This window comes from Neopsephotus bourkii, unplaced genomic scaffold (assembly GCF_033783945.1).
Source record: "Neopsephotus bourkii isolate Nb327-2 ecotype Australia unplaced genomic scaffold, CSIRO-AGI_Nbou_v1 NB_570, whole genome shotgun sequence".
Classification (NCBI taxonomy): Eukaryota; Metazoa; Chordata; class Aves; order Psittaciformes; family Psittacidae; genus Neopsephotus; species Neopsephotus bourkii.
The window spans coordinates 1-282,517 of record NW_026901071.1 but is presented as its reverse complement, the minus strand read 5'-3'; the positions used below and the strand labels follow the sequence as shown (position 1 = coordinate 282,517).

The 282,517-nt window shown below is 44.9% G+C and overlaps 1 protein-coding gene across 3 annotated transcripts; it reads left to right on the top strand.

The window, feature by feature from the left end:
• The first annotated feature begins 159,955 nt into the window (after nucleotides 1–159,955).
• LOC133211151 (zinc finger homeobox protein 3-like) lies at nucleotides 159,956–282,388 on the top strand. 3 transcript variants are annotated; one of them, XM_061351314.1, is made up of 5 exons: nucleotides 159,956–160,104; nucleotides 211,436–214,182; nucleotides 217,679–218,175; nucleotides 248,949–249,180; nucleotides 281,688–282,388. In XM_061351314.1, the coding sequence occupies exons 2-5, from the start codon at nucleotides 211,482–211,484 to the stop codon at nucleotides 281,828–281,830; spliced, it is 3,573 nt and encodes a 1,190-aa protein (XP_061207298.1). In that variant the 5' UTR covers nucleotides 159,956–160,104; nucleotides 211,436–211,481; the 3' UTR covers nucleotides 281,831–282,388. The 3 variants fall into 3 exon arrangements, with proteins under 3 accessions (XP_061207298.1, XP_061207297.1, XP_061207299.1); XM_061351313.1 differs by lacking the exon at nucleotides 281,688–282,388 and adding an exon at nucleotides 253,145–254,606; XM_061351315.1 differs by lacking the exons at nucleotides 248,949–249,180; nucleotides 281,688–282,388 and adding an exon at nucleotides 226,509–228,679.
• Nucleotides 282,389–282,517: the final 129 nt, after the last annotated feature.

The window sequence follows — 282,517 nt, the reverse complement described above, 5'->3', positions numbered from 1 at the left end:
GAAAGATGTTAGAGACTTTTTAAGAAATTATTTTTCCCATTTTTCATGGACTGCTTCATGAAGGCAGACTGCCAGTTACCAGCACTCTGAATCTATACAAGCAGAGAAAAATTGTATGAATATGATTCTAGGAACCTTTACTTACAGAAAGTATTATTTCTATATAAATGGGCAGATTTTAACATCATATGTATCTTGAAAGCTTTTGAGGCGTACAGTGCTTTATTTACTGAAAAGCTGCAAAATCTCATAATTCTTCTCATGTTTTTGGTGAGCCACAAAAATACTTGGTGGCCAGTCTCTCCTCATGAGCGACTGAATGTGTGCTACACCTCAGACTAGTGCTTTGTGGATCAGAAATCTTGTGTTTGAAGAAAAACTCTGACTGATCAAAATAATTATTCCTTCTTCAAATGAAAATGCCAGCTCTTTGCAGAGCTGAAGTTGGGATGTTTGAGGTAAACTGGATAGAGAGGAATGAGGTGCAAAGCCCGCTTCCTTCACAGCATGACTGCCTGCACACCAAATCCTAACTGGGACAGTAAGTGGATTCCGGGACTTGATGGGTGACATAAAAACATCCCGTTAGTTGTTAGCAATTATGGAGAGAAGAGTTATAAGTTAGTTGATGAGAGAAAGAAACCTACATTTCTGGGGTATTGACCTTGGGTTTAGACTGCATAATTTATAGAAAGATGAACTTTTAACAGCTGCCATTTGGATGCGTGAGAAGGCATTTTGTATGCTACTTGGTTCTGTGTCCTTCAAGAATAGTGTGCAGCTGAACAGATGCAGCCAAAGTTTGAAAGCTGCATCTGTCTTGGATTCACTTCCAGCTTATATTGGGTTGGGTCCAGCACTCCCATGGGATCACTTGGAGATGCAGGACCTTGGTGCTTCTCCAAAAGTCTCAGGGTATTCAAAGCTGACCTCCCCAGCATGGTGGCAGTCAGATACGGATAGTAGAAGAGGGCTTTGCATAATGAGGAATTTTTAAAACTTCGTTAAATATGGTTATTTTCAAATCATAATTAGAAATAATAATTTTGGTCTCCGAAGCTGGTTCTTTCTACATGCTGTCAGCAACATTTGAATCACTTCAGGGTGTGTGTGTGGAGATGAATTTCAGATACTTTAAATTATGAAGGTAAACCATGACAGAGTTTTAAAAAGTAAAAAAAAAAAATAAATAAAAAAAATTGCCAACAATAACAGATAGTGACATAAGCCAAAAAATGCACCAAAGGCCTTAACACCTTCTTCCAATTGCTTCAGCTACGATTGAGTGAGACCACAAAGCAAGACGATATATTGCTTTAAACCGTGATCTTTGTGGAAAAGCGATCCCATCTCTTTAATCTCTCTCTCTCTCCCCAGCCAAGGGGATTCTGTGTTGTCTGTGCTGAAGCTCCCAAGTGCAGAGCCCTGTCCCTGGCCTCAGAGCTGCATTTGGGTGCTTTGGATGCTCCTGAGACAAAGTTCAGAGGCACAAAGGAGAAGGAAGATAGGGACCCGTGGCTGGGACAAGGCCCAGGTCATCCTCTGTTCCCTCTTGGTGTGCTCATGCCGAAGCACAGCTGTGACATTGGCAGGCAAGCATTTGAAGAATAATAATAATTCCGCAGATCAAAGCAGCTCTTCTTCAGACAATTACAGTAAAATTGAAGCTCTTCTGCAAGAGAAATGTGTGCCCTTGTTGTGGTTTTCTTTTTTTGAGCTCCTTTTCTTTCTTTCTCTTCTTCCCCCCAACCACTTTTTTTTTTTTTTTTTTTTTTAATCATTTATGAGCAAATAGGTTTTTCAGGGCTATAGAAAAAGCCGATTGGAAGCTGAAATCCTTCCTCTCTGGCAAGGGGTGGGATTCCCAGGGTTAGACATGTAACATCTGAAGGGTGATTTTTTTTTAAATTGATATCCAAGAATAAAAGAGAGAACAGTAGGAGAAGCTGATCAGGAATGAATAAAGTCTCCTTTTAAGCTGAAATAACCTTCCCCCCCCCCCCCCCCCCAATTTTCCCTCCAGAAAAGCCGGACTGTAATTGCTTGCAATCACTCGGTGCAAATTGTCTGTGCGTATTTGCTTTTTAATTTTGTATAATCTGGTCCATTTCGCTCTCTCTGCCTTTGAGCTTAACCTCTCTCTTTCTCTCCCTCCTTCTCACTCTTACATGCCTTCCTTTTCTTTCTTGCTTTAATTCTTCAATGCTGCTAAAAAAAATATTACTAACTCACAATGATATTTGATGGCTTTTGCTATGGAAAGGCACTTAGGAAAAATAAAAGAGACTGAGTGGACATGTGCTGCAACTGGTGAGATTTCATTGTTCTCTTTAAAGTGTTTGTGATTTGTATATTTATTTCATTTATGTTTCCTTAAGATGCAGAAAGCTCTTTTAATACATCTATAGGAGGTCTTTCCCCACTCTCCAGTGGAGCTGAGAACAGGAATCCTGTGCACCCCATCTAAGGAGGATATGCACTAGCTGAACAGGCGATATGATTCCGTCATGTGCTGTGTCTGAATTTGTTATCATATGCTTTGCTGGTGCTCTATTGAGGAGCCCCAGGGGTTCAGCCATAATCAACATTCTTCCAGGTGAACTTGGTGCTTAGTAAATAATCTTTCTGTGATTCAGTGGTTAGAATTAAGGTTCTCATTCAGATTTTGCATTAAGATTTTCTTCAAGCAGGTGCCTGTGGAAGCCACTGTGTCAGGGCCTGGCCTAATATCTGAGGAGAAACCTGGTTGTTGTTCTGGAATAAAAATCTTATGTGTTAGAAAATCATATAGAAGGTGCTGGGAATGGGAAAGCACAGAGATTACATCTGTCAGAAGAGTTCCTCATCATTAATACTTCATTTACAGGGGACTTCATATAGCTTCAGTGGCATGTCAGCACCAGGCATAAGGTCAAAGGGGTGTAAACCTCTGCCCCACTGCAATTTTTGAATTTTATTTTTGCAGCAGCTGATAGACTTCGTGCACTTTGGCCCTATTTCTCCAGCCCCAAGGCCACTGTGTTGTGCTGCTCTAGTGCTGATGCTCCCTGTCCTTTTTCCATGCCCTGGGTCAGTGTAGGGAGCAGCAATAGGCTTTGTGGTGTCTTATGCCCATCTCAACCCAAGTCATCTGTTCCTGTTGCTGCTCCCATCGCTGCTCCCAAAGCATATTACATAGTGTTCTGGCATAACGTGCATGCTCCTGTTGCCTAGCAGAATCTGAGAAGTCCAGTCTGGGACTTCTGTGGGTGATAAGCTATAATGTTCTAATTTGAAATACTTTGTTGAGTTGTTGTATTTTGGGGGTTGTTGGGGTTGATTTTGTTGTTGTTTGTTTGTCTTTCCTGGCCATGTTGTTTGGGGTTTAGTTTTTTTGTTTTATTTTTGTTGAAACAACAGAAATGCTTTGTAAGTCTTGTTGATTAATAGAATAGTCTGTATTTTCTCATAAGTTTGAGTTTTTTCTTGCTTGGTTTAAACCATAATTCTCAGATACATTCACCTGATTCAGATTGTGGTTGTAGACTGTATGTTAAATTTTTTCTGCTATTACTAAAAATGGTCTAAATTGTTTTACTTCAGATGCAACATTAAGGGTTTATGTTCTTTTTAAAGGACTTCTAATGAATAGTTCTAGTCATGAGCAGAGCTATACGTATGAACAAGACCTGGTCTTACAGAACAGCTTTGGAACAAGCCCTGTGTGCTGCCACCATGTCACAGGAGGTATCAGGACCCATCAGAGATCACCTCCTTGTTGCTATTCTACTAAAAGATCTTACTTTCTGCATATAAGAATTTAGCTTCCTATTAGGAGTCACTCTGTGGTGGGATGTCACAGTAAGCTGAGGCCCTGATTTCTCTTGAGATTTCTCCACAGGAAGATAACTTTTTTTTTTTTCCACTTGTAATGTCTTTAAAAGAAAAAAAAAAAAAAAGGAAAAATCCTATGACTGCATAGAGAAACCTGAAAGGGGTCTGGGTTCCATTCTTCAATCTGTAGAGGGACCAAGGAGACAGGCAGGCACTGGCCTTCACTGTAAGTATATTAAAAAAAGAAAAGACAGCTTTACTCTAAAAACAAATAGTTGCAGATTCTCAGCAAACAAACCTGTATGAAAAAAAATAGTGCGATTTAAAAGGAAAATTCCATGTATATTTTTCTTGATGCATTTTGGGTTTGTTTGTAACAGATTTATAATGCTTGTATTATTCAGCTTTTCATTTGAAATTCTAATGGACCTTTTGAACGGACTGGTGCAGGCTAGGAAGTAAAGAACATAAAACAGTTTCATTGACTTATGATTTTCTGCTGACTTTTTCATTGTCATCTGATATCTTCATTCTCTGTTATGAGACCATTCCGGGAATGTCCTCAGTTGCCTGTTTGATAGTGGGTTGGAATATAGGAAACTGTATGAATTGCAGATGACTTGGTAATTTATTCAGATGGAGTCTGTCATCTTTAGGTAATAGGAAAGACAGCTTTAAATACATGTTGTGAGTGGATCTGAGATTTTATAGAAGTTTTCTTTTGACTTTCTTCCTAGACCATGCAGTAGCATGTGTTCCATCTGACTCACAGTGTCTTTCTTAATGGCAGAGCCTTGTTCTGGAGAATTTCAAATTTAGCCAGAACTCACTTCAAAAATAAGAATGCCTGATCAAGCAACACCTTGTATCTATTACATATCAACAGTGAATGCATCAACTTCTACTGGAGCACATTAAGAAGTTTATAGCACTTGGATTTTTTTTTACCTTATGCTTTCAAGTAGGACCTTAATGGGAAGAATAGCATTCCTTTGCTGGGCCACAGGATCTGGGGACGAAACACCCACAGTTTTAGTTGGCTAATGATAAAGGTATTATACTCAGTTCCAGATGACTCTCATCCAATCACCATTTGAGATTTTTGATAATTGGGACCTTTTTGTTCCCTTGAGCTGTCTCTTCACAATAGATATTTCAGGGTCTTTCAACCAGTTAGGAAAGTTCATTATATTTTTAATATAATGTAAAAAAATTAAAATAATGATTTGGTATACAGGCATTGATGAAAGATGTATTTTTAAAGTAGTAAATTAAAATCTCATTAATATTTCAGTGAGAATATTTTGTGCTTATCTGTTTCATGTCTATTTTTGACCTATGGCTTGGAGTTCACAGCATGAAGGAGATGGTGAAATCTGTTCACCATAAAATGTTAATTATAAGTAAATTACAGCACAAACGTTCAATCAGCCACATTAATTCTACATAAAGTGAATTATTGTAGCAGAAAATTTTAAAATGTGACTGAATTTTATAATCTGAATCCTCCATTTTCTACCTTTGCTCTTATTGCTGTGCTGTTCTTCTCCAGCATGGCTGAGCTCTTTGTACACTGATGGTAAGTGCTTTCTGCTTAGATTACGTTAAAAATGGAAGAGCACAATGTGATCCATATGTTTTCATCCTACAAACGTCTCTTAAATACAGAAAGTGTTATTTGCCCAGTGAGAAGAGGCAATACAATGTGAAGGGTTCAAAATGCAGGAGCTGTGATTGGGAGCAAGGAGCTGTGATTGGGAGCAAGGAGCTGTGATTGAGAGCATGGAGCTGTGAGGGTCTTGGTCAGTCCCTTGGAAGGGTGGATGCCTGTCATGCCAGCAGTGGTGTCACAACAGCCTGTTCCCTATGTGAACTGGTGTTGAAGGGATCGCGGTGCTATGTGTGTGTTCAGGACACAGCATTCACTTTTAATCCTCCATTTATTTTGACAAACAAGCAAAAGGCACAGCTGAATCTCCATGTGCTTTCAAAATTCAGGTGGAGCTCTTGCCGGCCTCCTAAGCTGAAAAGGCTTCATTTTAGTGGTATATTATTATGTAGCTTTCTTTGTAAATCCCAACATTGCATCATGTTGCAAAAGAATTTGTGCCAAGATGCAGAGCATAAGAAATGCTTCGTGTGCTCTCTCGAGATGACTGTGGGGACAGACCTGAGAGACCACCAGGGCTCTCTGTCTCACCAATGAAGCTGAATACAGGAAAATCTTGTTTGGGTAGTTTTATTCTGGTATTTCAGGTAAAAGGTCCATGTAGTGAAAAAATAAGTGGGTTATGTTTTTACCTTTAGTTTGTGGTGTGTCTGGAAAAGCAAGAAAAAAAAGGGAATGTTTATATGTGTAGGTTCTCCAAGTTTAGAGACTCTGGATATTGCTCTAATCCTCTTCTCTTCATTAGGGTGTTTCCTGAGTCAGTAAGTCAGGTGTCATTGCAAGTTACCATCTTGACTCAAATCCTGTAAAGTGCTGCCTGTTGGATTGGGTTAGAATTTGACTTTTTCTTAAACCTTGTATAATGACATCTAGACATTTTTTTTAAACACTGAAATGTGGCATGGTACATTCCTACTGCTCTTCGGAGAAGCAAACGTGAGTTCAAGTCCAAAGAAAAATCCCAAAATGCCTTGTGAGGCACACTTAAAAATTAGGTTACAGCAGCAAGGAATCGGTGTCCTCACACAAGTTTATAGAAGACTTTTACTCATTAGAAGAAAACTGACTTTGCCACTCCTAAGTGGTTTCTGGACTAAGGACTTCCTAGTTGTTAGGTGAGGAATCTGCTCAGATCAGTGCATAAAGCTGAGTAATTTTGTGTGCCAAGTGATCTTTCCTGAAACAATTGCACACCTGTGCAAGATACTGTATTTTGATAACTTGTTCAATTTTTTCTGTGATGTCAAACATTAATTTTTCATCTCAATTAAATAACCCAAAAACTGAAGAAACAAACCACTTCCCCAAAACCTGTAAATGGCTGCTGGGTACCTCAGTGCTTTCTGAATCTGGTGTATTCAGGTTATTCTAACTCTGATTTTGCCATTGATTGTGCATTGTTGTAAGCAGACACTTGGCTTTTCTTGCATGTACTGGCCCCTCCAAGTAAGGGAACCTGGGGACTTGTATTCACTGAAATCCATGAATATGCTTTCCAAAAGCTATAGTACTGTGTATCAATTTAAAATGTTTTAATTGTCATAAAATATCATCAAGAATGGGAATCCTGACACTTGTAGGAGAAGAAGACCAGTTCATCTGTAAAAGTGTGTGCTCCTGGACAGGAAGGGAGCAGGAGACATTTCCAGTGAAGACCTGTGAGGGTAGGCAGAAAGTGGGGATCCCATGGCACAGTGAGATAACCTCCAGGATTAAAACATATGAGCGAGAAGAGTTAGAAAGCCAATTCCATGAGGTGGGAAGGAGTAAACTAGGGCAAACTGAATCTCACAGCCATGGCATTGGCTCCCTGAGCACATGGAGGGGTTACAGATTTTGTAATTCATCCTTTGATTTGTGCCTTCAGTGCTCACAGCGCATGCTGTCAGGGTGATGCCACACAGGTTCTTGCAAATGGCACTCCATAGCTCTAACCTATCATTCCTTCACATATCTTAATCGCTTGCCACCAACATGAAATGTGAGCTCCAGAAAATGTGTATGTGAGTCACTGAGATTCTAACTGATAAATGTTGCAAAGTGTTTTGAGAGAAATCTCTCAGCACTTATTGGGAAAGTAAGATTTGCCAGGAAATCTAAATGAAACCCAGAAATCTAACCAAAATAATGTGTAAAAAAGAGAGTTGTTATCAGAAATTTTATTTGCATATATGTACACAATAGGTAGAACTGTGGCTGTAATACATGCATTTGGTTTATGTGACTGACAGCCGTGATACCCCAATCTCCCACTGCTTTGTACAAGCACCTGGGGCAGACTCTGCACCTTCAGGTTTCAGCTGAGGTTCTGCATCCTCTGCCTTCACCATCTGAAGCACCGTTCTCACAACTGGCTGTGCACCCTCGCTTACTTTCTTGTCCCTGTTCTGACAGGTTGCAAAGGCATGAGGAGCTTCTTTCTTTTACAGATGCAATGTGATATAGTGGCTATTCCAGATTATTCTGTACCCGGGCAACTCAATATATGTTTGCATATGTGAGCTCTGTTGAATAGCAATACTGGAAAAACAGCATCTGCTGTATGGACTCATCTCACCAGTTGGTACACAGCCCTACCTTACAAAAAGTCATCCAGCTCAGAGCACTGAGGCTACAACAGATTTAAGTCAACATTGTTCAAGAGACACAGAAAAGTGAAAGACACGGTGGGAAAAATAAATTATCACAGGAACCTGAGAGGTCACACATGCATGGAACCTGAGCTAGCAGACCTATTTGAAGTATCTGAGATATGCTTAGCATTTAGCTGTTTAGAGGCACTATATTATGAGGAGACTCAATACAGAAAGACTTATCCTAGCTGCATGTGCCTTTCCTGCATTTTGTCAGGGAACAGCATAGTTACATGATTTTCATTTAATAATTTTCATTTGAAAGCAAGGCTTTTGTTAAGTTTCAATCAGCTGCCTTCATCAGCTAATCATAAACATGTATTTGTCTATTCTTTCCTTTTCTTGTGTTCTGTGCAGCTAGCTGCTGCTGGAATAGATTAAGTACCATGCATAAAGATGGATTTCAGCACAGCCAAAAGGTAACTGGGCATGGTGTCATCTTAAAGAAAGATTCATCAGGATGTTAAAAGAAACAGTTGTGTCCAGTAAAGCCCCTTAAAATGGAAAAGCATAGGGAAGAAAAAGTGTGAGGCACAGTGGCTTCTAGGAGCCCTTGTTTTCCAGTAAGCAGCATGATTGGCAGCAGAAATAAACACTAGCGGGAAGCTTGTGTATCAATCTAATTGTATAATTGCAGGTTGCTTTCTGCCTAGTTTGATGTGCAGATTGTAGTAATGTGTAGTGTCTCTTTGGTAATTTGCTATTAAATCCAACACTAGGAAGTAGTTCAGTTGCTTCCTGTACAGATACCTGATATTTGCAGTAGCTGGCAGCATAACCTGTGCCCACCTGCTGGGGGTCTTCGTGGTATTTTTGCTTATATGGTGTTCCAAGTTTTTTCTAGCAAATGGCAGAAGGTGAGTTAGATGTAAAGGTCAAAATGTGGTAACTCATTGCACAATGTTGTAAAATTTACTGCCAAGAGCTGAGAGCAATGTTTAATTATTCCCTCTGAACTTGTACAAAATATTATTTTATATATATATTGTAATCAGGACACTGGAAACACAATCTGCCTGAAAGCCTGCACTGGCTCTTCTCAGATCAACCAGTGGGTCCCTGAACAGGAGTAGAAAAATGGTATTCAGTGAAATTCCTACAGGGACAATCCTTAGGGTAGGAAAAATGTCAAGTATTACCTTTGAGGATGGATGTAGAACAAAGCCACAAAAGAAAGAAGCTTCTTCTTACTGGGAGAATTGGAGAAGGCTCAACTCTTTAGGGTCGGATGTCCACCTAGCTCATTATGCTTTCTTAGTAACTTGGCAGTATCTAATGTTCTAACGTTTGTTACAACTGATCAGCAGGTTTTCCAGTGCAAGTACCCCACCCCTGTTCCATGGTGATAAATTGATCTCTGGCTGAAGACACTATAATTCCAAATCAGAAGTACATCAGCTTTATCTTGGACCACTAATGTCTGTTACAGAATGACAAAGATTGACTTTTCTGATTTCTCAAAGGATCTTCCCAACCATTTTGCTTCCTATGTGCCAGTTGTTTTTTTGTATGACTGTGTTTGCACCTTTTGTCTTTTTCTTTGTTGTGGTTGGCAAACCACTTTTAAAAGCCAAAGCCATTGTGTATTAGTTGCTGTGACTTGCATGAACACAGTTTTTGACAAATTTTGCTAAAAACATCCTTTGGAAGACAATTCTACATAGATATTACTAGACCATGAGCTTTTCCATTCAGAGGAACATGTTATTTTGCATCAGTAGTCTTACACCATTAATCCAGGGTACAGTTTCAGCAACAGTAGCTAACACATTTTGGGGAAGGTTGCAATAGTTCAGCTGTACCATGCCTCACCAAGCTTCACCCTGACAGGAATGCATGGTGGGCATTCACCTCATCCCCACTGCTTAGCACAGACTGGGGTAGCACATCTAAATTGCTAAAAAGGAAAAAAGAGAATATCAATATATAGACAGTTTCCTACCTAGGAAAGGGAGGAAGGTGTGAGGCATCTACAAGTCACACTGTTTAATGAACACCTAGAAAACACCCAGGTATCATCCTAGGGAACAGAGTTTGATTTCAATAGGGTGGAGTAAATGAGGATGTGTTTTGCACATAGCTGAACAGGAATAGGAATGAAATACAGGATTCTGCATGCTTTTACGGCAAAAGCATATGGCCTGAAGTTACGGGGAATGGCTACCCTGTAGGATCTGATAAAATGACAAACTGACATGGGTATTTTTGAGCCATTCTGTGAGAATTAATGCTGAATTATAATCTTCCCAGAACTCACCAGATGAGTTAAAGTTGCAGATACTTTCTTTCAAGGAGTATCTAATTTTAGATCAATTTTGACAAAATGCTAGCAATTTACTGTATTTGGTTTCTAGGTTCCATACATTTATGTATAGGTTATAGTCTAATCTAGCCATAGTACTTTCTATTAAATAACTGTAAATGAATAGGTATTTAAAGGAGGGGAGGAACATGTTACTGAGCTCTTGGGAATAGATCCTATAGATAATAGTACCTAGATCATTATCCCCCCCCCATGTATCTCACAGTGCTTGTATGCTGATTATAGAATTATTAGTTTTGTTTTGTTGTGTTGAAAATTCTTAGTGGACTGACAGGCAGACAGGCATGGTATTTCCCTACATACAGACAGTTGTCATCTATTGACCATTGGTCTTGATAGAGCTGCAGAGGTTTGGTGAAGCAGTGGTCCTGCTCTTGATGTGGCATCATTCCCATTGTATGAATTGGCTTCTAAAGTCCCGACACCTGTACAGGCTAGGGCTTTCTTCCTCCCCTGGTAGTGCCTTGACATAACCTCAGTGCCCTTCTGTCCCGCCTCTCTCAGACACCGATTGCATCCCCAAAACTTAACCTCTGGTCTCCCAGGGGTTATGCTCAAGCCAAAGATCACTGAGTTTATACAGATCAAGAGGATGTCAGTGAGGAGGGATGGCTTGCATTCAGACGTACAGTAAGCTTTAGACACTCATTAGTCCTAACTGAATGCCTGAAAATAACATGCAGAATTTCAGCTTAGTCAACAGCAGTGAAAGATAGTTACTGCATTCAGATTACCTTGAAATGTCTCCTGTATGCTGGAACTAGCAATTAATATTATCCAGAAGGAAAACCCTTCTGTCTAATGTTCCCACAAGGGCAGCTGTGTCCTCACTCCTGCAAACAGAAACCATTCTTGGCAAGTGGAAATTTAATTAGGAGTCTCCCTGAAACTAGCCAGGTTAGGGCCTGACTTGTAGCCGTGAGGAGCCCTTGCAAATGTGTTAGCAAACATGCTAGGAAAAAGGCTTGATTTCTGGGACATGCCACCAGGCTGCTGTCTCACTTTGTATGTCCTCGCGTGCACATGTTTTTAATACAGTTGCACATTGTCTACCTGGAATATGCAAATCGTATTCAAATGAGACCTTAGTATTCAGACTGTCAGCACATACCCAACGGCTTCCCTCCAGCAAGTGACTAATGGGAACATGTGTTCTTTCTATTTTTGTGAAGCTGGGGGAATAAGGGAAGGAGGGCCTGAGCTATCAGGATTAAAACAGAGCCTCCCTTTCCCAAGGTCTTTTTCCACTGGAGGAACATAGTAGGATGGCTGCCTGCCTGCCTGGAATTGCTCTCAGGGGCTGGGCCTGTTCCAAGGGCCACTGTGGCACTGGCAAACAGTTGGGACAACTGCCCTGGTGGGAGAGGATGTTCTGGGTGCTGCAAGTGTTCCCAGGATTTGGTGCTCAGACAAGCAGCACAATGCAGAGTGTCTAAACTTTCTCTGATTGTGTAGGTAATTTTCTTTCTTTTTCCCCAGTCCATTTTATTCACAGTTATACATATCACTATATTTGCTAAAGTTTCTATGGCAACAGCTAACATAGAAATCTAATGTCAGGAAACTATTTAATGCTTCTGTGGATGACTTAATGTGATTTAACCCTCTGGTATAAAAAGAAATCAGCCTCGTCTAGTCCTGGGCTCTGGCTCCCAGCTCCTGGATGGAACCAGCGTGGCTTCGTGCACTCTGGGCTTTCCATTGCTTCAGAGGGTTTACTTGTGTCCCTCAACCTCCATCCTTCTCAGAGCAGGGCATTGCCTTGCGTTGATACTGAAAGTTGTTCAGCAATATGCATTAAAATAATAGCATGTGATTAACACGCATCTGCCATTCCCAGACAGCTAAACCAAATGCTGAAGGTTCAGATACCGCTGAACTCAGACAACTGAAATTCCTGATCCCTCTCTAGGCCTTCTCCAGTCATGTATAATGTGTATTCCAAGGGACAAGCAGGGACAAACACACATCTTACAAAAACTGTTGTTCTTTGAAAAGTAGTAGCCAGGAGGATGCTACAGCCTGCTCTCCAGATTTCTTCAGGACAGTGGCAACCTGGGCTGGGACAGCCATGGCTGTGGCTCCTGTCCCTGCTTGAAGGGGAACCAGTGGCTGCTGCAGCTCACGTACTGTCTATCCTGTGCAATGGGCAGGATTTGATCCTATGGAAAAACAATATGAAAATAAGAAGTAGTGAGTTTGTATAGGTTAAAAGGCATGAGTGGGGTCATGGGCACCATATCCAAGAGGAAGACTTTCCTTCATAGGCTGCAGCTCAGTGGGAAAGTGGTAATACTTTGTTACTGACTTTATCTGTTTACATGGCTCAAGTGAATCAAGGTCTTGCTCTGATACTGAGAGACTCAGAGAATCAGGTTCAGTATTTTCCAAATACTGGTCTAAGCCATCCTCCTGGGCTGCTCTGGGTCCACAGTTTAATGGAGAGTTGCACTGCCACTCTGCAAACTAGGCCGTGTTTTAAATATACTCATTTGGGATATTCTGCTTCAAAATATTCATGTTTCCAAAGCAGGATGCTCTCCCATCTCTCCCTGAAATACAGATTTCCAAGACCTATAAAATGTGTAGAAGGACAGAAGCCGGCCTACCTCATTTGCCAGCTCAAAGCATGACTGAGGTGTTTCCTTTTGCTTTTAATAAGATTGTCAGCACTCCTTTCTGCTCTGAATGGAGTAGAGGAGTGTGATTTAAGCAGCCAGAATAGGAAGCTCACTCTTCTTAATTAGCACTAATGCAGTGAAGGTTGTTTTCTGGCCATGGCAGAGAGGAATGGTAATTAATATGGCAGAGAGACAGAAGGAGAGTTCAAGGCCAGCATGTGTGCCTCTGACCTAGGGTCAGTGGAAGGGCAGCAAGCAGAGGCAGTAGGCATCTGGGAGACAAAGCCAGTTCCCATGGGATGGACAAAACACCAGTGGTGTCTCTCAGCTTTCCTGCCTGGCTCCACACTTCCAGCAAGAACGGTCTTAACCCTGCCCCAGCATGACCAGCCTTTCCACACCCCAATTTAGGTGCTTTTGTGTTTTAATGAAAAACTTCTATCACACCTCTCAGCATGGTCTCGTGGTTGATTCTTTCTTGGCACATGTTGGCTGCTGCTGGCACCATTGGGTCATATTGGCAAAGCTAGGACCAGAGGAAATTCCCACAGGAAAGTTCCACATCTCCGCAGGCCACAGCACAGCACCATGCAGAAGGCGCCACAGACAAACCATGGGGGAGCAAAACGTCTGTGTGGTCACATTGATCAGTGCTGCATACACATGTGTACTTGTACGTTATTCTGTATGTTTAGCTGTAGCCTAATGTATAGGCAAAATTAAGAGAGTATCTGAGGAAAAGGAAGATGTGAGCAAGGAAGTGTTATTTGCGAGTGAATTTAGGAAGGACAGGAGATGATAACACAACGAAATATCTGTAGTAGTAGCATTCATATTCCCTTTGCAACTGCTTCAGTGTTAGGGGGTTTGTCTGTTCGGGACTGCGGTGCTGAGCCTAGAAGGTACTGCGCTTTTGGTGTAGTAACACAGTTTGTTCAGACCATTTATTCCTCAATCACTCCTTTGGCACACAAGTATTCAAAGCATGAATGGTCACATGAAGTGGTGAGCACTGACCTGCCCCCAACAAACACAGCAGAGGCTGCGATGTGATTAACTGCAGCCACCAGATTTCAGGCAGAGTTGTGTGGGTTGTCATGTGCTCTTACCCACTGGGACAGGTTGGCTGGGACAGAAGGGTGCTGCAGTGGCAGCCGGACAGAACTTGCTGCTCATGTTCATTTGGAAGCCCTGCAGTAAGTACCTAACGTAATGCTCAGGAGAACTCTAAAAGGTTTACTTAATTTAGAAGCTCCTGATCATGTTGGAAAGTAGAAACTGAGTGATGCCTGGTAAAGGCGGTCTTGAGTTAGTTGTATGGTTTGTAAAGACATTGAGACTTGTCATTGCAGCTGGGAGAGTAGTCAACCAAACCCCTAAAATGAGATTTCCCTGATCCCTGAAAGCTAGATAAACCAGATTTGTTCCTTTAATGTTCTAATAAAAATTGTTTAGCTGAGAAATTAACTTTGCTCATTAAACAGTCTTGAATTCATCTTTTGAAAAGCTGGCTGGTATTTAAAATGTTGAAGAAAAAGTGAATGGAGTGGACAAGGCTTTTTTGTATCAGAGCAGTATTCCTGAAAAGCAGCTTAGTAAATTCTTATGGGGAAGTCTTATCCTCGCCAATGCACTTTTCAATATTTAATGACTGGAGGTAACTGTTTAGCAGCAAAAAAGACAGCCTGGGTTCTGAGGTGGTTTATGAATTCCATCACAGAAGTGAGACCAAAGAGGTGGTGCTGATCTGGTTCGTGTGCTGGGGGCTTGGTCCTGGGAGTTTCTCCACTCCTGCTCCTTCCCTGCTCTTTCTCTTCCCCATGGTGTTAACCCTGACTGAATAAAGCAAACGTTTACACTTTGAATAAGATTAATCTGTGTAAGCATTCACCTTGGGTGGAAGCACTGTTCTCTCTGAAGCAAATGCTTCTTCCCAACAAGAAAAAGAAGCAGTAGGGGATTTGTTTACATCTTTTCAATATGCCAGGTCTGGGAGCTGAATTCTTGCTCACTGGATGAGAAAATGCGTGCTAGAGCTCTTCAGCACTCCAACCCAAGAAGGGGTGCAATGGTGAGCAAGACGGTCTCGCATTTTGTCTGCTACTGCCCATCAGGGGCTGAACAGGGACCAGGAGACCCATGTCACCTACGACTGAAGTTAAAGTAAGGTCAGAAATGTAAAATGGCAATATTTTATCCACTAAGAAACCCAAGGCATTTGGATCTGTGCCAGAGCAGCAAATGCTAAATCATCCTATGCCAACTGGGGGATTTATGGCAAAGTTACAAAATTGATAAGCACTCATTCTTAGAATCCAACCCCCCCTTGATTCTTATTAGCATGGTATGTTTTACACTTTTTAATAGGTATCACAGTGAAAGAGGGAACATTTTCAAAGAAGCATTATCCAGAATACATACATTGTTTAAGCTAGCTGTTCTCCAGACTTTTAGAAATGTAAATATGTAAAGATAGAGGCAGTGTCTTATGTTTTATTAATCATACATATCTGTGAAAACTGTCAATATCTTAGATTTGGAAATACAAGTAGCAGTTTAAAATGTCTTTTAAAATAAAGCATGTCATAATACTGATCTTACTGATCTGCTACACAAAGCTGAGTTTAGGAGCAGGCCACAGTGTGCAGGAGTGATGCTTTTTCCTGCCCCTGTGTGCTGGGTAGAAGCTATCTCTGCTCCATTCAATCTTGCACTGTTATCACAGATGCTTTTAATGAAAAATGTTTACATTAGTGTTTCGTTAGATCAATTAATGTTGTGTGTATGTGCTAGTGTGTTCTCTACGGTTTGCTATGACAGGTTTGTGTCAGAATGATGTTTGGAAGCAAAATGACAATGTAGAAAGTGGAGCTAAGCAAAACATTACATGAGCTATTTTAAAGCCAGGCCTTTATTTGTGGCTTTAATTGCCTTCTTTTGTCCAAACCAAAAAAAATACAAGTGCTGCTGACTGCAGGTGAGAGTGGTGAGCACAGGCAGGCACTGACCAGGGGTTGTATTACATTGCTTACGTTGTGTCATGGACTTGGGGTGAAATTCCCCCATGCATAGGAGGGCAGGAGGCTCAGGAGCTATTTGTAAGTCTGGATCAGCTCAGGAAAACACTCATGCTCAAGAAAGCACTTCAGTATGTGCCTACCTTTGGACTGATCGAGAAGACTTCAGTATATGTATGAAGTTCAGCAAGTGCTTAAACATTTGTTTGACTGCTGGGCCCTGAGTGATGAGTATTAGAACAGAAGAGTGATGAATTGCTCTGTATCTACATCTCACCAATATTTAAACAGACTAAGCCCAGAGTATAAATAGATTTTAATGGGAAAATTATGTGCTGTCCTATGACCATGTGTTCTGTTTGTAAAAAGCAGAAATCAAACTTTAAAATAGATTTTTCCCACAGTTTAGCAGATTACTTTATGTACAGTAGTTTGCAGTGAAGATGCCAAGTGCTTCTCCTTGCTTTAGGCAGCTCCCTCGTAAATGATAGCTGGGCTTGTAGCTCCAGGATAGCAAGCATCAGATATTGGTAAAAGGCAGCTTTCAAGGAGCAACTAACATGACAACTAATGGCAGGTGAGATTTCCAACTTAGTCTGAGTCTACACAACAGACTGATGTGTTGCATATGAACTTCTACTGATGACACTTTTAGGTTTTGTGTGCAAATCTAATCCAGCATTTAAACATACCTCTGTGCAGAAAACTAACAACTAAAACTAACCTTAGTTGTTACTGTGAGCTAACACTGTGGCTTTAGTTGTTTCAAGCTGAATTAGCATGTAGGTAGTACTTCAGTCATACTATGCAAGCATCTGCTTTTGAGTGAAGTATTACAGATTTAATCTTTATTCAGGTCTTTTTGTGTGAGTCATTGACATGTTAAGATTGAAAGGTGGCAGGCAGGAAAATTTTGGTTGTTTCTTAATTGGTTGATGTGTCTTTCTCTGCCAATTACAGATTTTTTCATTCTCTGCTGTCAAAAATTAGATGAGTAAGAGCATGTAGCAATCTGAAAAAAAAAAACCCAAAACAGGCATTCCTAAAATCTTTCATTTTGCAACACTTAAATTTTGATTCTAAAAGGGCTTCACATGAAATTGGTCTAATGATAGCAACCCTTTTTCCCACTTCACTGGTAACATGCGTTGCAACTGGGGCATCAAATGCTTATCAAGAATTGAACAGTGGCTGCTGTGGGCGATCTTCCAGTACAGTCTGGGGACTGTGCCCCGTGGTCAGCACCCATCCTTTGTTTCTGCTCAGGTGGATGTGAGCATCTTGACACACAGTGGCTCACACCACTCGGTGAGGAAAATATATGGGGTAAATGACAAATTATTTGTCAGCCAATAGGACATGGGGCTCCGCTTGACCTCTGGTTTGACCCACAGGAGCCACTTTTCTGTTGTTTTTTCACCCCCAGTTGCTGGTGGAGAAAAACACTCATGATGTGGAGTGTGACAACGGAGCCTTTTTTCATTACCTGCTTTGAGGCTCCTATAGAAAAAAACTCTGGAATTAGTGAAGCCACTGAAATTTTAATGGGAGTAATCGCAGCATATGGAATACTAGGGGTTAGAAATCAGAAATCAGCAGCTGGGGACACATCCCTGGAACCGTGGGCTGCACAGCACCTGCCCTCTGGCTTCTGAGTTTGCTCCTTGTGTGAGCTGTTGTCATTGCTTTGATTTTGTTATACTGCTGCTATGTGGTAATTAAGTAATTTCTGGAATTGGGGGAGCTTTTTTGGGTTTAATACTAAGAAAACGTAATATAGCATAGCATCTAAAATGTGGCTTAGTGAATGAAAACTGAGTTTCCAGGCTGAGATGCTGGCTAATCTCACTTGTGTGCTTTCTGTGTTCTTGGTTGCTGCTGTTCTGAGAAATAAGCTAACATAATTTTTAAGAAAGCCAAGTGGTTAACCTCTGCTAGCCTGCACTGACAAAATAAAGCCATTTATTTTAAAATTAATATTTTAGATATGAAAATCCAACATATTTTTTTTCTATCAATTTTAGTATAAAAGCAATCACAAGGATTTCTTCAAATCTAAATTAAAGACAGAAACAAACAAACCCAAATTAATACTGTCCAGTAAATACAGCCAAAGGATTTCTGTCCCTCAGACCAACAGTCAGCTACATTTCAATTTTTAAAATCAGTGCAAGAATTTTTACATTTAATTGGAGCCAGGATATTTGGCACTAAATTAATCAGGTGGAAATGACTGTTAAATTTTGTTTGGGATTGGCACAAAGCAAATGTTATTTCACTATAAATAAAATCTGCATTTGTTGGAAAGCAAGTTAACATTTAATTTAGATTGCAATATATTCTACTGAAACGAGTTCAAGAGAAAAATAATTTTGAAATTTAGAACTGAAATACTTCCTCTAGGAAGTGTTGACAGTTTTGTTTCTATATTCAGACCTCTTTTTTTGCGTGCACTTTTTCCAAAAAGGCTTTTTTTTTCGTAATATTTCTCATACAGAAACCTTCTGTTTTCCAAAGGAAAGTTGTTTTGCTGCTGGATTGCTTATTCCATGGTGACACTGGGCAGCAGCTCCTAGATTTTTGTGTTACTTTCTGTACTATAGGGCATCTGCTCCAGGGTTGTCCTGCTGTCTCCTTCCTGCTTCCTGGGACGGCGAATGTAGCACAGGGTCCAGCCGTCGGGGTCTTTGCTGACTCCTCTCCTTTGTTTCTGTGCAGACAGTTGGATCACTGCTTCAGCTGCCAGCATTCAGGAGCTGAGGTTCCTCCCCATCCTGCTGGACCTGGTTTGAGGCTCAGCTGAAAGTGATGCTTGGTTTAGTCTCCTTTCCCTGTGAGAATCCTGCTGCAGGATCATTTTCTCTTTGCTTCTGTTTTTGATAGTTATCTCCAACAATAGGCTTGTGTTCCTCTGTCTGTTCCAGCCTGACACAGCGTAATGCAGCAGAATCTACAGGAGCTTGAAAAGAGCAGTCCCTGGGTTTTTTTTCTTTTTGGGTTTGTTTGGGGTTTTTTTGTTTTGTTTTGTTGTTTTATTTTTTTGGCAGAGGCCACATTCCTTCACCCAGGCAGAAAGATTGTCTGTACTTTACTGGCTTTTACTTTTCAAGAAAGCATTTTCCATCCGTCTGTGTCTTTCCTGCGGAGCAAGTCTCCCACTCCGTTCAGAGGAAAAGGGTGCATTTTGCGCATTTGCCTTTTTGTTTTGCCTAAGCCTCTGGGACTCGTAGAAGGGGGAGGAATTGATAAAAGCAAAGCATTTTTCCATAAAAAGAAACTAAGAGGGCAATGGAAGGCCATTTGTGTAATTCCCCAGGCTGTGTCTCTTTGAAAGTGAAGGTCTGGCAGAGTCTGCATAACCCGCTGACTTTGGATCTTTCTTTATGCTTTAGCATGTGCAATATGTTCTTGTATATGAATTAAAGATTAAAGGCAACTTAACCTGTATTTTTCTTTTTTTGCAACATTCTGTGGTAATGAAATGATGAAGCAACGTTTCTGATCAAAACATGGGGTATATGTGTGAATGCATAGGGAAAACACCCAATAGCTTACACATCTCCCGAACTGGAGCTGCCATCTCGCCATGTCCAGACAATGTGAAAAGGCCTTGGAAGCCTAAAATAATTATTAGCATTTCTACAGGGCTCTTTCTCATGGCTCTGACACTGGTTTATGACTCTCAGTAGTTTGCACATGGGGAAGTGGGGGCCCATGACCACACCAGGGATTTGCGCTGCAGAACTATGACACTTTGACTGTCAGGGGACAGCTCAGGTGCACTTTGCACCTGAATACATACTTAGGTTTTGCACATAAAAGCAGTGTCTGGGCCTGGCTCCCTGTATTCTGCCACTTTCCCGGGTGAGCAATGAAAGTAGAGGCATCCTTCTTGGGGTTCAGTGAGAAATAAACCTGATTCCGCTAAAGCTACAAAGCAATGGGGTTAGCATGTCAGTAGGGAGAAAATGGCTTCACAGTGGAAGAATTTGTACTGGAAGCTTCTCTCATACTTTTCCATTGACTGTAGAGTGGGTACTGGAATGGTAAAATACTTCTTTTGAGGGTTTTTATTTTGTTAATCTAGCCAAGCAATACAAATGAGGTAAAGGCAGGGTAAGAGATAAGGCTATTTATATGATTTAAGCCATTGAAGGTTGATTTGGATTGTTTAAAGTTTGACTGAATTGGAAGCTGGGTGGAGTAGAAAGGCACAAAAGAAGCAGGCAGGTGGCATCAGCATGCTAAAGTGAATGGTGAGTTTTTATGTAGTAGCACAGCTCAAGAAGAGGTGTAGAATATATAGAAGCAGAAACTGCTGTCTGCAATGAGAAAACTCCCGTTAAAGCCAGACCGCAGGTCGCAGTGTGGGACTCTCTTGCCAAGAGAGACATTAGCAAAAAAAAAAATATGGTTTGGAGCACCCCTCCCCACAAGGCTAGGAGCATAAGGCTCCACGTGCAGTGGCACCTTGGTGTATCGAGTATTCTGGACACCATAGTACTGAAGGGTATTGACAAGCCAGGAGGAGATTAGAGAAGGGCAACAAAAAGGATTAAGGGGCTGGTGTGATTGATTTACAGGAAAAGATTAAAAACCTAAATATGTGTAGTTTGGCAAACTGATGAGTAGCAGAAGGCTTGATAACAGTCTACAACTGTTTGAAGATCTAAACATAAAGGGGCTGATCCTGCAGACTTCACTTTCATGATGTCCCTAGAGAATCAATAGTTATTGGGTATAATGTTTCAAGACTGAACCCCAATACCCAACAATAGTATATATATATGGGGAAGCATGTGAAGTAATTTGGATATCAGCAAGAAATTTCTAAAACTGATATGCTGAATTTTACAGTTCTTCTAAAATGGAAGATATCAAATCTTTCAGCCTTGCTGTTTAGTCTGAAAGCATACTGGACAGTGAGGAAAGTGATACACAACAGTAGAGGGACAGCATAGGTTTCCTCCACCAGGTGATTCCTTCTTCAGGTGCTCTGATTCTGCAAATCAGAGCCAAGAATCTGCATGAACTAGAGCAGAAATTAGCTGTCAGGGTTTCTCTTTGGGCTGTCTTTTTAGGGGGGTCAGGGGGAAGAGTGGTTGGGTTTGTTTTGGTTTGTTTATTTGTGTTCCCAGGTCTTTTTAATATATGGTGATATGTGGTTATAATATTTGTAATACGATACTGGATAAGACCCTCCTACTTTCTGACACGTATTATTGGATATTTAAGCAGCAGGATTAGTTTCACTTATGGTACTTCTGAACTTTGGCCTAGCCTCTGCAGATTCAGAAGATGAATACATGGCTGGAACACTTTCAGATCAGGTAGTGAAATTTCATGTTTCTCTACAATTACTTCCTATTTGGAGACTTTTTTTAGTTTCCCTTCTCCTTCCCGTCCTGATTTTCTTTACCCAGTGGTATTCCCAGCTGTTACCCTGAAATTGACATTTCAAGCAGGTCAGCTTCTAGGCTACCACTCTCTCTTCTCTTAGCTGGGAGAGAGAATTTTGTTCCTTCCATGCATTCAACAAGTCCAGATATTTCCCTTTGTTCCAAGGAGACTGCAGCTAAACATAAATCGTTTCTCCATCTGTGACAGCCCACAGTCATCTGTTTACCAAAATAAACTTTAAGCATATATTGAAAAATAATTTCTATTGAAATATGCATCCCTATGGCATTCAAGCTTGGTATTTAATGCCTTTTTTATGGTTAATAATGCATCAAAAGCATTTCTACTCTCGAGCTGTCATTACATCACATACATGATGTGCCGGATGCGTTTAATTGACTCAAAAACTTGGAGTCAGTTTTTATCTAAAAAAATACTAATATATGATTACCAAGCCCTAATTCTCCTGTTCTGTGTCTCATAAATTGTCTGCTGGTGTGGCATAGTCCATTTACAGTGCTTACAGCAAGCTTAGCTCTGAGTAGATGGAGAGAGTTCACACATAACAAAAGCTGTTTCTTAGAAGCATTTTCCTGAAGCAGAGTTTGCTTCGTTTTTACTTTTGCAATGTAAAAGCAAGTCAGGAAGATATTATTAGACCTGGTGCATACTTACATTGAAAGAATATTGGTCTGAGACCAGAATAGATGGCTCTGCCCCAGGGGAATTTTTTGCTCCCACAGACAACATAAGAGTTACGAGGTGTGTTGCTGCCCTGGACCTCTGTACTTACAGGCACATCTGCATACTGAGGAGAGTAAATGTCACTCGGATTGATTTCAGTTTGTGCAGGTGGGGGCCATTTATCCATGGGCTCATGGAAAATGTAATGTATGAGGACTGGGTTGAGATTTTATTCCTGAAAAAATACCCTGCTGAAGTCAAAATCTTTCCCTATGAATGTGATGTTGTGAACCGAACCAGTAAATGAACAATAAAATAGTGTAGCGTGCTTCAGCAAAGTTGTTCTCAAACATGTTTAGGGATGGTAGCAGATCCTGTAGTGCCTGTAGGAGCCGCCAGATGCAGAGTTCACATTGTTCATGTCTTGTGCATGTGCAGAGGTAGCCATGAATCATGCCCTGAAGAGAAAATGTGAAAAAGCTACAGCACGGCAAAGGTAAATGCTCTTATCCACTTACTTGTTCACGAGTTCTCAAAATTGATTATGTCTTGATAAGTACAGATACATTTTATTCATACAATTTTTGTGCCTTATATTTCAATTCACTTTTTAACGTTGTTGACTCTGTTCTGCAGTTTCATATTCTGCAAGTCACTACTTCCCTTCCTTCCCTTCTTACGCAATTTGTTTAGGTACCTTGTTCTCATCTCTCCGGCTTTCACAAGTCCAATTGCCAATGGAGTGCCAGTGCTGTGCCTCCTAGACAGTCTTGTAATGTGAGAGGTTTCTCCTCTGCAGCTTTTAAGCTATATTCCATATCTTTTTGCTTCATCTCTTCCCTGGAATAATTTGCTTCTAACTTGCCAGTATGTTTTCCATTAGCCACTCAGCCTTTGAGTATCTTTTGCTGGCTTTTTTTCTACTTTTGTCTTTCAACTTTCTGTTAAGCCTTTTAAAATACTTTTTGACTGAATGGTGCTGCTTAAAATCCTGTGATTATATTCCAGTAAGGGGATATGAAGGATGTGAGAAGACTCAGATTTTAGAAGGACTGAGGTAGTCATCTGATAAGAAGGATGTGAACATAGTTTTGGAGAAGTGACTTGGTCTTATTTGTAGGAATCATTCATTAATACAGGTTAAACTGAGTGCTCTGGGGATGCCTCTGTTCCCTCCTCATGTATAATGTGACCTGTGATTGAGACAGGTATGTTGGAATCCCCTGATACTATTCTTCCTGTCACTTCTTCCACCAGCTGGAGCAAATGCTGTTCCCTACAAACCCAAATCAATGCAGACTTGTACATTTTGTTTCTTCTTGATAACTCTGTTAGATGGATGATATCACACTTTTTAGCTGTATTTCTAAGCTCTATATTTCAGGTGTAGCTCAAGTTTGAAGCCTACTAGATTGGTGTTTTTTTTAATACTCAGATTTTAATGGACAAAAGAAAAAAAAAAGGTGCAATTCACTCAACGTCCTTCTTTCTTTCCTTTGGTTTTCCCTACTTTTTTACTTGACCATCTTGGTCTCAGCACTCACTTAGTTTCCTGGTAAATATCAGTTAGGTCTTGCAGAAGGCAGTTTTCTGTAGCTGGTCATCTTCAGTCATCACTGTCCTCTACTTTGGGTCTCTGATGCTCTCCTTCCATGGTTTAAAGTCTCCTGTCTTAGCCGCGCAGTGCTGTTTTAAGTGCCAGAATGATTTCTCCCACAGCAGGAGGGGCATGTTTGCCAACAGATGCTTAGAGCACAGCCACCTGCAAGCAAAAAAGGGTGTTTTCACACACAGGATGGATATGTAACATGTCACAGGACTTCAGCTCTTGCACGCACTCACACGCACACTTGCAGGTGCATGCTTGCTCACTGGCATGTACTCCTTGATTCCCATGCACACCCATGCATGCATGAGACACTGGCCTCATGTCAATGTTTCTAGGTCAGATGTGGCAGGGTACTGTGAAGGGCCAGTCACTTAATGAACCCCTCTGGGACCTACCTCAATTACTAACATTTTCTCTCCAACTCATCAGGCAGGGAATTGCAGCCCTTGCTGTTTCACTCCATCACTTTCTTCCACTGCTTTTTCCACCTGAGCTGCCTGCTTGCTCCACACAAACAAACCAATTATCAATGAAGATACAAATTGGGTCCTTTTTCCTGGAAAGCTCCTTCAGCCTCACACTTATCCCAAGTTTTACAGAAACACATCAACTAGCATTTCTCTCTGCCTTTTCTCTCTCCATCCCTATCTTGCACATGCTGAATTACATATTCACAATTAAGCATCCACCTTCATATCCAGACCTGGTATTGACTTGACACAAAAAAATCACTATCCCCATGCGCATGCTTGTGTGCTTGTGCTGTTATCAAAGCACATGAAAGAGAGCTTGGGTCATTCATTAGTTTGAGAATTTATTTGTTTCAGTTGGAGGTCACCTTACCTGCAGGTGTCTCAGAGAGCAATAGCTTCCAGAATAATCTCCTCATCTCCAGTTTATGTCAGCAAGGCCTTTATGTAACAGAGATCATAAAATGAAATGAATACCACTGAACACAGCTGGTTTATAGCATGCAAGCAAGTATGTTTTCTGGGAATGCATATGTCTTTGTCTCCTTAAATAAAAGATCTTCATGAGAATTATTTAGTGTTACAAGAAGTGTGAGATGACAGCTGTGATCAGCTGGAGTCTTTTTCCAGTTCTGGAACCCTATGCTAATATTTGGATCTATACTTTGCATGTGGCAATTTGACATCATGTATATTTGATATAAAGAAGTGAAATTGATCAAATCTTCCCACAGAGCATCTGTAGTTGAGCTTCCCTTTACATGGCACTGACCTCTTCAGTGACTTACGGTTTGTTCACACATCTAAATAAACTCATCAACCTCTGGCTGCCTTTATGAAAATATGTTTTGGAGTCTATGAAATCAGCTTGGAAAGCATTAGATGGCAGAAAATGGGAGGTTACTTGTAGCAAACAAATAACCTTTTTAAAAAGCTGTAAGAACGGGCTTTAAAATTTGCAGTGTTTTGTTAAGGTATCGAATGTTAGAGAGAAATGTTCTTGCAACCATGACCTCGAGGCACATGGCTGAAGTGCCCCTCTCATGCTGGTATCTCACATCCTCTCTCCAGCCTGAGGCCTCTCACCCCCTTTAGAAGGAGATTATTCCTACGCTTAGGCAAACCTGTGTTTTCTGAGGCCGTGTCCATTCCTTTGAGAAAAGATTCTTTAAGGCTACCATGCTGCTTCATGCCTCACTTCCACTGCTGACCATAGGGGTCCTCTGCAAGGACCTTGTTGATTTACCCAGCAGCTCTCAGTCCTGGCAGGTGAAGGTTAAGCTTGTGCTGCTGGAAGCAACTCTTGGTGGGTGCATTGTTACCTCCAACCAGACCAACAGCCAAGAGAACCTTCATTTCTCACTCTATATAGTTCAGATTTAAAAGGGCTCCAAGGAGACGAGCCTCTGAAGAATCTTCTCCAATTCCATTTAAAATTAATAAAATATTGCATGAATGCTGGACACTTCAACACGGAGGCAAGCATTCTACGGTGTTCCCTTCAAATCACTATTAAGAAGGATTTTGGAAACCGGAGAGGAGGAAGATATTTAGAAAACACATGGCTTTTTTCCAAGGGTGTAAGTTAAGTAGGAATGATGGAGTAAGCCATGCTGATTTAAGACTAAAGCCGTGAGTAGATGAAATAGCAGAATTAATTAAGGTAAAAATGTAACTATCAGTAGGTGCAGTTAACAAGAGTCCCTGCGGGTAGGAATTCATGACACACTAGCTGTAGTTAAGCTCTGTACCTGTGATGTAAAGGAGATGGCTGCATGTGTAAAAGCTGTAAAGCAGACTTTTGCAGAGGCTACATTTTTTAGATACTCTAAATGGCTTTCATTTGACACAACATCTTAGAGAGAACCCCAGACAAGGGAGACCATTTGTCATTAGTTTTATTTTTTTGCCATGCAGAGGACATAGTATGGGTGGTAACTATTGCAATTTTGTAAAAAAATAGAAAAGCCTGGAAAAACTGACACTTGAAAAGTCTAATGTCCCTTAGTAAAGCCTAGCTTTGAAAAGAGAACTGCATGAAAATAAGAGGGTTTTTTTTTATTTTACCTTTTGCTTTAGAAAAGAAAGCACCCAAAAGGCTAAAATGTTTTAAGTGGAACGGTGGCAATTCAAATACACAATATCAGACTTGAAGGAATTCTTAAAAAATAAAGCGAAAGTGGCAGTCATATTTGAAGAAAAGGATAAAAAGAAAAAAACAAAGCTTTTGGAATTAAACATAAAATTGTGAAAACACAGGTGTCATCATGTTCCCCCACCAAAACAGCATGTTTGAGGAACAAATTGCTGGAAACATCAAAGGTAATACTTGCTCAAATGCATCAGCATTACAAAGGTTGGCAAGAAGTCAGAAGGGGTGCCAGATGACTGAAAACTGAATTATGAAATGAGCAGTTATCAAAAATAAAGTTGATAGCAGATAAGCTAACTAGGATCTCTGTCCGGGTGTGTGATGTGGAAGAGCTCTGAGAGGTTCCAGATTAAAAGATCTTATTTTTAGTGGGAATAGGTATGAAAAACTGTCTCAAATTAAATGTCAGGAGAAGGTTTTAAAACAAATCAATAAAAACAACTACAATAAATTGTCAAGACAGATGCCAAGACTTAGTGAACTAAAATTCAAAATATCCAAATTACTGTACTGTGCAACTTGTAGTTTAAATTGTCCCAACACTGGAAGAATTGATTGTGATTACAGTTCTTTAAAAATGCTCTAGGTGATATAAGGAATTTCAGAGAAGTAAACTTTATTTCTGTTGTGGAAAAATAGGGATATCACAAATGGAACTTGCAGGCAAACAAATAAGTTTGACATGGTGGAGAAGAGCCAGCACAGCTTTTTTAAATGGAAGTATATCATCACAAACCTATCGCACTGCTTGAAAGAAATTGATAAGCTTGTGGGTGTGAAGTGACTGAGGGATAGAATGTATTTCGTTTTCCTCCCCTCTCAAAAAAAAAAAGACAAAATTATGAGAGTCGTATTTAAAGAAAAGCAAAAAAAGCATACGCTTTCCAAGAAACAGAGAAAAACCAATAGAGGAATATTTTCACACTGTTGTATGTAGCCATTGGATGGCCACATGTCTGTTGCCTCTTCAAGTTCTTCTCCATTTCAACAATGATACAGTATAAATTAAAACATACATTGAAGGTCATCACAAGATTGGGAACAGGGGAGCTCTTTCAATCTTTTGGGTTTGAGATGTTTTGTCCCAATAAATTCACAACTTCATGAAGTATACACTGCAGATTAAGAATCCATAACCTTCAGGTTCCTGGGAACTAGATGCTTATGAGCAAAAAGAGGAATACCTGGTATTTCTTTTGTTCTTAAAATTATTTTTCCAAGCATCTCCTACTGCCTTGCCTTCAGAGAGGTTTCTGAGCTAGACGGGCCTTGGGTCTATCCTAACACTATTCTTTGCATGTACATTGTGACACTTGAAGGAGCTCTGCACCAAGGCAGGAGGACTTCTGTTGTTTTTCTTCCTCTTTGCAGTCTGTTGCTGTGCAGGGTATGGCAGGTACCAACCCCATCTCCAATAACCATGCGCTTCAGAAACCTGCTTCAGAAAGGGCTGCCTAGATAAGAGTCATTCTATCAGTAGTGAAATTCCTATTTTAATGTAATTTTACAGACCCTGATTCACTGTCCCTTAACTGCAGCTTGTTATTTCTGGCATTAGAGGGTAAAAAAAAAATAGCTTCTGGGCATGTGACACTATTCACAGGCCTTTAATGTCAGAAATAATGATCATGTTAAATTGGAGCTCATTACGACGAAATGAGACCTCATTGAGCCCTCTTTTTGGGGGGTTGTTTAATGATTTTCCTTTTTCTCTTCTTTTTTCCTTCTAAGTAGCTCTGAATTGGTACACTGGGGGAGAAGCTGGGAGGTTTGGTGGTAAATTTAAATTGCAAGAAACCTACACCTTTAAAATATATTAAAAAAAAGGGCTCGATTTTTCTACTGTTCTCCCCAAGTAGTCTGTTCTTTTGTTACATTTTTAGTTATAGAAATTTTCTTGCACCTCTTAAGGCTGATAATAATGGTTATATCTGAGGCAGCTACAAAACATATTTGGGAATTTATTTCAAGCACTACTTTTCTCATAATGAACATGAGGATCCCATTTTCCAACCTTTTTTCTAATCACATTCAAAAGTACTGAAGCTACCTCCTGTGATACAACTGCAGTGAAGCCGCTTTGCAGTACGTGTGAAGCTGATGTGTGAAACCAGGTGAGTGCCCATATACCCCATCCCTTCTCTGGGTCCGCTATGCCACAATAGCTTCTAGATCTCAAGCCTGTCTGGATCTGTGGTATAACCCCATTCACAGCTGTTCAGCAGAGCACATTCAATGCCAGTCTGAGCAATGCTGCCCAGGATCAAACCATCAACAGTATGCTACTGCTGTCCAGTTATCCAGAGGGTAAGCATCTTCAGGGGAAAAACAGTTTTGTTTTGCTCCTTCCTTCTCCTAAATATATATTAATTTTATGGCCTTCAGTCCATTGTGCTTCCTTTCTCAAGTCATAGGATCATAGAATACTTAGGGTTGGAAAGGACCTTAAGATCATCTAGTTCCAACCCCCCCATGGCAGGGACACCTCACACTAAACCATGTTAACCAAGGCTCTGTCCAGCCTGGCCTTGAACGCCACCAGGGATGGAGCATTCACAACTTCTCTGGGCAACCCATTCCAGTGCCTCACCCTCACAGTAAGGAATTTCTTCCTTATATCCAATCTAAACTTCCCCTGTTTAAGTTTAACCTGCTACCCCTTGTCCTGTCACTACAGTCCCTAATGAAGAGTCCCTCTCCAACATCCTTGTAGCCACCTTAAGATACTGGAAGGCTGCTACGAGGTCTCCATGCAGCCTTCTCTTCTCCAGGCTGAATAGCCCCAACTTTCTCAGCCCATCTTCACATGGGAGGTGCTCCAGCCCCTGATCATCCTCGTGGCCCTTCTCTGGACTTGTTCCAACAGTTCCATGTCCTTTTTATGTTAGGGACACCAGAACTGCGCACAACACTCCAAGTGAGGTCTCAGGAGATCATAGTAGAGGGGCAGGATCACCTCCTTCGACCTACTGGTCATGCTCCTTTTGATGCAGCCCAGGATACGGTTGGCTTTCTGGGCTGCAAGCGCACACTGAAGCCGGCTCATGTTAGTTTCTCATCGACCAGCACCCCCAAGTCCTTCTCTGCAGGGCTGCTCTGAATCTCTTCTCTGCCCAGCCTGTACCTGTGCCTGGGATTCCTCCAACCCAGGTGTAGGACCTTGCACTTGGCATGGTTAAACTTCATGAGGTTGGCATCAGCCCACCTGTGTCAAGGTCTCTCTGGATGGCATTCCTTCCCTCCAGCCTATCAACTGAACCACACAGCTTGGTGTCATCAGCAAACTTCCTGAGGGAGCACTCAATCCCACTGTCCATGTCACCAACAACAGACGTTGAGCAAGACTGGTCCCAACACTGATCCCTGAGGGACACCACTCATTACAGGTCTCCAGCCAGCCATTGAGTCATTGACCACAACTCTGTATGAGGCCATCCAGCCATTTCTTTATCCACAGAGTGGTCCACCTATCAAATTGGTGTCTCTCCAATTTAGAGACAAGGATTTCATGCAGGACAGTGTCAAACGCTTTGCCGAAATCCAGGTGGACGACATCAACTGCTCTACCCCTTTCCATAAGTTCTATTGCCCCATCACAGAAGGCCACCAAATTGGTCAGGCAGGATTTCCTCTTAGTGAAGCCATGCTGGCTCTCACCAAGCACCTTGTTCTTCATGTGCCTTAGCATGCCTTCCAGGAGAATCTGCTCCAAGATTTTGCCAGGCACAGAGGTGAGACTGACTCGTCTGTAGTTCCCTGGGTCATACATTTTCCCTTTCTAGAAAATGAATGTTAAATTTCCCTTTTTCCAGTTGTTGGGAACTTCACATGCCTGCCACGATTTTTCAAGTATGATGGCCAGTGGCTTACCAACTTCATTTGCCAGCTCCTTCAGGACCCACAGATGGATTTCATCAGGTCCCATGGACTTGTGCACATTCAGGTTCTTAAGATGGTCTTGAACCAGATCCTGTCCTACAGTGGGCCCAAGGTCTTTGTTCTTACAGTCCCTGGGACTGCCTTCCAAGACCTGGGTGGTGCAGTCAGAGCATTTGCCAGTGAAGACTGAGGCAATGAAGTCATTAAGAACCTCAGCCACTTCCAAATCCAGGGTAGCCAGTTCTCCTGATAGCTTCCAGAGAGGGCCCACATTGTCCCTAGTCTCTTTTATTCACAGTGTTCCTATAGAATCCCTTCCTGTTATCCGTAACATCCCTAGCCAAGTTTATTTCTAACTAGGCCTTAGCTTTCCTAATCTGGTCCCTAGCTTCCTGGACAACATCCCTGTATTCTCCCCAGGCCTGCTGTCCTTGCTTCCACCTTTTATAAGCCTCCTTTTTGCCTCTGAGTTTCCTCAGCAGCTCTTTATCCATCCAAGCAGATTTCCTGGCCCTCCTGCTGCACTTCCTTCTAGTTGGGTTGCAACACTCCTGAGCTTGTAGCAGGTGATCCTTGAATACCAACCAACAGTATTGGGCTCCCCTGCCCTCTAAGGCTATAGCCCATTGAACCTTACAAATAGGTTTCTGAAGAGGCCAAAGTCTCCTTGGTGTCAGATCAGCTCCACCAGCCTCCAGTATACTTGGCCTCCCAAACTGAGCCCCCAAATCACCTCACAGTCGTGTTTTGTTCCTGTTGAATGCGCTTGTTGGACTTGCATGCTCGATCAGCACCTTTGTGAGTTTATGTAGCTCTGCTTCTACCTGTGCTTCATCCCTTCCTCTCCATTCCTGAGACTTAATTATCTATTAGTTTATTTCCTTCATTTTTTCACCTCTTTCTGCGTGGTATTTACTATGCTTTGTCCTACATCTTCAATGAGCCCTGATGTGCTAGATCAGTTCTGATGTGTGTATCTTTAATTCTGCTGCTTTTGGTCATTGTCATACATATGAGTCTGATTTCTCATAAAACATACACCAAATCTTTAGAAGCTGGCAGAAATGTGATTGATGAAGAGTTAATTTTCTTACTTCATTGTATTTTCCTTCTTTAGCCCTCTTTCTTTGCAATGTGTTGCAATGCTGTAAGCTCCTGAGAATTGTCAGCTTCGTTTGTTAAAGCTTACACAGCTTAATTTACTAGTAAGTAATATAGTTTGAGATGGGATGAGATGCTCCTGGGTCAAAAAGAGGACTCCAGTTTGTGTCAGGAGCTCTGTTTTCTGTCTGGTGATGCACAACTTGGGTGTTAACACAGATTCTGCTACACAGAACGTTTTCCTGACAAATGTGCTCGGCTATCTGACTGCCTTCTCCTCTTGGTGCCCTCCCCAGGCCTCGTAGATTTGCTGTTTCACGGCCTAGATGTGCTAGAGGAGGAAGATAGGCTGTAGTTCAGATGGAAAGTTGTTTTGTAGACAGAAGCGTGTTCATCACGCTGTACAACTGCCTCAGGAGAGGTGACCAGCAGAGCTAACAGTAAATCCTGCATTGGCAGATGGAGGAGGTGAGACTGAGGACTAAAGCAGTGTATTCCAGGATTTTTTGTTCTGCAGATATCTACAGCTTTCTCTAATTTAAAGAGTAAAGTGACTGTGCTGATCATCCTTTTTTTTCTACCATCTTATTTTGAAGGAGTTCTTGGAGGCTGGGGAGCCCTGAAGTGTTGGCTTGAGCTGGGGAAGCTGCATGACCTCATCTCGTGTGCTGGGTAGGGTAGGGTGGTGCCTGCTTCAGCCAGTTCCAGGTCTACCAGCTGTGGCTATGCCCATGGACTCGGAAACACAGAGGGAGGTGGCAGGGCAGCTGATGGGAAGGGACCAAGAGCAAGGGATCTGTGTGGCCATTTTCATCAATAGCTTGTTCCTTTCTGCTGGGGCAGTTAGATCCCCGCCCCTGAGTAGGAGTCTGCTTTGTGCTTGCTGCCATACAAATGGGATAAAACCACTCTCAGCCTAAGGGGTTTTCTTCTGAAGTACCAGGTAAGTGATAAATGATCCAGACATCAACAGGTGATACACACAAAAGTTGTGGTGGTATCGGATGCCACGATCTCCAGTGGTCTCCATAGAAAATAAGCATAACTGCAGCCAACATGGAAAAGGAGAGCTTTAATAAAAATTTTAAAATAATGTGCCATTTTGTGAATTATTAGATGGCTCAATTGTTAAAGCAGGACAGGAGAAAACTGAAGAGTTAAAAAAAATTATAATGAAGGCTGATAGAAAGTACAAAGATGGAATTAGCATTCAGATACCAAAAGAAAAGTTGTAGAGAATAGATCATAAGGAGCTATAAAGGAGGGAGATAAATATATTATGGCTGCTAAACCCAGGACATGTATGCACTAAAAAAGGAAGCACCTGTAGATAGTTGCAATGTCACAGTGTTAGATTTGGAATATTATCTTTGTCCCAGCTCTCAAAGAAATATGGGGATGGCAAGACTAGAGAAAGAATGTTTCCGTTTTGTATGTGACAAACAGTGGATGTCTAGACAAGTATTTTAGCAGTGTAGATATTTAGTAAAAGATTCTTAGATGTGTTATGGAGAAAGCAAGCCAAATGTAGACAAATCTGAAAATGATGACTGAGAAAAGCTGGAATAAAAGATGATGTTTGAGATACTGACTTCAGTGTTAAAATATTTAAGAAAATTGCAGTGAAAGAGGCTTTGTAGAGCAGATGAAGACCTCTGCTCTAGCTAAGTGATATTCTGGGTGTGATAGACAAGATACTGAATGCTATTTTGAACAGTACCTTTAGATAGAGGGATAGATCTTCGAATCCTTAATACAAAGGTATCAAAGTTTCTGTCTGTGGTTAAGAATACCCATTTCGTCCTGTTCCATAACACACACACACATATATATATTATATATGCATATGATGCACAGAGGTTTTTCTTGCAATGTATTATGGATCATGGAGAAAAGAACTAGACCAAAATTCAGCATTTGGGTGATTTGGCAGAGAAAACCACCATAAATAATCCTTCCTTGGTGCTGAAGCTGAACAGAGAGCTACTAAGGACTTTGATGTGTGTGGCACACATGCCAGCTGCATAACGTACCTCAGAAGATGAAACCCCAAAACATTGCACTTAGTGTTTTGAGGAAATAATTGGACATCCGGCTCTCAGCACAGCTTCTGATTGCATTCTGTTCAATACAATAAGCACTTCTCTGCAGCATTTGGTTAGAATCTTGGCAATTTCTCTTTAATGTGCCTGAGATTTCACTCTTGATGTTTGGTCACTGGGAAAGAATGGAGAAGCTTGCCCTCCTGTCTGGTAGGAAGATCTTGGGGAGCCAAATGACAATCTGTCGTATGACTATCTGATAGAGGATCTCCTATGTTAAGGCAAATCCTCCAGACTAACATGTCTACTTAGATATCAGCTGTTCACAGCTTCATCTACTTTAAAGCTGTAGATAAATGTCTGTCTGTGTCTCTGCACATGCATTAAAATGACTCAGAAATGGGCATGTTTAGGAAAAATGGATACCTGTTAATGCTCTGCTTTCCTATGTATTACCAGTGATTATTATTTATCATTGCAAAAACATTTGAATTGTGGTAAGCATATTCCAGCGTGAAGAAAAATCCTGAAGATAATTATTTGTATCCAAATTATTTCTCATTCTTTGGCAGACGTTTTCAGACTTCAAATATGTTGTTTTCTGCAAGTGCTGCATAATATATTAATTGCTTAATTAGTAATAGATGTGCCACTCCTGGGAGAAAACCCCTTACTTTGAACAAGTAAACCAGACACCCCTTTCATGTTTAATATGTTGGGTTTAAGACTTTTACCTCTTTTTAAATACATACTTTCATAGATCAGATAATACCTTAAACTATTGTCAGTGATTATGTAAGATCTCACAACACAGAATGGAGCAAACTGGAGACATTTCCTGACTTTAATCAGCAATAAAATACGAAGAAATTAAAATTTACTTCCATCAGTTGATCTCCTGCACACATTCCATCTATTCTAAGTATTGAAGTAGTCCTCATTACCATAGATGTGAAAATCTTGTGGCTATGGAAATCTTTGTAATGTAATCCAGCATTAAAATATGTTCATATTCTAGAAAGGAATCAAGGCACAGAGAGATTAATGGAGCAGGACATTTTTGACTCAAGACAATGGCCTTCTTTGTGGGAAACCCTTCTTGAGCTTCTAAAACAAAAAAGGGTTTGGTGACTATCAGTTGCTTCAGCTACATTGTCTAGGAGGTGCAGAAAATGGAAAATGGACTGCTGCTGCTTAGGAAGGCAAAGGCATGGGTAGTTACCCCAAGGCTGCTTCTAATCCCTGCAGAAAAGTAGTGCTTCTCTCATGTGCACTTGGCCTTTCGTTTCATTTTGGTATGTTTGTGTTGAGTTTTTGGCAGATGGTGCCTTACTAGCACAAAGGGACCCTGATTCTGTGGTTTGCCAGCACTGTTGAAATAAAAAAATGAGTGATAGTAACTGTATACATCATACTGTAGTGTTCTTGTCAAAGCATTCAGCTGGTTGATCTGTTGGGATTTTTTTATGAGCAAGGCTTTGTTTTAACAATATTTATATTTTCAAATAACTAGCAATTCAACTCTTTTATAAGTGCAAAGTCTTCAGTGTATGTATCTAGTGATTCCAGGGAATCAATTCAGTCAGTATTGGCATTATGTTGAATTTATGCCCTGCTTCTGCCTCACCAGTATGTATTGCCAGTTTTATCTGAACAATTTTTCCATATCCTATGGGATATGGTCCTGAAGAGAATGGTGGTTTAGGAGAGATATGTTAGTTTTATGGACTGGCTCCTCCTAGACAGAAGACCCAGGAGGATTACAGAGATACTATCCAAGCATGCACATACAGGATTAGGAAAGCCAACAGGGGTTGGCCTGGTAAGCAATGTGAAGGACAACAAAAAGGGTTTCTATGGGTATGTCAGCAGCAGAAGGAAGACTAGGGAAAACGTGGGTCTGCTGTTGAATGTGTTTGCCTATATTGAAGAATACATGTCTGCATCTGAAACTTAAAATGTGGTTTAAGTTATGAGCTAAACACCAAATTCAAGAGAACATTGTGAAAGCTGTTAAACTGGCAAATTTCAGCACAAAGATTCAGGATGGCTTTGTATTGATTGAAGGACAGGTTTTGTTATATTCCAGTTTTTAATAATCAAATGTGTTGGCTCAAAAGAGGAGGGAAGAGAATAAGGAAAATCCCCAAATGAACAGCCCAGCAATTACCAAGTGTAAAAGAATCTGGTGGACTCCTGCATCCCTCTCACACCGTCAGCTTTGTACTGATGGTCAATGGTTCTTTGAGCCTGAGAACAGAAGAGCAACTCTTCCCCCACAGCTCTACAGGTACACGTCTGTGGTGGGGTTTTACAAAAGATGAACCTACCTGCTGCAAGGACTGAGGAGACCTGAAATTCATTTAACCAAAGCCACCGAGATGACTTCTCATGAGACACCCACTTTGGCTGGTGTTACCCTGGGCTGGATGGTAACAGGTGACCAGGGCACAGAAGCTCTTTGTTCCATCCCACCCCTCTCCCTTCAGCTTTTGTTATCTATCCAAATTTGTAGCAGAAAAGATAGATGTATGCAAAGCATTTTCACAGAATCTAAGCTGGAACAGCTGTCAGAGATGCAGTCCCACTTAGTTGGTCTTCATAAAATGCATGCAGCATTTCTAAAAGTCTGGATAAAGGGTAAAGGCAAACTGTGCCCATTTAGCAGGAGGCAGCATGTGACAGCTGACAAAGTGACAGTGGGCCCCTGAACAGCCCATGTCACTCTTCAGCAGGAGGCCCTGAAATGCCCATTTTAATTTTAATGTTATTTTCAAATAAAATTGCCACTTTGGGATAATTGCTTCTTACTGTGTAACTTTGAGAACACCATACTGAGCAAAGTGGGTGCAGCTTTCTTTATTGTTGTTCTTATTTGTTATTGTGCAGCACCGTATGTGTCTACAGCCCTGTGCAATAGGTGGTTCCCTGAACTGCCTGCTGCACAAATCAGCCTTTTGTTCTGGAAGCTGTTGTTTTAAAAAACAAAACAACCGTCCCAACCTCCGTGCAAGGTAAGGAACTGAGATCAGGGGGATTTCAGTCAAATGCATAATTGCGGGGTTTTGTTTGTGCAGAGTTTTCTGGTAACCACATCTACAGCAATGGGCACAATATAAGCAAATATTTTTCTTTGTGCAGAATGACTTACGAGTCTTTTCATCTGAAAGCTCCCCTAACTACTCACTCAGTTTCCCTTTTCTTTCTGTCTTCCTAAAGCCTCCTGGTATGGCACGAAGCAAAAATGCAAAGCCCATTTTCTCCCAGGTTTGCAAATGCAGTCAGCATGTTTACATATTCTGTTTATTTAAATTCTTTCCTTCACATAGAGAAGAAAGTGTTGGTTTAAATCTTTAAGCACCCGGCTATGGTTGCAATGGGTTCATGGGGTTCATTTTGTTGTATTTGGTTTTTGATACCCTGAAGCTCAACGTATCTTCGGGTGTCCTAGTAATGGAGTAAAGAGGTCAGAAGAACAGCAGCAAGGGACTCTAGCTAATTCACACCTTGGCACCAGGACACTGGGGCTGACACGTTCAATTTACTGTGGCACTGCTTGACAGGTGTCAGGACTCGACAGTTGCACAGAAGTACACAAAACTACAGAACCAGAGCGAGGGGATGATTGAACATTCTGCAAATGAGACACCCAGGGAAAGAAACACACACACACACAGACACACAAAACAATTCAATAGAAAATCTAGGCTAATTAATGCCTGCTGTTGCCTGATGCATGCCATGGCCCCTCAAGGACTCTTTGCCATTTGAGAGTTGAAAACATGTCAGGAGATTCCTCTTTTCTCTTGCATGAAGAATATTATGACATTTTAGTGCTAAAAAAAAGTTATGACCACTTTCTCAGTTTTCATGGCAAGTTGTGAAACTTCCAGAAGTTCAGCCTCACCAGTGCCACTCCTGGCTCTGCAGTCTGATACCTAATCAGGTCACCTTTTATCTGCCAAGATATATCTGCTGATATCTCATGTTCTCCTGGATATATGTCTGTACAGTTTTCCTTCCTGTGGACCTATAGAGCAGTGTCTCTGCGTACCATGCTCGATGAAACAATCATTTAAAATGGGCTATTTTCTCCTGTCAGCAGTACTGGTGTCAGGCACTGACTTTTGAGGGACTTTCTTCCCCTGCTGGTGAGTAGCCAGGCACCGTGATCATCATCATCTCCAGCCAGAGAAGGGAAGGCTGCAGAAACTTGGCCAGCTCTGCTTGCCTGATGCTGGGTTCAGCCTCCCTTGCTGCCTCTGGGTCTATGCTGGGAATAGCAGTGTTTGCAGCAGGTGAAAACATGCTAGAGAAAAGCAGGTGTGTTTCCACAGTTCTCCTAGGATTCTGGCAGTGATGGGGAAGGAGCAGCTCCCGAGTGTGGGTTGCTAAAGCACCTAACACCATGATCCCTAGCCCTGGCTGCTGAGACTGCTGGAGAGGCTTGTAATGCTTCCCATGCCCATTCCAGGGGCTGTTGCTGCAGTGAGTAACGGTGAGTAGCACACACAGACTCTGTGAGCCACTTGGGATCTGCCCACCACCCACTAATGACGTTTGCATTAATGTCACAAAAAGAAGATTCCTAGACCTTAAATTTGCCCAGAACATGGGAAACGCAACTCAGTCCTTGCTCTCCATCCTCTGACCTTCTTGTCATGCCTTCTGCTGCAGTGTGGGTAGGTGGCTGTGTGGAAAGCTTTATGCTTTACTTTGGGACTGATTTTTAGAGTGGGCTAGCAGTGGGAGACTGCGACATTTGAGATTTGTCTGAAGTGGGAGGATACCATCATTTGGGGAAACAGCTCTGTACAATGCTGCAAATCAACGGGACACAGTCTTGTCCTGCTGAGAAAGTCAGCAGAGCCAAAACTGAATTTAAAGAAAGCCTTTATTATTATTATTATTCATGTCAGGACTCCATTGGGAAAATCTTTATCTGCATTAAAACGTACATAAGAAGAGGAAAGAAGAAAAGGCCAAGAAGAGTGTGTACTACAAAGCGTCCCTTTGAGCTCAGCTCTGTTCTTCTGTAAAGTTCGTTGCCAGGCTCTTTGCAGGGAGAGAATTTGGGTTCAGGGTTGAGCTGGAAACATTTCCTGGTGGAATGTATATCCCCTGATCGCACCTTTAGGAGATTATCCCATCATTAAATATTTGTAGGATAACAGGAGAAGCCTAATTTAGTTTTTGTTTCTTTTTCTCTGTGGTTTAATCACAGATGAAAGAGACTAATAGCACTACAGAGCTTTCTGGTGATCAAAGGCCAATCAATCCTCTTTGTGGAGTAATTAACTATTTGCTAAACTTGCAGAATTGATTTCCATTTAGGGCTAAGAGAGAGGGTTTTAAATGAAGACCGATTTACCAGGCGTGAGGAGGGAATCTCAGCACTGATGCCAGGAGATACTCAGAGTGATGAATTGAGCCTGCTAATTGGAGGATGAAAAATACAGCTGGAATCTGGCCCCCTTTGCTCCTACTTTGGGGAAAGACAGGAAAAGGGAAATAAGACTGAGAATCTGACAGATGGCTCTCTGCAACTACAGCAGGGAGAGCAGAGTACAGCTAAAGCAACATCAGACTGACTGGAAGGAACATAGACATAACCAGCACAAAACTGTATTGCAGTGAATCCATTATTCAGGTAGATGCTCCACCTAGAAATGATTTCTGCCTATTCAGTTGCAACATTGTGCTGGTGAGCTCCAAAGCAGCTTGCATTCACCCTAATTCTCTCAATACAAAATCAGTCAGACAGCTTTGTCTGTGTGAAGCTTTAGTTTGCCAGGAAACTTTCAGCACCATGAATGAAATAGGGGCTTTGTGAAAAGCTAAGGGTGTAGAACATCTTCTGATACTCTTCAGTGCAGCTAGAAGGAGGGGATTCTGTACTGATAAGCATTGGAGCCTTGGAGGGATAATCAGGATATTAGGCCTTACTTGAAAATGTTGAAATAGGGAACTGAGCTGGACAGACTGTTTACAGATATGGGGCATATTCCACAAGCAGAGGGACTAAAAAAGGCTAGAGTTCACCATCACAGAATCTTAGAATCATGGAATAGCTAGGGTTGGAAAGGACCTTAAAATCATCTAGTTCCAACCCTCCTTCCATGAACGGGGACACCACACACTAAACCGTGTCACCCAAGATTCAGTACAACCTGGGCTTGAACGCTGCCAGGGATGAAGCATTCATAACATCCTTGGGCAATCTGTTCCAGTGCCTCACCACCCTCATCATAGAGAACTTCTTTCTTATATCTAACCTGAACTTCTCCTGTTTAAGTTTAAACCCATTCACCCTTATAGAATCAAAATCATCCATTATAATAAATGTGATGGAGAAATGCAGTAGCAGCGTGTAAATTGTGAGTAGCACATGAAAAATTATTAGGGCATAATTCCAAGAAGTAAGGGGTTTTCACCAAATGTGGAAAGTTTAAAACAAAGAAAAGTCAGCACCTTTTCTCAGAGCACATACGTAACACACGAATCTTATTGCACGTGATGTTGTGGAAAAAAAAAAAAGAATAAATGAGTTCTAGATAGACTAGAAAAATTCATGGAGAAGAGGCTCATTCTGGCAACCTGATCTAGTTGAATATGTTCCTGCTCATTGCAGGGGGATTGGACTAGATGACCTCTGAAGGTGCCTTCCAACCCAAAATATTCTATGATTCTATTCTATGACAGAGCTCAGCTAGACAAGGTGCAAGAGATGCAATGACATCTAAAAGAGGCATAGCAGGTGTGTGGTTTTTGTCTAGGGTGATATATCCGCTTCTATGAAGAAGCTGATGCTGTTGTGATGAAGCTGGAAAAAAAATCTTTTCTCATTATTCAGTGCTACTTCACATCATTATTATTGGCAAGGTCTGTAGGAGAATCGTAGAATCATAGTATAGTTAGGGTTGGAAAGGACCTTGATCATCTAGTTCCAACCCCCTGCCTTGGTCAGGGACACCTCACACTAAACCATGTCACCCAAGGCTCTGTCCAACCTGGCTTTGAATACTGCCAGGGATGGATCATTTACAACTTTCCTGGGAAACCAACTCCAGTGCTTCACCACCCTTACAGTAAAAAACTCTTCCTTATATCCAATCTGAACTTCCCCTGTTTAAGTTTGAACCTGTTACCTCTTGTCCTATCACTACAGTCCCTAATGAAGAGTCCCTCTCCAGCATCCTTATAGCCCCCCTTCAGATACTGGAAGGCTGCTATGGGGTCAATATTAGGAAAGTGAATGAAGGTCAGCATTAGGACATGGACTATTTTTTTTATGTATCTCAGAACCACAAACCTTCCGGGGTTGCTTCCTGGCTTTCAGTTTGCCCAACACTACTGAGAAAGAGAAAAATACACATTAGAGGACACACTGCAAAATTGATCTTGCTTTATCCAGTTGGTATACAAATCTGATATTACCTTATTACAGAGAAATTTGGTTCTTCTGTATCAAATGATTCCTTAGGTATGATTTGATTTATTTCAGCAGTTTCAAAAAAGGCGCTATATGAACTTCATTAAGGAAGGCTTCTGGAGGGCAATCCAGAGCTGGTGGGGACAAGGCTGGCCTCGTGGTGGGCTGTGTTCCACAGGAGCTGCTGCACAGTAAAACCCAGGGAAGTTGCATTGTGGTGTAGCACTGGTGTCAAGATGATTGTATTTGCCTGTTATAAATTGAATTCGCCTATTAGAGAGCTATGACTTGATTTTTTTCATTAGCACACAAAGCTTGAAGGGAAAGTTTCTTCTGCGGTCCCTCCAGACCTCTTTAAACAGGGATATAATGATTCTCTGTTGAGAAAGAGCAAAAGAAATTCCACTGCTGTTTAAACAATTAAAAGCGAAGCTGTACTTGGCAGAGAGGCTGAGGCACCAGCGGTAACCTCTTCTCTTGGCTGACCAGCAGCTTTTAAATGCAGGGGCTGCTGTGAACTGACTCACTGCAGGGTAATTACGTTAGGGACCCATACGGCTTGCTGAAAATCAATTCTGTTGGACCAGTGTGTTTGTTCGGAAATCCACACAGCCAATTCAGGAGTACATTAGGCTGCAGGCCCCGTGTGCTGACCTCCCCAGGATTGGGGTTGACACTTGAACGAAGGCGTTTGTCCAGTTAAAGGACAGTACTACCAGCAGACTCTTATCTCCCCTAAATTGGATTACTCAGATCTGCTTGTTCTCTTTAAAGATAGCTACTTCAGGTTTTTTTCCTCTTCTCTTTCTGTCCATCTGAGACACTAACCTAGTGATTACAGTTTAACATGCCCTTCTCAGCTGTTCCTGGACAGTGAACATTTAATATTGCCTCTAGAACTTCCTTTTTTTGGCTGGAGTGGGCTTATACTGGGGAGTCACTTCTTCAGCAGCAGTTGCTTTCCAGCAGATTACGCAGCAAAATGTATGGAACCCGTCGTATTTTAGCAAAATAGGGTCTGCATGACCAGGCACAAGAAGACGTGGTTAAATCCAAGTGCTGTGTTGGAAGTGAAGGAGAGGCCCTGGCAATGTGGGTGATATTTGTGCCACCTCAGGGTGAGGGCCTGGAGCATGCAGAACCTAGTGCTGCTGACAGACCTGTAGCGGCACGAGCCTTGTGAGCTGAGTAGCACACGTTTTGAGCCTTGCACACCTGCAGGGCTGGTGAGTTAGACCTGAGCTAGTCACCTCACCATTACCTTGAGTGCCAGAAATTGCTAATACCTGCTCTAAACCCACTTGGCCTTTCCCGTCAATGATAAGGAAAGACTTCTTGGAATGTCCATCCCATGAGGTATAGAAAAAATCCCTGCTTTCTTGAATTTTCGTTTTGTGTTTTTAAATCCACGACATTGGTTAACCTCAAACATCTTCACACGGAACAGGTTATCAGTTCATTCTGTCTTGTGTTGCAGAAGGTACTTGTATGTGTACGTGAAACCAAAATGTTTTCTTGCTTTTCTCCTAAAAGTATGGAGGGAATACTGGAAAATAAGGTTGGGGAAGAAAAAATTTGAATCTTTGAAGAGCTGGCTCCCTCTTACCCATGCACAAATCCTTCTGCTCTGTAGCTGATCCATATGTAGATTTTTTGTTACAGTCTTGTACTCAGAGCTTGTTCTGGTCTTGTAACTCAAAGCTACTTTTGCTTTCTTTATCTCCAAACAGTGCTGCTTGCTCTTGTTTGAAGCAGAATACTATCTAAATATAAGAAAAAATTCTCTTGAAAGAAGAATTTTTTTGTGTGCATTTTGTAAATTATGCATGATAAGGGAATGAGGAAAAGAGAGGGGATAGGAAAAGTGTAAGTATGTGTGTGTGAACACGTTGTTAGTATGTTTTCCCAGTTAGCAAAGATCTGGGACAGTATTCTAGTGGGAAGGGAGCAGACAAATGGATGTATGGATAATGTATAACTGCTGGTAGTACCATTACAACAGGAAAATCTATTTGGTTGACTGTGCAAAGGAACTGAGATGAAAATGTGCTGGACATCATGATTCATGATTTTTTGTGCTGATAAAATGTTTCCAAACCAGTTTGATAATATCTCTGTGAAAGATACTCTGAAATATTAAAAAAAAAAAAAAATCAAGTCTTCCATGTGTATGCAGAATCTCTATTGAAAGCTCCAGTGGGAGTCAAAGCTCTTGTTTAGCATACAGAGGCGTATGAGTTTTAGTGTTCAGACTCTTAATCTACAAAGCATAATATAATCCTCTTTTATCTAGCTGCACCACAAAGCCCCAGTTGTAGATAAATTCTGTGGTGACTATGGATGCAGCTGCAGCTTCTGCTCCTCTTCCCTCACCTACCCTCAGTAAATGTTTCTGCAAAACAGATGAAATTAACTGGTGTAACCAATAAATAAAGAGCAAAGTTTGCAGAACGGAAGGTTGTAACACAGCAGTAGACCTTAAATACAACTGATAGGTCTGAGCTTCTGCTCAGCTGCCTGCCTATATCAATGATTTTCCGGTTTTGTGAGTCCTGGTGTTTTACCCTCTATTCTTCAGGGCTGTGAAAGGATGGGAAGCCTATGTAGGCCTCCAGACTGTCTTTACAAATGTTCCCAGGTAGGAGATGGGATCACTTTGAATGGGAATTAATTTATGCTGCATAAAGGACTGCTTCTGTATAACAGCCAGCATGTGTTCACCTGCAGATTCCAGCATGTGTCTGCAGTGCATCTGTATGGCCATATCAGCCATGTAAGGGGAGCTACGAGGAAAAGGAAAAGCTCAGAGGTTTGCTCTCCTCCCTGGTATGTGTGAATCTCAGGAACTGTCTCATCTCCTCTGAGGCAAAGAACTTGCAAGATGGCTTTCTGAAAGGGAACCGTCGGAGATACTGTCCTTCCTGCATAGCAACACTGCTTCTGACAACAGTCTTCTGCTGGCACAACTGAGTATTTCTCATGTCCTTCTGAACCTGAAGGTGCTAAGAGGCAGTTGTATTGTTTCTGGGTTAGGTGGCAAACCAAGTCCCAGGTTCGAAGTTACCTCTCAGTCAGGCAGCGATTCTATTTGACCTGTGTAGGAAAGATTTGTTGAACATTATATTAAAATGAACAACGTGCTTGGCTAAATAACAGTCTTTTCCTTGTTTTTTTTTTTTTTTTTTTTAACACTATTGTCATGGCAATGGCAGTTTTTCATAGTACAAAGATAGATGCAATTAGGATAAATCAATAGTTCCTAAAATAGCTCTTCCCAGACACAGAGTAGAAACTTCAATTCAACAGGTAGTAAATTGCTTTTCTTGGATGAGTGTAGTGGTTGAAGTGGACTGAAACCAGAGCTAGCATATACCTTTAGAAATTAAATCAGAGGTTATCAGCCTCTATGCTGGAGAGCATGCAGCCGTATGCATAATTGGCAGTTTTCATGATGGAAGGAAAGTCTGTGACCGGATCTTGCTATTGTACATGGGCAGATTTCTGCTGAAATCAATAGACCTTTACCCCCGGAAGCTGCTGAAGTAGGTTGATGTGCCTGGTGTGCTGGTGGTAGACATTAGACAAGAAAGTTTCCAGTTCTATATGCTACCACCCATGGGTTGGTTTTGTTGCCTCTGAGTAGAAAGACAGCTCAAGTAACTTTAGTTTCACTGTTCTCAATAGGCACATCTCACTAAAGCTTCACAAAGCAGAAGAGAAGGCAAACACTGAATTAAAAATATAGAAGGTGCATTTTTCTTCCACATAGTTTCAAAGAGGGTGAATCCATTGTTGGGGAAGAAAAGGGGATTTGTAGCAGGAAGAGAGACATTAAAATGGCAATGTTGATCTGTGAGAGCTTGGTCTACAGAAACTGCTGTCATGGGTGCATAACAATGTCTTTGTCTGCTGTCCTTGATTTACCTCCCTTTTCTTTCTTAGTTTTATTACTGTGGTCCACTATTACCCTGACTCTGTGGTTTCTCTAACTTCCTGAAAAATAAGCTACTCCTCCCAAGATAGTTATACCCTTCTCTTCTTCTATGCCATGCAGTAAGAGCTCTGTACAGCTGTTATAATGACATCCTCGATACTAGCAAAAGATGAATAATAAAAACTGCTACCATTGGTCCCAGAAGGGCTAGAAGGAGGTTTGTTTTGGAATAATGAGTATGGAAATTCTGCATCCATAATGAACTGCAAGCAGTCTTCCAACTCACTCGTGCCGAAAATTCACACTTGCCTTTCCCATAACTTGTCACTTTTATTATTATTGTTCAATATGCAAACAAGGCCAAGAAACTCTTTGTTCCTTTGTGCCTACTTACATTTGTCCATTAATCCCAGTCTCCCCTCCCCCGCCCCTGCAGTGCACACAGGATTACACAAAGCAAAAGTCATTAATTTTTATCTCTGACTATCTGTAGGCTTTTTAATGTGGCCTGGCTTGCTTATGCACCAGCAATTACATGTCATAAGTGCTTGTAGATGCTGAAGCAGTATCATAGGCTGATGAATCACTGCTTTCTCCTCTGATTAGTATGCAAGGGGTTGTACTCTTCTTTGAGCAGCTGGCATGCCAATGAGGATCTGGCTCTGCTGGTCAAGGCATCTGGACATGAATTCAATATGGATTGCTTTAATTAAATGGCTAAGCACACAAGGAGCTAAGAAACAACTCCATCATTGAGTGAAATTTGAAAATAAAGTCGACACAAGAGCATAGGTAAAAGGAATTGTTTAAACACCTGTTGGTTCACTTGTGAACCTTCAGGTTCCTTTTCCATTAATGAAGTTCTTCCAAGTGGCTGAAATTCCTTCCAAATTCATCCTTCAGATAAACCTTATTTCTAAAATTTGATTTATGATTAAAAGTTTAGTAATCAATGAAATTGATTCCATTTCTCTTTATAGGATTGATTTTATTTCATGTAATAGTAAGATTATTGCAATTTGTATAAGCAACTATTTTAAAGGAGGGATTAGGCAGGTGTGTGTTGAACCATAGGAAGTGAAAAGTAGCAAATCATCTGTGAATATGCCAGAGGTGGAACAGGAGAAGATGAGAAAAGCATTGTAAAACACTTTTTTTGCCCACTTTGAAACTCTATGAATTATGCCTATTGAAAGAAACACCATAGGGATATTTACTTCTGTTAAGCATCAGTCTTTGCAAGACGGAAATATGAAGTCTGTTCTTTGCTTTTAGGGGTTTTTTGGTCTGATATAACCTTAATTTCTGTTCTATGACTTTCTGTACTGGACATCAAATTGCAGGTCTGATTAAAGCATCGCGTCATGCTGAAAAATTCGCAGTTCATTTGAACTGTTCAGTTAGTCAACTAAATAGTATTATGAGTAAAAAGATGGCTTAATTTCCAATATAAGAAGTCATATTCCTACCAAGTGAGCACCTTATCACCTGTGTTCTGCAAGGACTGTCATGACTCATGCAAAATACAGTATTTACTTTAGCTTAAAATGACGGATTTCCTTTATGGTTTGGGAAAGCTCCTGTGAACTGCCACAGGAGCTCCTGTGGCTGTGCGGATGTACAAATCCACTTGAAAGCCTTTTTGTTTCAACGTGGGCTTTGAGCTGTAGCCACCCTCCCTCCCATCCAGCTGCCCAAGACTTTTTTATATGACCCGGAAGAGTAGGCAGGGAATCTTCTCCATGCAGAAGCAACATACTCTGACTTACTGCTTTGTGCTTACCAAGCAAAGGAAAACATCCCTGGTCCAGGTATGTGCAGAGCAAAGGGAAGCAGTAAATGAACTGTGAGGGTTTGTTCTTTGATGCCTTTTGGTTGGGAAATCGTGAGGTTTAGCCCAAGTCTACCTCTAGGATTTTCATGTGCTTAATGATTTCATGTACTTTGTAGTTATTTGGTCCTTAGAAGGAAACATGAGTGCAGCTGTAATGATAGCTTGATAGACACCAGAAGGTTTTGTTTCTTTTTTTTTTTTCCTCATGCAGTTTACCATCCTTAGGAGGCAGTTATCATTCACTGTGTTTCAGGGAGTGGGACAAAGCTATTGTTTCATCAGTTATAGACATGAAAGGAGCCCTCCTCTGCTGTGACATCTGCTAAATCATGGGGCCTGCACACCCTCCGTGCAGGGAGCTTGCATTGTGGCCTCCAGAGCTGTCTGTTGAGCACTGGTCAGCACGGCAGCAAGGCTGTGTAAGCCTTATTGCCGTCCTTGGTCTGTAAGAGCAGGGGCTGGAAGCACGCTGGTGCTGCAGCCAGTTGTTGAGAGCAAGGGGTCCTCTGCACAGCTTAGAGATCTTGAAAAGATAGAAGAGAATTGCAGGCAAATGAAGGATGACATGCTGAGACTGTAGCTATACCTGGTTTTTGTTTAACCATTCAATGATCACACTCAGTATCTTCAAATTGCTGGTACTCCACTGCATCGTCTCAATACAATCTTCAACTAACAATCTGTACTAAAGTTGGTGAGCAGGAAAGATACCAGGCTACTGTCTTTTATGGAAAGTAATAAAAGGAAGACAGCAAAATTAAAATAGAATTTGTATTAAAGGTATTTTTTCTCATGTTTTACATTTCAAGAAACTTTCTCGTATCTGTTAGATAATGTGCATGCTTCATAAACCAAGGAGACTCATCCTGTCCTTCGTCTAAATGAGGAACAACTGGGTGATGAGTTCCCCAGCAGTATCACAATTTTCTGTGCATCAGAAGGACATGCTTAAATCCCTTAAAATCAAAAGAATTGCAGAAAACACATCAGTAACATTGCAATGAGGATACGTTTTTTGAAATCTTGGGTATTCATTCATAGATTTTGTACAACTTACCACTTGCTAGTTGTTTAGGATTTTATTGTATATGACAAACTACTTGATTGCATTTCACTGCTATAGCAGCTATTTCTTAAGTTTTATTTTTAATACAATTAGTTTTGTGTTAATAATGATTTCCTCCTTCCCTTCCCCCTCCCACCCCCCACCCCCCCCCTTATTTTTTGCCAGTGCTTGCTAGGGGTCATTTCCTAAAGAAGTTCAGTGCCCTCTGGAGCATGTCACTGATGCATGGAAAACATACATTAGCATATAAAGGCAGATTTTATATCAAAGCAAAATTTAATTTCACATATGTGCAGCTGTCATTCCTCTCAGATACACAGCTAGAACTCATTTTGTCCCCCTTATTTTTCCACTTCCCACCAAACCATCTGTCTTCAGCTTTGTTCTCCTCTTCCTTCCTCCTGCACACTAGTGTCTGTCCCAGCTCCTGCTGCAGCGAGAGCTTTGCACAGCAGAGAGGATACTATACTTAGTGCAACCCAGTTTACTCTCATCATTTTAATAGTGGACCTAAGGTATGTTGCCATGTGAACAAGTCATCATGTCACCATGGCAACCAGCCGGATTGCAGCATCGCTCCGAGGAGTGGACTTTTTTTTACTCCTTTTTTTCTAGTCAGTGCTTTTTCTTTTGTTAAATTTGCTGAAGGGCTCACAATGGGAGGATTGAGGCTGCTTTATCAAGCAGCTTTTCACTTAAACCTGTAAGTTGTTGTATAAACAGAGGGCCAGCATGCCACTGGATTCTCTTTCAAGGCAGACTTGATGAGGGCTTTGAACCAGGACCCCAGCGCGGTTTGCAGCTAGATCAGAACTGAGACGATTACATGCCTTGGCACCTTTCACTCCTCTCCACACTTCTCCACTGCTTCCGCAGTAGGGACCCTGGGCACTCTGACATGGATTGGGTGACCAGCGAACAGCCCTTTGCTCCCGCTTTGAGCCTTTTTTGCCTTTGGGGATCTCAGTAGGCCAAAATTAGACACACTGAGAGGTTTGAGTTTATTTCTTATTTTTTCATTTCCTTCTCCACATAACATCGGCAACTTCCAGCACCAAGCAGTGGGGGCAGAGAAGGAACATGAGCGGACAAATGATTCAGGCACTCAAACACCAGACTGGTGAGAGCTGTGTGTGCATCGGTATGTAAGGGCAAGGTAACAGAATACATAGAATCCTTAAGAAGACCATGGAAAAAATAGGCAAATAAAATACAGCTATTAAGCTGTAACTCAGAAACGTTATTTTAAACATATAATTCCAGTAATGCAACTCTTCTTTTCCCTGAAACTGTGTGTGAAATTATAGGCTAGGCTAGCAGAGATCGTCACAGCCACTTTACAGGTTGGGGTTTTTATATCCGCAGTTTCGAGATGTACACGCTCCTTGTTGCTTTACAAAGAGCTCTTAAGGAAAGTATCTCCTGTGGAATTTCCGGAGCTTAAGGAGTAGCCTGCGTGATGGCAGCAGAGATTCTGATCTTCTGCAATTACAATTGCGTAACCTCAACAGACCTTTCAGCCTGTACAGATCTTTTTCCAATCTCAACATCACCTCTGTGATTCATTCTCATGGCAGCCAAGGAGTAGTATCAGAAATGAAGCAGGAAAAAGAGCTAACCCACACGTGTTTGTATGGGGAAGACAGTCACTGGGGCAGGAACCAGTGCTGGTGGCTTATCTTGATGTGCTAATGCAAACTAGAGATCAGATGTCTCCCAGCGTCTGTGTTTCAGGTTTTATTTTATTGCTTCATGAATGAAGAAGAGGGAGAAGGAAGGTGTAGACCTTGTCTGGATGGTGGTATGGTCCTCTCAGGACAGTGAAATGCAACAACTGTGAAGCTTTGGATACAGAGGATTATGGGAATAATATCTGTAAATAGCCAAGCTTCATTACGAGCCTGTAACATATCAGCAACAACAGAAAAATCCTAGTACCACCCTACCGGGTCTACATGCTCCTGTACTGGTGGTGTTCAGAACCAGACAGGGTATGTCACTGAGATGTTGCTCACTCTCAGATATTGCTGAGAGTGAGTGTTTAGATGAACGCTCACTCTCAGCAGCTGTGCTCACCAGCCCTCTTCAGATGAGTGTGCATTGATAGATGTGCAGTGCAGGATGGGCTCATGCTCCTGTAGTACTTATACTCATTTAGGCAGGCAATTGGTAAGGTGAATCACCCTCCATAGGCAGCAAGGATCATATCTTCTTTGTGCATAAAATTACAGCAAACAAGCCTCAAATAGCACAGGACACTTTCATAATTGATTTATGTAGGACTCCGAAAGTTCTATTACCTTTTGTTTAGCTCAGGGGGCCTGACTCTGTGCAATCCATTGCTGAAACTAATTACAAGATATAATTAAACTGTGACACGGAGATATTATACCGTTAGTTTACTAATGACACCGCGAAGCTGTACCACCAGCACAGGACAGTGATTATGCTTCATTCATTATTTATCCGTTTGCTAAATGAGATGCTGACATTTTCAAAAATTACTTTGAGGTTTCTTAATTGTCGGCAGCAGGATGGACTAGAAGGAGCTCTCCTTCCTCTTAGTTACTTATCTAAACCTCAGATGTATTATTAGCAAAAAATAAATAATAAAGAAACCCCCAAACTCAGGCTTTCTGGTCATTGTTCTATCTGAAGCTGGGTAGTCATTTCTGAGCACTGATGTGAAGTGATGAATAAGAAGTGTCTTCAGGTGAAATATCTTCTGTAGCAGTTTATGCCATAACCTGGGTAAATGGTGATACCTTATGCGAGGGTGATGTCAAGTTCTAAGTGGTTTAGTGACAGCTGGAGAAGACTGTCCCATTTCTTCCCCTGAGCAATTTTATGAATCTATTTGCATCTTTGTGTAATAACTTTTTGGACTTTATCGATCTGTAAAATATTTGTCCATTACTGGTACTAAAATATAATTATTTACCTTAAATAAACCCCACTACATATGAGTACTATATTTGGCACAAAGTAGAACAGGCACTGCCTCTGGCTGGTAATTTGTATGGATGGCCTCTCTCTTCTCCATTCTGGTGTTGAGCCACTCGTTTGCAGCCTAGTAAAGCTCTGTGCTGCAGTGCTGAGCAGACCAGCCAACCAAGAAAGTCTTGCTCCAGCTCTGAAGAATACTCCATTTGCTAAAGCAAGCCTTATCCTGAAGCCAGAGGGGAAACATACATTATCTTTGTCCTTACCCTGAAGAGATAATTTCTGTGGACAGGATTTATTTACAGCCACAGAATATTGTTATGTTTTACACTGGTCTTTCACCTCTGTTAGCTGAAACTCTAAGAGAGAATGAGATGGATAGTGAGGTTTCAGTTCAGCTCTTCATGTTTTCTAAGCTGGAATCAAATAGCAGCTCAAAAATTAATGAGTTTGAAGGAAACCGTTTCCCAGAGCTTTATTTACCCAATAAGTAGTAGATGTTTAACAATCAATAAGTAGTAGATGTTTAACAATCTCTAAGTGTGCTTCAGAGAAACCCTGTGATTGCAATTGTTTCAAGAATATGGTAGAAAAAATATAAATATGACATTAGATGAGTACCGGGTGCTTCATGGACTCCAAAAAGCACCCAGAAGTTGTAAACCTGCTTATTTTGCTGAAAGTGATACTTACTGCAGAACATTCCCCTCCTAGATCCAGGTGACCGATAAACACCAGCTTGCTTCAGAAAAACTCATGCATAGTTCTAGTAACTGCTGCTAGACTCATCTTCCTATAGATGATGGTGACCCCATTTCAGATCACATTTAAGGCATTCCGGTAGGGACCAGGAGCTGGGACTGCCAGCCTTTTCCTGAGAGTTCTCAACATCAGCTGAGGTTTCTCCTTCTCCAGAAGTTACTTCAAGGACTAAGCAAGAGGGGCTGAAAGAGTGATTTTAAATACAGTCTGTGAAGCCCTACACAGGGCCTAGGTCTTTGATATAAGGAATGGAGCTTCCTTGTGCGTTGGTTTTGTAATGTCACTGAGCACATGTGGAAGAGCAGGGTGATGGTTTTAGCTCTTTTTATAATGCTCCTCTCAGCACATTTTTGTGTGTATTTTTTAGCTAGGTATTATGCTCCACTAAGTAAAAAAGGGAAAAAAGGTATTCTTAAGTAGCTGCAAAAAATGAGAAATAAATAAGGAACAATGTTTCCAAACCCTAAACATTTTTGAGTTTGATCGTGTGAATTCCTTGTCTTTTGCCTCCTTCTCTTGAATCTTCTGTACATCTGGGTTTAGAGCATCATTTTTTTTCTTAATTTTTTTTTTTTTAGAATTCAAGTTGTTCTTATTCTATCACTCCTGTATTTCAAGAGTAGTTAGACTTCACTGTGAGCCTGTTGGTCCCAAGTCCCAGGGAGTGGAAAAATCAGTGAGGATGCAGATGACTGCAAATTGATCAAAAGCTTACAACCAGTTTGCTATTAGATTAAGATGACCTATCTTTTCAATCTAGGATGCCAGGATACTAGAATGCTTAAATGTAATTGATTGTGCTTGTGGGTAGAAAGATCAATTTAGGGATTTTCTGTGGTCCTTTCCAGCCCCATTTTCTATTATTCTAACCATAGAAATTCTAATCATAGGTATCTGGGATCTGTTAGTGAGCCAGATGTGGATATAGCTTGAAAACTATTAGCTAAACACCTCTTTCCCCAGTAAAAACATAGGAGACCTGGGAGAAATCATCCATCTTGCCTTACAGATTTCTTTGTATTAAAAACCGTATTTCAATTCTGTAATTCCCAGGTTTAACACCAACTGCTGTATGAAAAAATGTAGACTCTTACCTAAGTGTGAATAGAAGAGAGTTGTATGGCTACATCAGATATGGGAATACTGTATCTGAGTAGAGCAAACACCATCTGTGTGTTCCTGTTATGGGTCCCTCAGCCAGTTCTGGTCAGTGCCTCTGATATTTCTCCTGGGTTTTATTACCATTGTACAACTAACATGCTATAGCTTTTTTTCTAGCTCTTTTCTCCCTCCCTCTCCACCCCCAGTGAACTCCAAGGCTCTAAATATAGGTCACCCCAGGCAATTAGGGAAGAGCTGCTGGTTTTGAACGATATTCAGCAGGCAGGAAGCCCAGTTTCCAAATGAGTTATCAGGTGATACGATGTTTGGCCTCAGCCAGAGTGATTGACAGGGGGCCTGCATGTTCACAGATACATTATTTAAACATGGTGAGATATAAGAGATCTTCTGCACTAATTACTTCGAAGGCTGTATTAATCACAAGACACTTTAATACTCAATCAATAATTGCATTTGTCAATGACCTTGTAAATCTCCTCCACTTTAACTCTGCTGTGTGGCAAAAGTAGTTGCTCAACATCTTTGGGTGGCTTGTTTTGTACTACTGTTGCTCTGTAATATGTATTTAACAAAGTCTCAATTCCAGTGTCTGAAGTTCAATTTCAAAAGTGGAAATAGGAAAAGGACAGAGGTTAAGGCAACTAGGTACCTGTATTCCAACTAAAGTGTCGTCATTTTTGATGTAGATTGGGAAGCACATACACTGCAGAGGACATTTCATATGGCATTGGTATATCCTGACTTCACTTGAAGGCTGGACAATGGTGACCTAATGGTAGACTACTTTATGTTCTAACTGCATGTGCATATTAATGTGAAGATAGCAGCATGCTTGTCCTCATATCTTTTAGATGTAAGGGATGTGAAACTTGGTAATTTTATCCAAGCAAAGGAAGAAAGTAAAATAATGTCTTCAAATTAAGATAAGTTTGCACTGCAGCCCAGTGCATTCAGAAATGGAAAAGAGTCATTATTTTGTTTTTCATTTAAGGCCCTGAGCTAGAAGAGGGAAACTGAGAGGAAAAAAAAGCGCACTATGATCTCCTGTCTAGCTGGAACTGTTCATTCATAGAGGTTTTTTTCCCAGCTGCTACACTGTTGTTTGAGCAGATATTTCTCATATTCCCAATTGATTTGTACAATTAATAGTATTTTACCTGCCTGGGGTTTTTTAAGTATTTTGGAACCTAACAGTAGTTCATTCAATTACTTATATGTGGTCATGAGAAAGAAAAGCCTGGATTCCTCAAATGGGTCAGTAAGTCATGGAATCACTGAGGTGGGAAGGCACCTCTAGAGATTGTCTCCTCCAGTAAGTTCGTATATGTCATGAAATGGTGAGCCCAGAACTGGACCCAGTACTGCAGATGTGGCATACCCAGTGCTGAGTAGTGGGGAAGGATCAGCTCCCTTCACCTGCTGGCAATACTTCTCCTAGTGCAGCCCAGGATGCTGCTGACTGTCTTTGCTGTGCGTGTGTATTGCTGGTCCATGCTCAGCCTGATGTCCTCCAGGAACCCCAGGTCCTCCTCTCCCTGTGTGCTGGTGCTCCAGGTCACTTCTCCTCAGGTGCAGGACTGGGCTTTCCCCCTGCTTGAGTTTCAGATGCCTGTTAATGCCTTTGAGGTCATACCATCTGGTCCTGGTTTTGGTTTTGTGTCAACTCTTCTATAGAGCTGTGCTCTGCCTTTTGCATATCCAGCTCACCAAGGAAGCTCTGGGACATCACTGTCCTCACTGCTGACCCCCGGGGTGCACTGCATGCTGATTTTCAGCAATCCAGTGTAACTTTACAGGATTCTTATGCCAATTGCGATATCTTTTTTCATGGGATTCCTGTTGCTAATTGTTGCAGCGTTCTTCCTTTAGCACTCTGATACCAGATCTGCAGTGCAAGATCTGTAAATATTTAAACCATTTCTTTAGTCTTCCCATACGACCTTTTTCTCTATAATGAGAAAGACTTTTACATTAAAAACACTTCCTTTATTGGGGTCAGTACTTTATTTCCCATCTGTGGCACAGCAGTTTGGGGTGGCACACATACCCACATTCCCATGTCTTCCAGGTCTACAGACGTTATGCTCTTTATAGCGATTTTACCTTTATGCTCATTTCTGTGGAATTCTGTTGCAGAAGTTTTATTGGCAACGTAGAAAAATTACCTCTTTCTTATTCCAGAGTGCCCCTGCCTGTAGTCACTGCTGTCACCTCTGAAGCTGCTGTACTGCAGAGAGAGGTGAGTTTAGTGCTTTCCCTCTGCTCTCAGGCCATTTTTCCTATGCTTCTTTTTTATTATTTTATTTTATTTGTGGTCCCTGTCATTCTGCCGGGGCAAGGGGGTAAAGAGATTTGACACTAAGTGTGGGGCAACGCTGTATCTGAAATCTATCTTCCAGACGGTGAAAGAATAAAAATTCATGGCAGGACAGTCACTGCTGACACATTCCCAAAGACATATTGCAGGTAGCATTATTTATTGTGGCAATGAGTTCATAGAAGTGCTACCTCAAAGCACCCTGAGAGATCCTAAAAAGCCCATCTCCCATCAGGTACGGCAGATTTACTGCGGCTGCCGGCGAAGGGGGTCAGGCAGCTCTGCGCAGGAGGCAGCTCGTTGCAGGAAGCCTGGCTGCTCTCCTAACGGATGTGGCGTGGAGCGATTGGCTCCAAGAAGGGCTTGAGCCTGTAATGTTGACCATAAACTTGAAGTGACATGCTGCCTTAGATAAGAAGTGCTGGAGGGAGGGGCTGGCGTGGTTTCTGGGAGCAGAAGCACTGAGGGCCAGCACAGGCACTCATATTTTAGGTTAATGCTGGAAAAGGAGTGATAGGGGTGGGGATGGGAAAGGATTGATGGTCTTGTGAGTAAGCAATACAATCCCTGTGCTGGAGGCTGATCTCTGTGCCATGGCTGAGGCAGGCAGATCTGACCTCACTTTGTCCAAGACAGGGAAGGGAGAGGCTGTGAGTGGGACAGCCTCACCAGGTTAAAATACCACGGTCCCACCATGCTGCTGCACCAGCCAGCCCAGGAGCAAATGGTGTGAGGGTGAGGGTGGGCATGGCTTGTTGTGAAAAACATGTTCCTGTGAATCAGCCTTCCGATTAATGGACATGCACTATTCACCTGTGTTTGTCTAAATCCAACCACTACCACAGGCAATCGCCCCACTCATGGATGATATTTGCATTTACAGGCAGGGCAGGCATGTTCTTCATCTGCTTCCACTGTGTACCATTATGTTCTGTTCTGCAAATAATTGGTTAGCACATTCAAAATTGTTTTCCTGAATTAGAGCAAATGCAACATGGACCAAGGCAACATGGTAGTGACCTGTTCTAGACTTATTTTCAGGAAGATATGTACAAAAAGGCATCTTGCTAGTCTATTGTGCTATAACTGTTCAGCTGCTATATTGAGAAGTATTGACACCTTCCCCACCTGCCATGCTAATTCATTTAAGAAAAATCAGAAAGCTAAATAAAAACTACTCCTTCACAGGGGCTTGGGAACTAAAATTTCCTTGAGGCATTTTTCTGAATATTACTTGAACTTTGTCTGCTCTTCTACACCTGTGTTGTCCTACTGCTCTTCTCCCACTGTGGATGAAAGCTGGATTGTAAAGGATCCATCTGCTTTTACAGAATGACATTGCAAGTCCCATGGACAATTGATGGTGCTTTTGGGAAGTGAAGCAGCTGTGACTCTGTGATTGAATGGACTATGGCAGTGAGTTTGACAGTATTTATTCACTCAGTTTTCTCAGAAACCTTATGGTGGGCTGTAACTTCAGAAACATTGGAAACTTCAGAGGTCATTAAAGACTTCTCTCAAACTATGTGAGTATGTTACTGATGCCTCGTTAAACCTTGAAGGCTTTCTGAGGACTGCTTTCCCCTTCATCTCCTCTGTAGTTGCTCTTTGCTCATTTGTGACAATTTAAAGACAAAGAAAATTTAATGTCGACAGCCTTTGGAGTCCTAACACAGCAGCCAAAACAACACAGGTGAGAGGAATAGGGAGTCACAAGTCCCCAGCTTCCACATAAAACTGCGATTTTAACTAAGCTAAAAAAGATTTAGCTATTCAAAAGCTTGTCTTAACCCTGCTTCTACCCATCAAAATTAGATGTTCTTTCAGTGTCAGAGGATTTTGATGTCTTAAGACATACTTGTTGGCAATGACACAGGATCCATATCCCTCGTTATGAGAGGTTTCTAGGGCCTCCTTTGGTGATGGCACAAGCTGAGCAGTTTTCCCTGTCTTCTCCCTTTCCTTTCACACTGTGATGAGCCTGTTTGCAGTTAAAGGATTCAGCTCCTTGCCTTTGCATCTCATCCGTGCCACCTGCCTTTCCTGGTTCTTGTTGCTGTTGGGGTTGATCCTGTTCAAGCTCCAGACATGAAACACATCACCCAGCTTCAGCAGAGGTCTGGAAAACACCAATGGCCATGCAATGTTCAGCATGACAGCATGGACCCAATGGTCCATGGTTCCTTCCCGCTACCTCGCAGAACCTCCCCAGCCAATGCGCTGAGACCAGCTTCTACCCCACTAATGCAAAAGAGGAGGATACTTGAGTGTGTATTTCCACTGCCTGCTTTTCTTTCAGGCCAGCTGGAAGTTATCAAGGCCAGAGGCTGCTTTCCAGCTTCATGAACCTCTTGCATTATTCGGAGTCATGATTCTCTTATTCAACTGTCTGTGCTTTTCGTTGGGAGGTCTAATCCCTCAGCGTGACTAGTGGAAGCTGTGGTATTGATTTCTGCCTCTCTCTAAACCTCAGTTGTGTTCAAAGCTTGTTAGACATCTAAAGGAATATCCATTGGACTCCAGGGGCAGCTGGGGAGAGGAGCACAGTCAGCTGTGCAGGGAGATGTTTGCCTCAGGTGGTTTGGAGACAAGCCATCAGAAAGGACTAGGAGGCATCAGGAAAGGGGCAGGTGGGATCCCTAACCCCTGCTAAAACTCTTGAAAGGTTTAAACTAGCACAACACTGCTGGCTTACTATTTAATCATTGATAAAGTTGCAATTTTATGAATTTGGCTCAGGGGATTTGATGGTCCATCTGAGGACATGCCAAGGTCCACTGAGAAGGGAGGCTGTGTGTAGTGCAGTTTCTCAAGGTATACACATATGCAGGTGAAAGGGAGTCCAGCACTGCGGGCTTTTTCTTTGAAATACTCCATGTCATAAGAAGCCTTTGAATTCAAGAGTCCCTGATGGTGGGAAACACTGTGAAAACATGTTTGGCCTTGATCTACTGGATTTCCAGTCGTCAGGGTCCGTTGTCCTGCACACTGTTCTACTCCACCACATACCCTATTCCCATACTGATTCTGACTCCTAAGAGCTCCCTTATAGGGAGGGAGCATTGGATAATTGGGGAAGGTTATATGGACACTGGAATTGAAGCTTAGAGCCTGGATGAGAGGGCTGAAAGAGGCAAAAAGAAGGATTTAGCACATTTTTAATTAAAATAACAAGCTGGGACGTGTCACTACATAGATTCCTTTGTATCCTAAGTTCCTTTCCGTCTTTTCATCTTTGACTTTTTAGATTAGGCACTCTCGGAGAAGGGATCACATTTTCTTCTGATCTGGAGAATGCCTGACATACTTTGAGGGCTAGCATTGTCTATACAATAACGAAAAAAAAACAGAATTGCAGTTTCATTGCTGCCTTACTCCTAGCTGCCATCATTGTGAGGTACTTAGCACTTAAAATAATTGCACCTAGCACTTACATTATACTTTCGGTTTTTCACAAATTAATCCTTCTGCCACTTCTGAGATCAAAATTGGTATGTCCGTTTTATGAATTAGAAACAGAGACACAGAGATGTTAACTTTGTCATCCAAAGAAATGGAAGGAATTGGTGGTAGCCGTTATATTAAGGTATGCTGCGTAAACACAAACCTAGTCACAGTCGGAGCATCTTACAGAAGTGAATTAAGAAAAATGGCTAATGTGTCATGTACTTTATTTGTGTTAAATTAGAAATTAGTAGATTAAGTCAAATTTTGTTCAATAGAACAAGCACAGGCTAGTTTAAAGCGAACCTATCAATCAAGAGGATGACCATATCACATGATTTAAATTTGTTCTAATAGTTGCACATCCCAGAAAAAATAGACTTTTTTTAAGTGAAGCTTGATCCTCCATCCATATAATTTAGCATAAAACCTAGAAAGGAAGCAAAGTAAACTGAAGTAATTGCAAAATACAGATTTTAATAGATCTAATACTCTGGAGGATCTCTCTCAGGAGAGTTGATTTTGTATTTGTTTATACAGATGAGTCTAAATGGCACATGAGCCCTGGTACACAGCAGTTCCACAAGCTTGGTCTGTTGTGAGAGTTATTTTCTCGTCCAGTACAGACCAGTAAAAGTTGATGTGCAAATGGAGCCTGAGGAAGCTTTGCTAAGGGGTAACCTACTTCCACTTTTTTCCTCTCTCTTACTCAAGAGTCCCATGTTTTGTGTTTACCTGATGATCAGCTCACCCTCTTGGTACATAGCCTGTTGAATATGGGGACTTCTTCTTTGTCTCCAAGGAGAGAAGTATGCTATGTCTATAGTTGGTGGAACAAACCCAATGCCTGGCCAAACAAGATTCAGCAAACAGGACTTAGTTTTTCATGTAATTTTTCTTTACTTAAATTACTTGTGACTCCTTATAAATTTTTTAATCAATTTTTATGTTCTCTGGATGTAACTCATGGGGGGGTTTGACCCAGATGTGTACCATGTATCTGTGGGAGCATTGCCAGTGTTTCTTTCTGACCACAGTGTTATGTTCTACAGCAGATGGGGTTTCTGAAATTTTACCGATATTAATAATTTTGCCACTAAATATCTTCATACCTCTGCGTAGAGATTTTTATCTATTTTAATATTTGTCTGGTGCTAGCCAACAATCGCCGGGTGTTGCTTTCAATTGTAATGTCTGCTCGAGCTATAGCGGAATAGTAGAGGAATAAAGTTAGTCTCAGCTATACGCATGGGTCGAACGGTTGGCTACTTCTGCCTCTAAACTGAGTCCAAGAAACTTATTTATCCAAACCTGTTGGTCTAAGTCTGCCCTTTCATTCTGGAGATGAAAGGTGAGTGCCAGGTTGATGGGCTGCTTCACTCCTCTATTTCCTTTCCCCATTAGCAACTGGGACCAGAGCAGGTGAGTGGAAGAGGCTGCACGTGCCTTTGCAGCACCACCTAAAATCCTGTTTGATTTGCTGGCTTTGATGGTGTGTTCACAGTTGTCTTGCCACGACTGATCTTCTCTAACCGCATGGCCCTTTAAGTGCCCCATTTCAAATAGGAAGGAGAAAGTGATCTGGTGGAGCTCTTCCTGTTCTTAGGATCTGTGCTCTTATTAAGGCTTTTCCTTGCTTATATCTATGACTTTCTTCCTTTCTGAAGGAGTCAGCTTGCTTCAGTACTTTGGGGACTTGGTGACATTAATCTGCTTTATGTAACACGGAGTCATTATTAACAGAATCCTGGATCATAAAAAAAAAAAAAGGCATAACGAGAGACAAGGAGGGTTTTTCCCCTTGAAGATAATAGCAGTCGTGCCGGAGAGGATGAGGGCAGGGGTCAGGCAGCTGTTGCCTGATTGGGCACCCAGGCACAGCATTGACATTTCTGCAGTTTCATCAGAAAATAATCCATGGGAAAACTGAGGGTTATTTACAGGAGGTAGACACGCATGGCATGAGCCACTCAGGTAACGAAGACACAATCCTGGCTCTTGGTGCCTGCCTTTGTACAGCTGCTACTGGGGATGTACGGGCATGGATGATCTGACAGCCAGCTCCTGTGGCTGTGCAGGGAGCCCAAGGCATGAGTGGAAAAAGCACAGGAATTGGAAGATATTAAAGTGAGAGCAATAAAATTGCTTCAAAGGGACGGAGGGAAAAGCAGGCAGGTAGTTAGTGTTAGTTTAGTGCTGCTCTAGGAAGGAATAAGGAAGAAGGTAAGGTAACCTTATCTGAAGATCTGCATATGCTGCAGGCTTCCTCTTGGAGGAGTTTAAGGTGGTTTTATTGCAGAGTGCTGCTCCCCTCTGCCACCCTACCCTCTATCCCAACTCTGAGCCATTCCCTGACAAAATCTGTGTTTCTAGAATGTGCTGTCCATGAGCCAGGGGGAGAGACTGGAACAGAGATTGTAGTTTGCAGGGGGCTCTAACCCAGAGACCACGTGATGAGAAGGAGCTAAAGTATTAATGGAGGCTTTGATAGTCTTTTAATACTGTCCCGAAGTGCCATCCCCTGGGATTGTCCAGTACGCCTGCTTGAGTTCATCCTGCCAGCCATCTGTGCCAGAGAAATTACCAGTCAGATCATGCGTTCTTGATTGGCATTTAATACTTTTTTTTCTATCTTCATATTTGAAACTGATACTTATTTACAGGTACCTGAAATGCCTAACGTGCTTTTTAGATTACTGTTTTAATATTTTTGCACTTGTTAGTAAACTGGTTTTGGTTCATATAAATTGACATGTGAATATCTGGGAGGGGGAGGACTTGGGATGTTTTCTCAAAGGTTTTATTAAAGAATCACACACTCTTATAATCATATAAAAGAAATAGCAATTATACTGTGCACAGCATGACTGACAGCTCCTTTTCACCCGTTTCAGCAGCACACTTACTGCTCTATTGTAATGTGTAATGCAAGGTGGCTCATGTGTTACAGCACAACCCCCAGCAGTGACAGCTCCTTCTCCTGTACTGAACCCACTAACTGAAGCAGTGTGATCTGGGTAGACATGAGGACTCTGTACAGCCTGATATGAACATAGGGCTTGCTGGGCTGACATCTGCACCCGGAGATCCAGCAAAAACACATGAGATTGTTTCTAGCATGCCAAGCACCAGTGCTATAGTCCAAACTAGTCTGGAGCTAAAATCCTGGGATACTTCCCATCTTGAAAGTCTGCATACTTCAAGAGCCACTCAAAGAGCAGGTGCTTGCAGGTAAAGTGTTGAGTTGGTTGCTATACTGGGGACCCCAAACCCAAGTACATCCTGCTTTCTTGACTTAGACTAAATTTTACTATTAATTTTAAATATTAAATAAATTCCTTGGCTACTTCAGTTATGTGTTTATTCCACTGGAGGGTTGACAACTGAAGTCTTCTGACTTTTGTCCTGTTCTCTTCATTCTTTTCCTGAAAGGAGTGTAGATATGCACACAGGAGCTGCCCCTCATCTTGGAGCATGTTAGGAAGACTGGTATCACGACACACATTGTCAGGAAACCTGACATTTCACTGCTGGCTGAGATCTTAGAGAGGTGCCTATGCTTCCTCCCTTCCCTCTCAGCAGTTTTCCTTGAGAAGGAAAGTGTAATGAGTTCCTCTTTGCAGCAATCAGATTTATGATAAAGGGAGAAGGAAGAGCGATTTCCAGGCAGCTAAACTTAAAACAAGAGCCATAACAAAATGAGGATTTCCTTCTGAGTTCTGTGCCCACACTGGGGCATCAGCTTGGTGCCTTGAGGTGTTGCACTCTGGCTTAGGGTGCAGAAATGGTTGAACGTATGTGCAAGGTAGAAGTGATGTGAAATATCATCTCTGTTGCAGCTATGAGTTGAGGTCTCTAAATCTCAGATTTGACATAATTACATATAGGTTATTAGAACTAAAGTAGATTCTACTTTCATTTGTATTCTGGTTTCTAACATTTAATGCCTTTTACCACAACTATGAGCATTAGGAATGTTTGTCAAACTGACAGCTGAGCTTTTTATGTTGTTAGGTGAGTCTGCAAGCGGGAGTTTTAAGAAAGCCACCAGGTATCATGAGAGAAAACCTCTCCAACAAAACCCTGAGTCCTAAACACTAGATTCGGGTAACTTGGTGGAAAACCCATGTTTAAAAACCAAGCTATAGGCCTCAAACCCAACGCTTAGCTGAGTTTGCAGAATAATAAGTTGATTTTCTGAAGCAAAACACATTAGGAGCCGTTTGACGTTTTGGTTATAAACCCTTTCAATTTGCTTTGAGATTAAACTTGGCCACAAGGTCACAGCCTAGGGGGAAATTCTGGAACAATTTTCAAAGCAGTTCATTTGGACATTTTTCAACTATTTAAATGCAAATATAAATGAATAAATAATTTATGCATTGCTTTAACTGAAAAATATTTTAGTTTAAGAATACACAAATTGTACCACAATTAGTATGGCTTGTCTACAGAACAGCTGGCAAGCTGGAAAAGCAAGTTATAAACCTGGGAAAGGGGCCACTTAGCACTCTGTACCTTTTCAGTTGTGTTTACCTTCATATCTGTTGCTTTGACTGGACTGTTACAGAGCGAATTAAACTGTGACAGTACAATAATATGCACTTAAAAAAAAGATTATAGAACATATTACAAAGTTATTTAAAAGTCATTATTATACTGTAATAAAGTTAAATGATATGTTTATGTAAACCTTTAATTCCTGAAGAATTACAAACTGTGGGGCCAGATCTATCAGTAGGCTAATGTGACAAAATCATGTTAACTTTGAGATGTGTGTGTGTGTTTATACCAGATGGGGCTGCAGCAGAATGCATGAGGTTTTGTGAACCCACGGGATCCAACACCCATTTGCTGAAAGCTCCGTTTGAAGAAGGGGGCTACAAGGATGCTGGAGAGGGACTTCTCATCAGGGACTATAGCGACAAGACAAGGTGTCCTGTTTAAGTTTAAACCCATTCACCCTTACAGAATCAAAATCATCCATTATAATAAATGTGATGGAGAAATGCAGTGGCAGCATGTAAATTGTGAGTAGGCATAATTCCAAGCAGTAAGGGGTTTTCACCAAATGTGGAAAGTTTAAAACAAAGAAAAGTCAGCACCTTTTCTCAGAGCACTTACGTAACACATGAAATTTATTGCATGTGATGTTGTGGAAAAAAAGAGTAAATGAGTTCTAGATAGACTAGACAAATTCATGGAGAAGAGGTTCATTCTGGCAACCTGATCTAGTTGAATATGTCCCTGCTCATCGCAGGGGGATTGGACTAGATGACCTCTGAAGGTGCTTTCCAACCCAAACCATTCTATGATTCCATGATTCTATGAACTGCTAACAGCCAGTTATAATTCTATTACCAGAGCTTAAAATGAAGGGAAAGTTCTCCACAAAATGTGCAAGGAAAGCAGGTCAACTCTCACTGTGTAACTGGAAGCAGTCTCAGGCAGTGACTCAGGACATACAGGAAATCATTTATTTTTTGTGAAATGGTTTTGAAAAGTTTGCAAAGCTACATTAAGTTGACAGAAGGTTGAACAAAAGTGAAAATATTAAAAAAAAAAACAACAGAAAAATGAAATCTTGTCTCTCTTCTGGTTTTGAGGGGTTTTGTTTCGGTTTGGGCTTTTTTATTTTCAAAGCTTCCCACACTCTGAAATGAAAGATTTTGACAGCTTCAAACAAGATATTCTTAGCAAACCAATATTATATTTAGTTTTGTTTTAGGGATGTTTCCATTTAATATGAAACACTTCTTTCAGGCTCTGATTTTTGTAGTTATTGAACCAGAACTAAGCAGTTGTTTTACCTCCCTACATCCAGAGATGATGAGACTGTGCAAAGGCTCATATGGTCAGTGTGACTTGGTGCTGGGGTGTTGTGGGTAACTGAGGTTCCTGCCTGTTCTCCAGTTGTACCTTTCTCTGGGCACTGTCACTTTTGACTGGTATCGCTACTGCAGCAGACTGCCTCTTTTCCTTTAGCTGTTAATGACCATGGTGAGACTGTTGGTCCTTTCAATTACACTGCAATGATCCCTTAATCTCTTTAAATAGCTCCCCTGTTCTCATCACATCATGCTCATTACTTCATGTAGCATCTATATCCCAATCCTAATCTGGAGTTGAGAGTAAATAGGTTGTTGGGGATGGGGTTTCTACTTTTATTCTGCTTGGGCTTGTTGTATGTGTAAAGAAACAAAAAAGGAAGCAATTTTGGTGGCACTTTGTGAGTGTGCTTACTTTCTTCACTACTGACCCACTGTGCAGGATATCAGAGCACCATGGGATGCACTATCCAGGAGTGGCTGGAAGCAGGCAGCCTTGGGCTTTGTGGGACTGGGTTTATGGGCTTTTCTGGCAGCATCCTTAGCTGAGGCATCCTCAGCTGAGCCACAGTGCTGGCTCTCATGGCTAAGGCTTGTGCAGGCATCCCATAGATGACAGAGCATGGGAAGGAAAACGTCTGCTAACTGGTGGAAAACAGTGGTGCCAGAATCCTAACAAGATTACTTAATTTTTAAGGGGGTGTGAGAAAACATTTTTCCAAGCATTTTTATTGATTTTCAGTATTGTACAAAACCTAACCATGTAAAGCAATAACACGGGAAAAGCTACAATCATTGAAAAACAATTACAGATCAAATGCCCAATTCTGGAAGTAGAATACATGCACCGCCCGCCCTTTCTGGTTCAGGCCTCATTAGCTATGAACACTTAGGGGTAAAAAACAGGATTTAAAACTTAATAATTAGTTGTCCTGTTGCAGTGCTCTGCTGGTGGCTTTCCTCCCTAAGCTGCTGACAGGGCCTCTTTTCCTTCAACAGTCTGTCAGTCTGTTTTCTTTCCAAGCCCTCATAGAGCACTGTCAGGAAGCAGAGCAGGATGTGACCCAGAATGGTCAGAGACAGCCACTGGTGGGAGGGCTCTGCTAGTGGAGGAGTGTGCTCTTACCTGGCCGTGTCCTGATGCTCCTCAGGCTCTATACACAGGATCCATGTCACTTACACAAAGCTATCCCAGCACTTGATAAGATTACTTCACTTGCTGTGTGGAGCAAAGCTGTGCACTGAAATCGATGGCATTTCTATGTCTGTGTGTCAGTTACACAAGGTCCAGTCATGTGTGTGCTTGCCTACTGCCTATGTAGGCAATGGAGTGTAAAAAAAAATAAAAAAAAACAAACTCCCTCTAGGATTACTGGAGTATTATTGTCATTTTGCCAATTACATAATACAGCTCTTAATTTGAAATGAATTAGCATAAATAGGAATCAGCCTACAATTAAGAAAATAAGTTAAATTGCATTTGGTGAAGCATTATTTTATCTTGTTGAGCAGTTTGCTCTCATACTGCTAACCTGACAAATTCTGTAATTCACAACATCCTCCACGTAATCAGTGTGAATTACTGAGGTTTTACAATAACCTGTACATACAGGTTGCAGTGGCATTGGATACTCCAGACAGGCCAGGTTTAGGAGAGTGAAGTGTCCTTCAGAAGCTAATTTGAGCCTGTGTCAGATGCTACTGTCATCAGGAACATGGGAATTGCCACCCAAAAATGTTAGGAACATCACTGGCTTAACAAAAACATGTAGGCGTCCCCAGCTCATACAAGGTGTGATGTTCAAGTGATGCATGAAGACAAGAAGGCAGGAAAACAACCCTGTTTTCCTCACCCAGTGTGGCTGTGTCTACAGGAGGACAGGAGGCTTAGCAGGTTGCTGGAGGAACTTCCCTCGCTGCCTCCAGGAGCTGCTTCTTTCCATGGGCAGAAGGCAGCTCCACTGGGAGCTGCCCATGTACAGACCAGCTTCTGGCTAGCAGCATCTATTGGACACAGAGTATTAATGGAACCAACTCTATTTTCTCCATTTTCATCTCAGGTTTTCCAAATGCCATTGCACATGGTCAGACAAATGCAATTTGGGCACAGCTCTGCCCTGAGAATATTTGGTTTAATCATAGTGTCTGGAAATATGAAGCAGGTTGGAAGAGCAGGTGCAGTGTTCAGTTGAGTGCATTGTCCTGCCTCATAAAATGAGGGTTAGGGTTAGGGCTAGGGTTAGGGAAGAAGGGGATGTGCTCCCTCCTCCACTCCTGCACCACCTGCATAGCACCTTTCACCAGCTTTGCAGTGAAAATGCAGAACTGCATCACGATGCTGATCTGTCTAAATGATGTTGATCTTTCTAAATTTGCCAGTTAGCCATGATGGATCCTGGAGTTTGTCACCAATCCCTTGCCTTGCTCATTCACACACACAGAGACATCCTTCAGGCCTCTGCACTCTCCAGTGTCTCCACGGGTGTTTCTGACAGAAAAGGAGTGTCCTCAAGCCCTTTCTTTTGAAACTAAAGCTTAATGAAAGTGTAGGCACACTCCTGTCATGACGGCAGACGGTTGTAATTCTTGGCAGGCTGTGACATTGGCCATCCTCCTGAATTAGTGCAGGGCATGAAGAATTTAGCACGGTTCTAATTGTTATCAGATGCAAACAAGCAGCATCGGTATGTGGGCATGTGGCAGGACAAAACAAGCACAGGCGTCTGTCAGTGCAGTGCCCTGCCGCACTACCCAGCACAGAGAGGGGAGGGCTCTTCCCCATGCACTTTGTTCCCGTGCTGGCGAGAAGGTCTCTGATTTAATTTAGTGTAGGCTTTGTCAGATGCTCTTTATTTGCCATACAGGAACTCAGCTGCTGCAAAATCAAGGCAGCTGCTGACGGAGAATGCTCCCTGTCAGTCACAGCCAAGGAAAAGGGATTCCCATGTCAATCCTGAGGGCCATGGGAAGGAGCAGGAGAGGCCCGGTAGAAGGATAGGCCTCCTTCCCACCAGACCCCACTTCCAGAAAACACTGATTGTGTGGTGGGGGTCAGAAGCATTTCTCTCCTCCTGGACACCCCTCAGTGTCTTGCTGGCTGCGGAAGGTGACTAGGAGCCACTTGCAGGGTGTGGGAAGCTGCCACAGCAGAAGTTTGGCAATGAGCACGTGTCCCACAGAGCCTCAGTGCTCTCTGAAACCAGGAGATACAGCCCCTACCTACTGGGGTGGTATTGGGAGCAGGGTACCGAGCCGCACCAGCCTCTGTGCACGATGCCATTCACGGGCATGCTTCTGGGCAGGGGGAGAGAAACTTGAGCAAGCCTTACACCCAAGTCCAGCCCAGAATGGTGAGAGGGGTTTCCTCCAGTCTGCAGTCTGACTTGGAGGATGATCCCCCAAGGTGGGAGGTGTTTGCTCCTTATTTTCCAAAAAACAGCTGGGATTTCTTCCATCCATGGCAGGGCTTTCTTCTTTCATCTCAACTATGAGAGGATGGAGTCATATATTCCCTTATAACTAACCACATAGCAGCAAAAGGACTGTTGTTTCATGTCCAGTACTCCTACAGAGACTGGGGTAATCTATCCTCAAACTGCCTGCCGAAGTCTAATTAAACCCATTATATGGCTAAAATGAGAAGCTTTAGCTTTCTGCTCCTCTGCTCTTCCTCTAAGGATTTCCCAAGGATGGGGGATGCTGTCCTATGCGGGGAGCAGGGGGGTAGGGAAATATTCTCCTACTAGTCCAGATGGCACTGATATCAAATTGTTCCCAAAGCCAATCCATTTACTAAAGCAAGCAAAGACCTGCCTTTAAAACAAGGCAGATTTAAAACACCTGGTTAAAATCAGGATCCTCTTCAAGCAGGGAAACTCATTTTACCACCTAGTCACTGAACCCCATGCAGTTTTCAGGAACTCTTCTCAGTTTATTTTAAACTTCACTTTTCTGGAAAACTCCAGTTGTTAACTTTATTATATGTGTGACATTTCACTATCTCCTCTTTCCAGGTTATTTATGAGTACACTGAAGCAGTACAGAATTTCTGCTCCCTTCCCATGCTAAATTGGTGTTTGTACCCTTTTTTCCCACATCTTTTTATTGGGAGTTTGCAGGAAGATTAATCCTCCCTACTCCATGACAGTTTAGTTTTCTTAAGAATCTTTAGTGAGGGATGGTCTAGAAAAGCTTTTAGAAAATCTGATGCACTTTATCAGCCCAAATCTCCTGTATTAGCACTGCTGTTTCCTCCATCAGACAACTCTTCTCTTGGCTTTGAGACTCCTCCCCAAGACACCAGATTTACTCATCTCTGCTAATTCAGGTTGGTCCCCCAGTTTTCTACCGCCTTGCTTGTTCTGGAAATCCATCTTTCTGGTCTGTAACTCCCACAGTCACTCCCAAAAGCCTGTTGTGAAAATCTGTCACCTTCCAATCTCCTGACACAGCCCTGTGGAGAAGGGCTTGGGGGTTTTGGTCGATGAGAGAATGAACATGAGCAGGCAGTGTGCACTTGCAGCCCAGAAAGCCTACCGTATCCTGGGCTGCATCAAAAGGAGCGTGACCAGCAGGTCGAAGGAGGTGATCCTGCCCCTCTGCTCTCATGAGACCTCACCTGGAGTACTGTGTGCAGTTCTGGTGTCCTCAACATAAAAAGGACATGGAACTGTTGGAACAAGTCCAGAGGAGGCCACGAGGATGATCAGGGGACTCGAGCACCTCCTGTATGAAGATAGGCTTAGAAAGCTGGGGCTGTTCAGCTTGGAGAAGAGAAGGCTGCATGGAGACCTTGTAGCTGCCTTCCAGTATCTGAAGGGGGCCTACAGGGATGCTGGGGAAGGACTCTTCATTAGGGACTGTAGTGACAGGACAAGGGGTAATGTGTTAAAACTTAAAGAGGGGAAGTTTAGATGGGATATAAGGAAGAAATTCCTTACTGTAAGGGTGGTGAAGCACTGGAATGGGTTGCCCAGAGAAGTTGTGAATATTCCATACCTCATGTTGTTCAAGGCCAGGATCGACAGAGCCTTGGGTGACATTGTTTAGTTTGAGGTGTCCATACCCATGGTAGGGGGGTTGAAACTAGGTGATCTTAAGGTCCTTTCCAACCCTAAGTATTCTATGATTCTATGACACAAAGGAAGTTCAGCTGTTTCATATCTGAGCTCTTCTAAAACTCTTGAAGGAGTACTGTCACCTCTGGTGATCTGCTGCTCTAGCCTATGAACCCTCCTGATCTCCTTCATAGTGAACAGCAGTGCAGAGAATGAATTTAGTTTTGCTGCTGTGTCCTTATCTTTCTTAATTCCTCCCTTTTATGCCTTGATCATCCATTAGCTGCACTAGGTGACTGACAGGCTTCCTGCCTTTGTGTTTGAGATGTTTTTATTAGCTCTCACAACTCTACTAATTGTTCTTTGGGACCTATTTTGGCTTGCCTTATCATGAATTTGCATTGAACTTGCTAGATATATGTCCTTTTCTGTTTTCATTGTTTAGAAACAACTTCCATTTTTCTGAAAGTGTATTTTTGATTTTGGATAACTTCCTTTTTCTGCTGTTTTGTTTAAACCAGGCTTTAGATCTCTGCTGGTTTAGCCTTTCACCTGTTGTGTTTCACACACGTCAGTGTTCTGTAGTCATGGTGCTGTGTACCACTTGCTTTCAGGCTAAAGCTCCTAAGTCAGGATCGGAAGGAGGCATCATTATCTGATTTGCAGACTGGCAGGTTGCAGTCTCAGCTACAGAGTGACCCATCACAACACAACCATCAGCTGGCAGGGTTTCTGACTTGAACCCACACTGTGTGCTTTTTCTGCCTGACAGATGCTGTCCAAAACCAAGGCTGATATTCAAGTGATCAAACAAGACTCTTATCAAATATGAAAATAGTAAAATACCTTCAATTGTAGAAGGAGATAGGGACTAACAAACTGGGGAGAAGCAAACAGTATTTCACTAGCCTTCTGTAATTCCTGTTCATAAATTCCTGACAGCTGCAGAGGTGTGAATGCAACAGGAACCACCATCAGAAGGGATGAGTTCCTATCCTGGAGACCTCCTGACACTGGGTGCATCACACCTCATGTTCAACCACCCATCTGGATGCCAAGCTGCACACTGAAAGTAATGCTTTTCTTTGGGATGACTTTTCATGAATCCCCCTGTTTCTCTTAACTCTTCAGTGTATTTGTTTTCCTTCTTATGCATCTATTCTGCTGCCTGTTAAGTGAGAAACAGTACTGGGCTGTGGAGATCAAAACAGAAAAACAAGACTACAGAAATTCCATCATTGCTGATGGATGAGTCAGAGTCCATGGTACAATCAAATTCATAGGGTTTCAATTGGCAAAGCCACCTAAATGAAGCTGATACAGTCTTTTCTATATTGAGTAAGGAAGCTGAAAAGTTCAACTCTCTGTTTTGTAGAACTCAAAATGCACCTCTCATGTAAAAACAATGTGGGTCAGCTTTCAGTTGCAGGAGAGGTAGAATGATTGGGAATGTTGACTGAGTTGGAGCTGAACACACATGATTTCCCAACAAAAAGAGGGATGTTGACCTGCATGAGAGAGTCCAGAGGAGGGCATGGAGGTGCTGGAAGGGCTGGAGCAGCTCTGCTCTGAGACAGGCTGAGAGAACTGGGCTGGTTCAGCCTGAAGAAGAGAAGACTCCTGAAGAGGAGACCTTAGAGCAGCTCCAGTACCTAAAGGGGCTGCAGGAAACCTGGAGAGGGGCTTGGGACAAGGGCCTGTAGGGACAGGCCAAGGGGAATGGCTTGAACCTGCCAGAGGCAGAGGCTCTTCCCTGCGAGGGTGCTGAGGCGCTGGCACAGGGTGCCCAGAGAAGCTTTGGCTGCCCCATCCCTGGCAGTGTTCAAGGCCAGGTTGGACAGGTCTTGGAGCAACCTGGTCTCGTGAAAAGTATCCCTGCCCATGGCAGAGGGTTGGAACTGGATGAGCTTTAAGGTCCCTTCAAACCCAAACCAGTCTCTAATTCTATGCTATTAACAACTCCATGATATAAAACTTCTGGTTCTTTTGGTGCATTATTTCAAATTCTTCAAGATTCTTCATATACTTTATGATCTGTCATTTGCAGGCATTGATCTGTAGAGTTTGTACAAACTTCTCCCAGTCTGAATAGGAACCGTCTCCCCTATCCCACTCACTGGTGCTGAATCTTGCGTCATCATCTCTACATTTCCATACTGAGGTAGGGAGATCTTCTACAACCTCATTTTCTTCAGCCTCGTAGGGGTGGGGGTTTTGTTGGTAGCCCTCCTGGGACGTGTAATGTAAATAACATGGATTAAGAGATGTGATTACATGTAATACAACCATGCCATTCTCAGGCAGAGAAGAGGGGCCTTTGTGTCATTTATCCTTTGCCATTCTGGTGAGCAGCAGTGTTTGCTTGCTCTTTCTTCTAATGCCTGTATGGTTGTTTTATAAATGCCATCTGCATTAAGTATTTCTTAACACCTGACTTGCTGGTCAGTAATGTTGGCTCATCTTGTTTTCAGTGCAGTAAGATGAATGAAAAGGTGTTCTTTTGAACAAGACTATTCTTATAGTCCTTTTATTTTTAACTAGATGTCTTCAAGCTGATACCTTGTCAGACTATAGCTCTCTGTGGTCTGGTGAGGAACTATCAGGGCTCTGTTATTTTTGTGTGTTGACCCTAGCTATTAGTATCTGTCATTAAAGAACAGGCCAAATGATGGAGCCTTTGTCTCCATCTCTTAGCAGAAGAACTGTCCCTTGAATGTCTGTCATAGTCAAATAGGTGTAAGAAAAGGAAATAGGAAACTCCTGACCTGTTGCATTTTGTGTGTGGATTGTTGAAAGTAAATAATATTCAGATGGTCTGTTTCAATTCTTAAATATTCAGTTTCTCAAAACTATGGTAAATTATGTGCTGGCACAAAAAACATCTTCCTGAACTCAGGAAAAAATCCCTACTGATCTCTCCACCATTAGACTTGGCACTGAAAAAGCACCTATTGTCCAAATAATTCTTTTCATTCAGAATTATTTTTTATGTAACTAGAATTCACTGAGTCACAGTGAAGTACCTAGTTTTAATTTATGTGTATATCTTGAGTTATTATAAAGTCATTCATAATATCTGGGATACTCCTAATATCAAACTAACCTTGTGTAATATTGATAGCAATAGAAAGATTAATGGTAGACTTCAAAAAAACCTCATCAGTATCTTTTCCAGATGAAAACCTGAGAAATATAGGTTTGGTGCTGGATTTTATCCTGTGTTTACTCTGGAGGTTTGTTTAATCCTTTAAGGAAGCTTTCTCTCTTGCTTTCTCCATAGGTTTTTATCTGAAGTATTTTGTTTACAACATGAGTGCACACTTCGATTTCTTAAGAATCATCAGGCTTATAAATTTAATTGAAACCTTGTGAAGTTCTGTGACAGGCAGAGACATGCATTCTCTTTGTGCTGTTAATATCCTGGAGGATCCTCAGTAAAGCATCTACATTTCCCATTTAGTAAGGAAACTTTTCAGGCCTTAGAACCATTTGGAGGTGTGTGTGTGCATGATGTTCTTCAGATGTTGTAAACTAAAGATTTGGGTGAGGAATATTAGCACTGAAACCCCTCCCCAAGGTCAATATTCTCGACTTTGATCTGAAAATGGGAAGGAAAAAATGGGTGGAACATAGAACAGAAAAGCAAGCAGAAGATAAGAGAAAGGAAGATGAAGTAGACTGAAATGAAAAAAATTTGAATCTATCTGTTTAGTATTTTCATTGACTAGGTAATGGTTGGATTTGATGATCTTAAAGGTCTTTTCCAACCTAGTTGATTCTATGTTTCTATGACTGTGGCAACAAGATTAGTAATATGCCGAGGGAATCCTCCAACCTCCCAACTTCATCAGACTGAGCATAGCATGGGAAAATGGTGCCACAAGAAAGTGAAACAAACCCAAACCAAACCTGGTATATGGGTGAAACACAATAAGGATGGCCAGTGAACATGTCTGGGAATTTTCTGGGTGATTGGCTTGAGTATCAGTGAATCTAAACTTCAGGATTAGTTCTATTGAAGAGACAAGTACACAGAGTGAAAAGCAAGTGTATGCGATTAGTAGGTAAATGCTTCACACCAGTGGAAATTAAGATAGAAGCTTTTTTAGTTTGTGGTACATTGGTATGCACAAGCAGCACTATGCAAGCAGGATTTTACTGATAAGCACAGTATTATTGTATTTAATGTGTTAGGACAAATGTGTACAAATTTTGTAGCTGCCAGAATCCAGGGTACATACCTGATTTCACTGTATCCACTGGATTTTAGCTTTCTCTTAATTTTTATAAACTTTTACTTTCGAGCTGTGACTCTCCTCCTGAGATAATTTTTCAGTTCAAGCAAAACTGTGCTGTATTTCAGATAACAATGTAGTGGTACAAATTTCTGTTACTAAGAAACATTTCTGAGCTGTATAAGCACCAAACGGTTAGACAGCAGTTTGGCAAGGAGAAAGCCATGAGAAGGAAATAGTACTTCTAAATATTCATGTGAAAACTGATGTTTCTTTAGCAGAACTGTAACTTTTAGAAGTTACAAAGCTGGCATAAGCAGGTATAATTTTATTTTACCTAAGATACTGTGAGGCACACTTGCCTCCAAGAGACCCAAATACTTAACCAGCTGTACGGAGGAAGATCAACAAGTTTTGTTCTGTGAAGACCAAGCAGTGTCAGTAGAATACAGACCCATACCTCTCTTTGTAGAAAGGAACTGTTTTCTTTATTCTTGTCTTGGTTTTTCCTTTGGATCTGGAACAGACTTAGTTATTAAAGTGAAGGCTTTGATTTCAACCTAGCATGGTGAGGAAAACGGCATTATTCATAATGCTACTATAGTTGTCATAGATTTTATTATTGGGTATTATTATAATTACCTGTTTATTGGCTAATTGCTCTTCATTAAGTGCAAAGAAAAGTGGAGAAAGTAGGATCACTGCTGTATTTCAGAGTATGAGGGGGCATTTGTTAATAACACCCAGAACTCTAATTTTCTGACGCTGAGGAGTCATGTCTTTTCCTATTACTGTGATTTCTTTTTACCACTTTCTGCTGAAACAAACAGTAAGTAACAAAGCCCAGCTTCTAAAGTGCTGGGTCAGAGGAAAAGCTTGATAAGAATATTCACAGGCACTACCCCAAACCACTGAATTTCCTGTCAGATCCTGCACTCTAAATCCTCTGTATTGCTGCCATGGCCCTGGCCCTGCTGCACTTAAAGCACTTGTGGTTTAAAGCACCAGATTAAAATCACAGGGCTCAGGCTGTCCTGGCAGGATGCTGGGGTGCCTGGAAGCTGGATACGCCTCTGCTGAACTGGTTTGCTTTGTGGCCATTGTAACTGCTACATCCAGGGAAAATCATACTTTTGTATCATAGAGCAAGTGACATTTGCAGGGCAGCTTCCTCCTTGAAGGAGTCGAGTTTGTTGTGACATCAGGTGGTGGAGCACATACTCTGAATGCCAGGTTTTACTGACAGCAAGGAAAAGGCTGAAAATCCTCGTTTGTATCTGGGGTTAGCAGGTACTGCCTAAAATCTATTCTGTTCGTTGAGCAAGTAAAAAGGATCCTTAATTACTGATGAACACCTCAAATAAGAGATTTACCTCCCAGAGCCATAGCTTTTCTATTTGCTAAGATTTTTCTAGGTTTGTTCTACAGTTTCAGTATGTATTGATAATCTGGCATAACAAACATTTCACCACTATTTATGGTGTTTAAAATTGAAAGTTTAATGATAAGGACTGGTTGTAGTTTAGGATAAATTTTGGTGGGTCTTCGTGTTTTCAGTTTGTTTATCTAATTATGAAGGTAGACTAAACTATACCAAGATTATCCAGCATGTCCTTACCATGTATAAGCTAGAGGGGTTTCCTTAAATGTCAGCTGATTCACTGTTGTTTTCCTTTCTGGAACATGTGAACATATGGCAGGTGTTGAAATTCATGAGAGGTTTTCCCCCAATTTCTTCAAGAGATAAAGTCTTTAAGTTGTCTATCTTTAAAACATTTAAGCTATAAGTGTAAAACCAGCTGATGTAAATCAGCTGGAATTAGTGGGGATACCTCACTAGACACAGATAAAGCCTAAGAGGCTGTGCCCCTCTCCCCCACCCTGGGTATAAGCAGGGGGCTGAAGCACATTCCCCTTCTTCCCTGATGACATTCCTGCTTCTCAAAAGTATAAGTTGCACGGACCCCCAGAGCTCAGAAAACTCCTGTGACAGTGACACAGTTTCAGAGAGGCCACATTCAGGCCCTGGCACTTTGAGAGGAGCAGTGGGGAGAGTATCCCTGGACTGCACAGTCCTGCACACTCCAGGCACACAGGAGCTCTGTGTCTGAGCACGTACTTCCCCTTTCCACACTCATATTTGCCTAAAAATCCTGCTGATAAATATCTAAGTTATGGTTCTGTGATATTTAAAGTCTCCACACACCATTTAAAAATAAAAATCATACAACATTATTTCAAATTTTCCCTTATTTGCAACATCCTGGTAAAAAGGCCATGCTTGCATTTAATCTTTTTATTCTCCACAACCATATGACAGTGTAGGCGACATGAACATTTGCAAAATAATTTCTTTAAGAAATAGCACAGGAGATGAAGACATCCAGACAGGTCCATCATCCCTGCTGCAGCTGGATGTCACCTGCAGCACCCGATGACTGTGCCCTCACTGCTCAGCTGCGTGGCTACTGCTGCTGTTTCAGCAGAAGGAATGATGTGAAAGAACTCAAATTATTTTAAACGTTTATGTTTACAGGTGCTGAGGCTTTTTCCTAATTAAATCCTGTCTCATAGCAGTAGTAGTAACTATGATATTAACAGCAGCCAGAGCACAAACAATGAAGACTTCTCTTTTTAGCTGGTTGCTGGCATTTCTTTGAGGCTCTGTAAAGACAAAGCTACAACATTCTTACACAGACCACCGGCTTTGTAGCAACTGTCTCTCTGGAGCCTTGGCACGGGGAACAACATGCATGTGTCCAGGCATTTTCCAGGTTGTGGGATTTTCTCTTCTGGTCCCAGTGCTGTGAAACCACTCCTTTTAGCCTGAGCATCATTTAAATAGACCATTTGTTTTCATTATAGGTTTTTGCATCTCTGCCTTTCATTCTTGTTAATGAATTTCTAGGGTCTGATTGGAAAACAAAAGCTAAATACAAACATAAAAAGCAATCTAACAAAGGACATGGTTAAGCGTCTGGCAGCTCTGCCGCCCCGGCTGTAACGAGGAGATGGCCATTTGCTGATTGCTGGGGGTTGACACCACTTGGTTAGTATGCTAATCTAGTCCTCTGCGTTTAACATGCAGCTCAGGTCTGAGCAGTCTCGGCAGAGCCCGGCAGGGGAAGGGGTGTCTGGCAGCATGGACCGTGCTGCACCCACAACAGAGCACCCCAACATCGTGCCTGCTCCTGTCATGCGCTTGCACCCCCTCTCCCTCTCCGCCCTCCCTGGTGCACGCACACATACATACCATCCAAAAAGCTCTCTGCAAATGCCGAAAACCATGAAACATGGAAAAGCCGTGTATGATTGGCTTGTATCTCTGCCTCCGCGTCCCCAAAGATTCTCACTTTAACAGACCATGTGTTTCTGTTGCTGGAGAAGCCCAGAGTGTAAAGTGCCAAAATTCAGCAACAATGAAGTAAGACGGTGTTTAACATCCAAAACAAAGAGATGGCATTTTTGTAGCTCACTTATAACATAGCTGCCACAAGATGTTTTAAATTTCCCTCTATCCTCTCTCCCCACCCAACCTCAGCCCAAGAGAAAGCCAACATTTGTTAAAATCCATTTGTTCAGGACAGCAGTCAGATGCCCAGGAGGGAAGGAAAGCTTGCTCCTGGTATTCACAATGACTGTCACCTTCCCTGTGTGCTTGGAGGCAGTGAGCTGCAACCCTCTACCCAGAGTAAGAGGTTCTGATTTCCAGAATTAAGGAAGGAATTCATTCCAAAGCCAGTTCCTATGGTCAGGTCCATCAGGTCCTGCAGCCACAGGAGAACTTAATTCCTCTAGGTCCCTTTTCTTTGTTTTCATAATATCACAGCAATTCTAGAGAGGTGCATGGAGAATCCTCAGCATCTGCTTGCATTCCGAGGATTTTGAAACTTGTATTTTCAGGGAGCAGGTCAGATGTGGGCAAAACCAAGCCTACATCTGACACATTAGCAGACAAAGCTATTTAACCTCTGAATTATAGCACAGCTCCATAGTTCTCTCTTCTGTTGTTTCATGCTCCAAGCAAACTGCTCCTTGCAGTTCTCCCTCCTGGTGCCAAGCACGTATTCCAGCTGCAGCTCTGTAGTGCAGGGAAATTCCTTCCAACTCCCCAACAGAACAGTCGGCGCTTTCTCCAGAGCTGCAGGCTTGATTGTCCTTGATTATTTTATTTCTTTGGCTCTGATCCAAGATGTTCCCTGTCAACATTTCAGTGTCTTTTCTCATAATCCCTTTTCTAAACATCATCAACAATTAACTGACTCTCTCATATCTACAAACACATGCACACACACGCAGGCGCGCATGCACACACCACTGAGCCTCATCAGTGTCTTTTTTGCCTTTAAGTATAAGAAATTACAGCTTCTCATTAGCTGAAGAGCATGTTTTGAAAGGCTTTGTGTTTACTCACTTTGCAAGTGATGCTGGCGCTTTTAATTATTCTCCTTTTGCATATCATAAACGAGCAGCAAGCTGCTCCAGCCAGCCCGGGCGACGCGTATTCCCAGGAAGGCAGGAGGAAGGGATCGCGTTTTACCTCACTGCTGCTGCTTTCTTCCCTTTCTGTCAGCCAGCCAAGGAATCCCCCCAACGCTCTTACGTAGCAGATACCAAAACCGTGAGTCACTTTTCGCTCCCGGAGCAATAAGTCCACCACATCTGTGCGCAGAACAGTGAGCGCGAGGCTGGGAATCTCTCCAGACTGCTGGTGTGCCCCTGCAACAGTTCTCCAGTGGTGACTTTGTTTTTCCTGCTCTTGCTTTCTCTCCTCAGCTCCCTCGTCTCTTCATTCCTTTTCATGCTGTTCCCATTTTCTTCCTTCCTTCCTCTTCATCCGTCTCCGCAGCTGGCAATGGCAAACCCAGCAACATCTGGGTCCCTCTCACCTTCTGCAATTTTTTTTTTCCCATTTTTTTCCTCCCCTTGTATGTGCAGCAGCTTTCGGCTGCTCACTCTGCCAGGTTGGATCACCAAAGACACACGACTCGCTCACAATGTATAATCAATACAGATATTGATCCGCAGAAAATGTTTGTAAATTCCTGAAAGGGGAATCAGGAGCAGCGGGACAGGGAGGCTTGTGGGGGATGACATGGTGCTCCAGGCAGCGGCTGCAGGCAGCGCGTGGCCAAGCCCGCGTCCTGCCGCCTCCGAGGTGACGGGTGCTGGAATGCGCGCGGGCGGCAGCGGGTGTGCGCGGGGGCTTCTCTACTTTCATTTCTCTACAGCTGCTTCCCCTGAAGAATCGGAGGCGAGCAGGCAGGAGGCCCCGTCGGTGCCATGCCTTGGCTGCAGGCCAGCTCTGTTTTGTTTCCATCATCACACGCCACTTTTGAATTTGCATACATACAAGGGTTATTTTCCCTTGTGCCTCCAAAAAGATTTAAGAAGGTGGAAAAGTGGTTCTGTAGGGAGGGATTGTGGGTGTTAGTCATCGTTTTCAGGATTTACATTCAAAGCCATGTATTTGCAAGAAAGGGAGGCAGAGAGGAAAATAAAGGGCAATAAGAAGGACTTTGGAGAAGATAGAAAAGCTGTTTGAATGTGGAAGAGCCTTGGAGTGCCGAAAAAACCCTTTCTTCAGTTGGGAGCTGCACATGCCCAGTTTGTGCACATGTGGTGCAGTTAGTTCAGACCTGTCTAGCTAGGCTCCTCCTACCTCCCTGTGAGTAGGTCCACCCCAGCCATGATGTGGGGATGATCATGGCACTGGATGCTGCTGCCAAAGTCAGAGTTGGAGCCATCTCAAGAGCGTCCTGACCCAAATCTCGGGAGTCATTTCCTGCCCGCCTGCCTGCAGTCTGATGGCCCATGTGGTGTGTGGAGCATGTAGCATATAACACTGACCCACTTGGCTCCTGGTGTAGTCAACCCTACTTCTCCTGCAGGAGTATCCTTGTGTTTTTTCCACCTTCATCAGTCTGGTTTTCTGTCTTTCTGGGGAAAGGCAGGTACTGAATGTATTTAGAGATACATCATTAGGATAATTGAGTATTCAGCCCCCTTTCTAGTGTTTGAGGTCTGCAGTGCTGACTGTAAGAACTGACTGGCCATGGGGCTGTCTGCTACCCCAGCCATGCTGGACGGCCATTGCAATGCAAGCGGTGCTACCCTGTCCCAGGCCTGACAGTGGTGCTGCTTACCAGAGCAGCCAGTTGGGATGCTCACTGCATTCCTGACAGCTTCCAGCCAGGTACAGCCTGCCAGGGCTGTGCAGGCTTCTCACCGGCTTCCCACCCCTCACAGGACCACCCATGCACATCCTGTCTGTGCACTGCTGCATGTGTCTGCCACTGGTTGGTGGTGGGGAAACCTTCCTCGACCACCCTTGGTCCCACTTCCTCTGCCTGCACAGCCACCCACACCGCAGCAGCCATGGGCAACCTGTGACAGCCATCTTGGGTGGGCTCTGTGCAGGGATGCAATTCCCGTGCCTCCTCCCTGAGTGCAGCTGCTGCTGGCTTTATCAGCCCACGCCACCAGCAGTGAGGCTGAGCGCGTTCATTCTCTCTCCAGCTTCTGAGTAGCTCCCACAATCCAATTAGCAGAGGCATTTATATCACAAGGGGCTGGTGTGCCCTGCTCATCACAGCAGCTCAGAGCCAGTCATAAATTCTACCAATACTACATCTTTCCTGTGACATGGATTAATTACAGCTCTGGGCCTCCAAGAGCAGGTTTGTGAACGAAAGTGCCCATGAAATAAGACTGTAGAGAAGGCAGTGCAGAAGGTTCCTGGCCATGAAGGATGAAGGGGGCATGCGCTGGGTGGCCCTGGGCTAGGGCACCTGCGGCAGCGCAACGAGGGGGGCTGGGGAGGCAGGTGTGCTGAGCTTTATTAACAGAGGGAAGCAAACAGAGGTTGGCCAGTGGATGTTATGAATCCTGCACCCATAGCCATAATGAGAAATTCTTCATAACTGCTCTTTGTATGCTCTGCTGCAGTGCAGATGCTGGAAGTGAAGCTAGCAGAGACTTAATAAAATTACGTGTGTCCACTTAAGATGTAGCAGGCACTAGCCAGCAGCACAGCTTAGAAAGGCGAGCGAGGCACTGAAAGATTTGGCATTCACAAAGACTGGTGCTTCTTCTCAGGGACATATCCGTGTCCTCTTTGCTGTTCCCAGAAGATCCTCCACATACAATCCCCCTTTTTCTGCTACTTTTGCTCCAGAAATAGCCATTTTCTGGAGCCCTGTTGTCAGCTTTGCTCTACTGGGACAGTGTTCTTGGTGCTGGTTTTACCAGTAGGTTGTAGTGTCAGCCTCACTGGAGGCGGTGTTTTTGCAGTGGTGCAAGAGCAGGTTGGAAACTGTCTGTGGGAGAACATCCAAGGAAAGGGACAGTTTGTGTCCTTGTACCCCTGTGTACTACTACCTAGTTTCATAGCTCTGTATTTCCATTTCATATGCTGGAGTCCATCCATTTGTTTCATCAGCACTTGGCCATGTGTTTGTATTTCAACTACTCACCTAACTACCTAAGCACTTACCCATCATTTGGTCTGCTTAGTTAATCTGGGTCCATGTCTGTCACTGTCAGCTGAGCTGGACACCACACAAATATTTGATCTGTTGTTTTGTCCCAGTCATACATCAGTTTAATGATTCATTTAAGCTATCTATCCATCAATCAGTTTTCAGTTTACATATCAGTTAGTGGTTTTGTTGTTAAGTTTCCATGCATTTGTTATTGAAACATGATCACTTAAAAAGTCCACAAAACTACCTTTTAACTGCATGGGTAAGTAGGAATTTTAAAGACATGAGGATGCATATTAAATTTAGTAGCACGTCAGCTCCATTTGATCTATTTACTCTGATCTGCTGACAGATCTTCTGTGTAAGCAAATGTGGTTCCTGCTGATAAAAGGGGTTTGTTTTGGGGTTTTGGTTGTTTGTAACTAGGTGAAGGTGGCTGTATCCAAAATACAGCTCTGTGAGAAACAATTGTTCTTCCATTGAAAAGAAATACTATCTCATCGTTCAAAACAAAATGTCTTTTTACTTTTGCATAATAACAAATTTTGCATTTACTGACCAGTACCTTTATTGTTTGTGGTCAGACAAAACAACTTGTTCCCCAGCTGGCATCTCCACAAACTGATGGCTGTAACCGTGCAGCTAGACCACTTCAGACTGCAGAGAAATTTTGTGTTGGGAAGAGAGGGGGAATTACCCAACCTACCAACCCATCTCACAGATCCCCATTCAGCTGAAGCCTTTATAGTAAGATTTTACATACGTGTATATATATATATATATATATATGGCTTGGCTTCATGACCAATATAGTTTATGCGTGGTTGACATATATAGTCTATTTATTATGAATATACTATATATCATATTTTCTTTTTATATATTTATATTTAGAAAGCTGTAACAGCAGCTTCATATCTAAATTTGGGGATTAAACCCTTAGCCCATGAGATCCCAGTATTCTCTCTGACCTTAAAATCAACAGATCCGTAGACCCAAAGCAGAGATAGATTTGGTCCTAGTTCAGATTTCCTTGGCTTTTGTCATTTTCAAATCACAAGCCCCATGTGCCATCACTTTGGCAGGACGGCTGTTGCTCTATGTTTATTATCCTAAGCACAATCAAGTCTTTTCATTCATTACTGTGTTATTTGTCTTCTAATGCAACTTTTTTTCACACGTTGGTTGACCATAAAATTACACTGGTGCGATTGCCTTTTAACAAAACTGACATATTCTTCCTTCCTGATCAGGGTAAAATGACAAAATTACCTTCTTCCAGCCTCATATGCTCATAGTTATTTCCTTGATTAAAACTGGCTGAAAAAAATGTTTTGGCATATATTCTTTCTTCTTAACCCCATAAAAATGTCATTTAAAACACATCTATACAAACACTTTTTGCATTTTTTTCTTGGTCTACTTGAAGCAAGTCAAGTGTTTTGTTTCTTTCTGTTGTCTATTTTAAATTTTTGTTTCAAGTTTACTTTTTTGTTCCAAGTTCTCATATAGTTTGTCATATTGCTCTGTATGTTCTCTGGCTGACTAAATGAGCAATTTAACTGCATGGGTTGAAAAGAGTGAAGTGCATTGCAGCACTTCTTAACAAAAAGCACTTTGATGCTTTTTTAATGGAAAGAGAAGGTTTAAAAACAATATATGAGTGATATCAAAGTAGAATTTGTGGAAATTCTGCTTAAAAAAATGTTTTGGCCTAATTTGAGATCAAAGAATATCATGAGTGTTCTGTGAAGTGAGAGTTCTCTGTTTGGGCTGGTTTCACCTCTGCAGCTGCCACATGGGCAGCCCGTCCCCCAACATGGATGGACACAGGCTTCTGCATAGCCCCAGCAGCAGAACCTGAAATCAGCCCCCTTGGGTCAGATGGCAGCTGTTCCCAAACCATTTTGTTATTTTTAAAAATACAATCTTGGCTAATTTCTATCCTGTTTAGGGTCATTCCTGTTTCAGCCTCCTACGGCTGTTTCCTGGATTTTAGTCCAGAAAGGTGCTCTACAGACCTGGAACTGTCAACACCCATCTGGTGTGAAGATGTGAAATTTGTACCATTCCCTTGAGCTTCTCTTTGTCTCCAGTGCCTGAGGGAGATGGCTCTTGACCTATATCTCAACTTGCTTTCTCATTGCTTAGTCAGTACAGAAGGTGTTCTCTTTCTTGATGGGTGACTTTATTCTTTTACGAAATTGTCTTGCATGAAGTGTTCTTGAAAAATACAGTTTAGAGGGAATATTGTCAAAAATTCTGTCTCTCTCTATACTTTATTATGCCCTCATTTTTTTTGTCATTTAACTCCAATTATGGGATGCTAAGTGCTTTTGGAAATTTCATTGTTAATATCTTCTTACAGTGCTATTAACGTAAATCAACGTTAATAGGGTCCCAGCAAGTATAAAATCAATCAAAAATTCAGTACTCACGAATCATTCTGTAATTTCAGCATAAAATGTTAATAGAAATAAAATCCAATACCATAAAATATCAGCAAATTCAACTTTAAATACATGTGATGAATGACTTTACCATTCTGCAGCATCCCACGGACTTCTGCAATGTGAAACCTTTCACTGGCAAAGGTCTAACACACATTGCTCCTTCCACCGTCTTCCCAGCACAAGGTGTGCAGGGAATCTTACTCTTCCAGAAATTAAAAATCCATCCTCACTGAACATGTGGTATCTGTATTCAGGCTCTAAGTGATAATAGGAAGGATTACTAGGAATCTGGTAAGTTATTCTAGCAAATAGAAACTCACTGCTTCTTTGTACCATCAGCCTGGCTGGAAGAGCTTTGGTTGCATTACCTTTTATTGAGATTGGGATTTCCTTACAGACAAATCTTTTAAATTGGAATTAAACTGTGAAGATCCATATGATACAGATTTCTCAAAAGATACAACTGTTGGCCTGAAAATTCAAATTTAAATTATTGGTAAAAGGACAATGAAATCCCCAAAGTGATACATGAAAAATTGCTAGGTATTTAACCACCAATTTATCATCCCATCAGCCCGGAATCTTTTGATTTTGTTTTTTTAAATTCACCTGTTTTAATGGGTCTGGCCTGTTTGTGCTCTAGTTTTTAAAAACATGGTTAAGAACCTTTTGCTTGCAAAGGTAGGCATAACATCTGCAGGCAATGCAGGGTTAGGTCTTGATTCTCTGAGTTGCCAGACAAGAAGCATGATGCGAGTCTGAGATTTCTGTGATCACAGAAGAAGAAAGAGACACTGAGATACTTTCAAGAGAGTTTGAGAAACGCTCTCGTGGTCATTACATAGATACCTTTCAGTCCCTATTCCTTTTTTTACCCATTATCTTGTTCTAATGTCCATGTCTCCAGTCTCTGGACTGGTCTCATTCTGTTCTCTTAGTTCTCTTTCTTCTCTCTCTTCTTATCTCACATGTGATTCCTCACCAGCAGATTTCTGCAGTAGAACTGTGCAGTGCAGTTTCACAGACCCTTTGAAGTCTCAGTGGAATTTTTGTGGCATTTGTACTTATAAGATATTAGGAAAGTTTATGGTATCTCTAGGTATCTCATAATGAGTATCAGCTGCAAAACTCTTCTGTCATTGCTATCTTTATGCTCATCCCCACAAGCATCAGACACGCAAGGGACATTTGGAACCTTTTGGTTATTCCATCTGGATACATGTTGTCCTGGAAAGTTAAGGTAAACGCTTAAGAACTCAGGCTGTCTCATGTTTTGGAACCTCGTCTCTTATTCTTTTATCCAGAACTTCTAACAGGAATTTGCATTATGATAAAACAAAACTTCAAATTTCTGTGAGCATTATTTTAATTCTGGTGACATGGCAGAATTACCAAACTCTTCCTTAAGCTGCATATTTATGGTCATTACATTCCTATAAACAAGTGGCTAGGGTGTCAGCTAATTCAGGACTCATCCAAAACCTGCAGAACAAGCTCAATTGGCTGCATGGAGCTGGCCAGAACTCAGTCTCAGTGGGCCAGGGCAGTGGGATTTCAATGGGAGGTCGCTGAGCCTGACCTCACAAAAAATGTTTTCAGCACCGGAGATAACATGTAATCCAGTCTGTAAAAGCTTCATACTATTTATTGCTGATTTAATATAGAAAAATCTTATTTATGAGAGAAATCTGAAATCAAGGGCTTCATTCATTGGCATAGCTCCACCATTTTCCTTTTAATTAAATGGACATTGGATCAGCCCTTAGAACATGGAAGCCTTAGTTTGGATTAGTAGCTTGATGTCTGCAGAAGCACTTTTGCAAGGGTTTCAGTTAAAAAATGTCCTGAGAATTAGGTTTTTTAGATACTGTGTTAAAAAACTTTTAACATTTCTTTTGGTTCTTCTTCACCTTCTTTCTGTCTTCTGCTGAAATGGAAAGTTACTCATCCAGCTAATTTTCAGTGTGAAACTGCCCATAGAGTCACACTGGGATAAGCACAGACAGAAACAGCAGGACCTTGTTGTACATTTTCCTGTGCCAGGACTTTTGTGATGCTGCGCATTACAGTAGGGTGATGCTGCAGACCTTCTCAATTCTGCTTCCAAAATAAATCAGACTTTTTCCCAACCATGTTCCAATTGTGTGCGCTTAAGATATTGCTTCTTCACCTGCTTGGGTTTGCAGATTTTGGTCTCTACCTCGTTTGGTGAAGACCACAGTATCAGAAGAATAGTAAGGAGAAAACAGTAATTTTCCCACCCATTTTTGTTTCAGAATTAATGACTTTGATATCGAGTAGTGAGGGATCTGTCCACATCTAATAAAATGTACCAGCCCAGGTGCTGGAAACCCACATCTTTGCTATTAAACCACAGAGCTTCACTCCAGACCAGAGGGAGGGCAGGTAGTGCTGGGTTTTGCTGCCACTTTCCTACATCAGAATCTCAAATTCTTCATTTCTCTTGAATACAACTGAAAGCAGAGGCTTGCCAACAGTTTTCACATTTTGCTTTCTAAAAAGGAGAGTCAGAGGGAATCCTGCCATAATAATGCAAGGCTGTTGGGAAAATAAAATGCCCCATAGTTAGATTATATTAATTAAATATAAGAACAAGAAAATACAAACGTTTAAGATGAAAAACTGTTGTTTTGACAGTACCTTAGCAATAAGGTCCTCTGCCCGAGGCCCCTTAAATCAAGGTTTGTGTGTGCCTTTTGCAGGAGAGGATGCTTTCGGAAACACCAGACTCAAAGCAGAGGTCTAACGTTAGGAGTTGCATTGCTTTGAGGTCTCATCCTGCGCTGCCTCCACTGACAAAGCTGCTGCAATGGCTCAGAGTAGCCCCAGGAGATTCAAATGGGTGATAATTGTTCAGCTTACTCATACTAAGTGTGAGGGACTGAGTTCTTGCAGTCAAAACACAGATCTAAGATCTTTTTTGAGTAATATTAGAGAAAAATAGTATTTTTTGAGATATTTCAACACTTTCCAGTCTGCCCTCAAGTTCTGTTGGTAATTCTAGAGTTTCAGTGTTTCTTAACTTCTATTTTTAAAACTTCTCAATTCCCCTTCTGCCTCTCAGCGTGGAAGAATGGTGAAGTGCCTTTGTCAGCAGTAACGGCTGAGCCTACCCAGTGAATATGGGGGAAGCTCTGGCAGCCACCCAGGGTGGTGTGCCAAGGTTGGCAGGTCCTGCCATGGTGGTGACAGGCACACTAGAGGGAGTGGTGATAGGGCATCCCACAGTGACCAGCATCATCCCCTTGAAGGAGAAGGCGCATTCAGAGTTTTAAGCGTAATAGATCACCATATTGCCAGGAAGCAAAAGAAACATTCTTTAATCCTTTCAAAGCCCAATAATATTATGTATATTGACTGAAGCCCTATGGAGTGGGCCTGGCAGGGCTTTTTCATTACTGCAGCACGCTGTAGCCTAGCTACCTTTGAAAAGTAACCAATATTGAGAGCCACTTGACATTTGCAAAGGATTATGGGTGTCCTCACCATCTCTTCTCCAGTTCCCAAATTTACAATGGTCTTAATTTAAAAGTTAAGCCAGGGGATCAGTTGCTTAGTCTGCGGCTGGGCTGCCCTTTAAAAAAAAAAAAAAGAAAGAAAAAAAGAAAAGCAAAAAAGAGTGTGTGTATGTGTTTGTGTGTGTGTGTGCCTGTGCAGAGGCGAGAGATGGGTAATGAACCTCGAGCTGGTGTTGGCCACCTCAAGCTGTCAGCTCCAGTCAGTGGCATTTAATTGTGACAGGGGGTATCTAAATCTGGATCAGGAGGATGGGAAGGGGTGGTTTCATTCCTGCAGGTGCTGCTAAAATGCAGGGAGCAGCAGCAGCTGGTAATGAGTTGGTGAAAATGAAAAAGGGACATAAGTAGCTTCTTTAGCAAATCCCCTGGAAATGACATGGAGCCTCTAGGATCGATCGGATCGATCCCTCCAAAGGCTTGCAGGCTCCTCTCATCCGACTGCCAGCACAGGCAAAACATAATGTTATTATCAGCAAAACTCATAGAAAACCTGCCGGGGAAAACATTGCTCTGGTTTCTTCCTCCCACGGGGCAGCTCATGGGCTGAGTATGCAGGAGCATCCCAGTGCCCAGGCAGTGCTGTGTGGAGCAGAGACCCAGCTGGCCATCTGGTTCCTGTTCAGGGCTGGCCTGTAGCACAGGTGTGGAATTCGGATTCCCAGCTGCCTGGCCAGGAGGTGGGGAGCAGAAACCTGTCCTGCAGAGCAAGCATGGGGAGAAACAGGAATGGTAGGACAGTTCAGGAGGTTTCTAACATGATGTTGGTCTCCCTCCCCTCGTGTCTCTGCTGTCATCAGTGCTGGTTTGATTATTATTTGCTCTATAACACTTTACGAGGTTTGTGTAATTAGATTCATATCCTTAATCTGAGCTTTTCAAAAGCGTATTTCTGGCCAGGCTCTGAACTGCCTCCTTGCACATGGAGGTGTCAGCACCCCAGTTCACAAACAGTCCTGCACCTAAATCTTTGCTGTCTTGAACTGAAACAATCCTGAAATCTGAACTGTTGTATCTTCTCCAGAGCTCTGCAGAAATGGATTTTACTCTGAGAGTTACTGTGAGAAAAATGGTCTTAAATATCCCAGTCACATACAGAAGTTCAAGGGGCCTTTCCTTGAAGAACTCAGAATTTGTTTACCTTTCTATAATCCTGCTGGGGAAAAGAGGAAATAAATTTGTTTTATTCCATCTGTCCTGGAAAGTGTACGTTCAGAGCTCAGAGATCCTGAAGCAGATGTGGGATGTTCTGTGAGATGGTGTCAATGCATGCAGTGCGTAGCCCAGAAAGGGGGGAGGCTGATGGGGTCCCCAGGGAACCTGTGCTGATACATAGGCTGCTTCACTGTTCGGGTCACCATGGCTCCTGCAGTTGTTCAGACTTCTTCAATCTTCGGGCTTTGCTTTGGGCCCAGCACTAGATGAAGCTTCTACCCAAGAAAGGAAACGGTCTGGATGTTACTGGCTTTTGTGTGTGGCTTGTGCTCCACAAAGCGTGATCATTTGGATCTTTAGGACACTATTTAAACTAAACAGCATATAAAAGAGGTGTGTTGATATAACTGCATGCTTTTCATATGCCCTCTAACATAAGGATATGAGAATATTTATTTTACCCACTGGTAAGTTTGCCAGTTTGTGAAAAGCCCTTATTCTCAGGAGTTATAAGCATCTCTGCTTCCACAGAATCGATTAAACTAACATCAGCTTAGTGTTTCTGAATAACATATCTTAGAGGACTTATACTTGTTCGTACATGACCTTTGCAGCAAAACCATAAATTCTGAAATACAAGGATTGAGGAGTATGAAATGAAACTACTAAATGAACTTAAGTTACAACAGTATTATGAAAATATGTGTAACATTTGTCATCCAAATAGTTTATGACAGTAAAAATAGGGATAGAACAGCCACTTCACATTCAGAAATTATTGAAATGAACATGCAATACTTCTAAAACTGTTATTGTCTAAAAAATGTCATTAATTTTGGAGGCTTTTGTCTTCCCCTTCATAATGAGCTAAACTGAGAGATTCTCATAAACAATAGAAATACTTCAAGTATTTTTTGTTTGTATCAGGTGTAAGATGTCTTGCTGAGAGGTGCTCACTAACACATATGTCATCTTTCATCTTAGTGGTTGTCTGGTGGCTTTAGGAAAGGACGAGACTCAGTGGACAGTCAGTGTTAGTGGGCTGCCACTGTGCAGGAGCTCCAAACAGTCTAGTCTGGGTTGTGCTACTAGGAGATAAAGACTGGCAATAAAAATACCATTGGATGTTGACAAGATCCCTCCATAGCAATAAAAATGAGGATAATACATGGGCATTATGATTAGATGGATATAAGGAGGAAGTTCCTTACTGTTAGGGTAGTGAGGCACTGGAATAGGTTGCTCAGGGAGGTTGTGAATGCTCCATCCCTAGCAGTGTTCAAGGCCAGGCTGGACAAGGCCTCGGATGATATGATTTAGAGCGAGGTGTCCCTGCCCACAGCAGGGGGGGTTGGAACTTGACGATCTTAAGGTCCTTTCCAACCTTAACTATTCTATGATTCTATGATTATAATCTTTCTGAATGTATGAAAATGCAGATGAATTCCTGTATTTTCCAAGCACTTTCTAAGTAACAGCAAGACAGGAGTGCTGAAGCAAAGCGTTCAGCTCTGGTTTTACTTCTTGCCTGTCAAACTGCCTAATCCCTTTAAGTCTGCAGTGGGAAAAAGATGAAATATGCTATGGGAGAATTAAATAGAAACTGTCCTTTGAAACAGAATGAGAGCAGAGCTTTGCTGATGTTTCTGTTTCTCCTGTTTTAACCAACAATTTCTTTATGGTGGTCATGTCAGTTTCCTGGCAATGGAAACTTGGTCTTGTGGAGGCATCACCTTATTTTCAGTCTTACTGTTAGAAAAACTCTCTCAAGTTAAATGCTTCATTTGGAGAACAGTGACAGCATAAATATTTTCTTTTAAATCAGAATACATATTTTGGTTAAAGGCTGCTGTGCACACAGCTGCCTTTCCAGGTCTCCCCTCAGATTTGACAGCTGTGGTCAGTTTTCCCTGCAGTCTGCTGCTGGCTCTCCCCTGAGATGCTCAAGTGAGATGGTACCCAAATATAAAAGTCCTGAGGAGCAAAGGCATTTTGTCACACAAGTTCAAGCACAATAGAAATTTGTAATCATGTATTTTCATACTGAGCAAGATAGATTTTTATTTTGACTCTGTGAACAGTAAATACAATGAGAGACTTAAAGCGTGGACTATCAGCGCAGGCATAGTCACCTTGTATCAATGTATTTACATATGTTTTTTCTTCTGGTTTTTTTTTTGTTAATTTGTCTTATTTTCCGTAAGACTGGTTTCATGTAACACTGTAAGCTAAGGAGAAAACATGGGATATTTTTTTTCCTGTAAAGCTTGGTATCTGATAAAATAGTGTGGTGCTGGTGACACACATACTTGTGATGGCAATCCCAAACTAGAGAGAGCAGCTGTAACAGACTTTCAAAGCCTAATGCAGGTCCCTAGATGCACAGATTGGGTGCCAAGGTGTTTCTGCTGCAGCAGCAGTTGCTGGCTGGAAGTGATGGTGCTGACAGCAAGGTCTCAATGTGGGGCTGTGTACTGATGTGCACGAGGGTACCACTCGCTCCTTCAGGTGGGCATGCTTGCACACTGTTACTGACTTCGATGTAGAAGCATTATTCTTAAACCTGCTGGATGTGTGGTTTTTTTAATTAAGCCCCACATTTACAAACTAGTACAGACTTTATCCTTCAGGCAGGGAAGAATGCACATATGATGGAAGTTAAAAATCCATCCTAACTCTTCACAAGTGGAGACAAATCGATGTGCATGCCATAAGATAAAACCAGACGAGTTTCTCTGTATGTCACTTGAAATACAACACAAAACTAGTAATTTGCCTGACTTCCTTTAAAAAATCATCACCTTCTCATTTCCTCCCTTCTCTTAATTTCTGCTCACATTGCAATCAATCACAGTGCTTTAATAATGCCCCTTTCTGTTAAAAAAGCCTGCCAGCTTTTGGGAACCTCTCGACAACGTGCAGCACTTTCCTGAGCTGAGCTGAGCCACTGCTCTGTATTCCATGGGTTATTAGGGTTAGCAGAAAGAACATGCATTTATTTACTGAAGCTACTTTATAAATCAATACCTTGGTTTTGAACTCAGGTCAATAGGAATACTCAGGAACACAACCAAAAACTACTGCAACCCTAAACCAGCACTTTCAACATATTGATTTTTCAGAGAGTATCTTTTCCTGGCATTATTCACACAGTGTTGATAAACAGCTTCATGTAATCAAAATTGTAAATAAGTATGGGTGTGCAGGCACATATGTGTGCAGAAATGTAAGTCTGTGAAACTGAAAAAGCTTTTAATGTGGTGTGGGAATTATAAAAAAGCAAAGGCAGGAAGTGATGCTGTTAAGGTTCTTAAAAAGTCATTCATGGTTTACTTTGAAGTTACAGAGTATAAAGTATATTGTTGTGGGTCAGTAAATATTGATACCTTTAACTTGGCTTCATTTGCAGATACAGTGTTACGTAAATACTTGACAATTTTTACAAGCAATAGCTTAAGGTACTGGTTTGATTAAAACCAATAAAAAATAAATAAAACTAGAAATGCGTATGCAAAGCAAGGCCAGTCTGGAAGAACTTGAGAGTTTTCTGGTTCCAGGTGCTCTAAATTTTGTATTTAATTGCACAGCTTTGGCATCACTTAGAAAAGGTTTTTCCATCCTTAATTTAATGGTCAGGTTTCCCAAAGAAAATCAGACTGAAAAAGCCATCTCTGTTTATTAAACCCCACATCAGACCACTTTGTATTGTGATCACACTTAAACTCCTGAGTTAACAGATGTCCATAAAGACATTGCAAGAAGCATGTTGGAGCTTCAGAGAAGGTGTCCAGTTGCCAGACCAGGTGCTTATCCTCATCTCACCTCTGCAAGAGTGGCAGAATCAGCTGAGATCTAGTTTAATAATGCGCCTTTGCATTAAATAATGTAATTTTAAAATTATACTCCAAAATATTTGCCATTAAAAAAAAAAAAGTGCACTGATTTTGGTTGAGGTTTTTTTTTCCCCCCATTTTGGCCTTTTCCTTTTCATTTAATTTGCTTTTGGTTTCTAGGAGAAAAGCAAGGATGCTTGCAGTCAAATAACGAGAGATTTTAAGTTTTACATTTAGGGTATAAAGAGGAGTATGTGCATCAGAGAGCTTTCCCAATAGCTGAAAGTTGATGTTTGTAATTAATCTGAGATATGCAGGGCAGATTTGTAACAGGTTGACTAGTTAAGCAGTGGGACAAATTATAAACAGATTACTTATCACTGAAAATATTGACATTAAAAATAAATCTATTCTGAAGATAGGAGCTGAGTTTTATGAAAGTAATATTCTTGATAGAAAAGTTATTATGTGTAATTTGATTTCCTCAGTTATTCAATAAGCCACTCTAAATCATTATAATGAATATAGCTTCTAGAAATATGGGATTTCTGCTTCATGCAGAATTTCAGTATTTTGAAAAATCCAGATTGCGTTTAAACATAATTTTTTTATCTGATTTCCAGCAACTGAAATACTATACTCCAATCACTGCTATTTTCCTAAACCAGAAAACTTCCTGCTACCATAGTAAGCCTTGATGGACAACATGGGTCTGGTTGGCTTTGTGGGTCCCAATGTGGGGTGTTGACTGCTGTGATGAACCCAGCTAGGCCTGTATGAGTGTCATTTGAAGGCCCATTTAAAAGACCCAGGTCATGGTGGGAGCTCACTAGAGTGTGCAAAAAACCCAAATAGTATTATGTATATAATGAGCTTCTTATTTAAAACTTAGCATTGTCGATTAAATAAAGTACTATCAATAAATGAGAGCCCTGCAGAGCTTCCCAGATGCTGAGAAGCAACAGGGGGTTCTGTGCAGTCTTTGAGTTGAAGGCTTTTTCACTACATTTGCAGGGTTTTAGGAACAGATATTTTCAGATCCTCTTTGCTCTGTTTTTGGTTTTGTCTCTTTTCTCCTTTACGCATTTTAATGCAGTAAAGCAAATTCATCCAGCCTTTACTGAGCTTGACTCTGGTCCAGATCTGGCTCTTTTTCTGGGATTCTGGAACCCCTCTCACCCCTGTGAAAGTAGTGTGGCCAAAGGCAGGACAGGAGGCTTGGAGGAGCAATGAGCATTGTGGAAAGCTGAGAGCCCTTTCCTGTGAGGCAATGGGTTTGCTATTTCTTCATCTTTCTGCTGAGGAGGCACTCCATATTGTTGTTGGCATTATTGTGGTGGTGTTGGCTTTCCTTAGACACTGTTTATGCTGGTTTGGCTGGTTCTCTTCAGGGCAGAAATTGCATTGCTATTCTGTGTTTGTATTTCCTCTTTTTATATTTATATCAGGAGTTCCTGAGGCACTGTGAGAGTATAAATAAGTAGAATAACAAGTCTGTGCTATGGTGCAAAATGTAGTAAGAGCATCAGAGTTTCATGACAACCCGACTGTGGAAAAAAATCCTTTTATCTTTAAGCTCATGGAAGGTCTGTTAAAAGTGTGCAGGGTGATGTGGGATTTTATCTGCTATTTCAGATACTGCTGTACTCCTATGAAGAGCTCTCTTACAACATCTCCAAACTGAAAGTCAGTGAGATTATCAGGAAATCCACCTGCACACAAAAGTACTCGGACTGAAATACATTGATCAGGCATACATAGCACTGAGAGGATTGTTGGTTTAGATCATGGTATAGGGAACGAGCCAGGTGGCCTCTAGAGGAGTGTTTCAGTCCTGTTTTCCAAGCTTTTATGAACACTGGGCAGGCATCATGATGTGTATGTTACAAAATCATTTTAGTGTCTTCCCCCATTAAAGATAGTTCTAGCAGACCACCTGAGCTGGCAGTCTGAGCACTCCATCCGTTCCACAAGGCACTCACCTCTTCTTCCCGACAGCATCCTTCAGAAGGATGACTCATCCACCTCAACCATACTTGATTACACTTTACATGGAAAATGCTTGCTAGCTGAAGCAACCTTGGAAAGAAATTGTCTTCAGAGTCTCAGATTTTACTGTTACATACCATGAAGCTTTTCTGCCATCTGTACATATGCATACTTCTGTGCATATTCATACTTCCAGCCCATCAGTTAATCCAACTGAAGGTCCTTACACATTTTATTTTGAATTACTTTTATCTGTTCTATGTGGTAAAATATTCTAAATATCTGCCCATACAGGTCCTCACAAGATCTTCTCATCCTTCATTGGACGAATTTTGAAGTCATATGTATATTTTTGCTTTTAATGAAACTCACTTTTCTTGAGATTTTGATATACTGAGAGAATTGATAGTAGCTGTTAGCAGTTGGGTTTACTTCACCGCCAGTCCATTCAGTCTCCTGTTTTCTTACCGGGTAAAAGATTATCTGCATGTGGAGATACATTATTCTGTAACCCCACGTTCATGAGACCTCTAGGCTTTACCCAAAACTGCTCCCAGACTTCCATATAAATCTTTTTTTCTCCTAAATTATGGTTCAGCAAAAGGGAAGCCAGACTAAAAAGTCAATATTGCTCATAGTAATGTTATTACAACTGCAGAGGAATAGGCATTTTAAAAATGTCTCAAGCATTTTGTAGTTTACTTGTAAAGAAGGAAAGGACAGTCAGTCTGGACTCAAATTTCCTGAATTGATCTGAAGTGCTGTCAGTGTGCATGATACCAGTAGGATCAGACCCTCTGATAACGTTAGAGCTCATTTAGCTTAGCAGGGACTGGTGTCCTGAAGAAGCATCCCCATTTTGGAACTCCGAGGCAGCAGAATGAAGATAGGCTCGTATACTATTACAACACATGTTGTACTGGAGATATTGGGTTCATCCAGCTGTTCTGGTCAAGCTGAACACCACCACAGGTGATTGCCTCTGAATTACTCAGAATGGCAGAAATGTGGAAAAGCTCTTCAAGAAACAGTTGCTTACCTCAATGTAAGAGAACCTCTTTGCAGTTCACTGTCCTTGTTCATGAAGAAGCTGCATTCTCTAATAACAAGCCTATCTGTAGACCACTGGTTATCTCCAGTTACAACAAAAATAGCATTAGTTCAACTGCCATGTAGGGGACATGCATTATTAATTTCCTGGGGTTTAGCAATACACTTTGCAGTCCCTTATTAGCTGTATGTGAAAGTAATTTCTGGGGTACATATTTGCTCTAATTCAATTTGGCTAAGAAAAATATCTTGATAATTTAGGGTATGATATGCCTCCAGCTGCTCAGCTTTCTTCTTTGACTATCAAGTTTGTCGATTTGTCGTCTTTTCTGAAGAACTTGTTGCCTACCTTTGGTATCTCAAGTGAACTCCATGATCTCACCCTGAGGTGTTAAGAATCGCTGAGGGCTATCAGAACTTGTGTAAATTACAGCGATGCAGACAGCATGTTGAAAAATCAATAAGTAATGAAATAGTACTGCAGTGAAGTAGCCAAGAGAGCAATGGGTGAAAAAATCCCAAGGACTCAGTTTAATTTTGTCAAAGTATAAAAGATAATGTTCTGCTGTGATGCTATAAAATCATCCCCACTGGCCAAAGAAAATTGAAATACAAAAGAGTAGTGTAGAGGTGAGGGTGCACTTCCTCCTGAATTCCAAGTCCCTCTCCACTTCCATTATCCTGCAGTGGATGCTGCAGTAGTGATCTGGGCAGGCATTCACTTTTCTAATGAGGCAGTGGGTGTGACTTTTTGCCTTTACATGCTATGGACTAATGTCAGCTCACATCAAGTGTCAGTTAAGCCTCTCTCTAACTCCCAGTAGTCATCACATCTAACCATCCTGAGTTGGTTATCTCATACTGGCAAGCAGGGAAACACCAGCAGAGTATTTGCCACAAAGACCCAGCACTTCAGAATACTTTCACAATATGCTAAACGGAACAGATCAAAGGCTTTATGATGTACTTGGATTTGTCTTTGGTGTTCATATAAGAAGGTTGTTATATATTCTTATACACATTTCTGAAGTACAATGTTCTACAGTAAAACGAATGCGCTGTAGGCAGGCAATTCCACATGACTTAGGTTTCCATGAAGTCTGGGCCCTATATAGTCTAATTCATGGCAATACCTACAGCTCTTTCCATCTCTCTGGCATTTTGGCTGTGCAAGGGACAACATGTTGTGGGTAATGCAGTTGAGACCTGTGGTGGCTGCTCTGCCAGCTGTGCAATGGGCTGTGCAACAGCTGGGCTTTCTCTCTGTGGAACACCATTTCCTCAAGCAGCAAGCAATTCCTCAACATCTGTAGAAACACAAAATGTCTTTGAGACTGTTCTACTGCTCTTTCATTTTGGCTGAAATTGGCCAAAATGGGAGTGAGGTGGGAACTGCCAGGCAGGCAATCTCATTTCCTGATTAGGTCCTTAGGAAATCAAGTATCTGGCTCCCAAGGGAGAAGAAAAACATTGAACTCAAAAAAAAATTTTCACAAGCTTGGTGTTGCCATGAGAATTTTTCATTTAAATCCATAAACTGAGATTCTCTGGAGTGAATTCTTAGAGTTGATGAGGTTTTTCCATGTGGATATGCAAGACAGTTAAAATGTATTTAAACAAAATTAATGACTAGAATACCACTAAATTAAACATGTCGTGTGAAAGATAAGCCAGCTTGCATTCTTGTGTTAAGTGAGGGTCCCCGACTTCAGCATTTAATGGCTAATCAACCTATTATCCTCTCACTACATCTGCCTGTAAAAAGAAACGGGTTTCAAAGACAGTGAGCTGCTCTTTGGTCCCAAGAGACCTAAAAGCCAGGTTCAAATAATGGTCCTTCACTGGTTTCCTCTTGATGCCTTTGTCTGTGCATTTGTGCATGCTGCCCAGAAAGGCAGGTTCTGCGCTGTCTTCTGGGGAACACCTCTGTCAGAGTGGACAGAGGAATGTGATCCTTGGAAAAGGAGGACAGAAAATTGTTTCCTTAACGTGCATGAATGATCTGTTTGATATAGATTAATGCTTACTGTTTAAGCAGACACGGGCTTGAAAAATCCTTCTGCAAGAACGGGTGTGCTGCTGGCTTCGCTGGGGAGAGCAGGCAGTTCTGAGGATGCTAGTTCCATTTCATTGGTTCAAATCACCTCTATAGACCATCAATGCCTTTGTTTAACCTTCCATGATTTTGTTTCATTACAGTGGTATGCTGAAAATGAACAGCCACTACCAGCACAGCTAGAGAACATCTTGAGTGAGATGGCAGGGAGCTTATATTTAGTCATTCAACAAACTCAGGTTAGGCTTTAGCGAAAAGAGCTCTATTAACTCCAGTGACTTTGGAGAGGTTCCTTTGTTCTTTTCGAAGTTGTTATGGGTTACAGAACTCAAAAGGCTCTTTTCTTGCCCATTATTAAAGCAGTGCAATGAATCACTGTATTTGGCACTGACACTTTGGAGAGTTCCAGATACTACAGGACTGTTTGCAAGGAGGTAGCATGTAAATACTAAGAAGACCTCAATGAATTTCATTAAGTAGAATATGTTGCCCTTGGAAGTAGGAAGCATTTATTTACACAAGAGTGTTCTATTGGTATTAATCTAAACTATTCCATTCATTAGAAAAGCTCAGATGAAACACTGATAAGCTGGTAGCATACCACAGCTTTTTAGCCTGTCCATGCTGTCAAACACAGCGCGCAGTGCGGACACTCTCTTTTTCCAGGGGCCTCTGAAGAGCCTTTCTTGCTCTCTGGACTGGGACTCTGCATCAGGGTGCAGCCCTTCCATGCCTTTTAGCGTTGCTCTGACAAGTTGTCTGGTGTCACTCTGAGCTCTGGTGAGCTCTGGCCAGAACCCCTCTCCTGTGGACATATTCTGAGACATTCTGTGCTGGAGTTTCCCAGCACAAACAGAACAATGGGAAATACTTCCCATTATTAAATGGTATTTTCAGCTGCTTCTACCTTTGTCACGTATAAATCACTTAGACAGGATTGTCCATGTCTGCCACGGGCTCTTTCATTTTTTGCCTACCTATCAAGTACTTGATTCCTTTATTTAAAAAAAAATAATATACATATATATATATATATATATATATATATGGGATACGTTATTTTCTTTATGCTAAGGATGTTTTCTTTATATTAAAGAATACTACCAACCCTTTTTCCAGAAATCCGCAGCCCAGATTTGAAACTTGACATTTGGCAGAGGATGGCTTTTGCATCAGTTTTTATCTTTTGCAGTTATTGTGTGCATTTACCTACATTGTAAGCTTTAAAGAAGCCTTCAAATCCTGCATTTCTCATGTGTTCAGGAGGATGGAGTTAGAGCTGAACAGATGCCCCTGAGACTCCATTTGTCATGGGCACACTTCAGTCAGCTGCTGAGATCGTCCCTCAGTGTCAGCTCTGAGCTGCTGCATGTTCAGGCACTGCTCCAGAGATGTGTGATGGCCTTGAGAATTTCTATGGGTTTGGTGCTGCCTGTTTGGCATCTTTGCCCATGGTGGAAGTTATCAAATAGCATTGTTCGGCAGTTCTCATCCCTTCCCTGTGAGAAGGAGGAGCCTTCTATTTCAATATAACACAGACTTCATGACAGCATGTAGGGTCCGTCTTCATCTGGCATTTTGCCTGGGAGAAACAATACCATCACCAGTTAAGGGGAGGGGATAAAATCATCTGTATCTAGACTTTTACTGTCTCTGTATTGAAACAGCAGGACACCGTGGATAACATCACCTTTTTCTAGGAACTGAGGCTGAGCTAGCACCATTGGTCCCCAGATGTTGGTGGATGGGGTGGTGCTCACCAAAGCCAGACTAGCTGCACGGCATGGTGCTTCCTGGGCACAACATTACTACCAGAAGTACTGGGCTAATAAAACTGCCAACAAATGATGGTGTTGCATGATGACACACCATGGTGGTGTCAGCATGATCCATGGGTTGCCCACACCAGGTGTGAGCTGTGCTGGGCAGTCTGTCGTTCCTGGGCTCTGAGTGACCCCTGCTGGGGCCAGCAAGAGAGGAGGAGGAAGGACCAGAGGTTGTGGTGGAGTATGTTGCTGTCTGCAGGACCCCTCTTTTATCTGCTCCAGAAGTTGGAAGTAGCAAATCAGCCTAAGAAAAGGAGAAGAAAGGATTATTTGATGGTTAAGATAGTTGAATGCTGCCTTGGAAAACTGATTGTTTTCCTTTCCTTTGCCACCTTTTTTCCTTTTGTGATGCTAGTTAATTCACTTCAACCTAACTTTTCACAGACTGTTACTAATTGGGTATTCTTCAATTTCTTCATGGTTCATTTGAAATGCAGGGGTCTGAATTTGTACTCACAACTGCTACCAAAGACCATTTTGGACACATAAGGAATGTTCTGAGAAAACAGTTTGTAGACCTCTCTTAATTAGGCATCTGCAGTTAGAAGATACATTTCCTTTAATCACGATAGATCTCAGCTCTGCAGTCAGTAAAATAGAGGTAATAATAGCACCTTGTATCACAAGGGATTTGAAGGAAAGCTTGCAGGGAATTTAATAACTTGATGTCAGGGCAGCATTTAAATTGTAAAAAGTAAATAAAAGGAGACATGCATTGAGCAGTGAGGAAAAAATATGTCTGTCTGCATAATGGGTGGGGGGGTGTCTGCATTTCTAATCCAGTCCTTTTTCATATTCCTTTCTCTGATATGTCATTAACAGACCATTTTAAGTGTCTCTGTCTCCTCACACAAAGACCTCCAGTCAAACAAAGTCCTTTCCCAAGAAACCCTTAAAACTTAATTCCTTCCATGAAGCATCTAAAATCAGCCAATGGATGAATACATTTTTTGCAAAGGGGATTCACAAGGAAATATTTATCACTTATTCAAATCACAGTGTAAGTGCTAGTACTTGTCTTCATGAGGTTCCCTTTTCATGAACACTTCTGTTCCATTTATAAACATTTACCATTACTAATATTCTTACGCACATGCAAATCTAAAATTCAGTTTGGGAGATCTTCTATAGCAATTTAGAATTTTGTTTTCTGTGAGTGTTCCTTCTAGGAAAATCAAATTGCCTAAAATTTGGTGGAAAGGTAAATGCAGAGCAATTTACCACACAGAGAGTGTTTCCTGGTAAATTTGAGAGCATTCCCAAAATTTCATATTCACCTGGCTGTGGGAGCAATTCTATCAACACTTCTGCTAGGCAAAAATTTTATGAGCATTTCTGCTTTCGTACTAAAGAACGCAACAAAATAAGCAGAGTTTGCAGTTCTTGGGCTTTGCAGTTCTTCTGCCATGTGCAAGTTGGCTCACTGTTGTGAAACCAGCGATGGCCCTGGAGATCCAGGGTATGGTTTTGGACACTCAGTGTCAGAATGCTGGCTGGTTGTTTAGTGCTCATTTCCACTTTGGCAAGTAGCCTTTCTGCCTGGCTGTGGGAGAAGATAAGGAGGACAGGTCTGCCCTCCCCAGCCCAGGCTTGGGAGGGCCCCATCCCCAGATGCCCACAGTGGGCTTCCCCAGGACCTGCCACCCACCTTGCACAGTGAACCTGTAGGGCCTGGAGAGCAATGGGAACTATGCAGCTCATCAGAAATAGGCTTTTTATGGTTTTGAGAGCAGAAAATAAAGAAACCAAAGGAAAAATGTATTTAAAAGCCTTCTATAGCACTTTCTGCTTGGAGCCTTAAAATCTTGAAGCAATGCCGTCAAAGCTTTTCTGAATGACTTGATGAAGGTTTTTTTTTGTTTTGGTTGCTGCACTCTTGGGACTCATTGGAGTGGCAGGATTAAAATTAATTAGAGGCTGTTTGGAGGGGGCTTTGGAAGATAGCCTCAGGCTATACTTCAGTCTGGTTGTTAGAAGCAATATCATCACCGCCTTCTTTTCCAGTGAACAGACCTGCACTGGTGCGGTTGTGGGGAGCCGCAGAACATCCAACACAGACATCAGAGCAAAGACTTCCTCCCAAAGAGATTACTTACCACAAAACCAGTGGATCTACCTGCTGACAACCCCAGAAATATGTCTTGTTTCATTTTATGCTTTCTAAAAGAGGCTGCTTTATAAAGCTCTCCAGAATCTTGATGAAATATCCATGCAAGGATGTTCATTTTCCTCTTTTCTTAACATGAATTATGTTGATTAGCATGTCTGAGGAAGAGATGAGAGAAAAAGCTCTATTTTAGAGGCTGGATTTTTTGTTGGTTGGGTTTGGTTTGCTCTGTTTTGCAAAGAATGAGTAGATTTATAAATGGGTGAAGAAAATTGATAAATAACCATTTCACACCCACTTGTCAGCTTGACTTTGAATTTTCCTCATTGAGGAGGGTCAGCTGCAGAACTGATAAAATGCTACATCTCAACATTTCTGTCAAGTTTTCATATGTTTTATGCATTTGTAGACTAGTAGATAATCTTTTATAGTTAATCCCAAACCACTCTGTGATTCTGTGATGACTGTTTCAGAGTAAGATGAGGCAAAATCTGGCTTTCCTATGTCAGTAACTAGTAGAAGCAGCTAAAAATTTTCCGTATGAATAGAATCATAGAATCATAGAATGGTTTGGGTTAGAAGAGACATCAAAGATCATCCAGTTCCAAACCCCTGCCATCATAGAATACTAGTTAACAGTGGTAATGGCTTAAAAAAAACCCTGGTAACTAATCCTTGTGGAAGTACAGCCAAAAATAATTCAGTTTTTCCAAGTCTCATATTTTTTCTGATTTCCTTTTCCATTCCAGTAATAGCTACTTATCAAATTGACTTAAATATGCAGGAGTTTAGTGGAGTTTAGGATAGTTTTCCTATTGCATATCCTGTGTGCCTTGGAAGAAAGTAAACAAATTCACATGAGGCTATATAATCTGGTTCAACTATACACTGTACTTAATGAATCATCCCAGTATTACTTTTCTCTGTGCTTAGCTCTAACAATATCTAGAAGAGCTGTATCTTCACCGCATTGTCAGAATTTTAACACTGATTTAGAAACATATTTTTATTCATATTTCTGATAACAGGAATACTAATTGTGTTGTTTTCCCTCAGTATCTTGGTATTACTACAGTATTAATTGTGAATATTTAGTGTTAAAAAATACAAAATAACCTTCCAGAAGCAGGAATCATTTTCCTCAGGGTGTGATTAATGAGTCCTTAATTGAAAACTTAGTAAAAATACCAATATACAATATAAGAACAAGTGGCAAATGCTATTTAAAAATCATGTCTTGTGATTTACATTAGGATTTACAGGTTTTCTGACTCAACAGTCTAAAAATGCAGTTGGTGTGTGGCCAAAATTGTGTGTTCCTGGGATCACTATAGCAAAGCGTGACCAATTTGCACTTTAGACTATAGCAGAATTTGGGGGGAGTAAGTGATATTAGGGGAGAAGCTTCTGTAAAACTCCATTAATTTTAAGTATCATAAGTACCTTCTCCTAAATTTTCCCAAACCAACAAATAATTGCTCAAAAATATGAAGGGATAAAGAAAAAAATTCAGAGCTACTGAACACAGCAGCTGATCTTAGGGAGAAATAGATAAGACTTTGGAATGATGACAAGACTAGTTGGTGACCAGATGAGTAATCCCCGTCTTCCCTGGATGTGTCAGTGGAGCAATACCAGTACTGCTCCACTACCGTCGAGCAGTAACAATGACAAGAGCTGGCCAGGCTGTGCTCTCCTGGTATCTTACAGCTGCCATCAGTTAAGGATGCTCTTCCAGTATGAATTGTCCTTCCCACCCCTTCACTCCAGGGAACAAACAGTGGTTATTTCTCCAGTTATTTTCCTTAAACAAGTTTCAGCTATTAGGAGATTTAAGTTAGACTGGCACCATAATAGAGCGCCCTTCCTCCTCCCCTATCTCACCCTCTTCGTCTTGCACACTAAAAGCAAACAGAATTCATTATCTCATCTCAACATTGCAGCGTTTTAAGTTCAATGTCAATAGCTAGTTAGGAAAGGGCAGGCAGGTCAGGGATTAGGACTCCGAACTGTCCTTGACGTTTCTTTGTAGGATGATCGGCTGTTTGCATCAGCCTAGTAAAAAAAAATTCCTTCTCCTCTATCCTCGGAATGATCAGGATAGGAAAATGTCAGTTTAGGGGCTGACGGAGCTCTGATAAGAAGATACAGAAATGACAGAATGAGAGAGAAAGGGAGAGACAGAGGCATAAATACTGTCATTCTAAGTTCAAAATTTCATTTTAAAATATATTTGCTAGTGCATGTTCTGGTTCCTTACAGTGTTCATAGTCTTCTTTTCCAAGCAGTTTCATTTTAAGGAAGTCTGAATCTATTTTTATTTTATTTGATTTCACAAGTTCTGGAAAGGTCATCCTGCCTGGCCTGGAAGCTGCAAATACATTCACTCCCACAGAGTTACTTATAAGCATGAAAATAGTTTCCACTTTCAAAAGTACATATACATTCTCTGGAGTTACCAACTTGGTCTGAATTCTCAGACTTAATCCAACAGGGTAGAAACAAAGCATTTAGATGAAAACATTTTTGAAGTGTGATGACCTTTGCTCACAAATTAAATACCTAGTTTATAAAATATTACTATGCTAGTAATTATTTTTGTTTTCCAAGTTTCCTTGCCTTTATTATGAATTTGATAAATTTTGAGAGAAAACTTATTTATTATTCATACTGAGTTCAGTGTTTAACCCAAATAATCTCATTTTCCCACAGAGATACTCTTTCTAGGTAAGATAAGTCTTTCATTAATATGTTCTCTTCAGGAAGATATTCCACTAAAATTTCTCAGCTACATAGTTATTTTGTTTATGAAGGACATGATTATTTTCAAAGCCATGGAAGACAACTGTGTTTTATATTGGAGAAGGGATTGTGCTATTAGGCAAGGAGGAATGCGAGTTTCTTTAAACAAGTCTTTACTTTTTTATTTTTAGTGCATCTTTCTAAACAGTTTTGTAGTTACTTGTGGGACAGCCTGAAAAAGATGCAAAATAAAGTCTGACTTTATTTTCTACTAGTGAGGTACCAAATGCCACTGAATTGTGGTCTCTGGGCTATGGCAGTTTCTTCGGTGACAGCACAGAGAAGTTTTGCTTCATTTGGGTTCCGCTTTTCCATTTATTGGTTAAAACACAATAAAAGGAACTAGGAAGCATTCGTTACTTCTCAGAGCTAGTTTTCCTCGTAACCACTAGCTGTGCTTTTCCTGGTATTGCAGAATCACAGATATAAAAAGCACCGTCACAGTGGCAGCAGGGGTAGCCTGTATGAAGCATCTGCATTCCGAAGCCATACAGCAATTTAAAGTCAAGTAAAAAAAAAAAAGTATTTCTAAGTTTAAACCCACATTTGTGTCTGCTGGCATGAAATGTCACAGTAATTCAGGTTGTTGCCTCATTGCACTTAACAGAAACCAGCCTTTATTTCTCTCTGCCCAGTATTGAAATAACAGTGTGTTTGCTCTTATTCCCCCCCCTCTCATTTTTATTAACCCTTTTGTATAAATATCAAGACACACGTTTTCCTTGGATAAATTAAGTTGTCAAGAATCTCAAAATCATCATTTTTTTCAGATAGTAGTTATTTTTTTAAAATAACAGCTTCTACTATAGCTTGCCTAGAAGAATGACGAAACTGCAAAGGTGGTAATTCCTGTAGGACCTGTATAACTTTCTAAGACACACTGAGTAAAAGAATTAAGATCTGACTGCTTGTAACTGTTTTGTGAACAGTTTGTAAATCTATTAATTACTTCATTTTTTAAATCCTAGATTGGATTTAATTGTGACCAGAATCAGATTTCTTCATCTAATATCCTGATCTCTTGCTGTTGCAGTCAGGAGAGGAGGGAAACACGCTTTCCTGCCCACGCGTCAGTGCCATCATGTCCCTGGATGCTGCTCTAAGGGGCTGACGTGGCACCACTTCAGCCTCTGAAGTGGTACTTGGTGCACCATCTGTTCTACAAAAACCGTATTTCAGCATCAGAGGCACCAGCCACGGCAGTAACTGAGCACAGTAGGAAAAATACATGCTAAAACTTTCTAGAAAGACAAAATGAAAAGAAATGCTGACATCACACTGCGGTTTTCACAGAGACTTTGTATAGAATCGTAGAATAGTTAGAGTTGGAAAGGACCTTAAGATCATCTAGTTCTAACCCCCCTGCCATAGGCAGGGACACATCATATTAACCATGTCACTCAAGGCTCTGTCCAGCCTGGCCTTGAACGCCGCCAGGGACAGAGCATTCACAGCTTCCCTGGGCAACCCATTCCAGTGCCTCACCACCCTAACAGGAAAGAACTTCTTCCTTATATCCAATCTAAACTTCCCCTCTTTACGTTTTAACCCACTCCCCCTTGTTCTATCACTACAATTGTTAATGAAGAGTCCCTCCCCATCATCCTTGTAGGCCCCCTTCAGATACCGGAAGGCTGCTATGAGGTCTCCACGCAGCCTTCTCTTCTCTAGGCTGAACAGCCCCAACTTTCTCAGCCTGTCTCCATACAGGAGGTGCTCCAGTCCCCTGAGCATCCTCGTGGCCCTCCTCTGGACTTGTTCCAACAGTTCCATGTCCTTCTTATGTTGAGGACACCAGAACTGCTCACAATACTCCAAGTGAGGTCTCACGAGAGCAGAGTAAAAGGGCAGGATCACCTCCTTCGACCTGCTGGTCATGCTCATTTTGATGCAGCCTAGGATATGGTTGGCTTTCTCGGCTGCAAGCGCACACTGAAGCAAGCTCATGTTCATTTTCTCATCGAGCAATACCCCCAAGTCCTTCTCCGCAGGGCTGCTCTGAATCTGTTCTCTGCCCAGACTGTAGCTGTGCCGGGGATTGCTCCGACCCAGGTGTAGGACCTTGCACTTGGCATGGTTAAACTTCATGAGGTTGGCATCAGCCCACCTCACAAGCATGTCAAGGTCCCCCTGGATGGCATTCCTTCCCTCCAGCATATCAACCGAACCACACAGCTTGGTGTCATCGGCAAACTTGCTGAGGGCACACTCAATCCCACTGTCCATGTCAGCGACGAAGATGTTGAACAAGACCGGTCCCAACACTGATCCCTGAGGGACACCACTTGTTACTGGTCTCCAGCTGGGCATTGAGCCATTAACCACAACTCTTCGCATGCGGCCCTCCAGCCAGTTCTTTATCCACCGAGTGGTCCATTCATCAAATTGATGTCTTTCCAATTTAGAGACAAAGATATCATGTGGGACAGTGTCAAATGCTTTGCACAAGTCCAGATAGATGACGTCACCTGCTCTACCCCTGTGTCCATCAGTTCTGTAGCCCCATCACAGAAGGCCACCAAATTGGTCAGGCAGGATTTCCCCTTAGTGAAGCCATGCTGGCTGTCACGAAGCACCTTGTTGTTTTTCATGTGCCTTCAGCATGCCTTCCAGGAGAATCTGCTCCAATACATACATACATATTCGTTTGATAAATAATTACATGTGAAAATACTACAATAAAGGTAAAAAAAAAAAAAAAAAGTCTGAGTCAAATGGTTCCAGCTCTGTTGACAGTGCCTCTCTGTCTTTTAACAAGTCCAAAAGAACAGGAAGGTCCTTGTGCATTCATCTACACTTGCTAATAGCTGCTTGAATTCTTTGTGACTCTTATTCAGAGCGGAGTAAAAACTGAAATACAGAATTGAGACAGTAATTAACGCTGCAGTTTCACTTGTCCACATTCTCTGTTCTGCTCAGACTTTTTCTAGCTGGAGTCTACGGTTTTAATCAAGCAGTATCTGTTTTCAGATTGCTTCTCTGTGGAACAGGCATCACATAGCTATACTGAAGTCTGGCATTGCTGCTTCCAGACACCCTGCCCATATTTGCCATTCCCATTCCCAGGCTCGGGTTTGCCACCGCAGCACTTGTGCTGATACAACTCTTTCTGTAGCCACATCATAAACCACCAGTGTGATGACCAGGGTTTAAAAAAGCCTAGCCAAACAAAGTTTTCCCTTCCATTTGCAAAAATAAAAAGGTGCATGGAAGTGGCTGGACCTTTTTAAGCTAGCCTTAGCAGCAGAGAAAATGGAATTACACCTTGATAGTGGTTATGAGTTTGGCAAGAAGCTATGCTACATTGCCTTTAAATGTAATTATTGGTTATCTAGAACCCCTTAATTTCCTGTTTAAAATTGTTGGCAAAGCCATTATTGGATCTGTGTGACCTGCTGCTTTGTAAATCTGAATTAAACACATTTACATGATTTTAAGCTTAGAGAGTAAAGCTAAGCTTTTGAAAACACCCAGTGGTTGCCACAACATGCATTCCTGGAGAAGATAAAACATGAGCTAAAATACGCTCCAGATTGAACAATTCTCCAGAATTCAGCAGTGTCTGCAACTTTGAACTTATCATTAACTTAGAGGTTAATATCTTCTTTCCCAAGGTTTCCTGAAAATTTGGTAGAGTTATTGTTTATTGAGTTATTGTTTATTTGGTCTTGTGAAGAACCTAGACTCTTCATCCAAATTCCCTGTTGGTTGAACATATCTACTGAAATCAGGGATATACATCTTCTCAGTAATCTTGGGTATCACTTAAGGTTTTATGGTATATATTGCTCCTGGGCCCCTATATCAGTTATATTCTCTTTATATCTCATTTCAGAAAGCAAAACAAAACAAACAGGAACATTGTATGTAATTATAAGTAATCAATTACTGTCTCTTGGACCATGATGACTAGAAGTTATTAGGGCCTGTTCTGGTGAAGCTGGTTGGGCACTCTAAGCTGACATACCATGGCTTACAGACTTCTGTTTAAACACTGCACTTCACCTTAGATCATCTTACATCCGAGTCAAGGCTGTGTGAAAAGCAGGCAGCATTCAACAACTGACAGTCAGCATGTCTTCCTCCCACTTCTTAAAAAAAATACAAAACTGTTGCCAGCAAGTCTTTCTCAGGGTTTTTTAAAAAATCAAAGACACCAGTTTTACAGAGTCTGTTAAAATATCAAATCTTTAAAAATTATATTGCAGATGGTTTTCAGAGCAGAGATTTATGGAGGAAGACATTGTGCTGTTTGTAAGGGATGTCACTGCCTCTGCCCAGCCCAGGCTCCAGAAGCAGGGAGACAGGAATATTATTTCCAAGCATTTTAACTTGCTGCCTGAGAGAAAATGTGTGTCAGTGTCTGTATCCTGTGCCAGTCCCTTCCTCAAAGTTGGTGCTTAGAAATGACACATCTGTCATCTCTCTTCCCTGGCTGGAGCCAGCACAGGTGATGAGTGCAGTAACAGTTATCCCCAGCCTGCGCCTGTCTTGCTCATCGCCTAGTTCTGTGCTCTTAATTTCTCGTCTGAGCTTGGTCTCTACCTGCCATCAGTTCATGTACGTCCTTTGTTTCATCTCCCTTTTAATTTCAAACCTGACCTTGGACCTTATCTGTTTCCCTCAAAACTCAGTACTCTGGCTTCCTCCAGGAGGATTGTTGGGGACTGTCCCACTCTCAGATCAGGCTTTAGGGCCTGGAAAGTGATTAAAAGTCATTAGAATGAAATTATTTCTTGCAAAGTTTTAGGCATGTTATATTACGTTATGCTTTTCTGAGGACATTTCTATGTGGTGGTGTCCAGAGAACATCACTGTCTGTCACTCCACCAACCTATGAAGCTTTCAGATCTGAGGTTTTATGTCATGCAACTAAAAGGTCATACTGGAAACTATTTGAAATCTGAGACTTACAAGTTTGACTATCCTATGTCCTTTCTTTAAGTTGCTTATTCCCAAGTCATTGCATGTGGATTTTTTCTATGGTGCATGTTTACATTGGAGGTATTTATTTTTCTTTTTAGATTACTTTCATAGTCATATCATGCAAAGGGAACTATATAGCAAAAATTTTTTATTTTACCGTGGTTAATTAGACCTTCATCCAGAATGAGATCTCTGGATTGATTTGGTGTGCCTTAGCCTTCAGTTTCCACCATGACATCCCCGCTCAAAACCAAATGCTACCGTTCTCTTCAGCTCTGAAGAGACTGAACTCTTCAGGGTTCAGAGAGCAAGAGTGGCCAACATGTAAGGCAAAAGATTACCAGATCACTTCCTATTAGACAAATAATAGCCAGTGTTATGATTTGTCAGTGAGTAACATCATCCGGGAGTAGAAGACACTGATAAACCATACTTCCGCATATTCTCACATCACTGTGAAATGATTAATCATAGAATCACAAAATGATTAGAATATTAGAAGAATCATTTGAACTTAACACTGAAGCAGTTCTCCACCATAAACTCAGGGGTCCCTGTGAAAACAAACACGTGGATATAGATATAGAGGTTTATATTTAGAGCTTTCATTATTTGTTCCACTATAGGATATGAACCATAGCTGACAACCTTTTGGTAGATTAAAGGAGATTGTTATTCTGAATCAAAATGAATAGCATGTATGCAAAACAGCAGTAGCTGGATTACATGAGCTGAATGCAAAAGCAAATGAGGAAGGTAAAACTTTCTACATGTGTAAGCAAGCAAACAAATAAAATAGATTAATGTAATGTAATACGTCACCATTTCAAGTTTAGTCTAAGGGGTTTGGCTGTAAATGAAAAATTTTGTAGCAACCTTGTAAAAAAGAACCTTTTTTCTTATTATTTTTTTTTAAAAAAAGGTAGTTAGTCTTTGGACTTCAATTCAAAAACCAAACCCAAACTGAAATAAAACCAAACCAAACCACCCAGTGACTGAAAGATTGAAAAAAGGTCCTTGACGAGTAAGCCGCTTTGGACTCCAGACCATGCGGGTCACACATAACATGTCCAAATAATTACTGGAAGTTTTCACACATTACTGCCCTTCCTGTTTTGGCACCTGTTTCACATCTTCGACAGGATAGCAGGAGCAGGAGAATACGCATTTTCCAGGACAAGGGATACAAACGTAAAAGAAAAGAACATGTGCTCAAGGCAGATACTCTCAGTTGGTACTGCACTGGCTGTTCATGCACTGGCTGCAGCCGCACATGGGCTGATGAGAGACTTGCCACACTAATCTAACCAGAATGTTCTGCTCTCCATGCTGCAGTGGATGTCAGAAGCCACCATTTCTACCTCTTAGCTTGCAGCCTCCCTTGGTGGCAAGGTTCTTCCATGAAGAATGGTGCTTTGCTTTTTATATCTGATCTTCCTCCTCACATCTTTTCATTTCTATATTTGCTCAGCACACGTTTCTGAGCCCAAACGCAAAATGAACTTTTACATTTCAGATCCTAGGCTGCCTGAGACTTTACAAGGTGCTCATCCCCCTACACTGTACTGATGATGTGGAAGGACCTATCAAGTTCCAATGTAGTCTGCTGCAGAACAGTAGTCAAACAAAAGTCTCTTGGGATGCCAAGATCCTTATTAGGCCCTTTGCTTTCTGGGAATATTTCAGCACTGGGAGGGAAGTAACAATGATCTTTGAGGTGCTATCAAGTGAAAGCTCTATCAAAGGAAGGAAAAACATAATGGTGCTGGGAAGGGGAGAGGGAACTTCAAACACTTCATTAAATATCAGTGAGTAGCATCATTGGGGAGTAGTCTTTGGAGAAAAATGAAATTATCTACAAACAGCTTGGATGATGGGTAAAAATGTTTAAAATACACCGTTAATGTGATAAAATAAGACTGGATGCTGCAAGCTGTGGCATGCTGTGGCTTTCAGGAAACACAGCCCTGAAGAAGTACAAAAGGCCTTTAGTCTGAGGTAATGAGGTACATCTAATTACATTTAAGAAAGAACAGCAAGAACTACTTAGGAATACACTACCCACCCTTTTCTTTTCAGCAGGGCCAGGCACAATCCCAATCCTGAGACACCGTTACTTTCTGAAGAATGAGGATTTCAGACGACATCACAGCAAACAGCGTTATTTTCCCATAACTGTGGAAAAAAAAATGCAGAGTGTTTCTTGTGTGCTCTCTTCTTCCCCCCTTAGGGGAGGGAAAAAAGAAAACACAACAGAAAACAACCAGGCCAAAATCAGCCCGGCCGTCATGAGAAATGAAGGCTGTCGGAATGACATCTGACACTGCCAGGCCACAGCTGAAGAACAAGGGAAACGTTTTCGGACGACTGTCACTGACCCATAGTCCCTCGCTCCTAACCTTGCTCTCCAACATATGTTTCTCATTTCCTTGCTTATAGCTGGTCCAAGCTAATGATATGTGTTTTGGCAGCCATCCCGTGCCTGGCATAGTGCCTGCCTTGTTCTCATTGTCTCTGCTACTTACAGAAACCCCTTTCTCCGTCTTTTTCTTTCTCTCAGAAAATCAGCTTTGTACAACTGCTAGTATGCAAAGCAGCTTTTGCTGCCAGAGCTACCATCTCTTCAGCTCCTCCACCCTGCATCCACATCCCTGCACCTCCAGCCAGACACACTAGCAGAAACACAGGGAGCTGCTGAGGACCAAGACTTCAGCAAGGGTGGAAACACTGGAAAATCAAACATATTGGCCCATTAGAGCCTTGCTAAAAATACGGCAAGCAGAGCTATTCTGAGGTACGGTGGCATGGGAAAACTCTGCCTGGAATCCTGGGTCCCTCCAAGCAGACAGAGCTCTCCAACAGACGTGGGAAGGGGAACTCACTCCAGCTCTGAGGGGAAGAGGGCACTGCACTTGGCAGATGCCTCAGTATCTCTGTGCTGTGGCCAGGAGATGCCAGGATGTCTCTCCTTTTCTATCTGCAATAATAATCATGGACAAGCACAGGGAGTGCATTCTGCAGGGCAGCACAGACTTCCATTCCCAAGTCAGCCACAAGCTTGCGTGGGACTTGGACCAAACCTAAAAGTGAGCTTAGGTTGTGCCTGAATAATCCCCCTTTAAGTATTGCTGTTACTGGCATGTGGGACAGTGCTGGAGGATAATAGCTGCTGTTGGCTTCGGAGTGCTCAGGCTCTATTATATCTTGACACATGGATTTTTGTGTGTTGGCACAAGGTACCATGTGTGCTGCATCAAAAAGAAAAGGCCACGCATAAATAACTGAAAACACCACAACAAACAGAGTAAGTGGTAGCAGCAAGCAATAACCCCAGGCTACAAAACAGCTTTGCTCCAAAGGTGTTTTGATGAATCTTGGTATTTTCTTTTATAACCTTCCCCAGACCAAAAAATACGATTTCTGGTTTAGTCTGGGCAGTGTTTCAGCCACTCTAAAACCTGAGTTTTCAGAAACTGCAACTTCTTCAACAGCTCACGGTTTTGTGTATGATACAGAAATATATGGTTGTATTGTATATATTTACCTATCAAAGGCTCCATAACCAGTCTGCCCTCCATATATGTATTTTTATACGTATATATTCCCAGTTAGTGTGCAAACTAATCTTTTACTAGCAGAGGAAGTGTAACAATGCTGATGAAAACTCCCATGCACAGTGCTCAGGTTCAGTTGCTGTATAGCATGTGTTCCTTGGGATTTTCCACCACATCTGATGGTTCTTAGGCTATTGTCACCTATCTTGTATCCAGGGCAGAGTGAAGGACTCACACTAACTCAGATAAATCATCAGGAATTAATCTCTGGCAACAAGAAAGTGATGCCATACTTTTAAAGATACAGAGCCAATTAACTCCAGCAGCAGTCACTCCGCGGTATTTGTCACAAAATATTTATTTTTGAAATAGGCAACAATAGAATTTCAGCAGTTAACTCCTACTCAGCATGATGAAAGTGAAACTTAAATTTTACCTTCTTTCCTCCTCTCTTTTCTGACACTGTCATCCACTTCAGTGTCTGCTCTTTTAGAGCCTAGTCCAGTGTCACTGAAGTTAATAGGAGATTTTCCATTCTCATTGTATGAGCAGGAGCAGGCCATTACCAGGGCTCATAACCTCCTTGCCACATTCAGCTATTTCCTCTTTGTTCCTGCTCCTTGTTTCAAGGTCACTGCTGAACACTTTTTATTCTTTCCCTGCTCTATCCACAGAAACCATTTCCTAGACAGGAACTTTACTCCACATTCTGTGATCTCAGGTGCTGACTGCAATGACCTCTGCATCTCTAGCCTTCCTGGTTACTGTGGTGTAATTTAGGCGAGAAGGGGCCTTTGAAGGTCACCTTGTCCAAACTCGTGCTGAAAGCAAGGCCAACAGAAATCAAGTTGCTGAGGGCCTTCTCCAGTCAGGCAGTAAAAATCTCTGCAACTCTCTGGATGCCTCATCCACATTTTGACTACATCCATGAAATACTCTTTTGAGTATCTACACAGAATTTCCCTTGTTCAAACTCCTGCTCACTGCTGCTTTTGGTGCCTTCACTGCGCACCCTCACAAGGAGCCTGTCTTCATCCTTTTTACACCTCTATCACACTGCCCTTGTTTCTCAGGCATTCTACCTAAACCCTCCAACCTGCCCATCATTCCAGGCCACTGCTATGAATTTTGATTCCTTTCTGAAAGGTGCTCTGAGTCTCTGCTTGCTCCACCTCCCATCCCCAGCCCCTAAGTCTCTGCTGGCCCCATATCCCACCCCCAAGACCATGGACCAGGAGACAGCTAGAGCCAGCATGCATGGTGTCCTGCACAGGGCACGAAGCCCACCTAAGGAGTTATGTAAATAAATAAAATATATTCTTTTCAGGAGCACAGATGCTAATCCAATATCCAATTTTAGCAGACATTTCCATGCAAATGCAATGGTTGAGAACACAAACTTTCAAGCATAGCTGTGCAGGGTTGGCCAGGAAGACCCCACAGCCCAGCCTCTGGTCTCAGCAGCACCCCACACTGGGTGCTCTTGGGGAAAATGGTGTTTCTTCATGTCTCTGTGATGTGGTCTGTGCAGGGATGTTGTGACCCAGAGATCATAGGCATATCTTTTCACTTAGATGTCAGGCTTTTCATCCTCAAATTTGCCTTTGTGCCATGCCAATTGATTCCCATGTGGGACTTGAATGATCTTTGCATCTTCTTTGCTCCATCCTTATCTCCCTCTAGTAAATCTGTGCCTGAATGTAAATCCAGACCCACTTTTCAGCTTTTAGGTATGCTTCCTCAGAGGTTCTGGGGAATACAGTGAAAGGAAATTTCCATTTTGAAGATCTCAGGTTTCTACAAACTCGTGTGAAAAGAAGACAGAAGTACCCTGATATTTTTAAGGCATTTAATAAGAGAAAAGGGCAGGAAGACTCATATTATCTCTCCAAGCAACATTTGTAAGTGGGTTATTAGAGAACAATTTGACAAAAACTTACAGGGAAGTGCATTGTAGCAGGGCATGCAGGTACCAGGAGCCAGAGCTCCTCTCCTGTAATTTGTTCTTCATTTCCATGAATAGTCACAGGAAACAATAGTTGACCAACACCTGCTGTGAAGGAAAGTCACTCACTGGACCTTGAAGTGGGCAAAAAAGAAAATGAAAACATTATTTGAAGCCTTTAAATCAGGAATTGTTTCTTAGTAAGAAAAACAACTCAGCCTTACCACAACTTTCAATCTTAGTGCAGGAGTATCTGTGAAATTCTTGTTTGCCTTATGGGCTGTCAGCTCACAAGGTCACTGCTGATCTTAAAACCCAGAGCACAGATTTCTGTACTGTGCCTTTTGCAGCTGCAGCAGTCACAGACACTCAAAGACACCTGGTGGCTGCCTTGGTTGGAGGGAAACCCCCAGCTTCTTGTGGCAAATTTTCACAGAACCATAGAATCTGAGACTTGTTTGGGTTGAAGGGACCTTAAAGCTCATCCAGTCCAACCCCTGCCACAGGCAGGAACACCTTCCACTAGACCAGATTGCTCCAAGCCCCTGTGTCCACCCTGGCCTTGAGCACTGCCAGGGATGGGGCAGCCACAGCTTCTCTGGGCAACCTGTGCCAGTGCCTCACCACCCTCATGTTGTCCAAAACTGTGGAGCATCAAATAGAGGTGCAAACAGGTATCAAAATCTTTCATTTCCATTAACATGACTTTATTGCTAAAAGGATGGAGAGTTTGCTGCATGAACCTTGGCCAGATTTGTGTACAAGAGCACTTCTCTTGGTGCAAGGCTTCTATCAGAGCAGGTGCCACGGGGGGATGTGGGCCTCCACTGCAGGACAGGAGAGCTGGTGTTTAAACACATAAAATATCACAATTTCTCTTGTCTTGGGTTTCTCATAAACATTCAGCAAAGCACTTGCATTCAATCACACATATTAACTACTTATGTTCCCCTCTCCAAGGATGCAGATTGTTATTTTATGCCAAATGTGCTGTAATTAAATTTGACATAAGCACATGGATTAAATATGTGGTTTGGTGGGCAAATGGGAGATGGCTTTTCCCTCTGGCTCTATGGAGAATGCAGCCAGATGATGTGAGGCTGGGGGAAGAGAATTCTTTGCTCTATATTTTGTTATTTAGTGTTGTGTCTTCCATTAAAATTGCACAGGTTAAGCACCTACTGCCAATAACTGGCATTCAGTTAATCATCTTTGAAGAAAGTTAGCACCAAGCATTAGCCTGGCTTGCTTTGTTTGCTCTCTATTGAATATATGTGTGTATATCTATATATTATAAATATATAGATATGATTTTTAGGTAGAGGAGTTAGAGACAGCATATATTGGATAATAATACATTATTACTGATTTTTCAGTAAACTTTTTCCTGAGACTGAGCACTTTTTTTTCATTGTCAAACCCTAGTGAGATACCTATGCCTTTCAGTGTAACTTATAACATTGTTGTGCACTTTTTCATTCACACTGATACAGACCTCAGATGAGGGCCTTTTTTGTATTAACAGCAATAATAGTTGCTAAATCCTACTTTTATGTCAGTAACATCTAAATAAGGACATGGTTGTCATGGTGCCTGCTGCTGAGCGCATGAGAAAATGAGACACTTATTCCATAAATATTCCTATCTAGTTTACAAACGAATAAAAGTGACAATAGTAAAACCATGGAGATAAGGAGATGAGAAAGATGAAAGCAGCATCCTCAAGATCAATGGGCAAAGAAAACTATAATTGATAACTTAAATTCAGGATCTCTGCATGGGACATATCTGCCAGTTCCCTCCATTCTGCCCAGTAACAGCCAAAGAGTTATCTTGGGATTTAGAAAAGTTCTTGTTCCTGAGTGAAAAGAATCACTGAAGTTTCAGATGACTGGTTTGATTGCATGTCCTGGCATTTGGGGGTGGAATGTTATCTTAGGGGGGTTTTAATAGTTAAATTCTGTAAATTTTTGCATGGAGGAATGGAGGGGGTGCCAATTCTGCAATGAAAAGTTAAAAAGTTTGGAGCAGAAAAGTTGACTTTTTGATATCCCTTTCTCTTCAGAGAAGTCAAAATTTTTAAAAAGAAATGTTTTCTCATAAAAGCATGATCATGGTTCCCTTTATTATTCATATTTCTCTTCTGCCAAAGAAATGAAACCGTTCTTATATAAAGTCAAACAAAAATTAAATTTCATTTTAATGCCTAATGATCTGTTAGTGGATTTTGCATTAAGGGCTTTAAAGAATGCTTATTTATCTTTTTTCTTTATGTAAATTTAAATATTTAATATTAACATGTTTTGTGTAAAATTTTAATTTTAAAATGTTATTGTTTCCATTGTCTGTTTTATTGCCTTGTACAAATCAGTTTTTCTTTCCTTCTCTGTTTATTTTTCTGTTTAATTTCAGAATTATCCAGTGTAAGACAGTTGCCCCAATTCCTTGTAACACACAGACCTGCATTAAAAATCCACAACCATACAGGAAAGATATTAAGCATATACGTAAATCCCATGAATGTCAAAATTAATCATGTTGCTGAAATAAGCCCATCGTCATTTTGCTTTGAAAACTTTTCTTTTACTGCTTCATTATACTAATTCTGGCCAATGTTCCTCTCAGTCCTTATTTGCCTTGCTGAAATTGAGCATAATTACTATCCATTTATTAGGGTTAATTTTTGTACTATTTAAAAACCTAAATGAATTATGATCCTTGCTGCCCTTTAACTATGATTAGGCCTTCATTATTATTTGTACCTAAAAAAGATGCATTTCTCAGTATCAGATCCTCAAACCTCACTGACTTACTGCTTTACAAATTGCCACTCATGTCAATGTGACTTCAAGCCCTCATCATTACTGTTTCCCAAAATATACATTTCTGTTTCTCATATGTAATTTACGTGTTGACTCTGTCACAAGTTTATTTTGAGTTGTTACTGGCACAACAAACGGTTACACGGTTTTCCCTCTTTCTTCCTGCTGGGCTTCTGTAGTTCGTTTCTTAGGCATGTTAGCTTCTCATTAAATTAGCTCATAATATCAGACAGCAACTGCTAGTTGACTCTCTCAGCAAATTTTGGTTTTCTTGGCTTTAAGCTGTGTTTGATACATACCCTTTGTTCCTCCAATGCCTTTCAGTTCAGCTGCCACCAAACAAACCTGCAAACCTGCTCCTTTCTGCAGGAGCTTGTTGATCATCTTCCCCTCTTTGGTCTCCTGCAGGAATCTTCTTCCACCTTGCAGTGTTCAATACCAATGTTTTTTGTTTGTTACAAATTTGTTTGGATGAGATTATGGTTCAAAAATCAAAATATTTTTAAGAGTATAATAATTTTCTAATCCACTGAGCTCTGAGGTCATGAACAGGGCTCTTACCACACAATTGCTTTAATGTCCAAGTAAGCCATTCCTCTTTGCCTTGCCTTCCAGAGCACTTTTTGTCAGACCTTCTTCATGTGTCACAGACAAAGACTGTCATGTGAAGTGTTGGGTTCTCCGTTTCTGAATGGAGCTCTGTAAGCTTTTCTGATAGACATCCTTTGAGAAATCAGGGCCTGATACAGGTTTACAGCGTTGTTGGATTTGGTGATCTAAGAGTCTTCACAATTAAAATTGTGAAAACTTGAGAAAATTTAAAAAAAAATACTTCCAGTGCAATAACACTAGTTAAGGTTAAACATATTTCCATCCTTCATCTCTTTGCTGACACATGTCAAGTGTTGACCTTTTATTGCATATATAGGTCAATCCTGTGTCCCTTTTAAAGACCTGCAGCCAAACTTCCCCCCAAGTCTCCAAAAGACTTTCCCATTTCTCAAAGACATACTAAGGATTAACCAGAAGCCTTTGAAGAATTTCCAAATGATTTCTTTAGAATTATTAGATACAAGTATTCAGACTTGGTAATTTCAATATATTTATATTTAACAGATGCAATTTAACCTACACCTTTACTATTATATGACCTTGATTATATTTTTGCATCAACTAGTTTGATTACAAATGTGCGCCAGGAATGTTTTATTCCATGGTTATTGACATTTTTACCCTCTCTGTTTAGTAACAGTTAATTACTGCACATAATAATCAATTTTTAGAATTTATTGTATCAAAGGTGAACTTTTTGTGAACATTTTGTTGGTAGTGTTTATACATCTGACTTTCCTTACACGTTCACATATATTAGCTTTAGCTCATACTAATTGTCACAGATGTTTCCTTGTTTCATTTGTTATACTTTGATTCCTGTTTTTTGTAACTGCTTTCATATCCTCTTTTAGCGAAGATGTGTAAACTTCCTTGTGAACAAAAATCTGCAGCTTTTGGGAGCACCACGTAAATTCTTCTTAAGTGTTGGCCAGTTTTCACAGAAAGTTTTCAAGTTCTTTGTTCCAGCCCATTCCACATGGGTGTCTTTAGGGTTAGGAAAATTCATCCTTTCAAACATATGTTAGTTATGTGTTTTTTAAAAAATATAACCAGACTTGGCCATTTCTATTAGGCACCTAGTGCATTTAATTCACTCTGGTTTTGCCCACTAGGACAAGGGTCGTGACAATGTTACACATGTTGTGCAAGGTGTACCTGGCAGCTCAGCTCTCCTGTTCCTTAAGAAAGAGCAGAGGGCTCGGAGAAGGAGGCTGGGGCGGGACTGGGCTGTCCCAGGTCCCACAGTTCTGACACTGAGTTTCTTGGAACTGAGCAATGAACACATTGGTTGCTTTGGTACGACATAGCACAGTGCCTGCATGTGTTCGCTTAATATCAATCAGAAGAAGGGATTTTGGGAGGAACAGGCAGGTTGGTATAGTGTGGAACTAGAGGTTCTCCACATACACAGCAGCTTCATTTGAACCTATCTGAAGGCCATATGAAGTTTGTGGGTGGCTTCAAGCTCACTATGGGTGGCTGTTCCTAGGAGCAGAGAACCTGTGGGTGCATGCCATGCTCTCATTTCTCAGGTTGTTAACTCTGCAAGAGTAACCAAATCAAAGTAATCAAAGATATCTTGGGATTTCTTGTGCATCTTATTTTAAGTTCCTAGACCTATGCTTAAGCTTCCTTTAAAGAAAACACAGACTTAGTATTTATTTTTGCTACCTTCCCAGTGCCATGGAAGGGAATGTCCTGACCTGTACACAGGGACTGGCTGGGAGGTGTCACCAGCCTGGCCAGCATCATTTTGGATCTGTAACTCTGAATACACATCTTCAGGCTTGTTCTTGAAAAGACTGGAGACACATATTCGTTATCACAGCAGATCTTGTGTTTAAGGACCCTAACAAGTAACATTAGCAACAGGACTACTAACTACTTTACTACATGTGAAATAAAACAGGATGATTTCCAGCTTTTAAATACGTAAAACTTATTGAAACCCTCCTCTGTTTGCTTACTGGTCAATGTTTAATCAGATGTAAATATTTCACATAAAATCCAAACCAACAAGTTATCATTAATGTTTAGCAAACTGGCTGCTCTATGGAAAGAGTTGGGATATTTTTAAGGTTTGTGACAATCATTAGGCACCGGCTTTTTTGCTGGCCAATTTGTTTATTTCTCCGCATAGATCCTTGCCATACCATCTACATTTTCATTTCAAAATGCACAAATCATTCCTCAGAGCCAGGTAGATTCATACCTGCTCATAAATTAGCACAACAATCTCACACATCCGGCACACTCGCTGACAGCAGCAGGAAGGAAGCAGCTCTTAAACTCACCCTTATGTTATCATGTGCAAAAGATTACTCAGAAGGTACAATAAAATCACAGGCAAACTTCACATTTTAAGTTTCTTTTCAAGCTGCCACCCTGAAGCATGCTTGTGGCTCTGCCTCAGTGCTGTAAGGACTCCACTGGTCTATGTGCTGGCCTTACCCACCCATGCAAGGTGATCAGGGATGGCAGGAGCAGTTTGCAACACCGAATTAATCTGATGCATTTATTGCCCTTTTGCAAAGGGGCCAGTAACTATCTGTGACACAAGGCAGATGAGAATTTGGCCCTTGTCTCTTTTGAGCCTTAGAGATGGTGTGCACACCAGGGAAGTGCTGAAAAAAGGAACAGGAAACAGATGGGAGATGATATTTCTTCAAACTCCACAAAATCTAAGACTTCCCAGTGTTACACCTGAGAAAGGCTGGGCAGCACAGTGCAAATATGGGCTTACACAGATGTGCTAAGAAAGAGCAAGAATGGACAGGGACAGAGTGAATTTCCAGGTAACAAAGTGAACACAAGGAGCAGTTTTCTACTCCCCTGTGGCTTTGAGAAAAAGAAGTAAAAAAAAGAAAAAGAAAAAAAAATAAGTCTATTTTTGTATCAGAGAGTGAGTGATTAGCCCTGGCTTCATCCAGCACAAGAAGGGAGAGAAGACTGGGAGAGTCCTCACTCACACATGCAATAGTACTGGAGAGCAGTTGGACACTGGTGGGAGTGACCTGTGCCTTTACAGGCAACAAACCAAATCATCCCTTCCCTGGGGACCCAGAGGGATGCATTAAACACCACCGAGGAGGAGCAAGAGGATCAGTGACACCCCACTGCAGTGGAGTGGCCAGCAGTGCAGAGGTCAGCGGGAAGTGGCTCCCAGGCCCTGCAGTGAGTGCCAGCACTGCGCCACATTTTACTTTGGGCGACTGTGTTGGCAGCTTTATTTATATTTTCCTTCAGAGTGGGGCAGAGCTCTTTAACCATGAAGGGAAATTTAATCTTTTTGCTGATAAGACGGTAAAATACTGCAATCCAGCTGACCTCCTGCAAACAGATCCCAACAGCCTGGCTGTCCAAAAATCATAGACACCCCTCCCCCGGCCCTGCAACTGCATTTCACTTGTGACCTCAGGCAGCCTGTGGCCAGACAAGATCCTTTGAACACATCCCTGGTGCGGCAGCGATTAGAGGCACTTTGATTACCCAGCTCGGCTGGTCCTCAGGGCTCGCTGCCCGCGCCCCTGCCCTCTCCCTGGGCATCACTGAGCAAGGTTTAAGGCAAAGCTCCTTCCTCCCCCGCTGGCCCCCTTTCATTTTCGTAGAGCGTATTAAACCTCAAGACGTAGTTAACACTAATCCTGATTTATTTAGGATTTATCTGCATTATTAATTCTGGTCATGCTGTGAAATAGTACTAAGGGTTCCAGTTTGTATGTAAACTTGCAGAGGGGTTTATTTGGGACTTTTCCTTGAAGTGCTATTTTAGCCAAAATCTCAAAACTTCCCCTTTTTAAAACACTTCAGATCGGAGCTAGACATAATAATTTGATTTATTATTATTTTTTTTCCTAGTAAATACTCTCTTGGACTATTTTATGCATTAATCTGGATTTGATGTGGATTTAAACATTTACAATGCAAAATAATTTGGGTTAAAAATAATCCCCCTTGATAAAGCTAAAACCCCCCCACAACTGTCACCATCTCTGACAGCCATGTCAGATCCTTGAATATGCAAATGGAGGCAAGGAGAAGCCTGAGCAGCAGGAACCGACCATGGCGTCTCCTTTGATAGTGCAGTCAATCAAACATCTCAACCCTTGGACAGTGTGAAGAATCTGGATCTTGAGCTAACAAGTCTAAACTCCCTCCTGTTTTACTAGTGACCATGATTGATCTGGCAGTCCTTGTGCCAATGTACATGTGCCCCCTCCCAATCCCCCCTCTACCAAGATGAAACAGGCATTGTCCAGCCTGTGGTTGGCGTCTCACCTTCCAATTCAGCCTTGATTTGTGGAAGAACTGTTGAAACCAGCTGTATATTGATGGGTGTCCATATTTTCATTGAAATCAGTCCTGATTTAACCAGTGTAGGAAAGATCAAACCCAAACCTGCTGAATCAGTATCTCATTCTCTTTGACTCCATACCCGCCTACCAAGCTACCCTGTAAACTGAAAGTGGGAGAGCTGCTCCCTGCCCTCATCCCATGGGGTCTGCCTGGAGTCATCATCATGCCAACTAACCCATCCGGTGACTCCCTGGAAACCCACCACAGCAGTGCTTGGGTGTGCTGAGAGCCCTCTCCTATGTGGACATAAGGTTTATGGATACTACCTGTAGTAAGAGATCAGAAGTCATAACTATCTCAGTTTATTCTGCGCATCTTACATGATCTGGCTTCTCTTCTACCTGAAGCTAGTAAGTAGTAAGATAACAAGTGTCTTTAGGGACTGGCACTAACACAAAGTTACTAAAAGATTGAGAAAATAGTTCTCACATGCAGGTATTTCCAGTTTATACCTTTCTTCAGTAGTGGTAGCGGTACATGTTTTTCCGTTCTCTCTGAGACCATGATGGTGCTGCTCCTCATGTCTATTCTAAACCAGTTTGCCAGGCCTATAGGGAACAATTTTATAGGGCATTTATTTGTTTCCTGAATAGGCACTTGGGACACAGGCATCTCTTGATAATCTCTGCACAGAGGAGCAGAACTGCAAGGGCTTCTGGCACTGCAACACCACACAGTATTCCCAAAGTAAAATTAAAACATGCAGATCATCAAAGATACAATTCCGTAGCAGCCATGAAATCTGGCATCCTGTCTTGAAAAATTACAAGGTGGTCCAGTGCAGTTCCTATCGTGGTCTTGCGCTCACAGGCAGCTTTACGGATGCTCAGCAAAGCCATAGAAGAGGGGAGGTAGCTCCAGGTTGTGGAGGCACAAACCGGAGGATGTGCTCTCAGGAGTGAACTGGTTGTACATTACAGAACGCCCCTACAGAAATCAGCTCAGGTGTCCAGGGCTTGAGTGCAGTGTTTTGGTGGATGGGTACAATGTACTCTGTTATCAAACACAATCACAACATTCTGAAACGTGCTAGTATACACAAGATGGATACTAGACCAACATCTTTTTGCTGGGACTAGGCATCTCCCATGTGTCCGCACTGGCCAGTCCGGATGCTCCCCGTCCTGGCAACATCCCTGCTCCGGTGTGGGCTTCACCCCCAGGAGTCCAAAAAGTAAACCACTCATAAAATACAACCACATTCCACTCAAACCAGGTTGTCTGGCTTGAACTTCCAGTCATTTACCTAAGCTTTTCCCTGTTGAGGACTTAAAGGCCTCCCTGTCAATAAACACATTAACTCACTAAACATGTGGATGCCTTTTCTTCTCTGGATTAACCCTTCGGGAGCTGGGGCTTCCTTTGGATTTGTTAGGTTATTGATCACAGATCATGTTTGCTTTTCAAACTCTGTTTCTGCTTTGGACTTGACAGACAGTTTCAGTGTTGCAGTCAAGCAGCAAATTCACTGCAGCCGCACAGGGAAAGGGAGTCGCAGGGAACAACCCATGTGGGGCTTCTCCTGGGGTAGAGGTGCCTTTTCTGCAGCCTCCAAAGGCTTGCCGTCATCAGAGAAACTTGTTCTCATAAGACTTTTCTGATTAAGCAGATTCTGAAATGTTAGACAGTGTCAGATACAATGCATTTTCAGTATTAGCAAAAACTGTATTAAATTAAAATAGGCTTTAGCCTAATTTAGCTCTTCTTTTCCTATTGAAAATCATACCCCTTTTCAGTTAGTGTCTGTAAATGGGCATGAACATTTAAAAGGTGGCCAACTGAGATAGCCCCACAGTCTCTGGTTAAGAACAGATTAAAGAAGCTCTTAAGAGAATGACCTAGAAGAAACTTTGCAAAATGGAAAGGTCATATTTTATGACCCTGCTGACCCAAATGGATGCAAAAATACCAGAATTAGTGAGCTATCCAGAAAGCAGGTCTTCTGGCTTTTTCTCATGTATGCAAGCTCATTCTCTCAGGTCCCAGACCTTACCTGAGAATCTGGAGTAAAATGTGTGTTTTAGTTAGGGCTATTTGCTATTGCACCTCTCACATATGTCATGTCCCTCTTTTACACACTCACTTAAAAATGCTTGGCTCAGAATTGGACAAAGTAGGTGTCATGTTCCCTTGGAATCTGGACTGTGCTCTCAAATTTTTGAACTCCTTGTGGATAACTCTGAGGTTTCTGTACAGGTACTGCCTTCTTTTGCCACTCTAATAAATTATATTGAATCTGCGTGCTTCAAGCTTAGGGCTGTCTGTTAGACTTCTTCAGATGTTCTCTTTTTCCATCTAGCTGAGGATTTCTTAGGTTTTTTCCTCTTTTTATGTTTTGAAGGAGAATTTTTTGCAATTCTGCATGGACTGCATGTGAGCCATGCCTTTCCCAGTCTGCTATACAAAGATAATCCTCTCACTATACAACATCTAAGTTTATCCTCTTTCTAGGCCTCAAATTTAATAACAAAACCCCCAAGAAGGTGGTATAAAATCTCCAAACCTTGCCTCCAGGCTTGGTTAACCTTATGGTTCCTCAACCAGGAGTGGTTTAGCCCCTCTTTACTCAAATGATCACTCTCTTTCCATCTGTGTTCTGTTAGGTTTAACAGCAACAGCATCTTCCTTTGCACATCAGGGGAACTTCACTAATAATTCCTAGGAGGAGGAACATCAGCAAACAAGGTGAAATATTTCAGGCAACGAATGCTAAAATACTATAAATGCATTACAGATAAATCATAAGATGTGGCCCTGTACCACACAGAGCTCATGTGGCAGAGCAGGCAATCATTACAAATCTCTCATTCAAGTGAAACATCTACATTTTGTGAATTTAACATGCTGCATCCCCCCATTCTGTCACGTGTTACAGAGATCAGTTTGCTTCTTTCTGGATATAATTGATTCTCAGTGGTTTTCCTATGGTTCTTGTTAGTCTCTGTGTTTAGTTTTTGATTTATTTTCATTTAGGCAGCTGAGATTTCTCTGTCTTCAAAATTCATGTAATGGGTTTGCATTATTTCCTGCATTGTATGCTGGGAAAATCATGAGTTCGACACATAGGCACACTGAAACTTTGTCTGAAAGCCTTGACAGATACATGAAGCATTGTGTTATTTACTATCTGCCTCACCTGACAATGCTTACTGGAGATTCCTCAGTGCAATGCCAGAATTACCATGACTGTGTCTTAAAACTGTGGCCTAATGCTAAAGGAAAACATTCTCTCCATTTGAATAGTCACATCAGAGAAGAAGCCAGTAAGAGTCATGATTTAAAGAAGCTCTTATAAGGCTGGGAATAATTATCATTTCAGTGCTGCTGTTGTTTTGCGATGTCATACTCAGGAAGTCACGTCACTTTCCTACTCCGGCATGGCGGTGACAGTTCCCTGCTCATTTCAAAGGCGTGTTGATAGGATCAGTTAGCACTTTTCCATCATTTGCGCTGTATTAAGTACAGAGCATCTCTATGGTTGGCTGCTACATGAGTAACAGCACATGGCCCTGAGCTTATTGATCCAGCCCCTCCACGGGAACCTGGGTGGACACCAGTCCCCCAAAGGGCTGGATCCTGCACCTCCTCATGGGGAAGTGGAGTCTTATTCACACAGAGAGTATTTGTTTAAGAGGATTTCCTTTCTCATGCAGGGACAGCAGTGGCCATGCCAATAAGGGTAGGAGCGATTATAAGAGATTGACTAGTGGAATATAATCACTGTGCAATACCGACTGAGTCTGGTGCAGATTGCGTTTCAAAGGTAACAGCTCATCCTGCTCCAGCAGTGGTGTTCCACCCATAAATAGGGCTTTAATGAGATCCGACAGGCCTGATTTCTCTGGTGATACAGTAAAACAACACAACCAATTCTGATGGTTTGGGGTCCTGACCTTTAACAAGGACTCACGACACAGGGCAAACTGCCCAAGAGAGATGGAGGGGCAGGAGGCCAGGGGGACAAGGTCAGCAGATAATGAAGTGGTCAGCATTGGATTTCTGTCACTCACAGTGGTTAAGTACAACAGTGAGGGACTTCAGTAAAAGAAACTGTGAAAGACCACATGCAAAAATAACAGAGAACTGTGAATCTGGGAAGGACTTCATTTACCTTTCTCTGTGAGCTTGCACAGTCCAAGTGAATTTGGCAATGAAGAGGGGGAGTGCAAGAGAATAAGGAAGGGGCAGGAGAGATTGAAGCATACAGAGAAGGAAAGCCAAGGGGAATTGTAATGGGAGCGAGTACTGCAGTCAGGTGCTGAGACCCAAAGAAAGGAAAAGAAGCAGTGGCCACAGCAAAATAGAGGTCTAGGCCAGAGGTGACTGATGATGGAACCCTGGATCTGCCAGCTAGCGTTGCAGCAGTTGTTTGCACCCATCCAGTAGTTCCTGAACGACATGGCAGGTGAGAAGGCTCCTGAGCACTACCCTGGCCAAGGACATGCTCACAGCAACAGTCACCAAGGAGCAACACCCCAGCCATGTGTCCACAGCCAAGGTGCTTCCAGGCTTGAGCTGCCTCTGCTGCTGGGAACTGAGGTAGCAGGGGTGGCTTGTATCCTTTTAGGTTCTTTTGTGCTGCTAGGTCTAAATTTAGTGGGACTATTAACTAAAACCACCCCATTTGGTATCAGAATACCTGCTGTGAATTCAAAGACTGCAACAGTAAAATATAGAGGAAACTAAAACCTATTATTAGGGAGGCATCGACAGCTGATTGTGTCCAAATTTAAGATCTTTCCTTTGCAAGACACCATTTTAATAGAAAAAACAAGTACCATTAACAGTGTCAGTGAGCCAGTAATAAAAATGAGGACAAAAGCTTTCTTTATACCTAAAAGATCAACTTACACCAATACCAAAAAATTCGTTTAAAGAGTCCAGCTGCTGACAGTATTTTGATCATAAGGCCCCTGATTTTTCGTTATATGTTTTTTCATATATTTTTTTCAGAGAAGGCTGCATGGAGACCTCACAGCAGCCTTCCAGTATCTGAAGGGGGCCTATAGGGATGCTGGGGATCTGTAGTGATAGACAAGGGGTAATAGGGACTGTAGTGATAGACAAGGGGTAATGGGTTAAAACTTAAACAGCAAAAATTTAGATTGGATATAAGGAGGAAATTCTTTCCTGTTAGGATGGTGAGGCACTGGAATGGGTTGCCCAGGGAGTCTGGGAATGCTCCATCCCTGGCAGTGTTCAAGGCCAGGTTGGACGAGGCCTTGGGTGACATGGTTTAGAGCGAGGTGTCCTTGCCCATGGCAGGGGGGTTGGAACTTGATGATCTTAAGGTCCTTTCCAACCCTAACTATTCTATCATTCTATGATTCTATATATGAAATTCGTGTATATATTCATATATGTAATATATATATTCATATATGTACAGTTTCATTTGCTAATACATCTATCTAGGCATCCAGTGATAGCAATTAAATGCATTTGATTCAAACACTGAAGAATTATGTCTCTGAACAGAAACCCCAAAATTAAGCTGACCAGAAACAGAAGTGAAAATGGAAAGTCTGGACATATGTCCAGACATGAATAGGATGTCATAGGAAAATATATTTAAAGAACACTTCAGACTAAGTAACCCAAGCTAGTTTTATTTACATGAAGAAAAAAAAATCATACATTGTCTTAACATTGCTGATCCCTTTGGTCATGTTCAAACTGCAGGAGCTACAAAGAACAAGATCCTTAAATCAGATGTGTACAGTAGTTTCTTATACAGAGTAAAATAACTTTTAGTCTCAGTTATACAACTGTAAGAATGGCTGCAGGGAGCTACCTGCATCTGTACTGGCTTCAGTCAATGAAAGGTTTGCTCTTTAGCTGCTTTTTCTCTATTTGGGTGCCTTATTGTTAATTTTTTGTTCTTTTATAAATGTGAACACTGAAGCCAGACAACCTGTTAGAGAAGTGAATTGCTCGATTACACTGCATTGTTTTAATTTGTCTTTGGATGAATTCTCATAAGCTTTCATGAGAAAATCTCCCATTAGAAGCATTCATTTCATTTAAGAACAGTTGGGAGAGGAAGGGTTGAGATGACAGATGGAGACTGTGGGTGTCTTATAAGAGCTGAGCTTTTTGTGTTTATCTTTTTTGTGGCACATAGTTGCTGTTCTCTGCTGCTTCCATTTTTTTTAATCTGTGCTTTTTTGTGCAGTATTTCTTAGAAATCTCTCCGCTTTTGTATTGTAAGTCTAATAGATTTCATTAGTTTTTCCTATACTGTGTCAGCTTTAAAACATAACAATATAACACAGTATAGGGATGCAGCCTGGTAAGAAAACAAAATAAAATAGACTCAGACTTAACATGGACTTCAATCCAGTTTTGAATTGCATAATATTTAGCAGAAAAACAGAAAAACATATGTATAAAAATGGTGGGATTTCTCAATGTGAATGTGTGCTGTTAGTGTTTCTGGCCCAGGCAGTTAAGCCTTGCATGAAAACCAAATACCATTAATAGTGTTAGTCAGCCAGTATGAGCACAAGAGCTTTGTTTTATAAACACCTAAAAGATCAACACCAATACCAATACATTCATTTGAAAAGTCCAGCTGCTGACAGTATTTTGATAAACAGGTCACTGACTTGTAACTCTTGTAATGGTCTTTAAGTTACAATGACAAATAACATGCAAGTTGTAATGTCTGTGCACTAGGGTTGCCAGCCCCCCTCACAGAATCAATTAAAGTAAAATTAAATCCTGTTAAAGTATGGTGGAAAATAGTGAAATGTTTGCTCTACATAAAACTTGCTCTGCTCTGTGATGTAAGAAGAAAGCTATAAATATAGTGAAACAAAAAATTCAAACATTAGCCTGACTTGCTCTCACTATGCTATACATGAATTTCTTTGCAATTTATGTTCTGGCCCCAAATTTGCATTGCACAGAACAAACCAGCTGAGATGAGCACAGTACATTCATTAGATTTTTATTACTTTTCCATTAAGTATTTAACTTTATATGACCAAACCAGAATTCCAGTTTTTCCCTTACCCTTCACAATTTCTGACTGATTTTATCATTCTCTGTTCAAATAAAAACAAAACCTCTTTTCCAAAGCTCCATTATCTCTTGCTGTGATTACCACAGCCACCAGCCCTTTTTGACGTCCCACATTTCAGTCCATACAAAACTGCCTTAAGGGTCTTTCTTAGTATTTGATTTGGCCGTTTTATCCATCAGATGCCTTGTTCTTTCTCCATCCCTCCTCCCTAACAAGTCAAGCCTCAAGTTCACCATATCTGGTTCTTCCCCTTCCTCTTTATGTTCCCATAGTCTCTCCACCAGCTTCATCAGAGATTGAACCCATACACTTATTCCTCTTGTACATAGAAACATAGAATCATAGAACAGTTAGGGTTGAAAAGGACCTTATGATCACCTAGTTCCAGCCCCCCTGCCATGGGCAGGGACACCTTGCACTAAAACATGTCACCCAAGGCTCTGTCCAACCTGGCCTTGAACATCATCAGGGACAGAGCATTCACAACTTCCCTGGGCAACCCATTCCAGTGTCTCACCACAATAACAGTAAAGGACTTCTTCCTTATATCCAATCTAAACTTCCCCTCTTTAAGTTTTAACCCATTACCCCTTGTCCTATCACTATAGTCCCTAATGAAGAGTCCCTCTCCAGCACCCTTGTAGCCCCCTTCAGATACTAGAAGGCTGCTATGAGGTCTCCACGGAGCCTTCTCTTCTCCAGGCTGAACAGTCCCGGCTTTCTCAGCCTATCTTCATATGGGAGGTGCTGCAACCCCTGAGAACCCTCGTGGCCTCCTCTGGACTTGTTCCAACAGGTCCATGTCCTTTTTATGTTGAGGACACCAGAACTGCACACAATACTCCAGGTGAGGTCTCACAAGAGCAGAGGGGCAGGATCACCTCCTTCGACCTGCTAGTCATGCTCCTTTGCATGCAGCCCAGGATACGGTTGGCTTTCTGGGCTGCAAGCACACACTGAAGCCAGCTCATGTTCATTTTCTCATCAATCAGCATCCCCAAGTCCTTCTCTGCAGGGCTGCTCTGAATCTCTTCTCTGCCCAGCCTGTAGCTGTGCTGGGGATTGCTCCGACCCAGGTGTAGGACCTTGCACTTGGCATGGTTAAACTTCATGAGGTTGGCATCAGCCCACCTCACAGGCGTGTCAAGGTCCCTCTGGATGGCATTCCTTCCCTCCAGTGTATCAACCGAACCACACAGCTTGGTGTCATAGGTAAACCTGCTGAGGGTGCACTCAGTCCCAGTGTCCATATCACTGACGAAGATGTTGATGTCTCTCCCAACTGTGATACCTGAGGGACACCACTCGTTACTGGTCTCCAGCTGGACATTGAGCCATTGACCACAACTTTGTGTGCGACCATCCAGCCAATTCCTTATCCACCAAGTGGTCCATCCATCAAACTGATGTCTCTCCAATTCAGAGACAAGGATGTCATGTGGGACAGTGTTGAACGCTTTGCAGAAATCCAGGCAGATGACATCAACTGCTCTACCACTTCCATCAGTTCTGCTGCCCCATTATAGAAGGCCACCAAATTGGTCAGGCAGGATTTCCTCTTAGTGAAGCCATGCTGGCTGTCACCAATCACCTTGTTGTTTTCCATGTGCCTTAGCATGACTTCCAGGGGAATCTGCTCCAAGATTTTGCCAGACACAGAGGTGAGACTGGCTGGTTTGTAATTCGCTGGGTCATCCATTTTCCCCTTCTTGAAAATGGGGGTTATATTTCCCTTTCTCCAGTCATCAGGAGCTTCACCTGACTGCCATAATCTTTCAAATACCATGGCCAGTGGCTTAGCAACTTCATTTGCCAGCTCCTTCAGGACCCACAGATGGATTTCATCAGGTCCCATGGACTTGTGCACATTCAGGTTCTTAAGATGGTCTCGAACCAGATCTTCTCCTACAATGGGCCTAAGGTCTTCATTCTCACAGTCCCTGTGTCTGCCTTTTAAGACTTGGGTGGTGCGGTCAGAGTATTTGCCAGTGAAGACTGATGCAAAGAAGTCATTAAAAACCTCTTGACTTCTCCAAATCCAGGGCAGCCAGTTCTCCTGATAGCTTCCAGAGGGGGCCCATTTTGTCCCTAGCCTGTCTTTATTCACAATGTACCTATAGAATCCCTTCATGTTATCTTTCACATCATAGAATCATAGAATAGTTAGGGTTGGAAAGGACCTTAAGATCATCAAGCTCCAAGCCCCCTGCCATGGGCAGGGACACCTTGATCTAAACCATATTACCCAAGGCCTCGTTCAACCTAGCCTTGAACACTGCCAGGGATAAAGCATTCACAACCTCCCTGGACAACCTATTCCAGTGCCTCACCACCCTAACAGGAAAGAACTTCCTCCTTATATCCAATCTAAACTTCCCCTCTTTAAGTTTTAACCCATTACTCCTTGTCCTATCACTACAGTTCCTAATGAAGAGTGCCTCCCCAGCATCCTTATAGGCCCCCTTCAGATACTGGAAGACTTCTATGAGGTCTCCACGCAGCCTTCTCTTCTCCAGGCTGAACAGCCCCAACTTTCTCAGCCCATCTTCATATGGGAGGTGCTCCAGTCCCCTGATCATTCTCCTGGCCCTCCTCTGGAATTGTTCCAGCAGATCCATGTCCTTTTTATGCTGAGGACACCAGAACTGCACACAATACTCCAGGTGAGGTCTCACAAGAGCAGAGGGGCAGGATCACCTCCTTCAACCTGCTAGTCATGCTCCTTTTGATGCAGCCCAGGATACGGTTGGCTTTCTGGGCTGCAAGCACACACTGAAGCCAGCTCATGTTCATTTTCTCATCAGTCAGCATCCCCAAGTCCTTCTCTGCAGGGCTGCTCTGAATCTCTTCTCTGCCCGACCTGTAGCTGTGCCTGGGATTGCTCCGACCCAGGTGTAAGACCTTGCACTTGGCATGGTTAAACTTCATGAGGTTGGCATCAGCCCACCTCACAAGCGTGTCAAGGTCCCTCTGGATGGCATTCCTTCCCTCCAGCCCTAGCCAAATTTAATTCTAACTGGTCCTCAGCTTCCTAATCTGGTCCCTAGCTTCCCGGACCACATCCTTGTATTCTTTCCAGGCCGCCTGTCCTTGCTTCCACCTTCTATAAGCCTCTTTTTTCCCTCTGAGTTTCCTCAGCAGCTCCTTATCCATCCAAGGAGGTCTCCTGGCCCTCCTGCTGCACTTCCTTCTAGTTGGGACACAAAACTCCTGAGCTTGTAGCAGGTGATCCTTGAATATCATCCAACAGCCTTGGGCTCCCCTGCCCTCTAGGGCTATATCCCATGGAACCTTACAGAGAGGTTCCTGAAGAGGCCAAAGTCTGCTCTCTTGAAGTCCAGGGCAGTGAGCTTGCTGCACGCTCTTCTCACTGTCCTGAGGATCTCGAATTCGACCATCTCATGATCTCTGCAACCAAGGCTGCCCTGGAGCGTTACATTTCCAGCGAGCCCTTCCCTGTTGGTGAGCACACGGTCAAGCACGGCACCTCTCCTTGTTGGCTCCTCTACTACTTGCAGAAGGAAGTTGTCTTCCACCCAATCGAGGAACCTCCTGGATTGCTTGTGCCGGGCCGTACCATTTCCCCAGCAGATATCAGGGTGGTTGAAGTCCCCCATGAGAACAAGGGCCTGTGAGCGTGAGGCTGTTCCTATCTGTAAGTGCCTCATCCACAGAGACCTCTTGGTTAGGCGGTCTGTAACAGATCCCCACAGTAATGTCTCCCATCACTGTTTCCCCTTTAACCTTGACCCACAAGCTCTCTGTTAACTGCTCACCTGTCCCCAGACAGAGCTCCATACTCTCCAGCCTATCCCTAACATAAAGGGCAACTCCCCCTCCCTGTCTGCCGGGCCTGTCCTTTCTAAAGAGCCTGTAAACTTCCATTCTAACACTCCAGTCACAGGAGCCATCCCACCATGTTTCTGTGATGCCTTCTATATCATATCCCCGTAGACGTGCCCACATCTCTAATTCCTCTTGTTTGTTCCCCACACTACAGGCATTTGTATAGGGGCATCTGAGCCAAGCTCCAAATGAAGCCGGGTCATTGGCTGGAGTGGCTGGAATCTCTCTACATTGCCCTGAGCATTTATTATAGGTGCTGGCAACTGACTGGGAGTGTTGGGATGGAATGATGCCCCCCTCCCGCAACACATCTATTTTAAAGCATCTTTGACCAGCCTGGCAAGCAACCTACCAAAACCACTCTTCATTGTAGACCAGCTCCACCAGCCCCCAGTAGACCTGGCCTCCCAGATTGAGTCCCATGTTCTAAATACCCAAACCTTTGATTATGGCACCATTGTTCTAGCAATTTATTAACCTGGCCAATCCACCTAGCCTTTTTAAGGTCTTCCCCTTTATCCTGGACAATTGATGAAAAGACTATCTGAGTTCCAGAGCCCCTAACCACCTCTCCCAGGGCTCTGTAGGCCTTCTTCATGTTCTTGCAGGATACTGCTGTTTATATCACTAGCACCCACATGGACAACTAGAAGCGAGTAATAGCCAGTGGGACTTACTGGAGCAGGTAGCCTCTCTCCAACATCCCTGATCCAAGCCTTGAGTAGGCAACACACCCCACTTGAGACTGGGTCAGGCTGACAGATGGGTGCCTCTGTACCTTTCAAAGTAAAGTCCCCAGCCGCTATGACCCACTGCTTTTTTCCTGGCAGCACCAGCAGAGGTCTTCTTTGCCGGTTGTTCTGTTGCAAGTGTGTCTGCTTGTTAGCCTCCTGCAGAACTGTAAAGCAGTTCTGGGTGGGGACATCCCACCAGATTCAGGAAGAAGCCCCATGTTTTTAGTTGTTCTCTTCCTCCTTTTCTTCCTGTTTTTTTATGTTACTATTTCCCAGCTTCCTGGGTTAACTGCCTCCTTCTTTCCTCCATGAGCTATGATGGGACGCTCGAGGCCCCTGCGCAGTTTGGGCCTGGAGCAAGCAGTCCTGCTTTCTCTCAGCTTCCCTGACATCTTTCAGCCTATTGACAGCATCCCACAGCTCAGCCCCTGCTGCAGGAGGACCTCCACAGGGGAGCACCGAGTGCAGCCCTGCCCACTGTGCACCCTCCCCTCACCAGACAGGTGCAGGCACTCTCTATACCCCGAAGTCTGCACTGCAGCCTCCGCTCTCATCTGCTCTGCCTGGGTGCCTCCGCTGCCACCACCGGAGCAGCCAGAGCAGAGCTCCCAGCCCGGGCCCTGCTCATACGGCCCGTGCTCACCACCCCTCTTGCCTGCCCGCCGGAGCTGCCGCCCCACGCTCCGCTTGTGGCACTCCTGATTGCTCTCGCTCCCTGGGGCCGGTTTTTACCCATTCAGGGCTGGCGCCGGTCTTCCTTGGCTCCGCTTCCTGTGAGTCCCTGCTCGCCCCAGCTGAGCCGCCGGCTCCTGGGCAGGTCCTGTCGAAGACCTGAGGCTCCGTCGGTGGCTCTTGTCACTCCGAGTTGAGGCTCCTGGACGCTGAGCTTCGTCCCGCTCCAGTGTTGAAGGTGTGCTCTCTTGAGCTACTCACCTCAGCAATTCAACTCTTATTATTTTAATCTCATAAAAACATCTCCTCACTTTCTTCCACCTGTACCATCTATGTCATTTTCCACAAACTTAACTGCAAAGCTTCTGCTTTGTCCTCTTTGAAGTGTGCACTGGACTCTATATGACTTGTCTTTTCTTTCTTCAAGCTGTAGTCTCCCACAACGATACTGGAGGTGTATTCCATCACTGTAAGCTCATTAAGGACCTACATGGTGAGCTTTGGCCACTGCTGGTGTTGAAAGGACAGAGATGGAGTCATTTGCTCTGTGAGAAAGGGAAGCATTCCACTTTATGGCTGGCAGTGTAACACAGCAGCCTTTCCTCTTGTAGTCTGCAAGGAAACAGCTCATCCCTGTTGGCTCCTTGGGAGCCCCGACCCGCTCCTTCCCTGTCAATACTCCAGCTCTGTAGGACACATTAACTAGCTTCCAGCTTCCTCTTCCTTCCTCAGGGCATTGCTGGCTCCGTTACAAACTCTTTTCCAGTAGATTTTCTAATATAAGCTGCCCCAGCCCTGGAAACCATTATCCTGTGACCCACTGTCCTCATGAACAGATGGGTATATGGGGACATTCCTACATCTGTCTTTTCCTGCTGTCCTGATTTATTACTCTGTAAAATAATATAACGTTAAAAAGGTTGAACCTGAACTGAAGCTATGACTATGGCACTATTAATCAAACTGTTGGAGAATTACTTTATATTAGGTGCCTTAAGCACTGATTCAGTCCACTAAAATCTGGTGTGAAACATAGTCTAAATACTGAAAAAAAGCAATTCTTGATTGCTTTGTGTTCTCTTACAGTGTATGACTATACGATATTACAGACCCCAGAGCAGCACTGTTGCCAGCAGTTCAGAGAGGAAAACCACCAAAAGGTGTGCTGAGGAGGAAGCAAACAGCTATACGAAACCCCCTCGGTCTCCTCCCAGCATGCGGAAATGCCACCATGTTTATGAGAACTTTTCACAGAGTAACATTTCATAACAAGGTGCATCATTTAGAGAACCTTTAGCATGCATTTTGAATTCTGAAGTACTTCTCAATGTGGAGACACCTCTGGTCTGGAAAATGGGAACATCATCATGACAGCATCAGCTCACACTTCCAGGCAGAAATAGCACTGCCACCCAAATGCCCAATACAGCATCTCGCCAACTTTTCAAAACTACTTTTGATGATCCATAACTCTTCAAACTTTCCATATAGTCAAGTCTTGAAACAGGCTCTGTGGCCATCACTGATCCCATAGTGGCATGAGAAATGTCTCCAGCCAGCAGAGGCTGAGGCTGGAAGATCTGTGCAGCTTCCCCATGCCAATCAAGTAACTCTTGCACCAGTACTTAGCAGGATCTCAGGTGAAAGGGGCTGAAATAAAATCATTGCTTTCCCTCTGAGAAGCAGGTATTTAAACAGTGGCCATGTTCACTCCATGAGTCGTCTCATCCTCACAAGCCATGTGAAGAGCCAGTGGTGGTGGTGGCAGGCACTGCAGCAGGGCCAGTGTGCAGGGCTGAGATGTGGCTCATCAGGTTCTCCTGCTCCACCAGCCGTCACAAGCATCTCTTATCTCAGCCGTCAAGCCATGCTTGCTTGATGTCTCAGTTCCAGAGTGGAGACACTCCAGCTGCTATCTGGGAAGGCTCTGGCCCCAAAAATATTTAGTTAGCAGCCATTCAGTTAAGTGGAATTGACTTCTTATCGGCTTTCCTCTGTACATCTGCCACCAGCGAAGGCCATTTCCCCCTTCCCTCTTCTCCGCCTGTCAGTCCGCTCCACATTCCTATCGGCAGCCGTTAGCTCTGATCAATACTAACCACTGTGTAACAGCTCATGCATGGCTGGCTTAGTTTACATCGATCAGACCCTTCTTCCAACAGGTAGCTGGTTATTTGAGGCAATGACTTGAGATAAACACCTACTTTTACTTCAGGCTAATTCATTACAGAGGGGTTTCAAGGAGACCTGGTGCCCTTCCTCAGAGACTCGCAGAGATCAGAGATTCCCAGAACTTCCCTCCTGCATGAGATTATACAAGACCATGTGATTTTCCCCATCCCCTCTGAAATCTGTGAAAACGATGCTATCCAAGTACTTTCAAAAGACCTAAACTAAAAATTACACCTCAGACTGCTCTAGTTAGGAGAATGTGGTGGTTTTAAAAATCAAGAACACGAGTGTGGGTTAGGAGCATGGATGAGATGACCAGCTGGGCAGTAGGAACTCATGACTATCCCGTCACAGCTTTATACTGGCAGATCCTCTTGTGTTGCAGTTCAGTGTCCAGGTGCCCCCACGAGCCCCACATGCTCTGGTAGGATGCAGCATCCCCAACTTCCAGCACAGCCAGCCCTGACCCAGCACAGTGGCCACAGCTCCCATGGAGCTTACATGGGGGCGCTGCAGGAGGAGGCTCACTGTGCAAAGGGGTGAAGCCTAGAAACTATATCCATACCAGCAAATGTTCAGCAGTCTGGTACATCAGGTTACTTTGCTGAAGCATAATGCACAAAGGCTTCAGGCCATCTATCCTGTTTAGGTGTGTAAGGTAACACAAAGTGCTATGAAGATCAATAGGAGAAATCTCTGCAAAACCGACCAGCAAACAGCACGATACTGGCAATCCTACTTCTCATATACCTGCTGCTGTCCCCAAAACTGCCAGTATTTAGGAAACTAGCAACCATTTGGAAAAAATCCTAACAGATGTCTTTGCACGGACATCATCACTCCTCATACATGCTCCTAAACCTGCCCCTACTCAGGAGCTTTGATTTGTAGGCTTGGAAAGAGGAGAGGAGCACGTACAGAATCAAGAGCCTTTGCCAAAGGGGAAGGCACAGTTCTTAACCCAACTGCAAAAAAAGCCATAGATCAGACACATCCAGTCCAGAATGCCTCTCAGAGAAACTGCAAACACCTTTTCTGGTGGGTTTATACCTGTGCTGCTTACAGAGGCAGAAGGACCAGAGGGCTGCTACGGCAGCTACAAGCTTCCCAGTGAAATGAGTGTTTGTTATTATAGGTTTGACGCCATTCCCAAAAGGACCTAATCAACAAGTAATAAGGCCTCAAGAGAGCAGTTAGAAACCTGAACTTTAACTCCTTCATAACCACAGTGTAGAAAGCAACTTTTGCTTTGGGCTATGCAACCTAGTGTGTTACTGACAAAGAAATACTGAAAATCTGAAATACAAAATAACTGCAGAGGGGTATTTGAATTGGAACAGTGAGGTAACAGTTTCTGTAGCAGGGTGAGTGTGTGCCTGGCAAAACACATTAATGGGTTGGGAGGTTCAGGCCCACATATACAGCCTCTGTCGTATCTGGGTTTTTCAATGCTTCTTTTGAGCTTTAGACAATCACCAGTGCTGTTGGGTACCTGCACACTTGCAGCATTTCCCCCACCTAAACAAAAACCCTACCTCAGCTTTCCCACTTGTAAAATAACAGTAATATCTGTCGAAATGCAGAAGCTTGAAATGTGCAGTTTGCTTGAAACTTGAATACTTGGAATGGGGCATTTCAGGCAAGAACTGCATATTGAGTAATTCTTGCCATACAGAGTCAAGTGGCTACTGGAAGGCAAAAAATTGCATAAGAATACATCAGTGGAGCAGGGCTGCACCAGCGGGGATCGGCCAGAGGGCAAATATTCCTTACTGCCTGTCTGAGAGCATGGAGCAAGCACTTGACTTGGCAAGTCTTTATGCAGAACCATAGCAATGCTAACAGGTTGCTAACTTCCTTTGAGAGTAACTGACTCACTTCTTGAGTTATTTGAAAGTCAAGAATCATGTTCCTAAAAAAAATGTTACAGACTGAAAAGGGTTTTCTTTCTTTTTCTTTTTAAATACAATATTTGAAGGCCGTATGCCCTGGAAGAATGTGTGCCTGTGTGCACAGAAAAGAGCTATGATTTTTTGCATCTTTCCTTTTCAACGGGAACTGTAGAAAGACAGCAAATACTATATAACAGCACAATAATCTGAGAAGAAGCAGCTTCTCCTGCACCTCTAAGGTTGCTTGTCCATTTTGAATTTCTTGACTCTTCAGAAGAGAATTGCTTTTCCCAGGCCCAATATTATGTTTCAGGCCAACTTTCATTGAACTGGATAAGTGGGTTCCACTTAATGGATTTCCAGATCACACCAGGATGAGCAGACTGACTTGTGTAGTGGTAGTTGGTGCCTGGTGAGATGAGTATGAAGTGTTTTATGTTTCATTTGTTCTAGCACTGTTCACATGGTTTTATGAGTGACCATAAAATCCTGAGGAGAAGCCTAAAGCTAAGCATGCGACTGTGGCTTCCTTATTCTTTTATGCCTCCTAAATGTCCTGGTCTTGGCATTGGCATTATCCACTAAATATGGGTAGACATGCTTTCAAATAGCTCCTTGCTGATTTCTTGGTTAACTTTTTCAAAAATAGGAATTCTGCAAAATGAGTAGTTCTTAGCAACCACTTGGGAATTTTTTAGACTAATCTTTAATGTGTCTTCAAACACAGAAATATAATTTCTTCTTTTGATTGTCATTCCTCCTTGTTCACCATTTGATTAGAATGGATAGGAAATTATCTTTATTAAACCAGTTACTGATGTGTGAGCTGCCTTCTAGCTGTTTCTGAAGGAGAACTGGTGGGAAAATGCCAACTTTAGTGGTCCGAGATCAGTATGGGGCTTGGACTTAGAGGCACAACACACTCATTTAGAGTTGTTTTTCCAGGGGCTGGGCAGACTCTAGCAGACATCAGTTTACACACCCCTGATCTCATCAAGGTTGTATCTCTAAACAATAACACACAAAAAGAAAAGAGGCTGTATCATGATTATTTTTCACTTAAGTTGGCATTTCTGAATAGTAATGAAAGAAAAAAAAAAAAAAAAAGAAAGGCAAATTCCACAGCCACAGGGCCACAAAAGGCCTGTTCTCCTTGACTTACTTCAATTGCTGTTACCCATCCAGGGGGAAGTTCCATTTTTAGTGTACCAGATTTCCCTCAGTATGACTTTGACCTGCTGTATAAACACTATTGTCATGCCTAATTTTTTTATTCTGAGATTTTGTTGTTGGTTACATGACACAGCAAATGAGAAAACATTTTAGTGAGGGAAAACAAACCAAATCAAACCAAACAAACGAAACCAAACAAACTAAAACTAATCGAAGAAATAGAAGGTTGGTGAAGCATCTCTTGGAAGTGTGCTTTACTGAAAGTCATCCCCAGCTTGGATATTTTCAGACAGTTTTCTTTCCAAAAGTGCTAAGTACTCCTTCCCCCAATCCAGGTTATGAAGCATGAAGGGAAGTAAACTTTTCTGCCAGTTCAGTACTATATTTGATATCTGAGGACTAACTGAATGCTCTTGTCAGCCTTAACTTTCAGGCTGCCGTTTCATACCTTCAAGAGGTAAATGATCATTTCCCAGAGATACGTGGAAGGTGGGGTGTGAAATACTGATGTAATCTGTATACACAATAAATAGTTGATGTTTCTGTACTTGCTCTTCCCTATGCTGTATCTGTGTATCACAACAAAGTTTGCTGCATAGATTAGATTGGATTTGTTTCCAGTGGGTCTTTCTGATAATGGTAGCTGAATAGGCTGCCCATCTGGGACCTCTGTCCTGGGTTCAGCTGTAACAGTGATTTTTCTCCTTCTTTGTAGCAGGTGCAGAGCTGTGTTTGGGCTTTAATCTGAGAACAATGCTGATGACACATCGATGGTCTAGTTGTTGCTCAGTGGCACTTATCCTGATCAAAGACTTTTCAGTCTCTCATGCTTTGCCAGTAAGGAGAAGCATGGGAAGCTGGGAGAAAGTAGAGACAGGACACCTGACCCAAACTAGCCAAAGGGGTATTCCATACCACAGTACATCATGCCCAGTACAGAAAGTGTGGGGAGTCACCTGGAAGGTCCAGATCACTGCTCAGGTTGGGCTGGGTATTGCTTGGCAGGTGGTGAGCAATTGTACTGTGCAGCAGTTGTGTTTATCGTTGGGGTTTTTTCCCTTCCCTTTCTAGTTTTATATTCTCTTCCCTTGTTATTTTCCTTATCATTATTATTAATAATGGTAGTGATAGTAGTTTGTATTATACTTCAGTTATTGGACTGTTCTTAGCCCATGGGGTTTACATTCTTTTCATTCTCCTCCACATCCCACTGGCAGAAGGGGGTAGAGATGGAGAGTAGTGAGTGAGGGGTTGTGTGGTTCTGAGTTGCCAGCTGAGCTTAAACTATAACAACCTCTTCAGATGTTTCATCACCTAAAAGTGAATTGGTCTCACTTGCCATCTTTTCATAGCATCACAGGATCACAGAATTGTTACGGTTGAAAAGGACCTTAAGATCATCAAGTTCTAACCCCCCTGCCATGGGCAGGGACACCTCACACTAAACCATGTCACCCAAGGCTTTGTCCAACCTGGACTTGAACACCACCAGGGATGGAACGTTCAGAACTTCCGTGGGCAACCTATTCCAGTGCCTCAACACAATAACAGTAAAGAACTTCTTCCTTGTATCTAATCTAAACTTTCCCTGTTTAAGTTTTAACCCATTACCCCTTGTCCTATCACTACAGTCTCTAATGAAGAGTGCCTCCCCAGCATCCTTATAGGCCCCCTTCAGATACTGGAAGGCAGCTATGAGGTCTTCACGCAGCCTTCTCTTCTCCAGGCTGAACAGCCCCAACTTTCTCAGCCCATCTTCATACAGGAGGTGCTCCAGTCCCCTGATCATCCTCGTGGCTTCCTCTGGACTTGTTCCAACAGTTCCATGTCCTTCTTATGTAGAGGACACCAGAACTGCACACAATGCTCCAGGTGAGGTCTCACAAGAGCAGAGTAGAAAGGCAGGATCACCTCCTTCGACCTGCTGGTCACACTCCTTTTGATGCAGCCTAGGATACGGTTGGCTTTCTCAGCTGCAAGCGCACACTGAAGCCAGCTTCGGTTCAGTTTCTCATCCACCAGCAGCCCCGAATCCTTCTCCGCAGGTCTGCTCTGAATCTCTTCTCTGCCCAGCCTGTAGCTGTGCCTGGGATTGCTCCGACCCAGGTGTAGGACCTTGCACTTGGCATGGTTAAACTTCATGAGGCTGGCATCAGCCCACCTCACAAGCATGTCAAGGTCCCTCTGGATGGCATTCCTTCCCTCCAGCGTATCAACCGAACCACACAGCTTGGTGTCATCGGCAAACTTGCTGAGGGTGCACTCAATCCCACTGTCCATGTCAGCGACAAAGATGTTGAACAAGAACATTCCCAACACTGATCTCTGAGGTACACCACTTATTACTTGTCTCCAACTGGACATTGAGTCATTGACCACACCTCTTCACATGCGGCATCACAACTGTAGTCAATCTGCACCTGAAATACAGAGATTAGGACATCATTCTCATTTACTTTGGCTTTTATTTTAACTTTGTAATCTTTTCAATTAGCATTTGGTGGCATATGTGCTAATATGTGATAAATACTGAAAGCTGACAGTAGTCTTTTAGTCTAAAATGCCTGAAAAAGTTTGCTATATAGGGTGCAGATAGTGAGTGTGTAGTAAGTTTATCTCAGCAATTACTAGTCATTGACCATCCCAGCAACAGCTGGAATTGACGGAGCATTATGAAAGGAATTCACACTCGGGTATCAACAGGCAAGCTTTGTGGTGCACATGTCTGGTGACCATTAGCTCCAATTCTCTTTTCACTGGCAAAGAAAATTCAATGCAGAGATAGTTTGGGATCCAAAATATCATGTGATCACCCTGCAGCCTCCCAGAAGTCAATGTAAATGTTTTCCTCAGCTGTAATACCATTCCAGTAACCACTGAAGTCTTCAGAAGTAGACTTCTTGCTCGGTAGGACTGTTGAGAAATTTCCAACCATTTACCATCTTCTCTTTCCAGTATCCCATGACGTTTCAATGAGGAACTATTCACATAGTTGCGTATATGATATGCTTTGGTTTTGCTTTTGAATCTGTGTGTTTATGCAGGAATTTTCAAAGAAACGTTTCTTTTAACAAAATACAAAAATGTATGGTAGTCAATGATTGTGTTGAACACTGTGGAATTAGCTTAAAGTGAGTTTTTCCTCTTTGAAATGAGATTGTATTTGTGCCTGGATCAAGCAATTCTGTGCCAGTCTTGAACCTGTTAAAGATGAAAATCACAGTAACTGCTGCAATATCAAAAAGGTAAAATGAGAACAAAAAGGCATTTGGCTGATGTTTATCACAGAATCACAGAATATGGTTGTAAAATCATACAAATAACCACCAAAAGATAAATAAATTACCTAGCCTACTACTTATTTTCATGTACAGTTTGACACAAAAGCTGAAGCCATGAATGATTTATACCTGTTTTAACAATAATACTCATTTTCCTGAAAGACAGTCAGCACTCAGGCTGCTGTGGGCACTGTGCCAGTTGTTGAAAGGTTAATGTCTCAGCAGCAATACATTAAATTATGAATTATGCCAATCCCAAAATGGAAGGTCATTATCTCGGTATGTTTAATTAGCCCGGCTCGAACTTTGCCATCTGCTAGCACTGCCCATCACTAATGCACGGAATGGGAGGGTCGGAAGTAAGATGCCAGAAGCAGGAGACCTGCTTCCAGGCATCCTAACCTCATCTGCTGAGCCTGCCGGGATGCCAGTGCTCTGACATCCTTGGTAGGTCCAAAGGCTCATTTACACATTCAGCTCTTGTGACATCTGGTGACAACCAAGTTGATCCCCAGACCCCAGACAGCGCTACCTGCCACACAGATCATGCTGAACGTTGCAAAATTCAAGTAGTATGAGGAAAACACATCTTGTTTTCTCCTGAGTCTTTGGGGCCAGTTCTTCTGCCAAGCATTTGATCTATGCTCATATATTCCCATTAGAATATATGAGAATATATTGAATCCTGGTGACATCACAGACCTTACCAGGAGAGGAAAAGGGAGAAAGGTGAGGGCCCAAAATGTTCAAATCTGCCAGAAAAAGAGCAACAGCTGGGGCCAGAACAGCAGGGCTCTGGCAGGCCAGTGCTGGATATGTGGGAAGCAACAGCTCGCGGTGCTTTTATTTGCACAGCATCTCTTGCCAATAACTGCACAAGGCTACAATATTTAGTTTTTCAATAAATATTTAATTTCACTTCTTTGCTTATTTATTTTTTTTAAAGAACAAACAGTAAATTCTGTTGATATTTTTATTAGCTAAGATTACGTGATACTTTTTAAGTATGAAGCACTAAGTATTGCCATAGCTCACCATTATTATGAGGGGGCTTTTGGGGAACTATGTGTTAAAGCTCAGGTCAGAAGCATGCCCTGGAAAGTGGGATGTACAAACATGGAGTAAGAGCCAAGTTTTAAGAAGCCAAACACAGTCTTATTTTTAATTCTTCTTTTTCTAGGTAGGATAACCTTGCCAAGGAGAAAAGGAATTTGGACAGACTTAACATACACCCTGTGCAGCCTCCACTATCTGGACACTAAAATGAAGAGTGAGCTTATTCATTCCTATCCCAACACAGACCACCAGAATTAAAAGATGTTTTAACCTACATCAAAGACTGAGTCAAACACTTACTAATCCACCCAAACTGTGAAAGAAGCCCATTTGATTCCTATGGCTATCAAGTCTCCATATTTCTGTTTTGGATGTGAAGAGTAAAGAAAAAGTCTGGCGGAAATTAGAAGACGTCCCAAGTCAGCATAAGAGACAACACCAGGTAGAGGCTAAATTCCCTTCTGTTGGTTGTCTTAGAGTACTTTATTTCTTCCCCTCCCCTTGAGTTTTGGCTGATTCCTTCTTCACATTAGCAAAGCCGTTGTACTTGTACTTCTGGAGCAGGTGGCATTGTTGGAATATTGGAGCAATATATATTAGAGTAAATCCTGCAGACAGAAAGTAAATGGAAGATGAATTGATCAGAGGAAAGGCAAAGGATGGAAGGGGTAAAATACAGGGAAAGAAAGGCAAGAATAATACTTTGCCTGTGCACTACAATAATTTTTTTTTATTTTTTTTTTTTTTGGTGCCCAGGGTGTACAGTATCCATTTTACTGAACAAATAGAAAAACGAGTTCTCAGCCCCAAACAGTCAACATACTGATTTATAGTGTGACAGCCTGACAAAACAAGTAGTCAGGCCAGTGCAACTAGGAATAATTTAGTGCTTTGCAGAGTGTGAGTTACTTTACTTTGGTATCCACATATGTGTATGCCATCAGATGGAAGTCTTTTGGTTTTGTAATAACTCACTGTAGAAGAAAAACTTCTCTTTCCAGAAAGGTCTGGAAGGGGCTTGGGAGATGCTGTCTGAGAGTAGGGGCCAGAAAAGCGCTGCTGTTTCAGTACACTGTGAAAGGAGTGACAACCTGAACATGGCCTGACAGAAAGGCATGAGGGAGCACTGCGAACCCCTGGAAGGGGTGCGGGGACACTAGGAGTGGGCCAAGATGTGGTGGAGGGTAGAAAGGAAAGGACTAAGGAGGCAAAGCAGGAGCAGTTGCTCTGAGCCATCTAGAGCTGGAGTTTCTAACAAGCTGTCCAGATGGACAGTCAGGAGATGACCTGAGACCACGTTTTGAACAGGAGAGGAGTCTAGTGGAGGCAAAAGCCTGCCACAACCACAGGACCAGGAGAGCAATAGCAGTTGCTATTCTAAAGTTGTTTTCTAACATCGTTATTGCCACTTCAATTGCAGTTTTATTCCAAAAGCAGATTCCAAAGTTTTATGTCCATAAAGGTTTAGACATAAACGAGAAAGAAGTCAGGAAAGTGGTATGTACTGTATAAACAGTTTCACTTTATAATTAATGCTGGAGATCAGGGGAGCAGGAATAGCTGTGCATGTGTGGTCATTCAGATTTACTGTTGGCCTTATTAAAACCTAGTTCTGCAATAATTTTATGCCCAGGTAGGGGCAGAAAGTGAGCAGGATGCCCCCAGGCAACCCATAAATAGTGTGGTGAAGACAAAGCGTTTATTAGATTCACAAAGGCTCTGTAAGTGCTCTCCCAGGGTACGTATACTTGTACCCCAGATGCCAATTCTGTAAATTAGCATTATTTCTGAAAATACTATGTAAACAGCAGTCATTTGAATATCTGATTTCATCAGAGTCACACATGGCAACATCAGTATCCTTTCCCTGTCATAGGGTGAGCAGAGTTTTTTCACTGTCCGTCTTTTTATTTCTCTTGGAATATCATTACTGCTGAAAAACTCTTGACAGAGTCTGGGATCTATACAGACCTCATTCTGGAGGATTTTGTCCCATCTCCTTGCCCCGTGCTGTCTTAAGAACAACTCTGGGGCATAAACTTTACCATTTATCACTGAAGTGTGCTACTTCATATCTTCAGTTTAACAGCTGCAGTTACTGTGCTGAAAGTTATTTCATGGCTGAGACACATAGGGAATTACAAGGATTTGAGATCCTATCAAATCAGATTTGGGATGTCGCTTTTTTGTCAGCAGAAAAGCCACCAGTAGTGCAGCTCAGGTTTTGCTGATGGGCTCTTATTTTATCATTTTGCATCCTATAACTAGTAAGTTGTTAAAATTTTAGACTTCCACCATTTTTTATTCATTTTTTGTATTGCATTTCACACAGAACAGGGTACCTTAGTTAGTAGAGTAACAGTAAAACAGTGTGAGAAAGACTCATAAAATCATCTTTAAATGATGAAATAATTTTCCTAGATAAAATATAATGTATGAAAAGGTGAATATTTCAGGATTTTCTAGGGCTAAAGTCAAGTGTTGTGTTTTAAAGATGCCTATGTCTCCTGTGGGTTAAAGGCATACATTTAAGACAGAATTTTGCAGGATATTGAACTTCACCATCCTTACATTGCAAAAATTGCCACTGACAAGAGGCCAGTACAAGGGAGGTGCTGAATTTGCTGGGAAGGAGAAAGCACTTTTCTAGCAGTTCATTTATTTTTTAATCCTAAGTGTTTGGATCTTAGGGTATTTTGAATTGTGAGAGTTAATTCCATGGAAATAGAAAAGGAAAAGAAGAGCAAGGCAAGTGACTGTGATCAGAAGGCTGTGTGGAGAGCTCATGGCAGCCTTCCAGTATCTGAAGGGGGCCTATAGGGATGCTGGGGATGGACTCTTCATTAGAGACTGTAGTGATAGGACAAGGGGTAATGGGTTAAAACTTAAACAGGGGAAGTTTAGATTGGATATAAGGAGGAAATTCTTTCCTGTTAGGGTGGTGAGGCACTGGAATAGGTTTCCCAGGGAGGTTGTGAATGCTTCATCCCTGGCAGTGTTCAAGGCCAGGTTGGATGAGGCCTTGGGTAATATGGTTTAGAGCAAGGTGTCCCTGCCCATGGCAGGGGGGTTGGAGCTTGATGATCGTGAGGTCCTTTCCAACCCTAACTATTCTATGATTCTATGATTCTATGACATGGGTTTGTGGTACTCCACACAGCTGTCATTGGCATGGCTAGGTCTGCTCCCTCACGGGGAATTAGTATTATTCCCATTCTACATGCTGGGAAAACAGGACCAAAGCTGGAGTTTTGAAGTCCACACCTACATGCCTTCATTTTGGGGCACTTCTAGCATGCCCTGTGTACTGCTTTGACTGGTCCTTCAATGCAGACAGCAAGTCTATGGCAGAGCTAGGAATAGAAGCCAGACCCTTGTTCCAAGTCCCAGATCTTCAAGAGTATTTTTAGGCACTTAATACCATTAATTTCATACTCTTTTTGGCCAAGGATCTTAGAAACAAGATCATACTTCCTCCTGAAATAATACTAAAAGTCATGCTTATGTACGCTTGAACAGGGTTTATTCAGGGTTTGTGTACAGTTTAGTTCTATTTAGGAACAAATGAGTTTCAGCATTAGTTTGGGAAGACTTCTGCATGGACTGTGCTTTTGTGCAGCATCTAAGTATGACTAAGGCTAGCGAAGAGATGGTGCAGAGTCTTGGTCTTCTTCAGGGCAAATGGTGCTCAAGAGGGGCTTTGCTGGAAAGCAAGGGAGGGCTTTGCTTAATGCCCATACGCTTCAGGTTCCTTTTTTTGCTGTCTTGGAAGGGCAACATTCTCTGCTTCTGTGTCCTCTTTATCCTGGATGTGACTTCCTTCTCTCAAACACAAAATCTTTTCCATTTAAAATACAGCAAGACCACTGCTCACCAGTATTTTTATTCCAATGATGCTTGGATACACAAGGCACCCAGAAATCTTGAGGATGACAGGTCTACAATGCGCTGGAGCTTCTCCACGCGGAGGTGCAGCACTTGCTTGAACAGCATACTGGTATGTTAAAGCTGGCTGAAAAGGCATAGACAGATACACAGATTTCCACATAAGATTATATTTGTATTGCACTAACTTGGCAAAACCAGTTGAAACTCTGATCCTGCAACTTAACTGATTGATTTCCTATAACCTCATTAGTTAGTTCACTGTGACTTCTTCACAGCATTCACAGCTTTGCACGACGGAAGACAGCTCCTGTTGCAAAGCCCAAACACATCGAAAACACAAAGTCAAGGAGAGCAGCACAAGCAGCAAATGGGCTCACACCCAGGTTACCCTTCTTTTTTCAGTTACACAGATCAAGATCATGAGAGCTTTTGCTGTGCACCCTTCATCCCCTGATCCTCACAGTCATTGTTTTGCCTGCTTCACGTGCCTGTGGCCACATCTAGCCTACATTCCTCCCTGTGGATAGCTGATCATAAGGTGAGCAGGCAAACATGGTGTTCTTCAGTGGCTTCCTGCTACTGCAGGGAGAGGGTCTCGAGCAGAGCTTTGGGGCTGGTCACAGGCTGCACAGGGTCAGCATAGGTGATAAAAGCACCGCCACAGTCACACTGTGGAAGGCACAGGCCTGCTGCAGGCCTCGAGGGGCTCCTATCCCCAGGTTATCCAGCTCTGGTGGTAAACGTGCTTATTACAGTGCTAATGTCCTGCAAGTGGAATCTTACCTCCAAGTATATTAGGGTAATGAGTTCACACCTAACTAATGGAGACTTAATAGTGTTACTAATAGGCTGCCTTTTTCCCCCACGGTTTATGACCCCCGGGCTGGAGCTGTCAGGGGAGGGAGAGGCAGTGTTCAGCCCTGCGCCTGTCCCAGCTCACTCCCCAGCTTGGCCTCCAGCTCCTGGCCTGTGCCTGGCCCGGTGGCCAGTGTCCAGAGACATCGTCTCTCCACCTTTCTGCAAGGAAAAATAAACAGTTTGAGGCTCCTGTGTCTTTATTAAACATTTCCTTTAAACTGCATACTTTGGCTCCCTGCCCAAATGCACCAAGAAGGCTTTTCACACAGCAGCTCCAGTCCGGAGCTCTGCCGCGGGCTTCCCGGGATAAATAACCTCCATAGCAGTGAGCACCTGTGCCACCGGCTGCAGCCCAAGTGGCTCCGGGCCCGCCAGGAGAGGCTGATGCAGCCGGGCAGACTCCCCACGCCACCAGCACCTGGGTGTAGCCTTGTGGAGGAGAGCAAGGGAGGCGAGGAACCAGCAGCGCTGTTTGCCTGGCTCCGCTCTCCAGCACAGACGCGACGTGGCAGCGAGGTGGGTGGGGAGGTGGCTGATCTATCTGATCAAGTTCGTGCAGTGCCATGGGCCAAGACGGTTTGAGCCGTACATATGAAGGGGGTTGGGAAGCTGCTTTGGCTGCGAAGCAAAAGCAACCATATGTTTAAGCCTGTCACACCAGAGGAGTGATACGCTGGTGTTAAGTGTGCTTCACCCGCCGCCAGCACAGGGTCAGGAGTGGGTTGTATCCCTGCCGGCATGGTGGCCACCATCATGCCCCAGGAAGCAGCATGCCAGGCTGCATGGCGGCAGTGAACAGGACAACATGTCCCTAAGCTGCCTCAGGAAGCGGCAGCAGCACCACAACTCTGCCGGCGTGGGCTGGCCAGGCAGAGCGAGGAGGGCGGTGGGAGAGAGGCCGAGTGCAGCGGGCAGCGGGGAGGGGGCACAGAGGCGGGTGATGTCAGCGTTTCCTTCTGGATCAGTCATGTGTGCTTGCCAGGTAAACAGTCTAGAAATAGATGGGAGGAAGGCAGCGGATGGAGCGTGCGACTGGGCTGGAGCAGCTCTACTTAACCCTTGCTTTCCCGCTGCCACCCTTACAGGCTGCTTCCCTTGCCTTCAAGGGAGCAGAAAGAGTAAAGCAAACCTGTACCTCCTGTGTCATTGTGGCTTTACAGTGCAGTGCCTGCCCTGGATGACAGTGCTGGCAGAGCAGGGTAGAACGTGTGGATCCCCCAGGTGGTGATTGGAGCAGACCTGCTCCATCAAGACGGCAGGTGAGGCCAGTGTGGTGCTGTCAGCCCAGGGGCCAGCCAGCCTGGGAACAGCTGCTTGCACTGGGAACAGGTTAAAACCCAGGTGTTCTTTGCAAGCACAGAAGCCGGGCTAAATCTAGGCAAGCATTTCCAGCAACTGAACAACATGAGTCTAGGTATAGAAAGATCCGTAATGTGCCAAGAATAGTCTTAGTTTGCTCTTTCTTCATTCACTATAAATGTGCCTTTTCTGTGACACTTTTCAGATCAGCCTAGCAGCTAAATTAGTAACTACAAGAAAAACTACCTGTGCTGCTTGGAGACGGGGTTTTCCAAATCCTCACTCATCTCAAACACAAGGCAAAGACTGAGCATGGCTGGGAGCCTGGCCCTCCAGTCCCCTCCCTGATTACTGATCTCAGCAGAAGAAACACAGCACCATGCAGGCTGCTGCTGGGGACAGGGACTGTGTCTTTTTTGGGCAGGGCAGGGTATTTTTTTTCAGGCATTTTCCAGGCACGATAATATGATACTGTGCATCATGCATATGTCTGTGCTGTCTGGAGTGGCAGAGGGAACCTGCGAGGATAGAAAGCTGGGGAAAACACCCTCAGAGGCCCTGCTGATGGCCAGGTGCCTAGTCCTCCTTGCTCAGCACTTTCCTTTTCCCCCAGAAAACAAAGCTGCCGTCATACCAAGTACCCATAAAATGCAAGGCATCCTGAGTGCAGAGATTAGTGGTAATTTTACAAGGACTCAAATAACGTTGGTCTGCAGGGTGCAGCACTGCCTTGAAAGGGAACAGCAGACATTTCCCCTGGAAGCAAGCTTCCTCTTTAGAGCAGTTTACAGCTGCGGCACAGTGTCAGATTGTGGCACAAATATACTGTCAGGCTTTGGCTTGAGAGATGGACATTTGATATGTCTTTCTGTTGCCGAAACGCGCTGCCCAGACACGACTCCCAGCACCGTTATTTTTTGAAGCATTATGTAATTGGTTTGCATGGTCACTAGTGCTTCCTTAACAAGCCTTTCAGCAAACCCTCTGCCTGCCATAGCCAATCCTCAACCCTTACATACACACTTACTCACGCAGGCTCAGTCTGGAGTAAACTCGCTGCTAAATACAGTTAGAAAACAGATGAAACCAGTCTGGGAATAGATCACCCGCTCTCCGTGCTACATGAGATGTGGTGCATCTGAGCCCCGGGTGCTGTTGGTGTGACAACAGGGTCATGCTGGTGTCTCCCAGCCAAGGGGCAGCCTCGTCTGCTGTGCCTGTCTGTAATGGGGGAAAAAGACCTGCTTTTTGGAGCATGGATGGGCAACCAAACGGGTGCTGGTCCCAGGGTCCCTGGCTTGTCTTCCCTGCTGTGATGACCCTGCTGTGATGCGCTGGGGACCAGCTTTGGGGAATCTCTGCTATGGCACTCCGGCCCAGAGGGACACCAGGGCTGTTAGCTCCCTGGTTTCAGTTTGAGCTGAAGCACTGAATTAGAAGCAGAGTCTCCATCTCCCTTCATGGTCAGGCTGTTCATTGGGCCTGCAGTGCAGGCTGCAGTGGTGCCTGACCGGCCCAACCCTGTATGAGGTTTGCAGGATCTTTCTTTTCCTCCAGCCGTGGTCAGCCTGCAGGCTCTGGCTCTGCTGAGTCATGGCTTCCTGTTTGTGATTGCTGACTGGTGGCAGCAGTTGCAGAAGCAGTAAGAGATATTAAAAAGCGTGAACTTCCACTGGGACCTGAAGATACAATTAGGGCTGTGCCAAGAAACACACCGCAGTGAGCTGTTGTTTAAAGGGATGTGGAGCACTGCAACCCCTGCAACTGCAGGAAATAGGAAAAAAATGAGCATCACTAGCTTTTTATCATCTCTGAACCCAAATAAAAATTGCCTTTGACTTCTCAAGTGCACTCTGGCTCTTTTCCATGGTCTGCCTCAGAGTGTTTGATCCAGCCTTCCAGTCTGGGGCTCCTCTACCTGCTGCTGCTGAGACGTGGGGATCCTTATTTGTTGCTTTCACTGGAGACTGATTCTCCATGGAAAGCTTATGTGTTACTGTGTAAAAGGCGTTGCTTTGGAAGGCTTGCACAACTGTAATGTTATTTCCATTCTTTTTTAAATAAGAAATATCTCTGGGGAGAAGCATGAAAGTATATGGAGAAAGTGCTCTTTGATCATTAGGATCTAAATGCAGCATCCAAATAGCATGTCTGTTTCTTCACATTATGCTGAAATTCATCTTCAGGTGCTGCTCCTGGGTGGGCATTTTCCTGTTTCTCATTTCTTGGCTTAAACTTCCAGATGCATTGCCACCAGTTTCATCTCTAGCCCTGGTGATGACTGTCTCCAAAAGTTATTTCTTCACCCTATTGTTTACTGTATTTATATCAGCATTTCAATTTGTGTTTTAATTCCATAGTAACTTTTTTTAGCTTTAATGTCAGAATATGTGTCCTGGTTATTCAGTTAAGGACAGGAATTAGAGGATGGTGTTCTATGGATCGTGTGTCATTGGAGGACAGAAAATGCACGTAGGCAGATCTTTTCTGGATTGGAGCTATAATAGTTTGCAGCTAAGAAAAAAATTTTCATTTTTGCACTGGCATTCGACTGATTTTATTATTTTTTTTTAACCCTATGACAGAAATAAGGCTGAGGACAGGCATAGAGAATGTACATTAGGGGCAGACAAAAAGAAACACCCCACAACCTCAGTTATTTCAACAAATATCAAAAGTGGATTGAGAGTGGATGAAGAGGAGGAGGAGGCAATAGTGAACACACAACACAGTTCAAGCTGGCAAGGAGCCGTTTCTTGAAGAATGTAAGAAGTTTAACCTTTAGCATTCAAGTGTCTGGGCTTAAGTGTCATTATGAGCAATACTTTCCTCCAGCACAGCCTCTCCTGCCTGGAGGAGGGCTCTGTGCAGCCTTGTCAGTTTTCGCTGTTCCTTTACTGACTATAAAAATGGGTCTGTCTGCATATGCTCAGCAAAGTTACTTCTAGTGGCAGTGCCTCACTTGGCAAAGCAAGTATGTATGACTCTGGAGGGGTCCAGGGAGGAACTGCCCCATCCTGGGATGACCGATGCAGGCTCTGCTGCAGCTATGGCCTAATACAGTGAGGCTATGCCAGAACAGTGTTCCCTGCCTGAAACTAGGTTCAAGATTTTTGTGCCCCAGGCTCCCTAGTGGAGCCTGCTGGCTAGGGTAGAGGCTCCCCCTAACCCGCTACCTGCAGCCAGCCGCTGCATTCAAGGCTGTCATCCACCAGCTCAGGAGCCCCCGCACCAGGTACTGCTGCCCTTCTCACCAGCTTGTTTTGGCCGCAGGAAGAGAGAGGATCTGTTGGTGAATTGGTTTTGTGAGAAGCAAACTAAAATGAGGAGGAGGGAGGGATGGGCCTGGCATTGTCACTGTTGTCATCGTCATCACACATGCATCCCCCCCTCCCTGTGCTAATCTCACCTTTTGATGGAGGCAACACAGGGAAAAAATTAGAGAGACAGCAGCAGAAAAACATCATACCTGGCTGCAAATAGACAGGCTAGATGTGCCCCTCCAAATCATCTCCAGCTGTAAAACACTTCAGGGCTGATAGAAACCACACGCATCCCAGGCATAACCCGATCTGCAAAACTGCATTCCAGTAAGAATGCAGCATGGACCTGAAAGAAATACTGCCTGGGATTCACGCCTCAGGCTGGGTGGTGGGTTGAGGGTGACCCCTCCACTGGGCACAGGGCTGGGGTGCTGGTTGGGCTGCAGGGCCCCCAGCAATCGCTGTGGCTCCCCGGCGCTCAGCTTTCTGTCCCAGCCCACCCAGGGCACAAATCAAAGCAGCTGCGCCAGCTAATAGGGGAGGGTCGGGGTTAGCTGCAGGGTACATCACCGGCTGGAATCCGAATTTCAATAAGCATGCCTCACATGTCAAATGTGCTTATGTTAAATACAGGTAATGCTGTAAGTGTATGTTTGAGAGCATGATTCTTTCAGATTTCTTGTCTGATTAATTTTGCATCTTGTGTTGGTGATTTTTCCATGCAAAGTAGTACAGGTTTTAGAGGAATGAGAGCTTACATTTAGAAAGAGGTAAAGATGAACTATTTGATTAACTGTAGCAAAGACGCTATGTCAGATCAGATTTCTCACTGCTTACAACCTGGGTTTTGCGTATGTGGTTATTGTATAGCAAGTACTGGTGCTTCACACTCACAGAATAATTTGATGCAGGCTTTTCTGCAAATCTCCATCTTAATTCTAAAATAATTTGGAGGGGAAGAAGGCAGATGTTTTCCAAGACGTGTTTGGTACCTGTCTTGCACTGCAAGATGAGAGGCTTGCAGTCCTGTCCCCTGATCCTGGCCCACATAGGGGATGACAATGGGAATGCACCACCCCTCGGCCAGGGTTCCTCCGCCGCCAGCTCAGCCTGAAAGACCCAGACTAGTAGCCACAAGATAAGCCAGGTTGTTTCAGTCACCATCTTGACACACTGTGAATGTTGTGGAAGCTACCCTGTAAATAAGAATTCTTCTCAATACTGAAAACATTTTTTTTTGCTTTCTAATTCCGTGGGAACTGTAATATTATTTTGTAACTCATTTCCCTCTTTTTCCCCTTTAAGATGGTTCCCAAACATTTATTGTAGGATTTTTCATTTAAGATAGTTTTCTAGGGAAATTACTGTGACAGTGATTTAATTGTTTAATTAAAATCTGACATTGATGACAACATAAATACAATAGGCATGAGGTGATATAGGCATTAAACAACTGCAGTTGTGGAATACATCCATAGAGTACGCTGAACACACAGAACAGCTCACAAAGAAATGATGTTCAATATTTATCAGGTTAGTGAGTCCTAATTAAATGCCAAGACTTTTTTCTCCATTTCTCTAAAAAAGCAAAGAAACATATAGATGTATTCCAAGTGTTTATTTCCATCACAAACACATCTATTCGTGTTGTGTTTTGGCCTGCCAAAAAAGCAAATTCATATTAAAAATCCGCTAGTTGACTTCAGGGGTATTTACTCAGCCTGACTACAGGAACCAAGCCAGAGGTTTGGAGGTAGCCGGAATAGCCCAGTGGTGTCCTGCCACTCCCTGTGGCTATAGCAAGTCCAGTGATTACAAAATAGACAGACTTGTTTTAATAATAATGCAAAACCACAGAAATATATTGAAGACAACAGAAAATAACAAACCTTCCTCTGAATTCCTCCCCCCGACCCAAATCTCTCCCAAACCCTATAGAATGTGTGTCTTCTAGAGAAATACCTATGCGTCTTCTCTAGCATACCCCCACATCTCTCAGCAATAAAGTAGGCAGCCCCATGCCCATTAAACCATGCGTACATGCCTCCAGAAGACATTCCCATTATGTGGATAGAACTGCTCAGTAGTTCATGTCTCAGCCCTCTGTTCAGAGCCCTGCTGCATTTCTGCATCCCAACAATAAACATGCTGCTGCTGGAATACCCCTTTCTATGCCTCTTGCTGAGTGTCTTTAAATGGTATCAGATCGCTTCTGCAGCTTAGACAGCTCTTTGCAATCAGTTGCTGCTGATCCTCTGCCCTTTCCCCCTTCCCAAACCCCTAAATAACTGCATCTGCTCCAGCCTAATCCATGTCAGCCTGCCCCTCTTCTTGTATGCAACTTTATGCAAACAAACTTTCTAAATGAAAAGACAGCTTACCTGGTCAACGCTCAGAGTATAAAGTAATAACAACCGATAAAGGCAGACATCCCAACTCCAGTACGGGGATTTGATTGCAAATTTCCATTGCAAAGGAGCAGAGGGAACTGGAAATCTGACAAATGCCTTCAAATTGACCTGTGTTTTCACAATGCACGCTGTGTTTAAAATGAATAGCAGACTTTATCATTTGGAGCTCCTTCAAGAACTCTGGCCTTCTACGCTTTGTTCTGATTCTTCAGACACATTTCCAAGAAGCACAAAGCTACATAAGTGGATGAAATTATGGAGATATTTTTCTAAGCAGGATTTCTCCCCCCTTCCCCCAATAATTTTTAAAGCCTGAATTTAACAAGCTAGCCTGGAATGTCTTTCTTATTCTATCCATATATTAGTCCCTCATGTCCAGACGGCCTCTTCAAAGCATCAGCGTGCTCCACACAGCACTAGGCGGAGGGAGGCAGCGTGCAGCCGCCTCGTGCTGAGCAACAGGACATGGTTGTGGTCCCTAAAAATTCACTGCAGTCAACTGCTTCCACCACAGCCCCAGGCAGATCTGGCCCAGGACAGAGCTGCTCCGAAGCCACTCGACAGCCAAGTCCTATTTCTAAGGAAGTACTCAGTCTCCCTGAAGAACCCGGGGAACTGAAGCCGCTTTACCCCTGTTTATATACCCAAGGTAACAACCATCTTTTATGAAAGTTATGTCCAGAAAGCCATATACACTGCCTCAGAAAAACCTTTTGCTTCAAAGTTGTTCCTCCAATCTGTATACATTTTTGCAAATAATAACTTTCCTTTAAAGCGCTGGTATTAGCTCCATCTGTTCAAAATAACAGAACTGGAACTATGCAATTCTGTATTCAAATAGACCAGATATGATGGCAGACAAAAAATTAAGAGTTAACCTAATAATTCAACTGTGTTTTTAACAAGTTTCCTATGGGAAAAATCAGTCTTCCCCAGAGATCTGATACTGAGAGCTTCTTTCTACTAAGCACATTAAAGGTTATTTGGACCAAAAAATCCTGTCTATGCATGTGTAAAGATACATATACAGTACCAAGAGGTATCTGTAGTACTACAGATGAGGTTTTATCAAGATTTCTAACTAAAGCAAGGGTAGTCCTTTCTTGTATTTTAGCAACTGCCTTTTTTAGTGATTGTTTTTTTGCCTAGAACAAAGAAACCTTAAGGGAAGTAAATTTTCAAGAGCAGAAATGCATGCATGTATGTGTAATCATACTTAACGATTCCTGTACAAATTATTCTTCAATTCTTTAGATTTATTTTGGTACTTGTGCAGTGGTTTATCTGGCTGGTCCTGCAGCCATCATTTGTTCAGTCCCTTCTTTTCACACACACACACACACACACACACACAACCCCATCACCACCTTCTGCCCCCTCAGTAGAACTGGGAGCTCTTCTATCCCCCAGGCTCTGGATGGCCATGTCCAGAACATGGGGCAAACCTCTGCCATTGCTCCAGGTGACCATTCCCCTCCCCAGCGTCATCTTCTGCCCTCCCCAGGAGAGGAAGGAAGATGTCATAGGACTTGACCCCAGCACAGAGCCTGCACAGGCTGGCCCCAGCTCCCACGAGGGTTGGGGGCCACAGAGTGTGCTCCCCACTCAACCCTTGCAGCCCTGGGTTCCTCTGACCCTGGTGCCTGCTACCCTCCTCCCTTTCGAGGCACTTGGGATCACCCCGGGAGCATGAACGCAGGAGCAGTGAGAGGCTGTCGCAGGAGGGCACAGCGCAGCATGGCCGGAGGAGCAGCAGAGCCGCTGAACAGGGGGATGTTTGGTTTGTGTTAACTACTCAGACAGATGCACGCCGGCATGTTTGCATTTATGGGATCCATATGTTGTCATGGGAAATTAGAGGACAGCAACACAAATCTAGAATTCGCGATGCAAATGCAAAGAAAATGTACATGGCTACCAGACAGCGTTTGAACATGTTCTTGTGAAAGTGCCTATTTCTGGAGCATTAACAGTTACTAGATTTTCTTGCCACCTTCTCCACATATTTACTTTTTCTTTGCTCTGCAAAAAGTACGTACACAGGCAGCACTCATTCCCAGCTGGGTCCAGGAGATCTACAGCCTCTGGTGAAAACACACACTCCTTCTAAGTTACATCAAGTACCAAAAGACAAGGATTACTTTATTCTCACCTCAGCTCCATCATCCGAACACGTTTGTTTCATACTCAGCACAAACAACAGTTCCAAATTACATGCACCATTACAGACAGCGCACCACACAGCCCTGAAAAATCCAACCTGCCCAAGGCTTGTTGGTTTGGATTTGGGCTTCCCCCGCCATCCCCCCCGCTTTTTTTTTTTTCCTGGGGGGGGATTGGTTTTGTTTGGTTTTTTTTTCTCTTTTTTCCTTTTTTCTTATTTTTCTGGAAGGGCAAGTAACTTAATTACTCTTCTATAAAGCTAGACAAATATATTTTTACACATTTTCAAGGGCAGCTTTTAAAGGCAAACTGGTAACGTACTGGAGTCTATGCATTTAGCAACCCACCAGAATCCACGCATAGCATGCCCATCACAACAGTACACCTCAGAGCTGCATTTATAAAACTCATAGAACTATGGTACATATTAAAACTCGAGTCTAAAAACCTGTGAATACCTTTGCCAGATGTGCGACACCGTACTGTACCAACAAGTACAGCCCTTATTCAATTTCTGATTATCTCCCCCTTCTTTCATTCCCCCATCCCACTGAAAGGGACTTGTCAAAATTTCAAAGGACTACCCCCACCGTAAAAACCTAGAAAGCTGGATACATTTCATCACAAATACTTATTAACAAACATGCAGTTTATTACCTTTCAGTATAAAATACATCTACATTAAGGTTCTCCCAAATGGAAAAACTGACCGCAACTGCATTCCTTGTTCAGTGCTACGAAACAAACCAGGAAGTTAATTACTTGGGTTACTAAGAAAAACAAAAATTAAAACAGAAAAAAAAAGGCAAAAAAAAAAAAAAAAAGGTAGCAATTGCTAAGCTTCTTTAGATTTTCAAGAGAGATAAGTTAATTCAGCTTCATTTCTGCCAGTAGTAAGAGTCTCTTACAGAAAGATGAAGAAAACATATTCTTGAAGCCTGAAGAGAGGTTCTTTACTGGTCCTCCTAAAATTCAAATCCCACATTCCCAACGATCATCTACATTTTTTCGCTAGGGCTGGAATGGGGAGGGAAAAGCTGCTGGAAATAAAAATTTTAAATAATAATCTCAGATGGACCCGAGCAGAAAGTGAAAAATGTTACCGCAAGGCTACAGAAATGTTTATTTAATCAAACCATAAGTTCTGTTTGGACTGGAGGAATGTTGCATCCTTTCCTAAAAAAAGAAAAAAAAGGGGAAAAAAAGGGGGGGGGGGGGGAGAAGAAAAGAGAAAGCAAGAAAGAAAAAAGGCAGAGGCACAGCCGCCTCCTGGAGTTCCCCATTGTCCGGGGCTATAGAGAGCCCCGGAATGGCATTAAACTCACAAAAGGCACATTGTGCGGGGGACAAAAAAAGCCCCTTCTTCTACAATAACTTTTAGCTTCTTATTTTTAGAAAATGACAAAGCTGTTGCCAGCGATGGCTGGTGAAACCTGTAGCCCGGCTCCCAGCGAGGCCGGGTGCGGCCGCATCGATCCGCTGTCCCACTTCGGAGCGGCGGCCGCAAAGTTTGAGCGGGCGCTGGCCAGACGCCGCGGGGATGGGCGCTGCGGGGCCGCTCCGCCAAGCTCCGCGCCCGCGGCGCACCCTGCTCAGGGGACCGGGGCGGCGCGGACACAAAGTTGCGCTTCGCTGCCGGCGCAACTTTCCCGGCTCCTCCCGGGCAAACTTCGGCGGCGAGGGTCGGCCCGGCCCGGCTCGGCTCCGCCCGGGGTACGGGGGGCAGGTGGCCCAGCGGAGCGCCCCGCTGCCGCGGAGCGGTGCGGAGAAGAGCGGAGCCGCCCGGTGGCCCGCGCACCCCCTCCCCGACGCAGCGCTGCGCGGCTGGGCGCGGAGCTGCCCCCCCACCCCCCCGCCGCGGGCTGGGGGCCGGCCGCTTGCCCCAAGTTTCGGTGCGGCGGCGCCGCCGCCGCGCTCCCCCCGCCCGCTCCTGCTCGCTCGCTCCCTCCCCCGCCGCCTGGGCTGAATCTTATTGATCCAGAAGGTGGCTAATTAGCCCTTCCCGTCGTGCCTGGGTAATGAGGCACATGCGCACTGCACTAATCAGCCATTTTTTGCAGGAAACTAATTAGCAGAATAAAGATCCAAAGAGTTTTTTTTTCTTCCCAATCATCAGATCTGAGTCCGGGCGCTTCCTGCTCCGGCGACCGCCAGCCCCGCCGCCCGCTCCGCGCCGCTCCGCCCCGACCCGACCCGACCGCCGCCGCCGCTGCTGCTGCTGCCGCCGCCCGCGGCCCCCTCTCTCCGGGGGGCTGCAAACTCCCCGACAACGATGCTGCTGCTGGGCAGCGGCGGCGGCGGCGGCGGCTCCCGCTCGGCTCCGGCTGCTGCCCACGGCTCCTGCTGCTACTGCCCCGGGCCCCTCCGCGGAGTGCGCTCCTGCCGCCGCAGCCGCCGCAGCCTGCATGGGATCTGTAGCCCCCGCGCCGCCGCCCGGGATTAAAAGCGCCGCCGCCGCCGGAGCAGCGACCGCGTAAGTGGCAACTTTTCTGCCCTGTCCCCCGCTCGGGCTCCTCCTGCTCGGGGCGCCCGGGCTGCTTTGCATGGGGCTGGTCCGGCCCCCCCTCCCGCCCGCTCCCACCCACCGCCCCGGATCCCCCAGCAAACTTTGTGCCGCTCGCCGTCCCGGAGCCCCGCCGTCGCCGCCGGGAACGCGCAGGTGCCGGCGCCGCGGGGGCCGTTGCGCGTATGCGGAGCCCCCGCCCCGCCCGCCGGGCCATGGCCGCGGGGCGCGGAGAGGCTCGGCGCTGCGCCGCTTTGTGCGCGGCGGGGCGCGGGCGGCGGGGTTCCGGCGCCCCCCGGGACCCCATGGGGAGAGAGAGGCCGTTCGGGCGGACCCCGCGGCCGCGCAGCGCCGGGGACGCGCTGGAAAACAAAGGGGCGAAGAAGTGCCCGAAACTGCCCCGGCGCCGGCGGCCCGGCCCGGCCCTCCACCCGCCTCCGCCCGGCCGGGCGCCGAGCCCGAGCGGCCCCGGAGCGGCCTGGCGAGCCCGAGTAATTCCGATTTTTGTTTTCCGCGGGCAGGCTCGGTTTTGGGAAGAATGCGGCTAGGGGGATGGGGAGGTGAAGCAGCGAACGCGCTGTAGGCCGATCCCCCTTCTCAGTTTCAGTTTTTAATTACTTAATGCCGAATCGCACGGCGCTTATCTAAATATTTGCAAATGCTCTTTCCTATTGATTCCTCTGAATAAACTGCTCCTCGCCCGCGGAGGGAGGGCGGCTCCTGAGCCAGCCCTCCCGAGCGGAGCCGGGGTGCGCGGAGCCGCGGCCGCTGCCGCTGCCGTGGGGCTCTGTGTGCACGCGTGTGGCACGCACCCGCGGGCTTCACTGCGATATTTATCATTTAGGTTGCGTTTGTTTTGGTTTTGTTGTTTTCTTTATTATTTATTAGCATTATTTTAAATTTAAATTGTTAAACTTTCCTTTACCCCCCCTTCTTTTTTTTTTTTTTTTTTTTTTTAAATTAGAAATATTTCTTCTGCTCCGGGAAAGGGCTGCTTCTCTTTCAAGCTGGGCTTGAAGCTGCTCGTGGGTTTGTCCTGTACTTTGTGAGGATACAGAATACAGCTGCATCCCTTCTCGGCCCTCTGTCTTTCTCCACTTCTCGCTCCTGTTTAATATGGAGCAATTTTCTGGAGGCTCGGTGACTCCCTCCTTAGGGTCACATTGAGTTCGAATCCCACTGAAGGTGCAGGGATCCTGCGAAGGGGGAAATAAGAGAATAGTGAGGACGAGGTCAAGTTGTCTGCTCAGAGGCCAAAACTCCCACAGCTGCCTTTAAAAATACATATATAATATTTGGCTTTCCTCACTGTATTACAAATCGCAGCCTCCCCTTTCAGGTATTTTCTTTACAGCTTAAAGACCTCTCTTCCTTTGCCTCCCCCACAGCTCCCTCCTGCCCTCCCCGTTAGGGCAGAAAAGGTGGGGGGAAGGAAGGAAAATAAAAGGAAAAGAAATGGGGGGGGGGGGAAGGGGAAAAAATAAAACCCATTGAGTTTAGGCAAATAAGGTTTGGTCTCCGTATCCTATTACAAAGCACTTTGAATATGCAAGACATCACACAAGACCAGTTATTCCAGTTACGACAAACTTAAAAAAGAGAAAAAAAAAGAGAGGCATGTTTAGATTGTAATTTGTTAGAGCAAGAATTGTATTTAAAACTCTGTCATTTAATTTTTTTTCCAGCTTTGCATTGTATCCGGCCTTTTTCTGATGTCTAGGGCTGGGTTTGGTTTTTTTTTTCATTATTATTATTATTATTAAAATCTTTCCGTTGAGTTTAGGAAGACTGCTGCAAGCAACACATTTTCTGTATTTTTGTTCCTGTATCTTGGAGGAGAGTTGGCAGGGATTCTGTGGTTTGCAGTTACACAATATGTTATCATGTTTTTAATCACTAAATCATTGCAGTGGTTATAGATTTACAGTCTTAGGGTATTACTGTGAGCGGCAGCACAGACTGTATGTACAGAACATACGAGAGCATGCAGATAACATGTTCATGAACTTTGCTTTTAAACCGCTTCCCGGACGAACTCTCGTGGAGAGGAGAGCGAAGCTTTTGGCATCACCTCTCCATGCACTTGAGGAAAGTTTGCACGAGGTTCCCGGCCAGGCAGGAGCTCCGATGGGTGCTGCGTGCACCCCATCCCACAGTGCTGGCGGTAAGCGGCGGGGCAGGGGTGCAAGGGTCTGCCGGGGACCTGGGGGGAGCAGGCACCCTGCCGACCGCCCGCTGCGCCCGCTTCCCCTTCAGTATGTAACAGAGCCCTCGGCAGCATTAAAAATTCAGCATTACAAGCTGATTGTAATGCTCCCTCATTAGGGAGCACTGTCTGGTCCGGCATTAAGCACAAGACAGAGCGTGGCTTTTCGGCTGCGGCACCGGCTGAGGCTTGGGGAGCAGCTGAGTGGAGAGTAGTCATGGAGCAGGGTCCTTTCGCTCCGATAGCCCCCTGTAGGGCTACACTGGGCTCCCCGCTGCCGTGCAGCACCAGGCCCAGGGCTTTTGCTTGCCCTCCCGGCTGAGGGCTGCTCCTGTGCAGGCTTCCTAAGCTGCCCTCCTGCCCGGATCCTGCTCCGCAGGCCGACTTTGGTCAGAAACAAAAGCAAAGACAAGACATATTAAAGGGTTGAGGAACCCTGTGTCTAGACACAGAGGTTGCTTTGCTGTATTTGTTTTGTTTTTTTTTCCTATTCTTTCCTTTTCATTCATGGTCATTTTGGGAACAGTGGCCAGCAGAAAGCCTGCTGCAGCCCTTCTTCCGTGCACCAGTGGTGCGGCTCACAGCAGCGCTGGCCTTCAGCTGTGGGAACGCGATGCCCTCCCTCCTATCTTGCTGCTGCCTTTTGTTCCCGCAGGACCGAGCCAAGGTGCTGCTCGGTGGCGGAGGCGGTGTGGGGCCTGGCACCTTCACCTGGCCTTTTCGTGGCTGCTGTCAAACCACGGCCGGCAGCGGCTGCTTTGACAAAGGCAAAGGCGTGTGTCCCTCTTTCATCCCTCTGTTCTGACCCCCGCCCTGGTCCTGATGGTGTTGTGCCAGAGGCCAAGAGCAGGACTGAGGAGCAGATTTACTTTGGGCCTGGCTAGCAGTTGAACAGCTTCGGCGGAGGTTGCTAAATCCCAACTCATGTACATATGGCTGGTTGTGGTAGCATGCCTGTTAACACTCCCGCTTCATAAAATACTAACACTGGTGATGATAATAATAATAAAAATGTTGAATGGAGAAGCTGAAAAATGACTGGTGGGCTTTTACATCAACCTTATTCACACACTGTTCCGCTGGGCTCGGACTCCCTTGCCCGAGCGTTTTCTCTGCTGGTGTTGGACTTGCTCATCTGCGGTGGGAGAGTTTTCAGCAACCATCTTCTCGTAGGTGCTAGTGCTGCTTGCTGGTGGTGCTGGAGCGAGAGGTGTGCTTGTGCTGGGGAGATGGTGTGGTTCAGGAGGAATGGGCTGGGAGGAGGCCAAGTGTTTCACAACTCTGTTTCCCTTTGCTAGAACGTGGCCGAGGTTCGACCTTTGCATGGCTTCAGAGCCGAGTCTGGCCAGCGGGAGAGGTGAGACGTAGACAATTCCCCATTCTGGCCATGTGTGGGACCCAGTCGCTGCTTATGGGGCTGTTGGCCGTGACTGACTGCCGGGTTTTGGCCTGGGAGATCCCTTCGGCCTGAAGCAGGGTGACCAGGGGGCTGCCCTCCTGCATTGCCTCTGTTTTCTTACGGTGGGGCATCAGCCCACACCCTCTGGGAGCTCCTGGGGGAGGCCAGCAAGGGCAGACCAGAGGGAGGAACCTCTCCCCTGTGGAGCGTGGCTGCCCTGCCTTCCTCAGTCCTGCCCTTGACAGCCGACATTCGGGCTGAGTGTGTCCAGCACATAGCAGCGCCGCGGCTGCTGAGGGCTGCTGTGGCAGGAGAGTGGGAATCAAAACATCTGTGCGCAGGCCTGGGCGCCGCAGCCTCTAATGGTTTTGACGGAGCTGTTGTGGTCTGTTGTCTGGAAAATCTGCATTCTGCGCCGTGCCCGAGGGGGGCCGCGGCACCGCAGACCGTGGCGGTACCTAAATATAACTGCCTCGCGCCATGAGGTGAGGTGAGGGCAGGAGGGAGCAGGGCTGCCCATCCCGCCTCCTGCTTTGTTTCTCATCTGTGATTCATGCATTTGTGTTTGCTCCCGAGGTTGGGGTTGTTTGTAGGCAGGGACTGGGGAAATAGAGAAATAACCAGCTAGTTTGTAGAAAACCCAACAGTCTAACAGGGTGGGTAAGTAGGGCTTCCCTTGCAGCTGGTGACCAGGAGACAGTGGCTCTCGATGCCGTGTTCGGGATCCCACTGGACCTGGAAGCCTCTGCGTGCTCCTGCTCTGCAGCCACCGGTGTGGCAGTGGGCCACGCCACCCAACTTGTGTTGATGATTCTCCTTCCCCTGGTAGATGCTGCGGTCCTCACTCAGGTCCTGCCGTGCTAGTGAGGAGGAAGTGCTTTCCAGTGCTTCCTCTTCGGCTCAGCTGGACAGACGTGTCCATCTGTCAGTGCGGGAGATGGGTGATCTCCATGGCTGCAGCGTGGTGGCATCCGTGTGTGGTGTGCGCTGTGTGTGTTTCCAGAGGCGGACTGTAAATACAGTTGAAGTTCATCCCCATCCAAAGTTAATTCTTGGTTGGAGTTGTCAGAAGGGAGACGTGTGCTGGTGGCTGTGGAGTCACCGCTGTGAGTGGCTCCCAGCACATCCCATGAGGGGCCTGGAGCCTGGCTGTGTGGGGTGGACGGGCGGTGGGACAGTCTAGGCTTGAGGTGCCCCCCCGTGGGTAGGCTGCAGCCACCCTGCTTTGTCCTTGAGTTTGCTGCTGAGAGAAAAAAAACTTGGCTGTTTATTGTAATTTCATTATGTCACAAGTGCCAAACATGGCTCTTGCTAATAAAGGCAGAGCAGCAATGTGGGTTTTTCCTGTCCACAGAAAGCAAACATTTCTCAATGTTTTGCACTGCGTAGTGGACCTTGCTGGGGAGCAGGAGGGTGCCGGCCCTGTAGTGCCCAGGCTTACAGGTCTTAAATCTGATGAAGGCTGAGCCACGCTGGTTCCCTTGCTCAGCAGTGATGCTGGAGCATATGATGTGCACGGCAAGTCTCGTGAAAAGGTTTTCGCCATCCTCCCCCAACCCCAGTATCTGGGAAAGTGGAATCTGCAGGGTCTGTGACACGTTAGCTCTTAGTAGATGTTTGTTTTGATGACCCAAGGGTGCCTGCTGGGCAGTTGGTCCCTTCTTGAGCAGGATGGGAGCAGACATGCTCTGGGAGCTGCTCCCGACCTCTTTGGTCTCTGGAAGTTGCTCCTGACCTCTTCGGTCTCTGGCAGCAAAGCACCCTGCATACCACCTCCTACATCCCACTTCACATGTGTCTCATACGTGCGGCTGCACTTCCCTGGCCAGTGGTAGCTTAGTTCCAAAATGGCTGGTTGGCTTGATGTAGTAGCAGGAGTTTTAACCCTCCTTTTGCCATGCTGCCACTGACTGTCTTGTGCAAACAGAATGATGCTCCCTGCAGAATTCAGAGCACATACGTAAATGTTGATAGTAACATCACGATGATGTGCCTGAGAGGTTGGGTTGTTGGGTTTTCTGAGCGTCTGTGACGTCTGGTGACAGGCTTGGAAGTTTTTGGTCTATTCCTTCTCTTCGCAGAGGAGCGAAGTAAAGAAGGGGGTGGCAAAAGGGGTGCAGAGGCACAGTCAGCTGAGCTGTTGTCAGATGTACCTTGTTTGGGCTGACAGCTGCCATCAGGTGCATGTTGTTTGGGATGATGCAGAATTTGGGGGTTCTTCAAGGCATTTTTGGCGAGATACCATGTAACACTAACAGGCCTGGAGATTAGTTCAGAAGACTTAGCAGGGGGAGTGTGTGAAGCACAGAGCTACTTGGTATCTTGAGCATATGTTTGACAGTTGTAGGATCTGCTAACTAAAGCTGTTCTGCAGCATGAAGATGTTGAAGATGTTCTGGATTCAGGCTGCGCACTCCAGCTTGTGCATTTCGCCCGTGCCTCTTGTGTTGCACAAGCTGGTGCGCAGACCCTTGGACACATCTGGAAGCGGAGCAGAAAGGCTGCCCCTGAGGTGTTGGAGTGCAGCAAGTTCCTGCAGTACAGCTGCAGAAATGATACCACGAGGCTGTAGCTCCCTTGGTTTGCTGTGTTTGACGGCATTGGCAGTCCATGCGCAGCAGTAGGAGCTGGGCTTAGATGAGCTTCAGCAGTGTGTGGTGGCCGCTGAGGCTTCAGCAGTACCACTGGGCAGCATTGCCAGGGTGGGCTATGCGGTGTGTGCCCTGGCTGGGCTGAGGTTGTGTTGCTCTGCAGGCAGAGGAGCAAGTGCAGCCAGGCTGGTGGCCATGCTGGGGTGGAGGAGTGGAGCGTGGCCGGCCACCGCATCCCCGCTGTCCTTGTGTGGCTCCCACCGCAGCACCCTGACTGCGCCAGACAGAACTGTAGATGTCAGGCTTTGCACAGAAAGGAAAGCGAGAAGGGAGGGAGAGGGAGAGAGAAGTGCGGCAGCGGGGCTCTGAGCTTCAAATTAACCTCCTGCTTTGTTGGTGTCTCGGGCGAGGTGCCCCGGTCTCCCAGCAAAAGGGGCTCGGAGCTGGCCTGGTTCACACGCTGCTGAGCCGGCAGCTCTGGCCCTGGGGCTAGCAGCGGCACTTCCCTATCCAGTGCTGCTGGGGACGAGAGGACTGCAGGTTCCCAGGGCAGTGCTGGGCCTAGCCGCTGGAAGTGAAGCACCCACTGGGACTATGCATACCCCAGGGTGCTGCAGTCAGCGCTTTGATCTCCAGCTTTGAGGAGTGGGAGCTCTGGCCTTCCCTCTGGGGAGGGAGGGTGGGTGGGTGGGTCTGCAGCACCCAGATGTTTGCTCCTCGAAATCTCCTTCAGATATCAGAGCCTAAATTTCTCCTCTTTAATTTTCTCCTGTTAATTTTGTCCCTTTTAGTCTTATGTACTTCTTTCACCAGTTCCTTTCTTCTTGCTGTTTTTCATCTTCCACAGAGACAGTTAAAAGCAGCTTAACACTGTGAGCTTGTTTGGAAGTGAAAAGATCTGTTTTAGCTCTGACGCTGACTTTGGGCAAGCCACCAAAGTTTGCCTCAGCTGGAGTATGGAATGGTATAATACATAGTTCACATGCAGAGACTGTAAGTGGGGGTTAATTATGAAAAATCATAATGTTTTAAATTCCCAGAGCATTGTTACATCCTCAAATCTTGGTCTGTGTTACTTTCCAAATCCCCCACCTCTAATAGCTCACAAGATGTTTCACTCTCTACCCGCTGCTTTCTGGCACACAAATACCTTTCCACCCGGCGCTGCAGTGCAGCCATGGTTGCGCTAGAGTCCTTAAAAAAGGATATCCTCTCCTCTCTTCATGTCAGAGGGGAAGTAATTCATGCTGTTGGCCTGCCTTATTTCCTAGTGCTTTGCACATGCTGGGGAATTTTGTTCTGGCATCTTGGAGAAGAGTGAGGCAGCAGGGTGATGCATTTGTAGTAATGTGGCAGGTCTGAACTGGGCTGAGCATCCCGCGGTACTTGTGTGTCACCCAGGTGACTGTGCTCCCACATGGCACTGCAGGGCCCTGTTCGTCAACTCGTCACTGCAATTACCTGGTCTCAGGCCTTGTTCATTGGGATCATTGACCATCCTGCTTCAGTTGACCTTTATTAGGGTGACGGAGGAGGGGAAGGGTGAATCTTGTCTCTGCCAGGTCTTTCACTGAGTTGATGTGTGTGGTGCCAGCCGTTATGCTGGAGTGGGGATGGGAAAAGGGATACCTGCCGTGCTGAGGCCAGTCAGGGAGCTGAGGGGTTGTTGCCCAGAGCAGCTTGGTACCTCCCTGAGGGTTGGCTGTGCTGGAGACCAGTGCTCTGGTGCTGGAAGAGTGGGCTGGTTGGTCTTTGTTCTGTAACATCTTCTCATCCTTCTTGGTTTTGCTGCTTTCTGGAGCACAGCGCTCTGGTGTGGAGGAGACCTGGGCGTGTCAGGCATGGTTCATGATTTTAGAGAGTCCAGGCCAACACAGAGTTACTTATGATGTGTGTACATTGTGAACGCCGTCCTGTTCCTCAGGATGAGCTCCTGTGGACATTGTGTTGGCTCTGCAGCACAGCTGGAGGGAGAGGCAGCAGGAGGAGTGTGCCAGCCTTTGGGCTGCGTTACAGACCATGGAGTGGGAATGGATGGTGCAAGAGAAGTGTCTGCTGTCTCATGACAGGAGGAGGACAGGTAGGATGAGCTCTGTGGCTATAGTGCATGGCTGGAAGAGGGGAGAGGAGGTGGTGCACCAGGAATTGCTGCCAGCCTGTGCCCCTTGCTTATGTTGGAGTGGGATGTGTGCTGTGTGCTGAAGTGGGATGCCCGGCCCCTGGTCAGTATCTTGTGCCCCTTGTTACTTGGCCAATAGCAGCATCTATCAGAATGAGCTGCTGCAGATTTTTTTCCTTTGTTGCCTTATTTTATCCAGCCTCTCCACCATTTCCCCTTTATTCTGATCAGCGTGGTAGTGCTGGAGGTTTGCATAAGATCCTGGATATCCCCAGGTGGTGTGTCCCATGTGAGAAGCTCCCTTCATGGCAGGCTTGCCGTGGTTTCACTGCAGATGTTTGAGCATCTGAGCCAACCTCTGGAAGCTGAGGGGATGGCTCAGAGCATGCAGAGGAGGACAAAGGCTGACCCCTGTTCTGTGCAGTGCTGGCTGGGCTCAGCCTCATAGTAGGGGTAGCACAACTGACTGGTCTTCATTGAAACCTCCCAGCTGTGCCCAGGTCTCTACACCTCGTTGCCAAAAACCTGCTGCAAGATCTTCCTGCTGTTGGAAGCGTCCAACCAAGCAGACCTCCATTGATGGTTCTCTGAGTAGTATTACTCTGTGACTCTGAAGGGAAAGGTGCTCTTTCCTTGGAGCTGATTTCCTTTCACAGACTGCTGGGCTTTGAAACTGGTTACTGCAGTCGCTGAATGTCAGGACTCTGCTTTTCTTCCTTCAGCCATCTTTTTCTCAACCCCTTCTTTCCTCTGGGTGTGAAGCCTGTGAAGTAGCAATAATTAGCGAGATTCTTTGCTTTTGATGAGATTCTGCAAGAAGCACTGGCCATCCTCTTGAGATTATGGGTTACTGGTGTCCCCGTCACTGGTTTTCAGTGTGATATTGTTGTCTGCTGAGCTCTGTTCTCTGTCAAAACCATGGCTGGGCCTCTCCTAGTATGCCAGGGCAGGGACAGTGCAATGGCAGTTTGCTGAGCTGCTGAGGCCAAACGAGAAATACCCCACTGTAGTTTATTACAGAAAGCAAAGAGCATGAGCAAACTAGCTCCCTGCTCACTGCCTGCCTCTGCCCATGCAGGAGAAGCTGGTGCCTTGTGGAGCTTTGCCAAGGATTCAGACCTTCAGAGGTTTAGATGCCACCTAAACAGAAACGAACTGGCCAGCAGGATGTTTGGGAGCAAAGATTTTGTCTGCTGCTGAATTCATGCTGTGCCTTCTTCAGCTGGGGCTGGTGAGGGTGGTGGGAGCAAGGAGGGAGGTTGCTGATACACCCCTGCTGGAGGCTCCAGGGTCAGATGTGGTGATCAGATCCCCCCATTGACGTATGCTGCTGACTGCAGGAGAGCCTGGGTGGAACATGGCAGGCAGTACTGAGGGTGCCCAGTGAGTCTTCTGCATGTTGAAAATGAATAAAAGCCATAGCCTTCCATTTAAACATAGCGTGCCAAGAGGAAAAGATGGTATTTTTGTCACAATCTTCCCCATTCAGTCTTATTGGAGGCCTTGCTGGATTATGGAGCAGGAATGGATACTTTCTCCACTTGTGTTTTAATTTACCTTCATTAAAGCTTCCACTCTCTTCGTTACTGTGTCTGGATGTTGAATGGTTCAGCCCCTTTAGATGGTACGAAGTGATGCTCGTGCCTATGCCGAGCCTGGACAGCTGTTGGGAGAGCAGAGGAAGAGGGTCTGGAGTCAGTCCTCTGATAGCAAAACAGGCGAGGGACAGGCACGATTTGGGAAGAAGCAACCTTCTTCCTGCTTCAGCTCCCTAGGTCGCTGCTGGAGCATGTGACATATCCAGCAAGAGGATCCCAAAGCAGCTGTAGCTGCAAAGATGATGTCTGAAACTGCTTTTGGGGGCTGCACCTACCTCCTGACAACTAGAAATAAAAGAGGACTGAGAGTCTTATGGTACAGATCATTTACAAAAGGAGAAGAGAGTGATAAAATAAGGTTCCTTTTGGTAGAAACAGCAACTTTGGGTACTGTAGCAGAGAGGATAATAGTGTTTGTTCTTCAGTGGTTTCACTGTGTGTGGGGTGTAAGTGGGGTTTGGTGGTGGTTTTTTTTTTTAAGGTTCCTTCTTCCGTGTAAGAACCCCTTGCACAGCAGAGGAAGAGAAACACTTAACAAAAATAGAGCATGTGTTTTCCTAAAATGAGATTGCTGTGGCATGTTTAGGACTTGAAACAGTGTGACTTTGAAGTTGACTTCATTTCACGCTGGTGATAGCCTTTTAACTGTCTTAAGTAAACAGTGCAATTCAGCTCTGAGAATTGTCTTGTAAAAAGCTGTGATTGGTTTCTAATTCTGACTGTTTCAAAGCTTTTCATAACAAATACCCTCTGCTTACCAGCAACCCTTCCTGCTTGGAAAAGTTTGCATTGATTTATTATTATTTTTTCAAAGGATTTACTTACACATTAGAATGCCCTGTGGACATTATTTTCGGTTCAGGAATGCTTTATTTATGTTTGGCGTAATTGAATTGGAAACAGTTACAAGCTGTACCAAATCTAGTAGATTTTGAACCAAAACAATGCCCACAAGCAGGTTTATGCCCTGGTGAAGAAATCATGCTGTGTTCACATGCTGGCCATTGAACTTCTGTGGTTTGCTTATGGATACGGACTCTGGCAAATGAATCCCGAGGGCTCAGTGGTGGTATGCAAGGGTAAGATGAGGCAGGACCAAGAGCAGTGTCGCAGAGGCCAAAGTCTTGCATGGATTTGAAGCAGATACTGCTGCTGAGGGCAGTCTTGCCTTGGATGCTTTTTCTTTTTGCTGGCACAGAGCTTTGGTACAGTGGGATGGGGAAGTAGTTTAGGGAAGAGACAGGGGGTAGAAACACTGCCAAGGAGGGGGGGGGACACAAAGCTTCCTCAAAATTTTCTATTAATTGTTTTATTGTTATCTTCCATTTAATTTGAACTAATTGTGTGCTAAGGTATGTTGCTGCAGAAAATACTGTGCTGAAGTAGAGAGGGGGAGCGCAGAGGCAGGGATGAGTGCCCTTCCCAAAGAAGCAATGGCAGGACTGCCTGTTTGCTGCTGTGCTAGCTTAGAGGGTGTTGAATTAGGCCTGAGTGCGTGTTTGGTGTGGGATTGCTGCAGAGGAAGGCACTGCATTTGGTGTTTTATTTTGTTATTACTAATTTTTAAAATTCATTTAGTGTTTTCTGTTAAGATCTCAGTGTGGTTAAACAAAAAAGATCCCTGTGTAGCCTTCCAGGACTGGCTGTGCAGCAGCTCAGTCCTCCTGCTGTGGAAGGAGGAGCTGATCCATGCTTGAGGATGAAGGTGGAAATTGCTAACCTCTGCCCATGGGCTGCTGGGGCTGTTAACAGTGCTGTACACTGGGCTTCTATGCTGCTGCAGGCTTTGTGCCACTGCACCTCCACCCTGCCAGGCATGCTCCTGGAGCAACTGGCGAGCCTGGTTTACTTCTGTTTATGTTTTCACCTGCTTAAATGGGTAAATAAATAGCTTTGCTTCCTCCTGGTCCTCTGCAGCAGCACTGGCCAGTGTTATTCTGTCTCCTGTTCTCTGGGAAGTTTGTGAACAGCCTGGGTATCTTCATCTCCTCTCTTCTGTCATCAGAGAGTAGAATCATAGAATAGTTTGGGTTGGCCGGGACCTTCAGAGGTCATCTAGTCCAGCCCTCCTGCAATGAGCAGGGACATCTTCAGCTAGATCAGGTTGTCCAGAGCCACATCCATCATCAGATGAGATGATATTAGCGCATCAGGCTAAGTTCATGGAAATATGTAAGGTTAGAAAAAAAAATAATTCAGGATCACTTGAGAGGTTTCTTCAAAAGAGATGCAAGATCAGTTTGTGTTCTGGACTAAACTGAGATCTGAAGGCTTTAGAAACAAATTATTCAACTGTTCATGAGCTTCTCATTTATACCTACATCTGAAAATTCTTCTCAGAATTAAACAGCATAACAGCAGAAGCCACCTTCTGCAAGCATTCCTCCAGACCTCCAAAAATCTCCTTCCAATGCATTGATTCGAAATTATTTTTGGAATAATAAGCACAGAAGTCAAGAATGAAGAACATTTGGGTTAAAAAGATTATTGGTGCTATAACAGCACCTGTAATATCTATCTATCTGTCTATACAGACACCCATTTTCTTGGTCATTAAAGAGCGATTCCTGTATAAAGCCCTCTAATTCTTATTTCTTCTATAGACCAGTGATCTCTTTGAGGTTTATTCTGTACGAAATCATTAGTGAAGAAAAACTTCATACCCTGGAGTGCACTTGTGAGCTTAAAAACTGGCTTCCAAGTCAGGCCAAATAAAAGTGATTAGTCTTGCAAACACACACTCAAGAGCTTGAATAGGGATGGTTTCTGAATTGGATGGTGCAGGACACAAGGGTGGGAATTGCTGTTAGAATTTGTGATTTCTTTTACAATTGTCACATTTAGGGTTAAAAAACCCTAGTCTAGAATATTTCAACGTTAGTACTCTTTCAGAACGGTTTAGTTATGTATTATCTGTTGTGGTGGAGAAACTCACCCTTTCTATCTAGCTTGATCATTCAAACTTGGCTGCTGTTTAGATGTGTCATGCTGCGGCCTCTCTGAGAAGCCAGGCACGCTTGCTGACTGCAGATAAGGAGGTAATGCATTTCTAACCACTGGTTTGGAAATGCCTGCCTGGGTGTAGCTTAATGAATGCTTCCCATTTGCAGAGGGGCTCTGTGTCCTTTCATGGCAGCCCACGATGGGCTGCAGAGCCAGGTTTGCTTTCTGCCAGAGCTGACAGCCTTTGCTCAGGGTTGCAGCTCAGGGTTGCAGTGACAAGAAACTTGCATTTACTAAAAGTCACCATGGAAAGGTTCTTGGGATCTTGCCAGGGAGAGTTTCCTGTTTAAAATTAGAAATCGGGTTTTTCTTTTTTTTTTTCTTTTTTTTTTTTTTTCAAGCCTTGATGTAAACTGATAATTGCTAGAGTTTTCTTTTAAATCTTAAGATGCCAGTTGCAACAGGGACAGTGGGGGTAACAAGCAGAACCCCAAAACAGTAGAGTTGCAGATTTTGCCTTTTGTGAGAGGAAAATTAGTACATTTTATTGAGCCCTCTTCTTTGTGGTAATGAGTGACTCCTCATTAGGCAAATGCAGAGTGTGTAAATGCAGGGAGATCCAATTCCATCCAGGTCCTTGACACAGCACTGGGGGCTGTGCTGCTGAGCACACCTGCATCCTCTGCTGATACCAGAGCAAGTGCCAGAAATCTCAGCAGTGAGGAGGCGAGCTCAGATGAAACACAGTGTGATAAACCAAACTGCTTCAGTCCTGGCTTTGAAAGGGTGAGGTTGTCAAACTGCAATAACAGCCCTGGAGTTTCTTCTGTTCGGGTCCTTTTTACCATCTCTGGCTTTTGGGCCTGTTCCTTGGACATACTGGATGTGTCTGAAGTTATTTGTCCAAAGTGTTTTGCTATTGTGTGCAAAGTGTGTTCGTTATTTATGATGTATGCCACCTTCTGCATCCTCAGAGTCTCCCTGCTCTCCTGAGCACTGGCCCAGCCCTCATGCTGACTGAGGAGCAGCATGACTGCCATGGTGGGCAGTCACCGCTATGGGGTTTCTCTTGCTAGCTCGTGAGGGGGACTGAAAGGTTTATTCTGTTCCATTGTTTTATATGGAAAGAAACCTTATCCCTGTGGCTTATGTTGCTGCTGGGAGTAGGAGTGTTCGGGGGGAGATAAGGCTCCTTCCTGCTGCCCTCCCCAGGAGTGCTGGCAGCCTGCTTCTGCACAGGGACACCCTGAGCAGCAGCTCTGGGGCTGGAGCTGTGCATGCTAATGGGCCTAGCTTGTCCTGGCTTGTTTGTAATGATTTGTGGCTGCATTTATATGCAAATACTAACAACTTGCTGCTGAGTTAATTAGGGTTTTTTCTCTTTGCTTCCTGGTGCTTTAGCAAAAGGTCTTTATTCTCCCCATTTTGGTTTTGTGACCTCCCCCACACACTCCCCCCATGCCAGCGGCTGCGCAGGGGGTGCTGGCTCCCCGCTGCCCCCACGAAGGGTGATGCCAAGGAATGAGAAGGACAGTCACCAGCCACCCTGCAGGAGCAGAGCAGTGTGGGAATTGGGCTGTGCTCTGCTTCAGGTGTCCTCTGGGGAGTTCAGGCCCAGTTGTGTGAGCTGGCTGGAGACCGCTGCGAGCCTCAGATGTAAGCTGTCTGTTCTGTGTGGCTTCCCACACTGGCCAGGGTGGTTGCTGAGCTGATGCGTTGGGTGTCTGGGTGAGTGTTCTGCTCCCTGACTCCAGGAGGAGAACCAAACCATCTTTTTATGTCCTGGAAATGCCGAGTGTTTGCTTTCTAATGTCAAGATTGAGCGCTCTAGATGAAATCAGATGAATGATTCTCAGCAGACGAGAGGCTCCAAGGCCTGTCTGGTGACCTGGACATGACGAGGATGGAGTGGGAATTGCTGGCCTTTGACATCTGCTGGGAGTTTGATTTTTGCTTCTGCGGAGGGGACGGCAGGCATTTCCTCTCCTCCCAGGAATGCTGTCTTTGTGTCCTTGGCTGGGCATGAAGATTTTGCCTGTTTTGATCTTTCAGTCAGCTTTACGTTATGTGAGCCCTGCAGGTATTTGCTTTTGCCTGAGCCACAAGAGTCGCAGGTTGGAGAAGTTACTTAGCCTTGCTCTGGGGCAGAAGCAGAGGGTGGGGTGGTGAGGACCCAAGGCAGGAGCAGCTCTGGGTGCTGTGGTGGTGCCAGGCCTATGGTTCCTGGCACGAGGGGCCAGGGCAGTTCTGCAGGTGTCTTGCACTGTTACCTGTCTGTGTGCTTGTTACACCCTTCCTCCCTTCTGCCCTCCAGACACGGCTTTTTCACAGTTACTGACTCAGCCTCTGTGTTAACCCTGGAAGGCAGGGCCATGCAAAGCAGTGGAGCCTGAACCTGCTGCAGCCTCTGTGCCCTGGTGGGGCTCCTGTGCTTGCCCTGTGCTGAGGAAGGGACCTGCACTGCGCAGCCCTAGCTCGTGGCTGGGGTATATCTCCATGGGCTCCTGTGTACAAGTCCCTTGGGGAAGGGACTGGCTGTACTGGTAAGAGCAGTGCTTGGCTGAAGTGCTAGCAAGTGTTTGGGGCAGGGGGGCTGGTCTTGGGAGACAGGGTGATTCTGTCCTCTCTTGTGCCAGGTACTTCAAAATGTTTTATTTTGGGCTCTTACCTGTATTTCTTTCCATGTCCTTAACTTACACACCATGTAGGTTTTGAGTTCTTTGGGCAATAAAATACCTTCAATGGAACATGAAATGTTGAAGTCACTGAAGATGAACTTGCATTTTGAGGCCAGGAGTGGCAAGTCCCAAGTGGAAACTGGCAACCCTTTGCCCCTAAATTGACTATTGTGATCCCACTCCACATTGCTCATATTTAGAGCCTTGGTGACCTAGTGCCTGATGGTGGAAAAGTGAATCTGAGGTGGAATAGAGCAACTTCTGCAGCATTGCATCCATCTGGAAGAGGGGATGTATCCAGATCAGTACTGAGCTTCACATCCTGATAGAAAAGCTGCTGGAAGTGATAGTTATCTGGTCAAGAGGCTTTTACCAGCTTTTGGAGCCCACATTGCTGCATATTTTCACTGTCACCTGAGGGCTAGTGTATGGAGGGTGTTTGGAGTGTTTTATTTCATTTTCCTGCTTCAGAGTCTCTTTGAGTTGTAAAAACGCATCTTGTACCTGGCGGTGTTTGTCACTGTTGGATTTTAGACCCAGGAGGTGTGTTTTTCCCCTCCTCTTACTTTTACTCATCCATTTCACATCATGCAAGACAAAGGGACACGGAGTTGCAGACCTGTCCTGCTGCCACGGTGAATAACATGGTTTTGATTAATCCGAGGGGAGAAGAGTCAGTTTCTCATAGCAACCCTGATGATTAAAGCTCTGGGAGAGGTAATTATTCCTGGTGTATGAAACTGTCCTACCACAGTTGTCATGGGTGGTTTTTTTAAAGCTCATCCACTGTCACCACTTGCAGCAGCACTCAGGGGAAGCTGACAGGCAGATGCCTCCCCTTACCCCTGCCCTGCCTTGACGTTTCTAGAGTTTTCTGTGCAGAAGACAGTCCTGGGGCAGCATTGGGCAGGAGGATCCCAGCCCCTGCGCTCCCACCACCCCAGCCGTGCACCTCCATCCTTCCCCTGTGCCAGCCTGGCTGCTTGAGGGACCCTGGGTTGAAGTGTTTTAGATTGGGAATAATAAAAGCAGAAATTCTTTCTTGGAGGCCTCTAAGCCTGGGGTTTTGGTGAGAAACTGCCTTGGTGTGGCTGCAGAAGCGGCACCGCGTGGCACAGCCGAATGATGCCAGTGGTGGTTTGTGAGCTGGGATGTGCCAAGGGCCTGGCGGCCTCAGCAGGGTGTCCTGTAGGCTCAGACTGGTTTCCTTAATGATGGAGAAAGCATGCATCAATACAGGTCATGGACAGGCTTTTCCTTAGAAATTCAGAGAGAGTTTTGTCCCTCTGAGCACCCATAATGAGTGCTGAAGCTGCTTTTTCCAGGGTTCCCTGGTGCTCCCCATGACTCCTGGTGCTGCATGCCTTCCCAGGGCTTTCCCTCTTTGATCTCTTCCTTCTGTTTGACTTGCTTAAACCTTACTCAAAGTGCTGGGTTTGGATTCAGGACCTCCTCAACGTGCTTGGTTGGGAACAGGCTCTTCCAGCCAGTGGAAGACATACAGGGGGCATGCCTGTTGGTGTGCCCTGTGCAGCAATAGGGTCACTCATGGGGCTGCTGGAGTTCTCTTAGAGAGGTGCACTAGCACTGCCCAAGCTCTCCCTGTAGGGGTGACATTTTGACCCAGAGTGGGGACAGAGGCTCCCATATCTGCAGGAGACAGGCTGAGCAGGGTCAGCCCTGTTCCCATAGGAGAGGGGTATGTGATGCGCTTTGCTCCAAGCAGTCCCAATACCCAGGTGGTGAGGGTGACTTGCCTCATGTCACCCCAGGGAACAGTTTAGAGTCTGTCAGTGTAACCAGATTGCTTTTTTATTTTTTTCCCTTCCAAAATGCTTACCTGTTGGAGGACAGACTTAAATACCTGTTCACCTTAATGAGCCGCTGAACATCTCAAACCTCTTCCCAGAGGAGAACGTAATGCGCTTCCCTGAGCAGCAGCTTTAAACACCAGCAGTCTGGGGGGATGGCATCTTTATAAGCACTGTCTGGAAGTGTTAAATTCATGCTCTGGGTTGCAGTGATCTTGGTTAACTCAGCTGTGAGATCCTGCTGCAAAGCCTGCAGTGAAAGACCTGGTTTTAACTCCAGGGAAGGACTCCCATGATGTTTTCTGTAACTCTGACTTCTGCTCAGGACCTCACCACTAAGTTAAAGTTGGCTCTGGCAGCTCTGCAGAGGCCCTGAGTAGCACCTACCAGGTTTCATTTGGTTATTGAAGTGTTCAGTATAGATAGCTCCTGTTCATGTGGCATGAGGCTGCAAGCCAGGGCTGGATGGAAATTAGGACTTGGAGTTTTAGGCAGTTCCTGCTCCATTCTCATGTGCAGGAGGAGATGTGTATCCTGCTGGGAGCAAGGGGCCAGGTCCAGCTACAACATGATGCCCACTGCTCCACCTCACTGTGGGAAGACGGGGTTTGTGACCTTTGATTGGGGTAAAGCCAGGAGAGCAAGAGCTTAGAGAATATTTTTTTGTGTGCTCACTTTGTCTGCTTCAGTGCTTGAGTGGGGAGATGGGGTGGGAAGTATTCCCATCCACTGCCGGTAGAATTTTTAAAGTCACAAAGTTTTGTTTGGGTTCCTTTTTGCAGGTGGCACAAGTCCAATCTCATACTGCTGTTGCAAGGTCATTGCAATCTAGTGCTTTTTGAGAGGGGCATTTCATGGTGGTGTGACAGCTGTCGGCTGTAACAGGGAAAGAAGATGGTCCATGTGCTTGGAACTCTTCCTCCAAGGGTGGGAAATAAAAGTTTTGAAGACAAACTTCACACCTCTTTTTCTGTGTGAGTAAGTGCAGAAATGCTGATTATTCCAAAATCCTTGTGAGCAGATTCCCAACACTGTGGTGGGCTTTTAACTTCATAAAGCTGAGATTGCATAGGAAACTGAGGTCAGCCTGCATAGAGTCCAGGCAGGAAGGTCTCAATTTAGGATATTGTGGTGTGAAATACAGGCCTTTCTTGCTCTGTTTGGGCTGGTGGAACTGTGTCTGTCCTAGTGACTCTTTCAGGGCAAAGGTGTGAGGTGAGAAGCAACTTGAAAAGGCTGCGTGGCATGTGAAGATGCAAGTTAGCTCTTAATCATATCATATTATCCTCCTTTGCAGTAGATACATCTGCTGTAAAATGCTTAGTGCTGAGAGCCTGATTGGGCAGCCCATGCTAAGTGTTCAAACTCCTGCTGCCTTTTTTCTTCAAACAATATCTTCTGGCTTCCAGATTTCTGATAAATTGATAAGAGGAATTGCGTGAGTCAATAGAGTTGTAGACACTTTGCCAATATAACCCTAGCGCTATTGATCTGCCAGTAAATTAAAGTCTTACTTAGAGGCTGCCGATATTTCTAATCTCCTGCCTCACCAATTACAACCTTCCAGCTACCTGGGAAAGACAGTACACGAGAGACAAGGCTCAGAGGTTTTCACAGCAAGCCGGGCTACAGCATGGCAGCCAGAGCCTGTGCAGGGCAGAAGGGGCTCCACAAACAGCTTCTGGGGCAGCAGTAAGGTGATTTGTGTTTGGGAATACTGCAGAAGCATCTCCCAACAGCTCAGGGTTTATTTTGATGCAGTTCCCAGGGTGTTACCTTCACTGCTGGAGGATGGAGACAGTTTGGAAGGTCAGCGAGCCTGTGTCCCTGAGCTTCATCCAGCCCTGTCTGGGACACTGATTGCCCATCGTGGCATAGGGCGCCCAGTATCATTGGAGTTGTGTCTGGAGACTGAGACTCGTGGGTCCCTGTGGCAGAGGCAGGTGGGAGGGATGCAGAGAACCTGCTGTCCTGCACCTCCTTCTCTGGGCTGTGCCCCTGGTTTGAGGCTGGGGATAGAGTGGGATGTTCAGCTGTCCGAGGGTTGATGGATCACTGATCAGAGAGCTCCTGTTCAGCAGATCCTTGCCCGATAAGCCCCTTTCAAGTCTCATTTACGTTTGAAAGTCTCTGGTTAGCTTTGGGAAGAAATCTCCAGATAAATGCTGTGTTCTTTTTAACACCCCAGAGCGAAAATCAATGGGAGGGATAATTCCTTCCCTTGTCCTACACAGACTTTCATGTATTTCTACCTCCAGCAGCACCTTTTAAATAAAAGAAGCAGCCCTCCCCTTCCTCCTCTGCCCCTTGGGGCACAGCCCGGGCTCCTGGTAGATCACCCCACCTGACAGAGCAGGGTGGGCATTGCAGTGTCTCTGTCAGCCCTTGACATTGATTTGAGCTTTTACTGGGGTTGGAGTGGCTGTGAGCACAATGTGTTGCTGGGTTTGCAGGGCTCCAAGTAGAGATGTTTCTGGGAATTACATACAGAGTGGCCTGGTAGCTGGAGCAGAGGACCCAGGTCTTAAAGTTGGTGGTAGAGCAGTACCATGGTGAAGGGGTTTATAAAACGCTTCAACATTCTCCTTTCCCTGAGTCCAGGGGAGTGAAGGTACTTGCTGTTACTAAACTACTATGCAGGTGGAAGAGGTGCCCACAGTATTAGAACATTTTTATCCTAAGCTTGTAGAGAATGCTCTTAGGCAGTGACTTCTCTTGGGCATCTGGCAGCATGTGTTCCAAGTCAGATCTATTTCCAGAAATACCTTGGTATGAATTAGGAGCTGAGACTGGTACGAGATAGCTCCTTCAGACTGCCCTGGAACATGCTTATATCTAAAAGATGTACCCTCCAGAAATTAAGTTATTTATCTGGCCTCCTCTGTTCTAGCTGTATTGAATTGTGTTTTCCCTGCTGTTGTGAAGTTACCATATAGGATGTACATTACAAGTTGTAACTATTCCAAGTGCTTCTGTTTTGGCTGGGTTTTGCTGAGTCTTATGCTCCATCCATAATGGAGTGGAGATGCTGAGCTGCAGCAGGATATATTTACACCAAAAGCTTTTTCATGGAGGAAAATATCTTGAGCAGTCAAACTGTCTGAATGCTTGCTTTAAACTTCTGGTATCTCAATGTGCAGTGCTGGCTGTGGTGGTGAAGGTAAAGAGAAGCAGCCTCTTGGGCACCAGGTTGTCTCCCTGGTTAGAAGAGATGCAGCATTACTGAAATAGTAGCGATAGGAAAGCTGAAGAAAATCTTCAGTGTTGGCCAGATCCTCAAAAACGATGGTGTTAAAAAGGCTGAGGCTGACGCAGGCCTTTATGCATTGAGATATTTGAATCCTGTTCGCACCTGATGATGCCGATGCCTGAGGCAAGGGCAGGTTGGAACAAGGTTTCTCTACTGTTTCTAAATAAGTTTTCAGGGTTTGCTTGGTTGCTTTTTTTTTTTTTTTCTTTCCTGAAAATGCAAACTTTGTTTCAGGAGCTTGGGACTGTTCCGTTAGCTCCGTAGTGGATGGCGTGAAGTAGTGAAGTGGTTCTCTGGAAGTGGTGCACCAATGACTCCTGTTGCAATCAGTACAGGAAAGGGTATTTCAGCACCCCAACTGCTGATGTAACTGCTTTAAGGTAATTGCTTGATGTAACTGGAGGTTATGCCTGCCTCAGCAGTGCTGATCTCTGGTCTCCAGGGTGCAGGTTGTACAGCCAGAAGTTGCCAGTGCCCAGGGAAGACCCTATGGGATGTCCGGGGTGGGTCCAGCCCTTGGGTTGTGCTCTTGCAGATCTGTGCCTGTGTCGGCAGACCCTGCGTGGTGCAACTTCGGAAGCATGTCCCTGACCTGGGTGGGAGCATCTCCCCAGCCTCCTGCTGCTTCCCAGGGATCCAGTTCCCTGCACTCCCTCCTCACCATGGCTTGTGTCCCATGGTCCAGGGTTCTACTAAAGGGTTTGTGAAGCTTTGTGGGTGGCAGATAATTCCTTGCTCCCTTTAGCTGTAGATAATGGACCAGGGATTCAGCTTGTTTTCCCACAACTTTCTGTTAGCCGTAGCTAGAGCTGCTATCTGCAGCGGAGCAGGGAGTCACCTGGGGTGACTTCCATCATAAATATTGCATGGCATTTGGCGGGGAGAGATGGCACCAGGATGAAAACCATTAATTTGCAGCATCTCTGTGTCTATCCAGGTTTGCTTTTAGGATTGGGATCAGCTGAAGCTGGTGGGTCAGTAGTGATTTGTTCCAGCTCTCAGAGACAAGAGTGCAACTCGGCCACCAGACCCTGCATTTCTCCTTCTTTGGGTCCTGAAATACTTAGCATTCTGTACATGAATTTAATCACTGAGCTAAAGTATTCACAGATTACAGTCCAAAACCTCTAATTCAAATGTCTCTTGACTTGCAGGAAATCTAACTTTGGGATTTTTATGTTCTCTGCCAAAGTTGGTAATTCAGACAGTGTTCCCAATTTATTTCCACAAATTGGAGGAAGCTGTAATTTACTATTTTGAGAAGCACATGGTTAAAAAGACCTTTAATTAAAAAAAAAAAAAAAAAGTTCAGTGCATGCCTGAAACTGTAAGAATCACTGAACTGGATCATAACAGTAACCTGTAGTAATTTGACCTGTGCAAAGTGGACATTTCTTTCTAATTTTCTTCTTCTCTGACCTGTCTGCATAGCAGTGTATCTATAGAGTGGTGGAGCACAGGTCTGGAAGGAGACTCTTGCTGTACCAAGGGAATGGTTTTGCTGAGACCATGCCTGGCTTTCCTGTGATCTTACTCTAGGCAGCCTGTGCCAGTGCCTCATGCCTCGTGGTTAACAGAGGGAAAACTTCATTCCTAACCTAAAACTTGGCTTGTATTGATACAAGAATGTATTTTTTTGGCTTGGTGGATAATGAGTAAAATAGGTCACAGCTATTTTATAATAATTGCTTAAACATTAATAAATGTCCAGCTCTGTCTCTTCTTTTTCCAGCGCTTTCTAAGACCAGTTACCATTGAAACAGAAAGGCTCATGTCCCTTCAAACCAAATCTTGAGATGTTTTACTCCATCTGTTCAGTACCTCTATATGGTTTTGAGCCCATATCACCTCTTGCCTTTGAGATGGCCAGCAGCACCAATTTTCCCAATGCAAATGAGAGCTCCCTTGCAGTGTAAGCAAGCGTCACTTTGTGGTAGTACAAAGCAGGATCACCTGATTTCCTTCTTTCTAATATTTGTTGCTTTTAAATACCTCTGTCTTGGCCTTTTCTCTGCCTCATGCTTTCATTTCTTGTAAGTTCAGAGTGTTTGCTCTCTTGCTGGTAAAACTCTCTCCAGCCCTACTGTGCTTTGCTGTGGTGTATGATGCTCCTCCAGCCTGGGCTGGGGGGCATTGCTGGTTCTGGAGTGCAGGCTCAAACTGAATTACAGATTCTGCTGCCTGGATGTTCAGCTGTTTTCCAGCATCACTAGTGTATTTGAAACAAAACCCACTAGATTTGGTGCATACAGTCTACAGCAAATGCTCGCACATAGGAATAAATGGTTAATTTACAGTTCTTGTATTAGTTATGTGACTTCATTTTTAACCTCAAATATTAAAAAGGAAGTCGAGGCTAAAAGTAAAGTGTTGTTTTTGCAAAATAATTGAAGTTGGGTAAAAATAAATACTCCCATAGGAACAGTAACTTCAGCAGGCATGTGCTCTCTTCAGGTTCAGCCTGAAGACCCACTTCCATACAGGAAGCTGTAAGACCATGCTGGATCACATCTGCCCTGTTTGGCCTCTGTTTTCAGGAGTGTTCCAGTATAGGTGTCTAACACTGCCCTGAAGTTCAGGTTCCTGCTGCGGGAGGCAGTGGCTGGGAGGGGATGCACACATGGCTCATCCCTCAGGTCTTCTTTGCTGGCACAGGCTGTAAAATACTGTCCCTGGTGGCCTGGCGGAGGTGTGATGCGAGCTATAAAGAGTGCAAGATGCCCAGCAGTGTATTAAACACTGGTTGAGTACAGGAGGGCAGCATATCACAGGAGAGAGATAAGCAAAGTTCTCCAATTGTGGATCAATAAAGGTTAGTGACATCATATCTCAAAGTGAGAGAACCTGCTTTCTGCAGAGCCATTTATCAGATTGCAGGCTGAAGCAGCGTTAACCTCTTCCTAATCACATACCTGTTCCTCATCTGACTCCAGACCAAACAGCCTTTCCTGTCTGCCACAGAAGGCTCCCTGACCTTGCCTTCATCACCCTAGCAATTTAACATGAGTGTGGCTGTGCCGGAGGGGTTCTCTTCCAAAAGCTTCCGCTCAGGTCTTTGCTGCATTATACTGTGTCCAACTGGGAACTGGGCCCTGGGATGCACTGTCACTAGAATTGCTTCACATCTCTGTGTTCATCTGCCTTTCTCCTCTTGCTTGATGATATTATGGCCTTGGTGAAGTGAAAGATGCTACACATCGGTGCTAGGACACCAGAGAAGTTAGTATTTTGATTAAAGGTCTGGTATTGTGCCAGGCATCTCAGGATGTGGTTGCAAAAAAAAAGAAGGCATCTTTAGATTAACTTGTTTTCCACAGCAGCAATGGCAGTGAAATCACTGTGGCACGGTCTTTAGGAAAAGTCGTGCGGGGAGGCAGGAGCCCTGGGTGGCTGCTATGTGGCTGGCCCTGCTCACCAGGTCTGTGCTCCTGGGTTTGTTAGTATTGTTAACAAAATAGATTATAGCTAAATTGAATGTATCAGCCCATTCTGCAGACCCATTTCTTTGCTTCATGCTGTGAGGCACCAGCTTTCCACATGAATGCAACTTCTGAATGTGGAGAACATGGAGCCGCGTGTCTGCACTGGCTGCATTCCGAGCAGGGAGTTGTGGGTGAATCCTGTGTGCTGGCATGAGCAGCTCAGCGGGATCCTTGGAAACCTGCCCCAGAGCACACGAGGGGATCTTCCACAATGCTTTTGTGTTGCTTTTCACTTTCTGATCTTGTCTTCACATTGTTGGTAACACCAGGCACCTGCAAATGAGCAAACTGTCATTCTTACTACTTAATGCAATGTGCTCTGCATTGATAAACTAATTAGTACATTGATAATGATTTGAGCAAGAAGTGAAAGCGTGAATGTTCAAGTATTTTGTATTTTTTTTAATCTGTTTTAAGTGTTTTAAAGCCAGCTGTTTTTAAAATAACCTTGGTCTGTCTACCTCTGGCTCTTCCAAACATCCAAGTGATGTGGATGGCTTTTCTTCCCACAGGGGGTTGGAAGAGATGTGAAGGCTCTTGACCCCAGTGAAGGCATCCTGACTTCCCACCTACTCTGCTTACACCAGAGTGTCCTTAAAAGCTTCCTGTTGAACCTCTGGGTTCCCATGTGATGCTTACAGCTGTTTTAGGGAAAATCCATATTTTCTGATGCTACTCCTTAGGACTTCTGCCTTGAAACCAACCTCTGCTTGTGTCTAATGACCAGTTCCTATTATGGCTTGTATTCTTAGAAAACAAGCATAACCTTTTTCAGAACAGCCTGTGTGATGTGGTGCCGCACTCTGGGGGCTGTGATGCAAACTTGGGTCCAGATGCTGCAGGTAAAACACTGCCTTGCTTGTGATACTGTGGTACTTTCAGCCCTACTTTTTCAGTGGCACTGATTTTGGAACACAGTCACAATGTTTAAAATAGGGCTGTTTGTCCACTTTTTACTGTGTTTTGAGGTTTATGTGAGACAGTGCTATATTAGGGCAAAATTAAATATTTCTATGTATTTGTGACTTTTATTATATGATCCAAACCAAATTAAGAACCTAATATTCCATGAGAGTCCTTCGTGCAATTGTTGCAGTACACATCAGTGTTCACATCATGCATACAAGAGCACATTTGTGCATAGTGGTGGAAGCTGCTAAAGTGAGTTCCATCATGCTGTGGGGGGGGCTGCCAGATAGCTCTGAAGCTGCCTCCAGTGCTGTCATCCCAAGTGTCTGGGACTTCCAGCATAGCGTCTGTCTGTGGGTGCCCTTGCCAGCAGAGCAGCTTTAATGATCCACCAGAGCAGCCGTGCCCTGTGGTGTGGGAGTAGGATATAGGTATTTCTGCTGTGCAGAAGCAGGTCTCTTGTTCTCCATGAATTAAAGGAGAGAATTCTGCCTGGAGGAATCCGTGGTCTTAGAGATAAGATAGCCAAGAAGTATGACAAATGGAGGGTAAGGGGCAAGAGGAGAGTTAATTCACTGAATGAACTTCTGTTGTCTAGCAAGGAAATACCAATTTTTTTCAGAACCTACAGAGACTTGAGTTATAAAGACTTTCTGGTTACCTCTGATCCTTTTTCCACCGGTGACTTCTCGTTGCTAGAAGAGCCCCTTTCCTGTGCACCTCAGGCTGTGCCAAGGGGAGCAGCCAGCGGCCCTGTCCTGGCAGGCTGGGGGGGCTGCCGTGTGAGCCTGCGCTAATGGGCTGGTGTCCAAGTGGAAAGTGTATTTTCAATGAGGAAGTGCTGAGATATTAGTGGAGCTTGGATTACCCTGTGATTGTGCTGTCAATACTGCTGTATTGAGTCAGAGAGAGCCTGCACAACACAGGGAAACACTTAGCTCACTACTGCTGCTTATTGAGAAGCCAATAGCAATTTACTCGCTGACACTTGACGTCGAATCCATTCCCAGAGGTACAGCTCCTGCAGAACCACTGTTGGGCTCTCCGTCACACCTGCGCCTTCCCTTGGCCTTGGGGCTGCCCCTGTGATTATCCCGATGCTCCTCCAAAGGCACCTGCCCGCAGGAGGGGAGGAGGGACCAGTGCCTGTTGAGCATGAGGCCTTGGGACTGGCAGGTAGGGACCAGCCTCTGTGGAGCAGTGGAAAACTTTCACTCTGGAGAGCTGGTCTCATGTGGGATTAACTTTTATGCAGCTACATTTCCTTTTCTTGCATGGATTTAATGAAAAGAATGGATTGTGGGTGCTCTGGTCCTCCCATCCCACATCCTGAAATCTTGAAGTGCTTGGGGCCCCTGGGCCAGGGCAGCTTGATTCCTCCTGTCCTTTTTTTCTGTTTTACTGGGATGAGCACAGCTGAGCTCTGATGGCCCTTCCTGCATCCCCACAGACCATTAAAGAAAAACTTTCATCTGCTGCCAAGTAATTTTGAGAAAAACAATGTCCAGGGTATTTCTTTGAAGAGTTAACTCCCTAAACTGGGGACTAATGACATGAAGGCGCAAGGGTAGGGTGAGAGCAGAGCTGAGGGGTGGAGGATGACTACATAGGGTAGAGAGAAAGTGGGGGATCTGTCCCCTGATGCTGTGCTCAGCCAGGAGTATCATATGCTGGAGCTGCAGTTCGGAGGAGTCCTGAGCAGTCAGAGGGCACAGTGGGCAGCCTCAGCCCCTGATGTGGTGGGGCAGTGAAAGTCCCACAGGGTTTTAGCAGCTGTAGCTGTTCTCATACATTGCCTGGCAAACGATTTTAAACATCCTGTTAGCTGTGACATTGCTCTTTGGTGCACTCTTCCCTTTGTGCTTCCCTTGTGTGCCTGAACCTCCTGGGAGGGGAGAAGACCTAAATATAAAGGGAAACAAAAAGTGATGCACAAGAAAGACAGTTGGAGTTACTATTTTCATTTTACAGAAGTAAAATTTAGGTCATACTGCAGGTCATGTTTTAAATATATCTGTTGCTCTGTGCTTGCTGTTGTGTAGCCTGTGTGGAGCTGTACCGGCTTTGGAGGGTCTGGAGGAGAGGAGCTGTGTGCTCTGGAGCCTGGGCATGGTCTGTTTGAGACCAGCTGTGCAGGAGGGCACCATTCTGCACTAGGGTATCTGCTCACCGGGAGAGGAATCTGTTCCCGAACACTTGGGAAATAGCAAGTGTGAAGCAGTCAGTGTTCAGCTCCCCTGTTGCACCCCTGAGGAGAGCAGGGATGTGATGGGAGTATGCGGCACTGTCTCCAGACTCCTGCTAAAGCAGGGCTCAGTCTGGAGTTTGGAGCAGGTGAGGTGCTCTGGGTGATTCATGGCTGTCCTTTGGTCCCTGCACTGCCTGTGGTCCCTGCACTGCCTGTGGTCCCACCGTGTCTCTTTGCTGGCTCACATGCTGTCTTTGCCTGCCAGAAACTCTGAACATGGGGTGCCTGTTTGCCCTTCCCTCCCCATCCCATCCCAGCTCTTGTTCCCAGTCAGAAGTTCCCATTTGCGGTCCGAGGACAAGCAGCCGGTGCCTGTTGTGGAGACTCGCTGTTTGATGGGCTGGGTGTCACTGGAGCTGGGAGGCAATGTGGCCAGGAAGCCCATTTGGGGACCTCTGGGACGTGATGGCTTGGCAGCAATGGAGCCTTTCAGTAATACTGGCCTCACTCATGCGTTTCAAAAACTCTAGCAAACCCCAGTAAAAAAATTGATGTGGTGAGAGCGAAAGGAAGCGAAACAGTGGTGCGTGGTGGAGGAGAGCATGAGGAGTAAACACCAACATCTGATGCCCTCTGAACATCAGCAGATTGTGAAGCAGTAGGCTTGTGCTTTGGGCTGGATGGCAGGAGGGCAGGTGGAACACCTCTGTGCATGCTTTTGTCCCTATTGCTGCTTATATTTTGTTTAGTCTGTTGCTAATCTTGTTCAGCAGTTGCTCCTTTTAATTACTGAAGTACTGTTACAGAGATGTAGCAGATTAATCCTTTTAGTTCTGCTTGCTGCCAGAAGAGATTGCCACCAGTATTCTCATGCTGTGGAAGGAAATGTTGGAGCAAGGAGGAGCAGGGCTAAATTCAGAGTGTGTGCATTTACATGTGTGCTGCTCTGAGGTGCACAGCGGCAGGTTCCAGTCATGACCAGTGTCTTGGGTTCAGCTGTAACTGTTGTTTTTCTCCTTCCCAGTATCTAATGCAGAGTTGTGTTTGGGCTTCAGTCTGAGAACAATGCTGATAACGTACTGATGTTTTCATTGTTGCTTAGTAGCACTTACTCTGGTCAAAGACTTTTCAGTCTCATGCTCTCCGGTGAGGAGGGGCACGGGAAGCTGGGAAGAAGCAGGGACAGGACACCTGACCCAAAGTAGTCAAAGGGGTATTCCATACCACAGCGCATCGTGCACAATATATAAACTGGGATGAGTCACCTGGAAGGCCAGACCACTGCTCCGGTGGGTATCAGTTGGCAGGTGGTAAGCAATTATTTCTGCATCAGTTGTGTTTGTTGGGGTTTTCTCCTTCCCTTTTTGGTTTTATATTCTCTCCCCTTATTTCCCTTATTACTAGTAGTGGGTTTGTATAATACTTTAGGTATTGGACTGTTCTTATCTCAACCCATGGGGTTTACATTCTTTCCACTCTCCCCATCCCACTGGGAGCAGGGGGGTGGGGGAAAGGAGGGAGTGAGGTAGTGGCTGTATGGTGCTGAGTTACAGGCTGGGCTTAAACCACCACAAGCAGTAAGAATGCACAGGCAGGGGCAAGGCTGGGATAGTTTGGTCTGGAGGGTGGAGGCTGCAGGGTCTCAAGGCTGCTGCCACACTGTGCCCTAGGTGGGGAGCTCTGAGCCCCGCAGCACCCTGTTTTAGCAGGGAGGGCAAGTGTTCGGACATCACTTATCTGATCCTTGCCTTGCTGGAACACAAATATAAACTGGCAAACAGTTGCATAATAAACGGCACAGTCACTCTGGCCTTGTTGACTTCTCTTCCAGCAAAAGAAATAAACAGGGGAAAGTAGGAAATTTAACTTAAACCAATAAGTTGTTATTGCACTTGTGTTAGTGTGGCCTGAGGCTTGCATGATGACTGCTGGGCTCATATCTCCCAGAAGTTCAACTTTGAGGAAACAGAGAAATATTTACTTGTTAAATATACAGGACAACATGATTGCTGTAGGCACTGTGGTGTAACATTCGTGCTGCTGATTCCAGTGGTATGCAACCTCCTCCTTGCCTGTTCTCCTCAGAACACTTTACAGAACAGTTTTGAAGACTCACCTGGCTCTGTCCACAGGAGCCTAGTAATTTTCTTGTGCAGAAATGTCTGAGGTTGGAAGCTTCTCTGTCAGTGTTTACTAAAAGATATCCAGTGGAAATGTAAATCTGCCAGAGCAGATTTAATGTATATGCAGAGTTGCCCGAGTTACCTCTTGTTAGAAACCTTAATGCTGGGTCAGGCATTCCCCTGCTGCCTCCCTTCTCCTGCTGCTGCAGGCACTGCTTTCTAGATGTTGATATAAGAGCTTCCTCACTGGAACGTGGTTTGCAGCCCAGCTGCTTCCATGGGATGATCCCTGCCTTCTGCTGCTGTACTTGTGTGCACGTCCTCCCGTGCACACGCGTGTGCACACACCAGCTTCCAGCCACAACACATACGGCTCAGTGAAAGCCTTTTGGTTGTGCTGTATTGTGCTGGAGAGCATCCATTCCTGTGGTCGCTCTGTGAGCTGCCTCCATCTGTTCACAGCTAAGTTATTTCTTGTGTAATGTGGTCACATTTGTGCATGCAATTCCAGCTGAGGGCTTACAGTGGTATTAAAGTGCCATTTATTACTTGCATATTTCTAAAAACACACGGAATAACATACTAAGATCATATTTGCCACTTTTAACAGCTGCACCTCTTCGGTCCTTACACCCTGACTAGTGCATCAGTCTGTCTCCTCCTTTGTAAGACCCAATTGGTAAACCCTGACTTTACTGCGTATATTCAGAGTTTTCCTGTTATGTTTTTGGATTTAGTACCCTTCTCATTATTCAGAGCCTCAAATCACAGCTTTTTCTTGTGCAATATTCTGGTTTTCCACTGTGTTGGATGTGCTTCTCAATTTAATTTTATGAAGTATCTGGTCTCTGCTGACTTGCAGCAAGGCCATCAGTGAAGTTAGTTAGTGAGATGACTCCTGAGGCCTTTCCAAATAACCTCCATTCAGAGCAGTATTTTCTTCAAATCATTTTGGTGTCATCTTCTCTTGGCCTAGTTTTCTGCCTTTCTGAATCCTTAGCTAGTGCCCATCTTCCCTGACTTAATTCCCCATGGTATGTTGCTGAAGAAAGGGTAGTTGTTTTAGTGAAGAAAGATACTGGGCTAGTTTGCACAATGTGTCTTCTATAACCCTGCTTATGGTTTATTCTGGTTTCCATTTATTGCTGTCTCTTTATTCTTCACTTCACACTACTTACACCTTTGTCTGGTTTGAGACAAAGCTAATGAAACCCAGAGCAGTGTCCCTCCAGCCCTTTAATACAGGTTCTGCATTTGCTGCTCCATACCAATACAATTAATGACCTGCTGGATGGTTAGGAGTATCTGATGCTCAACCTGTCTGAGATGTACTTGGTGATTCTCAATTTTGAACTAATTGCCTTTTTTTTTTTTTCTTAATTCAGGCATTAAATTTTCAAGTTTTGCTTCCTCCTTAGGTATGCCAGCTCTATTACTGTGCCTCTTTCCTGGCTTTGGGAAGGGCTGTATCTGACAGATGAATACCAGACACAATCCGATTTGAAAAGAAAGAACCCCTGTGGGCAATGGTGGCTTATGTTGGTTGGTCCAAGCCCTCTGAAAAGGGAGGTTGCACAGGAGGAGGGTGTCTCCAGTTGTACATACATAGAACCACAGAATGGTTTGGGTTGGAAAGGACCTGTAAAGGTCATCGAGTCCAGTCTTTCTGCAATGAGCAGGGACAACCTTCCACTAGATTCAAGTGCTGTGGAGCTGAATGACCTGAGATCAAATACAGGTAGATAATTCATCCTGTGATGTAGGTGGATATTTATTTCTTTATGCACTTTGTTAAGGTGCCAGCTGAAGTTAGCTGATGTGTTTACCCAGCAGAAGTGGAACTGTTCAGTGTACTGGTGTTATTCTGAGGTGTATGGAAAGGATGTTTTTGAGGTTCTTCCAAGTTTTCAGGTTTTGTCAGTACCTAAATTTCGTTACTTTGCCTACTTTTCATTACATTTTCTGGAGTCTCCTGGAAAACAAAGCCTTTGGGAACTCCTGAGACCAAGGAGCTGCAACGGGTGGGTAGTTTAGGTGTAGTTATGCAAATCCTTGGTAGAAGCTTTTCAGTCCATTGTAAGGCTGTGTTTTCTACCAGTAAGCTGCAGCAGGGGCCAGTCGTTCCTCTGAGCCAGGCGGTCTGGTTTGGGTTCACTCTGTTGTACCTCTCCATCTTCTGAACAGCAGAAGTTCTGTCCCTGGAGCACACAGAGCCATACACGTTCCTTAATTTAGTGGTAGTCATGTTTTGAGGCTTAAGTAAGTTGCTCTTTTTGAGGTTGGCATGAATCATGTTGGCTAGTGAGGAATCTGATGAATAACCCCATTGTGTGTTATGGGGTTGAGGGTGTCTGTGTCCCTGAGGTGCCACTGTGCTCCTGGTTTTCATTTGGTCTCCCTGAAGAAAGGTGGGCTTTTCCTGGGCCTGGACTGTTTCTAGTTTTGAAATGCTGATACTCAGCTGAGAAGGTAGTTGAACCTGAAGTCATTGGGGGTTACTTATCAGCTAAGGGGTGTGGATCTGCTGGACTCACACACACAGGCTGGATCTGACCGCAGAAGCCCAAAGTGCATGATCATAACTGTGAATCCGCCAGTGCCAGGGCTGAATGGAAGGAGCCCTGGGGCTTCTGCAGGTGTGGGCAGAGCACTGCTCCCTCCCAGCCTGCTGTGCCACTTGGAAAGCTTTGCCCAGAGGTGGGACATCGGCAGCACACTGGAACACTGTCTCATGCCACCACCCTCCTGCCTCCCGGTGCTCATAGGGCAGCAGAATGAAAGCTGATTTGCAAGATAAGAATGGGATAGTGCACCTTGAACTTAAAAGTGGGATTTTTCTTTTCTCCATACTTTAATAACCTGAATGAGACTTTAAAGAAGTAGTAAATGAGTCTAATGAATAACAGAAACTGAAATGAAATAGATACTTATAATTGAAACATTTGACAGAACGCAAATTGTGCTAAAGCAGACATGCTTCTTTTGGTGATCTCCCAGAAATGCTGCTGAATGTGGCTGGAAGGCAGCAAGAGGTCAGGACCAAGAGTACCTTCACCCCAAGCATTTCTTTAGTCACATACTGCATGTGCAGGGCAGTGTGAGGAGCTGGAGCGGGTGAGAAGCTCGCGTGCATGGCTGGTGGGTGGTGGGTTTGCTCTGACAGTGCTTCCTGCTCTTTCTTTTAGCTTTGTTTTAATTTTTCACTACTACTTCTCTAAAATTTTGTTGCATTGAGGGTCTGTGATCTCTGGTAAACAGGGTCACCGGATGGCTGTCCCACTGTATGTTGTGGTACCTTCTGCCTTGCATCTTTCTGAGGTGGTTATTGAGCAGTGTCCTTGTGTCTGGACCTCCTTTGTCCTTTAAAGCTGCTGCTAATGCCTTGTGTTCCTTGCCATGCAGACATGCCAGCTCCTGACTTGCACTACATCTCGTTTCTGCTAGAAGGTCACAATGCCAGCAGTGCTTGATACGTAGCCTGAGCTGTGGCTGTGACGGGTCATTCTGCCAGCTGCAGCTTATGATTAAAAAGAAAATCAGTCACTGTCATCTTGGACCCCAGCACCAGTGATTTGACAGTCTACAATGCATCAGCTTCTTCCTCATCAGGGGATCTTAAGACTCAGGACTGCCCCAAGGGTTGTCCTCTGACTCAGGCTGCTACTAGAAAGCTCATCTTATGACTAGTACAGGCAGCCACAGGATTTTCCTGCCTGAAGGGGCTGCGGTGAGAGTCAGGGGATACTCTATTCCAGTTCTTGATAGAATCTTCAGGGCAAGATGGTGTGTAGCAAACCAGAGGGTAGGCACTGCAATTACTGCTGTGATCACACCTAGGAAATACCCTTGTGCTCTAGATCCTTTGGGGAATTTGGAGCCATCAGCTTTCAGGCAGGACTACAACTGCCTGCCATGGCCTTGAGCCTCACAATTCAACTGCAGGACAGTGGCTGCAGCTGAGATCATCCCTCCCTTTTAGAAAAGGGGACTGGTTTGCAACTCAGAGCATCAAACTCTGCATCTCGTGTGACCACTGCAAAGAGCAGCCATCCCGCAGTTGCCAGAGGTCTGCTGCCAGAGGTGCTCATTGCTTCTCGCTGTATCTTCAGTGCAAAATACTGATAAGCTTATTTGTTTTCCAGAACTGTAGTCCTTGGAAAAAATGCAGTCATCCAGGGTTAGTTTTCATCTTCCTTCTTATTCCCACTTTGTGGTGTGTTAAAATTGGATTTTAATTGAATAGCTTGTTCCCAGATGTATCTTTTAATGCTAGCATTTTCTGTTGCTACCAGAGATATTTTAAATAGGATGGAGAGTCATCCATAGGATTATCCAAGGCAATGTGTCACCCACATCAGGAAATGATTTAGGCAACAGAGTAAAGGAAATGTTATTTATAAAATATCTTTAACTTGTCACATCCCTTAAAGTGTCAGGGGCAAGGAGAAGATTTGGTTGAGGTCTGAGGAGATCATGTATTAATGAGTACATAGATGCAGATTGCAGAGGGCCCAGGAAAAGGTCTTGCTTGCATCATCTGGGGCAAGAGATGAACTGCGTAGTCTTCCAAACGCAACTGTCATGGGTTGGACACGTTTCAAGGATTTGATGGCTGGGTTTATGTCCCCTTGGAGCTGAAAGATTGAATGAAGGCTGCCTGGGCTCCAGCTGCCTTCTGCTATGGTTTGACTCACGGTTTCACTGAGAGGGAAGGACCAGAATCAAACTGAAGATGAGAAGAAGGTCATTTAGAATCAGTTTTAGTATCAGTAAGTAGAGGGCAAATGGGGTTTGACCTTCCGAGAGACATGGTTACCAAGCAGCCAGCATATCACTTATCAAAGCACATGTGTGAGAGGGAAAAGCTCAGCTGAGAGAAGAACATTGCCCAGCATTTTTTGTGCTGGAGATGGGTTCAAGTTCAGATTTTTCTTCCTCTCTCTGGGGACCAGTGGTAGGACACAAAGAAATGGTATGAAGCTGAATCAGGGGAACTGCCGGTTGGACATTAGGAAGAGATTCTTCACTGAAACACTCTCCAGGAAAGTGGTTACAGCATGAAGCCTGTCAGAGTTCAAGGAGCATCTGGGTGGCACTCTTAGTCATATGGTTTAGCAAGGATCAGGGAGTTGGATGCTGTCCTGCATTCAGCAGTAGCAGTCATTTTTCTCCTTCTTAGTAGCGGGTGCAATGCTGTGGTTTTGACTTTCAGCCTGGGAACAATGCTGATAACACCGATGTTTTTAGTTGTTGCTAAGTAATCTTTACTCTGACCAAGGACTTTCTGAGTCTCTTTGATGCACTGGTGGCCAGGCTGGATGATTTCTCCAGGTCTTGCTTCCTGAAGATATCTCCTTATCATTTCCCCACGCAGTTAAAACCTTGCCTGCAAGCAAATGGCAGTGTGCCTGCTGCTTCTCCCTGCCTGGCAGGGGAGGGATAGGGGGGTGAGTTTGTAAATTAGAGACTTGTTTTGTAAATTGGTTCATTCTTTGTCTGACTTGCAAAGCTGGTACCTCTGCCTTGCGGTAAGACAGGGGAGAGCAGGGCAGAGGAAAGACCTGCAGAAGGGTGACACAGGCTGAGTGATGAGATGAAGCTTCCTAGGTGAGGTTTCTTGGCAGCCTCTCTGTGTTAGGGATTTGGACCTGCTTGGCTTCAGGACAAGAAATATTGCTGAATGTTCCTGGGCTTCCACCAGTCTTTTTAAGGTCTTTGCTAAATATCATTCTCTTGGTGGTTGCTTTAAGAGATACTTCTTTTGCTGTAAAAGCAGAGTTTTAAGTGTTTTCGGTGACAGAAGTCTGTGAGATCAGAGATATTCCTGTATTGGACAGTTAACCTGTAGATTTACTGCTGGGATTTAGTTCAAAAGGCAAGCCAAGCCTTTTGTGTTGCCTTGCATGGATACCTGTGCTTGCTCCTGCTGTCACCACGGTGGTCCTGACAATAGCACATGGCACGGGCAGGTCTTGTGCAGAGACCACATCATCTTGTCAGAGGGAAAACCATTCAGCTGGATGGATCACAATCCTGCCAAGTATAGAATAAACCCCTGCAGCTGTGAAGCTCTTCTGTAAGTTGTCTCCATGTAGGTGTGGAGGAGGCTGCAGTCAGACCTCATCGCAGGAGATGGTTTCATTTGGTAGCATAGTCCTATTCTTTGTCTGAGCAGCTTCTCGCATGGAAAAGTCAAAAGAAACTTGGCTGAGAAGCTTTCGTTGTTCCTTGTGCCCAGGCAGCCTGACCGAGCCCTCACCTGCTGGAGTGCAGCCCCATGTTGCTGGGGTTGGGAGCCAGCACTGCCACCCCTGGGGCTCTTGGAGCAAGTCCCAGCCTCTGTCTGTTCCAGTCTCCTCTCACTCTGCCATGCACCTTCCCTTGCCTAGAGCTAAAACAAGCTGCCAAGAATTAATTGTTTTGTGTCCTTTTCTCCCCCTTGTTGCGTTGTGGTCTGATTGGTATCTGGGCTCATTGGGCACTGGAAGCATTCGCTTCCCCTTCTCCAGAGACAGATGTTGGAGAGCGGAGTAAATGCTTGAACACATCATGCGGGGATGGGCTGAGCCAGGTAGCAATCCTCCTATTGGTTGTTTCTTCAACTCCATGGTGTAGTTTGTCTCAGGGAAGAATGCTGGTGCTTGGCATAGCTGGGGCACACTTACCTGCCAGGCTGCAGGGGATGGAGTAAATGGGGTCAGGCTACAGAGTATTTTAGTCTTAGTGTCCTTCATTCATCTGGGGCAGTGAGAGCAGGGTGTGGGTATCTTCACTGCATTGCAAGTGATGGATAGAAAAGATGCTGTTCCTCAGTATAGGTGCCTCACTGCGCAGGTGGGGAGTGCTGGGACCTGGGAGCTGGGGCTCAGAGTTGTCCAAGCGAGGTGTGAAGAGTGTGGAGTGTAGCACCCAGTGTGGTACTGAGGGCTCGGCTCCCCCAGGCTGGTTCTGCTCCTCCACTCCAGGACAGACGAGGGATCTGTTGCTGTTGGCCATTAGACATGCTACAAACTGCAGGTAATATCCCATCTTTGTAAGGTAAGTAAACTTTCCAAGTTTACAGGAGGCGTAAGCAATGGTTAAATAAATAAATGAAGTTTTATTTCACACCTACCAAGGACTTTCACTGACACGGAATCTAACTCAGTGCTCAGAAAAGGGCTGTGAGGGAAGAAGGGCTGGTCACTGTGAAGTGTAAGGAAGAAGGGAGATGCGAAGGGGAGCAAGAGGAGCCAAGTGTTTTACAGGATTACAAATTCGAGTGGAAATGATGAGGTTAGTGTTACTTTAAGCTTTGTCATTCTGTGGACTTCAGGATTTTCAGAATGGTTCTGGAAGGCAAGTCTTGCAGTCCAAATACATGTGGGAATTCTGATAAATGCAGTGTCCTTGGGCAGCTTCTGCTTTGGCAGTGCTTGATGAGATATGGAGAAACCGAGGGGAGGAGCAAAACATGCCTCTTGGATTCAGCAAAGTGCAATTGTACCAGTGCAGTGAAATCCATTAATTGTGTTGGGAACTTCATTATTTCTTTACCTGTTCCTTTTACATGCATTAAACATTTGGACATTATCATGTACATGAGCTCCTGTAAAATCTTGGTCCCATAATCCAAGGAACGGTCTGGATTTGGGAAGGGTGAGTGGGAAACATCCTGGTCACCTGTCCTTAATGGATTCTGCCCTCTTGAGGCAGGGGTGGCATGCTGAGGGTATGGGTTCCCAGAGGACTGCCCATGCCCAGGGTGCTTTGGGAGCAGTGTGACGGGGGAATATCAGGCCTAACTGACCTAGAGAGGGGGACGATAGATGTGGTTTTGATCAGTGTTCACTGACAAGTTTTAGCTTCTTTTTAGTTGAAAGTTTGACTGTTGATGCTGTGTTGTGCAGGGATGCTGGGGAGGTGGTGGTGGCCTGTGGAACGGCCCTTTTGACAGTGTCCTTCTGACACTTCACCTCTCCATCTTAATGCTTGCTTGAAAATGGCTGAGGCCGCCTCTTGAGGCCTTTTGGTGGATGTTTCTCATTGCTGGTGTTCGAGAAGCGCTTGATCAAGAGACCATGTTTCTAGTAATTATGCCTCATATGGAACTGTTTTCTTATGCATTTAATAGGGCTCTGTCTCTTCAGCTTGTCCTTGGCCTGAACTCTTGAGCAAATTGAACGAATTCGGGGGGCTTCACAAGTGAGATGGGCATTAAAACCTTTGATTTTTCTCAGGGCAATTATTGTGACCAGGTGAGGAAGAGGAGGCCATTCAGCGAGTGATATGGGGCAGCAGCTTTAAGACCCCTTCATTAGTAATGCTGAAGTTCACTATTTCAAGTTCTCAACTTCAGTAGCCCACTCATACAGCAGGAATCCCAGGGTGACCTGTGGGCTTTGAGCAGTGCCTGAAGATACCCCTTCAAGGAAGTTCCATTTAACCAGGTGGCTTTTAGCTCAGCTGAGAAACTCGTTTTTGAAGATGCGAAAAAGATACTCTCAGTGCACCTTCTAATTGTTCATTTAGGAGCAGAACTTTCCTCCAGCTGGGAGCGCTTAAGGCTGCCGTAGAGTGCTAATTAAAAGTAGTAGTGATAATAAAAATGGGTATTTGCAAGGAAAGGAAGGGGCACCAGTATGCTTCCCCAGGCCCCTCTTCAGGAGGAGGGCAGGCTATGGGCCACAGAGATACATTTCCAGGAGAGCTGGGGAAGGGCACCAGATCCTAGGCTGCTACTTCTGCTTTAACAAATGGGGATGGTTCTTGATAAAGTGGAAGATGCTAACCAAGCTTGCATCAGTTTGACAGAGCCGCCACCTTGAACTGTGTGAAGGTAAAGCTGCATCACTTTGCTGGGGCTGGGACGCCACATGCCTGGGACCTGGAGCACTGGGGGCTGCTGCTGGCCACGGAGCAGCTCAGCAATGCTAGAGCCTCCAGGAGCTGTTACGGAAGGAAAGATAAGTAGAGCTCATAGGTGTAAGCACTGCTTGGTCTGCAGCAGTCAGCTGAGGACTTAACAATCCTGCATGTCCCGGTGGCTTCTAGCAGCCTGGCTGTAGCACAGCTGCAGTCACCCTGGGGGCAGTGGGTTTTGCAAGGGATAAAGGAAGTGCTGGGGAAAAAAGATGGCATGTCTTGGAGCTGGTTTATTCTCTTTCTCAGCTGTAGTTTACTAGGCACTGGGAAGGTGCTGTTGTTTTACTGAAGTGATTGTGGGTCTCTCTTGATATGAGTAGAGCCTCACTCACATGGGTTACAGTCCCCAGCAGTCTTAGTTGAGGAGTCTGTAATCTACATCCACCACGCTTGGCAACAACTCTTTTGGCACTAATTACCATGCCTAGTACTAAAGGGGTTTACATGGGGAGCTTGGAGTTACTCAGCTAAGGTTAGTCTCTGTCTTAAGAGGCTTTCTGAGGTAGCTTCTGAGCACAGAGGTATTTATGACACAGAAGGCAGAGACCACTTCAAATTTCATCAACTGTTTTTTGGCCGCTGTGTTGGATCTTCTTCTTTTGTGTTAAAAAGATTGATCTTTCTCTCCCATTGCCTGGCCTTGACTGTAAGGGGTGACCTTTCGAGGCCTTAGTGAGGAAGTGGGGGTGTCTGAAGGATGGGCTGGCTGTTTAGTAGTCATCTTCAGGACCGTTATTTGACCTGTCCTCTTGTGTTGTAGAAAACAGTCTTTCTCAGTGCTAGAAATATATCCTGTGCACCTTTTCATAGGTGATTGGAGGATTTACTGCCTCATGTTTGTTACTTGTCCCTTGTTGATTTCTTAAGCTGTTCAGGTGCTGTCTGTTGTTAAAACATTCTTTGTTTCTCTAGTTGTAACAAGGAGTATAACAATTGCTTACGACTATGAATCCTTTCCTAGAATGTTGTTCTAAAACTGGAGGGGGGAATAAATCCGAACAAGGCTTTGGGGAAGTACTTGCACTGTGTGTGCTAGGGAGAGTGGTCAGTGGTGCTCGGTTGTCGTGGTCAACAGGTCTGGAGCTGGGAATGGCTGTCACTGTCATTTTAATGGATTTTCTTTGAACAACAGAGAGTTGCTTGTCTTGGAGAGCCTGATGCAGTGGTGCTTGGCACTGGCTGCCGTTGGCTCTTCTGCTCCTTCTGGCCCTGGGGAAGAGGAAGGTGGAGGCTTGACCTGCCTAAGGGTGATAGGGAGGGAGGCCACCTCCCTTGTGTATATTGCAATGGGGGGCAGCAGAGAGGCACCAAGGGACTAGGGGGTTCATGACGATGAGAGGCTTTAAGAGGAGGAGGAAGACCTAGAGCATTAGCCAGAGGCACCATCTGTGGTCTAACCCAGTTGAGGCCAGCCCAAAGTAAGACTGGTCTGACTGGTGTAAAGTTATTTTGCAACTCTTGGCTGTGATTTCTTAGTGAAACCCACACAGACTGTGAAAGCAGCCAGCCAGAACAGTGGAGCCTGTACCAAGTACTGCCTGCATTCTGTGGCATATGGTACTTCAGATTAATGTGGAGATGAAGCTGTCAGAGCCTTGTCCATACTGGGAGATAATGGGACCCATACTCCATATTTACTGTCCATAGAGCTGCTGGCAGAACTTCAGCCCATTTTAAACTTATTTTCAGCTGTCATTTGGCAGCAGTGGCAGTACGGAGCCCAGTTATATTATAGTTTCCGTTGCTCCTGCAGTTGGAGAAGTAATAGATGTTTTTGCCAGAGTAGACCTAATCTGACAGTTTGCGTTTTGCTTATCTTCTGAAGGCAAGGCTAGTTGATGTCTGTAACTGTTCAGTTCAAGAGAATCTTTTTTCTCTAAGAGTGAGACTATGATAAGGGGTGTACACGGAATAGATAGTGCAGGGACTATGTCTAATAATGTGACCTTCTCCATCCACGCAGTAGGTTGGAGGTGAATGTGGCACACTAAGCAGGGTGTGGAGGACTCGCACCAAGGCTCAGAAAGGCTTCAGACAGAAGATCATGCTCTGGCAATTCTTATTTCTGTAAAAAGCTCAAGACAGGACTAGGAGCATCTTGCAGGCACTCTGCAATTATCATAATAAACAGTTTTATCATCTGCTTGGCAATCAATAATGTGGCTTATGCTGCTTTAGTATCTCACTGGTATTGATTACTTTAACAACTGTGCTGCGGTCAGCTTCTGTTAACCCGTTCTCCACTGATGGGACTTGTCCATCCTGCTGGAGGAGGCAGAAGACTTGGGATTTCAACCAAGGCACGAGCAGAAATTAACAAGAGAATAGGTCAAATCTAGCTTTTAATCACAGAGGCTTGATGGCAGGATTTTGATCCATGAATGTGGAGTTGAGTGAATATTCTGTGTATGTGGTATTTTAAAACAGAAGGATTGAAATGTGATGCTCATACGAATCTGGGCTTGTGACAGTGTTGTGTAGTGCTCTGTCAGGTTTCTGACCCAAGACCCCTACCCTTGAAGAAGGAAGGCTCTTCCCTCTGCAGCAAAATGCAGTGCTTTTCCAGGGATCCGGGCTCCGAATGGGCTGGAATGGGAGTGTGCCCACTGGATATCCCCTTGGGTGCTGGTGGTTCTGCTGGGGCTACCCCAGGGCTGGGTGATGCACTGTTGCACCAGGACCTCTCACATGTACTGTCCCGTGAGAGCAGAGACTGTGGACATGGCATCAGGTGCATGCTGTACAGGTCCAGTGACCCTGGGGCAGTCCAACACTGCTGTCTCTACCAAAGACTTTGTCTCAGCTAAGTGAACCCTTGGGGGTGTTTCGGCAGTGTTGCTCCTGCTTCCAGCAAAGCAGTCAGCAATTAAGAGCATCAGGTTAGTCGCTTACTCCATTTTAGGAGGAAGAAATGTGACTCTTATTCAGGATCCAGATGGGACATGAGGAAAAGACAGGACTTTCTGGGATTTGGGTGTGCCTGAAGAGTTGGGTCTCATGGCCCAGTATTTCTCCTAATGGAATTTCCCATCATTTACTGCCCTGCTGATTTCTGATCAATGAAAATAAAATTGTGTTGCCTCCTGAGAGGCTCCATGTATGGCTACAGCCTCCAGCTGTGTCAGTTCCGGTAAGATAATCTCATCAGGCGTGCAAGAGGGTAATAGGAAATAAAAATAAAACCCACAATTAGCAAGAGGCCAAGCAGTGGAGTAACGCTTTCAGTGCTGGCAGTCTTGAGAAGGGTGTGAGGCAACTTCCTTCCCCTTTCTCCAAAGGTGCCTGCATCCCTCATGTGTTTGTGAGGCTGTTCAGATCCACCAGGCACATGCTTTGAAACCTGTATTTGTCTGAATCTCTGTCAGTCTCTCCCTTGTGAGACCGTTAAACTTCCACATGAGATGTGTTTGTTCTGAAGTGTGTTAAGGATGAGGCGGCTGATAGGATGGCTGCATACTGTGGACTAGCAGCACATGAACTTGAGACTTTGAGCTGTCAGGTGGCATGTGGTTATTGACTCCTCTTGGTTACTGCCATCAGGAAGGTTTAATTTGACCAGGTAAAGAAAATGCTTAGACTATATCTGAAATCCCAAGCAGGGCGGGTGAGTGAGTGGATGATCTGTTTACAGGAGCATGGGAGCACTTGGAGCTGATAAAAGTCCTCCAGAAGGGGAGGTTTCCTTACACGTTTCAGGGTTCTGGGGTTTTTAGGTCATCTTACAGTGATAAAACAGTGACCAGTAAAATTTATACATTTATTTATATAAATTTCATACCAGAACATTAATGGCAGATCTGAGTGTACATCCTGGTGACCTTTGCAGTGGGGCTTTGCTACACCAGTGTATAATTCAGAACGAACACACCAGACAGCTGTGGAGTCTAAGTGGCAAGCAGAGTGGTTACTGAATGACCTAATGCTGCTGAGCCTGCTCTCTGTGCCTGAAGCATTGGCTTTCCCGAAGGGTGGGAAGAGCGGAGCCCAGGACCATGCAGCATGTCTGTTTCCTAACAAGGACTGGATCTGAGCCCTGGCAGAGGGGATTTGCATGACTTAGATTCTAACTCTTACCCTCTGCTTGGCCCTTGCCACTAGTCTGGAACACAGATGTTGTTTGGGTAGATCAGTAGAAGGAAAGAGCATTGGCAGGGCTTCTTCCCTAGGCATGTGAGTCTGTGCATGCAGAGCATTGCTCAGGGGGAGCAGTTTACCAGCAGCGCATTCACTTTTTAGGCTGGGCCTCCTCAAGGTGCCTCTGTCTCCTCTGAAGCTGTGTCTCAGGGCTGGTTGAAGCCTGGCAATGGTGATTTGTAAGAGCTGGCTCTCAGAGTAGCAGTGCAAATGCCTCAAGTGTTTCTGAGTGGGAGAGGCTGCTCCGTGTGTCGAGTAGCTGGAAGATGGGAGGTGGATGAACCATCAGCAGAGCCGCAGAAGCCAGCTGGAATCCCTGCTTTCAGGAGTTGCTGCTGTGGTTTGCATCCTGTAGTCTTGCTATAAATGCTGCAATTTCCCCTTGGATTTAGGTACAGCACTCTGGCAATTTAAATACCATCTTGGATTTGTTTATATGCGTCTTTCTGGTGTTTGAAAACTCAGAACAACTCAGAGATTTCTCTCATAACAAGCATATTTGTGCGTTAACTGGGTGTAGGTGTTGCCTAGTGCAAAGCCTTATGGGTGTAACTGCCCTTTGTAGTAGGAACCCGGCAGCCCAAATGGAGCTGTGGCAGCTCTTAATGGTACAAGCTACTGGATAGGCTGCTAGGGTGAAAATGAGGGAGAGTGCAAGCTTCAGACTGTGGCAAAAGAGGGGAACGGTGAGACGAAGAGCACTAAGGTATGGGAGGTTAGGGGGACCGTGGAGTCCATGTGACAGATTGAGGTAGTTTGTCCTCGACAGCTCTTCAGTTAGTGTTGGAGCTATGTCAACAAGAGTGCACTGAAAATGTGAACCAGATGCAAATGTAGTTATTTATGCGGCAGCATAGTCTGGAAACTGTATGTGACAAGAAATGTTGGGGTTTTAAGAGCAAAAGGGTGAATTGCGTAACTCGTGGAATGTGTGGTGTTTTGAAGCAAACCAATGTGGAAAGAAAATCTGAAACTTCTGTGGTGTTCTACATAAGAGGAGAGGTTCATACAGGACCTGAAAACAAGCTCTGTGTCCTAGGTGTGTGTAAATGCCATGTCACCTATGAACTAAGCAAGTGTTTTACTATGTTTTGTAAAGAGAAATGTGTCCCAAGTTAGTTTACCTCTGCTACAAAATGCTTTCAGTGCAGGCATGTCTCTGGAGGAATAAAGGCTCTTTTCCCCAGCTGCTCACTTCAACCCCTCTGGCACTCCTCTGGATTACTCTGTTCTCAATGGCAGTGGGTTGATGATTATATAAATATTTGTGTGTGTAGTACAGTAGCTGACTCAAAAGGATCATCAAACGTGGAATAATAGTTCATAACAAAATATTTTATGAAAAGCTCCTGAATCTCATATTACTCTCTCAATTTTAGCTGGTGTGAAGGACAGAGGAAAAAATGTGGGTAATGTAGAAGGTTCACCTTTTCAAGGAGACCCTTTCTCTCTGAGTTTCATGCCAAGTGTTTGAGCCCTACAGCTTTCAGTCCTGTTTTGTTCAGCATTTCCTTTGCTTCCTGCTGCTTGAAAAGCTGTTTATGCTAATGATCCTGTGAAGATCTGAGGCGCTGGCTGTGCCTGTGCGTGTGAGCCTGTGTGTCAGGGAGTGCTTGCCTTTTCTGTCCTGTGAGGAGAGTGTGCAGTGCAGTGCTTGTTTGTGCTGTCAGCATGCCAGCTCTGGAGCACTGCTGGCTGCCAAAGGCAGGCCCTCCAGGTAGTTATCTTCCTGCTGGGAGAGGACCAGCCTGTGCTTTTGAGGTGCCTCATGGATCTTTCCTTTTTGTACACCACTGTGTACTGCCTCATTGTCTTTTGGGACCTTGTGCCCTTCAAGAACCATCCCTTGGAAGGGAAAACGCACCGTGTCCCCTGGGGCTTCCGCAGAGGTGTGTGAGTGAATTCACCAAAAGGGCTGTCAAGCACTGGAACAGGCTGCCCAGGGAAGTGGTGGAGCTACCATCCCTGGAGGTATTTGAAAAACATGTAGATGTGGCACTTAGGGTCAGGGTTTAGTGGTGGACATGGTAACATTAGGTTAATGGTTGGGACTCTATGACCATAAGGGTCTTTTCCAACCTAAACAATTCTATGATTCTGTGAATTCTTGGCTTTGCCAGTTTAGCAGAACAGTTTGCAAGGACTGGCAGTGCCAGGACTCTTATCATAGGTGTTGGACCCCATGGGTCAGTGTTGGTTGGATCCCTCTTGTCTTGCTAATTCCACTCTTAGTGCAATGGTGTTGGACGTGGCCATGTGTCTTGCTGGAAGCAACATTCTGGCACTGAGCAGCGGCTGCAGAGAAACTCTACAAGTCAAAACTGAGCTTGGCTTTTGGTTGGTAAAGCCTAACCACAGAAGAGGAAGAAGGCTGGATGTGCAGGATTTGGCAAGATGGATACCTCTTTATGAACACTCAGCAAACTCCATTTGTTGATGAGGCAACTCCACTGAGATAAGTGTGTGCCAAAACACAACTTGGGTCTTGCTTGCAAAGGTGCAAGATGTAACTTGCTATGTGAAAGTGTGAAATTAGTTAATAATTTCTTCTTTAAAATGTTGAACTTGGCAAAAGATACCAGTATTTGCAAGGGTGTTTTTTGTTAGGAATTCCATAAGAGGAATCCCAAGGCACTGATATTGTAAAATACTTATAGAAAGCCCCACTTAGAAAAAGTTCTTCAAGCTGTGCATCCATATGCACTATTACAGTTAGATTTTTGCTCATAAGTACCATTTCAACCTAATATTTCAGGTCCTTTTGCAGAATCCTTTATGTTTCCCTTAGTCTGGCAGGTATTCTTACTACTTTCTGGCACCTTAATGAATGGGAGACAGCTGAAAGCTGTATCTTCTGTTTAAGCTAGAAGATAAAAGCATTTTATGAAACTGGGAATTGAAACTATTACTATATTGCTCCCAAGCTTGAATATCCAGCCCTTGTTGCTTAGGAAATTTGAAAAGATCTTTCTGTTCTGGGAAGTGACTTTCCACATATTTGTGTGCTAACAGCTGCTGTATAAATCTCATAAAGTGACAACATGCTCATGCAACCTTATTTTACCCTCTTATGTGACCATCCTGCTTACTGAGGCAGTGTGTGAATATGTAATTAAAGACAGTATCATAATGCATATGCATAAGGGAGCAAAATTAAAGTTGCTTTGGCAACATACATTCTGTTCTCCCTTAATTTTTGAATTCTTGATCCTAGGTAATGACTTTTATCAGGTCTCTCCATATGCAGTTTCTGAGTGGTAGAAGGGTGCTTTGTAGCATGCCAGGTGCAGGGAATTGACACGGAAAGCTTTGATGCTGAAGGTTTGTTGTGTCACAGCTCCAGACGGACATGGTAATTGCCTTGCTTCTCCATCCTGGACTTCCTGCTCTCAGGAGCTTTGAATGTATGTGGCCCTAGGGATCATGGGGTTTACTGGGCTGCTTGGTCACCTTTGATACTTCCAACCCATGTCTTTAGACTGGGACAAGTGTCATCAAATGCCATTCCTGAGACAGGAGCTTCTTGGCTGATGTGAATATCAGCACTTGCCAGGCTCTGTACTTCTGAGGTCATTGTAAAGCACTGAGCTGTGTGCATAAGGAGACTGTGCACAGGGCATCTAAACCTGCTTTTAGTTTTTTTGCTGGCTTTGTCCTCTTGCTGCTGTCCCTTCCTGCTTCCCCCTGAATCACCAGTATCTGTGCTGGAGCTACTCTGAGGTTGTCTCGCAGCCTGTATTTATGCTATTGATTTGTAGAGCATCTGTTGGCACAACAGGTAGGTGTGTATTTACAAAGTTTAGAGGTCGATGCACAGTTCTCTCCAACAGGAACCACTTAGGTTGAGTTTCTGACTGTGAACATTTGCGAGAGCTGCTCCTTCTGTGGAGCCATGGTAAACGTGTGAGTGCTGGCTGGAGCTGAGCCTCTGCTGCCTGCCAGGGTGCTCGGAAGGAGCAGACCCTGCTCATTACAGGGTTGAGCACTTCTCTCCACTGTGCAGCTGTGGGAATAGGCAGAGGGAGGGCTGCCTCTCTGGGTATCTTCCAGGGTAATGGCATGGATGTAATGCATCTGCTTGTATCTTTTCCTTGTCCTCAGCACCCTTTCTTTTTTCATGGTGCCATGCGGGTCATTAGCTGAGGGAACAGTTTCTCACTGTCTCTTTCTCCTTTTGTTTTTCTCCTTCCTCATTGCTTCCAGTCTTGGTTTACTGCCAAACAGCCTCTTGTGAAAGGGCCGCGTAATTAACCCTGTGCTAATTAACAATTTAAAATTACACAGCACGGCTGTTCATATTTAATTCTCGGGAAGTCTGGGCAGCAGCAGGAGCCCTCCCTCCACCGCACACACCATATCACTGGGGAGAGCAGCCTGGTGCAGTGGGCCCAGGGTCCCCAGAAGCCCCCAGCCTGCTGGGGCTGAGGGTGTTGCTTCAGCACCAGCTGCTGCTTGGTGGTGGAAGCGCTGCTGTACGATGACATGCCTGTCCCTGCGAAGATGGGGCAGGGAGGGGGAAGATGGGGGGGTTGACTCCACTTGTGTTCTGGACAGAGCGCAGCTGCATACCACTAGCTGTGGTTAGTGGAAACTCTTTGATGAAAGCGTGGGGCATACAGTGCTTTCATTTGCACTGGCCCATCCAGAGGTAGCTCGGCTGCGGACTGCTGTGGCTGTTGCTCTCTCCCCTGCTGTGTCGAAAGTCCTCCAGCCAGGACCCAAATCTGCTTGAAGGGACTGCAAGATACAGTGATGCTGCAGAGGAGTAGGGGCTTGGGTGGGCTGTGTGCCAGTGGTACGGTGAGCACAGTGCTGGGAGCAGCACTGGGATGTGAGGCCAGAGAAGGGATTGAGGAGAGCCTTTCCCCACTGGTGGGAACACAGGGAGTCTCCAGCAGTCAGGCTGTTCTCTCTGTAACTGGAGTTCATTGATTTTACGGGAAACCATGTTTACAGACAGAGTGCTGATCGACCTGACAAGTTGACTTCTGCCTCCTTAAGTAAGAACTACCTTTTCTTATTGACTGTCTGATAAACAGAGCAGAGAGGGCTGGGGGTGGGAGGTGTGGAGCATCTGTCTGTCCTCGCAAGAGCCCCCTGTCCCATGCAGGTTGATGAGGGGTGGTCTGGGATAGAGGAAGATACAGGGCCCATAATAGTGGACTAACAACTACACTGTACTCCTGCTTGGAGTCTGGTTTGCTTTAACACGGCAATTGCTCTTTTCAGTTTAAAGAGACAATATCTGCAAATAGAAACAAGTATTCCTGTTGTTCTTCCTCATCAGCATAGTTTTGCAGGAGTAGCTCTTGTTAATAGACTGAGCAGGCAGGAAAAGCTTGAATTTGTCTAGGGGCTTAGCCTGTGTCAGGGGCTCTGGCTGGCCATGTTTTGGCTGTGGGTTTTTCTCCTGTTCTGTAAAGGCTCCTCTGTGACAAGGAAAGGGGAAGGAGAGAAAGATTCCTTTGGTGTAGCACCTTCTGAACTGGTTAACATGGAGTGAGTTGGGGGGGAGAGAGGATAAAGCAACCCAAGATAGAAAAGCCCACCAATTAATTCGTCAGCACTCACAGATCTGCCTAGTCTGGCCTGGCCAGGAGAAGGGATTGGCTTTCTTGTCAATAAACAAGTCCCCAGTGCAGCATCAAAGCTGAGTCCTTTATCAATCGCGGCCTCCTCTTCCCGCATGTTCCTGTAACTTACCAAGCATTTATTACATTGATTTTACAATCAGGCTGTTAACCCTCCCACCCCATCAGCCCCAGTCACCCTTTTGGCCCAACTGTGAGTCGAGCATCTTCCTGCCAGTCAGGAGTTCTTGATGATAGAGACACTCAGATTCGTGTCACATCTCACCTAGCTGTATATTCTGGGGTACTGCCTGAACACTTCCTGCCTAAAAGCGTCTGTTGGGTGCTCTTGTTCCACATTGCATTTTGAGGTCTGCAGAGGTATTTCCAAAACTTTACTTGGCAGAAGTATGGGGTTTATAGAGTTTCTTATTTTACTCTTTTTTCCCCACCCAATATGAACTTGCTTTAGTTTAATTTGGATTGCAGTTGTCAGTGCAAAAAGTAGCAGTGAGCGGGATAGAGTACGTCATGTTGTGGGAGGCTGAATATGCAGCATTAACACAGAAGGATCTGGGATCAGTCTAAAGAAAACACAGAGCTAATGACAAATGTTCAGTGGGAGAGAGCTGGTGAAGTAAGAGCTGCCACAGTGCTGTGCTGAAGTGCTGAAGTGTTTTAGCTAAGGTAAGCAAAACAGGCTGATTAAGAAGACTCAGCTTTTTGGCAACAGGGTTATGGTACTCTTGTTCTTATTCCACTCAGTGCACCAGGTTATTTTTATTGCAACTCAAAATCATTGTTTATTCCCAGTGCAACCACAAAGACAGCTGTGTATGGCATAGAATTCAAGGAAGATGGGGGCTGGAAATGCAGTGAGGTGTGTGTGAATGCTTTGGATTATTATACCATTGCGCCTCCATGTCCTTCTATCAGAATCCTCACTTCCCTCACTTTGGGAAATGTTAACTTCCACCTTCACGAGCAGTTGTAAATATTTTTTCTCAAGCTTCACCAGCAGTAAAACAGGAAAAAAAAAGGACACATGAAGGCAAATCAGAAAAAATATGGATGGCTTCATGTGGTATGAAAACAGGAAAAAAAGAACATTGAATGTTGTTCCATTTTCTTTTGCTTGAACTAACTTGGGCAATTCGTTCAGTGCTGCTGTGGCATGTTACCTACTTTGCACCTTCTCTGGCAAATCTTCAGTTCTCTTTTTATTTTTTCTTGTGTTTCCCAGATATTTATGTACCAGTTGTTTGCTTGTACAGCAGTAACCGTGTGCAGCATGCACTGGGCAGGCAGACACACAAGGAAAGGTAGCTTGTCTTACAGCACGCTGCTCTTCCGGAGATCACGACGGTCTTCCTTGCCCGATGGGCTGAAATCGAGCTGGAGAACACCGGAAACACTTTCAAACTACAATTATAATATTTGACTTTTAGGTAGTAGCATAGATTGCCAAGGCACTGATAGTCTGTGGTGCGAGAGCCCAGGGGTGGCAGCAGGCTGCTGATGTGGCTGGAGGTGTCGGAAGGGAGATCCGTGAAGCCCCGAGATGCCAGCTGGTCCCTACATAAGTCTCGGAGGGGAGTGAGGGGTCCCCACTAATAGTCCAGTCTAATCAGAGCTCCAGCACTGCGCCCTGTTTGGTGTATCTCATGAGCTGAAGCAGCAGCTACTTGGAGAATGCTCAGGTAAGAGCGACTTTGAGGAAGAGGTAGTAAATGAGAGAGGTTTCAAGAAAGGCTTAGAAAGAATTTGTAAACTTTAAATGTATTACTTAAAGTCCATTAAGTCAGTTCAAGAGTAACGGCATATTGTTAAATTAAAACTGCCCTGTCCCACAAACCCTTACACTGAGTATCAGCAAAAACTTTCCCCATACGTATTCAGTTCGGGAATAGTCTGGTGAGTGAAGTAGTACTTGTGTTCAGTTCTAAAGATAAGTATTGTGGAAGATTTCCTGTGTGGCATTGATGACCACAGATCTGGAGTGTGACTCTTCTGTTGTCTCTTGGGATTGTAAAAGCGTGGTGAAGTTGGCCTGTGCTTGCACAGTTGTTCCTTGTCTGTTTTCTATGGATCCTTTGCATCTGTATACTTGAGTCTGTATACCTGAGGAAATCTGTGGACCATAGGTTAAAGATCACTTTTACAGATGAGGTAATAGTGCTTTAATTTCTGCTGGTGTTTCCTCCCGTGTGGCTTGTGCAGCTCTCTATAGAAAGCAGACTATATAAATGCTTCTTTGCAGACAGGGTTGTGGTAGGGTTGCAACTGAACTGGCAGTCCCTGCTTATTTGTGGTCTACATTACAATGGTCCAGCTCTTAACAGTAGCAGTCCCTAATTTCTTAGGTCTGTAACCTCTAGAAAGACACATCCTGCCTGGCTCTGTCAGGATTGCAGCACCAGAGACGCTGGCAGGATGCAGCAAAAGGGGTAGAGGTGGTTGGGAAACACCTATGTTGGCCATGCTCAGCAGCCCCTGCTTGCTGGCTGCTTGTACTCTGGGTGAGTTCCCCAGCTCCCATTGTATTTGTTGGAACAGAAGTAGTAGGAAGGGTGTCCTCCCTTCTCCTCTAGGACCTGAATCAGCTGTCTGTCTCATCTGGGGGTGAGAGGAAGCCTCTGTCTGTGTATGGAGGCTGTGCCCTGTAGCATCTTCAGGAGCTTCCTGGAGCATGGTGGGCTGCTTGCTTTCCTATCCCCGGGATGGACCCTTGTCAGATCTGGAATTTCCTGTTTGGTTTCTCTCCTGACATGTCTCTGTTTAAACTCTGTCCAGAACACAGCAATTAAATCTCCTGTGCATGCCAAATGCTGCTGCTATGAAATCTCTGAGTTGCTCTGGGTCCTGTAGTCTGCCACAGAGGTGCACGTGTGGTAGCTCTGTTTCTGTCCTCTCTGAACCGCCCAGAGAAGAAATCACCCAAAAATAAAATAACAGCAGCTGGCTTAGCGAGTCACAGAGTACCATTCTTACAACATTTTTAAGCTCCAGCACTATTCGGTTGTAGTGTCTTAACTTTGTTCCTGTCAAAAACTTTTCTGTTACGTTTTTGTTTTCTGAAGATCTAAGACTTTGGGTGTGGCAGTGCAGGTCCTACACTTCTCTGGTTCAGGAAAGGTGTTGGGGAGGTTATCACCACTGCCCAGGTCCCTTTGTCTTGCCTTTTGTGTTCCTCCTTCCACTGTGTTTCCATTGCTCATTTCCAGCAGTGCATTAGAGCCTGTTCCTGGAGCCCATCATAGGGCACCAGCTCTCTCAGCCTTCCATTTGGTCCTGAAGAGCCCCTGATCTAGGTGGTCCTTGTGGTGGGGAAGTCTTCATGGGAACTGTCTCTCCTACCTGACTCACCTGCCTTTCTCCTTCTCTCCCCACCTACAGGTCCGAGCTGTACCGGGTGCAATGAGCGCTCCGAGCCGGCCCTGCCATGGAAGGCTGTGACTCGCCTGTCATCCCTGGGAAGGACAATGGGTGTGGCATCCCTCAGCACCAGCAATGGACTGATCTCAACAGTGCCCACCTCCCTGATGCAGCCAGCAGCATGGAGCAGCCTGCAGCAGAGACCCGCGGCCCCCTGGACAGCCTGAGGGTCCCTTTCCCAGAGCACGTCCCTGAGAGCAGCGCCGCGGCTGGCCCTGGCGCCGAGCCCACTGGCAAGGAGGTGAGCTGCGGGCAGTGCGGCGCCTCCTTCACTGGCCTGCAGAGCTACATGGAGCACCGTTGTGCCAGCGCCCGCCCGGCCCCGCCACTGCGCGGGGAGAGCGGGAGCGAGAGTAGCGAAGACGGGGAGGAGGAGAGTGATGTGGAGAACCTGGCTGGCGAGATCGTGTACCAGCCTGACGGCTCAGCCTACATCGTGGAGAGCCTCAGCCAGCTGGTGCAGAGCGGGGGCGCCTGTGGCAGCGGGGCTCTCTCCTCGCTGCTGCCAAGCTCTCTGCCCAAGCAGGGAGAGCCCTCCGCCGCCGCTCCCGTCTACCCACAGATCATCAACACCTTCCACATAGCCTCATCCTTCGGGAGGTGGTTTGAGGGTTCAGACCAGGCCTTCCCGAATACCTCAGCCCTGGCGGGCATCAGCCCCGTCCTGCACAGCTTCCGCGTCTTTGATGTGCGACACAAAAGCAACAAGGATTACCTGAACAGCGACGGTTCTGCCAAAAGCTCTTGCGTATCCAAAGATGTTCCCAACAATGTGGACCTGTCCAAATTCGATGGCTTTGTGCTCTACGGGAAGAGGAAGCCAATCCTGATGTGTTTCTTGTGCAAGCTGTCCTTTGGGTATGTCCGCTCGTTCGTGACCCACGCAGTGCACGACCACCGAATGACTTTGAGTGAGGAGGAGCGGAAAATTCTTAGCAATAAGAACATCTCCGCTATCATCCAAGGGATAGGCAAAGACAAGGAACCCCTTGTCAGCTTTCTGGAACCAAAAAACAAAACCTTTCAGCACCCTCTCGTTTCTGCAGCTAACCTCATAGGCCCTGGACACAGTTTTTATGGTAAATTCAGTGGCATTTGCATGGAGGGCGAGCAGGCCCTTCAGGCCGGGGCGGCCAGTGGAGCAGAGCCACCGCCGGCAGGCGTCCTGGCCCCCGGTGCACTCCTCAACCTGGGAGGGCTGACCAGCTCGGCTCTGAAGACTCCTATTACCTCAGTCCCCCTGGGACCGCTGGCCTCCAGTCCCACCAAACCCTCAGAGGGGAAGGACCTTGGGGTGGCAGAGGGGGAGAAGCAAGAGGGAGGCGAGCAGGACAGCCTCTCGGAAAAGGCAGAGCCAGTCGAGGAGGTGGAGGAAGAAGAAGAGGAAGATGTGGAAGAGGAGGAGGAGGAAGAGGAAGAGGAAGAAGAGGAAGAAGACGAGGATGATGAGGGTTGCAAAGGACTGTTCCCGAGTGAGTTGGAGGATGAACTGGAGGAGCGGCCCCAGGAGGATGGTGGGGCTGTGGCAGGTGGCAGTAGCAGCAGCAAAAAGGACCTTGCTCTCTCAAACCAAAGCATTTCTAACTCTCCCTTAATGCCTAACATGCTCCAGACCCTGTCACGGAGCACAGCTTCTACTAGTTCTAATTCTGCTTCTTCCTTTGTCTTTGATGGTGCAAGCAGGAGGAATCACTTAAGCTTTAACAATGAGGGTGGCGGAGCCAGTGTGGCAGAGGGCAGCAGGAGGCTGGACTTTATCGATGAAAGTGCCAATAAAGACAATGCCACAGCACCAGAACCAAATGAGAGTGCGGAGGGCGAGGACGGGAGCTACATTTCCCATCACCAGCATGCTGGCCCCCTCTGTGAGCTTGGGAGTGGGGAGTGCCCTTCGGGGAGCGGCGTGGAGTGCCCAAAGTGCGACACGGTCCTGGGCTCCTCACGGTCACTGGGTGGCCACATGACTATGATGCATTCTCGCAACTCATGTAAGACACTCAAGTGTCCCAAGTGCAATTGGCACTACAAGTACCAGCAGACACTTGAGGCGCACATGAAGGAGAAACATCCCGAGCCGGGTGGCTCTTGTGTGTACTGCAAAAGTGGGCAGCCACACCCACGGCTGGCACGGGGTGAGAGCTACACCTGTGGTTACAAGCCCTTCCGCTGCGAGGTCTGTAACTACTCCACTACTACCAAAGGCAACCTCAGTATTCATATGCAGTCCGACAAGCATCTCAACAACATGCAGAACCTGCAGAACGGAGGGGGAGAGCAAGTCTTCAGCCACACTGCCGGAGCAGCGGCAGCGGCAGCAGCAGTCGCAGCGGCTGCAGCAGCCAACATTGGTAGCACATGTGGGGCCCCCTCTCCCACCAAACCAAAAACCAAACCGACATGGCGGTGCGAGGTGTGCGACTATGAGACCAATGTAGCTAGAAACCTCCGTATTCACATGACCAGTGAGAAGCACATGCACAACATGATGCTGCTTCAGCAAAACATGTCCCAAATCCAACACAACCGGCACCTGGGCCTCGGCAGCCTGCCGTCACCTGCTGAGGCCGAGCTCTACCAGTACTACCTGGCACAGAACATGAACCTTCCCAACTTGAAGATGGACAGCACTTCCTCAGATGCACAGTTCATGATGGGTGGATTCCAGCTCGATCCCACCAATCCCATGGCAACGATGGCTCCATCTCTAGGTGAGGCCGAAGGGTTTTCCACTGTGTCCATGTTGGGGGTGGGGAGTTTGTGTTTGCGTCCCAGGAAAGCCCTCATGCACAGACGGGGCACTGCCTACCACATCCCTTTGTCCTGTCATTGTGGCCCCTTCTGTGGTGCAATTACTATTGTGGTGAGTTGCTTTTACGTGGTGGTTGAGGATGGAGGCTGCACAGTAGAGACCTCTCCATTCCCCACACACCAGTTTTACTTACCCTGTGAAAATACATTAGTTTTCTGGTACATTTTCTAAGAGTTTTAGTAGGGAGCTAATTAAACAGTAGGTATGGGTTATTGCTGACATGCATAAGATGTTCCTTCTCGTTGTGGAAAGCATCCTTACTATAGTGTTTCCTGATGATTTTTCCTTGGTTTGGCAAGGGTTGTGAGTAGTTTGGCAGGTGACCTTGTGAGAGGATCCGATCTGAGGCTGGTGCTCTCAGAGCTAGATGTTGAGTAGGTTTCTTATGTGCTGTGTGTCCTGTAGAAGAAAAGGAAAGCAGGTTTTGAGAGTTGTAATGAATTTGGTGGAAGGAGTGGTGTTCCCATGCTGAAGAAACTGAGCTGAAATGGTTCTTCTGATGCCAGTGTGAGATACAAGACTGGAGGCTCGACCAGATGGGTATTACTAAACTGGAGAGGAATTGCTAGAGAGATTATTTCTCTCATCACATCACAAAAGCACTTAAAAATGAGCTACCCAATGCATTTTTCCTGATAACAAGCATTCACTGTGTTCTGTGCTTGACACTGCGGGGGGAGGGGCACCACATCCCCACACACTAGACCAGGAATTAGACTGGGAGTGGCAATAGAGGGTCAGGTCCTGTTTGGTTCCTCCCCCAGCAGGTGCTGGTCACACACATGTGCTGCCCAATGTGTTTGACTGTCGCAGAGCTTTGGGGTGGGAGCTGGTGCGGGACAGACCCTCAGCTCCTCAGCTGTGGCAGATGCTGGCTGCAGTCACTCTGCATTGGTTTGTTGGTGCTGAGAATTTTTGTACAGTACCTCGAGAAAGTACGTGAAGAAAAATGTGCCACTTACCTGCTTTCCACTGAACTAATTCCTCATCACTGCACTCTGCCCTCCCTAACCTTGTCCATCCATCGATGCGGTTATTACTGATGCGCTTCATTACTGGTTCATTGGTCTTATGCATGTTCTCCTCTCCTTCAGCTATTCATAGTGCAGCTTATTATTAGTCCAGAAGGACATGAAAGTCATGAGAGCGCGACAAGATACTAAAAAAAATAAAAAAGAAAACGGAGGAACTCGAGTGACTATAAATTAATTAGAATTTCCCACCCACCCCACCCCCATGGTGTTCCAGCTTGCATCTTTGGGAGGTCAAGGACACAATCTGTTTAGTGTATTTTCAGTGGCTCCAAGTTGCCAACAGATGTAGTAGGCACTCGTCTGTAATACGGCTTACATTGTATAAAGTTAGTGTTGGTGGTGTTTGGTTTCTTGGAAGGATCCCTACTGGAGCTAATGACATCTCTTCACTGAAGCACAGGGCACTTGGCATTACAGAAACTGGGAGGATTTTAACAAAAGCCTCCTAAAGTGTATGACAAGGCCTTGAGTGTACATGAGCTTGCCTGGGGAGTGATTTATGAATGGTACACTTGACAGTTGCAAATCTCAAGCTGAGGATTATGGAGGGAGGCCCTTCCCATGTCAATAAGCACTTGACATGAGCTCAGCTCGTTAGACTTGTACACACACCATGAACTTTGCTAGAAGTGAAGCAGATTTTCCCATTTTTACACTTCAGTCCAAAACCGGATTTAAGTAGACTATTAATAATTCAGAAGAGTCTGCCTTTGAGTTTTTACTGCATGATGTTTTCAAGAGAGACTGATTTAAGGAGAGAATTTCAGGATAGATGCTGAAAGGGATGCTTTGAAAAGTCACTATGATTAGGAGACATGGAACGTATCAGGCAAGTGGTGGGTTCCCTGCTCTTCAGGTATTTAGTGAGCAGGAACGGAAGGTATAATTCTGCCATGGCAGGGAGGAATAAGCAGATCAAGAAAAAAGATCATTGGCTGCTTTCATGGAAAGACGGGTTCCTGGCAGTGTGTGTAGATGGGATTTTCCTTCTGCAGCCTGTGCTTCTCTGTGTGATCACAAGATCTGCTTGATGAAAGTGAGATGCTGTTCCTGTAGTAAACTCAGCATTGAGGTTGCCTTGTAAGCTGTAGTTCATCCTGATGAGGACTGTTATGAGCATTGTGGTATTGCATTTCTGCAGGAAAGATAGTTGGGTGTACACTGCCCAAAGCTGTGGTCTGCACCAGCTGTGATTCTCTGCTTTCAGAAAGGTTAATACAGTTCTGCTTGAATTTTGAGTCTTCTCCATGTTGGCTTCTTCTCAGCAAACAAGATGAAACACAGAAAGCTATAAGTTAAAAGGAAGTTAAAATGTCTCATTTTGATTGTCTGAGTAACTGTTGACCTAAAGTTTCCTTTAATAAGGTTGTTAAGCTGAGCTATGACGTAAGATCAAGGTAAAATACCAAGAAGCTTCAGGAAGAGCATAAATGTCTTAAAAATGGAAAGCAAGGTGAAGCAAAGGTCCTAAGAAGAGGCTGGTGGCTGGTCACTGTGCTTTGGCATGAAAACTTAGAAAAAGGTCTCTGTGTCCACATCTTCAGAGTGCTGATGTACATAAGAGCTTGCTGCATTCATTTACTGTAGACTTCAGCTCATGGTTTGAGGAATAGGTCTGACAGTAAGCATCCTGCTGGCTTTCCTTGACATGCTCTTGCACTCTCATTATTAATAGTGTTTGTCTTTTCCTTGGGCATACAGAATGTCTGTTAACACTGTTTTTAGAAGGCTGTGCACCATTTTGAACTGTTGGACAAGAGGTGAGATCTAATAATACAGGAGTGGCACTTTCCTGGTTGTTTTTGTAACTGCCACATTCTGTTATCTACTTGTGATGGCAGTGTGGGGACAAAGCTGCAGTACTCCCACCACTTGGACCAGAGGCTCTTGACTGTTTTTATTTAGCAGGTACTGTGCTCTCTCACTGTGTGAGGTAACAGTTCTTGCTTCTCTAGGTAGGCAAGAAAAAAACAAGATGAAGTGTTGATGCTGTTCTTGAAATGACCATGGAGGCTTCAGTGTGCTATTAAGAAGTTCTGTGGCCTCTAAAACTCTGTAGGGTTTTTCTTGCTGCTTTCAGGGGCAGAGGGTTTGATACTTCTTCAGTGGGTGGGTAGCAAGAGCTAGCATGGTCCCTTCCCAGCCTTACATGCTGGTTGTGATTGCTTTTTTATTTGGATACGGCACTGACCAGCAGAACAGGGGAGTAGGCAAAAGGAATGGTGTGCTTAGCTCTTGCTGAGTGTTTGATGGGTGCAAGAGTTGCACCGAGAGCGGCGTGTGTTCTACTGTGTGCTTCTCTTCAAGCAAGTAAAGAATTCAGCTTTTCTGACCTCTTTCTTCCCTTTTTCCTTCATGCAGTGGGTGGAGACATCCCCCTGGACATGCGGTTAGGTGGTGGACAGCTGGTGTCTGAGGAGTTAATGAACCTGGGTGAGAGTTTCACACAAACAAATGACCCATCGCTGAAGCTGTTCCAGTGTGCTGTGTGCAACAAGTTCACTACAGATAATTTGGACATGCTGGGCCTCCACATGAATGTGGAGCGTAGCCTCCCTGAAGATGAGTGGAAGGCAGTGATGGGGGACTCATACCAGTGCAAGTTGTGCCGCTACAACACACAGCTCAAGGCAAACTTTCAACTCCACTGTAAGACAGACAAGCATGTGCAGAAATACCAGCTGGTAGCACATATCAAGGAGGGTGGAAAGGCCAATGAGTGGAGGCTCAAGTGTGTGGCCATTGGGAATCCGGTACACCTGAAATGCAATGCGTGCGACTACTACACCAACAGTCTAGAGAAGCTGCGTCTTCACACAGTGAACTCAAGGCATGAGGCCAGCCTGAAGCTGTATAAGGTAAGGGTTGGCTTTGCTTCATCTTCCTTCATTGCCCAAGTGCTGGAACAAAGGAAAATTTGAACAGCAGTGGGTTGTAATCCTTTGGAGATGAGCTGCTCAGATCTCTCAAGCAGAACCCAGTCTCACTTGCATGGTGCAACAATTCAGCCTGCATTTTGATATCAGATGTGGTGCTTAAAGCCTTAGGCCAATGAGTGTTCATGTCAAGGTGCTTTAATGGAGGTTTGTATGCTTTCTAGTACTGCATTTAAATGATACTTCAGCACAGAAATTCAACATTCACTGTTGAAAATGTTACGTGAGGCAGTGTTTGCCACGCTTTTGTTGGCTTTCTTCCATGAAGCAGTCTGTTAACCCGTACGAGATTCTCCACAAGCAGTTGGAGGCTTTTGCTGCCATCGGAGAAGTGTGTTATCCTGGCATGGAGAAGGCTGGGTGGATGGAGAAGGGAGGGGTGGAGGAAGAGGGCCACTGTCTCTGTTCTTTTATGTTCTGTGTACATTAATGTTGCAACCAGCAAAGTGTTGGCAGGCTGGAGAAGGGAAATGCTCAAAGAGAAGCCTGTATAAACGTGCATTTACTTGACTCTGTGTGTGTACAGATATTTGGAGGCATTGCAGGTTTCCATCTATGGCAGGATTTGGCCTGTGACTGCATCTTGTTTTCTTTCCTCTTCCACCCTCTTTCATTTGGTGTCTTTTTTATAACCATCATCTCTTTCCTGACTTGTTTCTCTCACTCACAACCCCTTCCCCTCACTGGCCTGAGCCCTGTGGGCTGTAACCCAAGAGGAGCTCCGGATACAGTAAATAGTCCTTTCACTCGTGCAGCAAAATTGCTGCAGACGTTTCTATTGATTTTCACTGGACTTAAAGCTTCACCTTTTTCTCTAATCATCCCATAATGGCTTTACTATGAACAATCAGGTACGAATTGCCATAAATCTAAGCAGCCACATACCTTCCCTTCACACGTGCTATCCCGCTCATTGTCTCCTCATTTCTCTCAGGGTTGTTTTTATATTCTTTCTGTCCTCATCCTTTTGTTCCTGATTTCCCCTAAATGTGGTGCCATTTTTCATATAGAAGTATATATACATAAATAGACTGTATTTTGTACTTCTAAATTATTTCTCTGAATATTTTCTTTATGTAATGGGAATTTAAAACTTGACATTGAACTGGTGGTGCAGTAGCCCACCTGTGTCACAGTGCACGCAGATGTCAAAATACTGGATTTTCCCTAGAAATGAGCAGTTCCACAAAATTCAGAGAGGAAACAGCCAGGAGCATTGTAGAGGGTTTGCTTTGAACTATGGTAGTTGGACCTGTCTGGAGTTGATGGGGAGGTGCTCTGAGGCGAAATCAGTTTTTGCTGAGCACTCTGTTGAGGTCAAGAGTGTTGTGTGATTGCTGTTACCATCTTCACCTGGGATCCGGCTTAAAACAGCAGAGACTGGCTCTAAAAATGGTCAGGTTTACACATAAACCTCTGCTCTCAGATGTGCAGGAGACCTAAGAGAGCAAATTAGCTTGGACATGGGCAGGATAGTCCCAGTGAGCCTTTAAAAAGCCAGCTTGAGGAACTGAATCTCTTCAGTCTGTGGAATTCAGTCTGGGGTGCAGAAGAGTTGTTCAGAAGCTCTGTTACGAGTTTTAACACGTGATATTGTTCTCTTAAATATACATTGCAGACGTTTAAAAATTCTTTGTATAGACCCCTCACCTACAGTGGTTTCTGCTGGGAAAGAAGCAGTCGGGGCTTTAGAGTCCTATCACTCCAAGGAAGAGTGGGGAACAAAGTGAGACTTGGGGACAGCCATAGATGCTTGTAATGAAGATTCCTGAAATGCTTTCCTCATGCAGGCAAGAGGAGTTGTCACATTTCAGGTTTGTAAGAGTCTTGGGCCGTTCTCAGCTGCTACAGCCTTGTGTTGCTTCTGATACAAAAGCTGTGAAACACTAGATGGAGAATAACACACTTCAGAGTTGTGAAGTCTGCTGAATGGTCCATGTATTTGCTTTCTAACCTGTCTATAGAAAGCCTTTAGCAGGGGACAGTGGATGGCTGGATTCACGGTGTCTCACCCCAGCACAGCTAGAATCAGTGTTTGAAAACACTGGAAAAACCTTTCTCTGAATCAAGCAAGCATCAATGCAGTTCTTGCAGTCTTCAGAGGGGTCGTAATGCCATGTCTCTCTTGATAGCTGAAAAGATGCAGCAGCAGTGGGGGTAGTTCACAGAATGGTTTCTCTTCTCTCAGGCCTTGGTGTGGTCTGCAGTAAATTGAGATTGATTGGATGTTATTTTTCCTCTTGCTAATGTAATCCATTAGCCTGGCACATGCATAATCAGTTTAGAGCACAGTTAACTGGATGTAATCGAGTTCTTCCCTGCCTGCTGGAGAAAATCCTCTCCAGATGCTGCTGGGTGAGAGCGCATTCTGGGCTTATCACACACAATCCTCCTTATTCCGCCTTTTTGCCATTTTACTCGTAAATCACATGTTACTGGCTGCTTGCATTGCCGAAGAGCCACTTGTTAGTGCTACTTGCTGCCAAAAAATGTGATCTGGAGACACTGTTAGCCCGTAGTCTGGTGAACCTTTTAGTTTCTCCTGCAGTGCTTCAGTGCCTCATGAGGAGGTCTGGTCTTCCACTGCCATCTTAGTTCTGCACATGGCAATAGCTCTCATCAGACCTCTTCCATGTCCATGATGAGGGGCATGGATGCTGCAGTGGGGGCCTTGCTTATGACAAGAAGCTGGTAGAGTCTGGTAATCCTTCCTTTCTTCTTATGTTTTCCAAAATCCCTACTGTCTCCCTAAAATCCTGCACCTAAACTGAAAATCCTGTCATTTATCTGGGGGAATGTGGCACTTGTGCCTCTCACCATGTGCTTATCTGCTCCCTCTGGCTGGTGGCTTTTGTATTCTGAGAAACTACCTGGAAAGCAAGAGCACCATTGCAAACATAAGTGTTCAAGTTTTTGACGTGGATGTACTGGCTTGAGGTAGATGTCAGGTTTGAGGAGCCTTTGTTTCTTATCTAGCACAGCTTGATGAACACAGTGAGAGTGGAGCTCAGCTGCACTGTGGCTGTAAGCAGGGAGGCAGAGACTGTACAAACTCTTGACAAGTGGAAGCTTACTGTAACAGAAGCTAAGTCTTGTCTCCTCGTGATAGCAGAAGACTAGACCAGACCTGAAGCAGAGCAGCGTTCCATACATCTGGAATAGGTCAGGCACTAGTTCCTGCCATCTATTGCACAGGTGGAATTTCCAGAAGGAATTAATCTGCTCGAGCAAGAGCCAAGTTTGGACATTTCCTACAACTTCCTGAAACTCTTTAGTTCAAAACCTGTAACTCAGAAGAAGTTTAAACAAAGAACTGCTGAAGAAACACACTGCTGGCCAGACTGCCAAATGAGTGCATTCAATGAGTTCATTCAGTGTCTTCCTTTTCAGTCTTTCCAAGTGCTGAGTTAACTTTTTAGGGGATAGGCAGTCTGAAGGAGAGGATTTGGGTTACATGATTTGGATTGCCCTGCATAGAGCTTCTTTGTTAACTGGGAGATGTAGAGTGTGCAGGAAAATGACTTCTTAATGCTAGTATTCAGGATACTGGTGGTAATGAAGCTTTGTGGGTCTATGCTGACTTGGAAAGAAAAGCAAAGATGACCTGTGAGAAGGTGCAGCTGCAAACCCAGCAGAAGGTGGTGGGAGTTCCTGGTTCACTGAGGAGCATGTGTCTCACCTTCTCTCTCCCACAGGCACAGCAGGAGCACATTTCCTGAGAGCAGCAGGGCTGAGCTGGAGGAACTGCAGCAAGGCGCTGTTCTGGGGTTTGGGAGCCAAGCTTTGCAGTTCAGTTAGTACAATACATGAGAGAGACCAAAACCAAAAGCATATGTGCTGTGCAGTGTTAACTGAAGAGCTGATGGGCCTGTTGGTCTTAAATGAAGCTACTGATCAAATAGGCAATTGAGAAAGCTGGTGGAAACGAAGATAACACTGACAACACTGCAGAACATGGAGGAGTTGGGGTGACTGTGTGCATTAATTGCTTGACTCCGGTAAAACACTGTACAATCCTTGGCAGTGATTTACGTTACACAATTAGGAACATTCAAGGCTGTATTACCAGTTACCAGGCCTGGAGGGAGGCTGTGATGTGCAAGGGGAAATTCAACAGCTTGCAGTGTAGAAAGTGCAATAGGAGACTCTTTTTTAGCTACCACCTTGCAAATAGTAGAGCATTGTGATAGCAGGGGATGCAGTGACTGAACTTCGAGAGGCTTGAAGCGTCAACATGAAGAAACTTGTTGAAAAATCCCCCCAAATTTTTAATCCTACAGGATGCATTTAATATTGTATGAGATGTATTTACTATAATACTCTAGCTTTGAAGTTAAAACTACATGAAAATGGGTGAGCTACTGTTAGAGAAATGGAAAGGGTGTGATGTGTGCAGGTCACAGAGGATTTTCTTAAAAACGCGGTAGGTGCTTGGATTAAATGTATATTATGGATGAGAACAGGTTGAAAACAGAGTGGGGGAGAGACTCTGCCAAAGTCCACAGAAAGTCCAACATTATTAAATAGAAAAGTATTTCAAGAGGAGGTAGAAAAATGAAAAGAGAAGAAGGACCACAGTATGGGGAGGGGAAGGAGGGATGAATTCTTCTCACCAGCATTCCAGAGGAGAACTGAAGAAATTCTTGTAACACAGGATAAATCTAAGAGATGGTCTCAAATAGAGGTAACAATGAGGACAGAAGTCACTGGGGTTTCCAGGGCTCTTCACTTAAAGGCTCTCCAGGAACCTGCGTGTGAAATGGCAGACTCCTCATGGTAACGTGTACTGAACTGAAACTGCAAAGCAGTAAGTCAGCAAATTGATAGAAACTGTAATGGGAAGAGTCCTAGTAGGCATATAGATTAGAAAGGGGAAGGACAGACTTGGGTAAGAGAAGATCCTCCAGCACTGCTAGTTTCTTGAAGCTGTCAGCCAGCCCACAGGCAAGTTCACGCAGGCTTTCCAGTGTCTTCTCAAAACAGATTGAAAACTGTGCTATAAAGAAGTAAAAATACATAGACTACTTAGGTGTAAAGCTGAATGATAGTTGCAAGAGAACTTCGTAACACTAAGTGCTTTCACAGGAGGTGATATATGGCTGGCCGCACAGAAAGAGTTGTGGTCAATGGCTCAATGTCTGGCTGGAGATGGGTAACGAGTGGTGTTCCTCACGGATCAGTGTTGGGACCGGTCTTGTTCAACATCTTTGTTGGTGACATGGACAGTGGGACTGAGTGCGCCCTCAGCAAGCTTGCCGATGACACCAAGCTGTGTGGTTCGGTTGATACGCTGGAGGGAAGGAATGCCATCCAGAGGGACCTTGACATGCTTGTGAGGTGGGCTGATGCCAACCTCATGAAGTTTAACCATGCCAAGTGCAAGGTCCTACACCTGGGTTGGAGCAATCCCAGGCACAGCTACAGGCTGGGCAGAGAAGAGATTCAGAGCAGTGCTGTGGAGAAGGACTTGGGGGTGCTGGTCGATGAGAAAATGAACATGAGCCGGCTTCAGTGTGTGCTCACAGCCTAGAAAGCCAACTGTATCCTGGGCTGCATCAAAAGGAGTGTGACCAGCAGGGTGAAGGTGATCCTGCCCCTCTACTCTGCTCTCATGAGACCCCACTTGGAGTATTGTGTGCAGTTCTGGTGTCCTCAACATAAAAAGGACATGGACCTGTTGGAACAAGTCCAGAGGAGGCCACGAGGATGATCGGGGACTGGAGCACCTCCTGTATGGAGACAGGCTGAGAAAGTTGGGGCTGTTCAGCCTGGAGAAGGCTGCGTGGAGACATCATAGCAGCCTTCCAGCATCTGAAGGGGGCCTATAGGGATGCTGGGGAGGGACTCTTCGTAAGGGACTGTAGTGATAGACAAGGGGTAATGGGTTCAAACTTAAAGAAGGGAAGTTTAGATTGGATCTAAGGAACAAATTCTTTCCTGTAAGGGTGGTGAGGCACTGGAATGGGTTGCCCAGGGAGGTTGTGAAGGCTCCATTCCTGGCAGTGTTCAAGGCCAGGTTGGACAAGGCCTTGGGTGATATGGATTAGTGTGAGGTGTCCCTGCCCATGGCGGGGGGGGGGGGGGGTGGAACTTGATGATCTTAAGGTCCTTTCCAACCGTAACTATTCTATGATTCTAAATTCAGTGTCAAGCAGTGTTGGAGGGATGGTGGGCAGACAGCTATGGTGGGGATGTCTGGGCTTTTCTTCCTGCTCCCCCTATCATGGAAAAAAAAAAAAAAAAAAGGAAAATTAAAGAGGGGGTTATAAAGCAAAAGCAGGTTTAGATTTGCTCTTCGTGTAAGTGAGACGTGAAATCATTCCCAGTCTCTTTGAAAACATTAACTCAGTGAACAGTGGCAAGCAGGATAAAACATGGGAGCTGTGTAAATCCTTGATTTGCCTGATTGTTGAATATTGTGTTCCTTTTAGCTCACTTTAGGAAGGATTAACAACACTAGATGAGGGCCAGAGACAGTGGTAGAGATGAGTGCTAGCTGGAGTAACTTGTGTGAAGGCAACAGACTTTGAAGTTAGCTTGACGCACAAATCCAAAACAGGTGAACAGGCAGCAGTCACTTTTTTTGTACAGCATATCATTAACCTGTGAATCTTACGACCATTGGATGTTGCAGAGGGTGGGCGTACAGACAAACTGAAAAAGGAGCAGGATGGATAGCATGTCAGTATTCATTAGGTGGTCATTGGGATGCAAGCTCCAGCTCAGGAAACTCAAATAGCAGGTAGCTGGAAGCTTTGGTTATGTACTAGGAATGGATTGTTCTAAGTATGCCCTGTTACCTTGCACTGATTTCCCTGCTAGTGGAAATTGCTGGTTTGTTAAAATATGGTTTCTGTTCCTTTCTGGATTGTTGAATTAAGCATGCTATCATTCTGCAGCAAGGTATTGATGGGAGTAACCTCATGCCAGTGCTTGGCTGACGGTAGGTGTTTCCTGTAGGACTTCAGTGTAGGAAAGCTCTGTGTTTTGTCAGGTTATGAGTTTTAAACAGGCATCTTGGGTTTTCAAACTTGAAAAAAAAAAAAAAGGCTTAAAATTAGTGGCATCAGCAAGAAGCAAATAAAAGGAATTCTTGGCTTTTGGCTCCAAAATACAAGAGGCTAAAGGGGAAAGTGTTTTGATTTTTCTCCCCTCCGTAGGTTTAATCAGCCTACCATAAGTTTGGACAGCTCTCTGCACTGGCCATGCCTGTGCAGCTGCTGGTAGAGGTCTTCTCCTGTCACACAGAGGGTGGCAGGAAGCCCCGGCTGCTGTCAGCACGTGGTGGCTCTACTGTCACCCATGGGACCCAGCCCAGCCTCAGCTTCCAGACCCTGTGGTGGTGTACAGAGCCCAGCTCGGCATTGCTGGAGGTGCAAGTAGGTGCTGTGATTCAGCTTGCAAATGCCCGAGTGATTGAACATAGGCAAAAGGGAACATGTCTGAGGTTTGATTTTATCAGAAGCTTCCATCAGTCTCTGCCTTTTGAGGTTCTTAGGATGAAGTTGCCCGCAAAGAGTCTGTTGTGCTTGTTACAGAGGATTTAGAGCTGTATTAACCTTTGATTTACTCACTGACTGCCTTATGTGTGTTTTGGGTTTATTTTCGCAAGTTTATCTTTTGAACTATTGATGCAGCATCACAGCTCTGAATTACACTCATGAGTAACATGAATTGTGCCAGAAGCCTGGTTAAATTACAGAGCATAACAGACTTTCTGCCGATTTCCTACAAGGTCTTAAGCTAAAATTCCAGTGGCAGCTTTACTTAAGTCTCCCCACAAAGTTGTTTTTAAAGCTGGATTTTGAAACCTTTAATTCAAATCTGCCGTCCTGTAGTCTTGGTGAGCTCATAATAAAAGATGTGCTTATGAAATGAAGTGGTTCTGAGGGCTTGAGTGTGCTTAGATCTGGGTTGAGCTTTGAACCTTGCTGTACCGTTGCTGAAGAAACTTTGTGAGCTACACCCTGGTCTGCCCACATTCTGGATGTGATTGGAGGGGGTTTGGTGCTGGACCTTGTGCCTAGCTCAGATCCCTGGCCCCGGCAGCACCTCTTGCAGGCTTTGTGCCTGTGCTCTGCCTTCTTTCAGGATGGAAGAAATTCAGTCAGTGCTTTGCTCCTCCACGAAACTGTTCTTCACAGTACAGTCAACTACAGGAAGAATGAACCCCCACAGTCTGGTTCTACTTTTGCATCCTGTTGGGATTTCCAAGTATTTTAATACAAAAAACACAATCGATTTAACCCTTTCAGAAGACTCCCTCTTGGGACTGCGTGTTTCTCTGAGTGTCAGATTGCTCCATCACAGCAGCATGGCACAACAGTTTTTACCTTCCTTTAGGTATTTAATAATGAAATATGTTTATACAGGATCACAAAAATTACATTTTATACTACTTTTTGAAAGAGTTGAGATCAGAACTGTGGACAACACACAGCGCTGCCTGCTCTGTGTTTCATTTGTGAACTTTAGTCACTTAGATTCTTTCAACAGTTTTCCAGTACTGAGCCATGTGCAACCAACAGCTTAGTGGAGAAACCACCATGTAAAAACAACTTGAATAACAAATGAGGGAGACTGCAACTGGCACAGGAGCAAGTGATGGCCACAGCAGGAGCTAAGGGTTAGCCAAACCATGCAGCTAAAAGCTCTCTGTCAAACAGGATTTAGAGTTCAAAGTATTTGTGAGAATGGGTAAAAAACTCCAAATAAACAAACTAAACCCAAGAAAAATAACCAAACAAAAAGCACCTTCGCAAGCTTTTATCCTGATCTGCAGCAGTCCCTTGAGAGCAACCACAGGTACTTTGGGCTTGTTTTCACCCTCGTTTACCAGGATCTGTGGGCTCATGGGGACAGGCTGAACACTGGTGAGCAAGAAGGGTCTTGCAAAGCTGCCTCAGACCTCGGCTGTTCTCTCGCAGTGAGATGTCATTGCTTCGATGAGGCATCAGTGTGAATCTTGTATGACCTTTCACCATGCATGGGGCCAGGTTTGTATGTCTGTATGGTTCAGGTTTTTTATCCTAATAATTTTTTTGATCATGTGGATGAATGTGTAAATTTCAAAGCAGGATTTTTTCCATTTTGGGTGATGCTTATTATACAGACTTCCAGAGTGAGGACAAGATGGTTATGGTCATCACTCTGACATAGAGCCATTGAATGGCAGAAACTCTAGCAGATCCTGCTGTGGTGGTGTAAGCTGTTGGGTACCTGGTGTTGCCCTGCATAGACACAGAAGGTTGCTGCTCTCAGAGGAGAGTGTTGAGGGGGAGTGTGTGAGGACAAGTGGGTAGGGCTGGAAGAAGCCTGGGTGTAGGAGTGATGGAGTGAGTGGGGAAAAGAGATGTGGGGATGTTTTGTACGACGCTGAAGCTGGTGAGTGGAGTTGCAGTACAGGGCTTGTGCACCCCTGCTTGCCAGTGTCTGCTGAAGACCTGTACTCAGAGTGATTCCCCCACTGATGATCCTGTGCTTCCATCTGGGCTATCGTGTTTCTCTTTGGGTAGTATTCCTGGAAGACCTAGGAAATGCTCTTCATTCCTTTTCCTGGTTGGGTTTTCAGCACTGTGGGTAACAGTCCTGGCAGGTAACTGCAGTGCAGCTGCAGGCTCTTTATGATGAGCTTATTAAATAATGGATAGCCATTCATTAACATCCATCTCTAGCAGTGGCTTGATTTGCAAGCTGGGAAAGAGCCATGAGGTGCTTTCTGCAACCTATTCTGTGTGATGTGGTGTGAACTGCTGATTTCTGTTAGGCTGTGTTAGTGCAACCAGGCTGCATGGCACTTTGTCATTCTCCTGAGATAATGGAGCCATTTCTGTATAGAGTTTTGTAACAGTTAAAGTCCCCAAAATTACTGTGGAAGCAGCATGGGAGGTCCTATGTTTGCTATCTCCTAGGGAGTTCATTATATCACAATAAATAATGTATGCATAATACATAACCTAATACCATAATGTTATTTTGGTCCTACTTGCCAGGCCTAAAAATCCTGGCCTCAGACTGTAATGTGTGCAGTGAAGTTCTGCAATTCAAATTAGGCAATACATTACAGTTGTGCAACAGGTTCTCTCAAAGTTGTGCCTTTTGGTATGGTTGGACAAGCTCCGGTAAACCCTATTGCAGCACTTTGAAGATACTTGTCTCCAGGTTATTTTGCCTTGCTGCCAAAGACTGCTCCCCACACTGCAGAGCCACTGCTGGGGCATGTAGCACACGGAGCTCTGGGCCCACAGAGCTGCAGTGAGACAGTGGCAGTGTTTAAGATGGTAGGTGGATATTTACCACAAAGCTTCGTGATACCAGTTTGCCCCTCACTACCTCCCAGGACCACTGCTGGGACACAAACAGACAGCATGTTGGTGATGTGTTAGGAGGAGCAGGCTCCAGCTCACATGGCTCTGGCAAGGACTTGATGTGTATCCAGAGTAAAATAATCTGGTTTTAGAGTCATCTGATTTTTTGGGCCACTGATCATCATTCTCAAAAGCTGCCTTCCCACTGCTTGATTTTGAACCCTTCCTGTTGCCATGAGCTGTGAAAAATTAGCAGTATGGATGTTGTGGTACAATATGGAAAAGCTGCTGGGATCAACTTCTACTGCAAATGCTTGCTTAGGTAGTGGTTGGATTTATGCTGGAGTTGCCATACAGCTCCATTGTTACGTTGCTTTTTTTCCCCAACAGCAGAAATCAGTGCTTTAATTCCTCCCTTCCCATTCTTGTTCCACATTTAAAGCATGGAGGTGGATTTCTGAGGATGTACCTCTATTTAGCCGTTGATCAGGACAGTGCAGTTAATCCCAGGATCCTGGTTTCCTCTTTGTCCTAAGCGTTAGCTCACAATTTTTCTGGTCAGCGAAACAGGCTGCAGTGGCTCTGGTAGGACAGCATTGCTGCCTCATCGCAGTGTTTGAGCCTGCTTTGACTCCCCCTTGTCAGCTCGGGGGCTTACAAGATGGGGAGGTGGGGAGAGTGGCCAGGATGCTCTGATCTAAACAGGGGGATTGTAAAAATCTGGATTATATCCTGTCCTTCATCCCTTGTGCATACCTCACCCATCCATGGTTACAGAATTTACAAGGACTGATGCACGTGACCTATTGGGGTTTCGCCACATTTTACATGATGGTTGCGGTCCTCTGACCTGCTGCCATTTATTTCCCCTCAGCGGCATAATGGCCTCTAGACTTGATTCTGCCTCTCTTCGTGAGCAGGCATTACAATCCTATCCCACTCACTCCTCCCCTTCTCATGCTTGGAGAACATGGTTACAAAGAAAATCACCTGGGGAAGTAACAAAGCCTATCTCCACAGAGGGGAGGCTAATTACACAGCTAATTAATCCAACAGATGTCACTTTAAATGCCTGTTTCTTTGTGATTCTGTTGCACACATCATGCTGGTTAAACAGACTTCATGGACCCTGTTCAAAATGCCTGCACAGGCTGTGGGAAGCTGCCGGTTTAGACCCTGATGTGTCCTCTTCACTCCCTGAGGTTCATATCAAGGAACAAGTCCCAGAGAGCCAAGTCTAGACTGTGCTCCAGATTCCACTTGGAGAGAAATGCTGTTTAATAGTCGCATTTCCTTTAGAAGCTCTGAAGGAGCAGATGTGAGGTTTGAAGTGGTTGTTTACATTCTTGCTCTAAGCATGGAGGCAAGGCAGAGGCGTTGGAAGCGGAGACCCCATCGTGCTGCGCCAGAATCGCTGCTTGGCGCAGGGAAAAGGGAACTTGGAAACCTGAGCTGCTCCGGTGGGGTCAGCAGTTCAACCCCAAGGCTGCTGGAGGGCCTGAAGCTGCTCACTCTTCTCTGATGTGAATGTGGTCTGTCCAGTTCTGGTGCTGTCAGGAGGATTCCCTTGCTCTTGCTCTCTGGGGTAAGAGAAAATGACTGTTTTTTCTCCCGGAAGAAGGGAGCAGCTTTTCATCCTCGTGTGGAGCCGGCTGCTTGCTGCTGAAGGTCAGTGATCACTGCGCTTGTTGCCTCTGCTGAGACTCCCCCAACTCAGTCTCTTTCTGCATCTGACCGCCAACCTGGGGGTTAGAGGACACCTCTGACACACGTTGGTGTCAGTGCTGGTAGTTTTACACACAGGCACTATGATGTTTTCTCCCTTTTTTGCTGTTTTGCAGGCTGGTAACATTAAGGCATAGTGCAGATGCCTCAGCTGCATGTCCGTCACCCTAGGAAAACCCTGCCATTGTCAAACACTGTCACACTTCATGCGAATGTCCCAGGATGGGATTGTGATTCTGTGTGTTTGCTCTGCTGGCCTGGCCTTTTATTCCCCTTTCATACTTGGAATCAAAAGTTTCCCTGCTTCTTACTGAGCAGATATCTTCTGGGGAAAGGAGACTGTCTGCAGTGCTAGACCAAGGCCCAGGGCAGTGTGTTTGGAGGGTGGCTGCTGGAATGGGAAAGGCAACCTCGGTGCTCTGGGTGTAACACACCAGACAGTCCTGAAGACGGCAGCTTGAGCTGCCTAGTGTGAAAGGAGCAGTTGAGGGGGAAGAGCATCTTTCTTGGGGTCTTAACATTATCGGTAAATCACAGTTGGCGCACTTGATTCAGCGTAATGGATGTGTTCTCATTTCCCACAGCTGATGAGGATTATATCAGCTTGGTTTAACAGTCTCATTTTCTGCTCCCAGTGCACACTTGTTTTAATGCGTTTCAGTTAATGAAGTAGAAGAGAGAATGAGGTGTTACTGTTTATGTACAGACAGTGAGTCTGTGTGGAGGACTCTGCAGCCCATACAGTCCCTTCCCATTGCTCTCAAAGGGCCGGTATTAGCTGGCATTTATAGAAAATTTATTGGCTGTGGTTTATCCAGGTAAAATCTTTCCCAGTGGTGCACATTTCTCTCTCTGCTTTCCTTATGCATTATTACAGGCTACAAGATGTGTCGCTGGCAGCTTGTCTGTGGGCAAGGGATATAAGCGAGCTGAGGTGGCCAGGAGTCATGTCTCACAAAACACTGCAATCTATTTGATACGGGCAAAGGTGCTGCAATCTACCTGGGGTAAAAAGTTCAGGTATGCCGTGAAGTAATTTACAGCTGGGGCACCTCATCCCTCCGATGTTTGCTGCTGTGGTGTTGCATCTAGCGGGTCAGGGCTGCTTGGTGCAGGCAGGTTCATCTGCTGGTCCCTAGAAGGACGCAGCCCGATGATGTCTGCTCCCAAGAAGGAGGTGTGCCATGGTGGTGGGATGCACAGCGCAGGCTCAGGGCTGTGCCTCCAGTGCCCCAGCGAGAGGGACTCTGTCTTCCTGAAAAACAGGTTGTCCTTGTGCTGACAGCAAATATTTGCTGTGAGGTGGGCTGGAGCTGTGTTTCTCCAAGCAGCATCTGAGCCCTGAGCCTGCGTGCTGCTGGTGAGAAGGGCCTATAAACAGTTAACGCTGTTACCTCACTCCTGGCCCAGTGCCATGGGCTGGCATCACTTGGCTGACAGCAGCCCTGCACATTGTACCGCTTTGAAGGTAAAGCTGCTGTTGGTTTAAGCGGGAATTAAACAATTACCGTGTCTTACTTCTCCCCACCTTCTGTGGATTGACTATAAATTGTCAGCCTGCTGACATTTTAATGTGAATTATGTCATATGGTATCCCCTTTGATTTCAACATGCCTCAGTTTGTAAATACACGAGCCTCTCAAAGGGTTGTGGTTAGCATACACACAGGAGGCCTCGGGGTTTTTGGTGGGGAAGGAGCACAGTGCTGTCTCTCGGCAGCAAGCGTGTCTGGCACAGCGCAGAGCTCCAGGCACTTGTGCAAGGGCTGCCTGGGACACCTGCATGTTCTGGGGCTTCCTGTGTGCTGTGGGTCCGGCACCCCAGAGCCCCCAGCGGGTGTTGTGTGCTCCAGCATCCCTTGCTGTGGGGTCCCTCTGCTTCCTTCCCTCAGCATGGGGCAAGAGATGTCCATGTCTGCAGGGAAAAGGGGCTTCTCCACTCCCTGTTGTTGATGTCTCCGGGTCAGGTACAGAAACCAGGGGGGCGCTGGTACCATGCAGAGACACGGGGTCTGCCAGGGGCAGATCAGCTCCTCAGTCAGGAGCAAAGAAGAGAGTGCTGGTAGCAGAAGAGCTGCACATGTTTGTGCCAAAACTTCTTGGCAGGTGGATTTAGCTGAAAGTAGCAGAACAGTGAAAGTGGTGGGAGGAAGAGGCAGGAAGAGCTTGTGTGGGTGAGGGAGGCAAGATAGGATTCTGTCAAATACCCACGTAGCGCGGGGCTGAGTGATGGCTCACACTGTGGCAAAGCCTCTGGGTGCCCGCAGGTCATACTGCAGGCAGGGAGGTCCTGTCCCCTTGCCTGGATCCCTGTTTGTTCTCCATGCAGCCCTGTCCAGCTCTCGTACTGTTCCCCAGCCTATGCTGCAGAGGCTCTTACCTCAGCAGGTCCCAGCTGTTTGCATCAGCCATCCTTTGTTTTTTGAAACTGGCTCAAAGTGTTGTAGTCTTCACATATGTGCCACAAGAGGGAAGATCATCAGGCAGGGTAAGGAGAGGAGCAGAGAATAGCTGGGAGCTCTGTTCAGGTAAGTAAAGCTTTCTTCCCTTCAAATGTGACTTACATCCTCTCCAGCAAAACCCCTGAGGGTATCTCCATTTGAGAGCTGCTTATTTAAATTGTAATACCTACAGCATTTGTGTGACTGTTCTGTAATTCTGGGGTGTTACGTACAGGTATGTTGCATTAGGACCGTGTTTGTATGTATGTGGTGGTTTCAGAGTGTACCTGCTGGTGGTACCTGCTGATGATCATGGGGTCGATACCCAGAGGAGAAGGCTTCGAGGACAGTTCTCTTGAGTAGTTCTGGCTCTTGACCTGCAGCTGCATTGCTGGAAATGGAGCAGATGCAGGTCCTGCTTGTGCCTGTGCTCTGCGAGGAGTCCTTTGAAGACGACTGGCTGTCCCAGAGCTGGTTCTTGAGCATGCTTTGACCATAGGTGGGAGAGATTTCAAGACTTTGGAGTCCTTGTGTAGATGGAGTTTTCACATCATGGGGCCTGCGTTACACACAGCTTTACTCAGCCTCTGTGTGTTTCCTGTGGTCCCACAGAACAGTGACCTTGCTTTTATTATTTTCACACCTTGTTTTTTAATTACCTAGGCACTGCAATGCCCAGATAGATCTATTACAGTGTCTAACTCTGGGCAAGCAGATTAGCAAGACATGAAACCTGCATCTAGGGCTCTGGATAGCTTACCTTGAGCAGGTAACTTTGCAAAGAAGCTAATCCCACATGAACACAGAAATGAGAATCTTTAGGGCTACTGGACTAAATGAGTTATATATGGAATTTCATAAACAGGATTTAGAAATTTGTCATCTCTTCGTATTTCTTTTCCATGAGTGGACACTGCTCCAAAAAAAGATTCTGCTGCTTCCATTTTATTTCTGAATTGCAGTAGTTAGTAAGTATTCTTAATGCTGATTAGTGCTGCCTTCACAGTATTCATCATTTACCTTGTGTATGTCTCTACAGACTTTACATTGTGGATTGCAGATCCAGAATTGCTAAAACCAATAAATACTGTGCCAGGCTTTTCCCAGGAGTTTCCTTATGTGTATGGCAAGTACAGGTGGATGCAGATACGTTTGAACAAAGAGAGCACCAAAGAGCAGAGACATTTATCATCTCAGATTGTATTCTGTTTGCTTCAGTGTACTGCTACAAGCTCTGTATTTTCCGTTTTTGCAGTCTATCTTGGAAGGAATAGCTGCAGCTAATATTAACAATTCTGGTCTCTTGTGGATCCCTGTACAGAAGGATAATGCAATTGAATTAGGTTTTAGATACAGATAGGAAATTTTACACAAACAGTGCCATCAGTGCTACAGCTGCACCAAAATAAAGCACTGTATGAACTCAGGAAGCTAGTTTCACATTCAGCAGGAATTCAGACAGGTCCAGGGACTGAAACCCCTCTTCACTACTTGTGTCCTGCTCAGTGCTATGTGAGCCATGGGCTGGATAGCAAAGTAATGGGAGGGGGATGTCTTTGCTTTTAAAAACCAGGAGAGACAACTGTGATGTTCAAATCCAGTTTATTTTCAGAGCTGCAGAAAGCTGTTTTGTTCTTTGGACAAAGCCCCAGCCTTGCGTGCGTGGCCTGCAGCCAACGCAAGGAAGGTGGGATGTTCTGGTCCTCAGCCCCCATCCTCGGTTTCTGCACTCCTCACATGCCTTGATGTCTTTTCTTGCTTAAATTGCTTGGGAATGAAGACTCACAGCCAGGGAAGGGATAACAGACTCTGTCTATTCCTTTTGTTTCAGGTTCATTGTTCCGTTTGCATGGTGGTGAGGCAGTTGTACCAACAGTGCCACCAGACCTGTCAGCATCCCCTGGCTGCTCCCAGCTCTGTAGAGCTGTGCCTGCTCTTCTTTTTGTGGCACTGAAATATGGGTTTCTTTTCTGCCCTTCTGGTTAGCATGATGTCTTGTCCGCAGTGTGCTCGTGATGATGGAATAAAAAGTGTAAGATCTGCTGCTGGTGCAGAATACTGACCTTTCCTTCTGAGGAGCTTGGAAATGTCTGCAGCAAGGGTGGGAGGCACTGCCAGCCCCAGGTTCTTAGGGTGTCTTGAGGTTGGGGGCTTGCACTTACTGTGCAAGTGCCTGATGGGATTATGGGGAAGCATTAACCCAGTTCCTGGGAGTCCTGCAAGTCAACAGCCTGTTGTGGATGAAGTTCAAAGCAGCAGTCCAAATACATCCATAGGCTGCATGCTCCTTGGAGAACATGTATGTAACATGAGCCAGAGTTCGACTGCTGTGAACGTTACAGATCATTGACATGTCCTTTCTGGTGGAAACCAGTCCTGCAAATGTGATGGTAGCCATTGCATGTTCAAGGACTGAAGAGATCTTCCAGTTAAATTTGGAGGAGGCTGTGGGTGGAATGCTTCTCTTCACCAAGAACTTGGTGGCTTTCCTCGCAGAGTAGTTGCTCAGTAGTGAGGGGGAAGAAACAATTGCTTGAATTTACATACACAGCTCTTAAGATGCATTAGTTTCCTTTCAGTTCAATGGAAGCCCTCACAATCATCTTAAACAGGAAATATCAGACTTCAGGTTGCCTTAATTCATCCCTTTGTGTGCAGGCATTATTACAGTTTTTAATTATAAGTATTTCCATACATATTTTTCCAGTAGGATTCTTGCCTCATTCTGTGAGTGAGTAATTATTCCATTTCTTTTTATCTCCCTCTTTCATTACATTGCCCCAGGCTTTGTCTAATACAATCCAAAGCTTTCACTGAATGAAGAATTATTTATTTTCTCATGGGCATTTCTGTGGTGCTGTGTTTGTGTGTTTCACAGACATTTAATGAACTTACCTTCAGCATATGTCTGCAATCAGATGGGACTTCTGTCCTTGTGGCTTGGGTTTACTAATGCACAACAAGTGCATCAAAGGTTGTAATCTTCACTGCCCAGCTTGGTGCCCAGCCCTGTAGTCGACACTTCTGAAGAAGGGCTGCTCTGCTGGAAGGGCTCCACTGGCTTAGTCTTGCTCCAACGTTTTTTATTTCACCTTCAAAACTCAAGGAACATTATGTATTTCGTCTTTCTGCTTTTGTTCTCTGTCGTACTAATTCACCACACCTTCCTTTGGTTCTCTCTCCTCTCTGCTCTTGCATCACCCTCATCTTCAGACTGTCGTAGCCCCACCACCACTGCGCTGCCCAGCTTTCCTTTTGTCATAGCTGCTCTTAACATGTCCCAGAGTGCAGATGGAGCCTTTTCTTTGTCCAGGACTTGTCTGTGTCCCGGGCTGACCCTGAAAGCCCAGCTCAAATCAGGGGTGGTGGATGGGGAGAAGGCTGATGCTGTGTGGGATGCTGGAGAAGGGAGCAGAGCAGAGGCTGGTGCTGATCCTCAGGGCCTGCCTGCTGAGGAGGTACCACCATATGCTACAGAAGGTGGGGTTTTAAAGAGCTGGTGGTTTATGTCTGGCCTATGCATTTCTGTGTTGTGGCGAGGCAGGAAAACAGTTTGGGCTTCCATTGGCCAAGGTTGTGCAGAATCCTCTAGCTGATTGGAGAAAGTGGAAATAATTTTCTTTTTTTTTGATTGTGTGGAAGACAACTTCCTTCTGCAGGTAATAAAGGAGCTGACAAGGAGAGGTGCCATGCTTGACCTCGTGCTCACAAACAGGGAAGGGCTCGTTGGAAATGTGATGCTCCAGGGCAGCCTTGGATGCAACGATCATGAGATGGTTGAATTTGAGATCCTCAGGACAGTGAGAAGAGCGTGCAGCAAGCTCACTGCCCTAGACTTCAAGAGAGCAGACTTTGGCCTCTTCAGGAACCTGCTTAGTAAGGTTCCATGGGATATAGCCCTAGAGGGCAGGGAGGTCCGAGACTGTTGGATGACAATAAGGATATAAGGCCCAAGAGTGTTGGTTGATATAAGGATCACCTGCTACAAGCTCAAGAGTGTTGCATCCCAACTAGAAGGAAGTGCAGCAGGAGGGCCAGGAGACCTCCTTGGATGGATAAATTGCTGCTGAGGAAACTTAGATGGAAAAAAAAGGCTTATAAAAGGTGGAAGCAAGGACAGGTGACCCAGAAAGAATACAAGGATGTTGTCCGGGAAACTAGGGAGCAGGTTAGGAAAGCTAAGGCCCAGTTAGAATTAAACTTGGCTAGGGATGTGAAAGATAACATGGAGGGATTCTATAGGAACATTGCAAATAAAAGACAGACAAGAGACAACGTGGGCCCTCTCTGGAAGCTCTCAGGAGAACTGGCTACCCAGATTTGGAGAAGGCAGAGGTTCTTAATGACTTCTTTGCCTCAGCTGTCACTGGCAAATGCTCTGACCACACCACCCAAGTCTTGGAAGACAGTCTCAGGGACTGTGAGAACGAAGACCTTAGGCCCACTTTAGGAGAAGATCTGGTTCGAGAGCATATTAAGAACCTGAATGTGCACAAGTCCACGGGACCTGATGAAATCCATCCATGGGTCCTGAAGGAGCTGGCAAATGAAGTTGCCAAGTCACTGTCCATCATACTTGAGAAATCATGGCAGTCAGGTGAAGTTCCTGACGACTGGAAAAAGGGAAATATAACCACCATTTTCAAGAAGGGGAAAATGGGTGACCCAGGAACTACAAACCAGTCAGTCTCACCTCTGTGCCTGGCAAAATCTTGGAGCAGATTCTCCTGGAAGGCATGCTAAGGCACATGGAAAACAACAAGGTGCTTTGTGACAGCCAGCATGGCTTCACTAAGGGGAAATCCTGCCTGACCAATTTGGTGGCCTTCTGTGATGGGACTACGGAACTGATGAGACAGGGGTAGAGCAGGTGATGTCATCTATCTGGACTTGTGCAAAGCATTTGACACTGTCCCACACGATATCTTTGTCTCTAAATTGGAGAGACATCAATTTGATGGATGGACCACTAAGTGGATAAAGAACTGGCTGGATGGCTGCACACAAAGAGTTGTGGTCAATGGCTCAATGTCCAGCTGGAGACCAGTAACGAGTGGTGTCCCTCAGGGATCGGTGTTGGGACCGGTCTTGTTCAACATCTTTGTCGCTGACATGGACAGTGGGATTGAGTGCACCCTCAGCAAGTTTGCCGATGACACCAAGCTGTGTGGTTCGGTTGATACGCTGGAGGGAAGGAATGCCATCCAGAGGGACCTTGACACGCTTGTGAGGTGGGCTGATGCCAACCTCATGAAGTTTAACCATGCCAAGTGCAAGGTCCTACACCTGGGTCGGAGCAATCCCAGGCACAGCTACAGGCTGGGCAGAGCAGCCCTGCAGAGAAGGATTTGGGGGTGCTGGTTGATGAGAAAATGAACCTGATCTGGCTTCAGTGTGCGCTTGCAGCCGAGAAAGCCAACCGTATCCTGGGCTGCATCAAAAGGAGCGTGACCCGCAGGTCAAAGGAGGTGATCCTGCCCCTCTGCTCTCCTGAGACCCCACTTGGAGCATTGTGTGCAGTTCTGGTGTCCTCAACATAAAAAGGACATGGAACTGTTGGAACAAGTCCAGAGGAGGCCACGAGGATGATCAGGGGACTGGAGCACCTCCCGTATGGAGACAGGCTGAGAAAGTTGGGGCTGTTCAGCCTAGAGAAGAGAAGGCTGTGTGGAGACCTCATAGCAGCCTTCCAGTATCTGAAGGGGGCCTATAAGGATGCTGGGGAGGGACTCTTCATTAGAGACTGTAGTGATAGGACAAGGGGTAATGGGTTAAAACTTAAACAGGGGAAGTTTAGATTGGATCTAAGGAAGAAATTCTTTCCTGTTAGGGTGGTGAGGCACTGGAATGGGTTGCCCAGGGAAGTTGTGAATGCTCCATTCCTGGCGGTGTTCAAGGCCAGGTTGGACAGAGCCTTGCATGAGATGGTTTAGTGCAAGGTGTCCCTGCCCATGGCAGGGGGTTGGAACTGGATGATCTTAAGGTCCTTTCCAACCCTAACTATTCTCTGATTCTGTGATTTCTCACAAGTATTTCTCTGTTAGGACTGTGGACTAAGGACGAGTTTGGTCTGTTGTTCCTAAATGCATCCTTGTTGCCTTCTGCCAGGGGAGGTTATGTCATCCATCTCTTTGATATTGATATTCTTCGATTTATGGAGAGGATTAAAAAGTCGTCTTGTGTATTGTTGTTATTGTATGGTTATCTGTTGGGATTCTATGTGGTACATTGCTGTAGGAAGTTATAAAGAAGCTATATGAAAACAAGGAAATCTTCAGTCTATCACAGCACTTGTAACTTCTCTAGAGATAGATGAAACAATAAATACTGGGCAAGGGAAGTTAATCTGTGCCTGTAGTATTTTATCAAATAATGTGAACTCGGTGTGGGTTTCTGTGGCCAGTTCGATTTCACACATGGGTTATGAGCATTATTACAAAGGTCCCTTGCTGCGCTGCATGCAGGAACACTGCCTATGGTGCCCTCCTGTCCCACCTGGACCAGCAGCACCACAGGAACATCCTTGCTTCCACAGGTTCCTCTGGATGGCTGCTCAGGTGCTGGCTGTGGGGACGGGGGGCCTGCAGCCAAGCCACAGCATGAAAGGGCTGTTGAGGGCGCACTGGACACTGCCTGTCCTGCATGCCAAGAGTGGGCTGCCCGCCATGTGATGGAAGCCACTTCTCATCAGGCCTTCTTCCCTCTGCGCAGAGGTGTCCTTATGCCCTCCCCAGCACCCTCATGTGCATCTGCTGCAAGAGGTGGTGTGGAGCACAGCAGGTGCAGAATGGCCGTCAAGCTTTTCCTTCAGAGCTTGGTGGGTTTTTTCCCTAAAGACCTAATTTAGGGAAAAAGAATGCCATTTTAATTTAAATTCTTAAAGCCAGCTCCACATGCATAGAAGGTTTGGGGTGGTTGCTTTAAGTCTGAGCTGGCATTAACACCACAAGACCAAGTGTGTGTTACATGCTGTGCCTTGGAACATGCAGTGCCTCCTCTGAGAGTCCTCGCAGCGTAGCATATGAATCATTCCTATGGCTGCTGGAGGAAATAATCCATCACTTGTAAGGATAGTCCTAGTCTTGCGGAAAGCATTTTTCAATCACTCAGCAGCCATACAGTTACAATATGGGCAACAGATTTTTATCCCTGCATCTTTTCAGGTTCCCCCAGCCCTTTTTGTTATATTTTATCCAGTGGCTTGCCCATATTCACAGGCTGCTCTAGTTCACCTTAGTGTTCACAGCTTAACAACTCACACTGAACTTATTATTTTTGAGTATATGTACAAAACATGTTAAAAAAAGAAAACCAACTGGTTAGTGGGATCTCCAAGCCTACTTTGGTTACTGACTTGTCTTCATGTTCAGCTGTTGTTTTCTGGTTTCTTTTCCTGACACTGGGACAGGTAAGGCTCCCTGAATGCCTCGGCTCTTGGCTGTTCCCAGCACTGAGAAAGGAGCAGGCTGAAAGACCCAACCTCAGTGATGTTGCTGAGTCATGGCAAAAGATTTCTTGCTGTTTAACTTCCTCCTGTTGCTGTCCATACACTACTTTGCAGGCTCTGCTTTTCAAAACAAAGTTCAGCTTTCCTCCTGTATTCCTCCAGGGATGAAAGTATTCATGAAAAATATGAGGTGACAAAACTGTACCCTTTCCTGAGGAGCAAAATGTTATCAGTTCACGTGTTGGTTAACTTGCAAAAGGAACCCGTCACCAAAGCACTGCAGAAACCGCTGTGTTTAGCTCAGCTCATGGTTAACATCCTTCACATCCCTCATTTGTAACAGGAGAGTATCCTCCATGTTCAGTTAGTTGGGTTCACATTGATTAGGCGACCACCGTGAGGAGCGGTGGATGCCCTTGCAGACCTGAGGGGCTGTTGTGGGGCCAACTGCCAGAGCCATGGCTGGAGTAGGAGGACACAGGGTTGATGGCAGCACTTTTCAGAACAGCTGGTAGGAAATGTACTCGCAATTGTGCTTTATTTTTATCACTATAATTAGCAGGATCAATACACACACTCCTGCACTCATCTCCACATATAGCAGTGCTTACGCCTGTGCCTCCCTGGGGAGAGCTGTGAAGATTTCAGAGATCTGGAAAATTCTCTGAAATAGCAGTTGCCCAAGAGTAGTTCTGTTGTGAGTGCAGCTCTGGTGATGCAGTAGTGGGAGAAAAGTTTCATGGCTGTAGGAAGGCCCAGCGAGACCTTTCTCTTCTCTCCCTTTCATGGCTGCTCAGCCATCTCTTCTCAGCCAGTGCACACATAAGTGTCCAGCTGTACAAAGGGATACCAGTGTACTATCAGAATTGAATCATACAGATGGAGAATGACATCTCTGACCGCTCTCTTAACTCCCTTCTCATCTTTTCCCTCCTGCTGTGAGGCTTCCAGTTGGCTTTCCATCAAGAAGCTTCTGGTCTCTTGGTGCCTCTCCTGGGGTTGAAGGGCACAGTTGGGGAAGTACAGGCTTTACTCTGGACTTTTTCTTTCTCGAGTGTAGGGGAGGAACCTTGGAGATGCTCTTGTACTTTAAATGGTCCCAAACAGATTTTCATCTTTGGCAATCTTCTCTAACAAATGATTAATTAGTACTTTCAGATCTTGTGCACTATTTAAAAAGTGGTGGTAGGGGATGTACATACAAGTCAACCTTTCTTGGCTCTTGTTTTCTGTTAAACTCTGTTGATTTTTGTACACTAACCCTGGGGGACTGTGAATATGTGGGGATGCTGCTCATCACAGCCTGCATAAACAATGTCCTCATTAAGAGCTGATGGGCTTAGAAGGCCCCATGAAGAAGTTAGCTGCCTGAGCCGAGCAGAAGCTGGGACTGTTGCCTCCCTCTGGGCTTTAGCCCCTCCTCATTAAGCAGGTCTGGGCTATTGATTGGGAGCTTGTGTTTGGAAGAGTCTTACTTACTCCATGCATTATCTTGACAGATTGATCAGACCTGATTGAGAACCTCTTAAAGGAACGAACAGCTGTAATGGGAAAGTTGGACTCTGTCATCCGTTAGGATGATTCTGGGAGCGAGAAGAACGAGGCTGACATCTTGGAGCAATTGTATTTACAATTAACATGGCTGAAAACGATTGCCTCTATTGATCCCCCCTTCCTGCAATTACAGCCCCATTGTTTACATTCCAGCACTTCGGTTATAAAAAGGAAATTCAATAATTATTGCATTATTTAAAGTTAAAGTGCCACAGAGTTTGCTGGCTACGCTTGCTGGTTGATTTAACGTTCACTAAAATCCATGCTGAGCTCTCCATCTTTAGGCTGAGCAATATTTGGCTTTTAATGAGACTTCAAGGGCTGGTGGAGCAAACCCAGTTTGCTGGGTGGCTTCTGGGGTCGTTGATGGGCAAATCCAAAGGTGTTTCACCACAGCAAGCACCAGCCTCGTGGCCAGCAGGGAGAGCATCTGTGGACCATAGCCCCCAACTGGGTGGGACCCTGTGTAGATGGCTCCTTTACTCTGCTGCAAGGGCCACCAGCTCTTCCTTAGTGCCCCATATACTGTTACTGACTTGTCCCCAGGTATGCAGATCTCTACTCAGCCACCCTCTGTATTGCTGCTGAGTTCTTCTTTGAGGAAAGTCTTTGGCCTTGCTTCCCGCACACTGCAAAGTTGTGGCTGGGAGCTGGTGATGTGATGCTCAGCAGGTCTGTGCCTGTCTGGGGCTTGCAGTGTCTGCATCAGCCCCATCAGGGAGCCAGGGGCCTTCACTTAACACCAGGCAGAGCTTGGAGGGCATGGAAAATACGGGATCAGAAGGGGGCTGTAGGGACTTGCTGTAAATTGGGGCTGTTCTTTATGGCTTTCTGTTGGACTAAAGGACTTTCATTAAGTACCTGAGCCCCTTTGGCAGGAGGGAGTACTACATTTCCAGCCTCTTGGAAAGAATGATAAAGATCAGAAACCAAATAACAAATTGAAATCTAGATTTGTAGCACAAAGTCTCCCTGTCCTCATCTCATGGTGGTGTTTTTAAGGGCTTGGGTGACACTGAGGAAGCTTTAGCTGGAGGTGGAGGAGTGATGCTCACCATTAGGCTGGTCCAGTTACCACAAACTAAACTGCAAAAATGTGTGGGTATGTGAGCCTGAACTCCACAGTTGATTGTTGCAAAAGAAGCCTGCAAAGCTGGAAGGAGGGAAGGGTTTTGTAACACCACTTCTTCAGAAGCAGTAAACAGTTGCAGGACGTTGGTGGAATATGAGAGACTGTAAGTTCATCTTTTGAACCTGCTGAATGGGGAATCAATTTTTTCCTCCTTTCAGAACATTTGTGCCCAGGTCTGTGGGCACACCAGCCCTTCCCAGGCACAGTCTCCATGTGTTCCTGCTGTGACTGCCCTGCTCTGTCAGCACCAGGAAATTCCAGCTGAGGCTGCAGGTGTGAAAGGAGAGCAAGACGGATGGGCCAGCACTGACTTTTATGGAGTACTTGGAACAGGCTGGGCTCAGACAGCTGCATTCACATGACTTTCATTAAAAATTCAGATTCTTCTCTTGTAGGGCTGTGTGATTTATCTCATGCAGCAGATCAGAGGCACATGGGGGCTGAGAGGTGCTTACGAGGTTTCTGAGGTCTGCTGCAGGGTCTGGTCCCTTTGCATAGCAATCTGTAGCCTCCCCTCCAGCTCTGTCAGAGGGGTTACCTCTCGCCTGGCTCCCCAGGCTGCACTGTCATAGGCACGGCTCAAGGCATGTAGAATGTTTCCTACAAAGCCTCTTAGTAATTAACCATGTCTGATTTCACCCTGAGGACAAGTCAACCCCTGGGCATCCTTCTGTGCTATGGATGTGCTCACAGGGCTGGCCGGGCTCCAGCAGTTCCTCCTGAGCATGGAGGATGTGCTGGCTGCTTCCACCGTAACCCCGAGGGGCTCAACATCTCATGTAGCCTCTGTGCTGCTCCCAGGCTCTGTGTGCCACCGAGGTGTCAAAGGGGCCCACTGGCTCTGGATCTCATTACTGATGCTGGTCAGACGTGGGTACAGACAGGGAGAAGTAGGAGCAGTGCAGGCCTGCAGTGGTGCTCACTTCCATGGCTTTTGTAACCCTCCAGCAGTTCTTTTGCTCCTTCTTCCTCAGCTGCATTTCTTGGATCTTTTAAATCACTGTTCATTTTACCCATTTGAACAGAGCAGAGGTCGTGCAGGGTTCAGGGGTAACAAGAATGCTACATGGGGAAGAAGCCTCCTCCAAAGATGTTCAAGACAAGAAACTTTCTTACAAAGAAGCTCCTGGTAGTCGAGTGGCTTCTGGTTTCATGCAGGATTGTCTTGTAATGTGAGAGCCAGCTGGAGAAAGATACCCAAAGTGGTCTGGAAGAGATTTCTTCAGGCTGTTTCTCAGTTACCTCCTGTATGCCTCCCCTGACCTTCCTGAGGATTGAGGTTGGAAAGTGGGAGGGATGTTGGTGTGAACACAAGGGGATGGACTCCCCTTGGCTGTCCCCATAAGCACTTTGCCCAGATCCTCGGTTCTGTTGGTTCGGGATCTGGATCACTGTGCAGCTGGTGATCCTGTTAGCCCTGGTGGTGAGGAAGGGCTTCTTTCTTATTAGGGCTGGTTCTCTTGTTTGCTGCCCAGAGTTCATGAGATCATTTTCTCGCTTTGGGTTTTGGCCCCTAGGCCTGTTACTTCACGTGCTTTTCCTGCCTGCAAACTCTATGACACGTGTGGGAAATCCTTGTGCACCCAGGCAGGGAGCAGGAGAGCCCAGGCTGCTTGTCCTGGGGGCATTCACTGGGTTTCTTTCTACTACTTGTTCTCATTCTGAAGTCTGCAGAAGGGGGATGTCCTCGAGCCTGTAGAGAGCTTTGTCACGTGTTCTACTGCTTTGTGGACCACTGAGACTTCCTGAGGGTGGAAGTGGGATCTTGCTGCTTCGAGAGATTGTTGGTCTTCCAGCTTGTAGACCCATGGCTTGTGAGATGCCCTCTGTTGTCAGTGTGAGTTTGTCCTGAGGGGCTTTTAGGGCCCTCCAAAGAGGAAACTTTATGCAAGATGAAGTTAAGATTGCATAGAAATTGAGCCTTTTTTCTAATGAATAATAAACATCAAAAGCATGAGATAGTTCAAAGCAGTTATTGCGTCTCCCTGGTGAGCTAGGGTTACAGTTCAGATATCTGCCAGAACAGTATCTGACCCACTATGCAGAGCAAACAGGGTTTGGAAAATAACATTGTGCCGTCTAGCAACAAACTGCTATAGGGAGGATTATCTGTTCAAGTTACCGTGGGAAGCGGGCTCTGCACACAGTGGCTGTAAAAAACTTAATACGAAAGAGGTTTGGAGCAGATACAGTTTTGATATCTGTGAAAGACATAACAAAAGTTTCTAGAAACCAGATTAGATGTTGAACGTTAACTACAGTAGCACCTACAAAGATATTCAGCAGGAGAGTTCATTAGTTGGGTAATAGCAGCAATGTGGATCCTCAGTCCTCGTTACAACAGTCTCATCTCTGAAGAACGTAGCCTTAGACTGGCACAGGGGTGAGGGACTGCCTGCGATCAGATGGATTAATACAGCTGTTGCATTAAATTCCGTGGTTACTGAAAAATACGGTGGGTGAGGCAGTGTTAGATGGGGAAGAGAGTAATGTTAAAATAAACAGAGTTTGGAGTATGTGAAGGAGGTGGAGAGAAAGAAGTACTGAAAATAGTGTAATTCCTTTGTTTAAAAGTCAGATTTCTGTAGTCATATGCTGCAAACATTTATTATGCTATTATTTATTAGAAGAAAACAATTCCAAGCCAGATGTTAGAGAGTGAGGGCTGGAAAGTCAGTTCCCCAGCCCAGTGCAGGTCAGCGTGTCCCAGCACACGTTTGCTCGCTCGTGCTCGTGCCTCTTCTACACTCACTGACCTGTGCCTGCACACTCCACACCCTTCTCCTGCTATGGCTGATGCTGCACTGGTGTGAACACCACCGGGTGCCCTAATCTCCCTCCTCCAGGTCTGGGGAATGGCACTGCGCAGAGTGTGATGCCCAGAGGGTTGCTTGTTGCCTACTGGCCCCTGGTACTCTGAGGGTGTATAGGCACAAGTTGTGATTTTAATCTTGCTTAAAGTGTCTCTATGTTCAGACCTTCCAAACATGCCGACTTCTTCCAGCCATACCTAGAGGAAGGGGGAGGTCATTCTGCAATACTCCCTAAACTGGCCCAAAATGCTGTATGGGGACAGATCATGTGGGGCAGGGCTGAGGCCACCCTGGGGTGCACACGCCAGAGCGGCAGTGAGTGGCTCTTGCTGTTGAGATGAAGTTGTCTGACCTGGGGTGTTTGTAGCTGGTGAGGAGCTGGTGTTCTCCCAGGAAGGACTGTGAAGGTCAGGGACAGGCAGTGCAGGGGCTGTGGCAGATGGAGGAGGTGAGGTCTCTGGGTGGGATCCTCCTGCCCTCATCCCTGTGCAGCTTTGCCCAGAGACCCAAGCTCTTCCCAGATGGAAGATGGGCCAGATTTTGTTTGATCTGTGTGTAGGGATAGGTGTTGGGAGCGGCAGAGTGCTGTGCTGCAGTTTGTGTACATACAGGAACAGCCTGTGTCCCTCGGGAAGCTGTAGTTGTGAGCCGTATGGCTTCCATCAGAGTGTTCCTGTCTGTTTCTGATTTAAAGTGGAGCTTTGACTAAACCTGATCAATATTTTGCATGCCATGCGTGAAGAACCAGATGTTGAAAGTTTCCTATCATTGAGAGGGAGGGGACAAACACCCCCCAGACTTGCAGAAATCAATGTTCTCTGACAGAAGTTGGTTACTTTTCCTAAGAACAATATATTCTTTTGATTTTCAAGTTGATTTGTCTTCTAACAAAATTCTGGTTTAATATTTTGAATTTGTTTTCTGTGATGCGGATAAATTTTCACAAGGGGAAAGCTTTACAGTGTGATGGACGACAACTACATGTATTTGTCCAGTGTCTTACCTTTCCACCAACTCACAGCTTGTACTTTCTCATCCATCATGTTGTCTTACTCTGGCCTGCTCCTCTCATCCATTGGAAGACTGACATGAATCAGAGGTGGGCATGTGATGATGTGCCATGTCCAGGGTGGACTTTTTGCACCATTGGGCACAACAGGCATGTGAAGCTATCACAAGGTATATTTGAACATGCATTGAGTGGGAGCAAAAGAAAACCAGAAAATAAGACACATTTATTAAATAGTTTAAAACAAAAGTTTTCCTAAAATCCCCTTTTGAATGGGAGCAGTACAGACTGTGCCTCTGGTTCCCGCAGAGACCACATCCTAGGTATTTCCTTGAACCTGGAACCAGATTTTTCTCTAATTGCTCACCAGGGGTTTCCTCTGCCTTCTTGCAGAAGCTGCTTCTGAGCCCATTGGCACTGCCTGAGCCTGAACGTGGTGTCTGCAGGATGGGGGCTTCCTGATTGCTGGAGGACAGGGCTTCCCATGTATCTCCTGAAGCGAGACCCCCCAGCCCACAGCACGATGGGGTGGAAGGGAGGTTTTACTGCAGAGGTTTGACCTAAGTGGGGCAGAGCAAAGCTGGTTAAGTTGGGCCATGTGTGCCACTCACGTGGCTCTTGAGACCAGCTCTCTAACTTTAGCCTTTTATGTCTTAAACCATTTCTCTTTTTCTGGCTCAGGAAGAGGGTAATGCATGCAAACAATAGAAATGAGACTAAGAAGTAGTTCTTATGAGGGAAAACAGCAAAAAATCTTTTGAGGGCACCAGTGGGATTAGTGCCCTAGTGGATTCTTCAAATATTACAGTGAATTTAATTAAATACATCGTGATCCCAAAAGAGGCTAGTCTAATTAGCCAGATCTAGAATACATTTATTCTCTTCCCTCGTTCTTCCAATCAGAAGCCTCAGCATCAGCTCCTATCCTATTTTTAATCATTCCTAGGCTCAGAGGGCTCTCCTTCCTCTGTGTTAGCTAAGCACACAGCGCTAGGTAATATGTGTCTTTAATCTTATCTTAGCTGTAACTGAGATAATACACGTCAGAATTTTTACCAGAAAGTTCTGGCTGCACGTAGGCAATATTTTTGATTGACAAACCTTAAGATTGTGTCCAGATCACCCTATTTGTGTGCCTTGGGTGAGGAAGTGCCTTGTGTGCATGCTGAGGAAGGGGTTTCACGAGATAACCTGGAAGACAAATAGAGGTCTTGGGGTTGGATGGTGGGAGCTGGCAGGGATTGTTGCAGAGCTGAAATGTAGGTTTGTGGTGGAAGCACCAAATGGTCTTCACTCAAGAGTCTTTTGATTTTGGTATCCATTTGTCCTCCTCTTGAGATAGGCATTACTGTGGGAAATGGGACAGTTCTGTGAACTCAGCCCTGCTGCTGCTGCCACAGCACCCAGCATAGCTGTAAGCACTGAATGCTTCCCTCCGTTTTTGAGGAGTAATTGCCACATCCTTGAGATCCAGGACATAAACCAGCTATTTGTTTCCCTAGCATGAACCTCTGTGCCAGACAGTTGATAGATTTTGGTATAGATAATCCAGGTATAATACTCATGAATTAGCCACATTTGCTGCAGTAGCACAGCTTCAGAGGGGGGCAAGGGTTTTCCAAGTGCTAACCTCTTGTAGTGATATCTGGCTGCATGCTCACCATAGGCTTCTCAGTTTGGACCGCTGTCACGGCCATCTTCCAGGCCAGGCTGCTGCTTTCTTCCAGATCCAAGGGAGTAAAACCTAAATGTCAGGTAATGGAGTGCTGGGTGATGGATAGGATGGCACACACTCCATGTTCCACTCCCATACACTGTTCCCAGGACCTGTCAGTCTAATGGGTTTGTTGTGTTCTAGGATTGCTTTAGTTTTATTCTTCCTTGTTTTCAGTGAGAATTTATCACATTTAATTTTATCTGTTTGACTTGAAGTTGGGTCCCCTCCCTGGATAAGCTTTAAATGTGAAAGAATTAACCACGCATAAATTGTGAACAGTTATGTTGGATCTGCTGTTCTTTTCCACTGAAGATTATCTTGCCCATCTTGAGTTTTGCTTCTGTGCTTATTTCAGTATGTTATGTTTTCTTGCTTCTAAGCAGGAGCATGTGTGGTACCTTGAGAATAAACAGGCTTGATCTTACTGTGTCTTCATCAAATTATGGTTTCTTACTTAGTTCCCAGGTGGGTTGTAGCAATTTACAATGGACTAACCCAGGGAGACTAGAGGTGTAAAGGAAACTCACGTCTCTCTACTTTGTTCTTCACAGCACCTTCAGCATCATGAGAGTGGGGTTGAAGGTGAAAGCTGCTATTACCACTGTGTCCTCTGTAACTACTCCACCAAGGCCAAGCTGAACCTTATCCAGCATGTGCGCTCCATGAAACACCAGCGGAGTGAAAGCCTACGGAAGCTGCAGCGCCTCCAGAAAGGTCTTCCTGAAGAAGAGGAAGACTTGGGACAGATCTTCACCATCCGGAAATGTCCAGCAGCTGAGGCTGGTGAGTGCTGCCACCCTTGCATGCACAGGGTTGGGCTTCTGCCCCCTCTGCGTCACAGGATTGGATCAGCAGCATTAGACTCTCCATGCAGTTCTGTGACAAGCTTGGTGACTTTCTTGTTTGTCTTCCCTGATGTGGGATGGCGCTCATTGCTTATCAATAATGTGTTATGGAAGTCCCAGCTACCCTGAGGTAGGACAAGATTCTGTTGTACCTGCAGCATCCAGCATTCTTTTGCCTCGTGAGGCTTGTGGGTGGTGGCTCAGAAGGACCAAATATTTACACACATTCTTCATTTCATACTTGTAAGTGAAATATTTATGAGTGTCTAGAGATACCATCACATTAGGACAACTCTAACAAACTATGCTTTTAGTAGAAGTTTTGCAATGCATCAAGTGATGTCCTAAGCACCAGTGCAAACCTGTCCCAGTTTTTTCGTTGGTTTCTAGTATTTCAGCCACATTAGATCATGAAGAAGATTGAAAGGGGTGGGCAGGAAAAGGGGCAAGTGTTGGTCTGCTTTCCCTGTCTCTTCATGAGATAAGGTGGTTAAGGCAGAGGGCTTGCGTGAAGTGTATGCTCATACAGAAAGGACAAATAACTGGAAAGGGATTGCAGCTGTGAATCTAGCAAGAGAAAAGGTGCCTTAAAGGGGGCAGTTAGGCTGGGCAGAACAGAAATTGTACTTTGTTTAATAATTTAAAGGGTTAAAAAATATTTCTATGTTAGGAAAAAGCAAGATCTGATAAGTTCTGTGAGGAGGGAGGAGGAGAAGAGCCTGCCCAAGCTGGCTGGTACACACACTGTCAGGGATGTGAAGATGCTGGAGCTGGGGGGATGTCCATGAAACCCTCCACAGCCCTCCTCAGTTTCAACCAGGACTTCCCTCCAGGACTGGATAAATCTCACAGAAAAGTGCTCTGAGGAACTGGCATTCCTCAAGTAATGGCTTAGAGACAAGGAAAGTGATCTTAGCTTAAAGGCATTGAGAAAGGAAAGCAGCACTAGCTGGAGGAAAATACATGTGAGTCTTAGAGGCATCTTTTCAATTAACACCTGCACTGCATTGCTGTTACACATGTTAGTAACAAGGATGTGAAATAGTTGCAGAACACCCAGAAAGTAAAGCAGGAGAGTTTTCAGTAAGAGTTAAATTCAGTCTTATGGAAAAAAGTGACCTATCTGTGTACTCAGCAGAGTGGAGGGCATGGAGCACACTTTCCCAAAGGTCATGATGACAGGGGGAGCATGTGGTGGTTGCCACACAGTCCGGAGGGGACAGCGGCTCTTGGAGCCCTTCCGCTTCTCCACTGCAAAAAAACATTCCAATTTTGAAAGGATACGTTGAAGTGTTTTATGGTTTATGAGTTTTCTTAAAAGCAAAAGAAACAGAGGGGACAAACCATCTGTGCCCTTTTGTGACACACAGAACAATCCTGGAAACCTTTGTTTACTTTAGAAATTTGTGTTTACCTTGTCTTTTACTTCAGAAACTTTATCTTTCCTTGTATGTCTGCCAGGATTATGACATTGCAGGTACTAAGAGTGCAGAAGCTGACTAACTCAGAGGGAAAATAGTTTGTTGGCCATTTAAAAAGATAAATAATTTTTTTTTGGTAAAAGTCTTGGTAAGTCACTGCAAGGAAATTCATTTTTAAAATATCTTGATTTTCCAATGGCCTGAGATAGTTTCCTTTAAGCTTGTTGGTTCTTCAGCAAAAACTGACAGCAAACAAGACACAGTTTCTTTATTGTATTTTATTTCAAAGGATAAAAATACAAGGATAAGATCTAGAATACAAAGAGGGAACCTCTGATCTGTTTTGGAGGTTGGTTTGACCCGACATATATAATCTTAAACACTCTTCCAGCCCATTGTTGAACAAGGCTGAACAGACACGCCTCGCTGGTGTGGTGGTGGCCAAGGCACAAGGCGCTGGTCAGGTTGTACCTGCAGTGATGGGAGTTGGCTTTGGGTGAGAAGCTGCAGTTCTCACATAGGGGAGAATGGGTGCTTTCATCTCCCACTTATTCTGATCCTGTTGGGGTATCAGAACATCAACTTAAATATACAGTGGGGTAGTTCCAGTGCCCCAGGCCAGTGGCTGGGCTGAGGACATGTCCCAGGGAAAGGCACATCAGGATGCTGCAGGGGTGACATGCACTAATGTGGCCTCATGGCAGGCAAGATCAGCTTCGTGAAGGGCATAACAGTAATTTGTTTCTCGGCTTTGATTTATTCAGGTAATCATTTCACGCGTAAAAACATCTCCCTCCAGCAGGCTGATCCTTCCTTTTTTCCTGTGAGGTTTGAACTCACAGCCTTGTTTTTCTGTAGTCTTGGGTGTCAGCAATGTGTAGCAGGAATATGCACATATGTGGTCTTCAGTTCTCTCTTGTGATGTGTTTGTTGTGTCTTGGTTTTGAACTCTGCTGGTGTGTTTGGCTGTTCCAGCCCTTCAGGAGAGCAGCACATTCTATGGGGCTTCCCCAGCAGGTCTTCTAGCCTAGTGCTGCCAGTGTGGGACATGCACATCCTCTGTGGCAGGGCTGCACTTGTGGTGTGCAGCTGGCTCTCTGCTTTTCTTCCACCTGTACAATACCTTGGTGTCTCTACTGTATCCCTGTTGCATTTTTTACCTTTTTTTTTTTTCCTGAGGGCTAGGTGACTTCCCTTGCTGTGTTTTGATAAGGAGCCTCTGGTGGGAACAGATAACAAAAGAAAGTCTTCTCTCTGTTTCACACACTTTGAGCAGAAAGTGCTTTTCTGATCTGTGACACACCTGTGTCAGGGACCCAAAGAGATGATGGCTTTTTTGCTGGTTTGCTGCATTGCAAGTGCAGTGGTTTGTTTTGATGCTGCTGTTACTCCCTGGTAATCATCACCGTGATTCTCCCTCCCCTTCTAGTTAATTATATTTTTTTCTAATTCCGTTTCCCCACACATACAATATCAGCTTGCCTTTTTCCCCCAAAGTGAATAAACCCTTTTGTTATCACTGCTCCTTCTGAGAGCATTCAGTCCTCAGCTTTTCTGCTTTCTGCAGAACTCTTTCCTGGGATGCGGCTCAGCTCTGGGCTGCCTGCCTAGGGAGATTGTGGGGTGCCCATGGGCAAGGATGAGGCTGAGGTGCTGAGCAGGACCATGACTTGTGCCTGTGGAACTGCAAGTTCTTTGGCAGGGCTGAGCTGGCAGAAAACCATGCCCTTCTTGTGCTGGTGTAGCTGGCCAGCTGTGAGTTCACCTCAGCAGTGGTGTGAAACAACATCTTCTGGCCGCTGTGAACAAGAGCAAGCAGACACAAGGGATCATGTTGTTAAGGGGATGCCGAGTTCCGTGGGGATAGTAAGATACAGCCCATTGCTGCTGCTGCTGCTTCCAGGGCAGACTCCTAGGCCAGCTGTTACCCAAAGCAAGGTGCCAGCACATGCAGCCATGAGCACTCCTGCTACTGCTGCTGGAGACCTTTGTGGCTTTGCTAGAAATGTTGAAGGAGTATTTACCCTTTTTTCTTTCCCTAACTTCAGCCAGTTTGTGCCAATCTCTTCATTCCCAGCTTTACATACAACTGCATCTCACAGTAATGAAAGGTGGCTCACCCCTCATTCCGCCGCCTTGTGTTCTGGGAGTGATGGAGTTGCCTTGTCTGCTTCCCACTCTGTCCTGTTTGCTCAGTGCCAGAGAGGAGATCTCAGGGTTAAATGCTGTGTCTCACTGTGTGTACGTACTCACTGGTGTGTGCAAGCATGTAGGAAAAAGCATCACTGTCTCTGGGGTGGTGTGTAGATATTTTCTTGTATAGATGCATCTCAATCTGTTGGAAGAGAGTGTCTGATCATACCTTAATTAGTCCTCTAACAATCTACAAAGGTCAGTGCCAATTGCCTATTCATTTACATTTGTAATTGTGATGGTTCTTGATTGCACATTAGTTGCAACTCCTTCCCTCCCACCCCACAGAAAACACATGCAGCAGCCTAAGCAACAGCCTCGTAGACACAAGGACTTTTGTCTCCGCTTGTGCCAGCAGCACAGCCTTGATTGAAACTTCTGTGTCTTTTGTGGAAAAGAGCTTTACAAGCTGCACTCCAGTTCCAGTAAAGGGATGATGAAGTCGTTGGCAGGGAAATTATATGGATATCAGGCAAGAAACCCAATCCTCCTTGAATGGCATAATTAAAGACAATTAAACTTTTCTGCTTGCTCTAAGAAGTGTGCTAATTATGGATGAGACAGGGAAGTAAGCCCAGGCTGGACATTCAGTCCTTTTCTTGATCAGAAAGAATACAGCTTTAGGGCTGGGGGTTTATTGTCCTCCATGGGTATTTCTGGACATACATTGCTGTAGTATCTGGGCTCTTGGCAGTGCAGATGTCAGCCCCTTGCTGCAGAAGCATCTGTACAACGCTACCCATAAGCTAATTGATTTTTAATGATGGGGTTTAGAGAAGAAAAAAAAACCAACAACATAATAAAAACCAAAACGTTCTCAAGATGTAGGGATGGATGCACTTATGACTCATTAGGTAATGATAGAAATAAGAGTGAAACAGCCTGCACCAAATTTTCATTCTAGCTTAGAAAGTGACTCCTCCTAGAAGGCCTGGAGTACAGGCAGCCTGGGTTTCCATACTCTTTCCACTGCACAGGACCAATTCCATCAGGTGGATGGGTCAGGTGGAGCTGAGGTGAGAGATCACCTAGAGTTTATGATGTGCAGGAGTTTCATTTTGATCATCCCTTCATATGAGTCCCGAGTTTGTTGGCATCTCTGAAGGAAAACAGAGATTTTGGCAGATGTAAGTGCAAAGAACAACTTGTATGGCCAAGGGATTGTGTTGGTACAAGGAACATGTGCAGTGCCTCAGTGGCTGGTGGAGAGGTTCCTGCCTGTGGCACAAGCAGCTAAGGCTGCTACCACCCTGTATTGCCCAAGGCAGGAGCAGAGCCGTACCATTCATAGTTTCTGCAGTAAAAATCTGCTGGATATGGACTGCAAGGGGATGCTGCAGAATCCCCATTTCACCCCAGAGGACCAGTCCCCTGTGCTGGACATACTGTTTCAGTAATCTTGCTAGTCTCTGCCAAATCCTTAGCAGCCATCCTCTTCCAACACACAGAGCCATTGTTGGGGCCCTCGTGTGTGAAGGCTGAGGGCAGGCTGTCGGGAAGCCCTTGCCAAACTCAGCCAAGTGCAGTGAAAAGCCCCTTTGTCTGGGCAGGAAAGGGGCTGGAGCGGGTGTCAGCAGAAGGATCCCTGCTGCCCATCTTCCCATGCCCAACCATGCTAGAGCATCCGTGCTGCTGGTTCTGCCAGCAGACAGGGAGGGACCAGACACTCTCCCTGCTCCAGGCAGGTTGATTACAGTTAGAGGAATATCTTTACTGTAAAGCTCTGTTCCGGTGCCTCTTCCCCCTCTCTGCCCCCCTCCCCGGGCAGAGGTGATTATAGTGTCCATCCACATCTTCCTAGAATTTCAGTATTCGACCTTCCAAAGGGCTGCAAATTGTGGGCTGAAATCGTGATGTGGATGCTTAAAGAAGCCAAGCATGTAAACAAGTGAGGTATAGCTAGAGCACTGCTAGATGAGAAAACCCTGTGTGCTTTAAAAATAGTAGTTACCCAGCTCAGCTTCTCTCTGCCTGTGGTGCTTGCCGACAGCTGGATGCTTGTATAGTGCTTGCACCTCTGTTTTCACTCTTCACTTTGCTTGTGTTCCTCTTTCTTAAATGCAGCTGTGTAGCTGTACCAGGGATGTGGAGAGAGGTGGTGGCAAATGGGAGCAGAAGCGAGTTCCTGTATGATCATGAGCAGATTTGTTCATGAAACACTCAGGATGTGGTTTGCAGTGTGGAAAGGTTTCTCTTAGACAAAAAGTTTCTATTTAGCAGGAGAGAGGCTTGACGTTAGCCACACTTGACAGTTTAAATGTGTGACTTGGAAGTCCCACAGCATGAGTTATATTCTTCCCCAAGGCTGAGACATTGCTGAGTTGTCTCTCCTGTCCAGGCTCTCCAGTTCTCCACCTTCCCCTGGTGGCTGTGCCCTAGTCTTAGGAATTGTGATCAGCCCATCTGTAAAATGGGTGAAACAAACTGTGGAGAAAGGGGAAGGGGATCTTCCACAGAAATCTGTTGTGAGGGAACTGTACTGTTATCTTCCTACCTTGAAGAGTGGGCAACCATGCAGGACATTTCTTATTCACAGTCATCAAGCATGGAGTAATTACTGATGTAATTTGTTACAACAGGGATGTGAGATGCTTTTTTGGAGTGGATTTTTCATGATTGCAGGCTCTATACTTCCAATGGAACTTTTGAAATGAGAACTGGTAATGCCAGATTATATTCCCCCTTCTTGAAATAAATTCACTGAGGTCTGATGTCTTCCACTTGATTTCAATTAAAGGAAATGTGGTCATTGCTAATACTGGAGAAACACGCATGTTGCTCTCCTACATCTGATAGAGGTAATGGAAGGTCTCAGGAAGGAATAATTAGTCTGCTTTCGTAAGCCTCTCTTCACTTTTCTGTGGGACTTAATTGCACAAAACAAAAACTTCCCAAAGCACATTACTTGCACAGTATACGGGAGGAGAGCATACAGAGTTTGTACTACAATGCCTACCAACCAGAAGCGTGACCCAGCTCCGGCCTTGCTGGCAATGCACAGACTTGTCTGGGTGAATGCGTGGCCCTTGCAGGGGGTTAGAGAAGAGCAGTGTGCAAGTTGCGTGCTGAGGGATGTAGTGTACAACTTCACACCTCGTGCAAGTGAGAGTTCCAAATGATGTTCATCATGCCATCTCCTCCCCATGTCCTCCTACTGCCCTTCCTCTTGTGGCTGGAGAACCTCCTCTGGACTCGTGCTGTTGCCAGTCACTCTCTCCTCCTAAGAACGAGATTCCTTCCACTGGTGTTTAATAGCTAACCTCGCCTCACATGTTTCCCCTTGCCATTTCCAGGCTTGTCCTTGATTGACACATTTAATAATCTGCCAACCCAAATGACAGTCTGAGCTCCTGTGTGCAAACATCAAATGCTGCCCAGCTTCATTAGCTGCTTTTCAGGCTTTTTACCTCTCTCTCACTCCCTGCAACCCAATATTGTCTTTTCCCAATACATTATCTATAGCCCCTGAAGGCAGCAGCCTCATCAGCCTTTGTTCCCGAAACGTGGCATGTAAATCCAAGCAGATCATAAGCTGGTGAACGGTCAGAAGTGTTTGGTGCCACAGCAGGCACCTGCTAGGAGGCAGGAGGCCCTTGGGTGGCCTGTCCCATGCACCCAGCTTTCTGCCAGGGGCTCTTTCCTACTTCTGGGGTGTGCAGCAGCTTTGCTGTTGGACAAGGGAATACATTCCTGTTAGCTCATGCTCAGACATAGGGAGTAAGACCAGCTATTGTCCTGTTTTGAGAAAACATTCACCCATGGTACAATAACATACATGAAATAGCAACAAAGAGGAAAACAGCTTATGGCGATATGTATGCTAAGCTGATTAAACTCACAGTTCCCCGTTATAGCAGCATTTTGATCTCTCTGCCAGCTCCACCAAATACCCCCACATGCAAGATTATCATCTTGTTTACCAAGATCTTGTGTCATCTGTGTTCATTTAAAGCAGGACAGCTTTTTGTGTTCCCCTTTGTTGTTCTGCTGAACCTTGGATATTTTTTCCTTTTTTTTCTGTGAATTGAATGACTTAAGGACTCTTTTTTACCTTTCCATCCACGACTGATGGGAGTCATGGTGTTCCCGGGCAGGGTCTCTCTGAACAGTGTCCAGAGGCTCAACAGAAGAAAACTCTGTTTCGTGGCTGAGCAGAGGCAGATGAAAACTTCTGGTTCTGCTTTAATTCCGTATTGCTTTAATGGTTATCTGCAGCCAGCAGAAGTACTTCTTGTGGCCATGGGTCAGAGTTGCTGTAGATGCTTAGCTGTTCTGGGAGGTCTGAGGACATGGGGAAAACCATACGCTTTAAGAACTTCTAGGGACTTCTAAGTCAACCTAAGGGGACTTCCCTGTCCTAGTAGTATTCTGTAGCATGTAACTGTTGTAACTGTTCCCTCCATGCATCCTTTTCCCTGCCCACATTTTGGAGAATGTTATTCCCATCCCAGCATCATCTTTCTGTCTTTGTGCTTACAGGACACAATAGGACTGTTGAGATCTGTCTTTGCAGAATGCAGGGATAAAGTTGGTTCTCCTTTAATACCTGGCAGAGGCTGATTTCCTTCTGTTATTTATTTTTGGGGGTTGGTTTTGATTTTAAAGTAGACAGCAGTCGTGCCTTAGATCTGTTTTGACCGACCAGCAGTGACTAGGTAATCTCTAAAGGATATGAAAGGTTTAAAAATTTTAATTTTGTTTTTATTAAAGTTTATCATGACTTTTTTCATGTGCCCATAGTAAAGCGGGGGGGAACAGAAATCTACACAAACCCCCAAGCATTCGCTTAATGAAACTCTAATGGGAGGCGCCTGGCGGGAAGGAAGTGGTTAGATAGCTGGGCTGGGGAAGGCAGACCAAAGGCACGCTGTAATATTACTGGAACGTGGCAGGAATCTCATAAACTCCCCATCTAGCTCCAGCAGACACTTGTCACTGGGAGCTCATGACTTTCATTAAGCAGAAAGAGAGGAAGCTCTGATGGCTGACTTGTTCCAGAATGTTTGTATTGTTTGGCTGCATCGTAAAGCCCTTTCCACTTAAGCAAAGTAAAGGGGAAAACATCACCAGATGCTGTAGTAAAATACTGGGAAGCTCCTGGTTCATCTCCTACTCCGCTTTTTTTTTCCCCATCAAAGCAATCTCCAAAGCCAGACAGAAACCAGGTTTTCAGAGTGCAGGATCTCTGCTGAGCTCAGGCAGCTGCTGTTCCCTTTGAGCAGAAGGGTTGCATCCCTGTCCTTGTGGTCTCACCCTTGGTACCAAGCTTGATCACAAAAGCTCTGCTGCCGGTGGCAGCTGCACCTTCTGCTTCTCTTCACTCTCTTCCCCGTCTCTCCTTTCCAGTTTTAGCATAGAAAACTCTTCTCTAGAGGACTTCAAAATGGTGGTTGTAGTGGTGCAGGTTAAATTCAAGCCTCAAGGCTCTCCCTTTTCTGGGCGGATCAGTAAATCTCTGAGGACACTGCAGGCTGAACAGCAGTAGGTACTGCAGTCAGGTCTCAAGATGTGTGGGTTAGATGTCAGTGTGAGCGACACAGGACTCATATTAGCAGCAAATTCAGGTCATGTTTGAAGTCTCATCAGAACAATGATGCTGCTTCTGTCCAAGCCTCGGACTTGCTCAGGTGCCGTGTCTGAGTGAATACCCTGCGTTCACATTCTGGTGGTGAAAAGAAAAAGAAACCTTCCCAAAACTTAAGACACACATGCTCCAGCACCTGCTCCTCCGCTGTCAGCCCTAATTTATGGTGTTCATCTGCATAGTGTTGTATGGTAGCAGCTCATCTCCAGTATCTTTCCTACAGGTTTGACTGTTCTGGCCATTAATGAAAGGCTGTTTTCTCCCTTTCGAATTAAATATATCTGGAATGAACATGCCTTCTTCTGAGTTAACAGGTTATTGAGTTTAGCAAGTTGCTTCTCTTGCATGCTTTTGTGGGTGTATTAGCTTGGAGTATCTTTTTCCGTTCTGCTGTTGTCCTGAGCTGAAAAGTGCTGGAGCTCCAGCACAGAGAACTGCTGATACCTTGTTGCCTTCTTTCCTAAGATGCCCAGTAACAGATTAGGTGAGGAGAGTGGCAGAAAGGAAAGCTTAGTCGTGTTTAGCTGGGCACAGGCTTTGTGTTCAAATATAGTGAGGATGTTAACTTGTTCATAAGTGAGTAGTAAGTAGGGTGAGGAAGAGCCATGAGAGGGAAGCTACCTGCCAGGCTTTATGCTCATGCCCTTCCTCAGGAGCTGCTGTATGGCAAGGTCCAGCAGCTAGGCTGGAAGTTGCTGGTTCCTGGGTGTCAGCATTGATACAGAACAGGAACATGTGCCTCAGATCAGCTGCCTCACCAGATTCTGTGGTGGATAAGAGCAAACCCCCTGGTCTGTCGGTGCTGCTCATGCTTTCTGGGTTTTGCTCTCCTCCTCTTGCAGAGCTGCAACTGTGCTTCACTCACTGCAGCATCTCGGTGTCCACACACACCTCCCTTGCCGGGAGGAGAGGTAGAAAATGTAAACAGGACCCCAGTCCCCAGATGGTGCATCAGGGTTTGCTGCAGCTCCACGCACACTGAAGTTTGGTCTCTCTGTGGTGGGCAGCCTGGAGTCCTGCCGAACACCTCCTGAAGGGTGCTGGTAGGCTTGAGACTGAAGTGCTCTGCTTGGTCGTAAAGCTCATCATTGCATAGCATCAGAGGCCAAGGCCATTTCCCTGGGATGGTGTTTGCCTTGACTGCACAGTTGGGTTGTGTGTGGCAGTTTCCAGGATTCCCTTCCACCCGGCTGTGTCCTGCCCATCTGCGCATGCTGTCAGGAGTGAGCTGTTGTGGCTGGTTTCTGCACTGGGGATAAAAATAGAAGTTGTGCTTGAAGCCAGGTGTCTTCTCCAGGCTCATGACCATGTTCCTATGTTCCTGACTGCTGCTGTTCAGGGTCAGAAATGGGGCTGACTCCTCTCTGATGCTGACACCAAAAAGGTGTTGTGATGCGCTGGTCCTGGCCAAGGGCTGCATGCACTTTGCTTTCTACAGGACGCATCAACAGGGCATCAGGACGCAGTGGGCAGGAGCTTTTTAGCTCAAGGGGGCCCAGACCTGTGCAGACATCCATTTACAAAGAGAAGTTGATGCACATCCTCAGGCTCATGCTCTGCGCTCAGAGAGAACGTCCTGCACCTTTCCTCACTTCAGGGAGTATCCTTGCAGAGCATCACAGAATAGCTGGGTTGGAAAGGACCTTAATATCATCTAGTTCCTTTCTTGTTTCTGTCTTTTCCCTGTCCTGATTCTCTCATACTTCATTCTGCTGCAGGAGAGCATGTCTGATGGTTTTTAACTGGCCAGACTGGTGCAGGAGAGTATCTGACCTAAACAAAAAAGGGCTTTGAGATCTTTGCTCAGAGGAGACATCATGAAAGTGGAAAGTATTCTCATTCTGCAGCTCATTTGTTAGGATTATAGACTTAATTGCAAGAGATACATAGCTTGGCTTCTGAAATTGATTTTGGTTTTCTTTAAGAGCCATAGGCAAAATGAGATTGTATACATTAGCAATGGGTTGATTTGTGAAAGGGGGTTTACAGCAGCTGGCACAGGACTAGTGTTTGCTTGTATTTTTCATGTATACATGCTTCCTTTTCCTTCTCTAAGGCCTGTTCATCCTCTGATGATGACATTAAGCTCCTCAGAACTGCGTAAGAAGGAGCTACCACATGCATTTATTTTTCAACTAAAAACTTGAGATTGTTTAGTATCATGTGTGGCAATGCCAGTGTCTTGCTCTGGCTGCTTCAGAAGGAAATCTGGGGACCTGTAGACAAACAACAGCCTACCTCAAATAAAAGTCTTATCCTTATTCCTATTAAAACTTAATTCATGGCTGCCTTCAATGAGAGGGTTTCTAGTTCTGCCAGTCAGTTTGCTTTTCTGAGTTGTATGTCTTGATGCCCTTGCCATGTATTTTGTTTTGACCTCAGTGACTTCTTAAGGCCACTATTTCCAAAGTTTAAATGGGAGCTGTGTGAGAAAGTATTACCTACATTTGCTTGAAATTTGCATTTCTTCCATATTCACTGGAGTTCTCCAGAGACTGGGAGGGGAGCAGTATTGGTCCAGCTGCCTTGAACCAACCTTCATTTGGATCCTTCTGTCAAGGCCACCTTATTTCTTTTCAGACCATGCAACTTTAATCATCTCCTTTTCTGTTTGGGTTCCTTTTCCTACCTATCTTTTCATCCTTTCCGTTCATCCATGGCCACTTCATTAAATAAATGACTGTGTTAATTTTTTTGTCCTGTTGCACATATCCTAACATGCCATTTCTCTCCCAGGCAGTGTGTCAGGTGTAGATTTCTTTTGGTTTGCCTGCAGGGATGTCCTGGCCTGCCCAAAGCTGGCATGATGCACCACGTTCATCCCACTTAATGCCCTCCCTGGTCCTGCCTTGGGCCCTGAGCCCTTAAATCTCAGCTTTGTTGTGGAGTGGAGCATGGGGGCCCCTGCACGGCCCCTGCTACCACTCTCCAGGCTGACAGTGACAGAACATGGGGATGGACTGAGTGTGACTTGGGAGCGTTTTTCTTTGCCTTCCTGATCTGCTGGTATTCATGCGGGGCAGACATTTATGCTCCTTTTCTGGGAACCACTCTCTCATTTGGTTACCAATTAAGCTGACATGTTCTGGCCCTTTCCATCCTCCTTTTTATTGTTACGAAGAGTGAATTAGGGCTTGGTGTTTAGGATTGTTCTCTGGCTTCCACTGCTACTTTGCTCCCTCCTTTGTGGCAAAACAATAGCATTAATTTTTGCCTTTGCGGGTGGGCAGGCAATCTGGCAGCGCACAGTGCCTGTCCGTTCCACTTCACTTGTGCAGCCACCTCACCTTTCCACATCACCTACTCACTTTTCTCTTACTATTCTTTTTTCTTTCCTTCCCTTCTGTGCATGTGTGTGTGTGTGTGTGTGTGTGTGTGTGTGTGTGTGTTGTGGAGGATTGCTTGGGGTGTATTTTGTGTCAGTCTGGAGGGGGTTAGAGGTTGCGGCCTGGATGCCAAGGGAAGGGAAGCAGGGATGTCAGTGATACGGGGCAAAAAGATCTTTCCCTGCTTCACCAGTGCACCCAAGACAGAGAGCATGGATCTCACTGGGGAACTTAAGAGCAGATGACCACCATGCACCAGGGACAGTCAGCAATGTGAAGTACAAGTCTCATGCATTGCAGGACCCTTACGTCCACCATGCTCCTGCTGGTGTCGAGCCACAGCTCATGGGGAAGTGGTGACCCTGTTGTGGTCCAAGATCTGTATCCTTGTTTTCTTTTCAGTAATGTGAAAAAGAGCAGAGGATTTGGAAGCTCACAGCCCCATTGCTGCTGCTGCTGCTGACGGTGTAAGGCAGTGCTTGCCCTGTGCAGATAGGGCCAGCCAAGTGATGAAAGGAGGATGTTCCCCACGGCACGTGCCCACATGTCCCTTGCTGCCGCCAGCTCCTGTTGGCAAGTCCCACAGCTACTCACAGCCCTCGGGAGAGCTGCTCTGGGCTCTGCGCTTCCTCTCAGCATTGAGGCTTCAGCACACGATGGCTCTCACCTGCTGGCCCTCAGCCAGCATCAGGCCCCAGTGAGCCTCCTGCTCCAAAGGAGCGTGTCAGCCTTGCTGCTGCCGGACAAGCCTGCTGCAGCCACAGAGCACGCATAGAGTCAACAGTTTCCTTTCTTCTGCACAAATTGGCAAGGACTAACCTTGTCATGTCTAGTGCAGCGCTAACAGGCGCCTGCCTCCAAGGGGTAATCATGCAGGCATAAATTCGGAAAGTTGCTAAGCTATGAGCAGTCTTATGAGCATTAAAAGTGTCCTCTTTGCCAGAAAGGTCATTCATAACTTGGCTGCGCCGCTGATGTACAGTCAGTGATATTGATTGATTAATGTATAAAAAGCACCAAATCCATTTGCTTCTATGAAAGAGAATAAAGTGCAGTCGACTCTCTCTTTATTTTCACCTCATCCTTTTGTTTGAAGGACGTTTTTGGTTTTTTTTTTCTCTTTTTGTTTTGCCAGCTAGGTTTAAGGGGGTTACAAAAAGCCAGTTTCTGCCAAGTAATGCGTTCACAAAGGGAACATTGATTCACATCAGTGTCGCTTGAATTACCCTTAAAGGTTTGCCAGGGAGTTGTTCTTATATTAACCTTCTGTTCATCAAAGACAAAATAAATAAATAAGTCATAAAATCGGCTTCACTGCCCACGCTGGAGTTGGATGCAAAACAGGAATTTGTGCTCCAGGTGCTGCTGCTCAGCCCTTCTCCCCCATGCTTCGGGCCTGTTCCCTCCTGCAAAGCTGCTTTCCCCGCAGCCCCCCGGCCGGCACCACGCCTCCCCTCTCCCCAGCAAGAGCTCTCCCTCCTCGGGGATGGGCTCGGCGCTGCCCCAGGCAGAGGGTGGAAGTTCACTGTCGCCCCAGGCAGAGATCTGTTGTAAGCAGCTGCCCGCAAGCCCCGGCCCTGGAGACGGCCAGGGGGATGAGGACTGCCGCTTTGTCCGGGCCCTGCCAGCACCAGGACAAGGATTAGAGCCCGGACTCGGTGTGCCCTGAGCCTGCTGCCGGGCCGCTTTTGCAGCGTCAGCGTCCTCGAAGCTACCTTGGCTGCTGGGGTGCTGTGTCTGCGTGCTTGCCCGCAGGATGCCGTGTGTGAGTGCAGTGTGTGCTCTGTTCTGGTCTGTGATCAATGTTGATGATTTCAAGGGAGAGGGTGTCCTGCAGGAGGTGTTTTCTGAAGGATTTTGCATAATGTTTTGATTTAATCACTGCAGGCTTAAGTAGAATGATTTCTGTGTGGAAAGACAGCCTTGTGATGACCCAGGACATTCTGCCCTATTTATCTTTCTAATTCACCCTAAGTCTTGTTTGCTGTTCTGGAATTACTTGGCCACTGATAGTTAGTTACATATTGTTTCCTTATTCTGCTGATTAATTCTGAAATGGGAGATATTCTTGTGCCTGTGGAGCTTTGTGCAACAACATCCCACCTTTCACTCACCAGGGTGCATCTGCATTGCCTATCCCAAGTTATCATTTACCCAAGTAAAGGTGTGAGGGTGTTGCAGTTGTCTGCTCCTTTAAGGATGATGGCTGATGAATGTGAGACTTGAGTGATTGCTGTTCTCTGTAGCAGGAGCTGTGGTGCTTTTTGTTAGTGTCGTTAAATTAACCAAACTCTGTGTTTCCACTTGGTCCCTGTTCCAAAACCCATGAAGGACCGTTTGATGGCATTTCTTTTCTTGAGCAGGGAGTCTCTTAGGATTTGTTCTGCATGTCGGGCAACTGTGCACATCACCCTGATCCATAAAACACAAAGCTCAGATACCAGTCTCACTTGGAAACGTCTCTGCATGAGCTGTCCCCACCTGGCTATCACAGCAGACAGCCTCAACAGCGTGTACGCCCCTGACAGTCCCCAGGTTCTCTGTGTCATTCCAGATAACCTGAGCCACTCAGCCACGGATGGTACAGATGCCTTGTCAGTCCCCAGTTCCTGCTGAGGGCTGTGTAAAGGCAGTGCTGATGCCACAGCACAAAGCAGAGTGCCCATGCTCACCGGCCCTAGCTGGCCAAGGCCAGTGGGGGTGCCTGGAGATGTGTTATGGGGTGCTCAGTGGTGTTAAGGTGGCACAGTGATGTTATGGGATGCTTGGTGGTGTTGCAGGATGCTCAGTGGTGGTACGGGGTGCTGAGTGGTGTTATGGGGTGCTCAGTAGTGTTATGGGGTGCTCAGTGGTATCGGGGGTGTGAGCTGATGGGTAACTGAGGCACCGCCAACCTCGGCAGCTCCGCCACATGAGACTTTTATTTCAGTGTCTCTTACTTAAGGAAGAATGACAGTGATAATCCTACTGACTGTTGAGGGTGGTGCTGTGACATGCACCAGAAATGGCAAAGAGAGCAGGACCACCACAGGTTGTCCTTCCCATGTGTGTATCTCTGTATACGTGTTTATTGGCATGGTGTGGGTGTTGGGGTGAGCTTTGAACCTTTTGCTGCCAATTTAACATCCCCAAGAAGCAAATCCCTTGAACCCCAGCCTGGTGCGGCTGACACCGGGGATTGACACCTGGGAACATGATTCCTCATGTTCCCAGAAGAAGATTTTTCCCCTATGGTTGCTGAAAAATCCGAAAGGATCATCTTCTTTTTGTGGGACTGTGGGAGAATTGCAGAATGCCGAGGCCCCCTCCCCCCTCCGGCAAGGCAGTAGGGATTGGATCAGACGCTACAGAGTGAGCATGCTGAGAGTGAATCCATTTTCTCTCCTCCATCTCCCCAGAATAAATTAGAATTTGCCTGATTTAATAAAATGGCTTCATCTCTCTGCCATCTTTTCTATCTCCCAAGCGTTTCGTCCCCACCCCCACTGCAAAATAATAGATCTCGGCTGTAGAGCGTCCTGTTAAGAGGCTGACAATTTAACATGGAGGGTAGGTGTGAGCACCTGCACACACAGCCTGCGAGGGCCCCGGCTGTGGAGGTGCACAAAATTTGCCCCTTTATCTCAATTTCCTTATTGTCAACTATGATAGCTATAATTGCGGTCGAGGTCAGTGTAATTTACTGTCCATCTGTCATTAACCTGACCTCACGGGTGGATGTGACTGCCATGCAGATAGTGTTTGGGGACTGGGAGTGGTTAGCCAGAGAAATTTTACAGCACGAATTTGCCCCAGCCAGTTTTCTCTTTAATTGGCATGTGTTTGGCTATGCACGGAGTGGAACTGGAGCTCTTTGCCGCAGACTGAGAGGAGGGGTTATTGTTAGAATTGAGATGGTTTCGCTACAGCTGAACCTTTTCTCTCTCTTGAATCTGGTGTTTTAATTTCTGGTTCCTAGGTTGATTTTTTTCCTTTCCGTTCTGACACTAATTATGCCAGGCGTGTTGGGAGCGGTTGCTGCTGAGAGGTACCCAGCTAAGTGTTAAGAAAGGTTTTAAAAACAGACTGAACTCTTTCCTAATGAGGCTCAATCGTGCTCTCCTCCGGGTGGTTTTGTTTTGCTGATCTGTCAGTTTTCCGAGGATTTAATTGCACTTTTTTCATATTAGTCTTTGAAATGGGGCTAAGCAGCTTTCTGTAAAATAAAATATAAAAAAGGAGAGACGTTACTGGCTTTCCTATTTTCTTTCTTTGCTTTCATCACTCGAGGATCATCATCTGCCAGTGACTCCTGGGACCCAGCAGTCATAAAGAACAAAATTTATGAGAACAGCAAAGGCAATGGCAGGCTTGACCACTGTGGAAGCTATTGTAACTGTAAACTGTAAACCTTGCAGGCAATTTTCTTTGCCTCCCTGCTCCTGGGTCTGGTTCCTGTCGAGTTCCTGCTGATGCTGATCTTAGAAGACCTTCCAAATGTGTATTTTGGAGGAAGAAGCAGGGGGAGAAGGAGGGTCGAGGAGTGCTGAAGTGGCTCATCCAGTGTAGCTCATTTCCTGCAGAAATGACACAACAGCGATCCAGAACAGAGCACCGCTGTGATACTCCCAACAGTCGGGGACTCCTGGAGCAGCAAGGGTTGGCAGAGATCTCTGGAGGTCCCGGAGCCAGGCCAGACACACCCGCTGGCCAGGATCTGCCCTGGTGGCAGTCAAAGTATGTCCCCAGATGGAGACTTCAGTCTCTGTGGGCTTATTCCAGTGCTTAGCTCCTCAGGAGCCAGGAGTCCAGCAGAAGGGATGCAAAGTAGATGATGTTGGGTTGGAAAGAGGCAGGAGAGAGGAGGCGGATGTATCCATGATGCTATTATCTTTATGGCAGAGAAAAACATGTTTGAAGCAATCAGCATGGAATTCTTAATTGCTTTACTTACTTCTGCTCTCCTCGTGGGACAGATTGTACAAAGGCAGGTGCTGCCAGGACCCTCACGTCATTACCATCCCTGCTGTACTCACTATTTTTAACTAGCACTTTGTTTTGCGAAGATGCACAAAGCTGCTGCTTTTTTTTCCCAAGGATGTTCATAAACAGCAGAAGCAGGAAGAGCTTTCTGCTCTGCCTGACAGTGACTCTGCTTTCTTAGCCTGCAAGTCCTTTTTCGTTCTCTTTACATTTACATTTCCTTTTTTCCCGTTTTCTCTTCCTTTCTTCTGTATTCATGTTCTTCCATCTTTATTTTTTTATCTTTATCCCTTAAATACCTAAGAGTCTCTTACTTCTAGTCTCAGCCTAACAAAAATCCCGTTTTCCTTTCTTCGTTCAGATGTGTGCCTGCCTTCCTCTTTCAGCTTCCAGCACACCTCTCATGAGGATGTAAAATCCAAGAACCAGATCTTTGAGATTTCAAAATAAAATAAAAATAAACCATGCTTTAAAAACACTTTAGCAGGAAAGCCAGGCTAATTGTAAATCAATGAGTCTTAAAATGCAGCATTGATCTCCAGTTAGAAGTTTGAAGGGGAAAGCAGTAATTACTGCACTGAAGGTAGATTTTTTTTTTTTTCTCTTAGTAAGTTCTGGGCAGAAGAAAGCTCATTAGGGCAGCACTTCGGAATCTGAGTAATTAGTTTTAAAAGTACTTTTGTGGTGTTATTCCCATGGCTAGAAATTATTGGAGTCTTCACAGATTTATAGTTCAGCTCTGATAAGGTTTGATATATTATTGTGTTTGGTGGGGAAGATCCTTCCTACATAATGACCTGGGTGAGGACCTGGAGCAGGGGTTGTGCTGGGAATTGCTGCAGGTGCACAGGGCTGCTGAGTGTCATGGGGCACCCCAGTGTTCTGGTGGAGCTCATAGAGTACCAGGTTGGAAAGAGCCTCAAGGATCATCTGGTCCAACCTTTCTTGGTACAGCATGACCTAGACTGGATATCCCAAACCCCAGCCAGACAACTCTTAAAAGTGACCAGCACTGGGAACTCAACCACTTCCCTGGGGAGATTATTCCAGTTGCCGATTGGTGTGAAAAAGTTCCCTCTTGTGTCCAGTTGGTATCTTCCCAGGAGCAACCTGTACCCATCATCTGTTCCATGGGACTTCTGTGAAAAGGGACTCACCATCTTCTTTGCAGTCACCCTTTACTGAGACTGATCTTTCCTAATACTAGGAACCCAATCTTTCCTCGTAATCACCATTGTGAACGCACATCCCTGCTGGAGATGTTATGTAGGCAGTGGCCTTGCCCTGGCAGCTGTGAGCTGATACCCAGCAGTGTTCCCTGAGCCTCGGAGGCTCCAGGACACATGGGGAAGGTCAGGCTGTCACAGCTGGACTGGGAGGTGACAGTGTGCTGGAGAGCCAGGGAGAGAGAAGAGGCCCAGCCATCGGCTGTAGCTCGCCTGCTGCCGGGTGGGTGCCCTGCAGACCCTCACAGTGAGGGCACAGTTCGTGTGTGCCCTAAAGCTTGTGGGTTTATATTCCTTCCAAATTCTTTTGTTACATTTAGAAATTATGTCTCTAGATATTCTCATTAACCTTAATTTTCTAATCCCATTTGTACACATTGCTGAATTCTTGTCCACAACAACATCCTGTGGCACTGATTGCCACCATCTAATTACCACGTCATATTTTATAGTAAAATATATTTGTTTCACTTGCAGGGTTCTTCTGCTCTGTTAGCTGCTGTGTGTCCTGCACTTACACAGCTGCACGGGCAGAACCAAGGCTGCCAGCACCTCGGGAGAAGGGAGGGGGTCAGGAACACAGTGGCATGCTGGTGTTTCAATCTGCCTCTGGCTGCAGTAATGTCTACCATCCTTACTGCTACAGTGCAAATGTGGCTCTGAAGGAAAACAAAACCTACTGCATCAAGGCAGTTGATGTGACACATCTCTGAGCCCCTTGTTCTCTCTGGTAGTGATCTGATGTGTGAGAGCACCATCGTCCTCCTAGGCCACAGAACCCTGTCATGGGGTGGGCACAAAGAACCCTCTTTGTTCAGTCCCATCAACTGGAAATTCAGCAGCTGGATGCTGGAATCAGCTATAATCACTACCAAGTCTTCCCACAGGCTGGGAAAAACTAAACCCAAGTAGGATGGGGTCTAAGCTCTTCCTGAACATGTTCTGCTGTTGAAATCTGTTTGGCCAATAGACCAATGGAAAACATTGTTTGCCTTCTGTGAAGTTAACTGACAGTCCATTCTTCTTGCTCATGGGAGAAATGGCTCAGAAAATCTTTGTCTTCTTCAGACCACTTCCAGTTTTGTGCTCTTCTGTCAGGTCATCCCCTTTGCCACCCTTCTCAGGAAAGGAGGGCGGATCTCTTCAGTTTCTGTCCATGGGAGGTTTAGGTCCTGTGCTCTTTATACATGTTTCTTCCCCTGAAGATTTGGGCAAGGGCTTCATTATATTACTCCCATCACTCTATGTAGCATTGCAGCCAAGACTGCCAAGCTCATGCAGACCATGTGATATTCTTCATTTCCCAGCATCAGCTGAATCTGCACATGAGCAGCTCAAGTTTTGCTCTGCTTTTTCAGGCTGAGGTGGACAAAAGGGATAGAGGCACCGCTGGGATGGGTTTGGCTGTAGACCCACGTGGCAGGATGGCATGAAGAAACAAAATGGTCCATGTTCACTCTGGAAGGTGGGGTAGAGCAGGAATGTGAAGGGCTTATTATTCTCTGACAAAACCAGGCAGGCTGTGGGGGACTGACCCTTTAATTAAGATGAATCTGTGTGCAGGGAGGCTTTCTGGCATGGCTCTTGAGCCCCTGCTTGTCCTTTGAGAGTGAGCTTCTGCTCCTGCCCGTCTCTCTAGTGTGTTGAATTGGGGTAGTCCTACAGTCTGACTTCTTAACCTGATACCTCTGGCTGTCCTACTTGCGTAACTCAAATATTTTTACAGAAATTATTTACTTTGCAGTGACTGTTATAGATTTGATTCTGCAGTGAGAAGAAAAGGGAAGGTCTCTGGAGGCAGAAAACCCTTGTGTGGCAGAAAACCTGCTGGGAAGTCAGCTCAAGAAGAATTAGAAACCCTTTAAATAAATGCTTACTTGACATGACTCTGTCTTCCACAGTCTAACAAGCAGGGAAGCGAATGGCAGCCGCTGGCCAGAAATTGATTGCATTAATTGATATGCCAATAAGAGAGCTTGTTACATCCGCCATTGGTTAGGAGGCCGGCTAACAAGTCCCACTGATCAATGGAACCAATAAAGATTTCATCCATTAATGAGCAACATGGTAATTAATGTTATCCATAAACCAATTAGCCTGGGTAGCTAATGTGCTGGTTAGCACAGTGAGTGGCAGAGTGTGGGTGTGCGCAGACTCGCCCACCCGCTGCAATGAGGGCATCACCTGCCAGTGTGACCCTGGGCTCCCTCTGGGCCACACAGGCAGGAAGGAGGCTGGGCAGGTGGCCGATGGTGTGGGTCCCTTTTGCTGGAAAGGGACACATTTCTCTAGATTTACAAGGCAATTGCAATGATTTCTTTCTCTTTTATTTAATCTGATGGAGCACATGCAAGGATCTTTTCCACTTCTAGCATGTATTCCGAAGATGTGCAGGTTTGTGGAGCTGGTGTTCAGATGTCAGAATGCAGTGCTTGGTTCCCTGCTCTGCACCATTGGAAAGCTGCTTCTGTGTTCCACCTAGATCTGGAACTCTTCTGTCCAGCTTGCAGGAGGTGGTGTGCCCACTGCTGCATTGTGCTTGGTCCATACCATCTGTATCAGTAACTGTATTAGTGCTAAAAACACTGTATGTTGAAGGCTGATGTCCAAAACCAATTGCAGTGGGGTTGCCTTAAGCAGCTGGCTGGCTCCCTGCACTCAGGGAAGCAAAATACTTGCAGCTGGGGGGGACATGCCCCTGTGAGCTGCGGGTGGATGAGAAGCCTTGGGGGCTGTGGGGCACTGGTTGCTCTCTAGGAGGCTGCAGTGCCTGGGGCATCCAGAGGGATCAGGGCATGGGGTGCAGGAGCAGCCCCAGAGGCACTGGGCAGCATCAGTCCTGCTGCTGGGCTGTGGAGTTACCTCGTGTTGTTAGATATTGACCCTGGGAGACCCCCTGTGGGTTTCCTAATTGAAAATTAATACCAGATCAATGCCATGGGCAATTTGCATATTGATCATAAACAACTTTGAAGGCACCAAGTGTGTGTTGGATCAATAATGCTCTTGAGCAGGCTGCAGTGGGAGGACATCCCCCCACACTGCTCTCCAGGAGAGGTTAATGCTTGGGAAGTTCGGGAGCTGCTCTGTGGTGGTGGCAGCACGCCAGCAGTGCCAGAATGGAGTCATAGCAGAGAGTTAACAGCCTCGTCCTATGGCTCACTGTGGAATGGGAGCAGGGGAGGTGCTTTTGCTTATTTGTTTATTTAAACCAAACAACTGAAGCCCAAAGACATCCCAAAGTAGGGGTGAAGCTGCCCAGTCTCCAGGGCACACAAGCCGGGGGTGCTTACAGCCATGCTTGACTTTCATCCCTCCATCCTCCTCTCCTGTGATACGCAGCCTGTTGTCCTTGCTTTGAATACGGGTTTCCAAGAGCAGGGTAGTTATTTTATTGAGGACTCCTGAAGAGATCTCATCAGTTTGTTTTTTTTTTTGTCTGGTGTTCTTGTCGTGTATTTGCTTTTTGAGGGCAATGTTTAGATTCATACTCTGCTTGTGGCATTCACAGGTTATTTCTGAATGGTCTTGGGTTGAAGGAAACAGATATTTCAGATGAAGCTCCAATAAAAAAGCCAAAAACTTAGTCTGAAAATACATAAAGCACCCTGGGATGCCTTCTGTTAAAGAAGGATGTGCATGGGCAGTGGAGATAAAGCATATGGACATGGATGGGTGCTGCCCTCTCAGAGCACGTGTGCCGACTGTGTGGAGTGGAGGTAATGCCTCAGACCCTGCAGGGAGCTTGTGTCGGAACTGGCCTTAAACCCTGTGTGGCCCATGGTTCAGGAGCGGAGGGGTGGGAAGGCTGGGAACCTGCTCCCCAGAGCTGCTATTGCAGGCAGCCGCTGTGCATGCAATGGGAGCATTACTAAGCTTCCATTGACTCAGCCGTGCTGCACTGATGAACTGAGAGTGGGGACAAGCACTCGTAATTGAGAGAAATAAATTCTTATCACAGGCCGGTGCTGGAGCTGCCACCTGCATGTGCTGTGGTTGTGTATGGGCGCGTTCTGAATCACTGGAGCACAGGCAGCACCCCCGTCAGCACCTGAGGGAGCTGAGCAGGGAGCTGCAGCCACTCAGGGGTGGCCCAGGGTGTCCTACCCACACACTGGCTGTTACCAACCCCGTGCTGCCAATGTGCTGAGGTGCCGACCAAGCAGCTTGTGAGCCATGAGTATGTTCAGAAGCTCCTTGGGAGCCTCTCTGTGCTCTTCCTTAGTCCTCTTTGCGTTAGTTGGGATTTCAGCACCCTCCATCTCTACCTTAGATTTGGTGGCGAGTGAAAGATCCTTTGTGGATGCATCATGGGTGACATGGGTGTCACAGAGCTTTGCCTTGCTGAAAAAAAAAAAAAAAATTAAAAAAATTAAAAATAAAAAACACCCAACTCTGAAAGGATGAATACTCAGTTTCTTTGAAAAGGAGACGATCTCCTATTTAAGATTAAGAGGAAATAAAATTGGGGGGGGGGGGGGTCAGCAGGCCTCTGCAGTTGGATGTGGCGCAGGGATGCAGTGGGAAGCCCTCCCTCCCTCCCTGCTGCGGGAGGCTGTGTTCCCTTTCCCATGGCTCTTAGCAGCCCCTGTCATTTTGCCCGTTCCTCCAGGCTGTGGATCGGCTGCCACTGATAACGCAGAGCCGGTGGTGGGGAGGTGAAGGGAAAGGCTTCACTTGACATTCCCTGACCTCCCTGGTGCAGCTGAATACTGGAGAGTCAGGGCTGAAACTGCAGTCGCTTTCAATTACTCGAAGCCAAGAGAGGTGAAGAAAAAGGGCCTGCCTGCCTGTTTGCTCCAGGAAGCTGAAATCTGCTGCTGCTGAAAGCTTGTTAGTACAAAGGGAAACGCAATTACTGACATTCTGCCAGTGCCACTAACCCAAACCAGGGGTCTCTGTCTACATCTACCTGCTGGCAGATACCTGCTGGGTGTATCTGCTCTGTCCTTCCAGAGGTCCTAGAGGATGCTCCTCAGTATTCTTAAAAGCCTGCAAGGCTCTCTGCAGAAATATCTTCAGGTGCCACCACAGGCTGCATGTCCAACCTCTGCAGCACAGCAGCACTTCTCATCTGCTTCATCTTCTCCATCCTTGGCAGTGTTCAAGGCCAGGCTGAACAGAGCTTTGATTGACATGGTGTAGTGTGAGGCGTCCCTGACCATGGAAGGGGGTTAGAACTGAATGATCTTAAGGTCCTTTCCAACCCAAACCATTCTGTGATTCTGTGCTTCAGTAGAAAGTCACCCCTTTTTGCTGACTCTGGTGGTCCAAGCAGCCCTGCTAAAACCTCTTTCACACCTTGCTTTGCCTCACAGGCATATTATTTATGGCCATTTATGATTTCCCATGTTCATGCATACTGATAGTTCCTAGGTGTACCTCCAGGAAGAGCCTGGTGACATGACACCGCCACTGACATTACTGCAATCTACTTAAGAATGAACGGACCAGACCTCATTCACCAGACCTATTTGGACTCACCCTGTATATGAACAGTCCTTACAGACATTTGCTTAGAACCACTCATCGTCTTCTCTCTTTCTTTATGACAAAAACCTGCCCACATCACCAGGTATAGGGAATGTCAAGTTGCCGCAGACCCCATGCCACAGCCACAAGCTGCCGGCTGGTCAAGCTCCCCTGCTGCCGCAACAGCCTCACTGCTCTTCCTTGGCCACCTCCATCTGCATCAGAACCTGATGGTGTAGCGTGCGCCAAGAATACTTTAACTGTCCCTGAACCAGGGCACCACAATTACGGCTTTCCTATGTTTTTAGCTAAGCTTGAAAAAACTCCAAACCGTCTGGGTTGGGAAGTATGTGGGGAGGGGGAGAAAGAGGGTCAGCTACACATTAATTAACTTTTCCTTGGAGTGATACCGTGGAGAGTGAGAACAGAGTAGGCGTTGTAGGAGTTGTACATTAAAAGCAACTTAGCCAGAAAAGGGACATTTCAGTGTTTGATTTAAGTACGATTTATGATGATGTTACACGGCAGAGCTAAGGTTGTTGGGAGCACCCATGTGCATATCCAACCCTTATGGCTAAGTATGAATTAATTATAGCTCATTTTTGTTACAGTTACAGTGTTCTCAAGATGTGCCTTTTCCCAGAGTTGCTGAAGTTAGCTTCAACTTCAGCCTGGCTTTAGCACTTCGGGGTTTTGTGAATCTAAAAAGCTTTTCTGGAGTGAGCTCATTCACCCTAAGCACAAAGCAGCTCTTCGTTTGAACACCTCGCTCTGCTCGCGTAGCTGAGGACGTGCGGATGCGCGGCACCAGTGTATTTTCTAAATGGTGGAACATGAACATCTTGCAGTGCCCCAGCCTCTCTGAACCCCACATTTGTGTCCACACGGTTCCACAGGTCACTGAAGCCACTTCCCAGCATGGCTGAGCCTGGCCCAGGTGATGCTGCACCACATGGAGAGCCTGGAGCAGATCAGTGATGCTGGCAACTTCTTGCCACTCTGTGCAGCTCGCCAAGAGCAGGTTGTAGCAAGGTGGGGCTGGTCCCTGCTTGCAAGTAACAAGTGACAGGAGAAGAGGAAATGGCCTCAAGTTGCACCAGGGGAGGGTTAGACTGAAGATCAGGAAAGATTACTGCTGAACCTAGGACAGATTTCTTCACTGAAAGTGTTGTCTAGTGTCAGAACAGGCTGCCCGGGGCAGTGGTGGAGTCACCATCTCTGGAGGTATTTAAGAGACATGGAGATGTGGTCTTCAGGGACATGGTTTAGTGGTGGACTTGGGTCCTCTTCCCACAGACCTGAAGCTGGAGATGCGTTTTCTTTTGTTTTGTGGTTTGATCTGTGTTTGTGTTTTTGCATGAGTCTTCTTTCCAGCTGATTCCAATTTGGAGCTAGGTTAAACTGTGCAAAATACTGTTTAAAAGGAAAAAAAAGAAAGGAACTTGTCAAGATGCATTTATTAGATCACTTTTAAAATGAACTAGAATTGAAGGTAGGTTTTGTCCAAAGAAGAGGAGGCTGAAAGCCATCAAGCCACAGAAAGCCCCTCCTTTGTTGTCCTCCTGACATTGAAGTGTAATTTTTCATGGTTATTTGGACTGGAAAATGGGGGGAAAGGGAGAGATGGGCTTGTGATTATTTCCCATAAATGACAACACAATCACATCACGCTCCACTACAAACATGCTCAAGGAATTTGCCTTTTTTTCTTTCATTTTGTGTGTGAAAATAGCAGCAACCTTTCTGGTCCTGCTGAAATTCAAGGGGCAAATCCCTTTTGGGTTCCACTGACTTAAAATTTACCCCAGTTTAAAAAAAAATAGACAGGCTCGTTCCCGGGGACAGGGAGCAGTCAGTGGTGGCTCAGGGAAGGGGTTCTTGGCTTGTGTCTCTTTGTGTGGAGGCACCAGCATCCTTCAGAGTTATCTCTAGGGATGGCCATGGTGCTGCTGAGCCCCTGGAGACATGCCTGAGGAACCGACACTGAGGAGCAACTGCAAAAATAACATCTGTGTTAGGAAAAGCGTTTGCATTAAAGAAGATGCTAACATCTGGCAGAGGGTCATCTCACTTCTGTGGAGCAAGAAGCTTGTTTGAGAGATAACCAGAGACCTGGATGCTGTTGGAGGAGTTTCAGATCTGTACAGGGAAACTGGCCAGAAATTCTGAGGTTTTTCTTTGGATGAGAAAACAAAGGAATAGAAGCTAAAAGTTCACAAACAGTTCTTCTGCTCTTAAATTTCTTGTTTTATTTATCTGAACACTGGCCTTTATAGTTAACTGCACAAAAGCCAAATAAGCTTTGCCTTGAGAAGATAGGCAACGGGATGGCTTTATCAGCTGGGGACACATTCATAGGCAGTATTTTCTTTTTTGTCAGCAAAAGCAGCATAGATACGCCCTGCCCATGCTCTGTAACAGGGCCAGCATAGACATAGGTGCCATTAATTGAAGGTACAGGATTATTACTGTTTTTCTGCAGCCTTTTGTCAGATGATAGGACTTACCAGCTTTTGCATCAGGGCTGGAGCTCTGTGTTTTTACTCTTATAACCCCTGCCTCGTGCTTTCTGTTCACTGCTTTTCCATTCAGGAAAACAATAGGAATAAACAAGTCTATGTAGAATAAACCAGTTAGAATGAGCACAGAGTGTATTTGTGCATATACATGCATCCTGAATCTGAATTGCAAGGGCAGAGACTGCCTAGTAGCCAAGGTTACCTTAGGAGATCCAGCCAAGCTTGAGGTGGGTGAGAAACACAAGATGGCACAAAACCTCTGAGCATGGATTTACCTACATTACCATGTGGATGGATTGTCCCATCTTCACATGCAAGGCAGGGAGAGGTGGGAAACACCTACTTTTCTGTTGGGCTGATCACAAACAAACAGTGGAATTGTGTCCAGGGTGCTGCTATGTGATGTGTCCTGAGCCAGGGAAGCTTCTCCCACAGGCCTGTTCGAGGCTGTGCTCTCTCCCAGATTTCAGGAGGCTGAAGGGCAGTGGCAGGATTTGCCTTTGCCCTGTTCCATTGTGGGTCACCACCAGCTTCAGCAGCACATGTGCTTCTGTTCACTGCAGCCCTATGTGCTAAGTACAGCTCTCTCAGGGTGAGTGTTTTGAAATGCAGGTAGGCAGAAAAATACAAAAGACAAACCAGTGTTTGCTCCTCTGGCTTGGGAAGCTCTGTGTGCCCCCAGCAAGAACCGTGCATCTGGCTGTGCAACTGGAGCCCTCAACAACCATTACCAGCAGTTTGAGCTCCTTGTAGGTTTCCCAGGGCCTAGGAACACATCAAACCCCCATGGACCACCTGAAGCCAGTCCCCCCCCCATTGTCCCCCCCTGCTCCCACAAGGACCCAGACCACAGCACATCTCCCAGGGCCCTGGGACTTCATATTCAAAGTAGTTTGGAGCAGTTGAACTTGTGCAACAGGGTGGGCCACAGTGTAGTGCTGTGACCCAGCACCAGCGCGATGAAGCCCCTTGCCAGCAGCAGCTCCTGGTAGTGCCACATGCGTGTGTATGCATGTGCAGCCAACTGCACTCAGGCTGTCACCTCCCCTGACAGCGTCAGCTTGCTCAAGTCACCCAGGTCTCAATCCTGTCTGTCTGTGGGCTTTCTTAACTACTTATCCTGAAAAGGGGAGCATAAGGCATTCTTTCTGTTTCAAAGGAGAGACCCTCTGTACAATTAAAACTTGTTTCTGGTAAACCTCATTCCAGGAAAGATGAGCTTTTAACAAAAGGCTTTTGACAGCTGCAGGGTATTTCATTTTTTTAATGACGAATGAAAAATCAATACATTTTTCTAGGTTATACATATTCAGAACAGGCTTGATATTTCCATTATAATGGAAAATGGGTGTCTGCACATCTCGCCTGTCAGAGCTGCAGCACCGCATTTTCCAAGCCACTGCTAAATATTTCAAACCTGATTTGATTGTGGTTCATGACAGCTAATGTTTCTCAGCTCTTGAGCCTGCCGGAGGGTGGAGAGGCAGCGCACGCTCTTTCCCTTCCATCCCTACATTTCTGCCACCTCTGAAATGCCCCTTATCCCTTTAGATCAGAGAGCTGGGTTTATGAAGGAAAATCCATCTGAGAGAAGGAGAGATGAGAGGTCTTGGGCTGTTCAAGCTGGCCTGGATCCAATTGAGGTTTGCAGATTTCTTCAACCCTCAAACTTCCTGGGCTTTGAAAGTGGCAGCATTGCAACAGCGTGGTCTGGTGGGGATTCAGGCATATTTTCAGTGTATAACTGAGTCAGAGATTCCCTGGCATCTCTAGATGTCAGTACCCATGATTTTCCAGACTCTTATTCCCCTTCCCCCCTCGCCCTTCCCCAGTGAATGGTTTAATTTTAAATTAAAAGGAAATACCACTGTCTAAAATTATTTATTCATGAAGGAAGAAAAGACTCTTTGTAGAATTTTGCATGGAGCGGATTTGGTACAATGTAAGAACAAGCTCCTCGGACTCAGGTGCCCAGTTACACTTGCTTGCTCTTGGTATTCACCTCAACCCCAGCAGCTGGAAAATTCCTTTAAGGAAATTTATTCATAAAGCATTATGACCTCATGGATGGCATTCAGGCACAGGGCCTGTGTGTAGATTGTGTTGTTTGTATGTCAATGGGACATGATCTGCCCCATGCAACTCTCACAGCAGCAGCTCTTGCACCTCCCCTGCTGAACTCCCTTCAGAGGATGGAGTCCCATTTATCCTTCATGAGCTGTGAAGCTGGAGTTTCTGGAAACCAAAGACACCAGTCTAACACCTGCAGTAGCATCTCTGGGCTTCCAGAGCCCCTTACTGAGGTTCCCAGGTTGGAAGTCAAACCCATGTCCTCTTACAAACCATCTCCTATGGCAGAGCTCCCCATCTCCAGGTTCAGCCTCCCCGCTACAATCTCTGAAATTCCTGGTTGTAGTACTTGACTGGCAGAGACTCCCATTATACTGCCAACATGCTGCAGGGACTTCTCGCCCTTTGGATATCAGCCCCAACAGGAACACTTGTTAGGATGCACGAGTTTAAGCTGAGTACTATTGAACTACAAATGGACTAGTGATTTTATCCATCTTCTTAAGTAAAATACAGTCAAGCAGTTAGGTGAATGTGTCCTAATAGTGAGTACAGCCTCAAGGAGGTACGGTCAGACAGTTACAAAAGGGTCAAGGTGGTTTGTAAATAAATGGCCTACATCTTTCTGACCACAGCTTCCTTCAGCCTCTGGGAGCTGGCCAGCTGGCCATGAAGTGGTCTCCACACCAGCTGCAGGTTTGTCCTGGGGTGCTGTGGATGTTAAGGAAGCTGGTGGTCAGCCCTGAGCTGCAGGATAGGAACATCTCAACACTGGGACTTGCAGACAATGAAAAGGGAAGCTCAAGAGCTCTTTGTTGCATGTGCAGTTCATTGAGGATAAAAGCAGACCTTTCCCTACCTACCAGGTGTGATGCTGGCCTCGTCCTCTCAGAAGGGTGCCCCCAGGAAATAGCAGAGGATGACGATTGGGTACCACTCATGCATGTGTTTGCTGCCCAGACCTGCCAGCACATTTGGAGCTGCCACTGCAGAGCTGTAATCAGGGAGCATGGGTATAGATCCTCAGGAACAGGAATCCTGTTCTGCGTTTTGTTTTCAGTATTGGAGGATCTCACTGTTAGAAGCTGGGTCAGATCACACGCTTGAGCCCTGCATCCAGTCTGCTGGAGACTGATTCTCTGCAGTTCAGAGCCCTCCGCAGTGCACATGATCAGCTGAGCTGTGGTGTGACTGAGGATGCTCTCCTGACCATCCCTGGGGTCAGCCTGAGCACTGGTGGCTGTAAGTTGGGCTGAGTGCAATGAGCATAGCTGCACCCTGCCTTCCAAACGAGGCACCCAGGAGTTCTTCCAGCACCCAGAAGACTTCCCCTTCCTTGGTTCACAGTGCCAGGCACTGCATCCCCAAGGCCCAGGGTGTGCTGCAGAGAGAGGAGGAGGATTGTCCTCAGCAAAGGGCTTGGGAGCAAGGAGATACATAGGGACCTATCCCAGCTGATTCGGAGCCTCCCTGGGCAGATGTGTCTTGGGCTCCGCTCAGGTTAACAGAAACACTCATCAGAAGCCATCAGCTCAGAGCAGAGAGAGGAGGAGGAGGTTTGAAGCACGCAGATGCTTTTCTGCAGCCCAGCAAAGAGGTGTTGGAGCCTGGGAGGCAGATCTCATCTTCAGTGGGAAGCTGTGTCCTGGCTCGAGGTGCAGTGGCTGCTCGGTGCGAGGGGCTGTGGAGGGCTGAGCTGTGCCTGAGAGCAGGAGGGGCTGCGGGCAGGAGCATTTGCTGTTTGTAGCCTTGTTTTTTAATCATTTTCTGCTGTTATTGGTATTCATAGCTCACATTTTTCCCGTTACTGTCAGCCTGGGCTTTCATCCATTTTAAAGAGCTGTTTTTTCCGTTGTTGATGATGATGATGGTATAAAGACAGATGGTGTAACTGCTTATGAATGTCCTATTTTATTCCCCTCAAACCAGACAGTGCACTTGAAGATGTGTATTATTTCCACATGCTCAGGTTAGAGCCCAGACAGCGTCTGAGCGGCCGCCGGCTCACCCTTTCCTCCCATGCCAGTGCTGACACCTCCGGGTCACAGCCGGGAGTGCCGCCGTGCCGGGCACTCTTTGTTGTTTGAGGGGCTCCGGGTTGAGGGACAGGAGGGAGCCGTACCCAGCCCAGAGCAGTGACTGCTCCCCAGCCCGGCCAAGGTGGTTGGACTGGGTTGTGCTGGGCTGAGTTAGGTTATGTTGAGCAGTTTGTTGGGTTTTTCCCTACAGTGGAATTAAAAAATACTGGAATTTTAATTTCTGAAATGCGAATGCAGCTGCTGCTTTCACAGCCCTTCTCTGAGCAAACCTGAGCACTGGTCTCACAAGGCAGACACTAATCTCACCCCTGCAACAGCAATTTGTGCCTTTGCATAGCGATGCCACGCATTGCACTTCTTACCCTGGGGTCCTGCTTTCCCAGGAGAAGACCATGGGGATCCCTGCAGTTCCCAACAGCTTCCAGCTTTTAGAAGAGTGAAAGAGAGGTAGAGTATAAATTACAGTCTTCCACTTAATGTCAGTGTTGGTCTCTGGGTGCTTTTACAAGTTCCTCCCTGATTTAGGCTGTCACATTCTCAAAGGGCACTGCTCAGCATCTGCAGTCTCTGAATACACATTTTTAATCCTGATTTCTAGCCCTGTCTTCGTTAGGGGGAGGCTGGGGGTGGTGCTTTAACTGGTTAGGTAGTTCAGATAAAACCTCAGGATAGCCTGGGATTTACCATGACCAGATAATGCAAGTTAAAATTACAAACTCTCCTGCTAAAAGAGGATATAATGGCTTAAAAGTACTCTTCTTCTCAGTGCTGCTGTAGCCCCATTCAATTATGTGGTAGTTGTCGAGCTGCTGCACTGTTCATAAATACCCAAGATATTTGATGATAATGCAGTGTTGGACCCTGGTGTACAAGGTCTGGCAGTTGCAGCCACCCCGCTCCCAGTATCCCATGTGATGAGGAGCAGCCCACGCTGTGTCGACACGCTCTGTGCCTCAGCACACGGGTGCTCTTGTTAATGGTGGGGTGCTAGCACTTTGTATTTTGTTCTAAACCCTCAGTGCATCACTGAGTATTTTTTCCCCTTCATGGTTTTCCACCTGTGTGATGCTACCTGTGTGCTCAAGCTCTTCCCATGACTGGGATGGAAACAAGACCCCCAGAAGCTTCCTTCTGTGCCTTATGTCAGAGCCATGTCTGCAGGACACAGTGCTGCTCCTTGCTTGGCCTGAGCAGAAGTGAGCAGTGGTGTTTCTGTGGTGAACTTGGGGGTCTCAGTGACCAAGGTCAGTACCACACAGTGCAATTCAGTCCAGACATCATGAGATGAGTGTGAAGAAGAGAGCTGAGGCTGAAGGTACTGGAAGCTTTGGTCGGTCTTTGACACTTCTCTAATCCACGACGTAGTTGGTAGAACCTTCTCATATTGAGCAAATGTTTTACTGTACATAACACTGCAGTAGCTGTAAGTGGCAGAAGTGGATCTTCATGTCTCACCTCTTTCCACTGTAGTTTCTTGACCAGCTAGCAGGGAATGTTGGCCGAGTGCTGGGTGACATTGATAACTACCACGCAACACTTGTGCTTAAACTTCGGCTGTTGCTCAATGGCAGTTATTTACTCTTCTGTTTTGACTTCCATTTTCATGTTACACTTTCTGCTTCTCTTGTTGCAGAAGAATCCGTTGAAGATGCGGAAGGGCCCAATGAAACATCTGGTGATGCTGAAGAGCCTGCCAAGGACCAAGAGGGTGGAGCGGACAAGGACCAGAGTAAATGGACAGGTGGGTTTTGGCCACTCTTTAAATCTGGGAAATAAAAGTGGGAAGAGCCGTGGCCTGCAAAAGTCTTTCCTTCAGTGTGTGTGCCACGCAGCACTATCAGCCTGACACAAGGGTTGTGAAATCTCTAGGTGTATTTTACGACACATTCACACAAAATGGTGCAACCACCATCTTGGTGGTTGGTCATGTGTCCCTCCTCACAGCCCTGAGCTTGTGCTGCGGCAGTGAGTTAGAGCTTCCCTGTGATTGATGGTGCCAGACCTGACCCAGGCAGTGGGATCAGCAGCTGGGAGTGGAGCAGGGAGAAGGGGATGGCCCTTTCTGGCAGCAGCCAGCACTTAGGGTGGATTAAGCGTATCATGAAACTCTACCTTATGTTGTCAAGACTTGAGAGACTCTTAGCCTGCTTTTTCATCATAGTCCTGCCTCTGGTAGCATGATTTTGACACAGAAGGGCAGTGCAGAGAGGTAGACCCTGTGTCTGTGCTCTGTTAACTGCTCACATTCTGCTGGAGCCACGACATCTTGAAACAGGAAGTGTAGAGGTGCATTGAAACTGACATTGTTGAGGTGGAGTCTGAAAGCTTTCTCTCTGCAAAATCCTTCATTGGGTTAATTATGTAGGTATTGGGTATCAGTCTGTCCCAGAGGATGGTTGGTATCTTGCAGAGGTGAGCAGGAGGAATCTTTCAAATATTCCTTGCCTTTCAGCAGAAAGCAAC

Bases quoted from the DNA above. Each gene is read 5' to 3' on its own strand.
- LOC133211151 (XM_061351313.1), top strand. From the start codon at position 211,482: ATGGAAGGCTGTGACTCGCCTGTCATCCCTGGGAAGGACAATGGGTGT. The intron at 214,183-217,678 runs GTGAGGCCGAAG...TCCTTCATGCAG, and splicing joins AACGATGGCTCCATCTCTAG to TGGGTGGAGACATCCCCCTG. The intron at 249,181-253,144 runs GTGAGTGCTGCC...CCCACCCCACAG, and splicing joins ATGTCCAGCAGCTGAGGCTG to AAAACACATGCAGCAGCCTA.